The sequence below is a fragment of the Bombus vosnesenskii genome, unplaced genomic scaffold (assembly GCF_011952255.1).
Source record: "Bombus vosnesenskii isolate JDL3184/JDL3185 unplaced genomic scaffold, Bvos_JDL3184-5_v1.1 scf7180000013305, whole genome shotgun sequence".
Lineage (NCBI taxonomy): Eukaryota > Metazoa > Arthropoda > Insecta > Hymenoptera > Apidae > Bombus > Bombus vosnesenskii.
Window position 1 is genome coordinate 1,018,681 of NW_022882954.1, and position 264,579 is coordinate 1,283,259.

A 264,579-nucleotide genomic window follows, 5' to 3' on the forward strand; every position below is an offset into this window, starting at 1 on the left:
TAGAACCAATTTCCGCGGATAATACGAGCGCTCCGTGAATCTCGAGAGAGAGCGTTCCCTTAAACTTTAAATGGAGCACGGAGTTAGATAAATACCTCCTCTTCCACGCATATCGTCGTACTCGTATTCTTTGTTACATTTTACGCGTCCGAGAAGTTTGGACAATCGCACGGATTCAGCTTGGTCGATCGATTCCTAAATCGACTAAGATTCAAGCGCTAGAGGTGCTTGAGATTAGGGTGCGAAAGAGCACAGCGCACATCTATCGAAAATTTGAGATCGTCAACGCGTTTTGTCTAAAGCGAATGAAAAAATTGTAAAACAGAGAAAAAAAACACACAGTACGATGTAATGCGTGGAAAACTGAGTCGGTTTTTTAATAGTACTTCGTCGAGCTATGTTGCGTTACGTCGCTCTTTTGTATCGTGAAACGACTGCGATGTGAAACCCTGTAGCTTCTACATTGACAAAAATGGCTTCTTACAAAGAATACGGCTATTTTTGTGGCTGACTGTATATCTAGTTTTAGTTTTATTTTATATAGCGCTGGAAATGCCTTATACACTTCCTTGTTCACGCTTCAGCAGATGCGACAATTAAAACGTCTACGCGTATTATTATCGGAATTAAGGTTAATGTCGTTCGTCCTGATGACGAGCAGAAAAAAAGCAGTTAAACTTGCGACTTCTGTTTGAAGCGCGGGAAAGTGAAAGGCGCGAAAAGGCCGCGTCGAGCCGACGTGAAACCAAGTAATCGAACGTTTACGTAGTCATGCGTAATTGCGCCCCACGGTCGAAGCCACGGTAATCTCGAAACTCGTTAAAAATCGCGCTAATCCTCGTTACGTGCCGTTTGTTCCAGCTTGTCATTAGCGCGAATCCTCCGCGAACGATCGTTTTAATATCGTTCACGGTTCTTTCGAAACGCTGAACATTTTTCGCACGCTTCGCGAAAGCTGTTCTAGATTAGATGTGCATACGCAAATATAGACGCAATTCTGTGCGAAAATAACGAGAAAATCTTGCCGAAGATTTATTTTGTTTGGAAGGTGAAACTAGAGCAAGAAGGCGCTGGACCATTTTCGAGCGGCAATCGTAATAGCTTAAAAAAGAAACCGATCGATATGCGAGTTGCAATCGTTTTTCAAACAAACCAACAGCACGGCAACGTTCCGGCCACGCGAAGTCTTTCGCGAAATTCTAAGTAAATTATCAAAATTCTTTGGTCGCGGTAGATTCTACCAGCGAAATCGAAAATAGTAAGGCGATCTCTATTATGCCTCTTCACTACATCAAGAATCCCATGTACGCACTTTGTCTCTTAGCGGCAGTTTGCGTACGACAACATGTGCAAAATAATAGGTATGAATTACAAGGAAATGTTAAACGGACGAATACCTTTGATTAAAAATATACTTTTTAATAAGATTTCGCCGCATGTACAGAACCGACCAAGCATTAACGAAAGGCGTGTCGTTTCAAACTCCGACGACAGTGCACAGGAAACTGAAGGAAACGAATTTGAAGACGGTAACTAACCCGAGTAAAGAGCTTAACTACGTGGAAGTTAATCGGAAGAAACCGGTAAACCTCGAAGAAGCAGATTCGTTGGTTCATTGCGTGCAGAACTTCGCTGAACGGGCTCGGCGAATCGTTAACGATATTCGGACGAGCATACCGGTGAGTCTGATGTCGTATTTAACTTTCCTTTATTAACAATGAAGAAAATTGAGGGGTTGGAGTGGTAAATGAGGTACAGAGAAAAAAGGATAAGGGCTGGAATAATTTATTTTAACTTTTCTGGCTATTGTAAGATAAAGCGTAATAAAACACGAAAGTACGATATACCAAAAAGGCTACACATCGCGTATTTCTTTCCGTTTGTTCTCTCTCTCTCTCTCTGAATTGATAAACCTTGCAAATTCGAAATAGCGTTCAATGCTAAATGATGTAAAAATTGTGTCAAAAATATTAAAAATCTCTAGCTTTCAAAATGAACAGAAATATATGGCTATCGAGATTCCAAGCTTCTCGGGCACACCACGTTTGTCATCTCGACTCCTCAATTAGAAATGCTCGAAATAAAGAAACAAACTCGAAAATCTTATTTCTTCGTCAGGGTTCCAAGTCGACAGAATCCATTGATCCGCTAACTTCGTCGAACATTCTAGATTCGTTGCTTTACTTAACGAGCGACGTCGGAATCAAATGGTTAGCCTGATGCACCGATTTGCGATGCGCTAAGAATCCATCGAAGAACTGTCGTTTGACCAAGGCCAATGTGGATTAAGGGGGGAATTCGCAAATGATCTTTGTCAATCGACGGTAAAGAAGATAAGAAAGTTCGAATGTTTGCTGTTCTGTCGTAGACATCGAGGTTATCGGACGACTTGAACCGAAGAAGCTGATAAAACCATAGTTTGCTTCGCAGGTGGGTCGGTTCGGTGCTGTGCGCTCAAAAGGCGCCAACGAGCGCGCACGCACCGAACATGACACCGAAGCTGACACGCGAGTGTATTTAAACGCTCGTTCGTTTTCTTTTCCTTCAAACATTTCGTTATTTAAAGATGTAAACGTTGCAACGATCATAAATCAATAAATCCTCTTGAACGAAATCGCATATTTATTCGTCGAAGCACGAAATATTTCAATCGTCTCGCGTTTCGATCGATCGTTTAAGACATCGCGAATTATTAATTTGTATTTTACGCGAGCCAACAACCCACGTTTTAGATATTAGAAACAGCCACGTGAACTATCTACGTGGTTGGTAACGTCGTTAATAACGTACGAACAAAATTATATCGGGAAATATTTCCGTGGCGAATACAAAGAGGTTAACCATCGAATCCTCTGCCTGATGGACTTCCGTTTCCCACATCATTTCGAAACTCCACCCTGGAATATCAATAACGAACCCTCCCCACTCCTGCAATCCGACTTTCGCTACGTTTCCACAAGCCAACTGTCCCACGTTTCCTCCCCACGAAAAAACCTGCTTGCTCATCGTGCACGGATATTTATCACTCGGATCTCTTTTCGTGGTCCCGGAGCGTGTCTCGCAATCCATCCGTCAGAAGCGGTCGAGCGGATTTCCAAATCTCTCTCGGAGGGTTTCGTAGCGGTTGCGGGCGGACAGAGTTCGAGCATACCAAGGCTCATTTGAATTTTCCCGGACAGGATGTGCACCGCGTGCATTTCAATCCCCGGGGACACCCCGACGAATTATGGTCGAGCGAGATGGCCCCCTCTGGAGGCGCGAGGAACGAACGAAGAGGGAAACGGTATACGCGGATGGTAGTTTAAGAGCGAACGCCCGGTATCCAGGGCACGTCCGGAGCGCCGACAGAACTTATTGTCGTGCGCACGACTCGTCGGGGCATTTTAATATTTCCGCTGAATGCGCCGAGAAAACGGTCGAACGTGGGCAACCGGCGACGAGAAAACGAAAGGAGACGGAAAAAAAAACAAAGAAACGAGAAAGAGAAGAAAAATGAGAAAGAGGTGAAAAAGAGAGAAAAAAGGGAAAGAGGAACGCGCAGACCGGAGGCGAGGAATCGTTACGCGACACTGCCACTGGTCTTGCGTTTTCGACTGCGTGACAGGTGGAGTGGCCACGGGGAACCCTTTGTTTTTTCTCCGGAGTGAGAGACTGCTCGCTCGTCGAGACAACACCAGCACCGTTTAGAGAGGCTGGCGCCACGAAGCGCATAACGATACTCGAATTTAAATATTCACTCTCCGGGCCGCGTTGAAAATATATTGCCGACAGTCCCCTTCGCTTCTCGTCGAGACGGACCCCGGCAAAACCATCTTTTCTTTGCCGCGAATTTGTGTAAGGTTTTGTGAGCTGTTGCTGTTTCGAACAATTAGCATGTTGGACGAAGTTTCGGAAGGGAACCGATTGTGTCTTGAGTGTTTTCGCCAAATAGGACGCACCAATGGTGACTTCTTTCTCGTGTTTATTATGTATTCTATTGTGCCAAAAACCTTTCATCTTTTATCGTATCGTTAAGGTTTAACGGCGAGTGCTACCGACTCGCGTTGCTCCTGAGAATCGAGAAATTTCACGTGTTGCTACGATATATACCATTTCGTCTACGTCAAAGTTTATACGCTTCGTTTAAAGAATTTGAATAACGATTCGATCACACGTATATAATTCTTCGACGATTTCAAAGTAACTCGTTTCCAATAAATTTAACTTGTCTCGCAAATTTCCAAATCTTGATCAAATTAAAAAATACTGTACCACGAACTGCACCAGAAGTAAATTCTCTTCGACTTCTCCTTTGAATACTACGAAATTCCTCGCACGTCCTGCGTATCTTAAATTTCGATCGAACTGAAAGATATCCGTTTTAAACAGTTACGCTATTAGACGTTTAAAAAATAAAGCAACGTCTCTGAACGAAATTACGACAAATTTCTGCGGTTTCCCCGAAAGGTCGTCGTGAGGAAATTCACTCCAGGTCCCGTGTGACGGATGCTTCCCAGGGTTCGCGAATAATCCGCTGCGTGCCAAGCACACGCTACACCAAGTAGGTATATTTCACCTCGGCCAGGAGATCTATCACTCGAAACCGTGCTCCCCGTCGCGCATCCGCTTGCAACGCGTCCCTCAGCGGCGAGTGATGCACGATGCCCGGTCGCATGGACGCGCGACAACCCCCAGATAAATCGTTGCGGGTCTCAAAGAGTGTCACTGCGTTATCGTGTCCCCTAATGCCGAACCTCGCGGTGCAAATCGTCTTGGTAGCTCGTACGTGGCACCATTTGCATCTTATGCGTACGCGGTAGCTGCGGTCCTTTCCAGACACCACGAACCGACTGTTAATGCCGATGGGCTCGCAGGGCAAACTTTTCGAACTAGCCTTTCGGACCTTTCGAGCGGTGACTCTCGCGCGAATAATGTTTGGAAAAGGACAGGTTTCATTGGACGCGTATATTTGTATCGATTCTTGATAAACCTTGGAGAGACGGAAATATCGTTGTTTGAAAAATCGAGCAGATTAGGTTGGATCGTTAGAAATTGAGCGAAGAAGAAAATCTCCCGTCTTGTATTTTGAAATTGATCGAGACATTCGCATGAAAATGCAAGGAGGAAAAAAGGCTACGAACTTCCTGATATTTCTAAAAAGTTTGAAATTCTCTCGAATTCCGTATCTAAGATCCTATAAACTCTAAATTTTGTGCAAATTCGAAATCAAACGAAGGTCCGATCGAGAAGAGAGCGAAGCACGGATCGATCTCGCGTGAGGGGGTGATTCACATCGGTTCGACGTGGAAAGAGATCCGGATGCAGCGGCAGAGTCGATTTCGTTATGTAAGCGACGGAGAAAATACCGTGGTTCTTGCAATTAGGCTCACCAATAGGGGACCACTTCGATCGCGTGCCGCGATACAACGATGCAATTCTTATTGCTACAATATAACAATTGCACCGTCGGGAAACGACTGTAGGACGCGTGTTGCAACCCGTTTGATACGTGCATCCGTTGCTTGAACTTTGATTAGAAAAGTTTAGCAAGGTATTCTTGCAACCGTGTCTCTTCGTTCCCAGGGAATAGCCTTGCCTAATCGATGGTAAACTTTGTTGCAATTTTGCGAGGAAAGTTTGAGGAATTTCCGAGTTCCGTGCTCGAGTAAGAATTTTGAGTAAGAATATTTTAACATACCTATAATCGCTTAAAGCGATTTAAGGAAAGCTTGCAAGTTAGAAGAAAACTTGTAACAAGAAGAAAATAATCCAAGCGAATTTTAATATGCAATGTATTTTAATAGAGGTAAATTTCGCTGCCGATCGAGCATCTTTGACCCTCTCGCAGTGGTCGTACTATCGCGTATTTGCAATTAGGAAATAGAACGAATTTGATCCATTCTTGGATATCCCAAGAGTAGCACGAATCGCTCGGTATCCACCACGGATAAAAAAGTTGGTGGGAATTATGATGTTACAACTATTATCTCGTGAAATTTACAATTGTTCGTGTCAGCTTCCAGCAGCGAATAAACTAACGTCGATAAATCATTTGTTTCTACGAAAATTGGATAATCGTGTATCCAGATAACGAAAGCGAAAAGCTACAAAAAATGGGTTTGGTTTTCGAGAGGCTCGTATATCAACTCCGAAGCATCTTAATTCCGTATCAGCCACGAATTCCACAAAGAGCGACGGAATTCACGTCGCATATAGCTACGAGAACACCGTATTCACGATTACGAAACGTTCGCACACGACGACCAACGAAACAACCATCGAAGGAAGATGAACCTGCAAATGACTTTCACGCTTGCTCGAGACCATGAAACAAGATAAACGAGCTCTACCTTCGCTTTTTACCGCGTCGTATTCCCTCGACGAGTAAGACCGTCGCGGCGAGTCATCGTTCGGATCGAACCGCTCGAATCTGAGGGGAAATCTTTGATCGCACGCGGCGAAAGAAGGCGGAGAGGATCGTATCTTGCGTAGACGTCTCGCATCACCGGATGCGCGTGTGCCTCCCTCGCTTCCGGTCGTAAGGCTGACCAGGCTCATTGCCATGCTCGTCGCCACGCCCGCCCCCGGAATATGAAAACGAAATCATATTCTTTGTCTACCTCTCACCGATCGGTTCTCTTTTATCTCCATCGTTTAACATGTCTCATTGTTCGAACGGATCGAACGAACGAACACGTTGGAATTACGATTTTACGTGTTTTTATTATTCGTAGGAAACCGAGCCTCGAGCTTCGAAGTCGACAAACGATATTGATAACTCGAAATGATCGTCAAAATGATCGGAGATATGCGTATAATGTTTTATCGCAGTACGAATCTTGCTTGACATTTTGCACGATGCTGTTACGTTTTAACGATTTTCTAGAAACCTAACCAACAGTACAATGTAACATGTACCACACGTTTAATAACGAAACGTGTACGTTTTATCACGTCGACTCTGCAAATCTTTCTAAGTTTTCTTAATCAAAATGTTTTATGTAATACATACGATATCTACGCTAAGTGCCGAAATACTTTCGTAAGCCAGCGTATACTCGAATATACGTACAGATATATCGGCCCAAGTTAAACTTCGACATCCATTGCATTTGACTATCTAACAATCCTGCATATTCTCTGATAATTCGAACGGTAGGACTCGTGCGGGCGTTTTACGAAACGAGTAGCTGACATTCCACGAACGGAGATAGAGAAATAGGTCGTTGAACGTGCGGAAAATAGCGTAAAGGCGATTCGATCGAAGGAAGAAACGGATGATCCCTCTTTCGGTCGGCGTCGTCGACCGGCCCACTAGACTGCTTTCGTCAGGGCAGCACACGGTTTCTCAAGATCGCTCGTTAAGCCGGCAAAACCCACAACCACGTAATTGCGGCGATCATACGTTAGTTAGGTTAATAACTTTGCATTATAAATGTATTAAGCTCGAATCCAATTACGCCGGTTGCGGGATCCGTTGCGAGATTCTGCCGCTGTAACGTTGATTTCTCTCAGCGTGGCGATTAATAACTCGAAAACGGGGCTACGGTGAGATGATGTGGCAGGGGAAACGTGCGAAATTTGAACACGGAAATTAGGAATAGCATTCGCATAATTGGAGGAGACTAGCGAGAGCGTTCTACGTTTAATTCTCGAGTTTAAGATTGATGCGAAATTAGAGCAGCAGATCTTGAGAGGAAAAGTTAAACGACGCGACAATGTTTCCCAATAGAATTCCATGTAACAGATCGATAGAAAATCTATGTCATACGATACTTGTAAATGTATTCTGTAAATCCGATTATATCCACGTTTGACTAAGGCTATAAGAAAAATGGAAAAAACAAAGAAATGGAAAGTATTTGAACGCTCAACGCACGAATATTTCCTGAAGATTTACACGTATTATACGAAACTTTTTTTAAACTTCATTAATGCCGTAACGAGACACGACTTGGTTATACCAAGTATTGGTAAAATTGCAAACCAATCTGAGATTGTACGTAGAAATTACAAACATTTACAGCAAACGTATATTTAGTAATCGCCTTTTAAATATATAATTAGTACGAAAGGCCCAACTAAATAACGAAGCTTACAGCTACAGTGCTATGTACATATTTTATGTATAATTTCAGTTTTGCAAACTTATCTAAGTTTGTAACGTACGTAACACCTAACGTATTTACAAAAAAAGATTGTTGTATGTATTCAAATGTTTTAACGAGACTCTGTATATATACACCTACGACCAATAAATTTTATACCTAAATGCAGAAATAATGTAATTTCTAGGTCAGTTGACCAAACACGTCAGTCACTTTTAATCAACTTTGTAAGCGATCATATTACGGCGGTCTACGTCGATCGAAACACCGAAAGACCGCAAATACCTCAGAGTTACACTTGCAGCTAATTGGCGATTAAGTAAGAACAGCAGTTTCCGCGTGAGTGGTTCGACATCGTGCAAGAAAAATCAGGGAACATCGGCCTGCGACAGCCCCGGATGCTTTCGAATGTTTCCCGCAATTTGCAATCATGAACGCCCAGTGCACGCGATGCGCATCTGGTGCATTCGAACGTCACGCTCTCCAGTGATTTTAACGCCTGTCAGAGCGGCATCGCGCGATCTTTCCGACGCAGCAGAGCGGAACAAAGTTTGTTCGGCTTTTCTTAGATTTTCTAATCGACTTTGTAGCATCGAGACGCCTTCTAAGCATTAGAGATCATCACGTGAAATTCAATTGAAAGGAGAAGACTCAACTTATTACGGGGAAGCGAAAAAGACGTCTAATACTTTCTTATAAATTTCCTTTCGTAGAATCAATTTCTAATGTAATTTTCATTTGCTGAAATTGCACCGTAAGAAGAAGCACCGACGCTGTCGAATGTCTCTGTAGATGTGCGTAATCTCGATAGTTTGATTATTTCATACAATTCGGTATACATAATTAAAAAATGTCTTAATCCTGCTACGCGAGTTCTTTGCGTCTCAAGCTCGTTTTAATTCCTCCTTTTTCTGTTCCTTTTAATTCCTATTTTTAACGTTTAAGGGAAACCTTCGATATACAATTGAAACGAAAAATTACACACATTAATAACGATTCTTTCACATTTTCACGTATGTATCTATGAAATTTTCCAACGAGAGAAAAATACGATTTGCTATAAAATGACCTAAAGAATGGAATAAAGTTAAGTAAAGGACCATAATTATATTTAATTGTTAACCTATTGGTTAAAAGAAGATTTGTAGTATCTTTTTGTATAGTAAAATTGTTTCAACAATATTTCCTCAGACACGAATGTTTATTAAGCAGTATCTATTTTAATAACCACTTACGCGTCTTTCTTTGCGTCGATTTACATGAAATAAAACTCCATGACTGTAATTACGGAATTTCGAAAAAATTCTCCAGAGACAAGCGAAAGATTCGAAACGGAGGAGGACACAATAGAACAATACGTCTGACCGAGGATACGCCGAACGAGATGACACGCAAATAAGTGTGCGAATGGTGACGATGTAACGCGGTCGCGGATGCATTCGCGAATAGAAAAAGCGAATGTCGCCAGTGGCAATTAGCTGTGCCCTGGAAAACTCGGGAAGTTGCGAAAAATGCCAGAAAAAAAGCCGAGAAAAAATATCGATAATTGAGATTTTGCAACGAATGAAATTTTGCAACGAAATTCGTGATGTGTTGTAACGAGTTAGTGAAGCAGCACGTTACTTTGGGGGAAGAACGCTAAACGTAAAAACGTAAAAAACAAATAAGATTCATGAGACAAAGATGCAAAGCAGGAAGTGCGTCCTAAGCCGACAGGCGAATATGTAAATGTATAATAAATAAAAAATAAACAATCAAATAAAGTTCTAAGAAATTGTTACAAAATAATTTCATTGCAACAAATAAAAATCTCAAAGATGATACAATCTCGAAGAATAGAGGAAAGTAAGAAAATGAAAAAGAGGGAGAAAGTGGAAAATGAAGAAAATCTCGAAATTGGAGGAGATTGAAAGAAAAAAAGTAAAAAAACTGGAAGGGATGTGTGCAAGCGTTAAAATGGAATTTTAAAGAGGAAAAAGAGTTAAACAGAGCTTCGATCGAGGTGCGTCAGTGGACGTCGGCGACCGTCACGGAAGGAGGGCGTTCCATACACGCATGCACAGGATTGTGTCACAGATGTCATAACTTTACGTAATTGGGAGCCATCGTCGGGCATTTGTAAGCTGTACGCATGCGAACTGGCCGACCGGTACGCACGGCAATTTGCTTTGATTCGGTATTGTAAATTGTGTCGCGGGAAAAGTGATGTCCGTAGTTGGGAAAGCGCTAGCCGGAGATAATAGTAACGACATTGGTAAATCTTTGCAACTTTATCAAATACGTTATCTTCAGTTTTCTAAATTACTCGTATAGATGTTCCCTGGAAAACATGTAATTTTTAAAAATCGCAACGACGCTCGTTCGATTCTCACACCTCGTTGCATAAATCGACATCTCCCAAAACGATAAAACTTTGCTACCGCGAATCATCAAGAGATACAGTTTCATCCACGCGCAAAATAAAAAAACAATCGATAAAATATCACCCCTTATCAATCAGAAGTTTATCTAATTACGGTAACAAGCCATCGAATTACCGTATCTAAACGTCTCATACGGACTATCAAAGTCGGATGCAGGCTGAATAATTCATGAAACCGAGATCCGAAAGCCGATGTTTATCCGGTCATTAATCAGCCCGTCTATGTTATAATTAATTTTTGCCAAGAATGGCCTCCGTTTCGCCTCGCGGCTCATGGCTGCCGTCCAATCTAATGGTAACCAGGTCGTTACCAATCGCTTCGGAACGTTTGCTTCCCGCGGCACACGAGGTCGGCCAATTCCTTTCGTAATTCGCCCTGATGATATGCGACGAGCGCACCACCCGCGGCCATTATGAAATAACGATATATATATTCCGCGCGGAACGCTCGAAACCGCGCCACGGTTTATATCGAGCTGTTACGATATACCTGTGCCGATACCTCCTGATCATCGCGTTTCAGCTTTGTTCGCGCCTACATACACCTGCGTACGTACATACGTCTGTGTAACGTACATACGAGTACTCGATCAATTTCACCGTTCGACAGAGGGGAAAATCGCGCACGTAATCGCTCGAGAAACCAACGAATAACGTATTCAGGGTAGCTTAATTCGATCGATAAAACGTGACAAATGATACGTTAAGTATCTGTGCAGGATTAGTCTCTATTTGGTTGAACGAAAATAACGAAAGCGAATTATTGAAATCGCAATGCGTTAAATATATTTTCAAATAAGTAAATTACAGACGAATTGTGAGTCGCTGATACAAAAATAAGTCACGAAATAAATACCCGATAGATACTCGGAGAAACTTTGTAGATCACTGCGATACTGCTTTATACGTTAATGCTCTTCGACTCTGTTCGATGAACTCTCTCGCTCCTGATTGCGTCTGTTTATTTATACTGATCGGAGGACAGCCGGAAAATTTGAACTCGACTGCGTTTGACGATTGCATGTTGCGGCGACATTGTTTTGCTCGGAGTTCATTGATCCTTACGATACTTGTAACCTAATGGTCTTGATACTCCGAGGCAAAACAACAGGATTCGAATTGTCCTGCTCGCGTGCCGCTACATATCTATAAATTGAACGATTACGAGGATCACAGGAAAGGATGATAAGTTTCGATTTTTGGTGATGTTGATTTTCTTACTTTTATATCGTGTCACAGTTAAAAGGAAATATTTCTATACGAGATAGCTAGAAATGGAAAGAATATGTAAGGTCCAAACATATGGTTGAAGAAATGCGCTACCGTCGTGGGAAGGTATAACGGCTAAGACGCACGATATTTTATTATTACGGCAAGCGATATTTTTAAAATTATGGAGAAAGTGAAGCGACGATCGCAAATTTGGCTACGAATCAAATAATTTAGGAGCGTGGATATAGTGAATTTTAAAATTGCTCTCCTGTAGAAATCGGACAACATCGCTTATCCTCGTATGGTGATAGAGGTGTAGGGATAAGGGTAGCTCGATCAAATTGATAGAACGCACCAAATAGATCAACTACCGTAGATATCCACAAATCGAACGGATATCGTCTCCGGTATATTACAGTAATACATAGTTTATTTTACACGTGTCTCGTTCGAATTCATTGAGTGACGATTACGACGATACCATTTTAACTTTACGATTCGCTAATTTGATGGTTTCGATTTGGAGATGGAGGAACGCGGCGCAAACGAAGAAAAACATATACGTGGGCGTGTCAGGTGAGAAGAAGCGGCAATCAATTCCTTCTGATCGGAGATTGTTAATCCCTCGCGTAAAAAGAGAGAAACAGGAGAGAGAAGCGTCGACGAGGCGAAACGAAGAAAGTACGATGAAAGAGGCAACAGGAGGAATGCTGGCAAGTCGTTGGAAGACTGGGAGAGTGAATTCTATCGGCGAAAGGAGGAGCTTGCTGCTCATTACTTAAACCACCCCCGAGAAAAAGCGGTCCCGCGAACCGGTGCCACCCTCTCACGACGAATTAGCAAATCTAACGTAATAATTAAATTATCGCCGCCGCTTGGCCGGTTCAGGTAGTTAAAGACACGCTGTTCGCTGCGGACCGTGCTAATGAACCGTCCCGCGCAAATGGCAGTGGGAATAAATTTGAATTTCCATTACGTCCACGGTGGCGTAGATGCCTGTCTGCGAGAACACGGATCTCTTTGACGAACAGCGTTTAAAGAATCGGGACGAGTTGAAATAAAAAAAGGTTCTTCTCTAACGCTTCGCCGAGAAATCCGTTTTTTTTTTCCGTGAACTTCACGCTGCGTAATTAATTTATACAACTTTAACTTCATAAGAAAATTCGATTGTCCATCCTCTTTGTATTTTTTATTACGTACATGCATGTTTAAGTTTTGGAACAATTATTTAAAAAGTTATTCAAGTAACTAACAGAAATAATCTATGTAATTTTTAACAAACTACTCGATCTTGACGGAAGAACTGACGATAAAAAGCAACAGAAATAGCCATTTCCGACACGTACCTAGTAACATGGACGAGTAAAGCAAATACGAACGAAGGTTTCAACGACGTTTTAATAACGTCGACAGGTCCGAAAGATCAGCGAAGAAAAGAGATCGATGTCGATAACCCGAATCCGATACATATGTATGCCGGAAAATAATCGTTTCTTTAAATCGGAAATATAACGAACGTGCGGCACGTATGTAACTAACGTCGTGGCACGGCCATAAACGCGGTACAAATATCTGACATTTACATCGTTGCATATTTATTGGCGTTACTTTGCATAAACGGTCCTGAATATACATGCGCGTCATCGAGTCGCCGCGTGATAGCGAATTTCATTGACTTCAAACTCGGATCGTGGGCAATTATACACGGGCCGGTAGCGTAATGCGACACATCCGTATTTACATTTCATTTTCACCGCGATAGCCACGTCGAATTTCCATGGCCAGTTAATTGCACGCTCTGCTGTGTATACGAGTCGATCCATATATCTCGTTATATGTACGTTCGATGCGCGGCACTAACGAAGAGTAAAAAGAATGAGGTACAAATTTGAAATAGGATAAAGAAGAAGATGAAAAGAAACGACGAAGTAGCGCGCGTCGCGCGTTTAGAGGGCACGAGCAAACCGTGGGAGGAAGCCATTTAGAAACCCAATCCACCTGTTAATCCAATCGCCACGAAGCCGCTTGAGAACGACTTTAATCGAGTGCCACCTATGTTCCTCGCTCGACGACCGTCGGTGGCAGTGTGTGTCCTAGGAAAGATCTGGCACGCTCGATTCCCTCCGAGTTAAATTCGATGAATCGAACACACCGTTGACGGGGATTAATCAACTTTCGTTGGCCAGGTGAGAAACCTCTGACGTCTTCGTTGCAACATCGGGTCGGTGAAAAAAGAAAAAGTACGAAAGAGGGGAAAAAAGAAGGAAAAGAAGCGTCCAGCGAAAGGAATGGATAATAGAACGAAAGAGAGGATCGAAAGAGAGGAAAGAGGGGGGGAGTCCGTAGTCAGAACGGTGCGAGAAAGTGCAGCACGACGATCACGAACGTATTATTGCCTTATTTTCATTTCTGCGACCGGCGATCGTGTGTCTTCGCGTAAAAGTTCAAGACGTCGATTACGAAATGCGAATCCGCCGTCTCGAGCCTCGTGCGTGCTGAGGTGCCAGGGTCGACACGTTCGAGATCGAGCTATCAGCTCGGCCGGTCTAACGAAGATCGATACATTCGTTAATTAACGAATAACGTTTCTTTTCGTTTTTCTTTCTTTTTCTTTTGTATTCTATGTACGCGAGTTCTGGTGTATCTTTTTTAACCCCGTATCTATGGTCGTGCAATTAAATCTCTGCACGAGAGTGACGCATGAGCGCGAGGTCGTCGTTCGAACTAATTAGCACATTCCACACGGACGATGTTACGAAACGTGAGATAGACGCTCTATAATAGGAGCGGTGATACCCACGTTGAAATAATCGATACGCCAGGATTTATTACGACGCCGATACGTTTTCGCGCGGATTCATTTAGTTATTACGACACCGGTCGATCGTGGTTCGAAGCCAATTTCGTCTAGTCGAAAAAATTTACACATTCGACCTAATTAACCGTCTGCAGCCTGTCTTTGCCTGGTTAATGGCAGATCCTCCTACGGATATCGCGAGGAGAGGTGGTGAAACTTTAAATTCCTCTCCAGACACCTAATTTATTTTGCTGAAATTGTTTCTCTGTATATTCTCACATATCCTCGGGTAATCTTCCTCGAAACAAGTCCTGCCATATAGAATCGGCAGACTGTAAATGGAAATTAGGTATTCAAACTTTGCTATTTACCGCATTATATACTGTACTATCGCTATTTATTATATTATATAGTTGTCAAGTAATAAAATCGTTTCATAGTGTTTGACGATTAGAAACATCAATTTTATCATTCCGCGTTGACCTTTAAAAATCAATTTAATCGTTAATGGCTTATTACGACGATTACGAAGAATAAAATCATCGTAGTTTCACCTATCCGTAACTTTACAATGAAATTACATTTCGTTAGAAATTAGCAAGTATCTTGATACATTTGAGTTAGAATGTACATCAACCAACGCGAATACCTTCTTATCTACCTAATCTTGTATAACGGAAAATCTCTGCTCATGTACAGTACGAAATGAACGCGTCGATCGACCTAATGTCTTACGTGTACCCGTAAATGTTCCAAAACGATTGGTACGAGCACGAATCGCGATATCAAGATCGTGTTGGCTTCGACACCTGAACCCACGTTATTGGGCACGTGTGAATTAAATGAATTAAACGAACCACGAGCTGGATAGAGAGAAGCCGATGTAATCCTAATTCACTTTTATATTTCGCGTATGCCTATACCGCGAAAGAGAAAGAGAAAGATCGGCCCACGCTCGGCGAGGTTCGCGAGAGGTCTGGCGAGAAGCAGCTGACGCGAATTACGGGAACTCTCCTCTTTACAAAGCAGATTGCCTCGCCAGGGCAAACATACTGGCATTAGGTTAGGCCAGGTCATTCTTCCGGGCACGTTTAATCAACTCTTACCTCGTATCTTGGGATTTTTAACGCCTGGCGGATAAATCGATTCGATTAGGCGCGTATAAAATGGTGTACGATGAGTGGAATCTAGAAACGTTCAGAGGCAGAGGTGGGTCATCTAATAATTTAGCGACGAGTGATCACGGTTCGCTTGCCCGGTATTGTCTCATCGTAATGACGACTCGGCTCGCCGATCGTTGACCGCATTATGTTTCCGGAAAATCGCACGCGAAACGATCACGATGATAACCGATCGCAGTGAAAGTTTTCATTCTTTCGCGCACTTGTACGAGTTTGCGTGTATCGAGCCGATTCGAGAATATTAACTAATTTTTGCATAGCATAGTTCCTCCTGTTCTTATTTCGATGAAACGTTATCAACGGTGAAAAATTGGGTACTTACAACACTCGGAGACGCGCAATCGTTACTCGGAGAACTTGGATTCTGAAAAGAAAAGTAAAATTCTTAATTAAAACGGAGCTAAAATGTCAATTGGATAAAAATTCCGTTGAAATTTTCGAACCTTCCGAGCAAACGAACGTATGAGACGCGCAATTTTTGCACAGATCGAGCGGAAAAGCGGGTAACCTGTATCAAAAACATGGAACAGCGGCGTTCTTATACGTTTCTTTTGCCACATCCCTCTTTTTTTCATGTAGAGTCGTTTCGTATTCCCGTGCGACGTTCGGCCACGACGCCACCGTACATTCTAAGAGACTGACTCATCCGAGTCCAGTGCCTCTTCTTCATCGACACAGGACGCTCTGCGTCTGGTCACGTCCCGTGGCACGGAGAGCTGCATTACGCACCCTTCGTACACGCTTCTATGCGCTCGACTCTTAAACAGGTGCCTACGATGTATTATCTCTGGCGTGCAATGAGACCTGCTAACGCGGAACACGTCCGTTCTCGCATGACAATGAAGATAACCGGCGTCGCCATTAACCAACGGAAAAGGAACACTGTCGGGAGGAAATTCTCGATCATTATGCCCGCGAAACTCTAAAATCGGCGACGAGCGTGTGTCACAATGAGCATATTTTAAGACCGTCGAACAGAGCATTTTGGAGTAGGAAACGAGGGAAACGGCTGTGTTTCGCGTTAAGTGTTGAAAGTTGGAAACAGTTCTGCGGCCATACACTGAATAATACATGAATATATTTTAGCAGTACACGCGAGCAAGTAAAAAGAAAACCTACTTTGTTCGTCTACCCGTGTTCTAACAGAGAGACAATGCGTGTTCTTACTCGAGAGAACAGAATTATCGGAATAATAAATGAATCTGTCGACCGATGTATGAAAATAGCACAAGTCAGTTGGAAATGTACGTCAAATATTTTGTTCGCCGAAGCCTTTGTCTTTTATATAAACGCGCGATTAAACACGGCTTTCTTTAGAATAAACTTTCCATTCGTATTCGTAAAGCTCAATTAAGATTGAAATTTATCGTATAATTTAAGAATCTCAAATTTATGATACGCTTATTCGCTTTTTCTTGATACGCAATTTTATGCTAGCACCCTCATCCACGATAGTTTCTAAACTAACGACGTCAGTAACGTCAAACAGGTACAAATTCCAGGTTATAAAGATCGATGGAAGGGATCGGATCGTGCTGATAATATATCAGGTAAATTTGATTTACTCTGTTATTATACTAATACCATCGTACGCGAAATTTATAAACTTCCACCAGCTCGTCATTTGCGCCTTGTAGAATTTCGTTAATAACAGCGATTCGATCGTGCAAAATTGTCCTGATGCTGGCAATTAAAAAAGCTAGAGCGGTTATTCATCGATTTGCCTGAAACTAACAGCAACGTCTCTCGAATGTGTGTTTTTATACTTTCCTTTTTTCAGATTCATGGAAAGCAACGCTGGCTTCGAAATACGTGTAAACGCGTGCAACGGCGCGTTGCACATTGCCGCTCGAGCGCATACGATTCATGCGAGCACGAGAGGAGTCGTCGATGCGTATCCAGCTATCCACGTGCCAGGCGTTGCGTGCGACACGCCCAGTGCGTGGCTCGTACCACACGCACATACGTGCCGCGCGAACCGAGATTTATGCCATTGGCCGCGAACCACGCCGCTCGTTTATCGGCCGTTCCACGCGCGCGGATCACGGCAACGAACCAGGTACTTAATCGCACCTTGCGCCGTCATCCGCCGTGCTCGACGGACGCTGCCACGAAACGTACCTCATTTTTCGATCGTTATCGTCTGCTTCGATTAATTCGAATAACCATCGAATTTATCTCTCGTGATTAGCTTGCGGACGTTCATGCTCTTATTGAAAATATAAATTCCCGTAAATGTACGTAGAAAGTAATGAAATGCAACGATTCGCCAATATCGAAGAGTCAGAACAAATATTTCGAATCCTTAAGTCGATGAAGTTGAACGTTGCGTATTGAAACAATGATGCAGAAACTAGAATCGGTAGTAGTCTGAATTATTTTAACGGTACACTATGTCGATTGAAAACCTCTTCCCCCGATATTTACGTAAAAATAACGGTATCTCTAAAGCTTCAAGTTCGATCAACTCTTATCTCTACTACCTACGATCAATGAAAATCTCACAGAACGAACAAACACGCTCTAGCATATTAATGCTGTACCTTCGTTCGTCACACCCCATCGTACCTCGCGCGTCTCCTCCGCTTAAGCGCATCCTCCTTCCTGTCGCTTTAACCAAAAAATCAAATACGCTAAATTACAAAGCGAACAGGTGCGTCTCTTATCTCGATCGTATCACGACCGACCGATCAGTTCACTTTTTTACCGTTGAACGAATGGGGAAAATCGGCGAAGCCGAGTACAGCTAGACGTGGGTCAAGCTGTAGACAGGTGCGCCTAGGAAACGATCGTCTGGATGCAAAGCGAGGTGCGCGTCGAACGGAGCGCCGCTCTGCTTCGTGCTTGCCGATTCCCTTCGGCTGCGAATCGGCGGGTGAGTCAACCGAACAAACGTGCTCGTGGGAGGGTGAAGAGAGGCGAGGAAAGAAGAAGGAAAGAAAGGGAAAGAAAGAGAAAGGAGAATAGGTGGGGTCTGTTGGTTGGAGTTTCCGAGAGCTGGCCCTCCTCGTCGTCGTCCTGGTACGGAGGCTTGCCGGATACGCGTTCCCTGCATCTGTAACGAGGGATGCGCACCTCCGACACGCCGGTGGCAGTGTCGTTGCGCACGATGCATAAAAGCTTAGTCCGGTCAGTCGACTATCGGCGGTCTCGGAGCGAGTCGAGCCGAGCGTTCTACGCGCTCGGTACTTATCCAGCCCGGAGCATTGAAATGCAATCCCTCGCGCGGATGATTTATACCTCGCCAATGCCCGCCCGCGGGGCAGGATGTCGCACGTCCCTTCTTTATGTCTCTATCGCTCGCCTTCGAAAATATCCCGCAGCGCCGAAGCGCGTTACGCTTGACACGTACGTACCAGCACGATCGGCGCCACCGTTCGATTGCCGATCGAATCCGAACGATCGACCGTGCATTCGATCGATAGCACGATCGGGATATTTGCCTGCTAGTTTTGGGGGTAGTTGAGAGTTCAAAGGTGTTTGGCAGAATTCGAGAAACAAGAGTTTAATTGAAAGATAGGCACGCTATTTTCTCGTCTTCGGCAAGACGGTAGCTTTGGTCGGTTACCTACGGTAGAAAAGTTTCTCGTTAAGAAATTCATCTTTTCGTGGGAGAAGTTTTCAAGCCGTAATCGAAATTTGGTATGGACGAGGTACGGATAGTAATATCGCGGTTGAGCTCAAATAATTAACCCTCAGCTACCGCCGAGAAATGGAGGGAAGTACGCGTAGCGTAATAATCGAGCTTTCGATTAGATAGACTTTCTATTTACGTGTAAAAGTATGCGTTACAGAAGAACATCTTTACGAACACGCTCGGTTCGCTCCTACTCACCCATTAAATGGAACAACTGCGAAATATCCTATTGTATAATACGAAACCTCGTGAACCTTACGAATCATCGTCGAACCATTTCGCCCCGAGGATCGTTCAGAAATTCGGCACGCGATTGTGCGAAACGACGATAAACAACGCCATTGCGGCGTACGCGGACCGAATATCGATTTCAAGTTCACCAAGCGGTGTAACGAACCGCGAGCCAGTAACATCCACGCGCAGGAGAAAGTTCTCTTGTAACTTCATAACGTGCGGCTCCTTTGTTTTCAATTAAGACCCGAACATAATAATTACCGAATGTATACAGAGAGCAGAGGCTCTCGCGGTCTGTTATTAAAGAAAACGATAAGAACCTGGAGAACGAAGGCGTAGAGAACAAAGTTGAAATCGGCTCGGTATCGAACACGATGGAACGCTGCTTACGGTTCGTAAAGCTCGCAGAGCGCTCTACATCCGAACGCATTAGAAACGGTCGAGCGTGTAATAAGCGGGGACCGAAAAATTAGCATCTGCCGGCCGAGAGACAATGCCTGATTTGAATAACAATGTTCGCTACCGTGTGGGCTTCTAACTCTTAACTATGGGTTTCTAGACGAGCGATGCGAGCCTGCATATCGCGCTCGCATACCCGGCGCAGTACTCGCACATGACAATGCGTCTGCCTCCACAATTTCCTCCCGCGGTCGCGTTGCTCCCGTGACTCCGGCTTGGTCGAAAAAAATCGCACACTTTTTCGAGACCGACACTTTTCTGCCGTTTTCCAATACCGGTTCCGTGACACAGCGCGGTTGTGAAATCGAATTGAACGGTGGATGCCTTAGTGGATTTCTGTATATTCGTTAGGGATAACGGAGTAGCGAAGTTTGTCACTTGCACATGGTGTTTCCTTGTTAATAAGCTGCGTTCTCTGGAGGATAATCGAAGAGAACGTTTTTAGGTAGGTGTAATAAATTGCTAAGATAGGTATTTGGAACACGGTATTTCGCAACACCTCTTATGACACTGTTTTCTCAAGCCCTTGGTTTACGGTATCGAGTCACGCTCGTAGCATTCGGTATTGACTCGATAAAGGCAAATTGTATGTTCGTAGATCGAATTCCGTTCTTCGTACTGAGAATATTAAGTACGAATTAATAAAATGATAAATCAGTTTGACAAATTGGAAAAAAGAATAAGAGAAAGAAGCGAACACTGTTGTTTAAATCTATCTTGTTCGGGTCATCCTCCCGCGACGAATAGACTCGCACATTGATCGTGTACTTACGATGAGATCACGAAACCGATAAAAATCGGAGTTGACGAGTTTTGATTTCTCAGAGGACTCGTAGGAGAACGTCGCGTCGGCTAGATAGAAGCCTGTGAACATTTCCTGCGAGCAATTAATACGAGCAGCCGTGTATTGGAAAAAATCTCACGGACATAACCGAGTGCCAAGAAGCGGTAGCGAAGCCGTGGCTGCCAGTTAAGCGTAACATAAGTATGAGCCGGTGCGAGCGGTATACGAGGTCCTCATATCGATGCGCAGATGTCTGACCCTGAAGTGTCTTCACCCTCGCCGGAGCGGATTCGGTGTGCGTGTATCGCACACGATCGTCCCTGTTACACCATCGCATCGTACCGACCGCTGGTCGCTCTTTACTCCGTATGCCCCTGTGTGGACGGTGAGACGAATATAGTTTGTGCGTGACCAGGGCGGCAAGTGTCATCTGCTGATGCACGATCGACGCACGCACGAAACAACGCACACGAGCAGAGCACACACACACGCATACACACACTCGCGAAATTCCACCGCGAGTACTACCGTATGATAACCGATTTAACCTACGTGACGACGCTTGCGAGTCGCTGTCGGAATCCAGACGGAATAGAAGTTTAAAGATTCACAAAGCAAATGACGGACATCAGCCTCGAGGCTTTGCACGTTAACGGAGATTGTAAAATGGCACAATTTTAGGAATAAATTGGACTTTAATTGTCGTAATTTCAACGTCTTTTTGTTTTCACAACATAGAAACTAAGATATTTCTACTCTATACCCGGTATAGGAGTTTCACGAACGAATTATGAATTACGAATTATATCAGATACGTTCTATCTTTCAGTTTATCGTCTGGATCTAGACGACGCGCGATCAACGAGATCCAAAGGATATCTATCTCGGAGGTTATCGAAGATTACGAGGCTGAGTATCTTTTCGTTTCAGTGAAACAGAAGACGCGATATCGAAAGTTGTGTCTTGATTCTATTTTAGTTTATTGAAATTGGATAATGTACGCTACTAAATCGATAATACTAAGAATTGGTAATACGCAAACAGAATCTTGCCGAACGGAAACGGTTAGTCGCTTACTGTATCTTTTTAAATATTTGCGTCAATATATTCGGACAAAACGCTTTACGATCAATCTGTATCGCATACGAATAATTTAATAATGTCCCGACAATGTTTCCATATCGCGTATACCTTGTATAACTTTCTCATTTCGGTTTATATAAATTTCAACGTCGTGCTTCTATATTCCACCTTAAAGTTCGAAATGAAGTACCTTATAATTTATTCAAAACTCAGATACACGCACACGCGTTAGGAGGATGCGCGAAGAAATACAGCGCAGAGTCGAGCAGGGTCGTTTCATCTAAGAGGATCGACTCTTCTTTAACAAGATCATACGATCGAGAGGCGTAACGCGCGGGAACAGCGTAAAATTTTGGTTTTACGCGGTCATAAATAGCCGGCGTGCACGGTAGCTCGTTACAGTTTATGACGAAGCTCTGGAGACAGTTATGGGTGACGGCAACGATGTCATGTCGAATAACGTGTGGGTGCAAGCCTGGCGGCCATTGTTCGAAGGTGTTGCCTTCGTAATTTCTTACGAAGGCTCACGTGGAATACACTGTTTCCCATTCGCGGTGTACGTCTATCGTGTGTTGGACGTCCATATCCGTAAAATCGAACACGGAGAAAGCGTAGTTTCAAATCGTTGTCTGCCAACAGTAAAATTTGAGCGAATTACCAAAGGGTACGCGGTAATTATAAATGACGACCAATAAACCGTGATTAGCGTCGTAGCGCGTACGTCAGTCGCTCAAAGCGAATTGCGAGGATGCTGATACCGATAGTGTCGGATGGATCAATACCTCGACCAGATGAACGCGATTAACACGACTAAAAGGAGCAATTCCTTCTCTGTCGGCACCTGTGATCGTCTGAAAACGTATCCTAAGCACACCGTTCGAACAGTGGACGATGATCGTCTTTCCCTTGCGTATAAACGCGGAGCATTTATGCCGAAACAGGTGGTCGCCATCGGGCCATAAAATCCGAATGTCCCGATGAGTAGAAAAAACGATTAGGTAGAAACGTAGGGCGGTTTCGTGTTTACCCTGCGAAGGGATCACTTTGAAGTTTCACTTTTATTGCGATCGGCATAAACAACCAGGAAATAGAGTAAAAGGATTGGGACAAAAAGGAAAAGGAAGGAAGAAACGAGATTTTTTGTTCCATTCCCCCAGTCACGTTCGAGTAGGTATTCGAGCGTCTTCTCCACTCTCGTTGCTACGCTCGGGGTTTCTTCTTTTTTCGTGCCAGGCCTGTCTTTCTCTCGTGTCCGTGTACATCGTGCTCTACGATGTTTGACTTAATGTTATCGTTAATCGACGGACACGGTAAATTTACATGGCGGATTCGGCGCTGGCATTTGATTCCAGCAACGTTATAAGGTCTCCGCGGTAAAATTTCTCGTCACTCTCGATCGGATAAGTTTCTGTTACCCCTTCGATACATCTTAGCCACGAAGGTCACGTCGTGTTTCGAGAACCTGCCGGATCGAACTCGCTCACGGGAGCGTATCAGCTTACTTAGTCGTAGATCGTGCCCGCCAGGCCTTGTTGCAAACATTTATTTTCTTCTTATTGGCAATGTACTGTCGATTTCTGGACTACCTAATCGTAAATCACCGGGCCTCGACGGTGCTCAAGTTGTGTATACCTGCATTCTTCGCTCTACACGGCTGTAACACGACGATCGGCGTATAACAGCGGCCATGTGTAAAGCTGCACATCGGCCCCGATTCGATAAGGACGATTAACGCGACGCCGATATCAATAAATACGGGCGGAACGATCGAACCAGATGCATACCGTTAAATCACACGCTATCGCGGCTTCCTGACTAATTTTCTCTTCCCTTCGTCTTCATCCGTCCTGCTACTGTCAACGAATTACATCTGTTTTACCGTACAACCATACAAATTTTCGGATTATACTCGGATCGCTTGCAAAAATAAACCAGGTCTTACCGTATCAACTTTGTTAAGTCGTTCGAGCTGAAACGTGCTTCTACTTTTGTAAAAGGTAAAATCGTTCGAAAAACCAACGTCGTTTGCGTCATATCGTTTCTCATTTTACGGTCGAGAAGGTTACGATATACGCATTGTGCCTTCCTTTGTAAAAATTGAGATTACTCACGTTTTTATTTGAGAAACAACTTTATCGTTACTCATAAAAAAATTAGCTCACCGTTATTCTATCGCTACCTAAACCCAGACCTTGTAAAAATCCACGCTCCAATTATCCAGTAAGAACTAGGCACGATATCTGGAAAGATGATCGTCGTGATAAATTTGTTACGAACAAAGCTAACCTCGATTACTCGCTTCAAAGCCAAAAACTCGTAAAAAGTCGTAAAAAGGCACGAGACTATATAAACGCCTAACTAATCGATCGATCCTCTTCGAAACGTTTCTGTGGTACTTGTATAAAATACAGGCATAGAAAATGATCGCGTGGTCGAAAAGCGTGCTCGAGGCCGCGTCTAAAAGGCCGCGCTCCTTTTTCAAGAATGGCGCTGGTTTTCGCTCTGGCGAGCAGCGAGAGAGCGGTGGCAGGTCGATCTCGATGGTTGGAAAATGGTTTCAAGGTCCGCGCGGGATTTCCGCACGCGACGTAACGAGGGCGCGAAGCGCGTCTCCGCGCGCTCGCTTAGCTAGGTCAAAATCCTTGCGCAACAGCTCGACAACGTCCTCAGACTCGATCCGCGATACCAATACGGCGAAAATGCAACGAAAACGCGCATTGAACGGACGCGATATTTGGAAAGAAAGGAGAAGCGTAGGGGTCCTATGAAACAAAAAGCGGACAGAAGATAGAAGGATAAAAGGAAGGAAGAGAAAGGAAGAGAGTAGTAAAAAGAGGCAAATGCCTCGCGCAAGGGCTTGACGACATCCTCGGACGCGATCTACGACATCGGCATGACAAAGACGCAGCGAAAACACGAGTCGGAATGACACAACGCGCGAAACGAAAGGAAAAGTGTAGGAGACGTCGCGGGACCAAAGACAGACAGGGAAAAGAATCCGAGGAGAAAGCAGGATGGAACGAAGGGAAAAGAAGGAAAAAATTGCGACGAGATTCGCCTCGTTGGCCGCGTTGCCAGGACCCACGCCCGCATTGTGTTTCGCGTCCAACTTGTCGTTCTCGCCCGTTTCATTGTGCTTCTTCCTCCTCTGTCAGCCCCCTTTCCCTTGACGCGAGTAACCGAGCCAAGCGAGCACCGGATTAGGTGGGCAGACGCGTATGAGTCACGGTGCTCGTGCTGAAGCAAGTGAGATTTTCTTGCATACGGGAGAGTCGACGCCCTAACCCACATAAATCCGTGCCATTAGCTGGCCAGGAAAGGCCTTTTCCTCGCACCTCAGCCGGAGAGAGTTCCGGACAAGAGCGGCCAGCAAAGCGGAGAGTCGGGCAGCCTCGGGTGGGAGGTCGGCCGACCCTTTGTTCGCCCGCGACGCCCGCTGGAATCTCGACTGGCGTAATCGAAATTCTTTTATTAAGTCATTCAACGTCGATGATGCACGGCCGAGGAGGCGTTCTATTATAGTTGTAATCGAAGGCGTTACGCTCGCCGTTCGATATCGAGCGGAGATACTAGCTGGCCGCGAGAAAATTGCCACGACCACCCGAGTATTTATGGAAACGATCGAGCAGCCATTAACGAGACAGGCACAATGAGGCCGGAGATCTCTAATCCACTCCGGTGCCGCGATGTGTATTCAATATGCACGTGTATCGGTCGTGGGACACGTATAACCGTGTTGTTCTTCTCCATTGACGAAGAAAGAGCCCTTCACAGGGAACAAACCACCTCCTGGTGAAACACCGGAAAAAAAGATCGGGACGTGGGTGTGTGTATCGAACGTCCATTCTTCTTGAGTCAACGCCAGGAACAACGATCCTCTTCTGTCAAGTGCAGCGGTTCGTTTCAGCCAGCCCAAACGAAATTCGTTACTTTAGTTTGAATAGCTTTTTATGGAGGTTACGGTGCTGATTTACGATAAGATTTACAGAGTTTTCGCATGATTCCGAAGAAAAAGTTTTACGGCCTTTTCACGTATCTCAATCGTCGTTCGACGTAAAACATTTCACTCGTTACTTTCGTTCAAGGTACTTTCTTTACTTTTTTATACTTATACTTATACTTTTTTATATACATTTCACAAATTTGTTATTCGTCTTAGGAAAATTACAGGGATTTCTCTCGACTAAATTTGTCCCTCCGCAGACTAATTCGTTAAAAATCAAACTGCCGATCTTGATGGAGTTAATTGGTTTGGCTTCTGTATAATTCCTATAATTTATTCGTTTTTCTTGTTCGAATATGAATAGAACAGAGTAACGTTTCGCTGTCCAAACTGTAAAAGATTCTCGCAAATGGCAGAAAAGATTCACGGACGGGTAGAAGAAACGCAATAGACAACAAGATCGAGGGTAAACGGTAAGATCAGAAGGCGATCGGAGCAAAAGTCCGGATCACGGGCTGAAAGCGAACGGTCGAAGAAACCACGTGGAACAATGGGCACCACTGTCAAAGAGTTGCTCGATGCGGCGCAACTCGGAGATCCGATAAGATAGGTGCAGCCCCTCTCTCTTGTGGCCACCATTCATCGGCGCCGTGGTCGTGGGTACCTCTTTACCCTTTTCACAGTGCGCCGTATTAGAGCCATTGTGTTATCTGTCACGGCCGAGATATCCAAAGGGCCAACATCGACGACGGCTTTTGGTGCCTCGGCAAAGGAACTAGTCGTGTCAGAGGCGTGAAAAGCCCTCGCGTGGGTGGCACGAGGCAGTCCGATATATCCGCCTGTGCCATTCACGACCCTCCGAAAACCCGATCACCGTTGCTCCTGCTTCCTTTCCAGTCCACACTAAATTACGCGTTTTCTAAGCTTCGCGACATATATATGTACTTTTTGTTTCGTTTTGTTTCGTTTGTTCGAACGATCGATTCACATTTTTCTTAACCCTAGTTATATGAAACGGTATTGTTTAACGCTGACGTAACAGGGTTAAATGAAAGAGGCGACTACTAAAAATTGATCGTTTAAAACGTCGTAAGCGTATCATTGACAGTACTATCAAAAGTGATTTACCGTGCGCAACAAAGGGTACAAAGTTGCGCGATTAATTACGCATTCAACTGATTACAAAAGATCTGTCTAGTTGACTCTATCTTAAGCCAGGATACAGACGTAACGAGCGTAGCTGCCCGTCGGCGACAAAAAAGAGCACGGCACCAGTTATCGCGCGCCTACTGTCAATCCGTCAGCAACAGCCGCGTGCTGTAATTTTCACGCCGACAACGATCTCGAGCACGAAGCTCGCCCGTAGAGCGCAATTCTCGGAACAAAAGGCAATCGATGCCGATGGAAACTCGGATCGAATAGTTTTCTCGCCCCGGGTTACCGCCCCATTGACAATTGATTTCAAGCTCGGGTCACGATGTCCGACACACGACACACAACCACGTGTGACTGGGATACCGCGACGATACGACACAGGGAGGAGCGTCTACCTACGTGAAACACCTATCTATCCGTACGTCCATCTATCTACCTACCTACCACCTACCCACCATCTCTATTCCGTCTATCGAGCCGTGTTACTTTCGCACACCGAATTGTAAAAGGCCGTGTAACACTTGCAACGAAAACCAACTTGCCAGTCCATGGTTCTCTCCCCGTGGCACGGTGTCTCTCTGTTCTGCCTGTCGAGCAACAATGGCAACGCGCGCTCTGACGTTTCACATGACGATTAATCCGCGGACAATGCACGATTACGCCACGACAATTAGCGACAATGGTTTTAGTCAAGAGAGTGCAGAGGTACGACGCCAGTGACGAGAGCGGATAAAGCTAGTTTCACACGGGGATACGCGTTTACGAATGAAATATCCACTTGGTAAGGTTCTGGTCATTCGTTTCTTACGTTAGTCGAAGAATCGAGAAGGAGACTGTACGAGTGAGAAACCATCGGACACACGTACTGTATGCTGTTGCGCGAATAAATATTTCGTTGTTTTCTCGTCCTTATGTAAAAAATTTACAATGCCTGATAAAATCACCAGGCTGCGAATTTAAATTGCCGCATATTTACCGCATGTACTACCACGTACACACCGATGATAAAGAGATTGTCGAGTAACACGATAATTCGCCGAGATATGATAATTAGGAACGTCAATGTTATTATCGCATAGTTTAAAATATCTCTTAAAGTATCATCGCAAGAAACAACGATGGTCGGGAAGAATAAATCTTTGCAATCTGATTTATCCGTGATTTTACGATCAACGTGTACGTCTTGCTAAAAATAGACAGGTGCGTTGATACTCTTAAACAATAGCGTATCTCCGTGTGGAACTAGCCTAAGAGAATCGAGCGTAGAGCACACGCGCGTGCACACGCACTGCTCACGCACAGGCGAGCACGCAGAGTAATCACCTTCGCTCCCTCGCCTTTTGCGTGCTACGCCGACTGTGCAAGCGCGTGCCTACCGTGCTTTGCGTATGTGGAGCATGGGATCGCCATTGTCTATTGTTGACTGCTTTATTGCTGGCAGGTCATGGTCGCGAGCTGACACTTTGCCAATCCGAATCGCGCTGCCTCCTCGCGAGCCGCGGCCCGTTTATCAAGATAGAAAGGATTACGCGCGTTCGTTTCGTTCCGTGACTGTGGCTGCCGTGGTGTTTCGTATCTCGGCTAAATGCACCCATCCTGCTAGAGACGATCGCCCCGCACCGTCACGGCGAATCTCCACTTTCCTCTCCCGACCGAGCGCGATGATTTATGCAATCCACTTTTCGGTCTGTCACGCAAATGTCGAGCGCCGAACCGACACGAGCCTTCCTCTTCGTTCGTCGTTGTCTTCGATTCTCACGCGAAACACGGACACTTACGGAATACCGAGTATTCTTTTCGATTTTCGTACTTCTCGTGATTCCAGCGAAAATTTGATTCTTCGTGGAATGAAAAATAATATCGTCAACCGATAGGAAGAATCTCAATAGAAACGCTTTCTTATTAGTGAAACAATTCTTGGAAGTGACTTTCGCGTTTATCAATATGATTCTATTCTACGTATTGCACTTTTGCACTTTGCACTATTGCAACTATTCCTTTTCAAATGTTCAGAAAGAAAAATCTGCGAATCAAGAGCACGCGCACTCGATATGGAGAATTCAGAAAATATTCGGAAACGGAGCTTCGTACGAAAAAAAATAACGTAGCTTTACAATTTTTACTGTAAGTTCGCGCCTTCCTGGGTAGCATGTACAACCAATTTCGAAATATCTTGTACGAGGAACAAACACCTCCGATGAATGGTTGATTCACGATAAAGAGAATAGGAAGAAAGGGTATAGATTGGAAACAAGGGGATACAAAGAGAGTACTCTTCGCGCGACCTGCCTTTTTATAGGTGAACGCTTATGATACTTAGTATGAAAAGAGGGATAAGAGAGCGAGAGCTCACTCCGGGGCAGCGGAATAAAAGAAAGAGTTGAAATGGAAGGGCAAAGGGTTCCCGATCGGTGCTCATTCGAGGGCGAAGGCGTCGGAGCGGTCGCCCGCAGTGCCGCTGACTATTTATCATAAGATCGATCGGTATCTCGAAACGATACCGGTCCGATCGGCGCCGTATCGATTCTTCTAAGGGCTTCAATTAACGTTATTAAAGCACCATTAATCTCCGGGTCGACACGACGGCATGCTCGGCATCCCGTGTCCCTATCTCGAAACTCCCCCTTCCTTCCTTCCTTTCTTCTACCTTCTCCCTTCTCCCTTCGTCCTCGTTCAAGAGCAAACGAATAATTCGCCGGACCGAGTCCTCTTCTCGTCCCTTCATCCTCGATCACGGCCGGCACGTGCGAAACATACCAACTTATAACATGGCCCGTCCGCTCGAGGAATTACGACGTGTCATGGAACGCTTAAAAAAGTTAATCGAACAATTTGGAAGCGGAATTCCTGCGGGCTTCTGAGCGAAAAGAGAAGATACCTCTTTTTATTATGGAAAGGACCACCGATACGATAGGAATTTTATGAAACTTTCCACCGATCTCGACGAGATCTTGCGAAATTACTGTCCTGTGTTTACATATTGGGTTGGCGACTAAGTGATTACGGATTTTGTCATTAGGTGGTATTGACAAAAAAATGGTTAACCCGATAGAAGTATATGCAACTCAGGGACCAATAATAACGATTCTTTGCAAAATTTGTACGAAAAATAAAGGAAAATAAAATTTGCTGTCCCCCCAGTCCATCTGATAGCGGTAGAAAGCGCATATTTTATAAAATGACAAGCAGTCAACGTAGAAGTACGTTAACTGGCCTACATGCAAGATGCCTGGATCTCTTTCTTGCGCGATAAAGTTTCAACGAATAAGCTACAGAGATAATCGACGTTCTACCGCGTCAGGATTCCTTGGAAAGTCTCGTAGGATCGTGGAGAACTCGCGATTACCGCGTTTCAAATGAACAGATCTTTTTGTTACATTTACGCAAACGGAACACGCGGCAGGTGCTCCGCGGTTTAATTGCGGTGAAACGCGGTTATGCCGGTCGACCCTAGGTCCCGATGCCTCCGATTTGCCATCTAACAAGAGTAAAACCGGCGTTGCCTGGCTGCGACCTCTCGTAAACCTTTCGTACTTTGATTTACGTATCGTTTCGCGACGCGGTGTCTCGAACGCTCCCGCGGATTTTACGCTCCACCGTTTCAGAGAAAGCGAAACCGTTTTAGAAAATTTACTGACAGATAATGCACCTTTCGATTGAATAATCATCGTCCCAAGCTGGAGCTTCGACCGACTCGACCGTTTGATATCCGTGGAAAATGTGTCCCGTTGCGGTGATTATAATTTTCAGAAACTCGCGCGTCTCGTTCTGTCACATTTATCGAAAAACTAGATTAGAAAATTTAAATCTAAAAGCAGTAAGAAATTCGCGTTTCTCTCTGTCGTTTACGCAATTGATCTAATAGTAATAATGAAATTTTACAATTTGCATTTGCGTTCTAATTAATCTTACAAATCACGGTATTAACAAATGACGAAACGACGTCGAAGCATTGGAAGATACGACCGATTCGTGTGTAATAATCTCAAGCAAAAGACAATCGGAGTTGCATCTTGAGATAAAATCGCTGAGACAGAACCCCGAAAAGTCAGACGTAGGTGAATAATTCAATTCATTTTACTAATCCAATGCCAACTCATTACCCTTCGTCCAGGCAGATCTTTCAACGAACGAAATATTGTTTCAACGAAGCCACGCAGCCGATGTGGAGGTGGTTCGGTCTATCTCATGTGGTATGTAAAGTCCTGGTAAGCGTATATGCTCGGTTGGTCCGCGCTAATGAAGTAGACCAGACGCTGGGGCAAGAAGCAGGCCCGGTGCTGTACTACTACCGGGGCGTGGCCGCATACATGAATACGAAAAACGTGGTCTCCGAACGAGTGCACGAGTCGTGGCAGGTTTGTCAAAAACACCACCTCCGAACGATAGGTGGAAAGAAAACTTTCGCTCGCCTTAGCTGACAGAAGGAAAGAGGGAACGTCGCTCGCATTTACGACTGTTTCGTCGTTTGTGACGTTTTTAACGAGCTCCAGAGTTTCGGACGAATAATTTTAAGACCCGCGTTTATTAGCGAGTAGCTGTGTTTTTGCACGATATTCGATCGTTCTCATAAGAGGAATACGAGAAGACTTTTGTACAAGGGAATAGTTTTAACATTCGGTACGCGATCGACGTGTTATCAGACTGCAGTGCGCAAAGCCACGTCGCAATACTTTATCAGTCGGTCTTTTTTACGAGTATTTCCGTTGCTGAACGGTTGCGCGCTTATGGAAGGAAGAAATCCGCAGGTATTCGTCAGTCAATCTATCTTTCGCGACCCCGTTTTCCTGCTGCGTTACGAAAATCCGCATTATCCGTATTGTTAGCGGCGCATCGTCACGACAGGTCGCACGAGTGTACTCTCGTGTTCATCGTGCCGCGAAGTTCCGTTTTCCAGCGGCCGGTCGCAGCACGTAAAAGAAACCGCTAGCTTGTGCAGCGAAGGATGCATCTGGCGCGAGGTCCCGACTCGTCCTTGTCGATTCCGTCGCCGGAAACGCAGCCTCTTTATATCCCTCCCTTGGCGTCTCTGCCGTCTTGCTTCCGGTAACCGGGCGACGGAGACGCGCGATTGTTGGTCCAGGTAAGTAAGAGGAACGCGCGCACAATGCCGTGACTATAACCGTATCTAGGACGAAGAACATATACGCGAGCCTCGTAACATCCCTCTCATCGAATATTCAACGCCAGCCGTTTCTTCTGATTCCAATGGATTTACGATTTTACTTGGACACCGTCTTCGTCGGGATTTACACGTGTCGCAGTCACGACTGAATTGCATCCGTACACGACTTCTGTGGTAACGCGTTTAGCAAATGATTTGCTATGGGACTGCGGATGTTTATGCATTTGTGGAAAATTTAAATATGGATATGAGAAAGAATTTCTCGAAAGACGACGATTGTCGTCGACGGACCACATATAACGGCGTATAACAATGATATCGTGTCTAACTGCGAAAAGATTCTTTCGTCTAAAGCCACCTTGTTCGATAGTTTGTACGCAATTTCTTCAATTTCGCGTCTAAGCGTATCTTGAAACGTTAAACTCGCCATCGTTTGCCGATATAGAAGCGACAATATGACAGAAAGATCGAAGAAACAGGATCAACGAGGAGCTTACTTCTCCGCGTCTAGTACCGTAACTTTTCATTGCACCATACATAATATATATCGCAACGTTAACATTCAACAAGAATCCTTACATCGATTAAAAAACAATCGGTGGGGAGAATTCTTCCAAGGGAACAACCCAGAAACCCAGTTACGAAATTCACTTCTGATCGTGCAGCTTGCTGATTAATTACCTAGAATTGTACGGACCTGCGTCGCCAAGGATTTGAATAGAAGTTTACGGAGAACGACGCAATTCACGACGGGTGGGGGAGCGGAGGAGACCAAAAGGATGTCCAAACGGAATCAGGATCGGCATGGGCACAGAACCGTGCACCAGGCAGCCTCGTCGACATCCTGCCTTTGCCAGAATTGCGACACTGTGGCTCGTGCACGGAGAACACACTGGTGCCCCGACAGCGGAAGGAGATCTTGCGCAATCGGCCGCCCATTGTCTCAGGATCCTCCGCGTTCGGGGTCGGCTTCGACGTCGTCTTCGCCGTTGCACGTAGCTAGGTACGTAATAGTACCGTGGATTTGAAAACCGGGCCAATGCTTGGCGATCTTGACGATCGTCGGGCAGATCGATATCTCGCTCCTTGAGAGCGCAGGATCGGGATATAGCGATGAATCACTAATTGACGCTTCCATTCGAGTCTTTTTTCAATCGAACAATAGTTATCTCTTTCAAAACGGACGTGTGTTTCTTTTTATTTCCTTGCCTTTTTTGTTTCTTTTTTCTTTCTTTCTTTCTTTCTTTCTCGTTAGAAATTATTGATGCTCCGAAGATAAAAGGTTTCCGCCCGGTGTGGGGATTTACAAGTTCTAGAACGATGTGAGAAGAGAAAAAGGTGCTGCATACCTGGTCTGTTTACATTGGAATACGCTTTTAGTTCGGAATGGTTTCTCAGAGTTTGTGAGTTACAGAATCTTTCTAGTACCGATCTTCGATAAATTAACGCAACGAGAGTATGCAGCAATGTCGTGGCAAACAGGTCTTATCCTCTTTGAAATCGATAGTTTGAAATCGATAGAAACGAAATCAATAATGGCAACGTATACGGTCAATTAAATACATCATAGGACGTCGTAAGAGCTCGAGTTCCAGGAACTTTGGCATTAACCTGTCGAATAGAACGTGAGTACCCGTATTTCGTAGGAAAATCGGTTTGTTGCAAAGGCTTGGCGCACACGGTAATCCTCGCGAAGGCGCGCGCGAGACGATTGCCACACTCTTTCCTCCGCGCGCAATTTTACATCCGCACGTGGTGGATGCGGATATGTGGGACGGCAGGCAGGAAAGCCTTAGCACGCCTCGAAATCTATGAATCATCGGACTGATACACATGAGGCGATACACACGAGCAACGGGCACATCTCCGTCGGGCTAATTCCCCGCTCGAAACTCGTTTTCCACTCGCCGTGCCGCGCCAGTTCGCCGCGTGGGAGGATTACGTAAAAGGCCGGCTCAAGGAAACACGCGATACAAGTAAATGGGTGCAAACCGGGTCTACGATGATACAAACGATCGAATCGGCCAACTTAACGAACGCAACCCGAATCCCAAATCGACTAATAGCTTTGCCATTTCCCTCGCAAATCCCATCGCCTTTCTAATCCGGATATAGTAACGTAGGGTTGTTTAAGTCGCCCAAGCCTCGTAATGCTCGAATTTACCGTAATTTGTCAAGCATTTTATTGTTAGCGTGATTCACAAACTAGCTCGTTTACTATTTTGCAACGACACGAAACAATCAGCGATGGAGACGTAGTCGCAAATTGAACTACGAATTTTCGCAAAATTACTTCCTATAATTTTCCAAGTGTCGGGATCGTCTGCAAAATAATCCCAGTAACGAAGCTGTCCATAGAACAGAATCCGCGATAAAGCGAAACAGTCTGTTTTTAAATACAGATACCGACTCGAATAACCTTGCCTTGCTCTAATCTGTCTCGTTGTTTCCTGTCTCGTTGCATCGTAGCTGTGAACTCTTTTTGCGATACTTTCTCCGGTTACGGCAACGTTGATTAACCAGATGATTTCGGTACGTTCCAAGGAACATTCAACGTCCGGGAGACATTCTTTCCACCTTTCCCGTGTCTCAGAGCCGTCTCTTCGGACGAATCGAACGGCTAATTGCCCACAATCTGACCGCGACTCGAGCTCGTTACGCCACGAACGGGAACTCTAATTGGACCAATTTGGAGACATTTCCTAACGACGTCGTCGCGGTGGTCTCTCTGATGGAAGCTGGATCGATCCGCGTGCTATTCCTAATTGAGACGTGCCCCGTGCGGAATTATTCGAAAGCGGACGGTCGAGTCGGTCGCGACCAGCTTGAACTTCTTAACGGCGCTCTTAAATAATAACCGCGACCCCGGGGACCATAAAACGAGCACGATGGAATTGGAGACGATGAGACGAGACGTTTCTTTCGAACTGTCGGATTATGAGACGTTAGAAACGTTGAATTTATAAGACGGCTAGTGAAACTATATGCATTTATAGATATTCGGTAATAAAAATGGCAAACGATAGAACTTTCTCCTATAATTAAAACTCTTTGTACAACTCTGCTACTTGCTCCTCGGTCAATTGCCTTTAGTATTAAGTACATACGATACATATTCTTGTCAAGTGGAACCAAAATCTGCGCAAGATTCATCAAATAGAATATATAGAATTCGTTCGATTCTCGATGCTTTGTCATCCACGCAAATTCCAACTCCTACGGAACATCGTCCAGTACCCACCGACATTCTGTCCCCCCTGATCCAACCAATAATTCTGTTCCATTGCTGGGGCGATCGCGTGCACAAGGAGGCAGAACAGTGAGAATAGCGTGTAATTCGTGAATCGAGCATAAAGTGTCGCGCACTTTAAAATCAATTACTCACCGGCGCCGAGTAAACGCGCTCACGCGCGCACGTCTAACGATCTTCGTGCCCATTTTCGCAGACCACCGTACATGTTCCCGCGGCTAGATCGCGTAAAGTATCAATCTAGCGTAAAGGGGTAGGGGGGGAGACTTGACCTCTCGCACACGCATTTATACTAACCCTCTTGGGACCTCGCGAGATCGCGCTCGCAGGCCAAAGACGATTCTATTTATGCGTGCAACCGACGGACCCAGGGTTAATGCGATGATATTACTCACGGGATATGCTTGCCTACCTAAGTCGATTAGCGGGCAAGAAAGCTCCGGGACCAGTTTTGCGGTCGAAAGCGAGCGCGCCGCGAAACATGAGCGAGGAGGGTGGCCGTGAAACGAAAGGGACAAAGACGGGGACGAAAACTAGTTTCTCCTCTTGCTGTTCCTTTCTCGCGTCTACGCGCAAGGATCTGGACCTTTAACCGGTCATCCAGCAGCGCCAAGATTCCTCGCCACTTGTCCTCATTGCTCGTTATCCCGGTGTTCGCCAGTCGACCACGTTTGATCCATGGATTCGTTCGTTTTTCCATTTTATACCGATTACCGTGCGCTATTACAATTTAACGTCCGAGAGACAGAACGATTTACACGAGTGCGTAAATACGACCAGCTAATAGATTTTCTCGCCGTGTACAGCTTGCGCAGCCGAATAGTATCGTTACGCGTGATCCGTTTCGAATAAGGTGGGTCGATTTAAAGCGGCGAATCGTAGCGATACCGTGAGTCTGTTTTCTGATCATGGAAAAAACAAAGATTTAAACACGATGCAAAGATGGCAGCGCCTGCATATTCGAAGAGGAAGCCAAGTGAACGGAAAACGAGCCGTAAAACTCGAAATACCCGAGGAAATTACGCGCCGAACGTGAACGCGCGAGACATCGATATAATCGTTACCAACGTCTTTAAAAGGGATATCATCCCGGCCAAGTCAGAAACGAATGAAAATCGCCTTCGTTTCGCTTTGTCGATGTTTCCGGGTCCCTGAAAGGGATACTTTCGTCGTCATTAATCTTTGGTTGACCGACCGTCTTAATTATACGCCCGATGCCGCAGCGCGATACACGCACGTCTGGTAATATTCTTTTCATCGAGCGGGGATGTCACGGACTCTCCATAAACGCAGCATGTTCGACAGGCCTGTTCTCTCTCATCGAACACCGAAAAACATATATACTTATATCGTACCTGCGTATTACACGCAAAAACTGAAAAAAATCTGAAAGAAAGGAACGAAAGCTCGCGCACGTTTTACCCATCCTTGCGGCTTCTGGCCGAATACGTAGTCGCACCTGTCGGAAAGCGGCACACACGATAGTGACTGTACGGTACCGGCACGGAGCCGGCAATAAAATATACCTTCGAACGGCGTGATTATACCGACGAGCCCTAAATATTTCTCCTCGTGCCTTCCTTTCGATCTCCTGGAATGCATCGTATCCTTTTCACCAACGAAGATCCATCTGTCCTTCCCTCTCTCTATTTCATCTCGCTACCTTTCCTTCAGTCTCTGTCTCGCTTCGTCCAACCAAGACTCCGAACGCATCCTCGCGTTAACGAATTTCAAGACCAGGCCAAGGAGCCAGGGAACCCTTCTAATCCTGACTAACGTTCGCGTCGAGTCAGCCACGGAGAGTCGAGGATGCGAGAATACATCCAACAGAGCTTAAGCTTCGTCGAGGTCCCGAAAAAGGGAGGGTTGCTGGCTGACAACGTCTTTATCGGCCCTCATCTCCAGGCCGTTGCCTCAGTGCCGCTTAATAGCGTCCATAAAGTTCCATCGTGCGACTACTATGTCGTTTAAATGTATATCGAGCGCCGCGGCACGCAGCATAGCGTGGCGCACCGAATCGCGTGCGCCTCCAACGATTTATTTTATCGTTCGGCCGCTTTATGCCTTCTTCCGTCCGCCATTTGCATACCAGCAGTCTCTGACGTACTGTACGCGCTGTACGAATTTCGTTTTATTCGCCAGACCGTGTACTGACGTTAATAACGCGTGCTGCTCTTTCGTTCGTGCCGATCTTACCTCGGCCACGACCCACTACTTTGATGCATTAACGAAGATGGGCCACGGGGAATATTCTCGTAAACGTCGCCAGTTTTAACCGCCGCCGGTTATCACGCGCTTATTAATAAGATTCGTGCACGTTTGCAAGTTTTTATTGGCGACGCGGTGCGTTGTTCGTTACACCCCCGTTGCTTTGATATATCGCGCTTGTTTCCCTGGTGTAGCCAACAGTGTCGAAACTTGAAAATCTTTTTACGAGTAACTCGCCTTACATATTCCTTGCGTGGCAAGAAGAAAAGGAATGCTATCGTGCGACTAGAACCAGTTTAGCTCCTCCACTTTGTAGCCATAAACGCGACAAACCCTACCAGACTAATCTCACGAGAAGCAGCGTGCGCGTACCTACTTTCCAATTAGCGAACATGAACCTTCTTGCGAACCCTTTTTCTTCTATACAGTTCAAGCAAATCCTTCATATTTTTGTCAGTATCTAAGACAAGGTGTATGAATGGAAATTCATCGGGAGTCCTCTCGTGTGTTCACTGTTTTCGGTGTTCTGCTTTGCATCATCATGCTTGCATCGTTGCAACGATTGTTATGTCGCAACATTCGCACGGTAGCAGCGAGCGACTCCTTTGTGAGGACACTGCATTTTGTGGCAACACAATGGCTCATTCCGGCGACCGGATTTCGGGCTCCTTCGCGTTCGTCTGAATGGGCCATTGGAGCAGGACGGACCCCAGCCAACGAGCTACATTAAGGTAATAACTTGCATGGGTGTCAACGTATTAGGCGTGATTTCCGTTACATCGTAGCCCGTCCTTTTCCCCCATTCGTCCGATCTACCGCTCGCTCAAAGCCAGGATTCTTAATCTCGCGCGCAAAAAAGATCGCGCCGCGGATGACGATGCACGAGGGAAAAAACATTAAGAATCATTTCCGGCGCCATTGTCGTGTCCACGCCTCGACCACGTTGCGAATATGTAGAACGATTTGCGTGTCGATGAGAAATGGCGACGTGGCTATCGTTTACTTCTCACGGAAACCGTCCGTTCTCCTACCACGTTGAATCGAACATTTCGCAATTTAATTTGTTCCCTGATGGCGGTTGTCGTCGCTTTTACGATGCTTCGCGTGCAAGTATTTATTTCGATCCTGGATAGATCAATGAGTTTCTCAAGATGATGTAAAAGTCTGGTGTCTTGCGTGGAGTAATAAACTAGGAGGTTAGTAACGTTGTCGTCGATGTCCATTGTCTGAAGCGGATTGCGGCAAACTGAGTAACTTGCATACGATTCTACGTACATTTGTACACTCTTCTTCATAAATCACGGAATGCTCGCTAATTTTTAGCAAGAGCTTCGATAAAATACGACGTTCCAAACATTGTAGTTTGGTTTTCCTTGCGATACACGCGGTTGATAAAAGTAATTCAAGGCTATTCTACATTTATTATAGACTGTAACGTACATGTGTCTACGCATCCACCCACCATGAATCGATGTGAAAGGACGAAGGTTGATAACAAGTTATAATACGCGCAGAGAGTGATAGATAGCGATAGACCAAACAGGAAACGAAATTTGATAAGTAACAGAAGGTTCTCTGTTTTCGTTTAAATTGTTCGAACACGAATCCAACGTGGTATAATCGTTAGAATCGCGGTTGTAAATTTAATTGGAATTAATTAATCGCACAGTTTTACGTTTATTCGTTGCAGAACAATGGCCGACTTCTTTCTTTTTCTTTCAAACGTGTGTACTGCTGTACGTTATATTTTGCGCAACATTTGTTCGAAAGCGAAGCTCAAAATCCAACAGAAACTACTATTAGTCGCTCAACTTATCTACTCTTATCCAAAATAAACGAGTTTACTCGGTTAATGAACGTAATTCACCTCGTAAGAAGCACGTTAAAGAATAAACTATTATCCGATACTCATCTAACGCTGTACAAATTACCTTAATAGAGAATTCCAGCTGCCGATTACTATTATCTTCGCCTACTAATTGCTCTCCGTGTTACGTATCCTCGAAACAATGAACGACATAAACGAACGAACGTAATGAATGTAGACCGCAATCATCGAGCAGCAACGTAAGACTCGTCCTCTAATAACTAACTTGTACGATGATTTCGCGTTCTGTATGAACGTAAGAAACAGCAGAACTAGGTGACCGTCACGGCCGAAGGTATTGTATGAACTCACGGTCTGAAAAGTCACGGATCTACTCGACTTCCTACCAAGAACGCCCACGACGATTAAAAAAGTCCAGAGGATGCTACGTAATAATAATTGCATTATACAACTTTGATATCGTTTCATTTTCTCTCTGAGGAAGCATCGTTCGATGGTTAGTCGGGATAGCTGGTTGAGTCGCCTGCTCGCCAAATGTTATTAACTCCACAAAACAGAAGGTAGAGGAAACCGATGAAATTATATAATTTTACAAGGTTTACAAGGAGTATAGATCAATTATCTTAACGTTAAAACTTGAAAATTTTGAAAAAATGCAATTGTGTTTTATACGAAATTGTGAATGTTGTCCCTGAGTCTCTGTATTTACAACCAACGATACGACTAACCTATCGATTTCGTCGGCTAGTTCCATTCCGATTTGCTTGCGCGTTTCGAATTATTTGAGGAATTATCGCGATGATTTAGTAGCTGGTTTACCCAAATTCCTTCGAAGCCCCGGAAGCCTTGGCGTCGATTCCGTAAATTCGAGATACATTAACGAAAGTTATTAGAGCCGAACTATTCCCTGCTGCGGCCTTTACGTACTCTCGAATCCTTGAATTGGAAATAAACGAATAATACATTAGCACCACTGAATAACAGCGGCGCGGTGATAAATGTTATACTATGTCGTCTACACGATGTTGGTGGAGGATGTTTTAATAATTTAAAGACCAGTCACGGACATCGACGTTGCAATAACGATTACGTAACCGGCGTCGTGTCGTTCGGCACTCTGTATTTATTGACGTAGAAGCAATGCCGGAACGGTGATTACGGGCAGGGAACTTGTTAAAGATATAGAAGAGCGATATTTTGCCGATAGTTTAGTCCTGCAGGGGCCACTCGGGGTCTCTCGAGTCGCCGGCAACGCGCGTTTATAGATCCGGCTCTTTCTCCACGATCGCGAACAGCCTCGTCGGATTGTAAATCGCGGGACCTCGCGTTAAAAGTTTGAGAAATGGCAAATGCATATACTATATCCTAGATACCTAACGAGTTAACGCTCGTAGCTAATCATCTGTTACGGCAAATGACGTGTTGAAACGTTCTGACAGAAGAAAAATGCTAATATCGATTAAATTTATTAACTGCGAGATTTACTTTGGAAAAATGGCAAGCTTTTGTTTTTACGTTATAATACAACATACGAGTATAACGAAGTCGATCGACTCCGTTTCTTATAAACTTATTAATTAAGAGACTATTCACGTACACGATGGTATTCGACATCCGAAAGAAGAGATCTTATCTTCGTAAAGTTATTTATCGCTAGAAGACGGCATAGATAATTGTAATTTTTCTGTCGATTTTAATTTATAAAATTGATCAGCACGGCTTCCGAGCGACTCGTATTACGATGGAACGATTAACGTCGATCGGTGTTAGGGTTAAGCCAGGCGAAGCACACGATACGATTGAGAAAGGAAAAGTAATCGACCATGTTTACGATGACCATTCGATGCGCACTTCCTATAAGAGAAACTGAAACGATCGAGGAGTATCGAAATAAGTCGAGGAACGTGAAATAGGTATAATAATAACACGGTCGGACTTGATTTTTCTGGCGGTGGTGGTATTAAAAACTCATAACGCGCTTTAATAAACGATACGTGACTGGTTGCGGGCATGGTAACGATCGTTTCGACCAAATGTAGTCGAAAAAACTGAAACGTCGGAAGGGAATACAGAATGAGAGGAGGTCCGAACGAGAGGAGGAATATCGTAGAGTTCGTAAGGGAGGATCACGTTAAAACGAAATGGGGAGAAGCGAAGACGAAGAAAAAAGGAAACAGGAGGGAGACGAAGAAGAAGGAGAAAGAGGCGAGGCATAAAGAAGAACAAGAAGCGCGCGTGGTCGCGGTAGCAATCGACAGACCCGTCATTAAAAATCAGTTAACCTGGCAATTACCGTGCAAGTCCGAGCCTATTAAGTGCGCGTAATCGGAAGGGACTTTTTTGGAATAATCGTTTGCAGCAAACACTCGCAGAGAAACGAGCTCGTGGTACTCGCAATCAGATCTGCGACTATTAAGGGGGAAAGGTGCGCTTTGTTTCGCGGTAAAGCGAATGCGAATAATGGGACGACGCTACGGGTTCTTCAGGAAAGGGACACTGTGCGAAGAAATACGTGCGATACCTTGTCTCGAATGGGAAATACTCCTCGCGAGCTAAGGACTCTCGGGAACGGGATTGCGTCGGTGTGTACATTTTCAGGATGCGATCCTCGTTCCTCTACGAGTAACTCGTACGAGTAACTTGTACGAGTAGCATCGTAGAAAATAACGTAGGGAAAGTTACAAATAATTCAGGAACGTGATAGGCACTTGCATTTACAATCTCTCCTTAACAAGAATTAAACCGTCTCCAAGTCCCATCGATCGAATTTCAATTTCTCCTATTCGTTCGATACGTTCCTAGCGATAGGGAACACTCAGTATACAGGTAGTACGGTTGGAGGATCACGACAGAAGAGTTAGGATACGAAACATCGGCTTGGATGTTTCGATTTAACAATTGGAAGCTCGAACGGACCGTTAGATGGGGAAGCTTTCATTTACCTTGGCTTAAGTGGCCACTTGCGAGTCTATAACCCTTTCTTTACCTACGTTATTGCTTTGTTAAAGCATCATTTTCCTTTCTCCTGATTTCCACCGTAGCGACTCCGGACCGCTCGATACTCATTCGTAGGCCCATTCGCTCCGAGTTATTCCCAACTCCGTTCCAACTCCGTACTTAACTTCGCCTACCATATAAGACTTCCGGAAGAGCCGTTTGCTCTCGATACGTTGCTCCGCGTTCGGCCTGTACCCACCAGAAGAGAAGTTCAAGAGAGAGCCGATCCGGTGAAGTAGTTACGGATAAGTTTGTCGGCGCTTAAGTGGCGCCGAATACGGTTCTGTAAGTACAACCTGCTCGTGGCAATTCGTCCCTGTATGCGTGTATACGTGTACGTGGACGTGTGCACGGTTTAAGCGCCGTCGAACGATCGTGGAGCGGCAAACTGGCCCGATACCGGCAGAAATCCTGGAAATCCTCTTTAACCAGGCTCCTCCAATTCGGACGATAATTTAGCCGTGTAATTGGTGCACGCGAGACTCGCCGAAATTCAGAAACTACACACGAGCAGAAGATCGCCGATACATCGTCGAAAATCACACGGTAGACGATCGAGAACGACTACGGTGCATCCGTTGTACGTTCGGAAATCGAGGAAAGAGAGAGCCTGAAGAAGGCTCGTGCCTTTATTCACTCGAGCATCTTGCTCGAGTATCCTCTTCACGGTGGAATCTCGGTAGGCTGGAAGGAAGAATTCGAGAACGAAAGGCGAAACAAATAGTTACAAAACTGGCCGGGGACGGAAGACAAAGTATTTCGGTGGACAGCCGAACAACCGCATAGCGGCGTGGCGAGTCGGTGTGGTTCGTTTTAAGCCTCGTTGCCATTATCTCGAGGAGAAGGGACAGCCGGAGAACCGGTCGTACAGAATCTTGGGTTCGCGATAATATTTGCGACACTCCGATCCGTGGAACCAAGCGGACGTATATAAGCTACAGGATAGGCCAGAGGGAGGGTTAAAAAGCGAGTGATTTGGTCGGTGAGGCCCTGGCTGATTAATGTGACCGACTATGCGCGCCCGCTATATGGGCCGACCTGGCTCATTTGCATTCGCATCGGCGCGGACCACCGTGTTCTCCGCGAGTGGACTTCTTTCGGGACGAACAAGCGCATGTCCGGAGCTCTCCATTCAACGGCTGCCATTTCAACCGCGCCTTCTAGCTACCTAGCTAAAGCCGTGGGATATCTCGAACCAAGAACGATTGTCCAACTTGGAAATGGGAATCCCCTAATAAATGATACCGAGGCGAATCTAAATTCGCTACTTGTTTTCTCGTACTGCTTTAAATGGCTACACTGTACGAGATCGCTACATGGCAAGGTCGGGAATAGAACGATGATTTGGAAGGCGTCGTCGATCGTTGGCGCGTGCAAGCGTGGGCGTTTATTGGCGACCTGCTTAACATAGTCGACGGTTAGTGGATTCAATGATCGTGTAATTGCCGACAGGAAACCGGACAGTTGCTTGCAAAGCGTTTTACTTCGGAGTTGGCTCGTTCGTCTTACGACGCGTGGCAGGAGTTTGGAAACGTTTCGAAAGTTCGACGCGTTTTACTTTTTTTGAAAATGTGAAATTTTCGTCGCGTTATGTTAGATATATGAATGCTGCCGTTTATAGCTATCGGAGTACCTTCTCGTTACATTTATATATTTTTCTACTTTTGAATTTCCTATAAATTGTTAACTTTCAACTTTACTTCGTAGTAAAAGAAATTCGTTAACTCTCGTTGAAAAATTCTCAACTCGTTAACGTCTCGCGGTAAACTAAAAATTTCATAAAGCGTTACTCCTTTAAAACCCGTATACGGTCAGATTGTTACGCCATACATTTGAAAAAGATACATATGAAAAACATGTGTATATGGGAACATCCCTTAGGAAGAAAGAGGAGAAAGATCGTATGTTCGCGATTCCCTATATCTGTACCGGAAAGACGAAAACTCGATAGAATCGGCGAAAAAGTCGACGAATTCTTCCACGAGAGATGTATCTTTATAGTGAAATCGCGCGCACCTACGCAACGTGGCGCGCGCTTGTATGCAGGTGCGTAGCGATGGGTTAGCGAGGGTTAATGCGTCGGGTAATAATTAAAACGCCATTTCCCATAGGAGAGAAAGGCGAGATGAGGCGTGCTTATAAAGGCGCTTGCCGCACCTATCTTGCTAACGGTTTAAGCAAATGGATCTTTTCGCGGATCACGATATTATATCACGACATACCTGTTCCCTCTGGCAGTCGCTATGAGGATCACGGATGATACATATAAAATATGCGCGTGAATTTTAATAAATTGCCTGTTAATCCCGATAATTTATGAATGCTCGCTTCGAACTAATCGCATCAACTACGTACATGTGTATACGGTTTCGCAACACGCGCGTTTCGCTTTTCAGGAATATCAAAAAGATTCGATGGTCGTCCGTTCGACGACGAATCCATACGTCATCTCTTTTTTTTATCCTTTCCTTTCCTCCTTTTCCGTCTTCTTCTTCTTCTATTAAACGAGTCAACCATATCCGGCTATATTTTATTTTGCGAATCACGGCCGCTTGAATAATGGCACTTAGGCATCGATGGCCTTGTAACGCTTCAAGGATGGTACACGGAGGCTCGTACGAAATTCGTCGAATCGGTATACGAGTGTGTTCACGTTTATCCAAGTGGTAGGATTGCATCTTGGCCACGAGAGCATACATTGTAACGAATTATCGCACGTCGAGCAGCATCGTAATTAAGAGTTACGCAACGGATAATTGAGAAACCTGACACGTTTTCAAAAACGCTACCTCGTCGACACGGTGTATCCTATCGAGAAGCTTAATAATAATATGGTTTCCGCGATGATCGAACGCGCGCGAGCTCGACAGATCACGACGCGTAGTAGCCGATAGTCCTCGCGATCCGTTTGCCTTGATCGCCGATAAACTGTCTGACGTAATACCACGTTCGCATGGTTTTCAGTCAAACGGATGAAAAGCGCGAATTTATTAATTATCCTTCGTCGTTCGCATCGACAATTCCATCTTCCCTCCCTCGAGTCCCTCCACATTGTATCAGGCTGTTTCTAACAACTCGATTCCAGTAACTCGTCTTTCCGAGAAACGTTTAATCGCATCAATCACGTTGGAAAATCGCGCTTACATCGCGCTGCATCGCGATCCATCTCAATTGGAATTACGCGGCCCGTTCGAGCGAGTGAAATATAATGTCAGCCGTAATGAAAATGTAGCCGCAACAAAAAGAGAAGCGCGACGTTAAACGACCGGGATAATCCCTCTGACGGTCGTGGGTGATAAAGATGCCTCGATTCCACGGTCTAATTACCGGCGATTATTCGCGGGCCTAACGGACAACACAGTCGCGATCGCTCGCGCGTATAACCGAGGAAGAGATGGGCGAAGAGAGACGCGTACACGCACGATAAAGAAACAAGCATCGACTGTTAACCGTCCTGGGCAATTATTAATCGCGTCTCAGGCTAATGACGAGCGTACCATAGGTACGAAAAGGCCTGCAGAGAGAGCGTATGCTAATGAAGCGGCGAGAGTAGCCAGGGCTCCTTTTATTTTTCACGCGGATAATGTAACTTTGGTTGCCGTGGCGAGCAGTACCGCGCGCTCCAGTGATTAGCATCGGCTCCGACTCGCCGTACGATGAGGTTATTCCTCAAGAAGACCACGGGATAGGTGCAGAGGGGAATATTCCTCAATGTCGCGGTAGCCGATGAAGACCTCACCGGGGGTAGCTGCGAGCCTTGACCGCGTGCTGCACGCTTGATATATATCTCTATCGTGGTCGGAGCCGAGCCAGCCCGACGAGCGGTCAAAGTGCGAAATCCAGCTAATACGATCGTGGAAGCTAGCGAACAGGTAGAATAAGCTTACCGAGGTGGCGGACGATGATAGTTGGTATACGCTGCTTACAAACTAAAATTTATAGTCCGATTGGCAACGCTCCTAGGCTTTTCTGGTAATGCCCAAATTTCAAGCGTAACGATTTTAAAACTATGTTCATAGTTTGTAAGAAGCTTAGATAAGAGGATGAAATATAGCAGAGCTAGAGATATAAGCTTTTATGTGGTCTGAATGGTTGGCCGAAATATAATAAGTGGGACCCGGTACAAGTTCGTAGGTATTCTGGTATTGTCAAGACTATATTTAAAACCTCATTATACCATTGTAGCCTACCATTTCTAAAGATCTGTCAATGTAATATATAGCATAGTAATTTTAGCGATGACTGATAATCAATTAGGTTTCCTTCTTATTTAATCAACAACAGAGTTGTAAAACTGTTTAATCTTGGTGTCCCGGATTAATTCATTAATATCGAAGTAATTCGTTAAATCAACATTCAAGTATTAATCAATAATAAAATAATTTTAATGTCGACGATAATCATCGGAAAGACTTTAAATGCCTACTTTACCCCATGACATTAATATCAAAATGATTTTTCTAATAGTTCGTTGTAAACGATAAATATTTGATTTTACTCCTATTTCTCTCCTCTCCTACCTTTTAAGCAATTTTTCGGCAAAATTAAACGTCGCCGCCGTTCTTTACGGTTGCGCTACAATGCACAGTGTACGGTTGCCACTGTAATACATCACGGTTCACTACACAGTGGATACGCACGGTGTACAAATACGACGGTCGATTAAAGATCGTGACGAATCGCGAACGATGAACCTGTCCACGGATCGACGATCGAGGAATCTATTAACCGAACGAATTCAGACCGATCGGATACCCAAAGCGTTAATTAATCATGCCGGTTAACCGAGTATCGTTTAGCCGGTGGTTTACAAGCCACGAGCTCTCACGGAACGTGCGTGAAATTGATTTAAGATCGACGCGGTTGTAAACAGTTATTTAAACGTAAAGAATATCGGGACTCGTCGGAGGTGCGAACCAACACCTCGTTACGCTGTTCGGGGTTCCCGATGTTAGTGGAAAGTATATGGTTATTGCAAGACAGTTGAAAACGTCCGCCGGCAAAAATGCCATCGCTAATCACTCACCGATCTAATCGTCGAGCCTTTCGGCGTTTCGTCAGTAAAATCGGGTATCGTTGCAGCTGCACCGATAACCGGCGTTATACCCGTTACAGGCTCCGCGCAAGTACCAGTAAAGCGTACGAAGTAATTCCGGAGTGTGGATACGTCGGCACGGACGTGTCAGCCGCTATTTTACAGGCGAACCATCGTCTCTTCGGTGTTGAACGCCGCGCCGCTATTTTACAAACCATGAAATACACACGCCGACAGGGCGGTGACTTAAGCCGTGTCCTCACTGGGCCCGCAACGATGTTGATATTCCATTTTCTTGAGAAAGTTGCTGGTTGTTGCCAGTAACGAGGCTTGCTGCGCGGTCCAAAGACCAAAGAAAAACAGTTATACAGTTTGTCGACTGTTTCACAAGTTCGCCGTTGCATTTGGAAACAACCGGTAGAGACACGATAAATAAGTCGCGTTTTGTCTCGTGCGAAGGTCATAGGAAGGAAACGAGACAAGTACGTCTTTGTCCATCTTCTGATTTTAATATCATTTTATGGCTAAAGAATAGTATCTTAATGTGACATAGGCGAGAATAAAAGCGACCATATCGTTATTCCAAAGTTGATCAGTGCGGCTTCCGAATGTCTCGTTCTTCGGAACATACAGCGAGGACGCAGCTTAAAACAGAGAGGAATAAGGCGCGCCGTGGAAGCGTGTTAAGAAAAAAAGCAGCAGGGAAAAGAGAGATGCGTAATTACGAATAAAAGTTTCAATTAGCTCCCAGGTGAGCTAAACGTGGTGATCGCGGCTGCGTGATTCATAGGCCATATAAACTGTGTGCATAGCCGGGCAGCGTCGCCGTGTAAGATCGCCGAAGGATGATGATGCTACACGTAGCACTACCTTTCACTTTGTTTTCCCGCAAAGATGCCTCGGCTAAATATTAACGTCCGTGACAGAGATGCTTTTCCCGTCTGTCGCGTCCCATGACCATTACCGAACGTTATACCGGTGCGGCTGAAAATTCAGGCGGTAACCAAGCTTTCCAAGCCGAATATATATAGCCTCTCCCGTAAACTCTTTAACCCCGTCGTGTATTACATTGTAGCGCTCGCAGTCGCCAACGACGGCAAATTAAACGGAGAGATACCGCTGTTAAACATCCCAACGTCCTTTCTTTTCTCTCTTTTCTCTACTTATTTCATTTTCTTCCGCTTTCATCGCGTTTCAATCGCGATGCAACGCAGTTAGAAACAAAATTTTTATCACGGCAGGAAGGAGTGCCGCTTGTTCCACGCGTCTTGCTCGTAACGTTCGTCGGAGATGGGTGAAAAAGGTGTAAAAACGATCGTAAGCGTTGACGTCTACCAACGATTCTTCGCGGCCTAAGTTACGAGGTGTACGCGGTCCGGCAGCGAAGTTACAGCTGCCGAAGCTGTTATTAACGTTATTCAATCATCGCTCGAGTTTCAGCGGAGGGTTCTACGACCTCGTTCCTCCGACCTCGTTCCTCCGACGACCACCCGTGCTGAAAATTCTTCGCGACGCATACGAGACTCGGAGACGAGAGCGGCGTTCTTCTAGGACACGGTTTCTCGTCGACGATAAAAATTTCCGTCGACCGCGGATGTAGCTAATTGTGACCATCGGGCGCTGTTAAACGCCTCTGAATGGCTTTACACCGCGCTAACAGGTAAAAAAAGCAGAAATCGCGGTGTATCGATTCTGCTTTGTCATTGCTCGGCCACCTACCTAGTTTCAACTTTTCTGACCGCTTTCGCTTTACGTATTTAGTATATATATATATATATACATCGTTGAGGCGTTACTCTTTTACGTTTCTCTCTGCTTATTTGCTCCTCGAAACTTATATGCGGTGGAACTCTATTTACAGGAATAAGATTTTAGTGTCCGATTGAACAAACTTCTATCGATCGAATTTATTTATATTGTCTGCTATCACATGTATGAACATGGTACTAGTGACAAGAAACAGCGATCTTTTACTATATGATGTACTTCTCCTCCGATGGATTCAGACAAACGATGTTCCATCGTATCGTAAATAAAGACCAATGAGTGACGACGAAACCAGAACTCGCAACAATACGCATCTAGCAAAGCCTGTACATTCGGTGAAGATAAATGAACTTGACTCTTACGATCTGCGTATCGCGTATTTCGTCCCAGCTGAATCTTGCGGTATCCGCTAGATCTCCGTTGCAGTGCAACCCTAACTGAGACTCGGTCACCGAACACCGGAAAATTTCTATTCCCGGGAATATCACGCATCGTTGGATCGTCCAAGCGATCGATCAAAATATCGTTTTGCAATATCGACGAGCGGAATTCGCGCAACAACGGTTGAAACGGTATATACGTCGAAGCTGGAAGAGACGCGACGCGAGTGACGTTAACGAGCGACGCGACCCGTAATGGGATTACTTTGCGTAAATCACAAAGCTGACCGGTCGTCCTGGTCTTCTACACTTATTACGTGTGTGGTTCTACGACTTCTCCCTGGCCCTGTTGAGATACGTTCGACGTTTAACCCCGAGGTCCCCGCCACGCTGGAAACCCCCGATGTATCGATCCTTGACCAACCGCACAGAAGGGACCAACACTGGTGCACACCAACGGACCAACAGGCTCGAATATTACCTGGAACTCCGGGAATTCTATCTTCCGCGATGGCTACGTACGAATACACCGAACACAGCGAACGAACGAAAGAACGATCGTCCGGTTTCTCGTCTTCTCTAATCGGGACTTTACGAGCACCCTGTATTCCGGCATGCGTGCCTCGTGCGCGACCTCAGCCGACCTACGCCGACCTCTCCCACATTACCTCGTCCACGCACCTCGCTCGGTAGAGATGCCACGACGGAGAAACTCCATCGCGGAGCATCCAGCATACCGGGATTACCCCCGACGACGTCTCTCGCAGTCTCTCGCCAAATTAGCTCTCGCTCGTGTTTGTTTCCCGTCGATTCCTCTCCTCGAAGATTCGCGTCCTCGCGTTTAACTTGGCGTATCTCTAGCCGGTCGCGTCGGTGATCCTTTGAAAACAGCCCGAGGAGAAATTTTCGCGGCCACCGAGATTACAGCCGAGGCTTTATCCGATACCCAGGCTCGAGCTGACTGGTCGAGACGAGTACACGCATAGCGTAGAAACCTCCTCCTCGGGAATTCTTCCTGCTGAACCATCTTTAATTAAACTCCTGACGCGATATAGCTTCGAGGAATTCAGCCTGCGCGAGACACGGGAACGATCCGGGGTGAAAGTAACGCGACGCACGAACAAATGTTATTCGCTGTACCGAGATGAAATAGGACACGTGTATTCTGGCCGATCTGTGGAGGAAAGTTAATCTAAATACGAGACTATTGTCCTTGTAGGATGATGGCACGATAGTTTTTTACATTCACGAGTATTTAAAAGTTTTTAGCAACATCCAACGTGATGAAAAAACGGAGAATTTGAAATATTTCGAGGTATCTCGGAGATTGGTAAAATATCAGGATACTTCGACTGAAGAGGTGACGGTATATACTTGGTTGCAATTTTCCACCAAATCCGTTACGACGATGAAATTACGACGAAGAAACTTGTATCTTTTCGCAGCTGCTACCTTCTCCCACAGTATTTCTTTATCGTCTGTTTGCCAGAAGATTTTCGTACGGACGGACGGTGGAAACTTGGCTCCTTTCACAAGTTCGCTTGACCCGCGCCGCTTCCTGTTTGTCTACTTTTGCCAGCCGAAAAAGCTGGTATCTACCGAAAAATTCGAAACTAGATTGCCGCGTTTGCCCCGGTGATTAGCAGCAGGGACTCACTAAATGGCGAGACAAACGGCGAGGTCGGTTCTTCCTGAAAGCAGCAAAAATTCCTGGCGCGCACAAGGGAAGAATACGCGAAGAGGTGGGGGATTCCTATGGAGATTCCATTGGCTCGGTGTCGTTACTCGCTCGTCTTAACGAAAGCAACCGGTGTTTGACTTGAAAATATTCCACCGGCCGTTTAATTGGCCGATAAAGTTAAGCTGCAAAACATGGCCGCGGCTAACGTGGCCAACGGAGGATTTCGTGTCTGTAAAAAGCCGTTCAACGTCAACGCGTCGATATTTTATCGTTGTATAATCTGCGCGCCAGCTCCGGAGCCTTCAGAGCGCATAAATGACATCGACCTCGGGCTGACCCGGGTAATTGAAAGAGGTGGCCGCGAAGCGACTCTGAGTAACCACAAGCAGCTCGGGCTCGTACGTAGGTGCAGGTGCGCGAGGCTGAGCGCACCTCCGTCAGCGCATATGTAATAACGAGTGTGCGGTGTTGCGTGGATTTTTGCGCTAGAATCGGAGAAACTTAACCGTTCGTTAGACGAAAGTAAACGGTGGCTGTCGTTGTTCGCGAGGTAATAAATAACGAGCGTCTGTTCGTTGACGGAAAGTCGTTCTCGCCTAATTAGGACGTTAGTAAAAAGAAATAAAAGAATGGAATAAAAGAGGAAGAAAGAGAATGACGAGATAGACGGGGGGGCATGGGAAAAGGTGGTATTAGAACGTTATTAAGTCCGAATAGAAACGCATTAAATTTTCAATAAAGAGTATCTAACGAGAGCTAATTGGCGTGTTCCGATAGGTACCTACCTAATGATTAGTTTTATAACCGGCGGGCGAAGCATCGAGGAAAATGCCCCGACCTACCCTTACTTTTTCTTCTCCTATCGTATCGATACGCTAACGATATTAGAAATAAATTTATTACCGAAAATTATCAATGCCTAATCGCCGATCGTTAGTAACATCTTCTGTTGAACCTAAGGCCACGCGGTGATTCGTGTCTCTGCGATGCGATACGGGACAATGCAGGGACGGCGCTGAAAGTATAGGCCACACGTAGAGAAAAATAAATTAACGACTTGGCCCTAATTGCACGTTCAGAATTTTACGGCCGACCCTGTCGTACACGTGATGTAGACAACATTACGGACACACACGGTCGAGTAGCGTACTACCATAGTCGGGCGAGGGTTGCGCGGAGGGGGAACGGTAATTACTTTGAGCGTGTTCTCGTGCACGATAAAAAATCAGAATGAAATGGTGCCTTTATTAATTACGTATTACTTAATCACCGGGTCGAAAAAAGGCGTAAAGAATGGAAGCGCATCCTGGTTTCTTTGGTCGGACGTGCTCTTTTGGTCGTCGATGAAAGAACTCGGGACGAAGAATCGCGAAACAGCTCGTGCTCGATCGTGGTCGAAACTAAGGCTCGTTTGCCGTGTAACGATGCCATGGCCCCGATTGCTCCTACATTTTTGGCCAAACATTCACTTTTAGAAACAAGGATGGCCCCTTTCGCGTCCTACGTCCGTCGATCGTTGTGTAACTCGCGCGTAGACTTTTTTCTCGCCGGTTTTTTCGTTCGCGCGTCTGGTGTCTGTCAGGTGTCGAAACTTTTGCCCCGAATTAACTACGATTGTATCAGTGGAATCGCGGGTCTCTGTCGCGATGCACAATAGCCACACGGCTCTGCGAGGCTGCTTCGTTATGTAAAGAGAGGAAGAGAAAAAAAAGGAAGAAGGAGAAAAAGAGAGGAGCGTAACGCAACGTGGTGTATTCAAATTGTTTACACAGTAAACACCGGTGAACCGCCGTAACCGAACGTTGTGAAACGTATTCGAAGCGCTTGTTCGTTAACTACATCGGTTGCTCTCTTATCTCACCGTGAGATATGTTTATTGCAAAAAGGATAGGCTTTTATCCCGTCGTTAATGCTCTTGTCTTTCTATAAAACGTCGATCCGCTGATTTTATATAGTCGTCGATAATCGCCTGTGATCAGTGTCGACTCGTCGTCCATAACGAGGTGGCCTTGATAAAAAAAATCCTTCGAATTCTCGCGGTCGATCAACAGAGTGGCAATAAAACGAGTTTCGGGTACGCGTGTTTTGGTACTGTTTATTTCTGTCGCGATTTAACGGAGAAAGAATCGTCGTGATAGATTGACACCGGGCGTTCATTGTCTCGTGGACACTCGAAACATTCAGAAGCTACGTCGATCAACTGTATAAATCGATATGTGCGAAAAGGTAGTTACGTTATAAACGCTGCTCTTTAAATGTACGTTAGAATCTATAAAAATAGATCATTCGCTTCTGACGAATCGAATTATCAATCGTACGCTTATTTAACGAAACTAAGAAATCAATGAAACGTGCAGTTGATCAGTTTGACTTATGAGAGACTCGTTTGACGGTTCAACCGCGATTTCGATGATTTTAGAACTCGCGTCATCGTTAACGGGCCTGCTATCGATCAACTATGATCGTCTTATAGCTCCTACTATGTAAGCTGGTTTATTTCATTCGTTCTGTTCACTCGTTGGCTTATGCCCACTGGCGCGACAGCAATTTTTCTTCTCTTCTTCAAGGATTTTCAACGCGGACACTTTCAACGTGAGTGCTTTTCTACAGCGTCAAGAATATTACTGTTGGATAGTTATGAAATAAAAATGTTGCATATTATTGAATTAGAGTGTGTGAGATACGTGATTACTCGGAAGCTGTGTGAGTTATTAGAATTATTAGATTTATTAGAAAGGGTTACAGTAGAAAGGACAGAAATATACAGGCGCTAATGTTCAGAGAAGAAATTGAGCTGAAAACAGGTTTCAAAAGACATTATCGAATTGCATCGAGGGTGTTGGAAACAAGAAAATGACTTGCGAATTTGATTAAATAAAATTGATGCATTCGCTCATTTACAAGAGTAATTTCGCAACAATCATTGGCGACTCTCGACTTTGATGCATTAATTTCTGAGAAAAATCGATGTAATTGCATTGGAAAGCATTGTCAAGACCAATATATACTAAGATTAAAATATTACGAAAGTGGGTAAAAGTTATAAAAGGCTTTATAAAAATACTCGTATATTATTCCTAAAGAAACGCTTATTCAATTTTGCTTTGATACGAAGATTAATCGACGAACCTTCCGAAAAATTCCAACGAATATTCCAAGGGAGCAGACTCGATTCCGATCCGCGATTCAGGTGAATGAAACTCGCAGTAAAATCATCCGATACGTTGTACGAGTCTTGTCTATCTTTCGACAATTATTCCAATAATAAGCGAGCCACGGTAACGATTGTACCAAACGAGTGCGCGATTTCACGTGACGGCATTTCAGTTAACAACAAAATAACAAACACGAGTATTAATGCTTTGATCAAGTAAAATCATCGGTAACCTTTACTAAGGACATAGATATAAACAGACATATTTAATTATTACTCATGCACGAAAAGGACTGACGAAGAAAAAACCATCAACGTTAGGGGAAAAAACAAACCGTTAGATCTAACACGCGACATTCGGGGACACGCGACTATAGCGCGCGAGCTACGCACGTTCAATGGAGTTTGAAATCGCGCTGCGTGAAAGTGTTGCGCACACGCGTTCGTAAAAAGTAAAAGTAAAGAAATTCCATCGTGGGCTCGTCCGGGATTTGAACCCGGGACCTCTCGCACCCGAAGCGAAAATCATACCCCTAGACCAACGAGCCAACTTATTAGTCTCTTTGTTAACCATATATAAAAACCACCAATTAACATGTATAATAATTCTTATCGCGATCGACTGATTATAATAATTTACTGCACGCGCGCATTCTTCCCGTCCGAGCAACCTGACACGTGTAAAACAAGCGATCGATTACACAGATAAATTTCCTCCATCTTCCAAGAACATAATTATCACGAGACAATTGATCGATTAAGAAATTTAAAGGCGAGAAAAATAATCGTACGCTGAAACGACAACGAACAATCGATACACGTTCCTCTGGTTTGTTCCCCCAGTTGATTCCATCTAGATTGGTCAACGGTTTAGTTTTTGCCATGACCCGTTCAAAGTTCCACGCTGTCCTGAGCGGATTGTCCAGCGGATGAAAGAAAAAACGTTAATTAGCTCGTTCGAATGGGAGCCGGGGATGCGAGATCCTCGGAGTTGATGCGCGTGGCGCCACCTGTGGTGGAAACGTTGCATTCGCGATTAGCATTGCGTGTTGTCTTCGACCTGGCAATTGCCCTGCCAGCAAGAAGATACTCCTCCGTTTCGATCTATCGCAACAAAGTTGCGGAAAGGTCAGAAAGTGCGTGATTGCTTTTCATCGCTGCAACGTAATTAGGGTCGCGTCAGAGTTGTCGAGCTAGAAACTCGAAGTATTTTTTGCTACGCCAACTATGAACCGCCTGCGTTTAATACTCGTTGATACGGTCGAGTATTTTACCGAGAGGAATCGTCTCCAGGTAACGACGAAACTTTTTGATAGTTTTATACGGGGGTTATAAAGGTGTTCCCGTTTTAATGATCGCAATACTTGGTTCCCCGTGGGAAAGTCCAAGTTCCCCGTTGCCAAGTATACAGAACAAAGAAGCGACAGAAAATTTCTAGTGCGCAAAAATGACCGGCTAAAAAGGTAAAAATATAAAATGTTTCTAACATTTTTTACTATTGTATTGGCTATTATCTAACGGTCGTGGGTTATTTCTTTCGACCCACGGACGGCAATTCCAACTCGTAAAAAGTTATAGAACGACCGTTCCGACAGACCCATCGTAAAAAAAAATGACAGAAATGAGAAAAAAAATTTCTGTCACAATTTTTACAACTGTATACATTTACAGTGCCGCGGAATGACACACTCATTCCGAAGGACATCGAGGTTGATTAGGCGATTCCATAAAAATATCATCCCTCTTCCGTAAAAAGTACACGCGCGTTTATGGTACAGTTCGTTCAGATAGAGTTTTTCTTGCGACGTAATGGCCATGGTAACAGTATGGCAAGCGGCCGTGGAATACCTTTGTTTCTATAAATCCTACTACCGTAAAACGAAGGTCGAAGATCGAGCTTAGGGCTAAAAAAACTCGTTTACGAAAAAGGTAGCAACGCTAGGTGATTAAATATTTATCTAGTACAAAAATAGATTTACAAACCATTTAAATACTTTCTCAAATATTAAGACAGACTCGTCCTGATTATTATCTTCATAAGCTTCGTTAATGACGTTGTTGCTCTTTGATGTGCAATGTATGGTTGGTTAGCGCGATGACGACGCTAACCTACGACAGTCCCCGTGAAAATTATCATTTTCGAAATATGTTTTTTTTTTTGTCCAGATTACGTCAGCGCGCGTGATTTCGTGGAATTAAAAGTGGAAGAAATGAAAGGCGACGAGGAATGCGCGATGCGAGCTTGACACGACTACGAGGGATTTCTTTTAAACTAATTAACTAAAGCGACGACCAATTGCGAACTATGGGTAATTGTACATCAGTAAGTATCGTAGAGCGCAAAAATAAAGAGTGAGAAAAGAAGGGAGCAAGTAAAGTAAGAGAAGTAAAGAAAGACTTTACCACGGTAGACGTACAGGTGCAAAGTTAACACGCGATTAAACACGTTGTAATTAATTAATTCAACACCTCTAAAATGTTACTCCTCGCTTTTTTATTTGTTTTTTTTTTTTTTTTTTTGCTTTACCAGCAATCTTGGTAAATGAATACAAATGATTTGCCAATGAGTAAAAACCTGTCGAATATGATTTTGATTCTACCTTGAGATTCTAAATAATTTTATATAATTGATCGTTCAAATTTTCGTCCATACTTCCGTCCATATTGCATAGGATAAAGTAAAATTATATTTATTGAAAGCTCAATGAAAAATCGGACGTTTGTCGTCGATGGTCGGCAATATTTATCAATATTACCGATGATCATTACGATTAAGAAACTTCTAGATTCTAGACGAGGTAGTCGACCAATTTAATTCTTCAGCGACTCGCACATAATGTTTATCATCATCGGTAGTATTCGTCGAGATTGGTCAACATTCCAACAAACAAACTACGATCACATACCTAAGGCAACGAATCAAAGCACCAAACATTCAGTTCACTGACAAAATTTCCACGCTGATACACTTATTGCTATTCCTCGCCAGAAACTTTATCCCATCTTTATCGGAGATATGAATTTCTGATTCCTTTTGTTGAAACGTGTCGACTCAAAAAAGCCCACGATCACGTTACTAATCGAAGGTTGCTGCTATTGCTTATTAGCTCCTATAGGTTGCTACTATAAATTCATGATCGACTAACATCTACAATAAGGAATTTACGCGCTTTACGCGTACAAAATCTACTACATCTTCGCTTGCTATAACGAAGGGTTTGACGACGACGCAATGCGTGTCAATAATAAATCAGGTAGGTAAATTTGCTAAATTCGTATTCAGCCAAACTGAGTTTATTCGAGTGCGCTCTACCATGCATTTATGGCAGTGACGAAAAAAGTGTTCGAGAACAGAGGATCGTTATCGGTACTGTCAACTCCGGTGTGCAAACTGGATGCGAAGCAGGTACGCGTCACAAGTCCGGCGGTTCTCCGAGAGGATAGGAGGTCCGAGCAAAGGAGGAGAAAGAGAAGATGGAAGAGAGGGTAGAGCAGCGAAGCCCCTCCCTTGGATCTCCTTCCCGTCGGCCAAGAGAATCCCTCCGGTCGACCAGCAGGACCCCCCACCAAAGATACGAGAGGACCCGCGACCCACCTGTGCCTCGGATGGACCCTGCACGCTTCTCCGCTGAACCGACGCACAGTGTGCCCATAAGGCCCATTCGAGGTATACTTACGAGAGCGCACGAGCCTCATCCAGCGGACGAACGAACGAACGAACGATCGAGCGGCCGACCGATCGAGCGGCCGTCCGATCGAGCGAACGAAGTGGGACCGTAGAAAATAATTGGAGGTGGGGGCTGATTCAAGAATCGACGTGGACACCCTCGCCTTCCAAAGTCATTCACCTAACGGTCATCGCCGCGTCAAGAATCTTCTTCTTGTTCTTCTTCTTCTGCTGTCATGTCTTCCGTTAGTCGATTTGATCAAGGGGATACCCGGACGTGTCGTTAAATAATTAGTCGAAAGAAGAGCAAACTCGAAGACGGTTGACCCGGTTTTTGTTTGGAGAATAATTTGAAAGGATCAAAGTGTTGTTTCGAGGTACGACGTGAACTGTTGTCGCGGGCCTTTAAATTCTATTTCGGCCTTGCGAATTCATGTGATCGAACTGTTACGGGAAAGATTACAACTGGTAAGTCGTACAGTGAAATCGTCTTTGGTGTCTTCCGTAGGAGGAGAGAGTGAGTTTACAAGTGAACTGGATTTATCTATCGGATGATTCCCGATAAGTTCGTGATACCCGACGCTCCAAGTGATTGCGTAGAAATGATCGTCAGTGTCGCGGATCTGTTAAACATCGTGATGACAAAGTGTCATGATGAACGCTATATCGTAATTAAGTAAAGGATCATCCTTCGAAGATGTCGTTGATGAATCTCGCGTAATCGTTTCCGTCTTCAAGGTACGTGATCACGTTGATTTACGAAAGGTGATCGGTTAAAACTGGGAGAAGCGATTCCCGAATCTGACAACTAGCAATTACAGGTTTCCTCATCGCGTTTAATTCGAATGGTATCGCGCTGTCGCTGTAAGTTAATAACAACGATCTTACGTTCGCTGGGTATTTTCTTCCACGTTATTTCGCGATACATTCGTCGCGTTTAGAAACGAATCGCCCGGTGTGCCTACAAGTTGAGAGGGAAAACCGAAGGACGATCTTCATTTCGTAATTCGAGCGCGTGCTGACGACCGATTCTTTCGTCTTCGATCGTGACACGATACAAAAAGCGCCATTTATCGACTAGATTTTAACGATAGAAAACGTGTCCGACATGAGAATTCGTTGTCGATAAGGTTAACTCGACTGAAAGCCTTGAGGTATCGCGATTAGGCTAATTATTCGATTCATTAGATACTCTGCGAGGAGATCGTATCGTCGTAAGTTTAATTATTTAACGATACCGAGGAGGAACTATTCTCACAGCGTGTGTCACTCAAGATAAGATTCCATGTGAAACCCAGTTTTCACATCTATCGTTTGGAAATATACCGTAACGAGATTATATTATATAGTTAGATGAAATCGTAGAGATTTAGATGCGATACACACGGAAAAGAGACAGAGAGTCGTATTACATGCATCGTGTCGCGTTTCTGCTCGAGCATATTCGACCGTCATACAATAGCGCATGTACAGCGCATTGCGCGATAGTTTGATACGAATCTGTACGAACTGGCCTATCGAAGAGCGATAGAATAATAGCATCGGAAACAAACGGTCCACGTTGCATCGTTCGAAGGCCGATCGCCGGAGCACGCGTTGCGGAACGCCGTTTCGTTTCGAAAGACCGGAAGTCGCTCTCTGCAAACTAGATCGCGATGCTTCGCGAGGATGAGGTCGAAAGACGCCGCACGTGTGACGTGAATGAACCTGTTTGACGATCCGTCGATCGTTGCTAGATCTCGAACTTTTTCCTTTACGTAAAGTATTTAGAAAAATATATAAAATATTCAAAGTACAGTAGCTACGAAAAGTATTTGCACACGATTGTATCTGTTGTAGCATTCATACGTACATTTATTTATTCGCTTCAAGATACTATACACTTCGTATCAAGAGTAATGAAACGGAAACGATTAACTCCACCTTTTGTCAAGTTATCGATTTCGTTATATCGATACACGGTCAATAAGCGATTTAAAAGGAAATCACTTACTCACATAAGTCATAGGTAAGTAATATCAAATTTTAGAACGAATTGAAAAGGATAGTATGTTCCAAACAGATAACGAATTCCGTTTCAGATAAAAAAATTTGATCGAAATTAAAAAACAGAAAAATGTTTAAATCGCAGGGTTTGACGACAATTACTATCGCTTTTTATTATACATCGTCCTCCATAATTATAGTTCCTAGCGGTAAAACAATTACCTGCTTGTATCTACCTCTAATCAGCAACCTTCGCTCGAGTATTTAGGAAATCGAAGATTAACCGTCTTTCACTAATAAAAAGACGACTAACGGTCTGCAGCACACAAAACACTTCTTTTTCTCTTTTACGATCTGAAAGCTTAAAAATCCAAAAACATAAAATCCTCGAACATCATAGGCTGGAAGCTTTAAAGGAGATTTGGCAAGTTAAATGATCGTAGAATCGTAAAGCACTGGAGAAGTAATTCAGTACAAAAGCGTGTTTGAAAACGGAACTAAACTCATTTCCGTAAGCGTGTGTCGTGGGAAAAAGGAAAATTCTACAGTCGTGCTTAGACGACGTGCCGCGACGAAAGTAACGAGGCGTCGGTCATTTAAAATAGTTCCGCTAAAACAGCCGTGCGCCGACTTTCACGCGCATGTAAATGAAGAAAAAATCCAGCGATTCCGAAGAAACCTCTCCTCGCGATCGATTGGTCAGCACACGGCGTCGTCGTTTAATTAATGCGCGAAGTGGCGTTGATGGTAACTGGTGGCTTTCAGCAAAATCTTCTGTCAGCCTCCATGTGTATTCGCGCGCGCGCGTTTGTGTGTTTGTGTGTGCCAGACACAAAGCGGAAGAGCGTCGTGGTAAGTGTTTTTATCGAGAAGGTCAGCTCTAGAAAGGAGGACAATCACCGAGCGGCACCGTAGGAACTCCGATTGATCCCTTTAAACGTTTGAACGGTGCCGATTGCACCTTCTCGTTCCGTCCACTCTCTGTGTCTTTCCGTAGAATCGAACGATGATCGGCGTCACTATCGGCGATAGAGTAGATCGCGCTGAAAGCTAGGAACTGCGGCACTCGTTACGATTCTCACGGCTTCGATCGACTAGCTGGACGATTGCACCCGCGAGATCTCGACGACGATCGTTGTTACCGTTTCAAGACTTACCGTCGAAGGTGGTCGGATGGAAACCGAACGGCACGTCTGTTCGTTAATTATCGATCGAATAATCTTTTCGTATAAGTTACGCGTTTCAATAACGACCGAGGTAAACTTTCTCTCCCTTTGTAATTCACTTTTTCCTTGGAACAATGGACGGACGCTTTCCGTTATCAATCTCCGAGCGATCAAGCGAATCTTCAACGTTTACTTGAAATAATTATCGTTCGAACATGTATATTGTAGGACCATTAGCGGCAGAGGGTACGGCAATTTCGTTAAGTAACTTCTAAACAGGATCTATCGACGCAAATGCGAGGCCGGCTTAATTAATCAACAGTTTTATTGTGCCCACGGAGAAACCGTAATTAAAAGTCATTTGTTAGGGGAACGTTAAATCATCTATCATTCTTTTCGCGTCTCGTATTCTATTAAGCTCATAAGAGCGGGTATCTCCGCACGATGTATCCGTTGCGACACGCGAGCGCAACAATATGGCTTAAACTCTTAAACATTGGCAACTCGCATCGAGCGCTCGGGAATGCAGGCACCCCCTGAATGGCTCACCGGATGCACACCTGCAATCAGTGCAGGTTGCGATAGCTCGGGCGCATCGTCGAACGTTCCTCGACTCCGAGGATCGATCGATCTAGTGCGGAACATCAATCGGTAAGTAATAGTACAGAACGAGGATGTTTGAGCCGAGCTCGATATAATCAAAGGAGATACCTCCCTCTCTTAAAATATCAACAAGGCCTTCGGGCTACGTTTAACGAGAATACGACGTCGTTTAAAATCAATTAACCAACCATCCGTTACTCTCTATTTATCTCGTTCTCTATCTTCGACGTTTCGTCCTGGTATTGCCGTGTTCGATCGATTTCGCGAGGGCAATCGTCGAGGTCTAGCAAACAAACCGCGATCATTGCTTCACGTGGATACGCCAGTTTTTCCGCTAGATTCGAAAATGCTCTGTAGCAATACTGTTAGCACTAAGCCGTGAAAAGATTGTTCGCTCCTTTCTTTCTCTTTCGCTCTTCTGCATTCTTCGAGTAGAAAACGATCGTTTCGGACGTATTCGCCAGCTATTATAGCCAGTTTATACGATAATAGGTGTAGTAGATAGATCCAGCGTTTATGAAAGTTGCGGGTGACGAGGAAGAGGCGAGAAAGAATAGGCGAGGAAGAACAGGGGAGGAAGACGACGAAGTGCAACAGGCGACGAAGGCGAAGAGAAGGTTGGACGCGCGCGGTTAGTGTCTAAACAGAAAAGAATCGAACGCGGAATTAAAAGTATGCGTAGGCACGTCGAGGCATCGAGCGTCCGCGAATGAGAAGTGTCAACGACTGTGGGGTGTAGGTCAGGAAAGAGAGACTCCGTTGATCAAACAATCGATGTCTCTTCCATTAGCTGGGATTTACTTTCCCATTTAGCGACAGTCTGTCATGTATGAAAGTCGCCGCAGGTGACACCGACTCCAGGTACCCTCGGGCTACGTATGTGGGTCACTACTATTGTCCTATATTCCCTCTTCGTTGTAATTCACGTGGTGCGGAGGCGGCGGCGAGTAAAAAGGACGACAACTGCGAGAAGTAAAAAAGAGAGGAAGCGTATCGGGATTCGCGTAAACGCGGTTGTCGACGAGCGACGAAAACTCGATCGGTAGAACGAGTGGAGAATGCGCGTTACCATGGAGAAAATTTTCGAAGCGTGATGTCACTTCAAGCATTATGCAAATGGTTAGACGATCTACGGGCGCAAAGAAGACGAAGTAAGGAATAGAGGCGGCGAGGTGTGAAAACGAGACCGCGGCGATCTGTTTTCTGGACGAGCGACTAAAGAAGGCGAAAGGAACTAGCCAGACTAAAGAGAGACCATCGCGAAAGAATAGAAAGAAAGAGGGAGAAAGAGTGAGAGAGAAAAAAAAGCAAGTGCAGGAGGGTTTTCCGCTCGTTGAACGTAACACGCACCGCTTTGCACGATCCAGCGATTCGCGCGTACCGCGCAAACCGGCGAATTGCGCAACGAGCTTCTTCTCTTTCCCAATCGTGCGATCGGTTGTGGGCACACGATAAGGCTTGCATTGTGATTTTGTCGAACGTTTGAAATATACGCGAGTGCATTACGCGACATCGATTTTGTTTTCCCCGCGGTTTCGACATTTACCGTGACGGAAACCTGTAATCGTCGGAAGAATTACGAATTACCTAGAGGGACAAAGCTTCGTTGCATCGATAGATGTGAAAACAACGAGCACGTCCTGTTCGAATAAAACGGGGCAACTTCAAAAGAACGTTATATTCTTTGTGTTGCAGATGAATCAACAGTGCAAGGTGTGCGGAGAACCCGCGGCAGGCTTCCACTTTGGCGCGTTCACCTGCGAGGGCTGCAAGGTAAGCCGGCTATGGATCATTTCAACGATACGATATGGGTTTCGTGGAAGTTCGAACGGTCGAGATAGCGATCAAATTGAAACGGCAGAGTGATATTTCGTATCGATTCCGGGATAATTGAAAGGCACTATCGTCTTGTAATTCGGTTGTAACAGGCTCCGTTCTTCATAGTTTCGTCCAACTATTTCGAACGTATCGATCTGAACGAAATCGTGAGAGAGATCGCGAAAGAAAAACGGTGGAACGCAGATTCCAGACATTTTCCAGCAGGTTTCTTTTTTCCTCTGCTTCTTTTCTGCACGTTGTTGGCGGCGATCTTTTCCACAATTTCGCAAAACTGAGAAACGTTGATCGCTTTCACGAGCCGCTTCGTGGCCGAGGTTAAACGTTTGACTAGGCATGCGTGTCAACCAAGCCCCCCACCCCCGCCCCAAAAGTAACAGCTACCATGTTTGGTGAACCGCTCGGCGATCGCTCTGTAAGGAGAACCAAAATTTCTAGCTTCAAAGGGACGTTCAAGGAACATCAATCGACCGTTCGACTGATTTCTCCTGATTAAAATGATCTACGCTATTCTAAGCGATTATTTATGCGACGATTCGTTTATACATATTTTAAAATAAATCTACATAAAGATTCGTTCGAACGAACTCTAATAACACGTGGCTATACACATATATCCTATAACCAATCACGGTTATTTAAAAGTCAATTTAATAGCTTTAAAATAATAATCAGTGAAAGATGGGCCGAAAATTACACAATTGTATATTCTAGAAAGAGTAGGTCATTCGAATCTTCTTGACATCGTAAGTGTAATATAAATAGAAATATATATACGACGATCGATTCTTCGATCACAAATCGGACCTACGAAATCTCTCGAAGAAAAATGAATAGCCGTACGGTCGATTCGTACTATACCGCGAGTCGAGCGTAAAAGCAAACGATGCCGAGTAGAATAGTAGGAAGGTGGAAGAGGGGAGAGCTGACATGCTACGGTGGGCCTGAAAACGAAAATAACGAAACGAAACAATGTCGAGCTGACGTAATCGTGAACTAGGGCGGAAACAATTGTGGCAGACAAGTGCGAAGCGCCGGAAGCACCGCCTCGAAGCCGCTCCGCGATCCGAGCGAATTGACGAAACGCGCGTGCACGTGCTCGCGCGGCCACAATGTCTCCCGTTACCGTAGATTTGTCCCACGATCGGGATGCATATCGTTCACGGTGAAAACTCGAAGAGCGCGACTCGCCACGGTCCTTGAATTCGTATTACGAATCGATATATAGTCTATGTAGCGAAACAGCGAGCGATTCGCGGTTTATCAGGTCTTCCAAAAGAAAGAAGTATGGAAGCAGTGAAAACGGTACAACGGTTCGTTATCGTCGTCCATTGAGAACGAATTTCGATCTCTGTCGTTCCTCTCCTTCTTTTTCTTCTTCTTCTCTTTTTCCACGGCGTGAGTCAGAGATACGTTTCTTAGGCCACGAAAGTTCAGCCGTGGCGTAATTAGCCGGTCTATTTATCGGGCGGTTTTCGAAAGGAAACCGTAACACAATCCAACTGTGGAAGGTTTTGACGATGAAAAGGCGCGAGCCGGCACTTTGAAGTTTCAAACTGCTGTCCCGTTTGCATAACACGAGGCGCGCGCCACAAGGGGGGCAGGTAATAACGGTAGCATTTTCTCGATTGTGTCATCGCTTCTGAACTGTCGCGCATAGTCCCCTGATCTCCTTGTTTCCTCGTCACGAACGAACTTTACATCCTTAGAACGAGAAAAATTTGAACGATAACGATGACAATGACGATTACTGGGATGACGCTACAGATAGACGAACGACGAGAAAGACACAGTTACATATAGTTACATGTAGCACAGGCCACGATATAGGAAAATTGTAAAATTAATCCAGCAGAAAATCACAAATGCGACTTGATCTTACTGCGATCCCGAATTTTTATGTTTCAATATTGTTCTTACCGCGACGAACAAAAAGACTATTGCTTTGACTTCAGAGAACGCTTAATCCAAGTTTCCAAGTATCCATGTTTCTTGCTACACCGAGAAGGGATTAAAGGATCAAAGGATTTCGGAGAATAGCAAAAGAGCGAAATCAGTCGATGCCGCCGATAACACTATAACTTACGACCTCGTAGCATAGTTCTTTTTATATTATACCTAGTATGATATATTATACTAAAAAGTAAACGTCAAAGTCAAGTGGAACACGGTGGCGGATCGTGGGTCTCGGCAATGCGCGCATCGGGATCACTGGGACGCAGGAAGAGCTCGTTTTCAGAACAAACGAACCAGAAACGATTAATAATATAGCGTGCGTACGAGCAGAAAAAGCGAAAGTGGATGTCGCGTACACGCTGAGACCTGCGTCTCCTTAAAGACTGATCATTAACTAAGAAGGGCGAAATTTTCTATCAGGTTAGACAGGAAATCGTAGGTGTTTCGGGGCGCAATACTTGGGACTGGGCTTCAAATGGATACGTTCGATGTCTGTCATAACGAACGAGGTCTTAAATTGCACGCGTTTCGTAAGACAAAACTTTGCCATTAGCTTTTCGCTATCTGCCGTGGTTGCTCGCTCGATGCAGGCGCGTTCGAACTATTAGCTTATTCGTTATCGTATTTATAAGTAGCCAGCTTTATTCTAACATACAAAATCATTATACGTTTTCACAACTGAGGTTTCAAGCTTCGTTTAAAAAAGAATATTTTTCAACCTGTCAAGCAGTTTCTGTTTGTTGTCGCATCGAAATTGGCTTTTCTCATTACCGTAAAAATAAAAATGCTGTACAAATAAGAAAAAGATTGTACGCCGTGTATGGAGAGAACGTGTTGACTAAACGCCAGTGTCAGAATTGGTTTTTGAAATTTCTTTCCTGTAATTTTGATCTGAAAGCTGCTCCACGTTCTGCAAGGCCGGTTGAGGCTGACGAACACCAAATAAATGCATTGGTGGACGCAAATCGTCGCATAACAACGCGAGATATTGCTGGCAAGTTGAATTTACATAACCGAATAAAACCATTTCTTTCCATAAAAAAAGAAGAGAACCCTCTTGCATTTCCATACAAAGAACGAAACTATTTTACGAACAACCATAACTCGCCGTGTAGTGAATTCCATTCGAATCGAAGGTATTTCTCGACTCGATGCAATCGAGTGGAAGTAGAACGCATCGATGTGTCGAAGAGGCGCGCGAGTAGATCGAAAAGAAGCAGGGAGAATATGTGTAAACGAAAGGAGACCGTTTCGTGACGCCGACACGGAAAGGCAACGGTGTCGGAATCGTGGAATTGCACCATTTGGGCAATTAGCACGAGCACAGTAGGCCGCACGCGCCTACACCGGCTGGTTCTCCGCGATACAACATGAATGAGACAACGAGAGCACACTGTTACCATCTAACAATTTTGCAGTACTCATTATGAGCGTCACAATGCCGTTGCAGCCGCGGCGGATCTCCCAGCGAATCTTTGACCTCTGAATTTGCATTTAAAGAGCATTCTAGATTTTGTCTCCCTTTGTAGTCCTCAGCTGAAGCTTGATTCCTTTTGTCGGCGTAATTAACACGAATAAAATTATCATGCTGCGTTATTGTCGTATTAGCAACAACGAAATATTTCTGTTTCAGTCATTCTTCGGAAGATCCTACAACAATCTAAGCAGTATTACCGAATGCAAAAACGGTGGAGAATGTGTTATAAATAAAAAGAATCGAACAGCCTGCAAGGCTTGTCGTCTAAGGAAATGTTTACTCGTGGGCATGTCAAAATCTGGTTCGCGATACGGCCGCAGATCAAACTGGTTCAAAATTCATTGTCTGCTACAGGAACAACAACAACAACAACAGCAACAACAACAGCAACACTATCAACAGAATCTTCCTAACCAACCATTGACGCAACAACGAAAACCTATGAGCCCGCCCATTGGAATTCATCCAGCCCAACGAAAGGACGATGTCCTGATGCTAAGTTTGGACGACTACAAGAACTCGACATCCCCCAGTATTAGTTCCCCGGAATCGCACAACAGCGACAGTTCCGTGGAACTATCCGAAAGAAGAGCAGCCTTCTCGGGTCACCCAGGCTTTAGACCGTTGCATTCACACCTGCAACCCTCCGTAGCCGATTTGTCAGCGCTCAGCAAAGAAATGATGAGTTTACCCCTCGGGTTTCATCTCGGTGGAATGTCTCTGATTCCACCCGCGTTTCTACCACCGCCGAGTCTCACCATGTTCTCACCCTATCATTTATACGCAACGTCACACGGAACTTCTCACCCCTTGGTACCAAATCATTCTTCGAATCTACTACAACACTCACCCATCGTTGAAGACATGACCAGTCCAATCAGTCCCTCTACGACCGCTACCACTACCACGACCATTAGCATCGATAATAAACACTCGTGTGCAAATAATAATAATAACAACAACAACAACAACAACAACAATGATAGATATGCGCATAACAATAATGTTCAGACGTCGAGACAGAGTACCTCGCCGAGCGAAGAAACTGGAGAGACGTATACCAAGAGAGTCTATCTGGACGCAGTGTTGAAGAGTCAACGAACACACGCGGAAGGTTCTCCAATAGCGAAGGAACATTCGGAAAGTGGTTCGCCACTATGCAGTCCAGGATCGGAAACGGACCTTCCACCTCAAGATAACCCTATGGACCTATCTATGAAAAGGACGGCCACACGAATTAATGATGCAACAGAAGAAGACGAGATAGACATGGAGAGCGTGAGCGATCGAGGCAGTCCCCCCTTAAAGAAGAAATCAGCGCCCATAGATCTAACGACGAGAACCTAGAATTGAAATATCGTTTGTTCGTTCAACGACAGACGGAATAATTCGTCTCGAGCGTCGAAATAAGTTAATCAAAAACCGGTTGCCAAATACGGCGTGTGATATCGTAATAAATTACATTTTTCTCCCCTCATAACTGACTATCCGTACGTTTCAACGCACGTTCAATAATAGAGCGAGTTTGCCAGAACCGCACAGTATCTTTAATTGCGCTCTCTGACGAAGTAGGAATTATCGGATCAGGCTCTGATTGCGAGATACGCATGGAGACAAATCATTCGCGCCGAATAGTTGAACGCAATCCCGCATAAATATCCACGGAGACTGGAAGAACGAAGGATTAACGTCTCAATTCCGGGTAATCACGGCAAGGATCGCGAGTCACCGATCGATGGCTGGTTGTGTAATAACCAATCGACTTTAACGAGAGTCCTCCGCTTTAATTAACGAGCGCGCGCGCTCGTGCGGCAATCACATGGGGTAGACAAAGACAAGAGACAAGGGAGTCAGGATGGAGAAAAGAGAAAGAAGAGAAGAGCCCGAGAACCTGGCACTGACGCATTTGCAGAAGCAGGAGAGCAACGACGGAGTGCAACCGTAGTGCATCGGTTGATAAACACGTCAAACTGCAGGGTGCACGTGTTCGGAACGTGCGTTACAAACCGCCGTACACGTGTAGAACGTTGCCAACCGTTTTATCTTACAAGCGTTCGACGCCTGCCAATGTAAACGCCTCCGTCGCTGCCGCTTTACCGCCCCTTCTCTGATTTTGTCCCGCACCTATTTACACATCCTTGCGCCTGAGGAATCTCCAGCGATATGAGAATTGTAATCACGACAGGCCTTGCTCGATTTTGTTCATGGCGATTCCAGAACATTTCGGTGAAATTCCTCAGTGCCCTAACATTATTGCAGGATCGCGCTCTCGCTGAAACAACGTGGACGATACTTTTACGATCTTCGTTGTCCAAGTATAGAGCTTGCTCGAACACAGATTTGCTTTTAGTAAGACATTAGATCGTGCACGATTCACGCCACGTCGCGCGAAATGGAACTCTTTAATTCCTTTGAGATGCTTGTGTTGGGTCGGTCCTCTAGGGAAATTTTCACAGACCTGACTGTGACAATATTTTGAAACAACGAACAATACTGTATATTTGAGGACAATCCAATATTTCAACGAAAGTAGTAAAAGCGTAGATAATCGTATATAAGAGGTGTGTAAATATGAATGTAGTAAAAACGAATGCATTCGCATTAAATACACTTCGTTAAGCACGAACGGTGCAACGAAAAGATATTGTCAATAGTTTTCTATCCTTACCGCTAATTATAAAAATAGTCAACAAATGGCCAGTATTTCCTTTAATGGTTAATATCCTTGATCATATTGCGATACTGAACACATGCAATTTTCCCTACTTGACTTAACACTAACCTTACCAGAACCGGCCAAATGAGACCGGTTTCAAAGTTTAATTTAAAATTGTATTTACATTCATTGTTATTTCTTGTTTTTCAATTTCTGTTAATATAAGAATTTACATAAAGTTAGATGAACAGAAGACCGAAACCGGTCTCATTTGACCGGGCCTGGTAAGGTTAGTTTAAATGATACTTATGTCGTTATCACAGGCACGCTATGATTCCATTTGTATCGAAATATTTCAGGTAGCAAATAAACAGAGAACGGAGGTGTAAATAATAGTTAGGTAACTAGGACTTGCGTGAACGGGACCCGGGCCAGTAGGTACTTACTTGTATATAGCTAGTAGATATTAGCGACTAATCGATCAATTACAATGCTCGAAATAATTAGAGAAATATGATTAGGATTACTATGACAATAACAAATACTATATGCATGCTGCACATTGCAAAAGGTATTGGTTACCATATTCTAATAACACTAATTAATTTGAGCAATGTACTTTACGAGTTTAAATAATTATATAAATCATTTTTCGCCAAAAGAAAATGAATGATAAATGTAATACATTACAATGTACTTAATGTAATTATCGACGTATACGTTACTTACAAAGCCACGCTATTTCACAAGTAAAGTACAAATCTATGAATTCCTGGGCCCTCATATTTGTAAATACAAATTACATTTAAAAACCATAGCAGTGGAGTTCCAATACCTAGGTTAATGTATAAGGCTGTTGGTGAATTGAACAATTTTTATCAGAATATGCTCCCGTTTTTAGCGATATTGTTGGAAGGATACTAACTTAGCGTTGTTGATCAGTGAACACTCTTTAAAACGGCTCTACGACAACTTACAATGTAATAATTATTAGATAAATAGTAAAATTATCGATTTATTAGAGTTACAGGCACCATTCACTGCCGCGCTAAACTAGTTAATAGAGCGTTAATTAAGGCGTTAATATAGACCAAGCTATTTTACAGAATTTTGGTACAAACAAATGCAAATGATAACGTTAACAAAAAAGCTAAAAAATTATTAAAAATACATAATTAATTTGAAATTAATCGAATGTTATTTTCAATTCACTTACATTACTCGACGACATCTCCGATTGCTTCTCAGCGCCATTTAATTACATCTCCATGAATTGTTGGTGCTTCCTAAAAAAATTGCAAATTTGGATAAAAAAAAGGAATAAAACGTAGTTAAAATAATTTTTCGAGATATTAATACCCCGAAGTATTAACGTTCGAGATATTTCGTTCATTTCAGGAGAGACAATTACTCTAAAGATAACGATTAAGACAATGCCAAGAATAAAGACTTGTGGAATATTTAATCGATAGAAAACATGGCCGTGTTAACTTGCAACATTCCGACGTGGCTATTCAACATATTTGTGGCATAAATTTTGGACGTATGAAAATGCAAAAACACGCAACTGACGAGGCCATCGCGAAGGATATTAAAAATTCATATTCAAATGAGTTAGTTTCGATAGAATATATTTTTATGAGATATGTCGTGCATTCGACAGGCGCCCGTATAGTTCGCACATAAAAAACAATCGCATGTGCGTGAACCAACCAGAATTTTCGCAATACCTCTGCGAGAACTGCAAATATTACACGAACTGCGTAGAGGAAAGTCAATATTCTATATTATTACGTAACTCACCTACAAAGCAGTATGTATCCACATATAATTGACAAATAATAAGACAAAGATGCAACAACGAAGTTTCGCGCCATTACACTTTTTCTAACTATCGGAAAAGAAGGAACACAGAACCGAGATATGAAAAATGGAACATTCGAAGTGGACGCTTAACCGTCTTAGTCACGCGAAAGTACAAAATATATCAATCTGAAAATAAAGTAATTTTTTTTATTAAAATTCTTAAGTGAAATAATCATTCTTATTATTATATAGAAGTTTTTAATTTTTAAAATTATATTAGTTATTATTCGTAAATGATTAAAGTATATTGTAGATTCGAAATGACTAGGCATTGACTAGCGAAGTGCAGTTTGAATTGTTCAGTTAGTGGCAAACATTACATTGCATCTATTTCATTGGAACATTAATCTTATCGTGTTATAAACTTTGATGTGAATTTTTAATAGTGCGTGTTCGTAGTCAGTTTTATTACAAACTGTGTCAAGCAAAGCGTAGTTGAATGAAACGACTGTATCTTCCTGTCAACTATTGTGAGGATTAAATTTAGGATAAGTTTTGGAGCAATGGATAAGCACAAAAATGGAGGGAAAAGGTGAGTATTCTAATTAATTATTTAAAGAGAAAGTAGCAATTAATGCTCATGTGGTGAATAAATTTTCATGTTTTGCGTATTTAATTGGAGTACGTGGTTCGAATTGTCACACAGTTTTGCAGTAAATTGAAATTTAAATTTCAACCAAGGATAAGTAGAATCGGTACGATTTTACTTATCGACCATACATCCGTGTCACCGGCGTCTTTGATACTCTACTCTAATGCATACTCAGTAGTTCGCATTTTTCCGTGGATTTTCACATTTCACGTTTACTTTCGAACGCGCCACTGTAATACAGATTAGATTTCGAAGTCATTTCATGGCAATTTAACGCGATGTTTAACGAGTTCCTTGAGAATCGGGCTATGCACCGGCGTATGCACCGTAGCGTTCGTAGCATATCAAACACTCATTATGCAGGCCACAAAGCATTGTTTGGCATACTTTAATTCTATCGAGAGCTAGAGTCTTTAATTGTAGTGCCAATATTGGTTTTCGTTGGCTATTCGTTAACACTGAAAAAAACCGAAAGTAAGTTTAATTCATTCTTTATTTTGAATAGCGTAAAAAGTTACATTTTTATTTTCGTAAAATTATACCCTGTTCATATTCAAAATTTACTCATTTATGAATTGAACAACTTACTAACGGTGTTACCTAAATTTACTATTCTTAAAAAAAAGTATGCAACCATATATGTACAAGCTCATGGAATGAAAAATATTTATATTGCTAATGAGTAGATTTGGGAGCTGGGTGGCTGAGGGTGAAGACTTCGTAATCTACTACAAAAAAATGGTAGTCTCCCATAAGTACAGTGTTAGAGGCGTGTTCTCCATCGTAGCTATGGGGAAGATTACTATAGCTTTCCTTGTTCACGTTGCAGTTACTAGAAATTAGTAAATCAGCTCCTGCTCCGAAAATTGGTCCGATGCTATAAAAGTATTTGAGTCAGTTTAATCATTAGGATATATTTCGATGTGTTCAAACATATCTTGTTATACTTAGTTAAATAATATTTACTCCGGATGATAACAAATTGCAAAAGGCTTCTTTACAATGTCGTATTTCGTTGGAGGAACATCTTGGTTATTAGTCAGAGTAAATAAGAAAGCTTTTTCTGAAGAGATGTAGTGCCCTTTAGCATTCGTTTTACCCCATGGTGCGTCGCTAAAGCCACCACAAATTTCTCCTCGAGTTCCCTAGAAAATTACATCATTCTTTGTTAGTTATAGATAACTATTCATTTGACAGGTGTAAATTACTTACCAACGCAATTACGTATGTTGGACAAACCCCGTCACAATGTCGGTGGAACGCTGTTGCAGAGTAATCATGATTGGAGGCACTGAAACGCGTTCGTAGTTAAGATCGTATTGATCTCGATATGCTTCCAATATTTACATTTTCCTCGATACATACCGATATACCAAACGCCAACTTTGCTTCGGTGATCCATACCACTGATTGAGGAGACGCTGGAAACCCACCTTATCTCGCGACAGAATTTGCGACCCAGGAAATAGGAATGGACTTACTCTTGGTTGTAACCTCTTATCTGTACAGATTTCCGCGTACTTGTTTGGTAGGGCTGCATACCTATATCTAAAACAAAACGTAAAAATCGAAAGCCTCCAAGAATAAGAAAATTTCCCGGCAAACCATACCTTATGGGTTTTGAGCCACTTGATCGATCGGGATTGAAAAATTCGTACCTCTCCAAGGAAAGCTCTATAGGCACTGCTCCTGTTGGCTCTACTTCCTCCGCAAAGACCTGGCTGTCGATTAGCAGCAGGCGAACGTGATTTATCACTCCTGATAAATGTTGGCAAACCCTCACACGTTCCTCCTCTGTCCAGTGTTGAGTAGGCTGCGTCACCCCTGCCTAGGAGCGTGGTCCGTACGGTTAAGCGTTCCTTAACTCGTAATTCTAAATTCCGATCCAAGAACCTAAGGACCCAAGGACCCGGTAATAATCGTATACGACACAAGGTCTAAGACCTTGCACGACATACGCATGATCAGAGCGTTAAGTCTTCTTGGAATTTTCAACGGATTCAAAGTACTCGGAAACGGAATAGAATGTTCAAAGAAAAAGAACCTGATATTTTGCCCAGTTCAGTACAGCTCTCCAAACATCTTCTTCCTCCAACCCTAGATAGTCCGAAGAGATAAGTTTCACCAGTGCATCCTTTGGAAGATTACAAAACGCCGTTGTTTTCACTGTGTCTACAGCATTTTCTCCAATGAAAGCGAAACATCTTTCGATGAAGGAGGAACAAGCTCCTTTACCACCTATGATAACGAAAGATCTTTGTTAACAACTTATCTTAGATCGATAGTGATATTAAAATATAATCTAAATAATAATACTTAACTTCTGCGACTTCTAAATTATATTTTTATCAGAATAACTATTCAGCTAGGACTTTGGCAATAAACATAAATAAAACACAAACCTAGAATCAAAAATATTTATTAAATATTTATCTAATTCATATCTGTTACAGCAATTATTCAATCATATAAAATTTACATCTGAAATTCTTCTTAAAGTTAGAAATGAACTGAGATACAAGATCTGATACAATTTGATGGTATCTACACAAGTGGGACTTATATTGCATAGTTTTCTCATTCAGTTATTTGAAAAATTATTCTATTACAAGATTACAATAACAAATACGTTGCACAACAGAAAGCAATACCGTCACTTTAACCCGATAGTATTTTCAATTACAACTTGTAACTATCAGTTAATCATTGTTCTTCTTAACTATACCGAGAGATGCGTCACAACTTGTACAACTTGGAAAATGTTAACTCCATCTTTATTAAACCCTTTTAAGTCACTTCCAGTGTGCGTAATTGCACAAGTTATAAGGTAATATGTCTTGTTTGTCCTGGGTCATAACTTGAGGTTATAGATGAACAATTTAATTTGCCCCTGGATTTGTATTTTGTATTAATGTTATATTGTCGCCTTTCAACATAATTCGTCCAAGTGGTTTTCTGGCCTTCGTCTTCAGATTATATTCCTCAGCATCGTCCAGTACTAAATTCATATATTCGTCGAATCCAACGATGTGACCTTCGATTCGTAGGTTGATGTTTTCGAATAACCATACTTGCACGCGCGAACGATTTTGCAGGTACCGAAATATAAGGTTGATGGGCTGTACCATCACCTTTTGAACTTTTTGTGGTCCTTTGTACGACATTTTTGTGTTGTGATTTCAAAAATTAGTAAGCAACGTTTGATAAACGCGTGCTTGGTAATAGCCAGACGCCGGAAAATGTGGCGTCGTGGTTGTACCAACTGTTCGTTCTCATTTTTCCCTATTTCTTTCGCTTGCTTAAAATGCGTTTTAAAATTTAATCATATCGGTTAAATTTCGGTTCAAGAAATTCGATTACGAAATTCTAAATCTGGCAGATTTGGAAGACTTAACAAATTTACATTTGTACATTTTTTAATACGTTTAGGGAAAATGAAACATAGAGATAAAATAAACTCTATCGTTATAGGCGTTGGTATCACTGAGTTCGTAAAATCCCGTATATAGTGCTGCCTTCGTGACGAGCATGTCAGTTACACAACGAAAAGCACGGTCGATAACTAATCATGTAATACAATTACCATACATACTGTAATTTTTTAGATTCAAGATATTTACATATTCGGTTTAATTAATTTTCTTATCCAGTGTATAGAATAATATCATAATTTAAGCCACTTGCACACATACATACACACGTTCATTATAGTCATCAAATATCACATAAGAAACAAATATATACACAAACATCCTAATATTACTAATTATATTCCGCAAATTCTCAGTTACTAAGAAATTGTTTTATATTTCAATTAAACATTTTTCATTTTTCACTTTCAAGAAGAAACACACACTTACCAACCATTGCAAGTTTGAATTGCCGTTTCATTTTCCATCAGATGAAACATTCAGCAAACTTGAGAATGCAGATCGATCGGTAGGCAAACTTTTAACAGTATGCCATGAATAACTTACCGGGAACACGCTCCTGGGCATCCAGAGCGGCAGTCAAAAGAGCACACGCGTTTCCTGGGCTAAGCGTAGCGGAGACGTGTTCCTCGCAACTTCTCCATAGTTCCTCGACTCCTAGTTCTTGAGCAAGTCCCAACATCTCGAAGATGCCACTGTCCTGAAGCATAATCTACGGAACAGTTACGAATGAAACTCAGCCATGACTTTGGGTCAAAGCGAAAGTTTTCTCGGTAGATTCTTTCACGTGCCAAACACCACAATAAATTCCGAATCTATTCGAGATATTATTTACCTTGCCTGTGTATATATAGTGAATGAACTGTCGAAAGGTCTCCGGATGAGCATGTAGCATACGCACTGACGTTGGATTTCCAGGTGTCCCGATCCTCTTCGCGGCTGTGAAGTTCTTGCATCTAGAGAAATCGAAGCAGTGATGTCGGTATCGATTCCCGAACGATAATTACCATAGCATACGAGTTACAGGGAAGAGAAGTGCACTGCTTTGAATCGTGCTCGCGTAAATGTGCCGTGGATGCGTGACCCTTCTAACGAACACACCCACCACTTCGTCTTTCGTCACCTTCGCTACTACTTCTGGCAGAGTTTCTTGTTACAAAAGGGCTTAATTGACTTCGTCAGGAAGCTCTGTTGCCACAAGAGTATTCGCTACGTACGCAGTCGGGCTTTAGTTTTCGTTCCTCTACAAATTAATGGCAACCTTCGAAAAGTCACTTCTCGTCCCTTTTTTTCCTACGGCAAGCCCCCCAGGTACGGGAGAAACTCTGAAGAACAAATCTTTCTCTAGCACTTCGTGCTGAAAGCGGAGATTCCCTGTGACCCATTGGGAGAACATTCGATCTCGGTTTCTCTAGTGTACATCCTCTCCTACAATGCGTACAATGCGACTAGGTACATAAAAGGGAGGCTTTTAAATATCCACGAGTACAGAAACGAACAGAACTCTTATTTTTACCCCGAAATCATCGATGCATTTCCTATATTCTTCTTTGTGCAATATCTAAAGTATATTCTCGAAATTGTTCGCCTCTAATAATGATTTCACGATTGTCTACCATCGATTTTCTCACTATTCGGTTTTAGATTTCATATTAGCAACGAGCTAAGTCGATTGGAAATTTCCACCATATGAAACTACCGTTCGAATTGCAATTAAGCGAAACTACTTCTAAAACACTCCTGACAATGACTACGCTATGGTGTTTTACGGATATCGCAACTATTCGATTTTAATATTTCGAATCTGATATTAGCATAGAGCGAAGCTTTTGCCACGCGAAATTATTCTAATTTTGATATTGCGATTAACCAAAGAAACGATTAAAAGTTGAAACAGTGACGGTAAAGGGGTGGAATTTAAATTAGAAAAGACCGACGAACCCTTAAACGAGTACTTTGTGGATCCACTGAAGACACACTGATGTTCAGTCTTCTAATACTACTAGGCAGCGCAAGGTAAAAAGATTTCGCGTGCTAGAAACGAAGAGATCGCGGGTACGAGTTTCGTCAAGGTAAGGGGTAAAGTGTAGATACACCAACAGCGTAGTCCGTATCGAATCAAAAGAAAATCCGTCAAAGAGACCGGGTGCACATGGAAAAGGCATGCACGCCGGGTGCTTTGATATTATAACCGACGCGTTAACAAACGCTCCGCTTCGTCGACAGGAGAGCGTGCGAAAGTTGGAAAATCGCGGGGCCGAGCCACGAAACATGGTTGCCGAGAGAGTCGACAGAGGAAAACTAGTGCTCAAAAAAATTAAAAACACCAGCCTCGCGTACAGGAAACCAGAGGTGCGCGTGTAGATGTAGACCTTACCGTGGGTCGACTTTTAACGGACCGAAAAACTCCACCTTTATGCTTTCGTCTGTAGTTGGGAAGCGATGCGGGCTCGCACAAATATCAAAGCGATAGTTCGCGTATTTATTTCCACAAATTACAGGGGAAATATTCGAGTATCGAGGATATTGCACGATTTTCTCGTACGTTTAACAGGCAAGCACACCGTTGCACGCCATATGATTTATCGTTAAATCTGCTTTTCAAATTTGCGCGGGGGGAGGTGAATTGGATATGTCAGACGCGTCGCAAGGGCTTTCTTCCTTGAGAATCTTTGGCCTGTTCTAAGAAACGTGGCCGGCAATTCTGACTAGAGCCGCGGCAATATCGGCGCACAAAAACCGTACTACCGGCGAAGAAATGAAAAAGTATTAAGAGGAAAAATCAAGGCAGCGGCGGACGATGGTTGGGTTGTGTGATGGATGGTACTCGGTAGAACGAGGCGAAGAAGGAGAGAAAGCGTGCAGAAGAAGAAGAAGAAGAAGAAGAAGAAGAAGAAGAAGAGACGAGAGGAAAGGGGGTGAAAAACACGAGGAACGAAGTCGTTCCCGGAGAGAAGCTTTTCCCTAATCACAGGCGAACGCCGCAGTGGAATCAAAGAAAACCAAATATCAGCGAGTGACGCCGAGAAAAGAATAGGGCAACGCGTGCGCGTCTGGTGTGACGATGAGGTGTCACGGGGGTGGTAACCGTAGGTTCACGAGCTCGACGTGGAAAGAGGATGTTAGGGGGTAAGGGGCCTAGTGGTGGCGGGAAACGAGGGTCGTGGCTGCTTGGTTTCACGGCGGCAAGGGTTGAATGTCGCCGCGGGCTCCGCTACTAACGACCAAGCGTGCGATTATATAGCGGCTCCGTCGATCTCCGCGCAAAAACCGCCTCCGTTTCCGGTGCACGAGAGTCAAATTCGCGCCACACCCCTCGTTTCCCGTACCGGTAAAACACCACAGTCTCACGCTTCGGTCCATTATCAGATCGTGTGCCTCGATTCGCCACATTCAAATGTATACCATTGTCATCGAATGCATGATTACTGGCGAGAAACGCCGTTAACGAATGCTTCTTTTTCAATTGAACATCCATCTTCTTCTTGGTGAGCGTTGTTCGAAATTCGAAGCTTCTATCTCGGAAGATCGCAATGGAACTCGAGCTGAAATTTAGGTCTCGTCGAGATTACACTTGCATCGGTAGGCACTGTGGGTCTGTCGATGAAACTGGAATTGCTTTCTCCGTTGAGTCGATAATTGGAACGGTTTGGTTTCTAGCTACCTGTATTTTTACACGTAAATAAGTGCTCTTTTTAATAAATCAAATTCGATAGAACAGATAAGAGTACACACGGTACTTGATATATTAATAGCGGTCAGTTGCACGCGGGAATCGATAGAAACGATGGGATTACGTTAGAGTGCCATTGAACATCACCGAAGCCTGAACGTATTTTTCAATTTCTTTTCTCTCGCCGTCAAACATCGTTCTCATCTGCGTCGCATTTCGAAATGACAAGGACTACGAGAGAGGGACGAGCGGTGGGACGGGGGACCAGGACTCTTTGTCAGGATTTTCACCGGACTGGAGAGCGCCGCGTAGAGTTTTGAGTGCGGTCGCGTATTGTCCATGCATTTCTCCTACGGACGACGCCTGTCACGAGCATGCGTAACTTAATTTTCCGATCCCGGTGTCTACGAAACGAGGCGCGAGGAGAGCGACAGAGAGCGGGGATGACAAAAGGACCGACGTTCCCTTCCACGCCGTGATATCAAAGGGGTTCACTGGAATATCGTAATTGACTTTACAATTAGCATCAAGCCTATCCAGTGGAATGTCGTTGCCTCGAAAGCTAAGGCCCCTCCACCTAATATTAAACCGAGCCCTTCTTACAGCAATTAGAAATCCGTCGAGCGAAAATGCGGCCCAGAGACTCGTGCTCGTCACGGATGAATCGTCCCTAACAGAAGAAAAGAGTACCTCTCCTCTTATTATCCAACTAATTAGAACGTTCGATCGATTCGTTTCACCGTAACAATCGGAGTCCCTTAATTAAAATTCATCGCTGCCGCGAACTTCGCCATCCTCTCCTTCTCTTCGTTCCCAAGAAACTTTGATGACTTGGCGATTTTTCTCCCGGGAACCGTTCGTTCGACCAAGAATTTTCATAGAATTTCGCCCGATCGAGCGTTTGTTTCGCGACTGGATTGTCCCTGCCGACCGGATATACTTTCTCCCTTGCTCCGGAAGAAACAGCGGAAGGGACGATGCAAAGCGTACGGGAGAGATAGGTGAATTATGTATACCTAGGTTCCTCCAGCGACTCGAAGAATTTAACGAAGTTATCATTTCCCTTCCGTTGGGTTCGTTTGCAATTCTGCAGGAAAGTTAACGTCTAGCTATTCTTTTCGTTTTTCCCTCGTTCCACCCCTCTTTGTACCCGCGACTTCAGTTTCAGCGACGAGAGGAAAGTTTGTAACGCAATTACCGCGAAATAAGTTGGCGTCTCGGAGAAGGCGACCAAGGCGAGTCGCGGTGTTTCGAAAATATTTTCGAACGCGAATCCGCTTCGTTATGCTATGTCCGTCTCTCCATTTCCATTGTAGGATACTACACCGAGGATAAGACGGAGCACCACGTTTCTACGTTAATTCTCTATTTTCTGGGATACGACGGGGCCCATTGTCTCGGTTGCCTCCAACTTTTCTTTTTCGCCGGGTGCACTCTGAAAATAGCGGGGCCGCATATTTCCCCAGCTCTGTATCGGGTGAGCGTGTTTGTCTCCGGTGTGATTTATCTCACGCGTGTTTTCGAATAGTTGTCGGGTCTCCGAGGAAATCCGTATCGGCTACGAATCGCTCGACGAGACGCGATCTGTTTTAATAAAAATTACGATTAACAATTAATTTGGTCCCAGGGTGAGTCGTTCGAACGGTTGCCTTCGACTTAATAAAATTTCCGATCTCGCGTGCTCCGTTCATCGGAATGCGTCGAGCTCGTTCGCGTCCCTGGAGGCGTTGAAAGATATCGAGAGCAAGCGAAAATAATATAAATTGTCTCATTGTGTATAAGTCGGGTTTGAAATGTTTTCCCTTATCAACTGGAAGGTATCGACGCGTGCGCCAGCGAGATTAACTCCACGGTTTTGGAATCGCTTGGTCGAGAAGGACGAAACGATTCGAGTACTGACCTCGCTTGGAGGATAATTCTGTGAGCGTACACCGGTGTCTCGTCCCTTCCTAGCAGAAAGACAATGTCAGCTGTGTCTTTGTCCTCGGAAAGTCGAGCCAGGTCCTCCAGAAGTCTGGGTACGCCGGCTAAACCTGCCTCGCCAGATACCCCCGCTGCTCCTGGTGCCGCCCCCACAGCGACGGCTCTAGTTCCCATGTTGGTCGAATCGAAAATCAGCAACTGCGTGGCAGACGGCACTGGAAGTTAATTAGTGAGATATTATATGGTATATCTGCGCCGTAGTAATTTCTTCGGCCGTGCAGTGGCCGGCAAATATAGGGCACAACTATTATACAGGGAATTAATTATACAGGGAAATACCTTATACCAAATTCATTTTAATTTAATTGATCTGTAATTATTACTCGAGGTAAAAATTTGAATGTCGCTTTATATTTATAGCGCGTGAAAAAAGAAATGGCGAAGAACTCGGAAGGAACGATTCAAACGGCAATTATTTCTTTATTCTCAAGATTTCTTGCATTTCTACTATGATATACGAAAAAATTGTTACAGGAAATAAATGCGAATAATTGAGTTAGAGTTAAATCCTACTGCGCAAAAGTTAAATTCTATATTATAGAAAAAAAAAAAAGAATAAAAATAAAATTTGTGTTTGATAGAAATGTTTATGTCTACCGCAGGATGATTCAAAAGTCATTGACACGAAATTCTAATTTCATTTTCTTTCTAACTTGCGTCTTTCATAGAACTGTAAGTTCTTAAATTTAAAGAGACCGCATAAACTTTTATACGCGTAATGGGAAGCTAGCTCCGATATTCTCCTAAACTTCTTCAGACTTGCATCTCTCTTAAATGTTTCACAATTAGTGTACGGTATTTCATACTTGCGGCTAGTTAAAAATCCAACACGTTGCTCGCGGTACCTAAGTAAGTTCCCTTAAGTACTACAAAACTTTTGCTCATTAACCGTCCTTCGGAAACAATCAAGCCAATTAAGACGGAAGCAACCGAACGAATGCACCTTCCTGCATTAAACCGATCGCGCGGAGTTGCCGCTCTATGGTGGGGAGGGAAGCGGAGTTCGTACAATTTGCGATAATCCGAAATTAATGACGGGGACCTCAACCAAGAATAAACCTGTGACTGATGACAGGGAGAGGAACACGAATGCCAGAACGTGTGTCATCGTCTCGAACGCTTTCCGGTCGCACCAGCGGCACCGGTTGACGAGCTTCGCCGAGCAATGTAACCAAAAAAAAAAAAAGAACAAAACCGATTAACAATCGGCGCTAATTGCACGATTAATATTTGATTTGCACCGCGTCGCGACGCGGCGTCGCTCTAGCCCCGTCTCTCTTCCTCTCCGCGTGCTCTCTTTGTCCGTGTCGTTCTGTCACGGCCGGTCGATCGACACGGAGAATTTTGTGTCACGACGGCTGGCTGATTCCCTTTTAATTAGTTCGGGTTTTGTAGTTTTCGAGCTCGTGACGCGCGTCGATCGTGCCGCGGTACAGCTCGAGGGCTCCGCGTGATTCCCGGTCATTTGCCCTTCCACGGATTTCCTCGCAACGCGTCCCATCATCCCGCATTCCAACGTCGCCTCTGATTCGATTAAAAAATCATTAGACGAAGGTTTTGTTTATCTCCGGTTAAGCAGATCGCGTCGCAGGAAACTCATTAACGATGCTACGAATCTCGAATTCGAACGTACACGCACTGTTAAACATTCACTTTCTACTCAACTTTGTATTTCGAAATGGATGTTACGTTCAAACGGATATTATTAAAACACACTGTAGCGAAAGAATTGCCGCAAGCGTTCGAACATGTAAGGAATTCTTTTACGAATACGTTATATGCATTACACGAAACATTTGAAACTATTCGCACTACAACGAAGCTCGACCGTTGTTAAAAATCCGAATGATCTTTAAATCGTAAAGTTCGAAACAAGAGATTAAAACAAATGTATAGTTACGTTTCTAGGCGAGTTTGGAGGAATAATTTCTGCCGATCGATCTCCGTGTAAGCACAGACCACAACTGTGTTCGTCACTGCGTGTTTATTTTGAATATACCTGTTCGGTCGGCTGTGATCACGTTCAGTATCGTTCCGCGTATAAATAAACACAAGTTTACCAGCATGAATTGCGCGGAACCTAACGATCGTTGTCCAACGCCGTTACTGTCAAATTCGATCGTGTTTAGAGAACCATTGGAGCGTCTCGAGAAATGAATCATCGCGGCGTCCAAAATACAGGAACATCACACGAGGAACGCAGTGTCGGTTGTATTGCTCTCACCTTCTCGTCGATCTCAGCGAGCGAACGTGCCCAGGAACGTTCGAAAGAGGAATCTAAGCGAGCCGCGGCGGGCAAAATCGTTGTTTCCGTGGCACACGTGGACGAGTATTGTGTTCGCACGCGAAACACTGCATTTTCAGCCGATCCTCGGCATCTCACACTCCCACGGGGCGAAACATTGTTTCGTCAAAAACTTTCCTCCCGCTTGTCTTTTCTTTTCGTTTCTCCCCTTTTCTCTGCCAGCTTCCCGTTATTCTACAACGCGAACGCAATCCCGCGAGTATCGCACATCAACGAAGAAAGAAGAAAAATATGTAAAAAGGAAGAAACGTGACGAAAGTGGAGGAAAACGCGTAGTGTACCGTACTCGACCGGAAGTTCCGACGTTGAACGCGAGGTATTTCTCCTGTGCGAGACGAGTTTCACGAGCGCTGGACCAGGCCTGCTTCGGACCCGCCGCTTTCTTCGGCCCTTCTCCTCTCGTTCTCTCCTCAGGTGAGGCCGTGCTCTTCTTTCCACCAACGTCGATTCCCTCCTTCCTTCTCGTTCTCGTGTGGCCAATGCTCCTGTAAGATCACTCCTCCTCCAGCCGTTGTTGCCAGATCCTCTTTGGAGCACCGATCGCACGATCAAAAAGGATACACGCGCTGCCTCGTTCCAGCTAGCAACGAACGCTGCTTCGTCTAACCTGGCCCTTCGATCGACACCGATTCCAAACTTTCTCGCCCGCTATTCGCCTCCATTCCTCCCTGTTTACCCAACATTCTACCCTTTGTTCTTCTTAAATCGCGGCGAAGCCAAGACCCACTCGTTCGCTGTACTCTCTTCTTTTCGAGTCTCGCTTTATATCCCTTTCTCCCAGTGGCGTCCCTTGTTTTCGAGACGAGCTTCCACCAGGTTTCGCTCGGTCGCGCGATATTACCGCAATGCGGTGCTTCCTAGTTTCCTCGACAAAATGAGATTGTCCTTTTATTCGCATTCCGTGCCTTCGGATGCCCTTTTTCGACTTCGCTGTGATTCTTTTTGAGCATAGTGGATCGTCTTTCAGACGCTTGAATTTCGGTTTCAGCTTTCGTTATCGACGGCTTCTAATCGCTGTTGTTTGTTAACGTTACATCGCTGTTGGTTTAGCGCGGTACTTTCATTTGAGATTTTTACGTTTAATAGAATTTCAATGTCGAAAGAATCGAAAATCGGGATTCGTGTATTTTCTTTCCCGTGAATTTCATTTTTGAATTTTTCCGTGGATATTTGAATTGATTAATATCGTGACTACATTTTCTCAAAGATTCTTTCTCACATTTACGGCATAGTTACTACGTAGACTGCATATGTCTGTATCGTAGGAATAAAATATTATTTATTAACCTGTACAGGACTTTTGTCTTAAATGAAACTTTCGTCGCCAATGGAATACGATTAATTGCGAAACGTATAAGAAATTTATTCAGATACGTGCTGCAATTATCAATCATATTCGTCTTTCATTCGTTAAGAATACTAATTGCAAGTTAATCTTCGTAACTTGTGACTTTCGTTTTCGCTGCTCCAACACGATGTGCTTTATCTCTAAAAGCTTCTCATTTAACTTCTCGTATCATTCTCAACGGCACCGCAATAATTACGCGATGGAAATGATAAATCACAGATAGACATCACACCTGTTCTTCGCAAACGTAGTGATCCATGGTAAAGTTTCTCGTGTCTCGAATTAATCGGTGGATGGTAAAGTAGACTCTTTGCTCCTCCATTGACTAAGAACAGCTGGATACTCGTTTGTGGCTCCACACAACTCCATTGATGCAATCATATCGATCGTTGGTCTAACGATCGCTATATCGATCGAACGATAAATCCCAGTATCGATATAGAAGGGAATCGATTTTTCTGGCCTGAAAGTTCTCATCGTATATGTAAGTAGACATGTAAATTTTAAAGATCATCAAAATGCGGAACGAAAAGTAATTAAGATGTAAAAGGATCGATATTTCGAATACTGCTGTTTTCTTTACTTTTTCTCTACGTTCGCGTCTTTTAGGATATCTTTGTTCATAAAGCGCGTGATATATACAAAAAGTAGTAAAATTATATCGAGCATTATCCATTAAATATAACATTCGTTTCGGGTCATGCAAATCAGAGGAGAACAGCGAGATTAAATTTTTATTACTAGGTACGCCACGTGTTATTAAAAACAAAGTTAATTCTATTTCACTCTTAATCGGTTTAGTTTCCTTTAAAAGGAAAAAAGGTCCGGAGAAGCTTTGGCGACGGTACTTGCTCGCGCGTTGGCGCCATCGGTGTTTACCGAGCAGTTTGTCAACGACGGTTACGAAAATTCGCCCTGGTACACCGGCTGGAACCTACATAATTTTATATAATATGGCACGCAACGAGGAAGGCCTTCTCGTCGTCGTGTCTTCTCGTCGACGATGAGACGCGAATTTCCAACGCTGCAATATCCGAGGCAGTTTTTTTCTCCCAACTGCTGGAAATGGAATATCCCTAGCTGGCAGTAATAATCGGAGAAAGATCACTTAATGGCCCTCTAGGATAAGAGCCACCGCCATTCGCACCTCCGCGAATTTGCTGCTAGCGCCTAACAAAATTGCCGCATTATGTCGTTTAACGCCCTCGGAAATACAGCCGCGCATCGGGAACGGGAGAGAATAAAAGTTAGCTGGCTGGAGGGGGTTGAAGGGGGAGGGTTAGCGAAGAGGGAGACGCGGCTAGCTGGGGACGGACGAAGGCTGAATGAAGCGAGAAAGAGACGGGAAACAGCCGGGGAAGAGAAAATTACACGGGATGTCCGCGCGATAGAACGATGTGACGCGACGCTATAACACGGGGAAAGGTGTCAGGGAGTGCGAGCACAAGCATGGGCCGAGGATCGCGATGCATAATAGATGCGTCGGCTGCGTTTTGGTGCAAACAGGAACAAATTCCTCGGTGCACTCGTTGCAACAATTGAATCGGTAATCAAGCCGGTCTCGATAATCGAATCAGTCTCTGGTACACGCGTAATTGAAATTTCGCAACCGACCACTGCAAATACCCCCAACCCCGCCACCTTTTGCCTATCTCTTTTCCCTGTTCTGGCTCTCGTTGCAAGTCGCGAAATTGCCTCGGCGAATTTTCTGCTCGCTTGTGTCCCCGGTGACGAATCGGCAATCTTACAAATTGTCTCTGCCATAGAGAGGAAAAATGGTGTACGCTACAGAGGTAGGAGGAAAAAGCTAATGGCGATGGATGGATGACCGATGGCAACGACGTCGCGTCGATGCTGCGCACTGCGTCTCACGGTGATAAATAATTCGATGTGATACGTATACCGCGCGAAATCGTATTTTCAACGCCAGAAAGTTGTGGCGATCGAATGATTAGACTCTCGACAATGTCAAGAACTATGTCGCCCCAAGCAGAGATAGTATAATATCGATCTATGCGGAACGTCACTCCGAAGGAAGAAATTTCGTGGAGAAAAATGGACTCGAGACGTTTTTCATTTTTGCTTCTGAAGATATTACGATATTGACGTAGAACGAATCGTTTAAAGAAGAGCATCAACTGCAATAGCTCTTCTTGGAGTTTGCAAAATAAATTCTTCCATATCGTTATCTGCATTACAACTCGTTGCAGATTTGCGACAAAATCGAAGAAACCCTTAAAGAACAGCTGCATGGAATATAACGGAGCGATCGAAAGGTTTATTACTTTCGACTAGTCGATGTCCGCGTTAAGAAAGCTGCTATTGTTCCCGATTTCATTTTTCCAACGCACACGGCCGGGAATGAAAGGCAGGGTTGGATTAATTATCGAAGGACAGAAAAAAATGGGTACTTAATTAAGGTGGATGACCGGATCAGATGTTCTTAGCCGCGCAACGGTGACACAGTCGAGAGAATTTCCTTCGAGCGGACTTCATTTCGCGGAGCGTGAATAAAAGTGGCCGACGAAAGGAGGCGACACGGACCTCGTCCCTCGCTCTCACGCTGTTTCGCGTAAATTGACCCTGACGAAGAAAGCATTTCTGTAAACTACTTTCATTCCGTTCCTTTTGTGTCGACTCGCCGCGCCGTGGCTTTGGCTGAAAAGACTCGCGATATCTATGGAAAATGCACGGTTGGCGAGTCGCGAGCCATTCGCGCGCGACTCAATATCAATTGTACAGAGTAATTATTAGCAACGCCATTGTCGCTGACTAGAGACCGCCTTAATAATCGGCATGCCGAATGCTGGATCGTTTTGTGCCCTCAGAGAAAAACCACTTCTTTCGCTCGAAGCGATTCCAGGAAATACTGTAGACTGTAGAGACGTTCAGATTGTGGAGCAGCGTTTTTTAGAACGTGGAAATCGTGTTTAATTAGAGGAAGTTGGAAGCACGGTATGAAAATATGCTACAAGCGATTGAAGCGGTACAAATTCTTCTCCGCAGACGTGCAAACATTTTTAACAAATGATACAGAATTAAACGTAAAGAAGGATTCGCTGATGCGATGGAAAATAGATGCGCGTTGGATATACGCGTTGACAAACAAGGAAGTAAAAATACAGGATACTCGCTTGCTAAAATTTGCTCTTTCTAAACACACACCGCTTGCTAATGCTCTCTCAAAATTCTCTTTCTGGACCTTAAACTCTTTTTCACCACTGTCCACCCTTTAAGAAGGGCCAGCTCTCCATACAAAACAAACACACACTCGCTACCGCCACTTAGTCTCATCGACGCATGTGTCTCTGCTCTTTAGAATTCTCGGCCTCCAAACACTTGCTACGCCCTTCATTCTCGAAAACTTCCTTTGAAATTTCCGCTGTCGTTTCTCGATAATTGCATCGATCCTTGCACGGAAAAAATTACCGAAATTTCCTCGTTCTATTCTTCGTCTATCACCTTAACGACGCTGGTCCCACCAATCGTCTCTCTCTCTTTCTCTGTTTCCCGTACCAGTATCTAATTCATTTTACGTTACACGATACCACAGCATCGCGTGTTTCGCTATCGGGCCTCGATAAAGGGCGGCTCGATGAAGATAGGAATCTCTATTTCGCTCGGTTGAATCGAATCTGGAAGCCTGGTTTTTCAAGCAGTTGGACGACAGTCGAACCGGGAACTCGCGCATCCTATTCACCTTGTGCCGGTGGCGGTGCCGCCGCGCGCCAGGCATCGTTTCCCTAGCAGTTTTTGCGTGATGTAAACACAAAACTTGCATCACGGAAGAGAGACAGGGAAAGCGGACCTTTCGTCGTGTACACACCTATCCGCCTTGCGAACGCAGGCGAAAGGGTTTTTCTAAAGACGCGACACAGGGAATGTGTAATACGCGGAACAATGCTCGACACGCTTTCCTACGACTCCCACTTACATTCACGTATCCGTCCGCTCCATTATCTTTTCACGAACGTCCACTTTGTGCCGTTTCTCTCGCTCTCTCTCTCTCTCTCTCTTCTTTTTTCACCCCATCGTTTCTTTTTTCCTCTCTCCAATTTTTCTTTTCTCCTTCGTAAACCGTGCAACTGCACGGCGCGAGACAAACTAGCTTAATTTTACGCCGCGAGATGTACAAATGATGGCGTTAACGTCGAGCCACGAACGTCAACCATGGGAAAATTCGACCAAGTCGTGCTACAGGCTCGTGGATTTATCAGCGACGTAAATCAGCCAACGATACCGAGAACGTTTAACGCGCCGTTGGAATTTATGCACAGCCATCCGGGACGGACAATTTATATCGAACCGATCGGATGGCTGGCGAAATAAAGCGATCACGCGTAAATTCGTTATAAACCGGCTGGTTATGAATTTGCCTGTGCCCGGAGTTTCAACCTGCAGTCTACGGAGGAGGGAGAAAAAAATTGGAATTAATTTTATGGAAATACGCGGTGGCGCGAACAGGGAGCTTGATTGTTGAAATCTCGTTAGAATAATGCCCGGTGTGCACGAATATCTTTTATTTTCACTCGAACGATTGTTTATCCGTTTGTAAAAATAATATTTTATCGTTCAAATGGTTTCTCGGTGTAAGCTGATTCGTTACGCGCTGCTGCAATTTATTCCGCTCTAACGAAATAACGAAACGTAACCGAATTCTCAAACGACTTTAACTTACTTTACGAACCACTGTGAATACTTTTTTTAAACGTTTTGTGCGGAAAACAACAGTACGCCGTTTCGTTCTCAAATAACATGGCCGCCGCAAACACTCGTTCACGACATTTTGTTAACAGTATGCCAAGTAAACAATTCCCACAAACAGTTTGACGTTTGGCAACAAGTAACAGTTTACGAATGGAACATTCCTGTTTAAATTCTTCCAGATCGAAAAATTTTACGACTACAGATTATAATTTCATAACTAATGTGATCGTGACAGCTAAATTTCACCACGCGCTAACAAAACGTTTCAAAATATATATTATAACACGATATAAACGCGTTCTAATATTTTCGTAACCAACTACACGTCGAACCTGGAATAGCAGAAATGACGAAAAATACTTCAACCATAAATCTTCGTTTCGACAGCGTGTACACGAAGAGAAAACGATATAAAGCATTCCCTTGGACTACCAGTCTGGACTCGAACTCATCCGAATACCACTAAACTGCGATATCGATAGACCATAGCTGGTTCGCACCCTTCGAGGGCTGATAGTTAATAAAGGATTTAACAGAGACGTAAACGGGAAATTCAAACGGGGTGTACGTCAACGCGGGTTTCCGTTTTTGCGCGGACAGGCGTCGCACGGGGTACGTTCGACGACTCTACACAGTCAGTTGTCTCCACAGGATCTATCCCATGGTGTGGCCGTGTGTCGCAAAAGCCCTCCTCTCTCTATTACTGTCACGGTTCCTATACTCGCAGAGAGATACGCTCCGCGTATATATATATATGTGTGTGTGTACGTGGTCCCTCCATTCTCCTTCGTAGCCCATTATGCTCCCATGAATGGTGTCCGCGTTCGAGTACGAGATTCGAATCGGCACCCCGACCATCGTCGACACTTCGCCTCTGTTCGAACTGTCAATGGTGAGAGAGCAGAGTCGAGAGAACGACGCGAACACGGGAGAAACGAACCGTTTCACGACAATGGAAACTCGCGCCGCACGTAGACCGAGCCGGTGGCTTCGTGTTTTTTCTCCGTTGCCATCGGCCGGTTGTCACTCTCTCGGCTGACACGTACTCCACGGAAAAAAGATATTGATGGCTGCAATGAAATAACCGCCGCAACGGGCAACTTCCAAGCCAAAAGAAGGAGAAGTCTGCCCGCCTGCGTCACCGCGTTTATCGTATGTCCGCTCCACCACCAAACGGCAAGATATTGCATGTAAGATGGATCTATCGGTCGACGTCGATCGTGCCACGTTAGCGAGGATGGTACGCAACCCTTGCTAGAGTGGATTCTCTCGTCAGGTTCGATTTTGATGATTTCGCGTAGCTACGACATAGATAGTCGGGCAAGAAGTCGGCTTTTTACCGGTCGATTTATCCGCTCCAATGATCTATCGTTTATTAATTTCGCTATTTTTATTACAAGTTTGTCGCGTTCGTTATACACGTTACAATAAACTCGTAACTGTAAATCATAGAAAACACAGCAGTCGGAAATTCTGTTCGACGTTGCTACTCATACAGCACGAAATCCCATGGCGCGATAAATCTCTACTCGTATCTAATTTGTTCCACGCGTCTCATCCACTCCGCATCCTAATCGACGGATCCCCAGGGATTATGCTACGAAAATTTGATTTTGTCGCCAATGAAGCAATAGTAGACACCTTTCGCGAAAGTATTTACCGCGCCTGTCCAACCGATCGACAGAATTAGAGCGTCGAAACGAATCGAGCGAGAAATAAGTCATTCGCTGTCGTTCCGACAGCGGCACGGCAATTGGATTTTTGTCAAGTCCCCTTTCGACACGCAGGCATCGACAACTTGGAAGCTTCGATTCGTGCAGCCAAAGTGACTCTTATTGCTTTCTTTTAATTTGCGACTGCTCACACGTGCGGCCGAGTTTGCGTTCTCCCCTTCGAATTCGCGCGAATCGTTGCGACTCGAACGGCTCGAGTTTTGTATGGCGTTCAACGATTTCGATTATCGGCTAACGTCATAAGGGGCAAGGGAGGGAAATCGGGGCCGGTGTTCGATCCTGCGAACCGGTGCGGGCCATCGTCCTCCGAAACTCGGTCCTCGAATCGTCGAAACGTATAACGACCATTCCGACCGAGTAACGAAGAGCAAGTTCACCACCCGCGGCGACCAATTACCCGAGGTGAGGGGAGGACGAGGAATTTTCAGGGGTTCTCGCGGGGAGCATTGTGTCTACAAGATCGTTATTTCTTGTCGATTTCCAAAGCTGTAGCACTGTCTGCGACCACGCTGAATACCGGCACAATTAAGATCCCCGACGGAGGTAATGGGGAACGTTTATTCTCTCTTCTTAATACGTCAATATCCTGAACCAGGGGGCTTACGTATTTTTCTCATGATCGTCCCTTCTTGGCTCATTGAGAGCAACTTTATCGTTTGTTATCGATTTTATCCCCCGTCCTTCTCCGCTCCTGTACGGCGTGTGATTCTTGACGTCGTCCATTCTGTATGTTCGTCGTTGCGTTTCTAGTTATTTTGGTCATCGCTTAAAAGTTCTCGTTTGCTACCAACTATTAGAAATCAATACTCGCTAGGTAATGGCTTCCGTGGACGTTTGTCCTCGTCTTTCCGCTCGAAAATATTCCAACGAATTAATCTGGAATTGGCTGCGGACAATCAGCACTATCGATGTTCTTTTTGGGAAGGAACAATTAACGAACAATATTTTACGAACAAGATACGTTTCAGCCGTAGAAACCTTGAGCGATCTGCCGTCTTACGATCGTCCTAAGTACGTAAAGTTTCTTTATTTGACGCTCTTTAGTTCGGTCGTGTAGGGTATCGAGCTAGACAATACCGAAATATTCTAAATAATTTGTACCGAGCGACTCTCGATAGATGAAAACTGAAATTGCGGACGAAAGTAAATTTTGTTACATTACGCGACGAAACCTATCATTGTTGAATTTGATGTACGATCCGCACCACTGCAGTGCCTTGACATTTTCAGGCAAGGGGTAAAACTCTCGTGAGAAATTTCCGACATGCACCGTGTATCATCTTCTCACCTACAAATCACAAAACAAAGTTTTCAGAGTGTCCATCGAGAAAAGATGGCCTTCGTTGCTCGTTTCTAATCTAGTGAATCGAGCTTGCCAAACGCGTATCCCTTGATGAATAACAGCCCTGAAAAACAATCGTAAATCAAACCTATCGTTCGAGCAAACCTAACCAGTCGCAACGGAAAAATTCCGGTTGATCCAACACCGTGTTTATTCAAGCAAGTACAAACAACGCGTGTTTCCACCAGCTCGAAAACCCGTTGCTCGCGCGCGAAGGTAACTACGAGCGATTTCCATCGGCGTTTTCCCCTGCAATTCTCATCTCGGTCGAGCCGGTAAAACCGCTAATGCCGCATCCATTATAACGTCACATTCGATTTGGCATATCCACGGAGGTATTCGAAAGCGCGAACAACCCTGCGCCGCGGGCTTCGACCGAGGGGTGCGTTCGAACACGCGCTCGAATTTCACAGGCGCAATTTCAAGAGCACGCGCGCCGCGTCGCTGCTCTCATTCATATTCATCGCGTTCGAAGCTGATCGCGCGTATTTACGCTCCGTTGTCAGATAGAATTGACTTTCAACGATGGGCCCTGCGATCTTCTTCGATCGAACGCGTTAACGTCGAAACCGATAGAGCGAACGTAGAGAAGTCGTTAGACAAGTTTGATGAAATCGTAATTAAACGACTAAGTGGGTAGCAACGTTGATCGTTATCTAGTCTTAGTATTTACTGCTAATATCAGCAATTTAAAGAGACGCTCGTCCGGATCGGGATCTTTGAGAGCGATCGAAAAAGATTAAGAAGATTCTTGTTAAATTGTATATCAATCGTATATCGTCACCGTGCAACGAACATAACGTAAGATATTGCTAAAGCTGACTACTGACTACTGACCGAACTCTCTCTCCATCAAGACGTTCTTTTTTATACCAGAGTTTTCGGTATTACCACGGCGTACGCGCGTTTTACAGCTATCGACCCAAGATGGTCAAATGTACCTTTTTCAATTACTCGATATCCTAAAGGGCCACGGGTATATGGCCTATCGGGATTTCGCATCCTTTCCGGCCTGTCGACACTTTTATCGTGTTCTGTCTGTAGTTCGTCGGTATTTCCCGAGGCACCCAAACGGAACAAAACTTGAATTTCTTGCAACGGAACGTCGAACAAAATCGTAACGCTACGTTGGAAGTGTATAATAGCGATTGCGTAGAATTTCGCGACGAAAAGCAAATTAACAAAGGCTGGAGGTAAATTTTCATCGAACTAACGGAAATTTTAGCTCCGGTAGTCGTCGGTCACCGTTGATCTACGCGTTAATAAACTGATTAAAACGCGCTCGATATTCAAGGGTGTAGACGCGTGTCCCGTGCGAAAGTACGCATCAATCCGTGTGTATCGTACGTGCACATTGCACACGCGTGCACGTGTGGCGGGAACCAATGAAACGGTTCACGACTGACGCCTCCTCGATCGAGGGGATCCCCGGGTTGCCCCAAGGCAATGTCCCGATTGGATCCCACATCTACCACTATTCCCGACCGCAGATAGTAATACGAACCGTGTACGTATAGGTACACAAGTTCCCGAATACGCTCGACAATGCCAGGTATTTAGCCAACCGACTGTTAATACGAATTCACGTGGCTGACTGGCTGGCTGGATCGGTTCGCTAATTATCCTCCCGGTTAACTTTCTCGCGCTTGCCTCCGGCTGCCGAGGAAGCGATTTTCTACCGCAATCGATAAGATGCTTCGAATAATTATAAAAAAAAAAAAGATACATTTCCCCGACTTTTTGCCTCTGGTCGGTGATTATCTTGGACATCAACGTCGAAATTACTAACGCGTACAATCATCCAATTATATATTTATCGTACGACGATGGGTATAATTAAAATAATATTAGAAAAGTAAATAGACACATAATTTATCGTAAAAGCAACATTTTGATGAATTTTTATCAATTCCGTATCGTGCTGAAAATCTGCCGTTACGACGAGTTTATCGGTCTTCAGTTTCAATAAGGAAAGCAGCATTTTGACAAACTTTTATACCGAATCAGACGCTATTATTCGGCCGAATTCGTTGTTAAATTAAGCGTAACCATTCCGATTTTAGATAACCAGTGGGAATTAGTCCGATACCAAGACGAATTATCTTCCTTTCAACTTTCTCACCCTTGCCTCGTCCCGACAAAAGGAATTCGATCCAAATTCCCCGGTTCTTTCATCGAACATTCGCCGCAGCATCCTCGGCTTGGTAACAGTTCACGCTTTGTAGGCGCAATTAAACGTTTAATTGCGCGATCGTTTGTACGGGATCTGTGTCCGCCTTTGGCAGCGTCTCGGCCCTTTGATCGAAAGACGCGACCCTCCGTTACAGTCGTATTCATAAAGCCGTTTCCATATTCTCTGGCGGTAATATCTCGGTGACCCGGGTTGCTGATTGGACGATTGAACGCCAACGGTAATTAACAGGGGTAATTATCGGGGATTGCCGGCGAAAGAATCGATTGTTAGCAGAACGAGTGGATTTCTGCGTAAGAATCGTCGCAACGGAGACACTTTTCGATATCAAAAACCTTGCAAATGAGATCCACTCGACCGTTCCGGAATTGATTATCATCAATCCTTATCGGAAACGATACCGATCGTAAGATCCTCAGGTTCTCTCGAGCCTTGCACAATACTCGTCGACTCGTTTATTAGCCCCGTCGCGGTATAAACTCTCGAAAGCGGAGAAAGAGGAATCGCGTGTTTCTCGATCTGCAATTCCTTTCGCGTCTACCGGTGCGATTAGCAATCGCTTTACGAGCCGCGACGCGATCCTTCCGTTGGCTTCTCAAACGATCCGCCAGTCCTTTGGGTTTGATCGTCGATCTGTCGTCGAGTTGCCACAGAAAGTACGAGCTAACGATTCGTGATACGTGTGCGCGCGGTTGTTTCTCCTCGGATCCGATTCGTAGCATCGGTAGCGCGTGTATGCTTTGAGATATAGATCTCGTTTCGGTAAAACATTAACGCGCGGAACGAGCAAAGTCGATTCGAAGAGGAGAGTGGAAGGTTCAAAGAGAGGCAAAGGTTGAACCACTCCCGTCGCCGTTATACGCCGTCCGTGTTATACGCAGGGTGGAGCGTAGAGAAATAGACGAGACAGACCAAGAGGTGACGAAAGAGCGAGAGAAATAGAAGTGGAAGGACAGGTTCGTCCGGGGGCAAGGACGAGGGCAAAGAAAAAGGGTATTTGGAAAGCGATGCTCCTGTCGTAAAACGCTGAGAGAAGTGAGAACGAGAACGTCAAAGCCCTAGCACGCATCCTTTAATCCCTTAATCCACCGTTGCCTTGCGAGAATTCTCTCTCTTCGACACCGGAACTGTGAATTTTCAAGATCTGCCTGGTGCAACGGCATCGACGTGAGAAAGAGACAGAGGTCAGAGGAACGAAAAGCAACGGAGAGATGGCAAGAATCAGAGGAGAAGAAGGAGAGAACGTGAGGTCGGAGAAAAACAGAGAGATGTTTTACGGTTCAGACTTTTCAGGGCTGCGATGCGGGAATTACCGACACGCTGTTTGAAATTAAAGCAAGGGCGCCAGGGCAAAGGGTTGTACGCAGGCGAGGCTTGTGCACGTACACCTACACACCTGACTAAGAGAGAAGAGAAATAGAAGAAGAAAGAGGGAGAGAGAGAGAGAGAGAGAGAAATGTGCACGGGCCAGCGCAAAGGTTCTTCAAGATATTTCGCAACGGCGATGTAAATTTTTTCAACCACCACCACCCCCTTTCATTCGACGCCTTTGCCATCCCAGCAAGAATGAAACGAATTTAACCTTATACGTTTTCCTTATTTGTTCGTAACTCGCTTTTGCTTTGAATTTCGCTACCTTTTGCCCCTTCTCTGTGCATGTGGCTCCCCTCCTCTCCTATCGTTTCTCCCTTTCCTGAACTATATTGCACTCGCGGACCCGTGCACGGCCCTGATATGAAAGACGAAATTTCCGAGGGCTTTCCCGACATGCTCTGCAAATAAAGCCACGCGGTATTATGTTACCATGGACGTATGAATCGGTCGCGTGATCGGGGGACCGTGCCAATATAGGTGAACTTGGCTTTCTTCGTGCTTTCAACCCTCCGTATTTTCTATTTCTCACTCCGCTATCGAGCTATAGAAGAGCGGCAGACTGATTTTCAAAGTTGCGTCTCGGTCTGAAAGTTCGAAAGAACACCATTATCCGGCGCTGGAACAGCCGAGTTCAAAGAAAGCAGCCGCGCGACCGTGAAAGCGTCGAAGGAAAATGTCGTACGAGAAAGTCGCTTCCGGTGCTGCGCGCCTCGGTCCAACGACACGCCAACCTTTTTCTCCATAGAATTCCTCCGTGTATTTTCATAATCGATTTCGCGTCGACGGCGGGTACACGCGTAAAAGAAGGGACCGACAATCGGGAGAGAGACGACGAGGCGCGACACGCGGATCGATGTGCCGGGGCTTTAACGTCCGATTCCGTGGCACAACTTTCCAGCGTCGACGACGCCATGGAGAGACACGAACTTCTCTTGTTTCGCGTGCGACGCTCCATAGATAAACCAGTCGGTTTGAATCAAAACGAACAAGCGAAACAATCGCTGCAGTCGCCCGTTTCACGCCTTGCTCGGCGTTTTGTTTCAGCGAACGTTTCCAGCCTGAAGCGTCTTCGATTCCGGACCATTCGGAGCGTTTACGCGAACGATCGGTTGCGACTAAGAATGGGTTTTCACTCTTTCCACTACACCGATCTAATATTGTTTAATAAAATTTGTAATAATCGTAGTAAGACAAACGAAGCTGTATATTTGTATGCAAGTGCCTGTCACTCCAAAGCTAAATTTATCAACGTCATCGAGATTAATTTTTTGCGTTCTAAGAAAAATTGGGCGCTAATTATCTACGTTGGTGCCAAATGTTGAGAAACGTTCAGAAACTACATTTAAGCGTTGCTCCTTTCCGTCAAAATAATTATACGTACACATATCATACAATAGGGCATCTGTATCACGTGCAAGAGTAAGTAAAAAAATGAAAATCAGCTCAGCGGTCACATCGAATTTCGACAGATCGTTATCGCGAATTGTTTCTCACGTTCATCGAGCTGCCAATTCCTGGTGCAAAAATACGCCTGACCAATGGTTATTTCCATGATTCGAGAATTCGAGCGTTGGCTGGCGACGTGATGAATTAGCTGCATCAATTATCATGTTCCGGGGCTACAGTTTCAGCACCGGTTCGGTTATCGCGCGCTCAGACAGCCGGAAACGAACGCGGATACGTGTTCGACAGCGAATCGCAGAAAAAAAGTCGCTTCTGTGCACGCTCGTATTCGCTTTGCGTCGCGTACAGCTTGTGCACGTACATATGTAGAGGCGAGACCACGCGGCACGCGATATATACGAGGGCACGGGATATCCGTGAATGCGGCTACCGACGGAAGAAGACCGTTCGGTGGAGGCATGGTTCTTTTTAGTAATTAAAAATTACGCGCCGCGGCCGGTGTGAGTCAAAGCGCGCGGCTTCGTTAATATATTCAGACTCGTACGTGCCTTTGGCCTTGCAAAAAGACGCGACAAAGTTGGTGCCTATTTCCCTGGTTCTCTGCTCGCCCCCACCCCAACGGGACCACCGAACCACCCTCTCTCTTCATTCATACATTTTCCTCTTCTCTTTTTTTTTTTTTTTCGTTCTTTCGTTCTTTCGTTCTTTCCTCCACCAGTCAGAGGCCCACCCTCCCCCGACGATAATCTTCCCTGATTTTCCAGTAGGAATTCTAATTTCTTTCTGCCGGCAAAGAACGATAAGAGCTCGTCGATGTGGAAAGCGATCTGGCCGCGCTCGCGATAACGTCCTCGTCTCGTCTCTAATTCACCATCGTCCAAGCAGGCTCGCTGATTCCTCTCCTAGCCAATTACGAGTACAATATATTGCTGATTTTTTGCCGAGATAAAAATAATTTACTAGCGAAAAGATCGAATTGCACGATCACTTATTGTCCGATTAAATGCCCTCTTTATCAATGAAATTCCAAATTGTTTTGTATGACACGTATGATGTATACGTAGAAGTCGAACTAATCGACTTTGTTATTGTTAGTTATTGGTTTGCTTTCTAAAATATTAAATACTAAGCGCCATATTACGTATTCCGCTCCATCACGTATTATAAAATGTATAAAATGTATAAAAAAATTTGTGTTATAAGGTTGTCAGAAAATATATTTGATCAATTTGACTTTCGATCGTGCGTACGCGGTCTTCGTTGAAAAGATAATGCAAACGACGAATCTTCGATTTGAGAAAAATATGAGAAGCATCGTGGGGTGGTTCCGAAGATTGATAATTTATACGAAAACAAGCATCTTATATATAATATCTCGTAGTTTTTGCAAAAATACACCTGTATCACCTTTTTATTTAAATGTAACACACTGGTATGGCACACTGATTATTTTACAATAAGATACGCGGATGATACACCAAACGTTAATTCACGACTGTACGTACACCCCCTCCGAAACTCCACCCCCATTGAAATCAATAGCTTATGGCGTGTCATACCGGATTTTGTTTGTAGACGAACACTCGAAACCATCGTGTGTACTCCAACCAGACTGCGTATACAACTTGGTAGCGAGCGGTATCAACCTCGAAAAGATGGAGCTGTGAGAATCGAACATGTGTTTCACGGTTTTCGGTTACTGTCTGTCGTCTAAGGTTTCACGTTAATCGGTGCCGCTTTTTTCCAATGCCACTCTCGATAAATTTTCAAGCATCCTGCCTGTCTGTGGTCTAAAAATCACACACTTTCGTCGCTACTCATATAATATGGAACACGTGGTTTGTTATCCGTGCAAAATAATGAAATTTCTTAACAGCCGGACGCTTACATCGATAAATAATAAACAATTTATTTTTCCGACGCGTTATCGATATTTCAATCGAGCTCAAGGAAACTGAACTCGATTTAAGCGATAATCTAATTTTCGGCAAACATTCTGGTTGCAGTTGCAAACGACGTGCAAATCGTTTTCGATGTAATCCGTAATCTAAAAACGTATTCAGGGATCGCCTTTATTCGCAGGTCTGTCACTGGGAGTCGGTTGGAATAATAAACAGCTCGGTGTAGTCGATCCAGGAGAGCGGGGATTATTTTCCAGTGTCGTTATAAAGCTGTCAGCGACATCGTCCGGCAATCGTCACCTGCAATCATAAGCGCGTGAATACGATAAGATGTTCTTTATTCCGCTCGCATCAACTTTGCGGAAATGAGCCATAAACATGACGCCTGACACGTGTCTCATACGAAAGTAAAAGGGAGGCACGCGAACAATGTTTTATCGCTTTAATAATTTTTTAATAGCATAGTAGAATCGATCGATACATTAATTATCTTGGTATTTTTTAACTTCGTAGGAAAAAGGGATGTGTATATTAGATCGTAGTATATAGAACGTCCGATTACTTTGATTCTTTACATAGATTATATAGAAAATCTTTTTTTAATTCAACCTGTACCGAAGTTTTTCCTACCTTCGTCGTTGGATTTTTGATAAAAGCGCTTTAGGATTTTCCTAAAATAATACACAATTCTGAGTTGTTTTTCTTCCAAATAATCGAATTGCATATCTTATGGAATTTTTTCGTAACAAGCTGCTTAAAAGAACGTTGAAGAGCCTGCAACGTTGCACAATCTAGGTGCATGAGTATTCATGAAATTCTAGTCACTTTCCTTCGTGAGAGTAACTTATATATTGTCTTATCAAGGTATTAAGGTATTATAATTAAATACACGGAGAAAATTTGTTTTAAGCAAAAAAGACGGAAATTTCAGCAGCAGTTCACATCCTGTAATAATCCTGTACTACTAGTCTTATATATCGTGCCACATTTTTGCACTAGCAACGTAGATTTCTACGAAAATCTAGAATCCTGCGAATCCTAGAATATTTTAGAACTCTTTTCGGCTAGTTAGATTCAAGAATATCTTGGAGTCTGTCTTTTGTATTTTCGCTCGTAGGAACTTTGCCTGCGTTTCCTTCTATCCTCTTTACGGCGCTGTTTACGTTTACTGTCGACATTTCTTTCCATACTCTTTTGTTATCTTTTGCTCGCATTTTCTTGATTATATTTTTAGAATTCCTTTTGTAGTACATTTTCGCGCTGCTTTTTCTCAGCAGCAATTATTAATGTTGCAACTATAAGTTATTAATGAAAAAACGAGAAAAGTTGGTATTGAAAAATTTCCACGTTGATTAAGAATGACGATAATGAAGATGGACGATTAAAAATGAAGATTCGAGATATTGGTAAATCGATAATATCACGGAATTCGTACAATCCGAATGAAAGAAAAGAGATTGCAACGACATTGGATAGAGACTAGTAGAACTCATCGATGAAAACCAATCTCCTGAAAATTCTTCGAAATATTCTAGACTCGGTGCTTCTTCTTTCAGTATCGAAATAAGAGCAAGATATTTTCCCGGACGTATTGCCAAGAGTAAAAGGAAAAATTCATTCGCATTCGTCTGTAAATGAATATTATGCTGTCGAAAAGAAAGTCTAAAATTATGTTGTTTGTTTGCTCCACGTTTTTGAATCTTTCATACCGTTCCCAAAATTTACCTCTTCCATCGTCGTTCGTTTAAATCATTCTCTGAAAGCACTCTGAAAGCACTCGCTACTTCCATCATTTATTAGAGTCAAAATTGAGTGATTCGTTTCAAAAGAAATAAAGGAGTAACAACTGAAACTATCTAAAGCTAAAAACGAGAGATTTTAATCCGACAATAATTTACATAGAGTTGTCACGGTTCACAGGAAACTCTACTAATCGATTGTTACTTTGGTCGCGCGTTACGTTTTTGTTTTCCACAGACAAAAATGCGAAAAAAAGAGGGAAAAAATAGCGGGAAAAGAGGGAAATTTATCTACCGTTCACGGTCCTCTCTTTTATTCATCCCGTTCGTCACACGTTTAAAAACTCGCGCGACGATAAATCGCAATTGACGAAATTCATTGCGCATTCTTCTGGCGGATTCAATTGGTGGCACAATTTTATTTGAAATTTACGCATCGCTGAAAAACTGGCAGACCAAAAATACGATTCACGATGTTTTTGCCGGCTCTTTCAACGACGACGCACGATTCGATAGTGCTTGGTATATGATGCATCGAGCTGAAAAAGACCATGTATTTTTCCTATCGCGATCGTTTCCTCTTGTCAAATTTATTCGTCTCTTTCCCACCAATCCCTCCTGTAGTCGTTTTTTTCAAAAATCATCCGCGATATATCGAATGCACGGCAGCTTGCATGGCAGTGTATTGATTGCTCGACTTGAACAGCATCCTGACTGAGTGTAAAAATCCGATAATTATCGAGCTTTTAACCCAGAAATGCCGAAACGCGAAAAACGAAATAAAAAGTCTTTAAATTTCGTGAGATTTAAACAACTTAATAATGTACAATTTATAGAAACGTTGTCACTCGCGAGTGGTAAATGAAACGTCCTATGAACGTCGATTTAATCGAGAGAAACCTTTTTGTTCTATAGAGAACAAAATGTGAATTGCGGTAAAAGCGCATATTGGTTCAAGCAGAAGTCGGTGACGCTACTTCAGATAGAACCACCGCGAAATCTTCCATCTTTCTATGATTAGAGACTCGTATTTCCGATTTATTTGAATTATTTAACAGGAACTTCCTTTTTGATCGCTTCGAGACAATCGTCATGACGATGTTTCACGATTAAATTGGAAAATTGACCGTCGTACGTGAGATTACTTGTTCGTGACATATTTAATATCTTATCGTTGGATTATCGATTTGGCCGCCTTAATATCTAGTTAAAACTAACCTGACACGTATAGCGTAGATTAACGTAGTCAGGCTCTTACCGAAAATTTTCCGGACTAATGAAATTGGTCGGTCGGTTAAGTCACATCATAAGCTTCATATTTATAGTAACCTAAATCTCGTCCGGGAAAGTCTGTATCGCGCAGCTATGCGGCAAACGCGGTGAACGATGCAAAACCAAAGTTAGCATCGCAAAGTTGTGGTTTAAAGTTAGCGTCTTTGAGAGAAACTACCGGCTTGCTGCATAGAAGCGGCGAGATTTTATTTAGCGATAGCTGTTTATGCATGGTTCGTGCACGTGCATGATTTTAATTAACGTATTTATAGCGTTGTGTATTTTTAATATTTGCGTCTTTTATGCGAAGAAGAAACATCCGTACATTCGGTATATGAATATTTAATTTATAGCGTGTAACTTTCATATCGATGGTGATGAGAATGTCTATAACGAGGAAAATTTCGTCGTGTATATTTATTACAGGGATAGAATCTTCTCAGTCAGTTGTATCTGATATGTAAAATAGAGTATCGTGGAATTACATATTCTACTAGGGGATCGCGTTATTAAACGTCACGAAATATCTGTATATTTTCTCAGAATTTCCTTAAAATCTTAACCATCGCTATGAGTTCTTCCGAATGAACACTTCCATTCGATAATCCGTATTACAAATCGTAGCTTTCAATGGATCGTTTAACAAACAATTATCTTTTAGAGATTACAACTTGTTTAGAAAAGAAGAGTAAGATATAAGCAGAAAATATCAACTGCAAATATTCCCTATAGATTGTTATAAATAAGTTACAAATTTATGTAGACTTATATTTTTATGAATATAATCGAAGAAATGGAACTGAAGGAGAAATCTTTTTTATGCATAAATGCATAAACATGTCCAATCTACTTGTTCCTAAACCTTATCCAGAATCATAACTAAAACTTTACGAAATAAATATCATCCTATCAATAAGCGAATCTTTTCCATTTAACAATTCATATCACAAATTGCAGCTTTCAATAGGTTATTCAACGAACAATCCCTCTTTTCAGGATTATAACTGGGTCCTCGAAAGTTACCAACGAAATAAAGCTGTATCGAACACTGCGACAAAATAATCGATTAAAGTAAACAGCGATCGAGAGCGGCCAAACGAGCGTTACGAAATTTCCTATTAGCGAAACAGCAGCGACACGGGTCCGGTTTTCGCGCGCATCTCGCGACACCGCCCTGTGATTAATTGGCTGTGTCGCGATTTTTAAGCGGTCGCTAATTTCCGCGGACAAGAGTCGCCGAGCCAAGCGCCGTGTGCTCCACCCCTCGATTGCGATCGTTATATAATGTTTCGCCTTAATTGCGGATTCGACTCCCGACGGTCCGCGCGCGCCGGCTGCCTGGCCTGCAACTCTCGCACGATACACTTTTAATTGCGTCCAGATTTGCAATTCAGATTTCCTCAGCCGCGGCCCGACGCTTGCCTCTTGCATATACCCGAATTTCGAAATTCGCTCGAGTGCTGGCGAAAGACAAAACACCCTCCACGTATCCTGACCACCCCTCGACACGAGGGTGGCTCCTCGTCGATGATCTTCATCCTTCGACGAAAAATACCCCTCTTTCGATATCATTACGAGCTCGATTCCATGTAACTGTTGCACACTGTTTAGTGTTTTCGCATTATGCTCTGTCTTACACCTTATTAATAAAGTGCGGATTCTCATGCGTTTTTATACTTTTATGAGCGTAACTAGAGAAACGCAGAAATTTGTTTCGTCCACTCTAAATATCATAATAAATACTCTACATTTGGGAGAATATATGGAATCGTTGCTTGCAATTGACTATTCTCTATCCATTGGACCATGTGTCACCCTCGACGAAAACTATGCGGAGAATGGCATCTATAGAATGTTTACGTTAGCAACCAACGAATATACGCGTGCGAATTTTCGCGCACGGTGATAAAACCGGAGGGACTTTGTTAGCGCGACTAGTGTGCGGTCGTGTTTACTCCGCGGTGTTAAAAGTTTTAGAGAAAACAGTCGTGTTCCCAAGTTCTACCCTAAATTCCCAGCCGCGTTGTAACATTTCATCCGAGTCTGGTCGAAGAAATATACCGTCCGAATATCTGGGTTACGATCTCCGTAAGAATACTTCGTTAACGCCTCCGTGAACACGACCCTTTTATGAACAAATTGAAACTTTGTAATAAAATATTTCCTCCCTGTGAAAGGCACAAAGTTGAACGATATTCAACGACTGGAACAAGTTTTGTTTCGTCAGTGATCGAAGTCGGTAATGATCTTTAGGTTGAAATTGGACGGTTTACTAATAATGGCAGTTTCTTATTTTATGGTTTGTTATATCGTTGATACATCGTATAGTTACACTCCCGCTGACCAGTCCTTTGACATCATCTATTTTTATTAACCTCCGTTATTTAATGAAGACATCGAGGCAATGCAAGGTAAGATAGATTACTACTACGTGGATATTTCTAGCGCGAAATTAGATTATTTGCAACTTAGAAGATACACCTCGTCCGACGTTTGCGTATATCGACTACTTTTAGCAACTTCACGCTTCGAATTGACCTCTCAAATTGCCTCCGAAAGAAATAATGTACGCACGTAATCTTTACTGGAATTCAGGATACCAGTTTACGGTTATTATTACAGTTTGCCACTTACGCGTATGCCGTACAGTTGAACGTTTCACGTTTGTTTCTTCTTGCTTTCTATTTATTTATCCACTTTCTAAAACTACCTAGCTTAGCCATGTATAAGAAAAAGAAGAAACTACAACAACTCCAAACTACCGTAACAACGTACCACGCTCTACTAAAAATGGCCAGAACATCTCCAATCCGTGAAACTCAAACGCGAGCCAATATCCGTCTGAAATCCCCCAGCAAAGACGTAAATATTTCGACGGGACGTAGTCGTTCGATAAGCAAACAGAGCTTCCTTAACAGAATATTCCCATTGAGGGAGGAATCAGATTGGCGAGGAATCAAGGTAGAGAAATACGGCTCGCGGGAGGGTGGCTTTTAAAAGGAAATCGTGCGCTCTATGACCGGTATAATTTCTTTCTGTACTCCTTATCGTTTTTCCAATATATGCCCGGCAGATGCTACCGTTCTGCCGATAAGATGACCGTGCACGAGTATCGAGGACAGAAAAGGGGGATGAGAGATCGATCGCTCCGATTCTCTCCTTTTGAAGGAGCCGCCGTTAACCTCGTCGTACAGGCTCCTCGAACACCGTGATACGTTCTCGTTCGAACGACAGTGTGTTGGCAGTGCAAAAGGGGGCCAAAGGCGCTCTCTATCGCGGCGGGTGTTGCCATGACACCATGGAACCTCCACCCTGCTTCTAAATCTTTCTCTCCTCTCTTCTCTCTCACCTCTCTCGTCCCTCAGCTCGGTGCTCGCTGCTCGCTGTACACACAGCCGTGGGCAACTACAATCTCTTGCTTCAAATTTGCCGGAATCACTCGTAAAACAGACGAACCGCTTCCATTCGCGAGGCTGCGCTACTCGAGCTCCCTATTTATTAGGCCGGCACGCGTTCTCACGTCCATTCTCTCGGTTTCGATTCATGCCCGTTCACCCAGGATTTTTCTACTCCGGCAAGTTCGTTTCGTCATCGCGCACAGGGGATGACGATAGGGTCGAGCGTATCGCGATATCTACCCGGTTATTTTAGAGCCTTTAGATACGTTTTCAAAGTGGGTGCAATGGCAGATTGCACGGAATAATCATAGTCATTCGATAAAAGGGGTAATCGTCGTTCTATTAGCCGGATTTTCCATATTCGTAGTGGGAAATTAATATGGGAACGTTATCCGGATGGGATAAAGCGCTGTACGAGTCGATGAAAACGTAAAGATTGTTTGACTTTATTAATGACTCGTTATTTTTAGATATTTTTATTAGTGGATTATTCAGAAAGACAGTCATAGCGAACATAGGTCTTGTTCGACTTATTCGTATAATACGTCTTTATACCAGCTTACGCAAGAAAATCGGAAAACACCAAATTTCTAAGGTTGTTAAAAGTACAATCTCCGTTTCACTTTGTACTACTCGAACACGACACGATAGAAACTGCAGCCGCAAGCGGTACTCGGAATCGTTTATTTCCCGTACTTGGCGGTGCTGCGATCAAGAAGAAATCTTCGATCTTACAACCACTGTCGTATTTATTCGCAAAAGATCTCGCGTTCGAAAGTAGCAGCAGAAAAGGAGGCGGATTTCAACGATGTAACTCGGTCCAGTCTCGTTCGTCTCACAAGGAAAAACGAGCATCGCGCATGAAACGTTATGTGAGCGTTCCCATCGAGAATTTTTACCAGCGTACCCGATTCCGCGCCATTACGCTTGCACCGCTTAAAGCCACGATGCAAAATCTCTTTTCTGGCAAGGACTTGCAACGTCCCTATCTATTCGAAAATGCGGCCTGGCTCAGATCCAACAGCGTCCTGCTCTTTCTCCTTTAGTCCTTTCCTCTTTGACGCCGCGTCTTCCGATGTCGTACATCCTGCCTTTCTGCACATTTCGCAGTCACCCCGCTCTGCCCACCCTCGCAAAAATTTCCCGCAGCGTACGGATCTACTTGTATTTTTTTACTTTGCTGTTCGTGCTCGTGATCAGCCTGCTACAAACTTCAAGCTACGAACGCAACAAAGTCTTGAATAGAAATGCTTTAAATAGCTAGGATTCGCAATTTCGTCGTGACATACGAATATAGCGGAGGTTTAATCAACCGGCGTCCGATTAATCGCAGTGATCGGTTATTAAAGTGGAATTAACGACAAATCAAAATGATTGGTTAAAGATATTATGTAACTTGTACAAGTTACTTATTAAATAAGAGATATTTTCGTGACTTAAATATCGTATTTTTGTAAAATGCTCTAATTTTGTCAAACTTTATAAAAATAATATCGTGAAATAGCGAAATCTAGAAGGAAGAAGAAATACCAACGAAATTCTTAGAATTTCTTTCTATTATAATGGCAATGTGAATTCAGTCGAATTCAGTAATGTGAAATAACTATAAAATGAAATTACAAATGAAACGTTGCGTTAATGCAACTTTGGTACTTGATGGATTAACCGAGGTTCTTGTTCATCCGAGTTTCATTGTCAGTTACGATACAATTCTTTTTCCACATAATTCTATAGTATTCCGAACCGTTATTGTCAGGAATATAATATCGTCTCGGTGTATATAAATCATTTCTCGTTTGTTTCATTTCTGTGACGAGCTTGAAAAACGTAGAACGAATACGAGATATCAACGAATTATATATTATTTCAATTAACATTTGCCGATTTAGCCTAAGGCTCAATTATTCCCTAACTCCCGATTCATCCCAGCTACTTTGCTCGCAACGAAGCCGCTTAATCGAAATATCACCGTATTACGAAATAGCTACGATCGTAATTTAATTTTTCTTCGCAAATAACCTCGATCGATTTCCAATTTACTTCCAGCGGTAATGTCGTACGTCGAACTCGGCTCATAACTCTCGTAAACATCGCAAAATGTACAAAAGCTACGCGAAACTCTTGTTTTTTCCGGATATCACGCGCTTGAAAACCCGTTTCGATTTTCATCCAAGAGCAAGCACACCGATCACCGCTTACTAAAACGTTTGCCTACCCCCCCGATTCATCCGGTGCAGCTGAAAAACAAGATTTCAGCCCCGATCGGTAATAAATTGTCACGTGTATGACCGATACGGCGAAAGGAAGCACTGTGAGAGCTAGCTTTTCTTCCTTATGAAAATTTACCGTTGTGTACGCCTGAATTTATCGGGGGTTGGAATTTACAAGCTGCCGTGCGCATGGCCGCCAGTTAGCCTTTCCAAACGATAAATTTCTTGGACCTTATCCAGCCACGTTCGTTCGTGTTTGTCTTACGTTTAAACTTTGCCCGTTGGAAATGAGGGGGGGGGGGCGGGGGAGGTTAGTCACCAACCCTCGACTCCTCTTCTTCTCACAGAATTCGTCGCGCTTAATTAACCAGGAGTAAGTTTCGAAATTATAATACCGCTTTGATCATCGCCAGCTACGGTCGAAACTCGTGGCGTCGAAAGGTAAACTCTCTTCTAAAGTGTGCAAACGAACACTTCCTCGTGGAGTTTCTGCTAGATTTGCTCTCGCTCCTTCGTTTTCGCGCCCTTTCCCCCTCGTCGACGAAAACAAGGCGTAGCACGACCGAACAGCGGACAAAATACGACCTCGTTAGATGTTCTACCCACGAAATTACAGAGGCGAGAAAAAATAGTGACGTTTTTATGCGAATCGCGGTAAAACGGCTAGCTTAATTAAGAGAAGGTAACGCGAGCCAGAGACGTCGAGGGACACTAGAGATTTCAAAGAGAAACTGTCTTGTTGGTTGTTCTGTCTATTTGGTGTAACGTTGATAAGCGAGCGTTCGTCGATTCGGACCACTTTGACGATTAGGTAGCAACCGCAGCCATTTTCATCGGTAAGATAAACTCGGCTTCTCCTAGACCTTCTTAGCCTTTGTTAGGCGGTACACGCGGCCGGAAGAAGAGACGAGTCGCAAGGGCGTTCCGAGAGCGGCTAAAGAGCCAGGGGATAGGGTTCCAGTTAGGGGGAGAAATAGGGGATGGAAACACAGAGGTAAGCTTGAAAAAAAAAAAAAGAAGAAGAAGAAGGATAGAGGGGAGAAAGAAAAAGCAAATGGAAAAGAAATTCCCATTACTTTGGGGGAGAGACGTCTAGTACCCTTCTTCTTCATCTTCCTGCCGGTCTTCGTCTTCCTATGTCTACTCCTTCGTCCTCTCCTTTCCGTTTCCTCCGCTACCTCCTACCGGTCTGGTACGCGGACTCCGCGAGACGCGGGGACACGATGCACGCATGTGCCGGGGTCATTCTATCGATTTCTCTGGTTCGCGTGGCAGTCACGAGGAGGCGTAGCCGGAGTCGCGCTCCCGCTGCACCAGCACGCCACCCAAAACAGCCTCGCGTATCGTCGCAACCGGGTTGCCTTTTCAAGGTTAACCTACACGTATATGTATACGTACACACAACGAACACCACCGAAAGTGCCGGTTTCCTCGTCTTGAGTGTTCCTCCATCTCCGTGAATACCAACTTTTGCCCGTTTTTCACGTGTGCCTCCGTGATCGGTGAAAACGTTGTCGAACTGGTGATTTCCGACGAATTGGTGAAAAAGTCTTCCTACGCTCTTTCGTCTTTCCAGACTTCGTGACCGAGTGCGTTCCTTTTTTTTTCTACGGTGAGTAACGAACCTTCTTTTTATTTTCTTGTTATCGTTGAACTTCTTCATCGATTATTTTCATAGTACAAGAATTGGCTGGCAGCGTTTCTTTCTTCTTCGTGTCTAAACGTTCGATTTTGTGGAAAACGTGCGCGACTTTCGATTGCCCGTTATTAAGCGTCTCCGTGTCGCGACGGACCGTTTGCGAGACGACGCGACGGTCTCGATTAAAATTCAATGCGTCTCATTCTCTCGAGATTCTATCTTGCCAAATCATCGTTAAGATCGCAACGTTGGCAGAGTAAATCGCCGATTACGACGATCGAGAGGCAATGAGCTACAACGGGGATTAAGCGACGGCTAATTAACGCGGTCGCGTCCGCCGCAGACTAGAAGTCGCTCTCTTCGTGTTTCGTGGAATTTTACCGGCATTGTCCGGTGACCGTAACTTCGTGTAAATGGACAATCGATCAGGGATACCCGAGCGATATCACGCAAACGTAATAGCTCCCTCAACGCTTTGATACTTGGATATTCTGCAGACACTCCAGAGGGGAATGACCACCGATCCTTGTCCGTGATTTATAATCGTGGAAAGCAAAATGAGAAGATGTTAAAGGGTTTACGTATCATCGGATATACCATTCACTGTGTATGAAAATTCATCCTAACGTTATCGGATCGTTAGGGGCAGTCCGGTGTTTTAAAATAAATCTTGTTCCCAAATGTGTACGCGGAACGCATCAACCAATTTTACACAGCCGATTGATTTTTCTTCTTTCTTCCGTTCAACGAGCATTCGATTCGATGCGATCATTTATCGAACGTTCTCGAACTGTACGTTGATATACTTGGTTGGTCTTCTGCTTCTAAACTTGACGTCTTATCGCGATACGTTCTTCGTTCGAAAAATTGACATTGAAACTATGAAATGGATTCTTCGACAGGAAACGGTAGTCACCGAATAGCAGAAAAATGCAGAAAAACACGCGATAGTCGACGTACGCGTTATAATACAATTCAGTTATAATGTAATACTGTAATTCAATAGGTGAAACAGACCTCTGCTTAACTTGCAACTCTTCGATTGATACATTCGTGAAAATACGAATTTGCACAAATACCTACGATTCCATAAGCATCAGTAAGTCGAAATTACCGAAGGAAGTGGAGTTGGCGCGTCGATAAGTATCAGCATTGTGTGGCAGATAACTCTCGAGCGCCGTGAAAATCGCGGGGTAAAGAAAAAAGAAAGAGGAGGAAGAGGCACAATGCGAGTTGTCGTCGCGTGGAAACCGTTTGCCTAGAAGAAATCCGGTTAGCCACTCGACGTAGAGGCGCGAGTCGACAATACGCGGCTGTGTGCGCGTTTTCAGAGAGAATTTTTCTCTCCCCCAACGTTCCGACGCGATAAGCGCCGTTATCTTTTGTCGCGCAACGATAATCCAAAGAACCGTCGTTTCAGTTCTTTAGGCAGGTCGAGCTGCAGCAGCCAGCACAGCGATGAACTAAACGCCTGTGGCTATGTAACCAGGAGCGGAACCGAGGCCGAGTAATTCTCGAGCTTGTTACGAGAAGCACACATCGTCGTGGATACAGAAAAAGAGAGAGCTAGGCCGTTTTCCCCTCTGTCTACTTTTTCTCGCTTCCACCCCTTCTCGTGTCCTACACTCTTTCTCGTTTTTCTTCCTTTTTTTTTTTTACGTCAGCTCCTCACCCCCTCTCTATTGCTCTACGCGTGTGCTCGCTTGTGCTCGCGCGTGTTTCTCCTTTTTCCTCCTTTTGCACTCTCTGTCTACGCCTATCGCTTCGGCTCTGTCCCACCGCGTAGCGTTAGGTAATTCGAAAGCAATTTGAATTGACGTGCACCGGCAGAGGAAAGTAATTACGGGGTGAACGCGAGGCACAAGCTCCCAACCACGCCGAATCGTGTGCACCTACCTGGCCGTCGTGCTTCTACTACGTACAGGCAATGCACGCGCAACCTGCTCACACGTGTACACGATATCTCTGTGTAAGTACGTGCGTATACCACGGCTTCGCGGTTAGATTGATTAAAATTTACTATGCAAATTAGATTACGCCTCGCGGTGCGGTGGAAGGCACGCGCGTACGAGGAACCTCGCTGGCTGAAAAGATGAATCGTTATCATTAGCATTTTCACCATTGACGTTGGCTTCGCAACACCGGTGTTATCGTGTCAACGCTAAGCCATCGAATATCCCTGGTTTCTGGCTGGTTTCTGGCTGATTCCTGGCTGGTTCCAGGCTGGCCGAGTCGATACGCCTGCAAACCGTGTATCCTATCTCCCCTGTACAGTGTGTGCTTTGTAGTTCTCCGCGTCTACCGTGCTATGAATATTCCATTAATATCTCAGGAAAATTTCAATAAAAAGATTGTTAAAGGGACATTTACCTCTCGCCTTTAGTATCCTTCGAGCTTCTTCCTCCCAGTTTTATTCCTCTTTTCGCAGGGAGTGGCTTTCAAAGACATTCCTCCAGCGATGGCACGTAACCAACGAAGAAATTCGTCTTTCCGCTAGATCGGTCGGAAGCGGCGCGATTCGCGACAGGGCGAAGGGAAAGAGCACGAAGGGTGAGTTTCACCCCCGAGGCATGTACACGCGCGTGGTAGGCGAATTGATCGCGTTGGGGTAGAATCATCCATCACTGAGTGACAGTCCCGAGCTAAACCTGCCCCCCCCCTCCCACCACCATGGAAAGGTGCCCCTCTTCCTTTCTGACAAGAGGAATGGACAGAGGTGGCAGTGGAGAAGGGGGCGAGAACGGAAAGGGGAGGTGTGCCAGAGAGGGAAAACGGTGGCGCCCTCGAACGACGGGCGACGAACCAAACAACCCCCTCAACAATACCCAACAGATCCCACGGGACGGTGTATTCTCTCTCTGTGTTTTCTCTTTTTCTTTCTCAACCAACCCTCGCCGTCCTCCCGTCTCGGTTTATTCTCGTTGCCGCTTCCACCGTACGACGCTGCTGACGTTTGCCTCTCGCGAAAATCGAAACGCTTAATTGCATGATCGCCTCGTTTAAAGTGGCCTTTCCACTTGTTCCAACCAGAAACCAACCACGGGAGGGAGATCGTCGAGTGTGTATTTAAACGAGTATTACGATTATGTTATTTAGAAGCGCGTTTTATGTAGAAGAATTGAGAAAAGCGGAGTAACGATGTTAATAGAAGTTGATACGGCACTCGAATTCGAATTACGTTCGAAAGACCCTCGACTATGAATCGAGTCATCCAGGTGCAAAACTGTATTCGAATCGAGAGAGACTTGCCTTTGTTCGGTATCGGGGATCCCAACAAATATTTTGCACCATCATACCGCTATATCATATCTCCCTTTGATACATTATATCGTGGTCAAGGCACCCCTATTCATCCCCTTACTCGAAAATTCTACCCACCGCTGTATGTTCGTTACTGCGTACTGTCTCTTTCTTACCAAACCGCGTTGCTCTCTAACTTCCACAAAGCTACTGTTTCCGACCAACTATATCGACTATACGTAGAGAGGATACTTTCGATGAAATTCGCTCAGCGAAAATTGTTCTTCCACACCTTTCCACCCAAAACCTGTTAGTTACACTCGACCGGTTGTGGCCATAGCGGTCTATTCAATTCCCAATGAACTCGAAAAGAGAAAATTCGACGGACTTGAACCGTACCGATCATTAGGTAATGAAAACGAACAACCGGAGGCGAATTCGTTTGCTCGAGACCTGGCGTGCAGTTGCTCTATCGGCGGCGGATGGTGCATTACCCGTTCCGGGGTAGATGCACCACCATCCCCCCTTCGTCGAGCTCGTTTCCCGGCATTGATGTGCTTCCTCGGTAGCGCGACGGCAATTTTCTTGATCACGCGACACAAAGGGCGGAAATCAATAATACGACGCGGGAGGAAATACGTCCTAAATTGGAATACAAGCCGGACTACGTGTCGCGTTATTTGTCCTCCGAGGCAATTCTAGTTCGTGTTACTGACTCACCGTTGAACGCTTCGATTTCGATGGTTCAACGTTGCAAATGTACTCGAACGATATTTGTAAAAATTGAAACACAGCGAAATTTCTTTGTCCGTGATCTTGATATTCGTAGTTCCATGTATCAATGGTTAATCATCGAACTAAGAAATTAATCATCGCGAATCCATAATCTTCGATATTGTCAACGCTCCAGTATACGATACGTATAGATTATACGAACGTAATACGTACAAACGTAAATACGGTTGCGTGTTGTAAAAATATATAAAATAAACGCGACGAAAGAAAATTTAGAGCAGTTTTACGATATTTTGACAACGATACAAAGAATTATTAAGGAGATTTCCAACTTTTCTCCTACGGAATTTAAGAAAAATATTCCTCTGGTATAGTATACGTACGTAATATCTTGCGAAGAAAGAAACGAGTATTTGAAAAATACGAATATTGCCAACAGTAAAGAAGGGTGAGAATAAGAAAAGGAAGAGATACCTTGAAAGGGACCGGATATCTAGCTGCGTATTATTGTAAATGGAGGAAGAGAACTCGCGTTTGTCGCGAAACGCTGGTATCAGGAACTTGTGTGATTTTCACTAGAGAAACAGCGATTCTCTCTCTCTCTCTCTCTTTCTCTCGGGGAGTTAGTGGTCGTTTTGTTGCAAGAAAACGAATACAGCGCGAGTAACAGAGGGCTCTGTCCAAGAGAAGTTGAACTGCATGCACAATGTGTTCGCGGGAAAGCATTGTGCGAGGTGCAAGAGCCGATAACAGGACACAAAAGGAAACGTGGCCTAGATCAGAACGAGCGGCATGTACACACGGGTCTACCTTATTCATCCCTGGGCAAACTCTACGGAGCCCGGAACGAGAGTTTAATACACGAGGTGAGGAAGCATTATGATCATGTAATGGGCCAATATTTGGATACGTACGATGGAACATTGCCGCTGTTCACACTCCGCTTCCCTTGCGGCTGTTCCATTGATTCGGTCGTAATTCAAGGGTCCAACCGCTTTGTGTTCACCGTCTTATCAAACTGGTTGAAGAATATTTGCCGCGGCATAGAATTAAGAGATTAAGGGATTTTGTCATTTTTGGACATTTATCCTCGATCGAGGAATTACATCGTCGAATGATATTCAATGGAATAATTCGTAATATTATTTCTACATATCCATTAACTTACGACTTTCTACAGATTTTTATTTTGCATTATTAGGATGTTGCACATTTTGTCTTTGATCGATGGTTTAATTATCTGCATCAAACTCAAAGAACATATAAACGTATGAAATATACGGAACACGTTTCTGACTTTATAAAATTTTTAAAAGAGAATATATTTTCACTTTCTTATCTTGCTTTCTCTTATAAAAGCATCGTCGAGAATAATCAACTTGGTAGGGCGAGAATGGAACCTTCTTGCAAAATAACCCCAGGCTATTTTTCTTCGCGAGGTTAGAATAATTCAAATATAGATGCAATTCAACTTCCACGAATCGAGCAAGCGAATGAACGAAATCTCCTAGTTTCTTTATCGTTTGAAAAATTGTACGATCCTAGGAGGAGATAAATGGAGTCACTGATATTGGAAGAGGAATGTACTTGATATTTGAATCGGTTGTTTGAAGAATGGATCAGAATTTCGTGCAGGCGTGGCAACGTTCTGATCTTTTAATGTAGCAGAACTGCTAGAGTGCACACAGAGATGCAGAAGTGCGCAATGCAGAAGGAAAGCAATCTCTGTAACGCTTGCAATATCGCGCCCAACTTCGATGCACTCGCATCAAACTACGAAGTAACGTTAGTTGCAGAAATGAGACGATTTCGCGAGTATGTGCAGAATGCTTGCAAGAATAATCGTATGCAAAGCCAGATATATTCGGGAATAAGATCGATGTTGTCGTGATCGTTAGGGCAGTGTCACGTATGCTAGATTCGAGTTAGGGATTCGTTTAAGCTCCCTCAGAGTTTGCTTTGCCAAGTATGTTTGCAGAGATGTCAAATTATTTCTCCCTTATCCAGGCATTCTTCCTTCTGAAAATACAAATGTTTTCGAATATTTAACAATTCGATATAAATCATAGAGGAGCGAGCAAAGATTTTTAAACTTGTTTAATTCGTACGTCGTACGCGTATCTCGAACTAATTAATCAAGCGACAGACACTTAGGATTTTGTTCAAAATCTAGGATCATTTTCTCTATCATATATGCCTGTATCAATTAGACCTATAATTATTACATTGACAATCTGTATTAAACATTTCTTTCATAAAGTTCCGATTTTATGTCCTCGTGCGTTTTAATTCTTTTTCTTTTTTCAATTCTTTTGTTCCAACGACTGAAACACAAATACTCCGATTACCGGCGAACTTTACAATTTCGCTACTCTGTTACGACAATACAATCGCTAACAGTTCGTGGTACCATACACTGAAACTATACGTATAATGGATCGAACCATCAATTTGTCGAGGAGAAGAGAAGGAATACCGACGCTTCGTCAGCGTATCGCAGCGAAACGTCATTTGGTTGCGTTCGTAGGCGGCGTGTAGAGTGCTTTAGGTGTCTAGAGTCTAGAGTGTCTTGCAGCACCGATTCACCGGCTGTTCAGTCTCACCCGTTCAAGGATCCATAGAGCGTGTGCTCGCCGGCTGTCGTTACCAAGTCCTCGGCCTGGATGTGTAAAGAGGTCTGTAGCTTCAGTCCTCGTTCGCTCTGTTCAAACGTATCGATGGCACATTCGCCAACAACGTGTCTATCGAGATTCATCGCGTTCAACTTCAAGCGATCCAGCAAAATTCTAACCAAGCAAGCGACGCTTGTATTTCGCGTGGTGCGCTTGTATCGCATCTTATCGATTTATAGCGTGTATGAAAACATCCGTTAGGCAGAATATCTGTTCGTAACGAGGATACTTTTCATCAGCAGGAAACTGTGATTTATAAAGGTGTGGCGATTGCCGATGACGCGTTCAGCAGACGTCTTTCGAACGTGACAACCACACGGGAAGATTACTTGGACGATCGAGACGTTCTTAATTAAGTTATTTACTTTATAATCGTATATAGTACATCATATATCATATAATACAAATATTAAGAGTTTCTGTGATTTTACCACAATTATTATTTCGCCACGTAAATAAATAGAATTAACTGTTGTTCAATTATTTTCAATAGACGATAAATTTAGTCGCGATAGTGTCGTACAGAGAATATATCATATCCTTGGCACCAAAGGACGAGCAACAGTAGCCAGTTGTACACCACGAAGAATCAAAAAACGAGTCACGGCAAGCCATTCATCGTCATCATTGTCAGCAGCTTTTCTTGGTTTTAGCCTCGCAACATTTGCAACGTGACGAGAAGTCGTGGAGATCTTTACTCGATCGTATCTTCTTCTCTTCGTTTTTATTTCCTTCCGTTTCTATCGGTTTTCTCAAATCTTACAAAGACGTTCGATCTTAACTTCCTGTCAAAAAGTAGACATTTCTTTCGTTACTATATCAATGTTTCATAGTATACAGGATTGATGATCTGTGCAAAGTTCAAAATTGCATACTAATCGATGTTTAGGTGACTCAAACGAGCCCAGTTTACCGCATTACTTATCTATTACCGTAAACACAATTGGAGAAGCAGCTTGACCTTGGCACGACACGGTTCGTAAACGAAAGAAAGCTGCGTGCCTTCTTTTGTCGCTGCTTCTCCGGCTCATCCCTACTTGGAAATGCGAGAAGCTTGCAAGCTACCCTCAAACGCACCACGGGTGGCGTGGTTAATTCGGTATATTCTAACCAGGACCACGAGGAATCTCGAAGATGTGCTGTAATCGTCCGCAACAACCCCGGAACCGACGCGACAAGTGGCTGCGGGTGTGAGTTTTACGAGCGTTTAACGGCCGATTTATCGGTCGTTGAAACGAAAAGAGAGACAGGGCCTAGACACGGAACTGTGTATTGTCTGTCGCATGGCGTTCTCGTCCGTTTGCTTTTCCTTCGAATAGGACGAGCCACGTGACACAGACGGTAGCTAGAAACGTTCGATCCACGGGACGATTTATCGCTTCCGATTTTAAAGTGGACACCGGAGCCCGTTATTCATTCGTCACGCGTCTGCTTGTTTCCCCGAAGGTGCACAGTGCACCGTGCACAGTCTCCGCAGGCGACAAGGATATTTTCTTATTGGCGTCTCGTGCGAGTCTCGCAGAAGGGAGGTCAACATCCGCCTCATACGTTCCCTGGGATTCCTATCGATCTTAGTCATCTTCTACGATAGAGCTCTGTAAAAATATCAGAGAGAGACAAAGAAATCGATAGAGTTTCATCACGTTTCGTTTTACGGCGTCGTTCGGGTTAGATGAGACGAAGCTGGGTTCGAGGAATTTACAATTGTTTTACCACGAGAACTTATTGTTTAGTCGACTCGAAATGATATTTCAATTTTTTAAGTCTTCATTGGCACGCTACTCTGCTTCGAGTCAGGCACTCGAATTTAAAGGCTACTGTTTCTCGTGTTTCACTTCTTTTTTTCAAAATTGTCTATTCCTTTCTTATATTGTTTTATCCTTTTTAGACAGTTTAATTTCTCTAAAAAATTTCTTTCTCATTACGGACATTTTAACAAGCGTTATCTCGACGCTATTTCAAATATCCGTTATTCGAGTTCAAATAGTCTCAAGTTAATTAACTCCACTTGTACAAATATAAATTTGAAATCAAATAACTAATTCACCGGTTTAAATAATATTTATCTCGTGATATTATCCGTTCATCGTATCCTTGATTTTGATCAAGTAGGAAGATAAGTTTCTCACGATCTTCCGACCACAGCATATGGAAAATACCTTAGATTACATTTACTGATAGAAAATTCCTGTCTATTCGATCCATTAAAATATACGACGCTACTTAAACCTCGCTTATTTTTCGAACCATCCATTAAGAAACATGGTTTATTAAAATTCCAGGATTCCTTCAACCTCTGGTATCCGCGTTTTAAATTATCTCCACATCTGTACTTCCTTCGACGTCGCTACAAGAACTTCATTCTCCATTGCTCGTAGTCAGAAATCAAGCAGAACACGGCAAAATCCATCACGTGTACGTCGGTCGGAGGCTGGCGAAATGGATCGGAGAGAATTTGAAATTCCATTTGGTTGAGTCGGGTGCGTCTGTGTAATGCGCATCGCATGGTACACGAAAATGCTTCCGACTATGTTGACGAATGACGAATTATCGATAGATCCGTGCGTTAAATTTTGTTGGGATACACCGAAATAAATACAGTGAGAATTGAGATGCGACCAAAATCATATACAGTCAGTAGATATTTATCCAATATATTAAGTCCATAATTAAATTAATTAATACGAATAAAGAACGTAAATTTCAACGCTGAAATGTTAAAAGGATTAAAATATCTGTTCTTAACGATGCTCCAAAAATTTCCACAGATTTTACGAACTGCCAGCTATTTAGCAGAGACAAACGTGGAACTTGAGCGACGCAGGTATATTTCTTGCATCAGTTTAAATCTAGCGCTGTATTTGATCTCGATCGTAGCGATTAAGAGATAAAGAATTGACGATAATGAAGAAAACGTTCCTTAATCGCAACTCTGGCACTGGATTGTTTAATATACAAATAATTAAAAATCTAATAAATTGCGATCAGTAATAGAGAACGTGATGGATGTAGTGCATTTTCACGAATTCTCCGTGGATAATCGGTGGCTAGGACGATACAATATGTGAATTAAGACGCAATCATCGTGGCAGTCGTAAAACAGCGTGTCAAGTGGTAATTTTATAATATTCTAACGGAACGTGGGAGAGCAAACGTGTCGATGTTTACCGTGACGACGAAAGGCGACACTACCGTTAAAAACACGTTGTGCCTCCTAATGGTTACTGAAACTCCGACCCCTTTTCGCCGCCACTAGAACGTCCAGCAATTTCTTATAATGACCTCTGCAAATTGAAATCCTGTAAAATCGGATTTTCGCCGTCGACCAAAACGAACGTCGAGAGTTATTAATCTTTTCGTTCTGCCGAGTTCTTATGTGATTATCGACCAGTTATTGTGTAGTTACTCGTTGTATGCTATGGCCAACGTTTCTGGAAAAATAGTCGTTTGAATGGATTTTCAGCAGGACGTTAACGAGACTTTTTTTCGGTACCTTTTATCACTCACCTTTCGCGTTAGATGTTTAGAAGCGAATGGACAAACGTTTAGCAAAGTTCGGCAGATAGTTGGTATTCGCGGTATTTTGAAGATGCCTAGCGTCTGTTGACTTTTGTTATCCTTTTCAAATTACCATAAATGAAAATTACAGGAAAAGACATGGGTACGCTTTTGTTGATTTTTTATTTTAATGTCACTTTACAACAAAAAGGAGTATGTTAACGTAGAAATAGAAAGAGCCGCTATTGGTTATTTTTAATTTATTAAATTACAATATTGTCCGTACGTGAAAGTAAGGCTTTCTTATCTATTTTACGATCGTGTCATAAATCTTGCGCTTTATTTGTATCTTTTGTGGTTCGTTTAATGCGAAAAGATCTCATAGTCAAATGACGCTATAAAGGGATTAGTTATTAAATCGTCATTTCACATGCAAACGAATGGTAATTACTTGTGAACAAATACTGCCGGATGCTAATTACAGACGATTGTTTGCCGTATTCCGAAATACGCTGCGAGCCTGGTGATTTCGAGCTTAGTAATGCACATACATTAAAGAAACCGTTTGTGTACCCTCGTGTGGAATTACAATCACTGCTGTATCAGTAATGCGTCCAATTTTTGTTTCAACGTATATACCATCTAATCGTGTTCTCCCTTACAAATAATCGATCAAAATTGCACCTAATAATTTCCGTGTTCGTTATCGTAAAAGATACGTTATATCGTTCCAAGTGATAAAAACGTATCGTGTCAGAGGATAAACTCAATTAACGATGATTTAATTAATATTATCGTAACGTAATTAACTGTGAAACGCTAAAGGGATGATATATTTATCGATCCAAGTACGTGGTTTATATCGGTATGACTTTCAGCCCGTCGATTAAAAAGCTTTCGTATATTTTTGGCTAGCAGCACGATATTCGTAAACCAAATGTTTCGCAATGACAAAGGGACTGTGACAAAACGCTAACTCCTCCTCCCCGACTTGCTCGAAAGAAAAATAGAAATTCCTGCCCACTACAAGCGACCAGCCCACGCAGAATGTGAAACGATACACGTGAGTTCAGCATCCGACAAGAATCTCACGGCGCGGCATTGTCAGACGCTCGTAATCGACAATGAGCTTCGAAGGGTCGTAAAATTGCTTCTATGTGTCAGTGGATCAGCAGTGCTGAGGCTGGGCCTGCGTTGACAACGGAGGATGACGTAAACGCGCGTTGATATGTCGCGTAATAGCCGATCAGATAATTTTCATCGCTTCCATCGAACTTGTCAAGTCGGTTGTCCAGGCTGCGCGTGGGACAGGCGTGCACGGTGGGTCGGTGGGTCGGCCATTGATATGAAGACGTAATTGGACCGGTTGACAGTTTCCGAGCATTCATTTGACGTGTGACATGATTCAGAAGCGTTCAGCCGTTGTCACTTCTTCAATTGCCTCCTCCGTCGCAGACAATCATCGTCCTGCGCGGCCTCGCGAGAATCGCGTCGCAACCAGGCCTCCTCTCTGTCCCGGCCATCGCGATTTCCTTTCTTATCTGTTCGGTATGATGCGTGTAACCGGACTCTGACCAAGCCGCATGCGAATGCACCGGCCTCTCCAAGCGGAAACTCCACAGATAGCCGTTCGTTTTGATGGACAGTCATTAGACAGGGTTGCAATTATGTACACAGGGATGGCCAGCAACGTCTGCTTTGAAATGGGAATTTCTCGAGTTATACAGCGACTGCCATGTTTACGGTATCGCGTGACAATTTGCATTTTCCAGTTTTATTTAGCTTCGCGATTACGGAAATCCGTACTTTTCGTGTTACGGAGTGACAACTATATTCACGGTGCAATTCGAAATTTTATTTAACTTTGCAATTATCGAAGATGGAATTTTTCGAATCGTGCACTGGCAACGTTAATCGTGAAAACCTTTTTTTATCTTCATTTACCCTCGCAACGTTCTATGATTTGACAAGTACGTTTCTATTACCACGTAACGTGATAATTTGCAATTTGGCATTTTAGATACCTTTCAGTCATCGAAGTGTGAATTTCTTGTGCCACGAATTGACAATATACACCCTCTGTTGGGTATCAATTATTTCCTAACACTATCCGTCATAAGCGAAGAGCTGCTCGCATAATTTTACATCTAGAAGAAATATACTTTACCATTTCGCGATATACCTGATATAGCTGCGCCAAGTAGAGACAAGTAAATATAGGAAGCGTTAAGCTAAATTTCCTTAACTATTAAAACTTCATTAGTGCAAAGCGACGTATCTTTATTATACTTTGAAAAATGTCAGATATGTTGTTCCGCTCGAGCTTCTAGTAACTTTAAATTGATTCACTTTACAGGTCGTTTTACGTTCATCGAAGGCTTACTATTTGGTTTCTTTACGAACGTAAAGGATGTGATCTTATATCAGTAGATAAATCTCGTATAACGATAATTCCAACGTAACGATTTTATCGCGATAATAACAATATTTGACGATCGGTTTACCATAGCCTGCAATCGGTTTATGTCGGATATAAAACTGTAGCATACACTTTACGATCACGTATGCGTCTTTTAGATGCAAATATTTGCCGTTATCACTTTCCGTTCCACTACGACATACATAACTAAAAGCGAATTACAAGGCAAGTAAAACATCGTTCTTGCATCGAATATTCAAAAACGAGCAATTTCCTCTACAAAGTCGCATTAAAATGTCGAACAAATCACCGGCTCGAGACTTCTAATCAATTAATAATTCTCGGTTCGTCGTGGAAACAAGATAGAGCTTAATGTTTGTAACCGGATTGAATCGTTCGCGAAGGAACCGACCACCGGTAACACGCGATCTGCGAAGCAAACCGAAAGAGTATTCTGGCATAATATCCCTCCCTGAAGCAGAACCCTTAATAACATGGTTGCGGTACAAGTCGGATCCAAGGGCAAGATACGAGAAGGTAAAAAGTTAATCGTAGCAGAGAAGAGAATCGAAGCAGCTTGTACAGGAACGAAAACGAGATAGAGGGAGAAAGAGAGAAAGCTTCCGTCGAGACAGTGATTATGTTAATCGTTACGCCAGGTTCCAGGTATTGATAACGGTATATTGCGACGGCAGCTTGAGATCCGTGCACCTTGCAGCAGATTATACCTGGCTAACTCGATGGTAAATAGAAACCTTACGCGATAACGAGCGCAGCGTTTCGTCTCGGAGGCTTCATCAGGTGAATTATCAACGCGGCTTGGTATTCGGCGAGGCCTGGACGTCCGTCCGTCTCTCTTCCACGATGTCGTGGAACCTGTTTATCGAAGCGTTTAGTTGGAAGCGGTAATTCTTGCCGAGTATTAATTGTAATTATACCCCTGGCGCTAATTGCACGTTATTAGATAGCGGAGTGGCTGGCAAACAAACGCCACGTTGGTTGCCTGTTCGTCCTCGTCCCTGTCTGCCGCCTGGTTTGACATGTTAACTCAAGACATCAGGCTCGTTGCACGAACCAGTCCACGTTCGCTCGACTTCGCGCGGTATTTCTTCAACCGTTTAGTAGAGTACCATGGTAATTTAATGTTTGACCAGGCTGGTTACAACATTCCATTAGAGCGAATTAGTTGGGTTGTAAATTATATTTTCCCAAGTGTATGGATTTCTTTTATAAACTGATAATCCTATTTTTAGATAAGAGAGAGTTTGAAGTACACGAACGAGTTCGACGTTGTCGAATTTCTTCTCCCCTTCTTTTTTCTTTTTTTAAATAAGAAAAGGATCGACCCGTCCGATCGCGATACACGTTTCTGATCAGTTTTAGGGGACTGACCTGTGTTTCCCTTTCGTTCCTCGTATCTCGGAAAGAGGCGTTAAACGCGGTGCAGATGTTCGACAGAGTATTCTACATTTTCACGTACATACGCTTGTGCGCGCGAATGTCATTGTATTCGAATAAATTCGGACGATACTTTGCGAGTAAAAAAATGTTCTTACAAACGAGGAAATAAAATCTTCAAATTTTCTCTACGACCAAAACGATCTTTCACGATACGCGCGTCCCTTACAGACTTTTTCTATATTTCCGATCAAGGTATTCGATTCCATCGAACTGGTCCGTGCATCTGCAACCAAATCTTTCATCGGCTCCAGTTCGTGGTAACGCCGCTGGGAAGCATCAGAATTTTTATATTTCAAATATATATTCACGAGCAGTGTGTGGACCAATGAAGGGTCGTACCTTATCAGCTCGGACGGGTCATTCGAGCGAGAGAACATCGAAATATTGCGCATCGAGTCGTGCACGAGCCCGACCACGCCATCGGCGTAGAATATAACGAATCTCCCGTCGACCGCCCCGTGGAAATTACATTTTAGGTTTTGAAATTCAATGGCGTTTCGAGTTTACCGATATGGTTCTCTCTCGACACGTCAACGATACGTATCGCGTAATTGCGCTCTGCTCGTATCCGTTTTCGCTAAAACCAACTGTTATTGGATTTTTCGATTGATTCCAGGTCGGTTGCCCGCTGGATATCTCGCGGATGACTCGTGTAATTTCGTCGATTCCCGTTATCATAATCAACGACCTATCTATCACGCGATTTCGCTTTACACAGGATTAAGTTGTTACGCAGAACCGCCAAATATAACAACGTTGAATTATTTTCATATACGTGATTCTTAGCTAAAAAATTAAATAACTAGGACGAGCTACGGTCGAGAATACGTCGAAGATAGTCTGATTATTATTTCTGCGTTATTCGTTTAATATCGTTTAAATTATTCGTATTACTCGAAATACCATTATCTCGTATTCGCAATTTGACTATTTTACGCGGAACATCAATTATCGATTGTTAATATATTCCGCCGTTAGTAAATTAACATAGGGAATAATGGCGATATGAAAATATAAAATACGTAACACCGATAAATAAATGAAGCAAGGATTCGCGTAGGGGATGAAACGTTAAGGTCGTTAATACCAGTCTTCGCGGCACAAGGAGACGAACGCACGATCGACGAGCAGCCTCGGAAAAGAAGATCACGAGACGTAACTCGATTACAGAACCTCGAGTATCCTTTATATTTCACTAGCGTATTTTCTGTTTCCTCCGCCGAAGTACGCTTGCGACGGGTTAATTTTCTCCCGCCCCCTTATCACGTTCATCGCTCGTGTTTCATCCTCGATTCTCGTTCTTTTCATCGTCTCTACATGGAATGCACGATGAAAAATACAAGACGCGAATATCGATATCAATACGCTATTAGTAATTGTATTTGATCAAGGTTTGCTCATTTCCATTGTGAAATAAGGAGAGAAAATTGAGATCTTTATAAATTCAATCGCTAACGTTGGAAATTGTACGTAGAAACATATATCTTTTATTATTTGAAAAACGGATAATTATATTTAATCAACGGTTAATTATATTCGTGCTTGTTCGACAGATAATCGACGATTTTACCGTTAACATTTACACCGTTATCTTATCCGTGTTCCCGATGGCGTCAAATTCATCAAACCACAACCAAAGTAGCAATTCCGTTCCACCCCGACTAAACCTAGTCATCTAAAACGACATTCACAGCGTAAAGATTCAGATACGTGCGGATAACATTGGCGCAGATGTTAGGTTGCATTTGAGCACCGCTGCAAATCAGCATGACAAAGAATATGGAAGGAACAGTGTAGCAGTGGCCTCGGAGGCTCGGTGTACGCTGCAGCTCTCGGTACGAGCAAAAGGGTGGTGTGTGGCCAGCAAAATCTGTCACCCGGATGTCAATCAATATTTCGAGGGGTTCCAGTAGGCCGCCCCCTAACCCCCTTTTCTGGCTTTCCCTTATTCGAAACCCTCTGCCGTGTGCCGTGTACTCTGGCCTCTCGACGCGTCGTGTGCCGCGTAGATCGACGAACCGAATTCGTCCTGGCGTTCCTGTTTCGCAAGCCCCTCCGCGGTGATTAATTTCCACTAGGAAATTAATCAGATGGAAAGAATTTGCCGTGCGTGGACGCGACGTGCAATGATCCGCGCCAACAGATGGGAAGACAACGGGCGGATTAAAGCGCGGCGATGCTCGCCTCCTTAATTTACGACGCTCACGTCCGTTATTAGGACCGTTTCATAAATCACGACAGGTCGCCGCTGTTGGAATATCGGGTTAACGCTAGTTCATCCGTTATTTACGATCGTCGCTTCTCTGCGTCCAATGTAATTCGGTTTATCTTGTTTCTGGCGTGATCGACCGCGAGAAAGGGGTTGATTCTTCCGTAACGAGAACGAGACTCATCACCGTCCATTCACGTAGCTTGTTATCTTACTCTTCGTACCGTAAACTGCTTCCCCCTGTAGAACGACCAAGAAGAACGTTCCCTATATTCGAGACGAAGAACTCGTACGTCTCCTTCGTCGCCCAATTTGTCTTACCGAAAGAGCGATTTCAGTGGCAACGAGCGATCATCTCCTGGTAAACCAACTACCCTCCGACTGGCCCCTCGAGGAACCTCTTTAAACGATCGACCAGCGAACAACAAACGAACGAGCGAACGCTGGTCTATCGATCAACCGGTGCGTCGAACGCTCTCGAGGCGAGCGTGCACCGAATAATTACGACACAGATGTTACGGGCGTTTCGAGCAAAGCGGAGAAAGCGACGCTAGAAGAAAGGGGGTTGGGTCTTGAACGCGGTCGGTAATTTTCAAATTATATATATACGTATATATATATATACATACATATACGGAGACAGAGAGCGGGTGGGACTCTATGCTGCACCACTCCTCGACGCCATCCCGCCCCCCTCTCTCCCTCGCACTACTTCAACATCGTCATAACCGTTAACGTTATCTGCAGAGAATATTGCGAGCCGGTGGAAGGGGGCCGGGATGAGCTGTTCCGCCGCCATAGGGAGGAACACGCAGCCCGCGTACATCGTGCATGTCCCTCAAAATAGAGTTACAAACTGTAACTACGTTTCGGTGCATTACTGCCGCGTTGGGTGCACGCGGGGGTTGGACTCGATGCCTCCGTCGGAATTCGCGGGGGCGCTCACCATGCGAATCGATCGCGGTTACCATGCTTTTCGCCCGAAAGGGGGGTTGTGGCGGTCGTACGCGCTAAGCTCGGGAGAGAGAGAGAGAGAGCCCTAGGCTTCGGCAGATCGTCGCTTCATGAGCCACTTTAAAATTTAAATGGACCTTTTGCCGCGATTCCTGGCACAACAGTGTGCGTATATTACCTAGCCGTCCCTTTGCCACCGGCGTCACGGCCAAGAAAGACAATATGCGCCGACCCCCGATGAAAGTACAAAGTTACGAATCCGGATCGGCTTCGTTCCTCGTTAGTTTCGAATTTATGCAATATTCATCTTGGATTTCCTCTCCTCCCCGCTCCCGTTTCCTTCGTCAGCTTGCGCGCCGCGTTTAAATTGATCGTATTAATGTCTCTGTTGAATCGCGAGAGCAGAGCGGAGGCACGAATAATTCGCTTCGAGAAAGCGCATCTTATATTCAACCGGAGCTCTCTTGTCGGGGTTAATTTCCTTCGATCTCGTATTTTAGTTCTTTGCTCTATTATAATATAGTTCCTTGTATCTTTTCGTTATCTTGTTCGGGCTGCGACTTTGTAAAAGTGGGCGAATCGGCCGAGTCGTTTTAATTTGTGGCGGATCGGTATCAATAGGACGCAGACAGGTCGAGGCATCAACGCGGCGCAATACCTGCCGGGCGATCCGCTAGTACCAACCGCCAACGCTAGAGGGCTACGACGACAACGAGTCCGTCTAACTCGCTAGCGGTCGAATATACGAGCGATTGATACAAATACCGCACCTAGCGAGACTCCCCCTCTACGTCTAAGGCAGGGACTACCGGGCATAGCCTTACTGACGAGTCCACCGGTAGTCCCGGAACGAAACGCACGACTCAGGTATGAGGATACGCGACATCAGGTTGAACGGCAGCGCGGCTTCTCACGTTTTGACCACCGAGTCGCAACCGTACAATGACCTGGACTTAAAATTGTCGTGGTTTCCCGCTCGACAATTCCATGGCGAATATCAAGTCCAGGTCGTTGTACGATTACGACTCGTGGTCAAAACGTGAGAAGTCGCGCCGCCGTTCAACCTGACGTCGCGTACCCTCATACCTGAGTCGTACGTTTCGTCCCGGGACTACCGGTCGACTAGCCAGTAAGGCTATGCCCGGTAGTCCCTGACTTAGACGTAGAGGGGGAGTCTCGCTAGGTGCGGTATTTATATCAGTCGCAGGTATACTCGACCACTAGCGAGTTAGAAGGACTCGTTGTCGTCGTAGCCCTCTAGCGTTGGCGGTTGGTACTAGCGGATCGCCCGGCAGGTATTGCGCCGCATTGATGCCTCGACCTGTCTGCGTCCTATTGATACCGATCCGCCACAAATTTAGTCTTGGCCATTTGTTTCCAGTCGAATCATTGTTCAAATACGTGTCAGCGCAGGAACTTTAAGATTTTTATATAGAAGATATAACGTATTCGTGGAATCACGAATGAAGTTAAAATATCAAAATTAGTTCCGATCGCAAAGATCGAATTTACATCTGAGAAACAGGCATAACCCTAAAAACACGCTATGATAAATATAACGAGGAAACGCTGTAACTAAATTCACTCCATTAAACGCGGGCATTCTTGACAAATTAAAAGTAAACAGGATTGGGCTGGAAAGGCTATTATACGTCATAAGCAGATTCTAACGGTGTATCTGCCGATCAGCGATCTCTCCTTCAGCGGATACATCCTTCCGCCCCACTTTTCAGGAAGGACCACGCTCGTAGTTTGGGTTACCATTCTCTCGTGTAAGAGGATTAAGATATTACTCGAGCGTGGCGGCGTGCAAGCGTCATGAAAACACGGGCTTTAACACGCTTTATTCGCTTCGTGAAAATTCACGTCTGAAAGTGCAACCCCCATCGTGGCTCCCTCTCGTGTCTGAGGGTTTACGCCGCGCGGAAAAGAGGGTTGGCGAGCATAAAATCGCTCGTGTACACGCGCGTGCATACACCTACTTGCGTCCGCGCTCTTCTTTCAATCCCTGACTTCTCGAAACGGATTTCCTACTCTCCCACGCGCCACCATGCGTTTATTGGAAATGTTTCTAACGATTTTAGTCAGATTTCCGAGATTTCAGGACGAGCCAGGGGAAAACGCTTTCGCGAGATGAGGATTAAAATTTCCTCTCTATCTTATAGAGATTCAAGTTTTACGTCTATATATGTCAACACGGTTAGCGTAATAGCTTCTTCATCGTTGTTGTAAATGAAGAAACATCTCTGATACTCGAAAGATTTTACTAAAGGTACTCGTTTGAAATATTTTAGCCGCAATTCACCGAATTGAATGACCATAGAAATGGTATAACGAAAATAAATTAGGAGATCGTACTTGGATCTCGAGAAAAATTAAAGCTAATTTTATCAAAAATATTAAAAAAAAAAAGATGTCTCTGTAATTGCAAAAGGAAGAAGATGGAGGCCTGTTGCGTAATTGGATGTTAATATGAATTCACCGAAAGGATCAAACAGAAATCCGTCCTGCGAACGAGCCAATTACCATCACACTGGACAAAGTGTAAATTGCAAGTCCTAAAATTCTGCGTTCGGTTTACTCTCCTCACTCGTAAGATCCGAAAAAACGATCTCTTAAATATAATTCCTTATAAACAACCAAAACCACGATATCTTAGATACACGAGAATGGAATGTTGCATTGAAAGTGGAAACGAGCGAGTCGTGTTGCGTTCCGTTTATCTATCGTCGCTCTTCCTGCGAATGCATTAAATTCTCACACTGATACGCGTCTCGGTGGAAGCAAAGCCGTTACAGGATGCGTACGACGGTTACGACGCAAGAACAACGATGTCAACGACTACGACTACGACTACGACGACGACGACGACGACGACGACGACGACGACGACGACGACGACTACGACGACAACTACGACGACGACGACGACGACGACTACGACGACAACTACGACGACTACGACGACGACGACGACTACGACGACGACGACGACGACGACGATGGCGGCAGTGCTTTGAGGGCGCGGAGTGCCGCTCTCGACGTGTCATACGGCGCTCTCTAACACTGGCGTAGTGCCGTCTCGAATTATTTGGACCGTTCTTTGTCTCACTCGTCGATCCCCCGAGAATTTTTTACGGCCGGGCGCAATGTTCGTGTTTACCCCTCGAGACGTATTGACGTATCCCAGCGACGAATCACCGAGATTCGTTGCGCCTGCATTCCACCGCGAAACTTGCGCAAAATCTTCGCCCGTAACGTTCCATTACACGAGACACGTACTATCGAGGAGCAAGTAGAAAAGCAAGTACGTCGAAGAAACAAGGATGGAAATAAAAGATAGCAGAAGAAGAGAAGGAAGAAAAAGAGGAAAAAGTCGGTGGAAGCTACGCCAATGGCACGCTAGCCGGCAATAGCGCGTGGCGGCGTCGACGACGGGGGTGAATTCCCCTCTTCTCGTCCAGCCCCTTCTCTTCTTCTTTCCTTAGCACTGCCACCCTTGGCTGCTGCCCCCGCCGAGTCCGGCACAGGGCACAGTCGTACTACTTTGATCGGCACTCAAACATTTTTACCACCCACCCCTTAGCTGGCTGCTAGCTTCTGCTGCTACAGGGCCTCCTCTAACGGGGAACTGGCGCTCGCCGCGCGTTCCTTGCCACCAACTAATTACAGCGTGGATCAAAGAATTCATCGACGCGACTTTCCTTCGCCCGTGTATATATTCGTGTGATTCGTACCGATGTGCGTACGTGCGTGCACGCGTGCCTGGTCTAGCATCCGTTCATGCGCCGATGCCGCGAGGAAAGAATGGCGCAAGAAAGACGCGAAAGGGCGAGACCACGGCGGACCCTTGCACCCACACGGTGTGCGCACCCTGTCGCCCTGCGTGCTACCTGCACGCTTCGCGTCTGAGTACTCCTGGACATTTTTACCTGTGTGTAATCCAGATTTATTCAAAAACGAACATACTGAATTATACTTTACGCGATAGAAATAAGTTTGGTAATAGAACGAATGAAATTTTGCACGCGTCGCAAATTACAAGCTATCCGGTGAAAAGTCCTATTAGAAAAAAACGTATAGTCTGTAATTTGTAACTTGTACCGTTAGTTGTCACACTATTGTTTACGGGAGCCTTGGCAATAAATCGAGATTACTTCTAGAAAGACCTTCTTGTCCACTAACTGTATACGGTATCATCTATAAATTTATTTTTGTCAGATTTTTATTAGAAAAGAGTCACTCGATTAACGCGATAGTTTTGAAAAACTCGGAACAAACTTAACGAAACGACGGAACAACGTTACAATTTCAGAGAAAAGCAACAGATGAATAATTAGATACTCGCGGCGAATTCAAAGCTGGAAGTTTCTCTCGGTTAGGAAAACGGGAATGGCGATGTCGGTAAACATCAGATTAGGTCAGTGCAAAGCGAAACGGCCACGCTGGAGGACCTCGTAACTCGGAGAATAAAGCCTGGACATTCCAGAGCTCGCGCGCCAAACGCTTTTCCCTTCTGCCGTGTGTTCCACATTCATCCCGTGGGACATTGACGAGCAATTAACAATGGCAGCGAATAAATCCGTCACGCGATTCGTCCGCGGATGCACGCCAGTGATAAATAATCCGGCCCGTGATAAAGACACCGAAACTGTTTCTGCGGCAATGGTTGGTTTTGAGCCGTCTGGTTGAAAAACGCGGTTTGAAATTGCCAGAGAGTAGCGAAAGGCTGGTTTTCAAGAACCACCACCACAGGCGTACGCTACCGTGTTTCATTAATTCTAGAATAAAATAGGACACGGCCAGAGAAGCGGCGTGATGCGGGGATCGGGAGTGGCTTTGAATTTACCCTTTAACCGGGGCGACTTTTTCAACAGGATCACGTCCGAATCGCAGAGATTCGTTCGGCAGTTTCGGCGGGTCGGGAAATCAGGCGGTCGCAAACGAATACTCGATCGCGAGAATGATTTATTCAGAAACGTCGATGTCCGTTGGTCGGGCGCGTGCCATAGAGAAAAAGTGGAAAATAGAGCGTTCGTTCGACGAGATCGATGCCTCGGAATCCATTCGAGTAACCAAACACGAAACGCATTATTTTTTCGCTCTTGCTGCTACGTTTTTCTTTTTTTTTTTTTTTCGTTCCGATGGCTTGTCAGCGAGCTTGTTGAACAGACTCTGTTTAATGAACGTCGACGCACGCCTCTGAATGATAATCAGAGTTTTAGATTACGTACATGTTAGGAATGTATCGTGCCACTCGAGGTATATGTACATACGATTGTTTCGAGAGTAGACTGGTGAAAATGTTGGTTAGTTTCTGCTGCGTAGGTTCGCCAGCTCATTCGCCAACGACCGAGCCAGTCAGAGACCGATGCTTCAGATGCTGCTTCAGCAATTTTCACCGTTCGCCCGCTATTCCACAGGCGACGCAAGCTGGAAGTTACGCTTGCGTATTGGTGATAAGCGAAATAGACGTGGCTCAGATTTCTCGTCGTATTATTTATACTTCTTAAGAACAATTAAAACTAGCATTACCGGTGATTATAGGGGAAATTGATAAACGAATTAAAAGAAGGAAACGAGCTTTCAACGTCTGTACTAAATTCCTAAAAAAATGGTTCGCTACGAATCTATAAAATTTCTATGAAAGATCGCGAATTGGTCGTTCTGACTACACTGGCAGCCTGTCGTGGAAATAAGAGTATAGAATGATTTATCGTCCCATTGCGATGCGAGGGTTTGTCTGTTTCTTACGTTTAATGGAAAGTTTGGGTCAGTGGAAGTTTAGAGTTTTAAAAAGTTTAAGCTTTCCGTTTAAACTTTCCGCGCTTTTCAGACGTAAAAAGTTGCAATCGTAGATCATTTATCTCTCGTAAGTTTAAACAGAAAATATGGTTTAAGCCACAGAACGAAAATCGGAATTAGCTTTTATATCTTTTTGTCGTTTAAACGATATTTCTTAGTCAAGCTCGACAGACTAGTAACGTTTAATCAACGAAGATTCATAAATCGTCCTTAAATTTCTGTTTCGATCGACAAATGATATTCCGCGCGTCCGTATCTCGCAGCAATGCGAATTCAATTTCCTCGTGGCGTTGTCAAACACGTACAGCAACGTTCTGAAGACAAATGTTGCAAATCAAACCGCACATCGTAACGCATCGCTGTCCGTACACAATTGGCATCCATAAATGAAACGAATCACTCGTATCTCCATCGCGGTTCATCTGCAAACGTTAACCAAACGATCGTTCCATATTTCAACGAATTTTTCTATTCTTTCGTTGCGAACTAACTCGATGGTTGCCATCGTCGATCCTTCCCACTTTGATTTCAAGATCTTTGTCTCGCGATCGTTTCACGCGTTTCTTAATCTAAACGATCTCATAGATGACAGTACGAAATGTACGAAAGTCGATCGATTGCAGAAGCTGCGAATCATATAATTCCATTAAATAGGAAGTTCAAAGAGAAAAAGTAGGTTGGCAATACTCGTCCAAGGTTTAAGGCATTCTAATTTCTTTATGATTGGTTTGCGTATTATATTCCTGAAGCATAAGCTAATGAGAACTTTTTGCCGGTTAACGCACGAGGAAGACGGCTCGTCTATATCGAATAATCGTTCGACGAACCATTTCGCGAGCTCACGAATCAGTTGGAAATTTCTTCTCACGGTTCCTCTCACGAACGTCCAAAGAGACGTCGCTTTGAGACGGGGGTGGCTCGTGAGATTCGTCGAAAAAGAAACGCAAAAAAGGGGCGACGTCGGTGACAGGCGGCGGACAAGGGGGAACACAAGGAGAATACGCTTTTTCTCGGTTCCGTCAGTTTCTTACATACGACCAAGCGAACGTCTTCAGTCCCGATTCGCTTCGATCCTTGACTCGAAGTTTTTTCCGGTCGCGTTTCCGTTTCCAATGCTTGTTTCATCGCGACTCTACCACGTCGACGATTCGATCTCTGATGGGAGAGGCGAGCAGGGCGGACGAAAGAAGAACAGAAGCGTGGCCCACGGGAAATTTTCGAATCGCAACGATTCGAGGCGAGCGTGCTTTTTCTCGTGGAAATTTATGTTATATTATCATCGATGCGATATCTTTGAGACTCGCGCGCCTCGTGGTCGATCCGATCCCACGGTAACGAAGGGTTACTTTTAACAAGAAGCAGTTACACGTAAATCGTTTTGGCGAGGTTACCAAGGCCGATGGTGGAAAATTAGGTTTATTATAATCATGGATAACGATCGAATTTTTACTACACGATAAAAGTAACGTTATTTCTATATCGTAGACTCGTTGCAAATATTCACGAAACGTTCGTGTCTGTGTCAGCACACTGTTCGTCGTACGCTCCTAAACTTTCGCGTCAAACTATGGGGAATTTTCAATTAATCGAATTACTTAGAAATTACTATCTCCTCTAACTCAGCACATTCTTACCGTTTCCTTTCTTATGTTATCACCAAACGATAAGCACAGCTCCCATTTCGCTCAGGTATATAAACTACCATTGCCACTCGTTAATGATATTCTAGAACGAATATCATTTTCAAGAGCCAATCATCGAATATCACAAACTATCAATCTTTCCAGTATCTTTCCTCGAACAGGTCTGCTCATCGAAAAAGCTCCACGAAATCTACCTCTCTGTATTCGATGCATCTAAAAGACTAACTCGAACTCCAACAAATCTCGAGTGTGACAATTTCAAAGAGTTTCACACGCCACGAGACTCTCCGCTAAAAAGGCAGACCAATTTTTCGACGTTCCTAATAAAGGCCCGATATCGTTCGCAAGTTTTATCACGCGCATCATGCTCGTTGACTCGTACGTGGCCACGAAAAGATATAGCTGTGGCTGTGAAGCCTCGTCGAGAATGTTTGCGATTCGCTGATGCTCCGGGGTGTTGCACACTCGCGATGTAGCGGCATACTCGACGATCTTTCGTCGACAAAGAGGCTTCGGTCAGCCTCGCGCACCGGCTGGTCCTTCTGGCCACTCGAGTCGCTCTCTATCGCGCTGTGGAACAGTTCGAAAGGAGAGGAAGCGACGCGTGCATAAAGAGAACCATCGAGGAACGAAAGAGAGAATAATACAAGCGCGAGGAAGATGGAGAAATTAGAGAGTTTCACCGTAGGCACGCGGAACGTCCACCGCGTCCGATGCAGGAATAGAAGAGAGAGAAAGAGAGAGAAAGAGAGAGAGCAGGGGGACCGAAATCGTAATTGGATTCGAAGAGGAGCACGCCAGGAGGAAGCGAGGCAACGAGGCGTAGACGAAGAGAGTGCACGAGCGGAAGGGAGGATCCTCTTCGGCTTCATTGGCCGACCCCGACGATGTCACAAAGTATAATACGAACTAATTACCCCGTCGTCGGCAAAGCTGTACTCGACTGCCACTCCGGGACAATGAGTGGCCACTTCCGCGATGTTTTCTGCATACGCGGCATCGGAAGCCAAAGGCTTCTCGCGGCACGGCCGCGAAAGAAACGCGGCTACGGGTAGGAGGAGCACACCTCCGCCCCTTCTGAAAGCTTCTTCTCCATACAGAACGACAGAGACAGTGAGAGAGAGAGAGAGAGAGAGAGAGAGAGGCAGACAGATAGATAGACAGACAGACAAACAGGCAGAGAGGGAAAGAGAGAGAGAGAGAGAGACAGGGTGATGAAAAGAAGCGAAGATGGAGAAGATGAAGACGGAGACGCGAGAGAATGACAAGGGACGACGAACGAAAACGCAAGGCCAGGTACGCTGATAGAGCGACAAAGACAAAAAGAGGAAGAAGAGCTTCTTTTTGGTTGATTAGCCCCCGCGACATGGAACACAGCGAGCCGAGGCGGAGTACGCCTATCGTGACGCGTCGTCACAAAGCCCAACCGCGCACCGTCTCTCTCTCTCTCTCTATCTCTCTATCTCGTAAAGATACCGCGGAGGGATAAATCAAAGCAGGTACCATCCAACGTGCACGATGACCATCGTGCGAATCTCCGAGGGAAAAATAGCGGTAATTAGCCCCTTAAGCACCCGTGCCACCCATCGTGCGTATATCCCGTGGCTGACTTCTACCGCCATCGTATATATCGCCATCACCATCGGCACATCACCATCGTCGTGTACCGTAACCGACCCTCCTCCCACCGATGGGCCGGAGTCCCTCTTTGTAAAACAGAATGTACGTACCACCAGTTCGACGACATTATCGTTGTATACTTGCCGCTGTGCCACTACGTGGGTGGAGAGTCGGGACCTATTTCCCTCCCCGCGTTGGTCCCCTACGAAGCGAGTGGGTACGTGGCTGATGGAACGACGAGGCTAAGGGGGATCGACGGGGGCGTGTAGCCGAGGAAACTTCAAAGCTCCCGAAACGATTGTTCGGCAACGCTCCCGCGTGTTCCTCGTGTACCTCGAGAGCACCAGAGCGTTTCGAGGAGGGGGTAAAGTACCCACGAATATACACCTACCCCTTTGATTACCTCGGCGGTGTACTCTCCTTGGTCTTCTTTTTTTTCTTCTTCGAGCTTCGACAAAAAAAGTAAAAAAGAAAGAGTCGAATGAGACAGAGAAAGGAGAGGGGAGAATAGAGAGGTGGGAGAGAAAACGCGAAGGAGAGAGCATAAAGTTGCCGGTTGCATACGGATGGGAAGGGCGAGCCTCTCGTGCCGCGGCAGCGCTAAAGAAAGAGGAAAAAGGGGTTGGAGGGTGGACGAGGACCGTCACCGAGATGAAGAACAAGATGCTCCACATGATGCATCTAGCCAGAAGGGCCGTTCACGCGTGTGTACCGCCGTTGATACGCTACGTGTGGCCCCGCGAGAAAAAGCTTCCCGGTGGAGGAAGACCTGCTGATTTTTACGAGCTCTCTCCACCGTTTGACCTGTGTATCGTAGTACAGGTACAAAGTAAGAGGCCGCTAGGCTAGGCGGATCTCGTAATAATTAATCCGACCCCTCGAACCCTTTAAGGTCCATCGATGCCACGTCGAGACGAACGTGCAACCATTGCTGGACCGTATCGATTTCTATATTTCTAGAACTGTCGCTTATTCGTGCGTATATAGTCTGGAAGAAGTTGTCATCGACGTAGCGAAACAGTGCTTAGCGATTTAGTAGACGCGTCGGTGAAATGTTCACTTTCCGATGGAAGATTTGCCGCGATGGTAGTCGTTTCTTCGTCTCTTTCAAACGCCACTGCGATCGTATCAAGCTCAATTTGATCCATCGATCAATAATAGATCTTTGGCCGATAAATACGAAACCGGATGCAACGAAGAAAAAAATGCAACTTCTAAAAATTGACCGGTTCTCCAATGAAGTACCAAGCAATATTAATCTTGGCGAATCTACCGTAATACAAAGTGTACCAGCCATACAAGATACATCGATGCATTATTCATAAGACTATTTCGATTCCACGGATAATCGCCAGCCACTATTTCACCCAGGCAGTAACAAGCTTTCAATGCAACCATACCCTCCCCAGAGCTTATTAATTTCGCGTGCGGATTTTTATGACAATGGGTGTCCGTCGCGCGAGAACCAAGTCAATGCAAACTACGCGGCCACTGTTCCAGTACACAATGGTCACGTACGACTTCAATGCCGATTCACCAGCTATTCATCAGGACGCATCGCGCGCGAGTATGGCTTATCTCGTTTCCTCGTCTTCCATAGTCTAGCCGCGTTGCAACGACTTCCCATTGTACGCTCGCTCACGCGACCAAGCCGAAACGCTCGCGATACCGCACGCGAGAGAACCAAACTGACGGTCGAAGAAGCATTTACAGGCATTTAATCGTATCGCTAAACGAGAATGCCCGAGGAGCATAAATAAGCGTTAGGGTCCCTTCGTCACCCCTTACAGATATACCTTTCTTTTCTTTATGGCTGCCGGCCATTTAGCCCTGTAACGCGGTGTGACTCTAAAGTTAAATTGGCGGACGAAAGAAAGCTCGATATAAATGAAAATGAACAACTACGTTCTATTACGTTACGATAAGAAGCTATAAATAACATTTCTCTTTCTTATAAGCGAGTAACAAATCTTCGTACTATTCTACGGAGTCTAAATATAAATGTATCCACTTATCCGTAACGACGGAGTACCGACACTTCTGTGCATCGACTCGATAGCAGCGAGATTCGCGGTACGAATGTTTTGCCGGGACGATGATCGCATGCCACTTAACGGTGGCAACGAGGTGATTATTCGTAATAAATTGCATTTTTAACTTGCACGTGCCAGATAATGAAAAATTAATTCGTTCGTTCGTTCGTTCGTGAATATCCATCTTTATAACGCGATATCGTTTCTTTTTCATCGTGAATTCTCCACGTTCGATACGCTCTTCGTTTTCCACCACTTTTATTTTCAGCCAGCAATAATTAAACCGTAGATATTTATGCATTATTCAGGTTTGTACGAATGGAATTAAAGAAAGATTTGCTTCAACCTACAAATATTGTAACGGATATATCGAATATTTTGTATATTCTTCCATGTCGTATAGAATTTTGCAATTAAAATTTTCCACGAACGCATAAATATCCACGATCGAATCCTCGTACGCTGATAGCCGCTCCTTCGACGCTAAATTTCCACATACTCGCTTTTATGGAACGTGTACGTCGATTGCTGATGCATTAGTGGTATCGTATCGACGTCGATAGGTGTGGCAAACGGCATTAACGTACGCGCTATTCTTATACCTTTGAAATCAATACATTAATAATCGCCGACGAATATTACGTTTGTTCATCATCGGATAGATCGATCGTCAACGAGCTCGAGGAGAGGAAAATTTCTTTTATTTATTCGAACGAATAATAACGGGTAATACAAACTGTTCTAACAAGTACGTAATGAACGGTAAAATAATTTTATGCATTTTGTTCTAAATAAAGGACAAATGGCATTTAATATAACGCGAAGGGAAAAATTCAGGAATATTTAGGTTAATTGCGGAAACTTGTAATTCCCTGCTTCATGATTTCCATAAAATACCTATCACGAACGCGTCGAGGCTTAGCATTTAAACGAATCGGGTCCTTTATCCCCGTCTGTTTCCTCTGGATACTTTTCTCGCGTGATTTCGCTCGAGTTTGCTCCGCGCACAGAGATACCTCATGCATCGTGCGGCTAAGTAGCCGGTTCGACGGTATAACTCATTTGGTATCGGGCCTCGGACACGTTTCCCTTCGACCCATGCCCCTGCCACTATCGCCGAGAATTACGAGCGTCATTACCATTAGTCGCGGTAATATAGTAGACGCTCTCGCGTCTCTAAACAGATACGGGGCCCCGAGTTCCAAGGGGGTTCTCCTCTCTCTCGGCGTTGTTGGTAGGTCTACGTCTGCCGACGTTGAAAGGAATGCCACCACGAGCGCGGCTGCTTATCGCGTTAAATGGAAGTCGGGCGTGCCGCGTCGAAATATTACGCGCGCCCGCTGAAAAATTGGCTCGATTCGTTAATGCTCCTCGGATTGGGTGGTTTCCTTGTATCTTTATGGGCTGAGAGCACCACTAACTCTATGGAATCGTAGATTTTCTTCGTCCGATGAGATCGTTCGTCTTTCATAGATTAGGAGAGAAGAGAGTCTATGGTGAATTTTATCGCGCATCCGCAAAGTTGGGCCAACTGAATGGAATCGTAGATTTTCTTCCTGCGAACTGATTCTTCTTCTTCGACGAATTAAGAAGAAAGGCAGCTTTCTGGATTTACGTATTATTCACCGGGCAAACTGTGTAATATCCCTAATTACGTTAAATATACGAGCGTCGACGGTTTTAATTAATATAAAAATAGCCACACGCGCGATAAACGAAATAACGGCAAAGTGCTAAAATATTCGAACTAACAGAACCCGCAGAGATCGAAATGGCTCAACCCTGCGGAGGTTAATCTCCAGCTCCATGTATCACCTCCCTCGTAAACTCAAAAACTATACGTACCGCACAATGCCCCCTTATCCGGCAAATTATCACGTGCTTAATTACAGTAGCGTATGACCTGTCGGCGCGAATGAAACGATGGCGTAGTCTAAGAGACTGCCGACGACGACGCAGGCCGCGATGTACGCGTACAAACGTATCCCCCCGACACAAATGTTTGCGATTGCTCGATTAAAAGACCGCGAAGAGTCGTTTGTGAGATAATCCGGCGAAGAAAAAGGAAAAGGTGCCGCGTACTTGGCCGCGATTAAAACGTTTATCCGCGTTCAGCGAGTTCGCCGATTTGCACCGAGCTTACCACTCGCTTGTTTACCCACGTGTCGTTTTTCTCATTCGCCCCTGTATTTTTTCTCGTCGCGAGTTTAAAACCACGTACTGGCCAACGATAGTTCTCTCGCCTTTTTTTCCTACTCTCTTCGTATATGGGAAAATTTACGATTCATTTCGCGAGCAATAATCGGCGGCCACGTGACGCCGCAATGCCGCTGCGAATTATCCCTTAACCCTTGATGAATTGATATTGGCCCAGGCGCGTTTTGCCGCGCTTTTTTTCAGCCGCTGGTGCCGTTGAATATGCAATTGATTACACGACCGATCGGGGAGGCTCGCGATGCCTGCGATTAATTCCGATTCCACGGAACCACCGTTGCAGGCCGCGTGTTCGATTTAACATATTTGATCGATACCTCGTGTGTTCGCTACCCTCGATTATTCCCCCGTATACACACACGCACAGACACACACACACACACACACACACACACACATATATATCCGATTTATCATCCCGTTACTGCCAGCGAAATTTTCGATGTCGACGAGCTTGCATCTTGTTTTCGGAATTAAAAGTCGCTGCTTCGAGCTATTTGCGTTGCTTCTGCGAAAAAAGGTCGATAAGTTTGCATTGCGCGGGAGTCGAACGGAGTTCGCGGAAGGTACCGGAGTTAGAGGAAGTAGGTAGTTGATGGGTGTTCATTAGACATCCAAGTGTTAAAATTGGATTCTCAAAATTAGAAATGCACGTTTAACATGGCACGTGTGTACAGATCTAATGTAGCGTGTAACAACCACACTTTATCGATGAGCTTTATAGCGTCTGTTTAAAAGTACTCCTAAAAAGATTTTGAAAATATCTGACAGCGTAGTTGATCGATATTTGCAACAGTTATCTCACATAGTTGGTCCAATTAGTCATAACGTAGTATATCGCGATAGTTAGAAGAGTGGCATCGACGCACACGCTACGGTTCGTATGAAACCCTTGGGATTGAACTTCTGTCCACGATCGATGTTATGACCATCACGAATTTCAATAGTTTAGTTAACAATGATTCGCTGTATCAAATATTTAAATACTTATACAAACGTTTGAATATGCGTTTAATGTCTGTTGTCTTCTACTATTCTACTCCATTGTTCTGCAAACTTCGAAATTTCGTTGAAAACGACATTTTTATAGAAATTTTGATCGAAGATCGTAATCTTCTGAAGGTGTTGCAAGAATTTTGCACAGATTTTACGATGTTTTACCGAGAATATCGACGCGTGAGCTATCTAAAATCAAGCATCTTAATATCCTGAAGAATAGAAAATTAATTTTTCCACCAAATCAATATTTCTCCTCCACCAAAACTAACAGATACTTTGGCATTCGCTCAAATTTGCACCACGCATAGATAGCTTTCGTTAGCAACGAATCTCTTAAGCTAGCGGATTACGAGAGAACAGCTGGGTGTTCTCAATATTGAGAAGGCCAGTTACACGATACACGATGTTAATCACACGCTGTACGTCAGAAGCACGCGAGGTCGTATCGACGATCGGTCGCCGGACGTCGTGGGCTTTAATCCCGCGAAATCTCGTCCTGTCTTGTAATACTGATCGACCAGACGTCCTCGCAAAAACGAGTCGGATGTAATTAAGATATTAATAACTCGTTGGAGGAGAGAAGCGTTCGCGATGATGGTCGAACGCGAGGAATCTGCATCGAACGGCCTTGGATCGAATGGAAAAGATTTTCGTGCGAATCGAACCACCAGAGCGCTCGCGTGTCATCGAGATCGATCGAGAGCCACTCTCCGAACGACATTGATCGAATAATCGACACTCTCCCAAGAATCGCTTGCGAGAAATTAATCGATTACTTCGTGTAAGATAGAGTTTGTGGATCTACGGATATCGTAATTTTATTTTTAAAAAATTCCGAAGAAATTGGTATGTTTTTTGGCTAAATGGAAGGTACGAGCGAAATACAAGAATAGAATTCTCCTAGTTCTATCGTAGAATTAAATGGATTATGGAAATCTCCGGTTAGGGGACGATCCGGTTAAGAGTTAACATAATTTTAGGGTGTCTTTCGGAGTATTCAATTTTTCATTCGACGTTCTATCCGAAGAAAATGCAAGAAGTGCAGATATGAATATCCGTTCGTTCCTTCGAAACGTTGCTTTAACGTTACCTTCGTTAAAAAGGAAACACTGCCTGTTCTTGACAAGTTTTAAGGATCAGGTGTTCCATATTCCAGTCGCTTCAATCGAATCGTACATACCACGTAATTTAGAAATTTTAAAAGAGCATAAAAAATTCTCGATTTTCACAGAATGTAAAAGTTAATACTCTTTCGTTTCGCAAGTCAGTCTCCAATTGCCGTAAAAATATTACAACGATATATGTATTTGTTTATTTTATTTTGTATTCGGAGGAGCAATGAAATTTACTGACAAATAGAAGAACAACGCCGGAAACCTTATTTCTCCGGAACTATAAATCTTTCAAGACCCATTCCATACGTTTTCATATCTTCGAGAACGAATTTCTTCGCACCAAGAACGGCTAAGCACGTTCGTTCGTAGATACACATAGTTCGCGCATATTTCCAGGCTTTACGCTGCCATTTTTCTTACTGGTGAAGTTTATGAAGCTATAAAGTACGCGGGGAGTCCTCGCAAGACATTACCCTTTTAATTTTACAACGTGCACATTATATGCAATTATTCACGGGCATTACACGGTTACAAGTCTCATTACAAGTAAATCCCTTCACGAACACGTAACATGCGTGACACATGTTTAAATTTCAGTATTCCGTCGCTAACGAGCCACTACGTACGCTCGACATTTTATTTTAATTAGCCTAAATTGCGTTGGAGGTAAACGACACGCTTAAATTTTGTTTAACATTTTGGCTAAAATTTCATCTCTAATCGCGGTGGAACCGCAGAGTAACGTTATCAACGAATTTCCGCTCGTCAACTTTCGGTTTACATAGTATCATTCTGTTGCTATTAAAACATTCAGCGCGAGTAATATCATTTCACTGATAGGTTCACCATCAGAACGTTGGGTATTCTCATCATCGATTAATACCATCGATCAATTTTACAACTCGCAAGATACGACTCGTTAGAATGTTGATAAATCTAATTAATTAATTAATTAATTCGCGTAAATTTTTGAAAACAGATTATACGAGTTGCGAATCAGCAGATTATCCCATTTCACGTATATGTATTATTTTCTACTCAGATAATTGAATCGTTATGAAATTCTGAAATATCGAAAGAACAAAAGTCCTTTAAGAGGCATTCGTTATAATTATCGATTCGAACACGGTTAATATTTAAAAATTGGAACTAAAACCTCGTGCAATTTGGTCGACTCGTCGTTTTGTCTCGATCGTACAAGTGGAGCTTGCTATTTAAAATTACACGAGATTCGTTCCGTGTCGCTTGTATTACGAATGCTATACCGATTTCGTTCCAAGCGAATCTGGTAGCCGTTTCTTTTCTTTTATTCATCGCACGAACGACGTTGAATCATTATCCTGTCCTGTTTAACCAATCCGTCGATGTAAATACGAAACTTATCGCGTTTCGCCGTTCGAATACGAACTATGGAAATTTAAACGAATGTATAGCGTACGCCATAGTTTTTCGACAAGAAAGAGAATCGAGAAAAAGGAATATTCATCGAAATTTGTATTTATTTGGCGTATATGAGAATTTTGGGCGAAAGACGAACGAACCAGGCTGTCGTTTCTCGATCATTCTACTCGTCCGATCCAAGTACACAATTCTAACTGTTTGCGTTGAAATTCACTTTGATGGTACAAAGAAGCGACGCTACAAAGAGACAAAAGGAAATTCGTCTGGGGCTCGAAGGCGATATCGGGACAAACGCTCCAACATTGGGAGAAATGTATTAGTGATGAAAAGCCATCACTTTTACGTTCATTGTGATTAACGTCTAAGAAAACACGTTCCGCATTTGCAATGCAGATTCAAGAAGTATTCGTGGCCCTTAATTGTTGGAAGTTTCACGTTCCATAACCGTGTATCGTAGAAAACGGAAAATTATTGGATGATAGTCAAACGAGATGATCGCTCAGAATTTTACCAAGAATTCCTCGAGATCTCCATTTTCTTTCTTCGCATTCCTCCGTATTTAAACCAAATATTATTATCACAAACTTTCGACAGAAAAGTCACGTATTTCTTTTCGATTATCTTTCTCGGTTATAGGGTTTTCTTCGAGTATTCTTGAATTATGTTTATCTGCATAAAAAACATTGATAGCTCGATTCTCTCGAAAAAATAATAGTTAAGAAATTATTATTATACTGTAGATATTAAACATATCGTTAGTATTGTCACAAACAACTATTGTCATCTGTCGTTAACGCTTTTCGATCTTGGATCGAATCACTTATTTCCCTTTCAACTGTGTTCTTTTAAATTAAATTCTTTTAACCAGATGATATGAAATATAATACTCCTATAGTTCAACGCCAATGTCAAAATAAAATCACCGCAAAGAAATATCAAAATGAATAAAAATCCCTTACGGTACTTGCCGGAGATACGACAATAATCGAATACGAAAGTTCAGTGGAACTTGATCCGCGAGACAATCGAAAAGCTGGCCCGTTTCATCCACGAGGACGAGGGTACGGAATGGAGCGGTTTCTCGACTTGAGAAAGGTCGGAAGTCGCGGCAGATCGATGGCGCGAGGCGGTGAAAGAAACGCATCCGCGCGAAAGGGGCAGTCGCGTACAGGCGATGCGACGCGTCTTTATCGGCGGTCGCGTTTCGTCGCCGTGTGGCCGGATTGCGCGAGCGCTCGAGTTCCTGGCACGCACACACCGGGCAACGCGCGTGAAAGTATCGCGGAGGAGGAACGCGGGTTCTGCCGGTTGTAACGGGAGAGAAGCTAAAGATAGAGAGAGCAGGATGGCGAGAGAGAAAGTGCACGCTTGCGCGCGTTCGCGCGCGCAGTTCTCGCGAGCGTCGATAAAAGCGAGCGCCGCCGGGCGGTGCGGGCATTTCTCGCGCGCCTTCCAGACCGGCAACCCGGCCAACGCGACGCATCCATTCCTTCGACGTTAGATCGAGTCTTATCGAGACTGTTGCTCAGATCGCGTGCATTAGGAATCGAAGAACAAAGGGGAAGAAGTATATCGTGTAAATTTGTCGCTTCGTCTGTTGGTTAAGAGACGGCTTGTTCGAAATGGACCATTAGTTTTTGTCGTTTGTGCGAGACAAAGGCGTCGAGACACAAAGGACTGGCGCTTTCGAGCGAGATTTCAGGAAACAAACGACCTCGCATGGACCTTCTAGTGGAAACTGTTCAGCCACTGTGATCGTTGTTCCGAAGTGGAAGTGTAGAGGAAAAAAGGAAGGACGAGTTGCGGACGAAATGAAGTTCAATGGAAGAGAGTAGAGTTGACCGGGACTTAATTATTGGTTTCGGGAGTTCGGCAGATCGAAGTGATTGATGGATCGATAGATCGAACGTTATAGTGACGAAGTTTCCGCGTGCCGTCCGGTGAATCTCTTTTATTGGTCCCATAAATCGCAACTATGACCGGAATCTCTCGTTGTTGACACAGCACGTAAGGAGGGACGCTGCTCGGCAGACGATTTAGCGCTATCTGATCGGACACCGGCTAACAGGTAAGAAGTACAACAAGACGAATCCGTGGAAGGTAGATGAGAAACTGCGATCGCAATGGTAGGCCAGCTTCTTCTGGGATGTCTAAGAAGAAGATCGATGTAACACGATGATTGGTTTTCAGCGTAGAAAAGTTGAGATTTCTTTTGGAGATTGCAGCGATTGAAATTATCCTTCGATGAAAGAACCTTTATGGGACAACTCGATTATGTTTTAGATCTGGTTGCGCAGACTGTAGCGATTGAAATTCGTACATTCTTTGTATCCGAATAAGAAGATGTCAGACTCGGTTAGAGGTGTCGTCCCTGGTTATACAAGTAGAAGGTTCATTCAAAAAGTATATTTGATAAATTCGATAGTCTATGCAGTTTCTAGGACAGACCACCTTTCTCGATCGAGAGAATATAGAAAACGCTGCTTAGAATTCATAGAACGTAAACCTCCGAGCTTCTATATAAACGGAATTCGGGACTCTCGAACCAGAAATCTATCGATTCGAGTAACGTCATTTTTGTCTTCTAACGTTCCTTGTAGAGTATTACGTCTTCTTCGCAGAATCATCCAAAACGAGAAAAATATGTTTCTATCACTGACGATTAGTAAAAAGAACAATTTTCGTCTACGTTGAACTACGATTCGACCCTGATAAACATTCACAGTCTGTCGATCAACGTATCTACAAAATCAATCGAAGCAATAAATTCCTTCATCCGACTCGTTTAACCAAAAACAAATACAGCGATTACGCGCTTGGTTCGACAAAATTTCCAAATTGCCCCAACAGTAGGATACTCGATAGATCGTTACAGACGGCAAAACGTCGGTAATCCATCCGAGAAACGAGCACATCGATTCGACGCGCGCAGTTTCTCGCGTTTGGTTTCGTAAACGCGACACGTCCGAACGGAAAAAGCATCTTATCGAGAAGGGTATACGCGTTCTGTCCATCGAGAGAGGGTGACGTCCCTCTTTGTCCATAGGGAGGGAAGAGCAGAGCGTGCCCCCGTTACGGATCGCCCCCTCGTAACGAGCGCTTTGAATCGGACACACTGTCACGTCGTGGAAACACGACGTCTCTAAGTGGCGGTCCCGCTTCATTAAATTCTGTTATCCGTCGGAGAGCATTGTCCCGCGGCCTGGTCCCGGGGACACCTGGCAGCCCAGAGTTCAACCGACAATGGAACGGTACGCGCCACCCGCGCATTATCTCGCAATTATGCGCGTAGCCCGAGCGTGTTCGAGCGATCGTTTGGGCGTGGCGGAAGAAGAGCCACACACGAGCAATCCACTCGTTACCGGGGCATTGAAAGCCCGAAAAACGCATATGCGAGCGCGTCGTTCGCTCGCGAACCGGTGACCGGAGGGCGGATGCGATGTAAGCACCGTGCAGTTCCGTGAAAACATGCTGTTGCATGCTATAGGGACACAGAGGGTGGGAACCTGGATTGTGGACACGTTGACATAGAGAGAACGTTGGAAGTAACGCGACTTGGAAGATCGTTGGATGAGAAGACGAGTCATTCGCGTTGCTAATTTCTTCGATATCGTAATATTTTCATTCAAAGAATCGTTGCTCCTTCGCGCGATCCTGCGATTTTCCGCAAAGAGAAATACGTTACTATTATCCACGTAATTGAAATTGTCTTTGCCAAAATATACGTTCGCTGAAAGGTTAAGAGGCGATCGTGGATCGGAGATTGGCGTGAAAGCAGGAATAATTAAAAAAGGATTGTTTCTGGGTTAATTTGCTCAAGGGTTTACGTTCTTCCGACGATTAACGCGAGGATTCGACCCTTTGCCATTGAAATTTTCTTCTATCTGTCGCTGAAACAACCGTATTCCACCTTTGATGCGTATTACCATCAATCACAACCCAATAGCCTGCACAAAGTAAAACGGATCGTCAAACATGTACATTTTCTTGCGGCCGGTACACGCGATCTCGACTGCCGTGTCTTTATACCCGTAGAATCCTGACCACCAAACGCATTCCGCTCTTGCGAGACCGCCGTAGAAGACATCGATCGAAATTCGACGCCAACGTCGCGGCGATCGAAGCAATAAGGCAGCTTGCAATCGACTCGGAGAGGAGGGATGGTTCGATAGGGGTTGGAGGGATGGCTTTGATAAAAGGACACCGGGGCCGGGGCGCGGTTTACAAAGGGCGAAAGGAGGCACAGGTGTAGAGAGAGGAGCGGCACGAGGTATCCAGCGGCGCAATTACCTGCCGCCGGAATTACCCACGCGCCTGTGCATCACAATTAATTCGTAATTAAATCCTTTGGCTAGGAGGCGTGGTCCTTTTCAGCGACGTATAGAGAGAAGCGTGGTCGGTCGGTCGGCGGGCACCCACGTCCGACCGCTTCGGACCGAACGAACGACGTCGAGCGTATCGTCGGCCCGTCGGGGTGACAGCCGGAAATAAAGGGCCGGCCATGCATTAGCGTCGACGGTCAAAGGGTCGCTCGAATATCGACCGAGACGGTCGACAGCGTTAAATTGCCATTTGTCGGCCGGGGAATGCCTCTGATTAGCACGGCCAGGCTATCACCCAATATGTCGCTCCACGGTTACTAGCCTCCGCGTTGAAAATTCGCCGGATCCGCGTAATAAAAAACGAGAGTACAGCAGGATGGAGCGGAAAGCGAGGGAAGAAGAGAAGCGATTGTTAAAATTCGTAGTTGTTTAAGGTACCTTAGGATCGGTCTGTTTTTCTTTTTTTTTTTTTTTTTTTTTTGTTTTGCGCTTGTTTGGTCGGATCGTAATGGCAGTAGTTTCGATTGGAATCTACGTGGTACGCGTCCAAAATGGAGACAGTAATTCTATCAAATCGAGTCGTACGTTCTTCGTATTTGTACTCGCGTACGTCATCGCGGATCATGTACGCAAAATGATTAGTAGAATTTCGATATATCGGCATTTGCGTCGTTCTTTACAGATCACCTTAAATTATGGATCGTATGGACAGTTTACGTAACTGTGCGTTATATTCGAGTAATGGTCGATTCCGCCAAACCAGTCTCGCGCTTCATCTCGTCGCAAGTTTCGACTTCTGTCTCCGATAGAATGCGCTTATCCGACGGATACGACGAGAAATAGTTTGCCTGCTATCTCGATAGCTAAATTCGTATTTCTACACTCGCCATCTGCTCGGTAAACGAAAAGACCCGTCTCGCATCGAGCCTGAATGGAAACTCTTAGCTCTCGATTCGAATAGGACCCGTTCGACCGACTTCTGTCCGGCACAAAGACGACAGAAATATCGAGGCTAGATTGGCAATTTCGATCAAAGCTAACTGTTCGCCGCGTTTCCTAGGGCGGGTGGCGAGCAGAGGAGAGACAGATATAACGGGGCCGAGAGGAACGTAGCGGAATAAATTTCACGGTCGACACCCGGTACAGTTTGATTTTCCTTATCGGGGATCAGCCGGCGGCACGAGACGCGTCTCTCGATCGTCCGAAAATTACTTTCGTCATCTTGATCGCGTTTCCGATCGAGTTGGCCGGACGGTACGGAAAACTCGATACGAATTACCGCCCGAGGCCGTAATATCGGCCATTCGAGCCGTCCACAACCCCCTTTGCCAACGGAATATCTCCTCGATTCCTTTCCCCTGACGCTCTCCTCTCCACGTCTATCTTCATCTATTCGTCTTCCGCTTCCTCTATCATCCAACCTTTTCCTTTATTCCTAGCCTGTATAAAGAGACCGGGTATTATTATTAAGAGTCGAGAGGAACAGCCGAAGTGGAAAACGACAGGCTACAGGCGTAGGCGTCTGAAAATTCCAGTGGACTGCGTGGCACAGGCTAATCGATGTCTGCTCTTCACGATCCTCTCCAACGTCCGAGACGAACGATCAAGAATGTCTCTCGCGTACTCCATTGAATTACCGTCCTCGTGCACGCGACACGTCCACTCTGCAGTGCCTCTCCTACGGAATAAAAGAGAGAAAGAGACACCGCACGGAGAACTAATTCCTCTTGCCGTGGTCTCCGATCCGTCGCCACGTTTATTTCAATCGGGGCCGGTTTTTTGCTCCGCATGAAAGTATCCTTTCGATGTTGCGACCAACTTACGTTCGTACGTACGCGTTTAATACTCGCGTGTTAACGCGAAGACAAACGTTAGTCGGTAGACGAGTCGGTTCTCGCGTCTGATTACCAGCTTGTCCTGCGGTCGAGGATCAGCAGCTGCAAGATCTATGGATGGATCGTTATACGAATGGAAACGACGCTACGTATGATAAATACGCGGACCAAGGGATAGGGAGAAATAAAGCTGTCTGTACTTTTGTACGCAGTCGCCACATCAGTCTTGCCTACGAACGAACGTATATTACTCTTGCCTGGCATCCGCTCACCCCCAGTATGCGCACGCTCCTATATTGGAAACGGCTGCTTCCATCGCCTCTTCCGTTCCTCGTTCACCCCTTTATCCATCCATCTAACGTGCGATCGTTTTTCCTTCGATCGAACGACCTACCACTTTCTCTGTCTCCCTCTCGCGTTTTCTCTTCCCCACTTTTACCTCGTCTTTATCGTTCGTTTCGAATCCAGGGAAATCAGAACCGAGGAACACGAGTCGCACCGATCGTAAAGAAAGTTACGTTAACCGAATATCGTTTGCAGTCAGTCGAGTAGAAGATCGTAGTTTGCTGCAGTCGGTACGTATATACTTATTTATATCGCGAGCACGTTCGATCGTCGTGGAACCCAGTCTTCTCGAGTTCGGGTATCCGCTAGGTGGGAAATGTGGAAATCAAAAGCCATTGGAAAATTCCCGATTGAAATTCGCGTCATGCACACGTTCGAGTAGTAAGATTCGGAAAAAGAACGGTGACGAAAGTCGAGGAAAATACGGCTGATTCGCAACGGAGAGATATATTTTGATCCGTTGACAAACTCGACGTGCTAACGTGTTTCTTTTAATTACGATTTATACTTGGAGAAGCTTGTGTAGATAGTCGTTAAGTGGAAAACGACGCAAGAGAGGTGAGAGTAGTTAGAAGTTGTTTGTAACCGCTAATACAGGAGACAAAATGTCTTCATAGATCGATCTCGATAGATCGGGAATGCTGTCGGAAGCTGGATATGGCTCGGCTAGGCTTAGGTGTTGGAACACGTTTCCCTCTATCAGCGATGTATTTGGAGATACGGGTGAAAGTTTTTTGTAAACACGAGTTTTAAGTTTTATCGAGACACTCGAACGAGGAATTCCGGAATTTAACGCGTAACGATCACGTTGAAGCAGGAAAGCAGATTCTACCGAGTTTTATTTCATTCGTTCCGTGACGTTTGATACGTCAGATAAGACACGATTTTAGTTTTAGTCGACCGTTTGAAAGCGTTGGCCGAAGTCTCGGACAAATTTAATCCGACGTAACGAATTTACAATGACATGTGTATAAGTCGGGAATTCTTCGTCCATTTATCTACCTACCGAGACCTAAAATTTATCGTTTCTCTCACGTTCCATTTCCTCGAATGTATATTTCCATACCGAAGTAATTAACACCTTGTATCTCGAATATATCGATCGTAAAGTAACGGTCTTATATACAAGTTACAAGAAGAATATAAAATTTGAAAGAAACGGTAACAAAGTTGCGGTTGCTGTGAGTTCACGGTTAATGTACTTGTTAAATATCAATAGCCCATTTCAAAACGTTCGCTGTTCCTGTCGATAGAAGAGCGACAGCAGTAACGGATTGAATTTGTTATATTTGGCCGAAAGTATATTTTCAATTCGTTTCGTTTCGATGACTCGCTCGATTCTTCGTATCAAGTTCAATCGATATACAGTTAGTTCTCGTAGTAATTTTCGCACATAGAAAGACTATTTTTATTGAAACAAAGGAAATACGACAACACGTTTATTTCGTAACGTATAAAGCACTGATGAAACAGCCACAACATCTCCAAGTATCCAACGTCGAGATTCACATAACGGTAAAAATGAACAATGGCGTATCTGGAGTACGAGGAAACGGAATAAGGACGGATAATCGATATTGGCGTTTCTAGTTACTCCGTGAAATTCCGACGATTCTTGCCGAGGCTTAGCGCATTCAACGCATTTAGAGATTGAAATACTATCCGCGACTCAATTACGCGATGTTTATAAACGCGTGTAGCGTGGAGGATCAGTCCCAAAGGAATCCACCGGCTTCTGTTACTAAACTTCCACAACTATGCCCCGTCTTTGATGTCTCTGAGAGTCTCCGCTTTGTCTTGCGTGTTTCCACCCTTTACTTTGTCTTTGGCGAAGATGCCCGCGTGTCCCAACGAGTCTCTACTTATCGCTTTACACACACACACACACACGCGCGCGCGCGCGTACACGCACGCATATCCAAGAAAATACTGCAGAAACACCTACTTTCGAAAATTACATATTACTCGGGTGGCTGAAGATAATTAGATCGCAGAAGAGCTTCAAAGAGAGTAATGTGAAAGTACAGGCAAAGCCGCGTTGCGTTTCATTTCCACATCTGCGTTTTGCGTCAGGTGAAATCACACTGGGCCCTGTGATGGGTCCATTGCCGGTCCATTTTAAAATTGACTTGCCTGGCTTATCAACCCATTGCCAGTAGCTGGTCCATCGCGTGTACAATGGACAGTCATCCAGCGACCTCGTTTTCCCTTTGCGTATCCACGAAAAGTATCCACGGCAATGTTTCTTCCACCACCACCACCCCCCGCCCGTTCCCATACAATTCCACTCTCCTCTCCTCTCTTCGAGTGGAAATAGCCGCATATGATACTTCCAAACGACTCTGTCCATGAGCAGAACCCTTTATGACCCTTTATCCCTTCTACGAACTATGGTTAGATATTACGGCGAAATTACAGATACTCACGGAGGATGGAGATCAAAGGGATTATCCTTGAGTTTATTATGGTTATCTCGAAGAAACTTGGAGAGCAAGTTGAGAAGACAATTTTCTTGCGAGGGAAAATTGTGTAGCATATTTAGCGGAATTAAGTAGCTCGTTAAAGCCCTGTTACTCAAAGAGTAATCGTTCCTGGTATCTATCGGGTCGTTAGGAAATTTCGTAGAATTAATAGCTCGTACAGCATTTTCATTAAACGTAGTTTATATAACATTTTATCGATATAACGTTTTACGAAATATCCATCGTTTCTTCTAGCAACTCTCTGCTATTTATCGGGTCGCTTCGCTGTAACTTTTCCGCGAGAGTTTCCCTTTTTCACGGCGATAAATTCTCTCGAGAAGCTTTTAAGGCTGCAGGCTTTTAGAATAGGCGTTTAATTAGTTTACATTAAAATAAAGGACACCGGAGTAAACGATAACGAAGTTACGATACGTTTTCCGAATAGGACCGCCGATAAGCGTTTAATATTCTACTCGAGACGTTGCGTCTCTCGCTTTCTATCAAGGTGGAGAGTACGTTCATCTTGGTCGACCAAACAAAACATCGTCTTTTTTATTCTCTTTAATCGCCGCGTTCCTATCTATTCGAGGTCGGCACATCGTCACAGTAAACTGCGGATGTTTATGAAAATTTATAGACAATTAGGTGCCCCCGATAGAGCTTAGATAGGAAGATCGCGGTCGTCGTGTTGCAAATAATTTTCGCAAACTCGCTCCGTGTACTTTACACGCTAACATATAGTTATCGTACGACTAAAAATTTCCATTTCGTCGGTTATCTTCTCGACGACCGATTGTTTCGTTCGGCATATACCAACGAGCATTCCGATACTTACGAACAGCTTTGTACGTGTATTGCTGCTCTCCGATTTCCCGAGAACTTTAACGCGCACTTTCCTGCACCGCGTCTTAACTCAACTCCTCGACATTATGATAACGAAGCGAAATTGCAGAAAGCTCTCGAAACGGGAAACTTGTCCGCGCGTTAAACAGCGCTAATTCCCACGAAAATCGCGTTTCAACGGTCTTACGGTATATCAGGTTGGTAGAGAAACGAGGAGGAAGAGGGCGCGATCGAAAATACACTCGGGAAGGCCAGAGGAGAAGTAATATCACCGGTAGCGCCATTACCGGTGTACGGCCACACACGGCAAAAGCGGTGAGCTCTCTCCCGTAGTACACACGCGCGCTTACATAAAACGAACCCGCGAGCCTCAACACGCGCGCTCCTGGTCCGTGCTGCTCGTTAAAAAACTCTCCCGCCTTATATACATATCGGAACGGCAGAACGGTTCACAGAAAAGCTCCTACGCCGCCTTTGTAGACCCGCAGTCGCGGCTCGCGTGAAACGCTCTGTATGTACAAGCTCCGCTTCCCGCTGCGCCCGGTGCTACTGAACTCCGCTAAGGGAAACGCTCTTCGAAACTTTCTGTATTTTCATGCAAATTCTCTCCCGTTCGCCCACGTTTTTTTCCTCTCTCTCTCTCTCTCTCTCTCTCTCTCTCCCCCTCCTCCTTTCCCTGCCCCCCTTCCCTTTACACGCCTCTCTTCGGTGTACGCGAAACCCAACGCGTTGTTCCTTGTCCTTTCCACCCCTTCGCCTCGAGATACCATCCTCGTTTTCTGTCCTTTTATCTTTATATTATACATACGTACATTCCCGTTATTTATAATATACAGAGCGTCTGAAACAGTCGAGGTCAATCTTTAGGAGCGTGTAAAACTCTCTTCGCTATGTGCGAGACCCAATGTCGTTCCTTTCCACCTCCTCTCACCTCATCCCTACTTCACGATACCATTCTCGTTTCTCGTTTCTATTCCTGTTTCTCTTTTTATCACTGTATTATACATACAGTGTTACTGACAACTTGACGTTTCCTTGTTCATACCTTCCACGATTTCATGGAAATCTGTCTCTTTAGAGAGAGGCGACAGAGTCGGTTTTTTTCGGTTTGCATGGTTGAATAATTAGTAGTCACCGTACGTATTCCGGGCCCCTTTTTCGTATGCTGCACGACCAGTTCGGAACCACGAAACCTCCGGTGCACGGAATGTATTTTCTACGATTTTCCCCGTTTTTCGATAGCCGTCGTTTAACCACGCCGTGTTCGGACGACACGAATGTCGTCACTGGCTGCGATCTCGTGCGCTGTCCTCTGCTCGATGCTGCCTGAATGCGAATTACCGTTTAGTATACATCGGCGAGTGGCGAGCCTGGAGACCTGAGCAGCTTCCGTGATCCTGATTGGACGAGCGGATTGAATGTGTATCTTGATCGAACGAAGGGAGGAATTCAATTGTTTCGTAGAATTTAGTTTAGTTACGAGGAATTTAAGTTTATTTTTATATCCGTGCGTTGGTTTCGGGCAATTGCGAGATTTTGATATCTATATTACCTCGTTGGAAATTAATCGGCGTTAATCTTGTTGGAAATTGGGAAATTTGACGACCGAAACGATAAGGTTAAGGTTAAGGATGGTTTGCTAGAAATTTGCTAAAAAGCGTAAACTCCTCGCTGTCTGCGCTTCGAACGTCGAAAGAAACGAACAGCGAGAATCAAATCGCTGAAAACGTAGAATCGCGGAAAGCGCAACGCTCGATAAATATTTAGTATTTACTTTGCTTATAGAAGAAAGTTGTGGAGAAAAGGGAAAAGAAGATTCAGATTTTGACGCGCAAAGGCGAATCGGCTCTCATCTTTACCTGTAAACACTTGGAAAGTCTGGCACGTCGAAGCGCGGTCGTGAATAACACGTTTCTTCCTCCGAAAGAGGATTACGGGTTTTCCTAGCTCGTAAAGATTTCGGGCCTCGACTCGCACAGCCTGTCACTTGGCGTGTTCCCTGGGAGAATCGTAGAACTGACGATTTAAAGGGAACGTTCTCGCTCTGGATTAGGAACGACCAGGTTACCGCCTTCGAGAATAGCGTTGTGTGTCTTCAGCGTCGAAAAAGAATTAATCGGACAAAGTGTTTGAATAGACGAGGCTTAAATCCCTACGAGAACGAATAAGTCCCTGTCAAAACACGATTGAAATCGTGAAAGGCTGTCACCGCAGGATTTTCGACGCGTTGATGGTTTTCTCGCCTATTTCCGGTGCCTTCTTATACTTGCAAATCGGGACACGACAGCTCCTCCTCGTCCAACCTAACCGAGGTAAAAAAAAAAAAAACAAGGACTAGAAGGACTATCGAATTCTCAACATCTTTAAAGTTGGATACATTAACATCGGGAAAGGATAATTGCTCCTTATCTTTCTCGTCAAAACGATGCATTCGAATTTTCGCTCTAATCGTTTCGGCCGGTGTATCTGGATCTCACTGTATACGTCGTATGCTTAGAGTCTTCGAAAGTCGTATATAAAACGAAGAAAATTATATAAATAAATATATATATATGTATGTGTATAGTTATATAAGATAAAATATAAATTCTGTCAGTACGTCGATAATTTGCTGAAAAAATAGCTACCTATTCGAAAGGAAAATTCGATTATGTCTTAATATCAGCCTCTTCTTTCAGCGTTGTCTTATCGACGCGATAAATCTGACGTTCGAAAATACCCCCCGAACCACTCTGAAATGAAAAAAAATAAACGAGACATCGCTACGTAGATGCTACAAGTTATATTTAGTATAATCGCACGACGCGATGGTACACACGCGATAAAGTTTAAACCGGTGATCCTTGAATGATTTCAATCGACCGTGTACGCTACAAACGATACCGTGTCGAAGCCAAAACAAGCACCTACCGCGATTACGATTCCCGGCATACCTTGTCACACCCAGCCGCAAAACATGGTACTCCGGCCTCGCAAATAATTCCCTTTCGCGATAGCCATCCGAGCAAATTGTTACACGATAAAATCACCGACTAAAATAAAACTGTAAAATCACCTAGCAAAGCAAATATGTAAATATGAGAGAGAAGAATCGATGAAAATTTTCAGAATATTTTATATAATCCGTACAATATGAACGTTGAAATTGCCTACGATATGGCATAGATGTTGGGATGCTTTCGCGAGTCGGTGTAAATGTCGAGACACTCTCTGATCGTATTAATGCATCGAATCGTGGCTAGGGAAGAGCAAAAGGAACGGAGAACGGAAAGACACGACGTGCGTTGGAAACATCGGTGGACGACGTTCGTTTTATCCTATATACCGGATCCAGCATCGGATCCAGAGGATTGTTCCGTGGACCGATCGTGTCCTGTCCGATGTCGGTACCCCGCCGTGCCTTGGTGGCTGCCACGCAAGCGATAGGTATCTCGTAACCGAGGATAAATTGGCATTATTTATATGCCCGTCACGCGCTTCATTGTCTCGTAGCTGGCTCGAGTAGCTCGTTCGCGATGCCGCAATAAAATAATAAAACCGTCCGTCTCTCTGCTTTCATCTTCTTGCCTCGTTTCTCTTTCCTCTAAAACTCGCAGTAAAGAGCGTAAAGAGCGCAGCACGAGCAGCTTCGCCTGCAAATACGTGACTATTTTAATTTCATCAACGTACACGCGCGCATACGCGTACACGTCGATCGTCGAATTTTTGTTTCGTCTGCTTGCGAAACAGACAAACTGCGCGATCCTTTAGGCAACGTTCGAATAGAATTCTGACAATGGCTCGGTTCCAACGAGTCTGCCACACTGGCGGACGAGAGAATTTCATTTTCAAGTTGATACAAAGGTAACAAGGCGTCGTTAGCAGCTTTGAGCTCGTTACCGTGGCGGTGTATCACAGAAGAAATTTCAGTAACGTGTACAACGTTCTTTGCACGAATTGGCTGCTGCCGGTCTGGATCCGTGAAACCACGGGGGTGGCTCTCTCGCGACGTGCTCTTTCCTTATACTCGTAATATCCTCGCGGGCCGCCGTAAATGAGAGCGCACGATTTATAGCGAGGGCTTTTTAAGTCGTACGCCCGGAACCCGGCTGTATTTCCCTCTTTTTTCTCTCCTTCTTTTTCTCCCCGAGCGAATGATAAATTAATTCTACCCCTAGCCGCGAGCGTAGCCCGGCCAAAAAGATTCCTCTCGCTCGACGAGCCCTCCTTCGAAGATTTATCGCGCGCGACCGAGCCCCCGGCGAGGAAAAATTATAATTCCGACGAGACGTCCAGCCAGGAACAAAGTGTCGCGAAACGCGCCGGAGCTGGACCAAGTTTTCGAACATTCTTAACTCCTTCGTGTTTATGAGATGTCCCGCGACCAGAGTCGTTTATGGCAAGCTTTGCGTCGCATATTTCGCGTGTTTCTTCGGCAAGACGCAACCGTCTTTTTGTCAGCTTCTGCAGCTACGTTTCTCTCTCGTAGTAGCAAATTTTTCTAGCCGCATTAGGAAGATAATCGAAAGCTTAAAGCCGATTGAGATAGTCGAAAACTGTCAGCGGAGGGTTCTCCGATTCTATCGCAGAGCGAATTTCGACAGGTGCGGCTGTGTTTTATGGCCTGCGTCTAAAAGGTCCGGACTTACTTAGCCTTATGGTCCTCGTTTGTTGGAACAGCCGGACAAGGTACTTTAAAAAAAAAGTCATTATTTTGTTCTTTTCTCTTACGCGGAACAACGTTTAATTCGTCTCTCGTATTCTTCTTCCACGCTGATCTCGAGTATTTGATCTTTCCACGTCTAAAACGTTCGAAAGACGATCAATCCTATCGAGCATTCGCTTCCAACTGCCATTCCAATAATACTGCGACTTAAACACAGGAGACGTCTCGTTGAAAACGATCCACGAACTTGAGATTACATCCAGAGATATCTCATTCGCCGATACGGATGGGTTAAGACGTATATACGTATAATCGTTGCGAGAAAACGGGAACGCGGAAAGCAGGAAGTCGGGGAATGGGAGAAAAAGGAGGAAGAGGGAGCGAGAGGTAGCGACAGGGAGGACCCGTAGCTAACGCGGCGTAAAATCCAGCGGGCACGCGCCATTTCACTTGGCCCACGGCGGCTCCTTTCCCATCGGTGCCGCGCTGCTTCCAGCGTCCGCTACGCTTCTTCTTCCTCTTCGAGCTCTCTAACCTCTGTTCTTCGCTGTGTCCCGTCGCGTCGCCCGAGGTCATCGATTCTCCGGCAGCCGACCCGGTTGCTTTACGCTCGTCACGAGAAATTCGCCACACGATCGGCCCAGCTTTTCGCCCGAATGCTCCGTGAAAAATCGCGTTGCTCGCTTTTTATCAGCTCCCTTTGCTCGATCGACACGGTGACAATTGTGGCTGTGTTCCGGTGTTTGTTGACGCTTTCCATTGGTTCGACTCGTTCGGACCGACGATCGGTTCGATCGTTGCTTAGGGTTTTCGGCTACGCTGTTTGGATCTGTTTGTGGATCCGTGGTCGACATATTTTTCGGGTTTGCAAACATGGTTTTGAGAACGGATCTTCGTGGTCGTTCGATAGAGAAATAACCACGGTGCAAATACGTCTGGATTTTTATGCTGCGAATCAAATCGAGACAGTGTTTTCGACGATCGAGTATCGTTGAGTTTATGCTTCGTAGAATTCGTGTAAATTCACTCAAACGTTCGGAAATAAGTAATCACGTTTGTCTCAAGATGAGTAAAATTGGAAGAATCTCATTTTTATCTACTTGTTACGTCCATTTTAACCGTCAGAGATTTATTTTAGCGTTACCATTAAACAGACTAGATAAACGTTAATTCCTCTGAAAATATGCAATCTTTCCAGCAAAGGGATATCCTCCACGGAAATACGATATTTAATCGAATTTACTCGAACACGACCGCGAACACAGTGCAAATAATTATCATAATCATCGCAGCCCTTGGAAAACTTACGACATCCGTGCTCGTTGTTTTCCCGATTTACGACGTCTGCGCGCGTGCCGGATATTCCATTGTTTCGCCAGGGGTTCAACGAAGGTGTCTCGATAAATTTTATAAACTTGCACCTCGTCTACATCCCTCCACCATAACACTCTTGCATTATAGCCTCTCCGACTCACGCTCGATAACAAAACTTTAAAACACCAGCTTCGGTAATTACAACAAATTATCCAACAGACCAGGAACAAACCAATTAAACGGCGAATAAAGATAAAAAAAAAAAAAACAAATATCGTAGAAAAATGGAAGAAAATACAGACGAGAGGAGTTGCAAACTTCCAAGACGCGAGCTGCCGTCGATTCTGCCTAAAAGTGTACCGTGTACGAAAATCGAGCCGAAGGGCTACGAAAATCGCTGGAAATAAGTACGTGCAGGGTCTCCGCCCTTTGCTAATACAACGGGGGAGCAACGAACTTCTCCGACTACGGAGCTCCGGTACACGGCTAAACGCGTCAATCGATGCTCAGTTTCGAAGCCGGTGCAACGAAATCGTTCGCACGTAAACGGTAGCGCTTGGTCTCGTTATAGAAACAATACGCGCGCGTACGATGTCGTTTAAATTTTCGAGATCGCGAGTGTCTGTATCGCGTGCTGTACCCATGGCATTGTACCGGGATAAATTCGTTCCCTGTTTGTCCTCGTTCCTTTCGAATCTTCGTTCCCCTCTCCGTCTCTCTCTCTCTCTTTCTTTGGGACGCGTTCTAAAGAGCTCGGAACGACGGTGATTCGTTCGACCAGCTCGTGACGCGGGAATAAAACAGGGTACGCCCGTAAAATCCTTTATATGCCACCGAAATCGTTAATAGACTCGCTGCTGCTTGTAACAATGAGCGTGTAACCGGTCGAGTTCCGCGGACTTGTCACGGCCTACGCCAGTGGGCGCGATAAATTCTCCTTCTTTTCACTCTCTCTCGCTTCTTCCTCGTCGTTCTCCTCTGTCCTTTTTTCCGTCGTTCTTTTCTCACTGCTTTCTTTCTCTTTAGGTTCCTCAACCCTCTCTCTTCTGTTCTACGTCGACGTTGTTCGTACCTTCGAGAGTTCTCTCGCCACACGGTTACCGGAGAGAGGAGGGTCGAGGTGTGAACGAAGAACCACAAGTGCCCTGGAAAGTGCCAGCCCTCCGCTACCCCCTGGTAACCCAATCCCCCTCCAGGACTTGGCCGGTTACGGACGAGTTTTACACGGTTACGCATTTTCCTCCCACGTCGTTAGCGATGGACGCGAACGTGCTCTGGGTTTAGACCCTGCGCGGACGTGGAATGCCACGTTCACATTTCCCAGTGACATTGCTTGCATTTCCCTGCTCGGCATTGATAACGATACAATTTAAAAAATGTAAATTTAGAGGAGTGGCTTTCGAAGATTTGCAAAGAGACGTTCTTTTGACGCAAGATACGCCACTGTTCGCGAGAGCCCTGCAACTTTCCACTTGTAGCGTCGCCAAACACCCGAAGATGAGACGCGCGTAGTAGAATCGAGGAGTTTGTTAAAAGCTGAGTCGGTCGGTCTTACGTCGTTGTAACTTGTTGTTATTCGTCGTTATAAATGAACGAGAAGTTTAATCAGCGCCCAAGTATAGATCGAAATATGGTAAATACCCGTTGCCCTGCTAGACGTAACTTCGATTACCGATCGAGCACGGATCGGATAAACAATTTCCCTTCTGGGAACAAACGCCTACGTTCATTCTCGTTACGAACCTAATACATACAAGGAGGTAGGAGGAGCACGAGTCTATGAGATTTAAGAGACTCTCAGTCCGTGGTAGCAGTGCACCTACCGATTACGAAATCACCAAGACCCGTTCGATGATGCATGATAAGTGTTTCTATTAGAAAACGCACAACTCTCTCAGCCGCCTTCTAAAAAGGCGTGCCACGAAAAAGGGTGGCCGAATCGCGTGGAACGAAAGATATGGAAAAGGCGTAGGTATACGATAAAGTACGACTATTTGAATCGATCGGTAACAAGGTAATTTACAAGAATATAGTATACACGCGCTACTGAATTACGATAATTACAACTGAGAATATCAAAGTTACTTGGACAAACGTCTTTCGTCGGGTACAAGTTACGTCGTCGTAGAAAACTAAGGCCATCGAGTTGTCAGTGTACGCGATACGTTTCACTGCTTATCGCGTCGCCGATAACGAGCCGGATAGTCTATTTTCCGACGTAGATCGCTTAATAATCGAATTTGGCGAATTACACGGCAAATTACTTAACTCGACTCGAATAACCCTACCTTAGCGGTGGAGCGATGGAAACTGACGCGTTGGAAAATAAATCGCGCGATAGACGAACGTACACGAATAGTCCCGGGGTGATTTACTAACGATAATTCCGGGGAAACGGACGGATTAACGCCGCCGATTCGGTGGATTTATCGGTCGACCGATGAAATTTATTAGCCACGTCGGTGGGATCCTTTTCTAGGAGAGAGGATCCGCGATACACGTAGATACCGTTAATTAAAGAAGATTATATCCGCGCTTTCGATCATCCCGATGAACAAGGCTAAGAGAAATAATCTGAGGAGAGACGAGAGAGAGAGAGAGAGAGAGAAAGAGAAAGACAGAGAAAGCTGGTTGTCGAATACGCTGTGCAAACCTAACAGACACGCCCTCGAACGATCGAAACGCTCGTTCGTCGGCCATCATCGCGGCCCTGGTCGAAAGGTTCAGCGATTTATGCGCGCGTATACACACTGATCTACTCGCCGTGGTAATACACGTGTGTTATAAACGCGCGTGCACGCGTTCCAACCTCGTCTATCTATTGATTCCGCGACCAAGAGCGGCTTTATACAGCTATCCTTCGTACGACTTAATTGGGCAACGGTGAACAGCGATCGAGGCTGAGTCACGAGACGCGGCTAGTCGCGATTAATGATGCGCTTTGAAACACTTTGAATAGATTCGAATATATGAAAGTATAATGCTGTTCATAAGTATCTGGACTTATATTTTTATATTCTTGTTATACTTTCGAAATTCTAATCGAGAAATATCTCTTTACCGTCTCTGCTGACCGAGATCAAATACTCCTCTAGGAATATATCTATGTTGTTGCAGCTTAGCGATTCTGGATACTCAGACTTTTCGATATCTTAGCGAACCAAGGATTTACATCGTTAATTTTGGCCACCTAGAGAGTGCCGTGAGTAATCTCGAAGATCTTGGAAATCTGACAAATCTCGACGAAATCTTTACAAATAGCCGATATCTTGGATCTTCGACGTCTTACGTTATGAAAGCATAAAAATTGAAAGGTACCTGCCGTACAAGATAACGAATGCCTGTCGAGCTTTCGAAACTTTCCAGACTTTCGTCAAACGTTCGAGATTCGTCAAACGTTCGAAGACTCGAGACACCTAATCGAGCCACAAGGTTCACAAGCGAAATGATCTTCCACGATATGGAACGAACGTTCGCGGTATCGGCAGCCTGATTCGAAATTAAGATTCGAACATCGTTCGCGATCATGGAGTCGTTCGTTTTCTCCGACTCGGCGCGCGCAAGGGGGCAGCGTCCTCTTTCTCGGTAATATTTTGCATTCCTAAGGGTCAGCGGAGGTGGAGAAGCTTGCGTGGCTCGGTGGCCCCATACGATATTCGAGGTTCGATTTACTACGCTATGAAACTCGAGACACGCCTTTCGAACGGGTGTTCATTAGTCATCCGCGTCAGAAGGATCGGAGGATCTCGAGTTTGCAAGTATAATAAACGCGAACAACGTCGCTCGGCGATAAAGTACGATAATTACGGAGCCAGTTGCCGAAGCCCTTCGAAAATTTTCGCGGACCTCGTCGTTCCGGCTCGTTCGGCTCGTTTGGTTTGTCATCGGTTGTTTCGTCGTTGATTCGAAACTTTCCATCGATCCATCTTCGTCTTCCTTTGCTTCTTCTTCTCCTACGTCCTGTTCGTTCCTTTTTTCCTGGTCGTCTTATCGTCGCCAACCTTTCGTCAACTTAATCTACCCGGACCGAAAGCTCGCACTACTCGATCGCGAACGTGACGAACCTAATCTCGTCCAGAGATCGTTCTCCACACTGGGACGAAGTACCGCAGGTACACGCGGTTCGGAAACGAGTGGGCGAGTTCGATAAACATCGACAAACGGACTTCCAGATTTCCCGCCATCGTTGCAGCAGGTAAACGTTCTGGAATGTCGACTGCTCGTGTCCCCGCAAACAAATCGAACAGCGTTTTCAATCCGTCACGGATTTTAGAACTTTCGATAGATTCTTGTACTCGTAGATTCGTCATCTCTTAATTGGTCGGTATGACCACGCGTAAGGTACAAACTGCGAGACTAGTTTACTTTGGAACGTGTTATTCGCGGAGAATATAGATCAGTTGGAAAGATGTGATAAATTTGATCGAACAGATTGAAAATAAGCAATTAATAATTAGTGAAGAGAATTACTTCTAAACGAGAAATACTTATTCTAGAAAAATAAAATGTGTATTTACGAAGTGTATTTATTAACGTTTATAAACGTCGATCAACTTCTGTATTACAACTATTCCGAACGAACTTCTCCGACTTTATTTCGTCCAGGAGATTAGTCAAAGAATTACAAGATAAGGAAACTCTAACACCAACCAAAGAACGTTTTAAATTCTCAAACCAGCCTAACCTACATTTCCCAACGAAATGCTTAATCCAGCTAATCGATCGCGTCTGGTTCAAACAAATTCACGAGTCACCGTGGCTCTTTGATCCCATACAGATCGGCTTCACCTCGCCGGCAGTACTCGAATGGACCGATTGATCGCTTAGAAAGCGTCGTTAGTCGTTCAAAAGTATGGCGAATAGGTGCGACGAGAAGCGAAGGAACGTGTGTCGTTTCAACTGGAATTCAGCCCGCGTGGTACAGCGCGTCTCTCTTTGTTGGATTTCGTGGACGTTGCAGAAGAACTCGTTTGCGATATAACACAGCGAATCGAATCGTGTCGTAATGCCGCGAATTGCGGCATGCAGTTAGGGCGGGTGAACGTTCGGCTTGGTTATCGAGCGTAATTGGAAAATGACTAATACCGATACCGGCGCGCAAACAATTTGCGCAACCGGCATACAAAAAACGACTTCGGTCAATTTCCATTCCTTTTTTGGCTATCAACTGGTCTGGTTCGCGAGGCTCGCTCGCCTATAATCTCGTTCTATGGCGTTTCACCTGGCGTTCGCGAAACGTCCGTCGGAATTGGCCGCCCCGCAGCTCTTAATTAGCCTCGTCGTCATCGTCCACTGACTCCTTGATTGACTCGCCCGTTCAAATTGTCGTTTGTACGCTGGAAGATAATTAGACGAACGAGTATTCAAATTATACACCGTGTTACTTAATATTCTTGGTTTTAATCGAACGCTCCCTGTCACTTCTTTTTCCTAGTTGTTTATACGAAATGTTGAACTCGTTGCAAACGTCGTGGAATATCGATCTGTCCAGGTACTTTGTAATTCCAGAGTTGTTTGATTAACTAAGCGTTTAAAATTCTGAAAAACTGGACGAACGTTATTGCTTCTGAGACACGAGTCATTTATGAAACACGAAGATTGTAACTTGTTGGCAGAAAAATCGATTATTTTGCATTTCCAATGCCATTCCGTCATTATCGTATTAACAAGCAGCTTGTAAAGTCGTTTACCGCTACAATCGCTATGGAGGTTTATGTAAATCTATATTTTTCCCAAGACAGTCGGAGAAACACAACCCAGATATCAATTTTTTTCATTCTCTAGTTGCTGTAACGAGCATTTGGCTTCCAATGATTTCGCTGATTTCGCTTTCGGATATGGATTTTCAGATATCGTATTCGAATTTTTAGTACGCCTTTCGAAGGTAAAACGTATACGCTTCTGCCACCCGTAAATAATTTATACGATATTCCTCGAATATCGACGAAGTTAGTAATAAGTGGCGTGGTAAAAGGAGAAGGAATTTATTATTTAATTAAATAATTGGCGTCCCGCGATCGAACGAGTACCATATAAACGAAAGTTCGTATCGACTCGTATCCATTTCGTACGCTGTCTTGTTAATACTGAAACTTCTCTGCAACATCCAACTCGAAGAACACGACTCCTGCTCGACTCGCAACATCCTCTTCGTCCTTCCATCTTTAAATACGAGAAAGAGGAGGGGGTCGGTCGATCGGAGTCCGCGCTGCATAAAAATCACCAGGCCAGAGATTGGTTTCAGGGAAGCGAGCCACCACGACAGCCCCGGTATTTGCTTAACAACCGGTTTACGTTCTGGTCCCGGTTAGATCGTCGCGCGATGAGCAGCAAGGGGTCACGATGAGAACCGCTGGCGTATCGGTCGTCATAAGTCACTCAGCGTGTGGCATACAAGGTACACGGGCCCGTAAGTTAGTACGTAGGACCCACGGGCCTACTCTCTTCTTTCTTTCTTTCTTTCTTTCTTTCTCTCTTTCTCCAGCCTCTCCCCACGGTTTCCTCCTTTTTAGCCCTTTTCCATTTCTCTACCCGTCTCCGTCGTTCCATCTAAACGCCTCGCTTCCTCTACGACGTCGATCGTTCGCCTTCACGGCCACCTCGATCCGGGCAAACGCTCTCTCCAGACACTCCCAGGCTGTCCAGGACATCGCGTCGTATCCCGCTGGGTCTCGCGTCAGATCTAAGTGGTTCCTCTCGTACGTTCTCTGACTGATCCCCGTGTACCCTCGATCCAAGCTACGGGCATCGAATTCGCCTCCGCTGCCTGCACGGAGATGGAAAACGCCGATAATTGATTCCAGGCCTGGTCGTGTGTACAGGCTACCATCGAGGAGAATCAACGAGCTGGTTCTGCCTAGAGAAACCTGGACTCTGTACGCGTAGACAGGGGCTGAGAGAGCGCATAAAGCTACTACACGTCCTAGCCGAACGATCGGGAATTTTTGTCCATGTTCTATATGTTTCTTCGAAAAGTTGCCGGTTGCCGTCGAATGTTTCTTCTTTTATGTCTTTTTCGCGTTTTCGCTACCGGTAACGAAAATTCCCTCTTTTCGTCGCATAGTTGTACCGTTCCACTGTCACTGATCGTTTTACGTCGCATCTACGGGCGAACAACTTGTTGCGAGGAAGAAACGTCTCTACTGGTCGATGCTTGTTGGATACCGTTTAGAACGTGTTGCAACAGCAGGCAACAAAACGTACGTGGACGTCGCTTCAGCGAAAATGCAGCTTCCCTCTGAATACGTCGGTTGTTACAGCGTGGGCAAAACATTGCTACAAGATAACGTCTGTTGGATATTCTTTGAAACATACGGCAACAGCGGCCAACAACGAGGGTCCTCGGTGAGAACACAGCTTAAGGTAGAACGAGGCGAGTCGTTGGTCGAACGAACGCAGTGGAAAAGACGCGAGCTGGGGCGTGAGTTGGTTACCTATCCAATTCGGATGTCCGACTCGAAGAGAAGCTGGTTGCGTCGAATACGTATAAATAACAGTCGGTTAATTGGTACCCATCTCGTGTACTTTTTAGTTATCACGAGTGTCATAAGCGACTGTTCGCTGTCTGATTTCGAAAAGACATTTGCCCGGTCATTGTCGGTTCGATTAATGGGCGGTCGGTTGATCGGTCGACGCGGTCGTGGAAGTACCGGGATAACGTCGATAATTGATTCCCGGAGAGTCTATATCGAGCGTGAAACGGGTGGAATGAGGCCGATACCGGCCGACTCCGTTAATCCAACAAATAGAATTCGAGCCACTCCGTGTCCGACGCAGTTAAGCCGACCGTATCCCTTGGCCGCCGTTTCTCTGTAGATACAATAGATCCAGCGAAAGGTTCTTTTCGATTATTTTTTCCTGCCGGCTGTAATCCCCCGTGCACCGTTTACTTTGCATTTAGCGGGAGGAAGTTGGTATTAAACGTGCGGTTAACTTTGGCTTCCCCCGGTTAGACGGTAATACGTTGTCGAACGTGTTCGTTCCTTGTCCCTTTTTCTTCTTTTCTTCTTCTTCTTCTTCTCTTTTCCTATGCCCATTTAGTGCACTTGACGGAAATGATCGGAATACAGTTTAATATTGCATGTCGCGAATTATTTGGTATCGGAGATTGCCGGGAAAGAAGCTGATAAGAACGTTTTTGTCGATTTCTTTGTTTTAACCGCGGTGTATGGCTGAAAAGGAACATATAACCGAGGAATCCCTTGCGTTCAAAGATGTATAGTCGACGAATTTTCGCGAGAACCGAAGCTATAACTACGAAGACAAACGATATTTTAATATCTTTCGATTTATCGATATTCTGACAAGAGCGATACTTTTAAATTCATGGAGAAATTCTCTTCGATAATAATGTACGTTGTAATAAGTAGACTGTTGCTGTATCTGGAGAGAATGTTTCATAATATGTATAGTGTAAGAGCGTGGGCGACAATTCGATCAAGTTGATCGATGAGATCATCCGGGATCTTACGCCACTCTAGTTGCAACCAGCTGAATAATTGATCTCCTCGAGCGAGTAGGTTACAGCCCATAATACGACTTAGGTTATAAATGATCATTGAGATTCCGTGATCAAATGATAATTGATCAAACGAGACAGATAGCTCGCATTTATTACTCTCCTTAGAGGTAACAATACGTCGGCCAGTTGCACTCTACGGTTCGAATTATCGCGCCTTTGCCGTATCCAATCTATTAAAATTCGTTCGTTCGTTTCAGTACTCCCACCGTACTTTTAAACTGTCGCATTTCATAAATATTAATATCAAACAGAAGCGATATCGTTCGCATAAAGATACAACAATATCGTATTCTCATTTTCAATCGACGTTCCGATGATAATCGACTCGCTGATTTAAATATACTCCATAAAATTCCACTATACGTAAAAATTAAAAAATTATCCTGCGCACGATCCTCGTTCGACCTTTGCACATTTTCAACGCCGTTTCTTTCGCTCCGTCGTCGTCTCCGCATTAAGACGAACGAAGTACCCGATGTTCCAATGATTCTGCGACCTGGATCCTCTGCACCATATCGCCTCGTAATCGTCGATCGTTCCTCGTATCGCGTGAAAATCTTGACTCGATGTCGTAACTCGAGTATCATCGGTCGCGGCCCGTACAGCGGATCGAATTAACCGTGTGGCCGTCGGTGCGTCGTTCAATTACGTCGTGTCCGAGACACATCCCCCGTTGGTGGTGGCGCGTTTTATGTATCGCGGGTCCCCGGCATAAAAATCATTTATTCGCTCGTTAAAGATTGAACGGGCATCGTCCAGGGCGTTCCTTCGTATGGACGACGGTCAGCGGACACCGTTGAAAGATTTAAGGGCCTCGTAAAGCGCAAAAAGAGGATTTCTGCGCGGAGGCGCCACGGTCGCGTTGGACCCTCTCGTGTTTCCGCTTTTCGAGCCTCGCTTTTTTCGTTGCCGAGGCGTTCGCCGCTACTTAGGTAGACGCGCTTGAAGAACGTTCTATACCTGCGCCACCGCCGGTGTCGCCTAACACTTTATTTCGTGTCTCGTGTTTCCCGGGCAATATTTAATCGATACCACTGCGATAGAAAATGCAACCTCGAAGAATTCCGACCGTATACGCGAGGATTTTTAATTCTTCGTGAAACATATATCGAGAATTTATAGTTCGGGCATATTTCGTGCGATTTAACGTTGGCAAATTCGTATTTCGAAATAAAACCAGATCTTTCGAGCAGCGAGGCGAATCGTGGTTACAGTTTCTTGCGTGGAAAATGAGACTTTTCTACGTAACCCTCTCTAGACAAATATAGTCTTCCCCATCGTGTAGTAAAATTTACAGTGGAAATTGAAGTTGGATATTTATCTTTATCGAAAATGTCTGAAATACTTGACTCGACAAACAATTACGTAAATATAATGGTATCGGTATAGCGGTATTTCCACATTCCATAATTTCCAATTCGTTTAGCTTGTCAACGATCCAGTTTACGAAACAACCTACGAAAGCTTAATACCTATCGACGTTCCTATCACATCGTACAATCTTCGTTCAAAAATAACTTTGAAAATTTAAACATTTTTTCACTAAAAATAAGATTTCTCTCCGACGAAATTCGACTGTACGAATTTCGTTATGAATTCTGGATGGAATATTTCTTTGCTCGATAATTATTTCGTCCAAAAGTTACCAACGCGGAGCTATTAATTTACTGACAGAGAAGTTAATGGATATCCTCCAGACGGAGATGTTGAACGGTGTAGCAGATTTTGTGGAAGAAATGGCACGAGTCACGACGTTTTCGTCTCCGAAAATAGAATCCGCAGCAGCGGATCTGGCATTCGGCCCCGGACCATCTGTGGGATCGATTCCGCGAGACAGCCAGCGAGAGAATGACCCGATCCGCTCTTCTTGTATCTCTTTTATCCGCTTCCGGTCTTAATGACACTCCGCCACTGAAATATCGAACTGGGTCGTTCTTATCTAGCTGTCCTCTCTATCACATGTAGCCGTAAATTCCACAAATCGTACGCATAAATAAAATGCCATAGAACCTTCCGACACGCGTGGTCGTGCCTCCTACTCTCGAACGAGCCTAGAGAAATGGAATTGAAAAGTATCTAATCCCTTCCGCCACGAAGACATATTGCCTCGTTTGAGAAATCATCAATTTTTAAATATCTGCAAACCTAATTTATTTCTAAACCTAAGCTATTTAGTAAGATGTATATCGTAGTTAGATCGCAGATACTTATGCAAATTCGTACTTTTACGAACGCAACGAGAAATACAGGAAAACAGAGGTTCGTTTTACCCGTTAGATAATATAGATAATTTGTTTGTTTTACTTTGCAATGACGTCTCTATGAAACACGTAACGATGGCACGCTTTTAACCAGCGGTATATAAAAACATTTGACTGTTAGGAAGAGGAAGAATTGGTTTAGTAATCGATGATCTTCTACCTCGATTTCCTCGAAAATCTCCTTCCCTCGGCTATCTCGCTCTTCTACCAAACTAGCGATATCGTTCCTCGCTAAGTACGTACTACCGAGCCACCCACGTAAACTTCACACGCAAAAATACCTTCGACAAGTAGCGAACTAAAAAAACAGAGTAAGTTCTATTAGGATTTACAAGCAGACGCATCGAACGGACACCACTCGAGCGATCCATCGTTAAACGAACCGCTAGGTACACACTCGAGCCGATCGGTCAGCTCGTTACAGGAGGATCCATCATTCGCCATGCTCGATCGCATCGTCGAGCTGTAATGTTTTACGATGCTGTTTGACTATCCCATTCACGAGTAGCAGAACGTTCTCTTTGACACGATTGTTTTGACTGGTCGTGAATACGGAACGCTCGACGAACCTCCGCCCACGCCTTTTCCACTCCTCGCCATTTTCTCTCCCTTTTCGGCCCTCCGCAACCCCCTCGCAACCGCGTCCTCCATGACGGTCGGTCCGAGTTCTCCCTTTTTCCACGACGAGAGAGACGGGAGAAGCTGGCTTCCGCTTGCCACTCGAGTCAGACGATCGCGTCTGTCCGATGCTACAGAGGAAGCACGGACGTCTATTCATCGAACGATCGACGACGATAGACGTTGCATTGCGCCGTGGCGCCCATTGGAATATGAAAATACTCCCACGAATTAAAATAACACTGGCGCGCACGGTACGCCCTGCGATCTTAAATAATTCATGGGATTTTTTCACGCGCCAAGGCTCGAGGAACGCCCCGCGTGTTCGCTCGCGATCGAGCCGAGACTGTCTTCGGCTTGGTATGCACATAGATACAGCGCACGCTGTATGCGGTAAGTTCTCGGTACTTTTCCGCGCGATAATTTGCCAACTAGTAACATTAGCGAATTGACAAGTTACGACAAGGGATAATTTACCAACTAATAATATTAATGAATCGACAAGTTAATAATGGGATAATCGAATGACTCGTAGTTCATACAATTTGTTTTGGAAAATTTTATTTGGTACATTATCGACTTTATCGCTTCTAGACAAGCAAATTTATGACTCGCGACTCTCGTCGAATTTTACTAACGAAATTAATTCAATTGTACGACACGGTTGTATCCCATAAATATCGTCACGAAAGATGTCGATGAAGTATCGACACTCCCGTTAAACCGTTATTTTAGAAGAAATGGCTCGCTATGGGAAAAAGTTTCTTTTAAGGATATCGGGTATAAGGCGTGCTGGAATGTTCATAGATCATACGTTGACATTCCACTTAAATCAAACAAGTATATTATATCAGACAGGCCAATCTGTGGAAAACTCCATCTTGCTGGTAACCCTGCTATGACAGGACGGTTCCGCTCTAATGCGCTTAGTAAATTGAAAGAAAATTAAATTGATATCTGTATAATTTGTGTGACTTTAAATTAGTATAATTTTTAACGAAAACTCAATTTCTCATAGTGAAAAAAACAAACTAGTAAATTAGCTGGCATTTTTGTTTGTACCGTCGAATTTTATACATTTTCCCCCTTAATGATTCTTTCGTGCAACGAGTAATTTTTGTACACTTTCGTACTAATTTTAACGTTCCATATGCAGATATGTTTAACACTTCATAGATAAACTGCTTCGTTCGTATGTAAATCTAGTTTTCAAGGAATCTGAGAAAAAACTCCTAATGTATGTCTTTCTAATGGTAACTAGATAACGGTATTGCCGATAGTAATTTAGTAATAGTAAACTGTAAGGCAAATTGTAAAGAACAGTGTTTGTAACAGTCTTTTCCTTATTTTCCAATTTACAGAATCGATAAATGTATTACATCTTACAAATGGTTGGTGCATGCCCTCATCGCGAAAAGTCTTAATAGACCAAATCCCATTAATTGACGAACCACCGATATCAGCTATTCCGCACGTACCTTGCCCTTTATCATCCCACGGACAAGAATTGGCTGGCGCGCGATTAATCAGTCCGCGGTATCAGGAAGCAGAAAGTGAAACTGCACGGGTCTGGCCGATTATTAACGAAGCCTATCGATAACCGTATCGCGGGCCATTTGTCAGCTGGTGGCCAAAAAAGCCCGGCTGCCCCGTCGTGAGCGGTTCTCACACGCGATGCAGGTCGCTAAATAATTCCGAACCGTTAATTAAACCGCGAGTTTCACGCCGGTAACGGCGCGAATGACGCTCGCCTGTATCGTAAATTAGGGTACACGCGAACGATTCTTTAACCCGCGTGGAAACGGGTACGCCATCGACGCGGATAACGAGCGATCCACGTCGAAACGCGGATCAACAAGCTGGATTCCGGTCGCGTAACACGCGCGTATCTAATTGGAGGACGGTTTACACGGAAATTCTCGTGGCTGATCGTCCGACGCCAATAAATAACGGGGCAGACGCGCGTTTCACGGGTGCGAGAACAGGCGTCGTACACGCGATGGAAATCGAAGAGGGACAAGTACGCTGGAAAGGACGAAGAAGAAGAAGAAGAAGAAGAAAGAGAAGAAGGATTCTTTTTCCATCGTGCAAACAGAAATTCAAAGTGGAAGATCTTAGGAGGATTTACGAGTGGGCGCCGGTTGCGCGGTAGTCGCTCGGCTATCTCCAACCTAATCTCGATCCGCGTAAATCATCGATACCGCGTTTCGAGTCATGGCGCTCTTTCTCTCCCTTTTTGCTTCGTTTCTCTTCGCGGCCCAACGCTGTTCGTGTAAATCATACGAAACGTAGCCGCTCATTAAACCGCGCTGTACAACTGTACATTATCGCGGTTTCGAGTAGTACTTTCTCCGCGGTGGCTCTCATCTTATCTTCATTTATCTCGTCTCTGACTCGCAACCGCGTATGTACATAGTTTGTACCTGTAAATACACGCTTCGTGTAATACGCTGTGCAATAACGATTTTCGATCTTTGCGCGATGAACTCGCGGCATTAACCGGCTGTTACGGGATCGAACCTTTGAAATAATCATTATCACTGTTCGAACCGAGTCGTTATCGAGTAATCGTTCTTAATGATCTTTCGGGTTTACGCGAATTTCCGCAAGCGAATCGCCCAGAAGCCGTCGTACCGAGCAACGCTATAAATTACGATGCATAGAAGAACGACCGAATAAAAGAACTGCGAACATTATTTTCCTCGAACTTTTCTCGAGGTTCGCGATTGTCGTTTATACTTTCTCCTTGCGATAAATAAATTCAGAAAAATAAGATATATTTTTGCGATACCGTATATCGTATGCGGCAACTCGGACGATTATGGAACGCGCCAATGATTTTTTCGCTGGTCGGTTGTTTTCATCTCGACAAAAATGCGACAGCTTAAACCAGAAACCGGTTAAAACGAGACCGGATAACGGAAGTCTACCGTGAACCAAGTCGAGCGGAAACTACGTCGTTTGGGGCTACCCGTGTTAGATTTTGCGTTAAAATCTGTCCGTGGATAAGAAGGTTATCCCTTGTTCGATCGCGCGATCTCTTGACCAGGGACCATCCGCTTCTTGAATCAATTGTTCCGGATTCTTCACGGGGGAAAAATCCGACCACCGGCGTGAAACGTCGTACGCCCACGCCGGCGATCATTTTCCAACACGCGGAGAAGTCGGGCGAGCTCCGATCCGTTGCGAGGATATGCACCAAGGCAAATCGGCTTGTAACTTATAATTCCTAACGGCTCGCGAGGACCGACCAGATGCGTTTCGCTCGATAGCCGCCTCGCTGTCTATTCCCGAAGACCATCCTACGGAGGACCGTAGAAACGTGCTTCGAGAATAGATGCTCCAACTTGATAAGCAGTCGTTCGTTGTTCGGTTCTAGATACCACACGTTTCTCTCGGGCTTTGCGTTAATCGATCTAAGTGTATCGGGTTTCGGAAAAATTCGTTCTCTTCAAATACGACGGTCTTGTATCATATAAATATTACGTTGCAATGCAACATACAGAAACATGCGAAACATAGAATGATTTTTCGTTGTGAATATCAAATTGGTTGGGCTGCTTGTAGCTCGTATAGCTTGCGATGTAATTTAATTGCATTTAATTTCTTGTAACGATCCCTTGAATATCTTGGATACATGTCGAAAACGCCGACTATTCGATAGTAATCTTAATTCTGGAAAAGAGAACGGAATTGTCTGCGTGAAATTAGAAAACATTTTGTTTTGTAACGGCAAAAATATTAGAAAGATATATTTTATTTTATTTACGTATCGTCAAAGACAGGATAATTATTCGTACCAGCTGATATTATCCACTGTTAGTTATCAGAGTTGCAATTCATTTTTCTTATATCACTATCGATATCACCGTATCGTAGAAACTCGTAAATTCGATGATATATCCACCTAACGACCGCTATTTACCAAATTGCACTTATACAAGCCAAACAAGAGCACACAGAACCCGTGAAATAGATAGTTTCTCCGAGCGAGTCCGATCGTTCGCAGACAGAAAACAGCAATGAATTATCTTAATCCGCCGATACGTCGCTTGTAAATGAAATCAGGATATCTGTTCCCAGGGAAAACCCCGCGGCACAGTGGTCGTCTCGGCTAGATATCGTGTACGATAACCCAGTCGTCAACAGTTTCGTTTCGTTCCAGCGAACGCCAGCGAATGCATATTAGAAAGCTAAGTCTCCGGCATTTCCTGTTCCTTAAACGTCGAATCTCGAGAAGAATGAAAAACGGAGAAAAACATAGAAGAAAAATAAGCGATCGACGAAGACGAAAAAGTCGTAGGACCCCCCATCGAAACAGATACTTCACTAGAGACAGAGACAGAGAGAGAGAGAGACATCGTACGTAATACGAGAGTATCGACGCGTTTCTCTTAATATACGCGACGATATACCGCGTGAAACGAGCGTGGAAGACGGGCGTAGCGTGGAACCAGGGTGCTCGGTTACGAAGAGATCTGACACGTCGGTAAATTTCCCGCTGATCACCGGCCGCGACTTTACGGCAAACGAAACAGGCCCCCACGTCCCCCGGTGTACCGTAATATTCTGTCGAATTTACGGGGAGAAGTACGTTACGACTTTATTATGGACGCGGGCCTGGTAACCCGTGCCACACCAACAGCGCCCACCGTCTTTCCCGTCACCTTTACTTTTTACTCTCCTCTTACTACTCTAATCGTTGTTCTCCGATGTATCTTCGTGAATCTCGAATTTTTATTCACGCTCGAAAGCTGAGGGAACTGAGCGCAGCTATCATGGGAAAAGAATTTGTGACCGTCGATAGTTGGAGCGTGCCAGTAGGCGGATGTTTTGGGGATGATGAGGAACATTTAAGCTGTCGATGTTGGATCTCGTTTGCGAGTTAACGCCACGACGATTGCCTAATTATGGAAATAATTTTCACTGTCGTATCGTCAGGAATTAAGAAAATACGATTTAGAAAGCTTTAACTTTTGGCAGAACAGAGTTTGTAAAAGTACTTGGGAAAACGATGGTTAGTGGAAATGCCTATTTGAACAGAGCAAGTAAATAGTTTATCGGTCTTTCGTAGGAACTGGAAGTATCAAAGATCTTTGCAAATAAACGAACAGTGTCAATTACGTATCGTTCTATCTACCCTGAGTCACAGAGGTATTCATAACCTTCTATCGTCAACTATACGATAGTTCGGTAAATATACACCGCTCTTGGAACATCCTATTATACGTATCCCGAGAAAGAAAACATCGATCGCATAAAGTCAATATGTTCGTGACTCACCGAGAATCGAGTCTCTGAAGATCTCGAGTAATTCTTAAACTTGCATATTGCGAAACATGAAAGTTTTCCTTGCTAGATAGTCGATTATAATCGATAAATTTTCATTGCAAAGGCTACCGATTAACTTGCGAACTAACGCTATTTTGTCGATGGTCGAATAGTCGAGTAATCGACAACACGCGTCAGACTTTCCACGATAAATCTGATTTTCTAAAAAATTCGCTTTCTTTGCTCGTATCGTTCTTCCAGCGACACTAACGACACGTAGGAATTGAAAGAGTTACGTTAGTACAAATCGTGACTAGAAGTACAGCGTATGCTTATTTTTCGAGCAACTAGTCGCAACGGTTGATAGCTAATATCAGTGAGAGCGCGTTTACCGGCACGACCATAGGAAACAACATTTTCAATGTCTAACAAACGATCGGAGATAAGGATCGTTATTAGTGGCGATACAATTGCCATTTGGCTGGAGAATCGAACGCAAAAATTCGACTCACCGTTGACCAGAATTTTACAAGCAGCCACATTTCAGCCAATATATTGCTCGGCGACGGTGTTTACGGTTTCCACGCTGAATACTTTCTGTTACAAAATAACGCGTTTCGTCGAAACACCGTGGCCCATTTGACGTCAAACGAGCTCTACTTCATTGGTATGCGAGAACACGCTGTTCCCGCGAATATCCTCGGAATATTTCGCGTTTTTCGGATGTCACTCGGAACCAAGCCGACGCGATCGTTTTTAATCCGCCTGCTGCTACTTTTGATAGCCGTAGCCTCGCTTTTTATCGTTTCGATATGAACGACAAAATAAAATTCCGACCATGAAACTCTCGCGTCGCGTTCCTCAACTATTCGGTTACTTTGGGTATTTGTCCATTGAGAAGAATTCTAAAAGGAACGAACGATATAAAACGTAGCTGTATACGGTTCTTACAACTACTAGCTATTCAGGAAGAGTCTAAACGATTCGAGAGTGAAAAGCCGGCGTTTCCATTGCGTAGTAAAAAAGTGAGAAGACAGGGCGAAATTAAATTGGCTCGTTTCCAACGGCGACGGGCAGCCGCGCGATCAACTTCTTTGCATAAAAATGGCCGCGAATTAAAGCTCCTTTGAAACTCGAACTTTCGCTAGAGCGTGAATAGCCGCATTGAGCGACAGCTTGGTTCCACGGGTCTGACAAGCGAGAGGGTGGTCGTGGCCGATTCGAATAATTTCACCCGACATTTGTACCGTGTGCACGTCCACGCGTTCAAGTCTCCGAATACGAAATTTTCGTGGCCGCGTTGGACGCGGGCGCCGTCAGCCACCGCTGCAACGTGACGCAACGCAACGTATCGCGATGATCCGATTCCATTCGATTCGATTCGAATTTCATCGTGTAGCCGAACGAATCGCGAAACGAGTGGACACACGCGCGAGGTGTCCGCTCGGCGTACGGTGCGCGTATATCGAACGAAACGGATGCGCTGGTTAAGAAGACACGAGAGGAGAGCGCGAAAGAGCAGAGAGCTATCCAAGTCTCGAGGAAATCTGACTCCTCGTAGGCGGCTTTGCGGTGCTAAGACGTCGCCTACCTGTGGCCTGTGGCATTTATTAAATCTTATTCTGGCATCTCCTCCCTTTCTTCCTCGTCTCGGGTTACCCCGAGGGATGTATCCACGCGACATTCTCAAGAACGTTTCTACTAGGTCCACGAGTCGTTCGATTTCACTGTCCTTTGTTGGGCGATTTATTAGAGACCTCCCCTTTTCCTTCTGCGACTGCGTTTTTTATATCCTACCCCTGTCTATTTTTTCCCAGCTCCTGCCACCTGCTCGTTCCACGTCAGACGATGTTTCGATTAAAAGACGCGGCTCGATTCAGCCAATGGCGAGCACACGGAAATCTGCGAGATCGTCCGGAGGGAGAGAGTCTTTCTTCGAGGCGAGAGGCGGAAGACGATTCAGGGGCGAGGAACTTTATTAAGTTCCCCGTGAAAAGTCTCCCTTCTTCTGCGCTGCTGAAAGAGGATTCGTGGGTGAGAGCAATATCTCGGTATAATTCGTCGACATAATTTCGAGACAGCAATCGTACGATCCGCTAAATAAAATCTAACAGATTCGGTGTATTAAAAGACCTTAAAACACGAAATTTTCGTCGCGACTGTTAAAGAAGATGACTGTGTAGAAAATTTGCAAAATACATTACGTAACGCGTACAGTATAGGCGTAAAAATACTCAACGATAGTTATTCAAATTATTTCGTGAGTCGGTATAAAAAACATCTCATAATCCACGAAAACGCGTACCGACTGGAAAAAACACGATACTTCTCGAACAAGATGGAGGAGGACGTCTCCTCTCGTTCCTGATAGATAGGCCATCTTCTTTATTTTCATAATATATTCCACGTCCGTGTAGCTGTCAATGCAGCGACGAACGGACAGATTTCACGGATAAAATAACCGTGGCCACGTTTGAAACACAGAGTGGTTGCGGTGGTTGGTCGAGAGGACGATCCTCGTTCGTCATCCTCGTGTGCGACAGAGCTCGCCGTTCGCTCGTGCGTGTTCGGAAGATCGCCTACAGTGTTTGCAAACTTTTGTAAAACGTCCTGGGTGGAGGAACGTCGCGTACGTTCCCTCACGTGGCGAACAATAGAGAGGAAGCTCCGTTTCGGGTACGGGCAAGAAAGGAACAAGTCCATTTCGAGTGAAATACGCGCGTAACTGCGCCTTTTTTCGGGGAGGCTCGAGCGAGAAATGGTGTCCAGAAACTGGTTGGGCCTGAACGGAACCCCGCAGCGTCCGTCTATCGGTCATTTAAGCCTCCCTTTCTGTCTCTACCATCTTCCTCTGACTTCTTTTTCCCTTCTTCCTTTTTAGAACCTTGGGACTCCGAAGCCTGTAGTCTCGAGTGGAAAGCAAGGATGACTCGACGTGGCCGCTACTTGCACGAGTCCGCGTTTCGAAACGAAACGTAGAGTGGCTTAGCCCGTAACTTAATCGCTGTATCTGAAGAATTCTTGTCACCGTTGTGTGTAACTGCCGGCTCGAGGCTCGTTGTCGAAGCTTTTTTTCTCACCGAAGTCTCGCCGCTGTAATAGAGAAAGAAACGACGGGCGCTTTCGTAACTCGCGGTATCGCTAACCATAAGCAGATAACGAACGACACCGTTGGAACGCTCGAGCGTTAAACCGTTACAATAGAAAGCTTAAAAACAGAGAGAGAGAGAGAGAGAAAGACTGTTATAAGAGAGACTGAAATGAGAACGGATGGAAAAAGAGAGGGAAAAAACAGACAGCGTATCTCGCGTGTATGCAGTATGCACCTGGATCGCGTTCCTCGTTGCACCGATATGGTCGCGTTATCTGTCGGTCCCGACCACCCGGCCGCGTCGTCGTAGTCGTCGTCGTCGTCGTCGGTCAGCGCACCACACACCTTCCACATATACACGTGTACGCGTGCAATAAGCGAGACAAGCGTATACACGCGTCAACGCGTGTACACCGTGGAAGATAGGTCGCAGGAAGTGGTAATCTCACGATGGAGTATAGCGCAGTCGCTTAGACGCGATCCTTTCTTCGCGATGCGGCTGGACGCCTGGATTACTCGCTCGTTAGTCCGGAACGTGGAATCGTCATTCGCACGGCGAAACAATAACGTGGCAGGAAGCTGCCGGGTAACGCGTGGGAGCGATTGAGAATCGGGACTGGAGGGTTAGAGGGAAAGGGGAAAGGAGAGAGAAGGAGGACGGTCCTGATTCAGAGAGGATCCTGTAGCTCCTTCTCCCCGTTTTTGGACGAGGAGCGAGCGAGTAATTCGCGACGATCGATCCGGCGAGTCGGTAAGCTAATTTCACGTCGAATAAAAGCGTCTAATGCCAGCCAAGGGAAAATCCGTTTAGCTTAGCCCAGGCTTCTCAAGATAAATTGGTTTCGGGGGATTTCTAAAGCGGCTTCTACGGCGCAGGAAGTTCGAGGGTGCAGAAGCGAGAGGTCCTTTGTGACTTGGGAGGCCTCTCTCCCGGGAGATTCCTCCCGGTGACGACGAGGATGCCGATGGAACGCCTGGACGCCGTGAATGTCAACCGTGACCCAACAATGGTCTGTGCTTAGGGTTTCGAGCTACGGGGGAGAAGAAGAGTCGTAACTTCTCCATACCTCGACAAAAACCTGTATTTCCGACCTGCCGTGCCGCTTCTGAAGACTTCATCCCGATAGATCTCGCTCTGTCACGCGTTGAAAAACACGGGAAAACAGAATTTCCTTCCCTCCCCTGCCTCCCCATTGGTCCGCTCTATTGGTTGTAAAGGCACAGTGGTCGACGAGGCTTCATCGAGAACGCTACATGTATTGGGAAACTCGATGTTACTCATGGGAAAGGAAGGTGGTCATACGTGATTCAGTGTTATAGTCAATTCTCTTGTTTATTTCGTTTTTAAAGATAGCGTAAAATTAAACGAACAACGACATTTTTTAGATCGAATGCATCCTGCTGAAAGTATTCGGGGAATCTGTATTTTTTCGCTCGCTTCTGCGTCCGAATAGAAGAACCAACTTTAGAACTTCCGTTGGTAACGAAGAGCTCTGTTTCAGAGAGTCTGTAGTCGTTGTTCTCGAAGACTTCGTAGAAACCATTCTGGTTGAGATAGAGACGAGAAAGCAGCGAGTTTCCCTGCTCTTTCAACTATTCCGTCGTGATGTAAGCGTTAAGCGAGAAGACCAGTGTAACGTCGACGTATGTACGACGATATACGTCTTCTTAATAGGTACGGCGACACGCAGGAAAAATTATACGAACCTCGATAATCATTGGGAATTTCATTTTCGAAAGTTTGACAGTGACAAGAGCTCGTAAATATGAGCTCTGACGTTACGATAATAACTTCATCGGTTACGTGTAATTGAGTTTCTTTCTGATCTATATTCGTAGTACCGAGTGCGTACTTCGGCGTCCGCATTTGGGAGCGAAACTGAACGCTTGCCCGGGCAGGTGACTTTTGCAAATCCAACCGAAAGAAGGAGGAAGGTTGAGCGCGATTGTGATGCCGATACCTGGCACATGCGAACACGAACTCGTGCGTATCGATATCTGCCCGAACAATCCATAAAGATCGGTTTCAAGTTTCGTTCGGCGCTTTATCTCATTCGGCACGCTTGAAGTTCACTTCAAGTCCCATTTCCAAGAATTGGTGGGCGCTACTGTAACATATATCGTGATCCATAAACGAAGTTCGATTCTTTTGTCTCGTCGTGGCTTGCCTCGGTGACCCCGCAAAAATCACGTTCGTTTGCGCAAGTTCCTGGCTTTCTGTCGGCGACGAGGACGCACAAGTATCGGCGGTAAAGGCGTTATTATGGAAACTTTCGCTTTGACGCTCACCCTCGGTCCGGTTACCCCCGCTTTCGACGACGAGAAAGAATGAAATTGAATCCTCGGAAAGGAGCGCGCCGCCACAATAAAGTCGCCGAGGAAAATTCGTCGTAGACGTCGATCGCCGTTCGGGAAATCGATGGATAGAGGCGAACAAATGATGAAAAAAAAAAAAAAAAAGGAAAAAAAAGAAAAGAAGAAAGAAGTTGCGCAAAAACTTTTCCACCGGGTCTCTCGCCGTCTCTCTTCGTTTTCTTCCGTTCGAGTTGCCATCTTCTTCTCTCTTAAATTATTCGTCGCGCGGAAAGTAAGGGTTTTCTGCGGCGAACTGCTCGCGGTCCATTCGAGCGGCGGAAAAAACGCTTTTTAACGGAGGTCGGCAAGTCTATTCGTGCCAGTGACTCTTAAAATTTAAGTTCGACGGCGAATTCTAGCCGGGGCATTGTTGCCGCCGGAACAATTCTTCGTTTCTCTCTCCCCTCGCCAGCCAGAGACTTTTCAGCTAGACGTTGGAAAAACTTGTGCCCATTGTCCGCGGGAATCTTTCCCGCGTCGGTTCGTTAATTAATATCCTTCCTTTCTTCGATAAATCGTATCGGGCTGAGCGAAGGAATCACCGTGCTCCGCTTCTCGAAAATCCACGGGTCGACTGACTGACTCTCGCTCGAATTGCTGAACCTTGCTGGATTTAATAAGGAGCGTAAGGCGAACCGTTGGCAGTTTTCTTTCGCACGAGTCCTTGGCAAGGAGCCATAATCGACACGCGGAGAGACTTGCTCGATTACTATATTACAGCCTGCTATGAAAGTACTCGGATAATCTGAGATACCTTGTCGTGATAGTGCGTCGTGATCGAGATGCGTGCAACATACTACAATCGTCTACGTTTTTATTCGCCGCGAATATAAATTGATAGAACGTAATTTTAGCTGCGAAGGTTGCACCTATCTCGCCTGCTGTATCCGACTCCGTTTTACATGCACGTGATCGTGGCTTTCTTGTATCGTAATTTGTCATTTAACGATATTACAGACTCGACGAGTTACAAGTTGTGCAATTTTATGCCCAATAGAACGATCGATCGACTTGTCATTCGTAAAGCTTCGTTTATTTTAAGCTTGGTGTTTAGCGAGGGAATTTTTTAGTACTACGCGAGAGGACTCAAGCTAGTTTCTTTATTAACTTCTACGTATTATGTTCCTGTATCGTGTACGTTCAATTTAAGAAACGACGCTTGCAAAAATCTTATTTTCTCCTGCTTCTCAATTTACGAAGTCGATCAATTTGCTTTCTAGACAGCTCACACGCACAACCTCGATACACACCAAACGTTTGATTCCCTGAAACTTTCGACCAGCTCCTTGGAACGATTCCTCTCGCACCCACAGATGAAAAGTCATAACGAACTACCTTTCTTGTACTCGGAATTACAGTCGTCGTCACTGTCGCGTTCCTCGCATTGGGGTGGCGCGAGATCGTAATCAGAACCAATCCTCTGTCGTTCGACGTTCCTATGCACCCGTGCTCGTTGCCTTGCGGGAAAAAAGCTACCCTCAGTTTCTCCAGCTATTCCGGGAGCGCCGGGGAAAGTAACCGTGGCCCGAGGGCTCCAACTTCCCTTTCGTGCCACAGAGACGCCGAGGACACGGCGCCTTTACAACAGGGGACATCGTACATTCTCTAGAACTCTGCTGGTCGAATAGACCGCGAACCTTCACGGTACTTTGCGGACAACTTAACGCGAAACTAATTGATTTTCTAACATTTCTCTTACGTCTTACATAATTAACGATGGTAATTGATACAGAATGTCATTGATAATCGCTTAAGAATATGTAGGTTAGGTGGGCTGAGAGGATTAGTTACGCTAGAGGCGGATGTCGAGATCGTAGGCAGTTAAGTATTTAGATATTCAAATGAACTTCAGAGAATGTATTACATTCATCGTAGAAAAAAGTTCATCGTAACAGATACGTCCAATTATCTCAGTCACGCTACAATTCAAAGAACTCATTGTTGGGGAACGAGCCATTCCTGTACGACGTATACAGGGTGTCCGGTAAATGATCGACAAGGAAGTGATTCATTCTAAATAGGTAAATTGAAAAGGCGGAGACTTATCCGCGAAGAAACGTGGCAAGTGTTTGATTTTCATGGAAAAATATGAATTTGAATATTAAAATGCTGTCATTTCGAGTATAACAGATTGAACGTATTTGTGTACAGGATATCTATTAGAACAAATTATGTTACGCGACGTTATCAGCTAACGGTAATTTTATAGCGTGCAAATCGGTAAACACGCTGTACGATAATGCACGATAATGCACGCGATATGAATAATAATAGATAACCAGCGTGTATAACCAGCCCGTTGCCGGGGTCGCGATAGAAGGCAAGGCAGAGGGCGCGACGTAACGAGGAAGGGCGATTAGCATTTTATTGGTGTCGCGTCTTGCAATAGCTTTGGGCAGAGAAATAAACGAGGGAGGGACGTTAAACTTCATCGTCCATCGGACACGCCTTGTCGCTGCAGGTGTGCTCCGCTAGGTCGTTATTTATTGCACGGGCCCTCGCAGCCACCTACAACACGGCTGTTTCGTTATTTATACGTTGGACGCGATGCTCATTTTTGCACTCACACGGTCCACGCTCGCGGAATTTCGTCCGCAGATCTCTCGTTGGGAACACACCGCACAGTCGTCCGTCTGTACGTTTGCAGCGTAGCTGGAGGGATCGCGTGTGGACCAGGACGACGTGTCTTACACACCGCGTGAAACCCTAGATGGGAATTGTTCGGCTGCCCCTTGGCGTGTCCTCCGAGTCGCTAGTCGAAGATACTGGATCTTGATAGGAGGTAGGTCCCGAGGAACCGGTCGTGACTGTACCTACACGAGACATCATTAATGCCACCGTGGAACGAGCGCTCCGAAACGAAAATCGTCGGCCGTGGCCGGGAAGGGTGACTGCCGGGTGCCTCCTCGGGCCGCACGATTTCTCTGTCTGCCGGGCAGCAGGCCGGGAACGGAGGAAAAAGGAGCAAACCGGTCGCGGAACGAGGCGAAACCTCTAGGACGATAATTAGCGATCGAGGGTCCCGGGGAAGACTCGGGCCATCTCGTTATCCACGCCACGGCGCCCAGCGTGACGTCATCGCGCGTGTGGTGAGTGGCGACTGCCGCAAGAGGGTATAAGGTGGTACGCGTCGCGTGCACGCACGTATACGCGTAAACAGGTGTGCATGTACTCGAAGCTGGCGTTCGCGCGAACTACGGCAGAAAGGAGTGACAGTGGTGGGAGAAAGTAAAAAGGAGAAAGGAGAGAGAGTTGAAATAGGATAGAGGAAGAAAGAGAGAAGAGCAGAGTCCAAATACACGTCCGAACTGACTCTTCTTACACAGCGTATATGGCGCGAGCGTATATACATAGAGAACGGGAGAATCCTACGCTTGTGTAAAGTATCCAGTGGCGGAGTGGCGGAGGCAGAGGGGACGCGAGGCTCGCCGAAGCGTCCCGAACTCGACCGAAAGGCATCCCCCACTCTAGACGCCAATACGGTCGGAGCTTCGCTTTCGTGTTTCCTCGGTTGCATTCACGTCAGTGCGTTCTGGACCGATGTTAGGGGTGGTTCGTGCTCGGTACGGTGACTCGCACGTGTATCTATACCGCATCGCGTTTGTGCCTCGTAGTGGCTGTCGAACGAACGAACGAACGAACGAACGTGTACGTACTTATCTCGCACAGCCAGTGCGGGAGCGTGCGCACGAAGGAAAATATTTGGAGATACGTGGGTCCGGTGTCTTTGTGCGTGGATGGGAACGCGGACGTAGGGACGTAGCGCGCGTTGTGTGATCCGCTGCCGTGTGTAAGCACTCGATTGCTAGCCGTGACACACGTTACCCGTGCACCGTGCATACGTTTACAGAGCCGATTTAGAGTGGCGGGCAGCACTGTGTGTATAGTGTGTAGACGCGATTCCGACGGACGGAGGTTGGTCGTTTGGTGACGACCAAAAAAGAGTAGAGCACACGAGCAGAGAGGGAGTCCGGAAGGAGCGTCGTGGTCTCTCGTACAGAGTATAGAGTAGCCGAGTGGTGTTTTCTGGACTCTGTACCAGCAGAGCTATTCCGTTTTCGTTCGCCTGATAATGGATTAATTTTCGCCGGGGCAGTTCACCCCGGCGGCAGCGTAGTCTGGAGCAAGAGCACGCAGTATCGCGGCAGCAGCACTCAGCGATAAATCAAGGTGAGATCCGGCTTTGTTTTCGAGAAGGGTGTTCCGATAGCCGGCCTGCCATTGACCAGCCTCCTCGGCGAACCGTTTCACGTTCTCCTTTTCTTCCGTTTCGCTCTATCCGTAGCCGGTATACCCGCGATTATCTCCGTCCCTCCACGGCCACGCTGCAAACGAGCATCCACGAGCATGCAGCATATATTTTGCGGCCTCTCGCTTCCGTCTCTCTCTTTCTATCTCGAGTCTTTTCGATCCTCTCTTCTCCTTTTCCTCTCTTGGTCGGCTCGCGCGGGTCTCCACGGACTCTTCTTCTCTTCTCGTGCATAGGGACGAACGAGAAACACATGCACGCAAACTGCCGAGCCACCCTACGCTCTCTCTTTCTCTTCTTTCCTCGCTCGTTTCTGCATTCTGAATACCGAACGACACAGACCTTGCTTCCAATTCCCCTTCTATTTCATTCTTCCGATGCCTATATACGCGAATCTCTTTCCCAAAACCCTTCTTCTCTCCCTGACTCTCTTTGGCTGTTCTTTTAACGTAAACGCCCGCCGATCCTCTTTTCTCGTGTCCCTCTCCGCGAAATCATCCATGCAAATCGCGACCGATGGTTTTGGTATACACCGAGGGGATACGGAGCTCCTCGGTAAACGAGGCAGTCCGAGCCTTTTTCGAAATACACACCAGACGCTGCTGTCGCAACGACGCTTGCGGTTATGCCGATTCCTGCTTGTATCTACCATTGTCTCGTACCGTATACGTATTTACGCAGAGTCGACTATTTGCGAGTACAAATCGGTTTCGTTACAAATTGAGACGAACAGCTACACGTAAATGGTAGAAATATGGTTTTTAATTCGATGGAGCGCGAAATAATCTGGACAGTTCTAGAGAGGAGTCAAGATCAGCGCATAGTTACTGTTATTATATTACGTTCGTTATACCGTATTCCTTTTTTTAGTACGTATATATATAGTTAAAAGTAGTTAAAAGAAAGATGCTTCGTTACGAGAAGAACGAAAACTCGCATATTTACGAACGCGCGCGATCCGGTTTAAAGCGATACTTCCGACTATTACAAAATGTCGTGTATCTTATCTTTATGATTGCGCGATAGAAATTTTTATTTGAGGAGGAGGCGTGATCGTTTAGTTTCCGGTTAAATTCCATTAATTCTGATCGTTCGAATCGTAGCAACTTTGTATAGGATATAAACATCTTGTAGAACGATTCTTGGCAGCGTCGATATTCAAAAGATTAGTTTGGTATTCCAATGTGACCGAGTCGAAAACAGAAAAAGATGACATTGCGAAAGGAAACAATCGTAAGCTGTTGAAAAGAAGTGAAAGTGGCCGGTGTTTCTGTCAGGATTCGAAGGCAAAAGAAAATCGTCGTGGAACGTGTTCGATCTTCGCGCTGTGTGGCCACGTGACTCGGTGATTTTTGTTTCGGTAACAAGCGCGTCGAATACATTCCATCTGTCCATTGTTTCGAACAGTCGATGTTTTACTCTAAATTGCTCCGTTTGCGACACATGCCGATCGTAGAAATTTCCCGAGTTGCTATTTTTTAGTTGCACGGTTTCCCGTATACAAATAATAAGGCTATATGTAAAATATTTGTGAAAATTTCTACGTGCACAATGAACGAGTATCGGCGCTATCGCGATTCCTCTTATCTGTAAGGTCTCGCTTTCTAAAATCGGAATTGGGTTTGTGGTGAGTCATTTTTAAATTAATAGATAAGTGAATTCTTATGATTTATGACCATTATCTTATTTACCGTGTTTTTGCTCGCGGATAAGATTTTTATGCAGCCGTCTGTTTCTTACGTTAGCGTTGATAGGAATAAAGATCGTAATATAATAATAGTACAAGAATATTAAATTCTGTGTAGAGGTTGTTTCTGATTCTTTTGGAATTTTAAGAAGAATGCAACGTAGAAACACGAAATTATTATAGTTGATAACAACATCGTCGACTAGCTGTTTTATACAAAGATGAACGTGCATTTTAAAACCGTAGAATTATTTCCATGTAATTCGGACTTCTTCCTTCTACTAAGATTTACGAATTTTAGGAAATTTAATTTAAACTTCGATCGATTCGCTGATACCCGAAAGGTCAAGGAGTATTTAGCATATCAAACAATGATGTAATAATAACTTAGTCAATTTCGTGTTTTAATGTATTTTAATAGTTGCGTAAATCGATGCATATACAAGCACGCGAGTATACTCGCGGCCGGTCAACAACATTTGTGCGTGAAAATACGAGTATGCTCGCGACGGGTCAACAATGTGTTAACACATCGCGAACCAGAGGTCTTGTCGCTAGTTGTTTTCAGATGCCAGGTATTCTCGTAGCGCTTCGTATATTTAAATTACTTGTTACATAAATTTCAGGGGAATTTTGTTAACGTCCTTTGGAACTACACGAGAATCTATTACGAAATATGCAATTTACGATCTTAACTCCTACTCGTTTAATTCGACTTACAACCGTTAAATAATTATTACCTTAGCCTGAAAATATTAGACAACCGTTGTTTGTTCGTCATCTTCCTGTCTATTATACGACAGATGAGTAATCCGTGCGAACATTTTGACATTTAGAATCGTGTACGTTATTAATTGGACGATTAACTTTCGACGAAGGTAATATTTTATAATTCTAGTTATGGAAGCGTACGACCATCGCGAGGACTAGAGAGTTATAGCGCGAGAACTCGAGAATCATCTTCCTCTGTCGTAAAACTACTTAATTAGAAATGTTTAATAATTCAAAGCTATTCGATAAGTCGAAATACTCCTAGGAATATTCGAACTCCATTGTAATTTATTAATGGTACATGTTTCTTCTTCTACGGTACAAATTTACGATCCGAGAAAAAGAATAGAAAAGAAACAAAATGTTCCATAGCCAGAAATATTGGAATATTTCTATGCTTAGAGATCTATCCATCCCGATGGCGAGAATAAATTTGCGAGTCTTCGGGTAATCGGCTAAACGAAAATGACAAGGCAACACGCATCTGGTGCATTTACAACCCCATCGAGAACGTCTAATTCCTACGTTTCAATTAAACCCTCGTCAAGATACCACGCAAGAACGTAACAGTCCGTAGCAATCAATCGTCGAGCGAGAAAGAATCGCGTTTCTCGCGGTCGAGTTGGTTACGTGACGCGAAGTCTGGCTGCTGTTATTTGCATAAACGTAGGTTCGACGTGCATAGACGTACATACACGCGTCCTTGATAGAAGTCCTTATTCGAGTCGTAGTCTCATCGCGTATGAATAGCAGGTACGCAATTACGAGAGCGCACAGATGTCATCGGCAAACAAAGTTGACGAGGCTGGTCGTCTCGTCCAGGGCACCGATCGTTACAGAGGGGGAAGATCAGCGCTAGAACTCCGGATGCAGTCATTTTCAACGTTCTTCTCTTCTTTTTCTTCCTTGTTATCTCGATATTCTTATTCCTAGAACTTTCACACTTGCGACGAGTTCTTATATCTTTGTTGAAATACAAAATTGACGTACAACATTTCCTACTTTTGTTCTTCCTTCTCTCGATTTTTTTCTTTTTTTTTTTTTTTTTTTTTTTTTGAATTTAGATAAAGAAACATTTCGTTTGCTTATTTCATTAGAATCGATCGATAGAATATTTATTTGTTTAAGTGTTAATCTATCGTCGATCTCTTTTGTTTTCTCCAGTTTATTCTATTTTTGTTACTACCACAGGCACGTAGTTTCCCAGAAATTGCATTCTATTTTTTGCACGCATTTTTATCCTCGATTAATTACGAAGCTAACGAAAGGTATTATCGAATATGATTCGACGAGAGAGTAATATCAAAGGTACGGTACAAACTCCGAAAGCAGATCATACGTGGTAAAAATGACCGCAAACGGAGCTGTACGATGAAACTCTCTCAGGTTCTGGCGTCAACGAAGCGAAAACGGTTCCTTCGTGTGTCCCAAGTCGTAACAGTCTACCGCTGTGTACCCTAACAACGTACCTGCTAGTATTTTTGTATCGTCGATCGTGAAACGAACCGTGAAAACGGCAACCGAGAAAAATGGGGAAAGTCGTTAGACCGAAAGACACCGTGAAAGCGAGGCGCCTACAAAAGAAATTCTCCTTTTTTACTTTTTTCCCCGGCTGATTTGGCCGTGCTAATTGAAGCTGGATTATCGGTGAACCAGTATATAAATAAACGCTCTTCTGATATCCCCTTTGATGGGAAATGGTCGCAAGTCGATTGTCGAGTCTTGGAGTATCAAATGCACGCGTGCTTGATGAGTTATTAAATAGATTCTCTTTAAATAGCAACCATATAAATAGACTTTCTTCGGTCTCTTTGATTCGACGTCTTAGATGCGGTGTCTAGCGTTGCCGTGCGTATATTTATTCGAAACCGAGTTTCAGACTGTCATATTTCCTACTGGAAAGTTTCAAACTTGTTGTATATCAAGTATTACTTACGATCTATTTGACAAATTCAACATTTATTTCCAACTTTTATCGATTTCTCGATCAAGACGCGCAAACCAATTTTCCTCGACTCTCGTTGATCCTCTTCGCGCGATTCCCACATTTCTGATAATTACACTTTAAGGAATTCTACAAAAATACTGTTGTATGTTTTCAGATTGGCCTTAAATTTCAGCGACGTAGTCGTGACGGTCGTGCTTCGTACTAGACTACCGATATTGTGTATATTTGTACGAAAGTTAATTTGAAAAATTGAATTTACATACTTTTTTGCATGTTGCGTACATTCTGAAAATATGGTACCTCGAAATTTCCCATGAACGCTTGAAAATTCGCAGTCTACTCGTTACAGCGTTAATAAAATTCCATTTAACACACACGATATACACGTACGAGCTTCCTATCGCGACTGTTCGAATACTTCTGCGAGCCACTGTATCGTTTGGCGGATAGCTCTCAGCACCCACGTAAAAAGAACGATCGTTTCGACCACCTTTCCGGATGCCGTATGGTGACAGCAGCGTGCACGCTCGTTTTTCGAGTTGACACCAGTTCGAGAGTGGTTGGCGGGCGCGTAAAAGGCGTGCGAATCGCGCGAGAAATACTGAGAGACCTATGGTCGCGTCGACGCGTGAGAAATGACGGGCGGGAAAGCGTGCAAAGGTAAACTAGACGGCACCGAACCGGGACAGCGATAATTAGTCATGTTGCTCGAGTCGACGGTGCCAGTTGCCAAGCCAATAAGAAGTCGATCCTCGCTCGTTTCTCGTGATATATCGCCACCCAGGTGGGTGATGTCGCGTCGTCGACGTCCTTTTGGATCGTTTCAGGAAGCAAGGGACAACGGGATGAATACGTTCTTCGTAACTACCTCGTTCCGCCCGTTAAACGCAGCCACGTTTCTGGTTAAAATATAGGCTTCTCGGAGCACAGTCCTCCGAGGAGTTGAATCGACGATGTTTCGAGGTTACGCAGAAAGTGCAGGGTTGCTTTCAATGGAATCTCTCGATGAATCGTTGCCAGATACGAGTCAACGTATGTTGAGATAGAGCGCAGTTTCGTACATTGGATATTGACATTTTGCACGAAAAATGAATACCCAGCATGGTAAATGTTTTGTTCAAAATATAACAGTTCGTCAAGTGCGTCTAGCATCCTGGTCGATTATTGTACAAATTTTCTATACTTGCCAACGGTTGCATCTTTTCGCAAAGATAACTGTGATTAACGTATTCTGTAGTTTTATTTAGAATATACGATTGTGTATGGATTCCTTAGACTTTCCTAGGCTTCCGTGGTGTTGTCGTTAACCAAAAACAAGCAAAATCACTATTAAATTTTATTAACGAAATAGCTCCCTTCAAAGGATTACGATAGAAATTTCCTAGTAAATTAAATCGTATGTATACATAGTAGTTAGCTGTGTAAGTAAATGGTTATTAAACCATACGTTATAACGAAAGCTTCTCTAAACTATACCACATACTCTCTACGACCATGATAGCTGTTGTACGACAACTTCAACAGCTAAAAACAATTGTCAGCTAATTTCATATTAAATTTCACTTTTCTATGAGAAACTCTGAAACCAGAATAATTCAATATCACCACGTATGTCTGGTTTCATGTCGGAGGCGAACGTCGACATCCGCCAGCGGCGTAGTCGTTTTCCATCCGAGAAAGTAACGTAATGCCGGGCGACGATAATTAACGCCTGCACACGCCGGTTTGCGTGGCTCGACGAGGCTCGTAATCTGAAGCTTGTAAGTACGCGGGCGCGTTATCGCGACAGGGAAGAGGAGGATGCCCGGGTATCTGATAGAGAGGCGATATTCGAGTTCCGCGACGGGAAGAGAAACGCGACTTTACGCGGGTTTATCGTGCCGCGTTTCCGTTCGAACGACACGCAGGAATAAATATCGGGCGAGATTTGGTGGCGAGACGCGCGCGTGCGCCAGGCGAAGAAAAAATATACGACCGCAAATATCTACGTCGCCTGGTGCAAATTTAACGAGAGCGCGGAGACTCGCTGGAAGGCAGGAAGGAAGCTGCCGCTGCCACGATAGTCGTAAAAAGCCGGAGAGATAAACGACGCCAAATCTTCTTTTCCATCCTCCGCGTGTTTTCTCTTTTCTCTTCGTTCTTTTCTTTTCGTTTCTTTTTCGCTGGGCAGATTTGATCGAACGAAGTCCAAGACAGCTCCGTTTTTAGCCTCGATTACGCGCTAGCTGTCGAGGTCGCTGTTGGAATAATTGCCGCTCCGTAGATTGTTCGAACGATGCTTTTTTACAGCGAGCAATGGTCGATCGATTTGTACGGTCTGCGCGCACACCACGGACGAGAGAAATATTTTTCGTTTGGAAAGTTTCGATAGACGCGCTTGTTAACCGGTGTCCCATTGGCAAAGCCGTCGTTCTCGTCTCGATTCGTTGCCATCCTCTTGAATATCTTTAAGATATTGGATCATCGTACTATTATTCGTTCTATTCGCACTTTAAACTTCATTCTCTGAGATATATTTGCAAGGTTTATTATATCTTTGAATCTAACAGGTTGTTCTTATTTTAGCTAGGTCGTATTAAAATATCTTTATTCTTGGATATCGGGTAAATCTTTTTCCCCGGTGACCTTCGATCTTTCCCTTCCGATAACTTTCGATCGAGGAATTTGCTCGAAGCAAAGTCGAAAAGCTGATGCGTGACTTTGGGTTTGGTTTAGTTTGCTTTGGCTATTCCGCTTAATCGCATGTCCGAAGATATATTTCGACCAGTCGAAGTTTTCGACATTTACTCCGAGAAAAGTCGTTAATCGAGAGTTGTGCTATTGCCTTGCGACAAAGATCAAACGTTCTATCGATTTAGACAATTGGAAAAAACTCGTTAGAAAATATCAATATATCGCATACTAGAATCGATGGTGCGCGCGCTCTTTCAAAGAAACAACTGTTTCTTCTTGCGCGTATTCGTTATCCCTATATGTACATACACACGGAACCACGTGATTACACACGAGAGTTTTTCACTGGAGCGTAGAAAGCTACAACAACGCCTATGCGCTCCCATAACCTGTTACTCTTCGTTCCAACTTTCTAGCTTCCATTTGTCATTTTCTTCGACGTCTCTTTTTCCCCTCTCTGGCTCGATCGGGTGGTGTTCCCGCGTTTTTTCGCCGAGAATGGACCGATCGAACCGAACGGGCGCCGCGTGTGTCCCGTCATCGTCCGTGCGTCGAGAGGACGAAGAAAAGAAGCCAGGGCACGAGTCGCTTCTCGGGATAGTACAGGTGAGAGCGAACGAGAAAACGAACGAAAAGGAGAGGAGGACGGCCAACGGTCATTATCGGCGACGACGTTTCGCGCGTCGTCCCACTTGGGCCCGGGCAAAAAGCCGCGTTCCACGCTTTAGTATCCGGTAAACCTACATCTGGAGGTGTCTGGCATTATGCGAACGGGTTCCCCGAGAATCCATGGCCTTTTTTGGTCCACCCTCTTCGGCTCCCCTGGCCCGTGAAACCCCATGAAAGGCAAAGGTGAACGGTCTGTCGGCGAAGGCGGTGTGAAAAGGCCGCTTAATGAAAGAAAAGAAAATGTTTGGAAAGGGCGAAAAGCGGGCTGCGAGCCTGCGAGTCTCTTTGTGGGTGACACGCTTTCAACCGACGGACAATGGTTACATTGGATTGTTCTGGAAAAGAGAGAGAAAAGGAAAAAGAGAAAAAGAAAAATTAGACCGTGCTCGCGGATCGGTCGGTGCGTCGAGGAAAAAAAAAAAAGAGAACAAAAATAGAAGGGAAAAAAGAAAGGACGACGGTGGTGGTGCGTGGTGGCGGGAGGATCGCGAGGGGAAGGTTATTATCATTTGAATCGCGGGGATCGTTTCCATTCACCGGCGACTTGCCCGTCCTATCGACCGTCGACTCCAGCTTATAAATTTATTCAAGCTGGATGACGCTTTAATTGACGACCATTCGGCGAACACATTTTATAATTCAACCGTTTCGCTCGGAAGCGTCTTCTCTCGGTCGCGCATCGAACGCTCCACTCTTCCGTACTTCGCTGCTTCCTGATTTTATTGGTTTTCCACCGGCAGAGGCTGTTTCGGAGTACGGAGAGATATCGCGCTTTCTCTCCTTACTTTATATTTATATTTACGTGATATATATATATATATATATATATATATATATATATATATATATATATATATATATATATATATATATATATATATACTTGCAGAATCTTGGTACGCGTAGTACGTACAAACCGAGATTACTTCGTAGAATTTTGTTATTTTATACCTAGCTGTCTTCGTGTTTTATCGCCTGGTTAGGACGTTAGAAGATCGCGAAACGTTAAAGCGTTCTTGAGTGTTTTAATTATGGGGGAAACAAGCGTGTTGTTGGAACAAATTAGTTATTTCGCGCTTCTGCGGAAAGTATTCGTTTATTATCTAGTGCCTTTTTATGTATCTCTTTTTGCAGCGGGTAAGTGATAAGTAATCTGAACAATTTAAACTAAATATGTACTGCGTTACGGTCGGTGACTTTCAAGCACTGCCATTAATGGACTGGCGGATATAAAATCTGATAAAGTCGCATTATCAAACGCTGACCGATGTTATCGCGTCGCCGTGCTGATCCAAAGAACGCAGCTCCGTTTTAAAAGAGCGTGACCTACGGGTAGCTTTTTTCTCTGAGATTCCTTTTCAAGCATGCTGCTACGACTTCCTATCCTAACGAATATAGGGTTACGTATCAACGTACATAAAAATTAACCAAACGTGGATCAAGCGCACGGACTCGACAGAAAAATTTAACGAGTAAAACAATCGCGCGCTATTGTCAAATAACTATAACTTTCGCGGCTGAACCTACCGATCAAACGTTTATACGACATAAATATGCACAAACGTGAAACAAAAAAAGAAAAAAAGAAAACCGATGGACAAATTCTACGAATGAACGAAACCTTGCCAGGCGCGATAAACCAACTTAACCTTACGTACCTTCTACGCGAGTATTCGCTCATCAACTACGACGAATCCAACGATATCCTTGACGAAAAACCGATAACTCGCGCCTTGCCAAAGAGGAGACAAAGTCGAGAGATAAAAAGGACCTCCGGATCGCAACAAATTCTGTTCGTCTGCCGTTTTCGCGATCGCGGGACACGATACTTATTTATTGCGTTAATTACAGCGGATCTGCCCTCCCTTGTTATACACGCCGCCTACTATCGTCGCCTCGTTATTGTAAGCAGCCGAGTATAGTAGACGAAAGGGGATGGGTTCTCGGTCGCTGGTACGACAAAGAGAGACAGACGTCTACACCGTGAGCTCACCAATGCGCGTAGCGCGTTGTATCGACGACGGTGTTGGTGTAGGCTCGTGCAACTTGCTTTTTTCGCACATCGTCGAAGCATTGTGGTTAAATGAATTATTTTTTAACGAGGCGGCATTATACCCGCGTCGCCGTTGTTCCTCCCCGTTGTTTTGCGGAAAAACTTGCCAGAACGGCGTGTCTCGCTCTCTGCCACGGGACTTTTTCTCTTCTCCTTGCCACGCCGCCGCCCCCTCTGACTGAGCGAGCGCTTTTCATGTCGCGTCAAGCTAGCGGCAGTCGCCGCGCCTCCCTTCCCGCCACCCTTCCACAGCCTTTTCCCTTTCTGCGTGCTCCACCTCGCCGCTCTGCGAACTCGTACACACAGAGGCAAGCGAGAAGAAGCGTACGCGACACCGTCTCTTTGACTCTTCTCCGTTATACCGCCGTCTCTTTCCCTCCGATGGCCAGGTGAAACCGTAATCGACGTACGCGAGAGGCACAACCAACCTTCTCTTCTCTTCTCTTCTGGTTCTCTGTATGCAGCTCTGTTTCCCCCGTTCCTCGGAATATGGAAGCCCGCGCACATTGGATTAACCTTTCCACGGTGCAACGCATCTCGCTTAATGAAATCGCGTGTTAAATGCCGAATAGAACGGCAGGAATTAAGTATTTGCCTGGACGTTGCTGGCAAAGTATCGGGACACGTGTGTGCGTGTGTATATGTATATCGGGGCGGTCTGTCTGTTGAGATCGACCTGCTGCAAAGGGGTGAACGGAGAAGGGCGAAGGTTTGGATTCAGCGTGCGAGTTTTAATAAAACCAACGGTTAAACGGCGAACACAGAACGCTGGTATTAAAATTGTACATCGTACGCGTTTTGGTACATTGTTCGATGGAATCTTGTAGACCCTGATGGCCTTTCGCGCGATTAAGCATTCACGAATTTTAATAAAACGGTATCGTTTCGCAGATAAATCGGAGAACGTAAATCGTCGAGAAGCGAAATTCTTTGCGAACGGTTTACGGGTTTTTTGTTCGTCGTTTCGAGACGGGCTCCTTATCGTGGAGAATTATAGTCTAGGAAATGGGATTTCGTGGATGTTTGGTTAGGTCAATGGAACTAAGTCATCGGTTGTTAAAGTCAGCTTAAAAGTCAGGATTTATCAGAGTTCAAATTTATTTTACAGCCTTGCGCGTTCTTCTCTCTTCGTTATTGAGTCCTTTTTAGATAATAAAACCTCCTAATTGGTAAATCTTTATTTCTGTTTGCGCAGACTTGTGGTAAACTCGTGATCGCGTTTCTACGAACTTACTTTTATCTGGTTTCGAGCGTCCCGATGAAATTGAAAGTCAAAGGAGAGCACGTTATGAAAGCCGCGTACCGCTGGAGGTTCGTTATAGCGTTAAGAAAACTAGTCATATTCAGCTACAAGCGGTTGTTTTAATTAATTCAAATCGCTTGACAAATGGCTTGGATTTGTTACAACGTTTAGGATTAATATAGAGATTATTGCGCGCATTTATCTTCGTTCGCGGACAACAAGACCATCGATATCTCCACGCGTGACAGTTTAATTACCTTCTTCGTATCGTTTTTGCCGTAACATTTTCCGCTAAATATTTTGTTTCAATTTTCTTACTTTCATATTTCCAGTTCCACCGTATCGATCTATATTCCGGTTCGTAAGTTGCGAGTTGCCTACTTTATACGTTCTTTGTCGATTCGCGCGTCTGTTGGACCCGTTAAGAACAAAGTAGCGAAATAATAAGTGTACATTGCGTAAACGCGTCGACCATGGAAAAACATAAATAAATCTAATTTACATACTGATTCGTTGAGATGCAAAACGCGTGTTGGAATAATGGATACTTCGCAGAAGCTCTTTACAGTCAGAGACGCAAAAAGAATTTCCAACGCATCGACTAATCGTCGTAAACTACACCATCGTAAAATCGTAGAATCTGTAGGTGGAAGAAGAATTAACGACAGAGAAACGTGCAACAATTCCTTGGATTTCTCTTTCATAATCATGATTCGTTAACGCGAATCGGCTGAAAAAGATGTTTGTAGTACGTTAATTGACCCTTGATTGATAACTCGCGTGAAAATTTAGCCGAGCAACGTTTCAATCGAAGATTATATCCGAAAATTAACGATTAACTTTGCGTTAAGATCAACTCGTATATACGATATTTCCGATAAATTTATAACGTGAATTTTCAATTTATGCTCGGCCTTTATACTACGAATATTGCCTTTTAATGTCGTGACACAATTGATGCGTGCGACGTTAAAGGATCGTAGCGGTCGGAGTTCGACGAAATTGAGAAAGAGAAAACGCATACTCGCATCTCACTCGCTATCGCGACGTTTCAACAAACGCAGCATCAGTTAAGAAATACACTTTTCGCTGTCTATGAAAACCTACTCGATCGGCCAATTACTCCTCGCAAACGTAACAAACACTTCGCGTACCCACTTGCCGCTTAATACGCGAGTTCCATCCACGCACGTGTACTCGCACACGTATCCGTGCCATACACACATACTTTCACTCGTATACCCACACGCGAAGAAACAAGAACGAGATTCGCGAGTAGATAGCTCGATGGAAACGAAACGAGCGAAATTTTCCTCCGACTTTCGCGACATTCGTCCGGATCTCGCTCCCACGCGACTTTCCTACGCGCCAGGCCCACTTTTCGTGTACTTCGGCTTACACAATTCCGCATAATTCGCGCGCTCGTGCCCCCTCGACTCGTCCGTGTGGGCAGCAACCCAGCAGCCAAGCCACGATTCGAGGAACACACCGGCGAGAGCCACCACGTATCTGCATAACGGGTGCGCGCCGCAAAAGGGTCGAAAAAAATGGCCGGCCAACGTGCTGCTCGTGGTCGTTGGTCGTTGTCTTCTTCGTGGTCTCCTCTCCTCGAGCCATGCGAGTTAACACCAGTTGCGAGACGACTACCTCTCCCTCTTCCCTGCAGCGAGAGCCTGGTTTGCCGGCCGTTTGCTCGGTTAGCTTGTTCCTTCGTTCAGCCTCTGCCTTTCGCGTGTATTTCTTTCTTTTCTTACCTCTTCTTCCGCTCCTCCGCCTCCTCCTCCTCCTCCTCCTCCCCCTGCTCCCCCTGCTCCTCTTTCTTCCTCCTTCTCGTCGAGTCTCGTTGGTCTCTCCTCTCCATTTGACCGTGGAGCGTCGTGGTATAAGTCTGGGACCATGGCCTGTGGAATCTGCATCGAGACGCCAAGAGGTCCCCTTCGAGAGGTCAGGAGTGCTCCGTGGATCCTGGCCGGATCGCCGATCGTAACTCTTTCCGTTCGAGGAGGGTGGAATCCGTGCCGGTCGCCCCGTCTCCTTCCACGAATGACCGATAGATAAATAAAGGAGATAGCGCCGCGGTATAGGGGAAAGAATTGTTCCTTTGTTGTCTCCGTGGCTCCTGTGTGGTGCTACGATGGAGCAGAGGGCGAGGCAAGGGACGCACGATGGAAATCGAAGGAGCAAATAAAGAGTCGATTCAATGGTTGAACGTGATCGCGGTACAGGCGAGTGATAAGAGGGGTGTCGATACCAGCTGGTTTCCGGCAAGGAATTTCTTAGGATTACGCGTCGAGGTTGCACGTTTGCTATTAGGAATCCATTGCTCCAGCTGCTTCCTCGTAGCAATAAATTAATAACCGACTCCTTGTTTCTCATAATTATCGATCGCATCGGAGAAAAAATTAGAGTATCTTTTTTTCTGAATTTCTTCTCGACGATTTTATCCGACTACGAAGTACTTTCTACTGATCTACTAATCGACGACGCGTGACGCGTTATCCGTTTTGAACAAAATACAGATATAATAACGTAATAATAGCTGTCTATCTCGATAGAGACGAAAAGGTGGAAAAATTGCCAGTTAAAAGCAAAACCGCAAGCTCTTTTAAACCTCCTCGCTAGGGTCTTTGAAAGAACCACCTGAATATCCCTTATTATCGAGCATCTTGGAGATCCTGCCAGATTCGACGCGAACGATTCTTCTATTGTTCGCAAAATTTCTCCGCAATCTGCGGTAAAACGGCAATGGTGTTACCTTTCCTGGCGAATTCTGGATATTCGTGGTATATTTGTTTAGGCGGTGGTCGATAGCGCGCCGCGGGCTCTTTTGAATCCCAGAGGTAACTCGAAACTGCTAAACGTTACGGAGCTTTTTAAGGCCGGCGCGCGATTCCGTGCGGACGGGGCATGCGTTCGATAAGGATCAAAGCTACTTTGTCGGGTCCATGTTCATGCGGCGAGTGAAACTCGTGATATTTTTCCTACCGGTGTCACGTTACCCCGCGGAATCCTTGGAAAAAGGAGAATCCGCCGATTATATGCTTATCTCGCCGCTATCTTCCTTTTTTTCCACTTTGCCCTTCATTCTGGTCCGTTTGCGCGAATAATACTGGAAGATGAGTAGCTTTTGCTCTTCGATCGATCTTCAGAGTCGACGTTTTTATTCCTTTCATGGAAATTTTTAAATGAGTTATGAGTATGCAAAAAAAAAGAAAGAAAAAAAGAAAAAAGAAACCGTCGAGTATAATTTTGCTTTACGTTATAATTTTTCTTTACGTTACCGAGACATCCTACTCGGAAATTGATTGCTAATTGTTGAGAATTTTTCAAAGGGACCAAGTTTTTAGAGAATGTGTCTCAAGATGTTTCAAAGTAGCATTCTATTGGGCATTTGAATATCGTTTGATACCTAAAGACCAACGATTATAAATATATATATAGACATATTATTATTGTTATTACGTATAAAACGTAAGAACATGGCAAATAGATAAAATAAGATACAGGCAGTTGCATAAATAATTCGTAAATTACAGGACGTATACGTAGTATATAGGGTTGAATTCGCTTGTGGGATTTTTAATAGAATTTTCGAAGACGAGGTCTGTCTACACCTTGTTCCCTCGTTTTGTAATATACGCCTCCTGCACACCTGCCTGGCTTCTGTTCTTTCTCTCCTTTTCTATTTCTTGCCATTGCACGCTCGTCGTGTTCCTCTAATCCAACCAATTCTTGCAGCTTTCTCCGAGCCCTAGATCGTTGCCTGGTTCATTCAAGCTGACGAAAAAATTGGAGCTAACTGCGCGAAGGTTTCGAACGAGAAACCTGTCCTTCTATGGAAGCTAGTCACTGTCTAGAAATCTCCTATACTTCTTGTAAACGTGATTTATAATCGCTCTTTAAAATGCAACTATATTTTTATCGCGTAATAATGGACTTGCCATTTGGAAAGTGATTCGAGTTTATCCTCTATCGATATCCAGTTTCTGGATACTAACGAGAGTGGCGAGTTTGTCGTACGTACGAATCAATTTGAAATCATGATTTTTTAATCGTAATAAATTTCTAACGACGGAGTTAGCAAATTTCCAAGTCGACTTGGCGTTCAATTTTTACATTGTGTGAAACACACGGCGACTCGAAACAAGATGTCACGAGATGCAAACTTTTGTTCGAAAGTATCTGGTAATCGTATAAAGAAGATTCTACTTCTTAAGACAGCCTCGATAAATTTTAGGAAAACGTATCGAAATATATGAAACGTATTTTCCTGTCTTGTTACTTTCGCTATACAGATAGCTGTTTAAAAAATCGTGTAAATTACTGTTTTTGAAAAAGCTTGCTATTTCTATATTTACGGTAGGATAAAAGAACATGTATAACCAACTTGTATAATATATGTAGAACGAAGGTGTACAAAGAAAAGAAAACGTGTTTCTTTCCACTCCGGTAGCCAAACTAATAGCCCACCTAAATTATCACGTGTCTCGCGATAGAGTTCATTGAGAACCTACATGAGTTCTTATAATACGAAAACGTCGTGTCGCGCTATTAACCGATAACATTCAGCAGATTATAAATATTAATGCCGCGCGTAGGTAGGCTGGGCGAGAAAGAATTTTCACTCTTCGCATACAATCTGATCTTTATTGCAGTTTATTGCTACCCGCTCTAATATTCGCTCTCACGCACACCGCCTATATTTTGCACCTGTTTCTCTTCCTGGCTCCCTCCATTGGCCGCTCATTCACTTGCACGCTCGTTCCGCCAATCACCAACTCACTCCTCTGCTAATCATTAAGATCTCGTCTCCCTCGTACTCTTTTCTCTTTTTCCATTCACCGTTCAATTTGAAATTTCGCCACGTTAGTGTCTTCTTAGCTTCGCCAGATCGTAATCGTACAACAATTACATTCAACAGGTATATAATTCTTCGTTCGTCGAGCGAATCTTTGTATCTAATTGCGATTAATAGATACGTGCGATTTATACGCGGATAGATGGACTGGAATTTTCCATTTGATTTATTCGCGTATTCTTATCGAAAGATACAACATGACCGTAGAAAATCGTGATTGATTTAATCGGTTTATGGAATTGGTTGTCAATCGGTAATTATAATAAATATTAATCACCGATCGCTAATGAGAGGTTGGTAATCATAGGTTGTTGATTTTCAATCGAAATGTAATTAAAGTCCTGTTTGATTTACGCAAACGTGTGTATTTTACTGATTAAAATCCATACCGAATGATCGATACCAGATCTTGACAATAGTCGGACATTAATTTTCAGAGTTAATTAATCGTCACATCGATGATTAATCTTCGCGCGAGCGTCCGAAATATTTTCAATTACTTTTTAAAAACACGCTTCGCGTAAATTTCTACGCGATAGTATCTTCAGAGGATGGAGATTCAAAGAGGTTTTGTGAGATTTTTGCTGGAAGATAAATAATCGACGAAGAAGATAGAGACCTATGGTTAATCCTTGATCGGCGCTTGCAATCGCACGGCTATTGAATAATTAGATACTTCGTTATAATCGTTAACCGCGTTAAATCGCAAGATAATGTCTTTAGAAAGATTCCAACTATAAAACGTATCCCATTAGAGCGAGAACTTTAACGTAGAATTATCCTATTGTAACTTTTTGCAGGAATTAAAAGTAACGGGATTCGCTCGAGACGTTAATCGCGATTAATCTTTAGCTATAATCGTGATACTTACGAATGTCTTTGAACGACATATTACGGTCGGAACTTCGATATAGAACGATCCGATATCATTTTTTTCAAGACTCAGAATTTTAATAGTCACCGAAGGCTCCCGTGGCAGTAAACGCGATACAAGAAAATAGAGTCCCGTAAAATGTCCCACTTCCCTCCTTTTAGCATATTCTTCGAGACGTTCGCCGGAGTCATCCATCACTCCTTCCAACATTCCTCTTTGCTGGAATGACTGTAATTCCCTCGAATAATGTTCCCTTTTACGCCATCAAGCTTGATGTATCGTCTCTAGAAAAAAACACGACCCATTCGATGCATCTTTCTCGATCTTTCCGATACGGACTAATCAAAATTACGATATATTTGTTAACGTTAGTTTTATTTATATCTATATTACGATCTATCCGATGGGAATTTTATAACGATGGCGTAACGATGGTCTTCGCTTGAAAGAATAGTAACGTATTTATGTGGCGATTAAAAATGTTTCCAATATTAATTCAGATACTACAATGCAACGATATGCGCTAATATTTATTTATTACGCGTTATTTTAAATCGTTTCTTACGCGTTTCACCGCGTTTCATCGAAAATGTTCCCATCTTCGCTTCTTTGAACTTCCTCTTTTAAACCCAGCGTGGACAATCAAGTACACGTTTCTACGTTTCTTTCGACGATGCACCGTGGCCGTCGGAATTTGTCTTTATCTCTCATTTTTCCCATTTCGATCGTTTCGCCTAGTTCTCGAGTACGATGGAACGGGTAGGTTTATTTTTAGTACGATTATGGTTGGCAGAGCTGGTCGAAATTTTACGTATAGTCGTCACGGGAAACTGTTGGGTCGATAGCACCAGCACGGTCGGAAAGCTTCTCCAAGGGGAGGGCCGATGGTGGGTGGAATGACGGTGGTTGCGACGCTGGCTGGTGGAGTGGCGGCCCTATCGACCGTGTGCCAACGAGGAACGTCGTCACCGCACCATAAGATTTCCCCTTACGGTCTTCCCGTCGCGATGGTGTGTCTACAAGGATACCGCATATTTCCTACCGGCAGTTGAAATTTTTTTTCCGGATCAATACCAACCTCCAGCAACCACCACGGGTACCATCAAGGAGAATTCAATTGTATTTTCGTGCGGAATAGACGTTCATCTTCATGGGGGGCGGGATGCAATTCCCTACAATTGCCAGGAAATATATAAGTTTTCCTTCGAGTTATGTAATGTGGTTTTTACCTGGAAGCAGGAGGAAGATGGGATGGGTGAACGATGGGTTGGTTGAAGGAGTTAAGCTGTTTGTTACGGATGACTTTTTTTCTTGCGTTTATCGCGTAGATTGTTTCGAAATGAGCCTGTCAGAGGCTGCAGTGGTTAGACCAGTCGACTTCGTCTTTCGTTAATCCCTTAGTTCCTTAATCTCGTTGCGTAGATTTCGCTACATTAGGTACAAAATGTTCGATTCTTCGAAGGCACGATATAAAATGGTAACATCTACCTTTGAAAATCTTTAAGTCTTTATAAAAGTCTTTATAAGGACAAAAATGCCACCTACTACTCCTACGTAAATTCTAAATTCAATATTATCGATTCTCGACCTTTCCTAAATTCCACTCTAAATTCTATATTTTACACGAACAACCCTTCTGTCCAAAAATACCAGACACCTACATGGTTCTCGCAACTCTGTAACTAAGGCATCTGCTCATATGCACTGATTCCTCGTACGTCACCGATTAATAGTTTAAGACCACTTTGTAATATTATAATAAACCATATTATCGTCTTACCAATTAGAAATTAATTTTCTCCCTTTGGCAGAAAATCCTCTCTCAGAAATTTCCTCAAAAGAAATTCTCAAGTCTGACGAACTACGTAGCGAATGGTCCCAAATTTTCGCCTTTCGTATACACGTTAAACTTAGCTACTGGAGGAACATTTTCGACCCCACTCTCGAATCAACCAGCCATCTTCAATGACGTTCTTAAAAAACAAAAAAAAAACTCCTCCATCCACGTGCAAGGAATCGAAGGAAACGGTTCGGCGATGATTCCTCGAAGGCAAAGTCAAAGCGAAAGGGGGTAAGCGGCGGTCGATTCGTCGGGGCAGAGACGTCGAGCTGCGCCGCGTTCGTGATAACTCTCTCTCTCTCTCTCTCTCTCTTTCTCTCTCAGTCCGTAGAAAGGGAGAGGAACGGGGAGAGTCTTAATTAGCGTTTTCCCCGGGCGCAAGAAAGAAGTCCGCCCGAAGAAACGGCCTCGCAAGTCCTGTATTGGTCAGGCCGGGTCGACGAAGGGTTGGCTTTGTTGCGCGGATCAATTAAACCGCGTGCGTTCGGCTCTCAGTTCGGTGGAAACTAACCGCGACTGACCGTCGATAGGTGGAACAGAAACGGGGGAGAATGAGATTTCTCGGCGTGTCATGTCGTAGGAAATTCCGCTCGCGTCCCGCGTCGTGCATACGTCCGGAGAAACCGTGCACGACGAACAGGTTCCTTTTTCCGCTGTCCACCGGCTCTCGAAAAACCCACCGTTTCCATAAACGAGCCGCAAAATAATGACGTACTTGCTAGCCTCGTTCGTCCAGCTGTTTTTAGCGCGCTTGTCAGTACACGGGTTAAACGATTGCTACTCGAACAGTTTCAGCCTTCGACGTTGATAAGACGGGACTGCTGTCGGAGGGAAGAGTGGGTGTTCTAATCTGACCGAGATTGCAGTTGGAGGGGGAGATAAAGAGTTTAGAAAAATTGTTAGAAGTGGATGGATTAAAAACGGTGGAAAGATATTTTGTTCGTTGGTTCTGCCTGGTTCGTCGGTAATAAGGTAGCTACGAGGTAGATCGGAGCGGATCAAACGCGTCGAGGTTCTGTGTTTTAATTTCTAATCACAGTGTATATTTTCACGAGACAGCGTCGGTTGTTTAGATCGAGATATTCGCCGGAAAAATATATTTGTAGTTCGTACGTACAAACGATTTATCGCTTTCGATTAAACGCAATCTGATTTTCTAACTCGTTCCGCGGCTTTGATATTTTTGACGTCGCTGAAGCGGTCTACGTCGACGCGACTTCTTCCACCTCTTGTCAATTTGAAAGATCGAGCGACGAAATTGACGATGCTGATCGTTCTTGCACGAAACGAACGCACGTTTGTTTCCTCCAGTTGTCGTAAATTCGTCTGGAAACTGCACGTTTTCTAACATTTTTCATCGAACCTCGCTACCCATTACAATTAATTTCACGTTCGATCGATCAGCTACGTTTCCAATTCCAGCATTTCCATCGGCGTACAAACGTTTCGAAAGCAACCGGATGGGAAAGGATTAACCGTTTTCCCCGATGAATATAATATCGCCTCTCTGCATTCATCGTCGGCGCGTGATTAAAGGGAACCGCGGCAGATTTCGAGGAAGCTATCGTTCGGTTCGATCCATCGACAGGTCGCGCGGACGAGCCTTCTTTTCGCGGAAATATGGAACAAACGCGCGCCTTGTGCGATTCTGCCATCCGGCGTTATCCCGTCTAATAAAGCTCGCAATCCAGTTGGACGCGTTCAGACATCCCTTCATCAGCTTTTCATCATCGTCGTTTTGCGTTTTGCAGTCGCGATGAATGAGGTTCCTTTTTAGACGACAGAGACCGGGACTCCGGCCACACAGACACTCGTGTTACCTGTAAATTCGCATTTACGTGAAAGCGTCGAGGCGAAATAATCGCGGAAAAGATCCTCGGCGCACGGTGTCTGTCACGGAAAATCGATAGGTATCTCGTCGAGGGTGAACGTTCGTCCACGGAGGGAACGATTAAAAATCGTGTACGTATTTGAAATGTCAAACGACCGATAGATAAGCTTAGACGAGTACAGATAAGCGCTGTCAGGAAAGTTTTCGGAGATAATTTTATGTGGATGACGGCTGTATGTCGTTAAACAGGAAAATAGGAGGTTAACAACGTCTCTTTGCTCTAACAGTGTCACGTACGTGCGATGCTTTGAGATTAGTATGGGTTTCGTCTCTTTAACTTTTATACATTTCTTAAAAGAAATTTCAGACAGATACTCCTCGTAGTACGAGTATTATTAGATGTACAAATACTCGATCGAGTTTCGCGATTTTATCTCGTTTATCTCCGGTAGACGTAGTTTCTCTATGGAAAGAGGTTATTCGTTGCTTGACATCTTTTGTACGCGTATGAAAAGAACAATTAGAAAGTTGCACCGATAATCGTTCGTAAGGAAATCGGTGTCTCGTAAATTCGACGAAAGCGTAACGTAAACTTGATCCTTTGCTACCGTTTCGGAATTCGACACACTTTGCACGATATATTTTTTCGCGTAGTTGAAGAAACGCGTCTGACTTTTCTTCTCGGTTCTACAAAATTTTGTTATCTCGATATTTGCTATCTAAAATTTCCAGCAAACTCGCGTAATAAATCCGTAACAGCGATATATTTTACCGGAAACGTAACAGCGTCCTTGTTAGTGTACCGTATTTGTATCGTGATACGTATCAGTTGTTAAAGGTTAATAAGAGTGAAAATTTATTTTCTAATATTTTCCGTATTACACGGCGAGTTATCTAGAGAATTTGGAGGATGAGCGTAGAAAAATGGGGAAGAGATTAAAAAAAATCTCTAAGAAAACACGAGAAGAACATGGCTAATCGCGGTTCAAACCAGTGCTTATCTTCAGCGATTTTGTCGAATCTGATCAAACGCTACCTTGATCATGTCAAATAGTAAACACGACTTGAATAAACAGATAAGATAAACATCGTATACTAGACACTCTTTTTATCGACTTACAAACCGGTTACTATTTTTTTCCCCTTGCTGTTTCCTATCTGCTTGTCCCTTTTTGAACAACGCACCGTCAGACCACTATTTATACAAGATTTTTCTTTCCGCTTCTCGTCGAACACGCTACCCGTCGTTTGTTTAACAGATTTTCAAACAAGCTGCCCATACAGCCTGTTTCAAAACAGGTAGCCACGCGTTCAAATCCTCGGGTCGAACCATCCGCGGTACTCCAATCGCGATATCGATTAAAAAACACCTATCCTTCGCACCTTTTACTCTTTTCAGCTTAAAAGCAGTTTCTTTTATCTCTGCAAAGTCTACCAAGTACGCTGTAAAATTGCTGCTTTTCAATGTACGCCTCGGTTGTTATCGTTGGATCATAGATAACTTGCAACAGATTGGATTAACTTATTGACGTCTCGAGTAGTTCGTTTCAGTTTCTGTTTTTTATATAACGCGATAAGTACGTTAAGATCAGCCTACCGTAATAGAATAAATTCTCCAAGTTGCACGTATTCGTGGAAAATTCGAAAACGTAAAAATGCGCCGAGCGACGCGTAATATCGAAAGTAGACGTAAGCTTCGTTTTTATAGCTACGTCCGTGAAAAGCATAAATTCGCATAAGTATCGGCAGCGTATTAATCACGGCAGTTCGGGGTTAAAACCGAAGGAATTTCTCGTTCGCGACACCAAAGTCCCTGACATTCGTCTAGCAACGAATCAGATACCACACGAGCCGAGGTTCAGCTCGGTCGAAACGATTCGAATCTCGATTTTCAGCGGACGTGACCATTGTCTCGCCGTTTACAGCGGCGTAAATTTTATTTTGCGGTCGCGGTCGCGCGCACCATGCACACGCGTGCATATCGGTCGTGCACAGCCACTCTCCTCTGTCCTTCTCTCTGCCTCTGTCGCTCTCTGTTTACCCGGCGGGGGCCGGTTCGAGCGGACGAGCGGGAAAGTTTATCGCGAAGCAACGAACGGTTGACAGCTCGGTGATGCATCGGTAGCGATTTGCATTGGCGTCGGCCGCGTGGAAACCAGCCTGCCTCTCTCCTGGCCCTCCGCTTGGATACTTCACCTCCTCAGGGCCCGGCAAAAACAAGCCGTGAAGGTCGAGAATTAACCGCTTTACCGTTACCGGCCGCATAACTGGAGACACCTCTTGGCGATCGGTCGCGAGCTTCCACTGAAAATTCAGGCTTTCGAGCAACGTCCAATGATGATCTTCCTCTATAGACTGTACCCGTAATAGTTCGTCGAAGTACTCCATACTAACCATACTTTTATCTACTACACCTTTTATGAATGTACGTACGTTGTAAGACCCTAAATCTGAAACTTTTACAAGTGTTTGACAAAACTTTGACTTTCAATGGGATCGTATGTAACGCCCGTTGTACGCTTAAAGTTACTATTCATACCGTATATACCAATTTCTTGTTAAACACACGGCAAACGTCTTGTAACTTCTCGAAAATTTTTCTGGAAAACGAATGCCACGTACAACCGGAGTCATATTGTCTCCAACCAGAATTTTGTTAGTTGGCGATTAAACGAAACTGCTCTTATCCGAACATCCTGAACTGGTCCGAAGAACCGTTTCGCAACTGGTTCAGCTAAATTCTACCGTATTTTTATTCTATGCTACTCAGCCTACCGCACCCCATATACACCAGGATGTAAAAGCAATCTCCGCAAGGTCCATCTAAAGGGAACCAGTTCCGTTTGGAAAGACAGGCTCCACGATCCTCAAGGCGTCTACGTGTGCCCTTAATTAGGAAGCATAGTCGGATTTATGGCGAGGATGCGGAGAGCACAGGGCTGCCTTAATGAGAGGATGCTAGCTTGTGCTTGGATAAGCTGGCTGCCGTGTTTCGTGTTTACAAACTCTTTAAACGGCTCGTTGTCACTTAATTATGAGAGAGAGAAGAAGGTGGAACGCGATCGAGTCAGCACGACGACGCGACGCGACGGTTCTCTCGTGATAAACGAGCGTGACGCCGCGAAATATTCGAACGCCGGGGACCAGCGATAGCCTCGATGGAAACAATGCGACGTACGGGAAGACTGATATCTCGAGCGGACTTTCTCGACGATATAAATTGCGCGGCATCGAGAGAGAAAGAGAGAGACAGAGAGAAACTCGCCGCTCCGACTAAACGACTCCCGAAGCGCGTAGGAAGAGTGGCTCGCGAGACAAATTGCAGAAGTTACCGAACGGAATCCGTGGAATCCGCGGCCGCCGCGAAATTCGTCCTCCCTGATATTACACCGATCCGGCAAATTTATTTGCCCTCGTGTCCGCCCTATAGAACTCGGTCCTAGGATCCTTTCGAGGGTCTGCGAGGTCTGGGTAAAGGAGTCAGGTTGGATTAGCTTGAGTTATCTTAGGGGTTCCATTTCGTGAGGATCGATCGAAACGGTTGCTCGAGCAGAGAGCTTCGTATCGTATACTGCGTGTCCTGGATTTCCACCGATTTTCTCTCGTTATTTTCGTTACTTGCTTTCTTTCGGTTATTTTCTCGAATCGCATTTTTCTAACGTCGAGAAATATCTCGAGTTTGAGCAAAATACGAAGAAGATTCCTTATCGGTGTGATCGAACATCTGTCGTTTAAATTTTACGTTGAGCATTTTTTTCAAATATTAAACGTCTCTTTTCTCGTCTCTATCTACTTTTGTAAATACACGAAGAACAAAATTCTTTAAGAACCATCGTTGATCGACAGTTGGAAGGCAGTCGAGTTTGGAAAAGCTAGGACCAGATCTTTCGCAAACGTCGTTATCCCTCTATTTAGAGCGAGTAAGTACGTTAATTAAATTTCTGTGTTGCTAGGTTTCGAAAAAGCGACTGTTCGTGCCAAAGGCTATCGAGCAGTATGGACGGTATTGCAAAAATCACACGATATAACGAAATTGCCACGTAATCATCCTGTTGGAAGGATGATAGGCAGATCTAGATTAATCCCTTGCCTTGCAACATCGAGTCATGCTTGTGACGTGGATTATAGTTGAGATTCGATAAAGACAGGTTGTACTGGTAACGAGATTAGTTTGAACTCTAACTTTAGCCTCGATCTCTCAGACAGAGGATTATCTGTAATGTTTCAAGATTATGTAAGTCAGAAACAAAAGACGAATTGAATTAATATCTGGCTTTTTTCGCCCAATAATTCGCTCGACGGTTGTAAATTGTAGACCTCGATAATTCTATTAAAAAAAATTTTTTTCAAATAGAATGATCCTGCAGAAATGCATAAATCCTGCTAAAATTTCACGCGTTTTATTGCCAAACTTGTTATTACCGCGTCAGAGAATAAATTCGCGGTAAGTTTTAATTTGTAACTTGCAATCCTTCGTTCGTTAACGCTCGTTCGCTGGTACATGATTCTTTCTATTGGTATCCATAGGATACAACAGTTTGACAAAATAATTAGTTTACGCGTCAGGTAGATACGCAAGAACCTTTCAAACTACGCTTCCCCTATGAACGAACAATTCCGTTCTTCGAGAATACATGCAAAACCATGCTTACTTGGCTACAGCACCTATCCCATTACGCTACACGTACGTGACCCCGTCTGATTCACGAACGAGGAACAGATACCTCGTAGAAGAGGCATCGACGAGTACGCGATGTCCAGTACGCTATCCTGGTACAGACCAGAAGAAGAGTGGCCATCGTTGGGTCTCGTTGGGCGATGCGCACCCCGGGTTCAAGGCCAGCCGTGGGTAGGAGACAGATCGTCGCGGATAAGAGCAGCAAGAGAGGTATAACGAGCGCGCAACCAGAGGTCCCGTCCGTCTTTCGTCCCTCTCTTTCTCTCACCAACTTCTACCCTCCTATATCTGTCCATCCTTCTCGCGTCGTTCTCCGTTTCGCCTCGCCTCGTTCGCTTCTGTTTCTTTTTCTCCCCTTTTTCCCCTGTTCTTCGTTTCCTCCCTTTTCCATCAGATGCGTCATCTTCGAGGCACAAGGCACAAGATCCTCGCCAGAGCCCGGGGAGAGAGTGGGACGATGATTTACGGTCTCGAGCCTCTTTCCATCTCCTCTCTATCCGCGCGGCCGAGGTCGAGAGAGTCCAGGACCTTCCCCGCCGCCCTACCTGGCCGATCTTTCGAGCTGGTTTCGCCAGAGTATATACGAGCCAAGAGGACGACCGGTGCACGCCTTGCCTCTGCTCTTCTGCTTGTTCGCTCGCTCGCTCGCTCGCTCGCTCTCGTTCCGCCGCTTGCTTACTTGCTCGCGCTTGCTTGCTGGTTGTTCGTGAAAAGTAAACAGCCAGCCGTGGCAACGACTTGCCGGTGTTCCAGCGCGTCATCGTTGCACCGCCTCCCCTGGCCGCTGGCTAAACGATAGAGATAGGAGAGTAGAGAACGAACAGCCAGGTAAAACGACTACACGCTGCAAGCTTTCTATCCAGCTCTGACCAGGGACGCGCCGGGCTGACCACCTCCTTCTTCGTGTCTTCCTGGAATTAGACGCCTCGTTTGCCGAACAATCTTCCGATCCTCTTTGTGCGTGGGCGGTAAGAATTAGGGGACGGGGACCTTTTATTGGGGTTTATAGGAGTCGTTACTGACAAAGCTGTAGGCACTGTTTTCGTCCTTCGAATCGGTTTCTGCTCTGCGGACAGTTGGAGTACTTTGAGAGCGTTAATGTGTGTCTTACAGGGGCGAGCGAAACTTCCATAAGGAAGAGACACGAAGAGACGCATTTTTTTTTTTTTTATAGAGAAGCGACTCTATTTCTACCTGTTGGTATCTCTGTACTTTATTATCCGATAGGTTTTCAAGCCAGTCGTTCAAAGATTTAGTTTATAACGAACGAACTGCGAGTATCCGCGTCTCGAATAAACGCTCTCGACTTATCGGTAGACGAAAACCATTTTCGATATAACTTCTCCCTTAGACCCTTGTCGAAATTCCAACAAAGTACGGCGATCTTCTCGCTCGTGAAGCGACTTTCCGTTTAACTTCCTACTTTCGAGAACGTTTTTGAATTGCGGGTTTATCGATAAAGAAAAGCGTAGGGCGCTTTTCGTCCAATATTCGACGGCATTGAAACGAGCAAAATGAACGAAAAAGGGCTTCTTCTTCCCTTTCAGCTTTCTCTTCGCGAAGACGTCTTAAGAGAGTTTCAATATATTCGTTTGTCGGAGATGATTTCGCAAATTTACTGTTCCGCACGAACGATGACTGTGAGATAATCGAAATAAAGGCAGGGGCTCTTAAAAAAATACGCGAAAGTTGAATCGAAATAGTGAGTCGGCACACGAAATGATTTCACGGAGAGGAAAGGTGAATAGAAGAGGGGCGAAGAAAAACTAATAAAAGCGTCCCTTCTTTCGACGCTATGAAATAATATTCTTCTTTCAGCAGCCACATACCTCTTGCAATATTATTCATTCCTATTCTCACCCTGTACTTCGCAATTTAAATTTACAAACTCAACGTTCACTATTCATATTCAAAGTTTGTTAAGGGAGGGATCGTAAATTCTAGAAAATTTGCAGCTTACGTGGAATTATTTTCGCTGAGAAAACCTGTGCTCCACGTACGAGGTATTTGCCCGAAGAATATTAAGCTATCGTATAACGAGGCAGCGTTTCAACGAATTTTAAGTTAGGATTATAAGGATCGACGCGATTATTAATTCGCAATTTTCCTCCAATTTTCCCTCAAACAGGTTTTACAAATTTTTACGGAATATTTTAGATCGTCGTTCCCGATAAACAGAAACTTTTAACCGATTAATCGTTTCCCTGATAACTTGTATTTTACAAAATATTCTACGCCATCGTTTCCCGTAAACGCGAACTGTCGATTAATCGACCGTTTCCCAGACAATCTGCGTCGATTATCGCATTTCCTACGATAATTTCCTACGAAGAAACACGCACGTAACAAAATATTCGTAGAAACTTACGTCTACGTAAAAGCGTATTATTTATCGAACGACCAAATACAATTTTCTCTTTACACGTACTCGTGTACATTCCTGCAGAAAATTTCCGAAAACCATAAAATTCGCTTCAACGAGCTTGGCTGCAACGATGCAGCAAAAGCATTCCCGAACACGAATCCTCCTCGACCGCAATTTCACCGTGGTACTCTAACCAGCGGAGGGAGAGAAGGAGAGAGACGGAGCGAGAGATTCCCCCGGCCGATTGGTCGGTGGTTGCGGCCCTGTCAGACACCAGCACGGCAAAACGGCGCTCGATAACGTCGATAGCGCACGAGTTACGAGCGTATACACACACCGGGTCGTTTGGTGCATCCGCCCCGAAGGAAGGAGTCACGGCCCCGATCGTGGCGGTTGCCACGGCGAGGAGGAAGCGCTCGCGGAACATAAGCGGACACGCCATCGGGCGTCGTTTCCGCGGGAGGAGCGACGGCTCCAATTAACGGGCCCAGCGAATCCATAATTCACTGCTAATTAATTAGCGTGCACGTGGTGGATCGGTGGAAGATACAGAGAACGGAACGAGAGGAAACGTGGTAAAGGAGGGGTTGGTTAGGTACGAGGCAAGAGAAATTGAGTTTGCGCGCGCATGCGATCCTAGGGACGCGTTAAACGTGGCCACCATCCAGTTAATAAAATACAGTGAAATTTTAGTTACTTTTAAAATTTATTTCACTTTGCATCGATTTGAGTCGTTTGGAGCAGAAGCAGCAACGGAGATCAAATGCCGAGTAAAATTTGATCGCGTCGCTTTTCATTCCTGAACGTCTTATTATTATTATTATTATTTTATCATCATCGTCGTCATCATCATCGTGATTATTATTGGACATTTACAATCTACTTTTCGTTAGTAGCGGCAGTAATGAGTAAATTGTTCCACGAATATATAAGCAGCTACTATCGAAATTCAAAGTATCGACAAGCCGGATGACGAGTTAATTCGTCTTTCCAGTTAACAGATTCGTTTTATCGCTTTTCACTTTCTCGAAGACGAAGCAATTTTATGCTGCGTTTTTCTATTTATTTTCTACGTAGAATAATCTCCTGTCGATTCTCTACTTTTGTCTAGTTGGGAATTAGATAAATTCACGGCATACCTGACAAGCCTGCAGATTCGATTTTCTTAGAAACGTTAAATAGAATAAAATAAAATTTGGTAAAATTGTCGACTAAACGCGAAGAAGCTACGGCAAGCACGTAGCTAGGGAAAAATGGAAAAGGGCTGGCGGTGTGACCGCGCCTGTTTAATCCTTTCCTGGCCGCGTTTACTCATGCCCCACGACGAGACGAGCGAGCAGTAAACTCGCCAGCTAGGACAAAAGCGACTGCGAACCGCTTCTGTCCTCGTGGCACACCGCGCTGCCATTAACCCCTGGATTATTGTTCCGCGGTGGAAATGCCAGTAGTTGTGCGCTTGCTCGCTCGGCCACTGACGCGTTTCACGGGGTAGAATGTCACGGCGATAGTCAGCCGCGCGATTGCCGGAGAAAATGTTCCCGAGGTTTGTGCTCGTGGTCGAAGATTCGAAAGCCGTTTGGTAGAGAAGGGTGAACGCGTTGCCGAGCTAAATTTGATGGCGATGCGGCGGCAGATAAGTTTGACGATGGTTTTTCGCGTTAGGTTCGAGTAGTGGAAAGAAGAAACTCGCGAGAGGCAAAGTGCGAAAGTTACGGTTTACGGTTGTTTCGCTAGGTGCGTAAATTTGTTCGTCGAGCCTTCTTTTAGCTTTATGGCATGTAATCGATAGTTTGCCATCGCTGCAGACAAACGTTAACAACCTTTTTTTTACAATTCCCGATGATTCATTAAACGCTTCGATACGCGAAAGTTCTCGATTCTTTTCTCAAAATAAATATCTTACTCGCGATTCATTTGTTATTTAACGGATGTTCGATCAGAGACACGTACCTTCGCTGCATCGTACAAATCGTCGAAACGACGATACCGAAAACCGCTTCGCGAGAAGCAAGAAAAATGCCGGTTCGTTCTTCTTTGTTGTAACGTGGTTGGACGCGGCTCTGGACGAAGGTTCTCCGGTGTCTCCGCCACGCTCTTTCACGCCCGCCGTTCATGCAGCGCGCATTTATCCCCGGGGTAGTGTTTCGCGAGGGAGAGACAAGAAAAGACGAAGAGAAAGGAAAGGAGACGCGCGGCGGTGTCGCGTGATCAGGATGCAGACGGCCATCGTAATCGCACACCGAAACACGCAACCGGTATTTCGGCAACGGCCTAACCGCGTGCCTGCTCTTTCTCTCTCCACTCCAACCCTTAACGAGCAAACGCGAAACGAGAAAACGGGCCAACGCGCGAGGTGTCAACTTTAAAGTGGATCCCAATACCCGACCACTTCCTTCGCGACGCAGCGGACTCTCGGGTTTCACCTTTCCTCGGCTACGAACCCGTTCGCTTGGACGGAGACCGCAACAAGGGGAGGGTTTCTCGTTCAAAGTTGAAAAGAAATTCACCGCGCGTAGCTCGAAACCGTAAGCTCGTCTTCTCTCTGTCTCTTCCTCTCCGCGGTCCTTCGAGTCTTCCGCGCTGTAACGTTAATACGTGTTTGTTTTCTCGCGACGTCGAATACGCGCGTCGGCCATGTGTCGTATCCTATTGCCGAGTCGAAGGTATCCGAATTTTGACAGGGGAAATAGGCGTCGGGAACGAGGTGCGGAAGGCTAGTCGCTTGGTGTCCGAGTTAAATTCGGATTGGAAAGTTATTTCCTGCTTGTCTTCGTCGAGTTACGCGGCGAACGATACGTCGGAGTATCACCGGGATTCGAGTCTTCGTTTTCCGTGCTGTATTTCTCTTTGTCCTTCGTCGCGAGTGAAACGTCGCAGAGTCGAGGATTTAAGTCGGATGTTACTTTTTACGAAGAAAACGTTACGTTGTTCGTGCATGTTCTCGAAAATAAAAACAAATGTTACGAGTAAGATTACGTTTTAGAAAAGAAAAATCAATAAGTTGCGGTTTCCGAGAAAGAAATCGTAAAAATGGCAACGAGAAACATTGTAAAGATATGCGGATATCGATAAAAGTTTATTTATTACGAAGGAATTTTTATGATTTTAAGTTGTTTGTATAACGTGGTAGGATACGTGTATTGGAAAGATACCATCTCTGCATTTATCGTTGCTTCTCACTTGATGAACATACCGGCACGTATGACCGATCCATTATTCATATGCGCCTAAGCTGAACGATTCGTTCTAAATGTCTTGCCAGCCGACTTAAGGTTAGGTTCCCATACGCTTCGGAACAAGCGATCAAGCGATAGCGATAAAGCTTCGTACACTTTGTTTTCTGCGTTGCGAGATTCGCGCGAAATCAACTCCATTTTACAACCTTTGATGGAAGAAAAATATCTTATCTTCGGTTTTAATCATCCAATTACCAGTAATTTCAGTGCGACTAATCAATTTGCTTCTTCTGTCAGCCTAGAAGCTGTTTCTAACGTCCACGTAACGATGCGAATGCCCATGCAAATTCATATTTTTCTGAACGCAATGAAATATTCTAACGATTACCACAAACGCGTAACGGTAAGATCTTCTGTCACTGTCTAAACGCAATCGTAATAAACTAAACTGTCGATCCCTCGTGACCAGACCGTGGGTTTTTACGCGTTTACGGGACGTTTCGAGGTGGAAAAATGTGTAGAGTGCAGGATGGCGTCTATATAAAATGCCCAAAGTGATATTTCCTAGTACTAAAACGAGCGTAAAAAGGTGGATTGGCGTGAATATTCGCGATCTCTACTCGTAACATACGTATCAATTTCTACCCTCGAACGAAACAGAAACGCACGCGTCAGGAAAGCCGTCGACGTGGCTTAATTCCACGGTGGCAACTGCTCGGCGCGTCGAAGAGCTCGTATATTAGCTGGCTGACGTGGGCGACTATCGGGAATACCTGTGCACGGTTTTTACCTGTCGATCGTGGTCGCGTCTCGCGCGATTACGCGCGTGTCAGGCGTTCGAAAAAGGAAGCGTGGCGTCCGCCACCGTTGCCTGCTGTCTCGGACCAAAGATATATAGAGTTATTAGACTCGAGCATGGGTCGCGAGGCCGCATGGAAACGCGTATAAAGCGTGCTTTATAATCTCATAAAGGCAAAGCGTGGCTCGGTTGCTCGCGAGCGCGTATCGCCCCCGGGGCCTCTAATAAATAGTTCCGGTTATCGGTCCTTTCGCGACTTGCCCTCCCGTTTCTCTCCACCTCTCGCGCGTTTTTCTCGTCGCGTTTCTCTGTTTCTTCGCCACACCGTGGGTGTTTCTTCGTCGTGGTGGAGGATGGCTTTAATAAACTCGTCCGGGGAACGAGCACCGAGCGAAATCGAGTTTTGTTCTCGTATCCGTTTGGCTCTCGGGGTTTCTCTCCATCGGCCAATCTTAGAAACGCTCGCGAAACCGCCCATCTTTTTTCGCGATAACGCCGAGCAACGAGTATACAAACGCCGGGAGGGCTTCCCTGCCTCCACTCCGTGGGTAATATCGTCGGCATCCTGGTTCCGGTTGCGGCGAGTAATACGGAAAAATGGTGACCGAGCATCGTAAAAGTTCACCGTCGCTACGGAAAAGTTTGATAGCGTTCGTTCCGCGAGAAAATGGAAGCGGAATTGCACGACTCGCAGTGGAGAACGTTGGGATTATATTAATTTAACTCGGATACGAGATCGTAGACAAGGCGAGATATAGCGATCATCTGTGGACCCTGTAGTCGTGTTTTTCTCAGAGTACGCTGAGCTTGATGAAATGTCTGTAGGCAATGGTGTATAGAGTCCATGCCGTAGGCAATAACGTCTTTGCTAGAAGATCACGGCAAAGAAACGCTCGCGACAAGTACATTTTTATCGACGCAGAACAATAAATCGATCGACTTACGCGGAATAAAATATAAGTTTGCGAAAAATTACATTTTCCTACTAGGATTCCAAGAACAGACCGTGCCGTGTCTGTTAGTTGAAAAAACAAACAAGTATATTTAATCGTATTTCTATCTGGCTAAAAGCGAATATCTAATCTTTCCGAGAAGAGCGTATGCATGTTAATCGTAAAATCAAAATATTTGATATATAGCCCTCAACGGTTGTGTCATCCTACATCGAAATATCACCGTCGATGTACGATCTTCCTTATCGGTATTCTTCAAAAAATTTACCACCGAAGATTACATCGATGTAATATCCACATCACCGCCGTGCACAGTTTTAATCAGCCAGAATTAGCATCCGCATCGAATACATAACGCTCGAATTTCTAGCTAGATACGTATCCGTAGATCCCGAGACAAGAAAAATTACTAACTCGCGATCCCTATTAGCAACGGCTGGCAGCGATCGGTAGGATGCAACGGAAAAAAAGATATTTTACAGGCTCGTAAGGCGCGCATAGAGCACATTTTCGTTGGCTTTGAAGGGTACGTACCTTCAAATTTCCTGATGCGATCGGCCGATGCTCGCGTTTCGATTGCCATTTTAATCGCGATCCGCCTCGTCGATAAATGGACGATGCCGCGTAGAATTCACGGAACAGACAGCTCGACCGGAAACGCGTTGCCAGCCGGTTCATCGATCTGGCCGATGCACCACGTTCGATCGCGTATCGCGCCTCGATCGCTTCGATTTCGATTCGGTTCGCTTCTTTTTAGCGAAAATCGTACGCAACGCGCGCGAAAATTACGCAAACGGCGTATCGATGGAAACCATGGCCCGTTAATCGTGGTTTTCCATTGGACGGAAGGGAAACTAACGGCCGGTCCATTGGTAAGAATCTGTGGCGCGATTCGTTACGATCCGATATTTAATTTGGGATTTGGGCTTCGTACATGCCGATCGCGCGTTGCGGATGAGTTTAATTCGAATTTACGGGGCACTTTCCCGTCGCGCTGTGTCACGGCTGCCAGCGGCGTTAATTAATGCTGGGACATCCGGTTATTAACGCGGATCGTGATTTGTGTTTACACGAATCGCGTTAATGACCGCTTAAATAGCGGCCGTGTGTCGCGCGAATCGCGACGCGCTTTCACGGCACGTTTTATGGGGACAACCTAGCGAATTTATCCGTTCTGTTTGCGTAGCGTACATTTTGTAGATGAAGCTCAACTTCTCTTTTGAAGTTGCACGCGCAACAAGTTGGAAAAACACGAATTGCTTTTATTTTTATCTATCGAAGAAAAATTTGGTGGAACTGGAGTGCAGACTATATGCAATTGAAGCGTATCTTCGAATTTTTAAATAGAATATGGAATAGAATATTTCCTTCGTGAAAAAATAATCATAGAATTTGCACAGTGTAGAGTGGCGCAAGAGAATTTGATATGATTTAGTAGATGATACTAATTCTCCATTTTTAAACGACCCTTATTTGTTAGAAATTGTTTATTTATCAGGTAACAAAAATCGCGAACAAGTATTCGTGTCTTTTAATCGTTTTAATCTTTTAATCGAAAACGAAAACGATTTAATAAGTGTAACTTAATATAAAAGAAAATGTCAAATTAAATAAAACCCAGGCGAAACGTCGCGCTTAATTTTCGTTGCACAACGCGGTACCTGAAGTAACCTACCGATAAATCACTATTCGCTGTAATCGCGTCATTCCGAAGAGTCGAAGGGAATCGGCGATGAGATCGACTTCCGTGGAGATTGGACGTCCTGGAAGAATCGACCGACGCGACGAAGAAACGCCGTGACGATTTTTCATCGAGTGCGCACACATATAAAATTCTGGTTTCTTTGGCGAGTTCTCTCTCGTAACGTTGTACATATTCAGTCGTTCGACGTATATCTTCGTCCCGTGCAAAATGTTTCGAGCGACAGCAGATATATTTTACCTGCCGTTTGTCCGCATCGACTCGTCAGTGCTTCTCATCCGATCGATCGCTACGAAACAAGCGGGCATAATTTTAATTAATTGCCGCCATTAATCGTGTGATTAGCCTCGCAAGAACTTTCTACATTTTCTTTCCTTTTTGGTTAAGGCCTGAAGTCATTTAACCGGTGAAGTATGTCGTTGGTCATCTCATTGCTGCTTTTCGTAAGACGATGTTTTATATTTATCGTTAGAAGAATAAACATAAAACGAAACTGATATTTGATTAACCGTGGAATTAAACGAACGATACTTTCAAGTTTAGGAAAATACGAACAATTTATATTTTTAATATTCTGATTCTGTTTCGTTCGTCCTAGAAACAGACGTTATATAAATGTTACACCTTTAATCGTTGTTTAATCGACTAACGAATTTCTTTCTTTTGCCAAAAATGATATTTTGCATCGACGATTGTCAATCGGACGACGAAATGAATCGACGAGACGAAAAATTGAGAATTGGCGGATAATTCTGAAAAAATGCCAAATAGTCGTTTAAAGTGTAAAGATTAAAATTCATATATTGAAAATTAGGAACATGGGTAGAGGTCGCAGAATCGGGCATTGTTCGAATGAATTTTTATTCGTCGATCTGCCGATTAATCACACCGATCTGGACCAAGCTGCAGCTAAAGTACATACGTATCGATGTCGCGGAACGATGTACGCGAATTTATTGGAATATCATTTCGAGACATCTTTTCGAACGTTGTTGCTCGCACGCCTTTTACAACGTGAGACGACAATTTATTAATGTCGTTATTTTTAATATGGAAAGCGTGAAACCTAACCGCGAAACGTGATATCGAGGTGGAGGTGTAGAGTTTCAAAGTAGAGACCTGTCTGTTAACTTCCTTTGCTCTCCGCTATATTTTTAACGCTTCGTCATTTAAATCCGTACAAGATGACTTTCTGTACCTGTGGATGTTGCGAGTAATTTGAATCGATTTATAGAGATATATACCTACGCAAAGTTTGGTACATCTTCGTGATACCATCTCGTCATCCCCGAACTTCTCCTCCGGGTATTCCAGAAACTCTTAATCAACTCCAAGGTCTTATCCTAATTTATGTAAATTACGTACAATAAAACGCTAGCGCAAACCAACGTTTACTTGGAAGACTTGAGATGTAATTTTGAAGTTATAGCACCTTGATATCGTTTATAGCTCGTATAGAGTGGTTCAAAAGAAAGAACTCGAGAAACATGTTTTCCAGGAAGTTGTTTAATCTTCTTTTAGATTATGCGAGTTGGAAACGGCACAACGACGCTGTATTTTAAAGAATCGTAATCTTACGTGTTCTTTTTCGCTGTACGTTCACAACTGTGTAAACTTTCGTAAATTGATAGTGTTATTTCGTGTCTGTTAAGCAAAAAATATCGTAATTAAGTTCTACCCTTTGCACAGGTTGGTAAGAATATTTTATGGTCTACGCGGAAGAATGCGCGTCTCGATACCAACCATTCCGTGTTCGAAAAACGCGCCAACAATTTGCCCTCTCGCGGCGGCGGGAATACCCTTGAATTTCAAGAAGGGACATATCCCGCCCCAGGAAACAGCCTTCAAATTCTTATCGTAACTCGAATTTTTACGATCTTTTCTCCACTCTCTTGGCGCGAAAAAAATATCTCCGCTCGTATATTTTCGCGAGAGATTGTCAAGGTCTCCCCGCGTCTACTTGGAATCGAAACGACTCCGTAAGAAAACGAAATATCAAAGGACAAGAATCGGAGAACGAAAAAAGAAAAGAACTAAAAAGTAAAGCGAAGAATAAGAAAAAAGTAAAAAAGAGGAGAGAGAGGGAGAGAGGGAGAGAGAGAGAGAGTCAAAATAGCAGGAGAGAAAGGGGAGACGCAAAAGAGAGACGAGCCGGGTAAGCGCGAAATAAAACGAGCGTCACTCTGTCGCCGGATACGCTTCCCCACGCTCGCAAATATTTTCCCTATCGAGAAAGGAGCAACCTCGCGACAGACCTCCCGTGGTAACAGGATAATTTATGCAAAAACGTCGACGTGTATAGAAAAAGGAAAGAGAGAGGGGGAAGGGGGACGAAGAAGAGTGGTCGCGGGGCGCGAATAGAATTTATTCGACAGAATTTATTCTTCTTTCGTGGCTTCCACGAAACCCGTAGGTCACTCGTGTTTCACGATTTCTCTCCTCTTCCCTCTTTCTCAAGACGTTCCTCGTCACTTTCGTTGCTGTTATAACTCGTGGCGGTTTCCTTTGGCGATTTTTATTCTCCGCTTGTCGATCCATCATGCAACGACGCGTCGCGCGACGGGACGCCGATTTGAAATTCCGCCTCGAGGTTTCCTCTTGACCAATCGGGACGAAGATCTCGCCGTCCAGAGAGAACGGATCGAACGTTGAGCGCATGTTTCGTCTATAATTAACACCGTTGCCCCCGATCGAGCTTCTCGGAAGGAATTAATTTCACCGTTTATGGGAGACCCTGTATTTCGCCTCTCGTTGTTTATTCGCGATGAATTATACGATTCTCGCGACGACGTACCCTTTTTGCTCCGTAAATCGAACTCGAGCCACGCGAAGTTCCGAGCAAACGGGATGTAGTCGAAGTTCATTTGTTGGAACGTTTCAGTTGGTGTTTGATCAAGCGAACTTTGGTTAATCGAGTGCACATTTACATATCTGCGCGCGTACTCCTATTACCTGTTTGAATTTCAATGGAGAAAATTAGCGAATTATGTAGGAACGTAGAAACTATTTGTTCGTCGAAATGAATTCTGTTGTATCGCGACAATTCGTTTATGCTTCTCGTTTAAACGATAGAAATATTAGTTCGGCTAAGCGAATTCCACGTTATACTATTCAAATTTTAGATACTCCTGGTAGCGTTCTATGCAATTATTTGTCTGAAAGTTAATTTTTCCATTTACTTTTCATGAAATTTTCAACGAGCCTCGTTGAATGACATATCTCGAATCGATCGATCACCGAGTCTTGTTTTTACGGTTCACACAAATGGAATTCCACTGGTATCAAAATAGGACGAAGTCGGCGGATTCGCGAATGGTTCGCCAGAGGCTGGTCTAAACGAATGGCAGAGGATTTTTGTTTTCTGGAGCAGCTCGGACGGCGGAGTGGCGACTGTTCGTCGCGAGGGCGGATTTTTACCGGGGAAAAGTGGCTCGTTTTCCGGTTAGAGTCGCAACAGGTGTCTAGAGCTTTGCTCGTTTTGCCGAATATTGTTCGAAATAGAAAGAGTTTCGTCGGCGTTCCACCGTGCTGCCGTTCAGATAGCTTGGCTGCTTATTAACCGAGTGAATTAACGTCGTTAGAATAGAAATCGTGCTCCGCGGTAGGAAAAAGTTTTACGAAGGATTTTTCTGCCTCCATTGTCTCTACTAGTTTGAAAAGTTCTAGCTTCGTGTATAGAACTTTTGCCTTGCGGAATTTTAACGTTAAGATTTTGTCTCATTGACACATAGCGTACGTTTTTCAAGAACGTGTACTAATTTAACGTTAATTTCACGCATTGTTCGATAGGGCTGCTTGTCGATCTTTCGAACGTGGTAAACAAGAATTTTGCAACACAGAATGAATTTTTATCGAGTAATTTTCTGTTTTACGAGTGCGGGATATCTACTACTGAATTCACAACGATACCAAGTGTAGGATTTATAATTTGTATCACGAGTATACGTTGTTGCACGTTGTAAAATGAAACCATTAAATCGATGCAAGAAGTTAAAGCAAAGAATGATCTAGGCAGATCGCAGAGAAATACGAATCACTCGATAAATTTGTCATCGTTTCGGTCGATCGAGTAAAATTTGATTCTTGCGTTTCCTTCGAAAGCATTCTTATCTTCCGTTAAACAGACGTCGTGGAAAGTGTCAGAGAATTTTGTCAGATTTCTCGAAAGCCTGTAACAGTAAAGAGATTAGAATCGAATTTAAACCGGACATTCTCAGAGATTGCGAAATCTCGAGAAATCTCCAGGCATCGTCTAACCCTGTAACGCAAGCTTCTTATAAATCTTCCAAAAAAAAAAAAAAACCTACCGACACGTAGAATTTCAATTAAACGAAAAACCCAGAAACCGTCGTAAAGAACAGGAGAAATCTCGGCTCGATGAACGCTCCTCCAACAATTTCGTCACGAGCCTCCGGTCAAAGGTAACAGCCATACATCAAAGATACGCAATCCCAGAAACGCGTTTCTTTGTTCGCGAAACGAGAACCACGAGACTCGGGCAGACCCACACACAGGCCGAAAGAAGAAATCCTATGGCCCCGAAAGATGCATAAATCTCCGCGCGATCGCTTTGATTTATGGCGAGGTATGGATAAGGTGCTCGCGCGACGCGCTCGTTAGTTGGCAAAACTGACGGCGCGCGGTGTCAGGTTTTATATCAAATCGCGCGTCACACGCATTAATCATGAATTCAAGCCGGAGAGAACGGTTCGGGGAGGGCAGCAACTGGGACACACGAACAACGAAATCGCTCGCAGTCTCGTTCTCGCGGTCTGTGGTAGCGTCTCCCTTCTGTTCGTTCGTCTTATTGCGGGGCTAGACGCGAGCCAGCGAACGAGTAAACGCGAGCTGCGCCGCGGGACAGGCTGAATACGCGCGCTTGGAACGGGTTCGACGCGGAATGTTAATAATTGAAGCAGCCCGTGCATGGGAGCTGCTGCATGGAGAGAGAAGGCTATATATCGGCGCGTTAAATGTCTGCGCGGTGAAACAAACTTGTTAATCCTTTCGCGCGCGCCGCTGTCTGCCTCGAGCCCCCTTTCAGATCGTAATGGAGTTTCGACGCGTTATTATTCCGCCTGCTGTATTTAGCGGCCCGTAGAAAGCGGACTTTATCGCCCTTGTAAGTAGCGAATCGAGGAAATTGAAAAGCTCGGTATACGCGACTTCCACGTTGCTTATCGCGAGCTTGACACAACCCTACGTTTTGTTCAACCGAACTACGGAATAGGCTCGTCTCTAGATGGAAGACTAGTTTATACGTTTAATTTATGCTTGTGCGATAATTGTTGCAAAGAACACAGATATAATATATTTCGCATATTTAGCCATCGAAAAAGGAAACGCGACCACGAACGATTAACCCTGCTATGCTTTTTCAGTCAATCGCGAGTCAATTTATTTTCTATCGCAGTTTTGTTCTAGAAATTAGGAATTGAACTAAACTGAATTAAATTAGTTCGCCGTACCTTCAAATTCGCTTGGACAAAGGTTTTCCACCGTTTAGAATTCTTTTCTAGAGCCTGTGGATGGTTCGGCGTACCTTCGCTCTGATCGTCCTATTCTCGATTCTTCTCTCGAATAAAAGACTTATTCTTGTTTCCAAAGACCTTTGTTTTATTTTCTAAGTTAGCGCACAACAAAATGAAAAGTTTCTCGACGACCACGCGTTGTAGAGACCAAAGACCACGGAGGCGAGTGAACTCGAGCCTGGAGCCTTTTCACGCGATTTCCTGCCGCGTCCTCGTCGAGCGCAGGCTCGTTCGCCGTGAGTTATGATCACCTGGCGTCGACAAATTGGCCGCTTCTCGCGCGCCGATCAGAGAAACCCCTCCGCGAGGCGACCATCGAGAGAAAACGCGATGCCCCCGAGACGAATCGACCAGCTCCGTGTCCCGGGATGATTTCTCATTTAGCTTTGATGCCTCCTTGATTCGCTCGAGCGAACACGCGCGCTCCACGAAGGATCTCTTGATGGCGTTCGACGCGCGTCGCCTGTACCTTGTGTGCAATGGAATTTAGTTTCAATTACGGTTTGTTATCCCGAGTGACGGTATTTTGACAAGATGGAGGGAAGGACCCCCTTTTTGCTGCGTCATGCTTTCAACTGAAAGTGTTCGTTGTGCGACGAACGCAGTTGTTACGGCGTGGTTGACGTTCAGTTCAGATATCCGCTTTCGCGCCTTCGGTGTACCGAATTATTCAGGTTTAAAAAAGAGTATAGAGTTTTATTCGTCGTTTCTAAACGTTTTCCAGGTTTTTCGAATCTCAACCATGTCTCGTTAATTCACTCAGTGAATTAATGGTAAATCAACGCAGTGATGAGATAATTCTCTTTGCGACTCGAATCGCATTTTATGCGGTAAGAAAAATATCTTTTGCTCTTTGTAGCTATTTGACGAGATGTAAGAAATCGGAAAAGGAGGGAATTTAAAAATTGTCGAAGGAAGAGAGTAAGCAAGTAAGCTGTAGAAGAACGAACGTTTGTTGTGCATTCTGAAATAACATTATTCGCATTATTCCGGAATAATGTAAGACGTAGCCTGTCTTTTTATATTTATTGCAACCTGTCAGATTGTCACGTAGAAAACGCACGAGGGTTAAAAGCGGACACGTATTTATCGATGTTTGTAAAGTTCTCTCACGGCGACTATAATGGCATACTTTTCGTTGCAATTGAAGTTGCAATCTCTGATTTTTTTATCACGATGAATCGAATTACGAAATGCACGATATCTCTTTGATCTCTTTAATCAACGCAACACAGGTATAATAGGCTGTCTCCGATGGAAGAAGATAATGTCATTCGGAAATTCCGATATTATTCAATTTCTGTATTCCAGTCCTAATATAGATGGAAATCCAGTAGAAATTAGACATTGATGAAGTAGCGATGATAATGATAATTACCCGATCCCCACTGTTGCACGCGAATCTAAAACTATTCATCAATCAACTCATTATTCCTGGAATAATAGCTGGTATCCGAACGTTTACCGTAATTACCATACAAAATTATTGCTGTGGTTCTCATTGTTTCGCTGGGAATAACAGCGAGTATGCGTATAACAGTGGCAAAACTTAACGGAGTATAACGTTTCTCATAATCGTGAAGCGAATTTTCAATACCATTGTCGTAGACGAGTATTTCTAATTGATAATAGAAAGGTTGATCTTAGATTTGATGTGTTTTTTATTGGTTTTTAAATCTTAATTTCGTACGTGAGCAAGGACGCCCGCATTTATCAGGCCGTTATGAGCGTGTGACTCACGGGGAAAGGATCTGTTGACAGGCTGGACAGCTTAATTGGTTAAAGCAGTCAGGCACGGGTGAAAGAAAAATTCGAGTTCGAATCCCTGCTCAGAAATCCAATTGGTCGGGCCCTCTTCTTTTTACGTAACGTTCTGCCGACGTTTGTTTTCGTACGTGATCTATCAACAGCTTTAAAAAATCGCTCGTGGTTTGGAATTTATACCGACGCTTTTATCTTTTTTGTATTCATAACGTAATGAAGGCACTTGAACCATTTACATTGAAATGCAACTGTCAATCAAATATACTTAATATCTCGATGCTTCAATATGTGGCATCAATATGATGCTTCAATATATGTTCAAATAAGAAGCCAGTAAATAAATCGAAACGAAGTATGAATAATACATGTATATATATCTACTAAACATTTGTTGCTGTTAAAATACCACTTCTGCTGGATTTGCATTATCAGAAATGTCTTTACTTTAGGTGATGATATTTGTTCCAAACGCTGTTCGTTAGTCTGTTTATCGAAATACGTAAAAACTGAAATTCATCGATTGCGTCGACAGAATTGCTCGAATAAATCGAATTTTGACCATGATTTACTTGAAACCAATAATTCCTTTGCTTAATAATTACTGTCACAGTCATAAGCGTCTGAATTGAAGAAGCTTGTCGTTTGATGAAGCAAGTCCGCAAAAAATTAGAATAAAACGAGCATTCGCCAAACGGACCACAACCCCTTAAATAAAGAACGCCCCTCCGCAATCACAAGACGTCGGAAGAAAAATTTCCTGGCGAGTATTCTCGTTTCGCCCACATCTTCAGAAAGAAACGGAAGGACGTGACGGAGGATTTGCATGCGAGAGGAGTAAATCATAAGCCAAACAACGCCGGCAGCGGGGCCGAGCCGTATTCCTGGCAAGGGCGAGGCCTTTAAAACTGATTCATTACTCGACACGATCCACCATCCTCTCCCCTTCTGGAACGTCCAAAGTATCCCGCGAAAATGTACCTTAATGGGAAATTATAGCGCGAATGGGCGAGGGAAAGCATCATCTTCATCACGAACGCGCCGTATTCCACGAGACAAGATGGTGAATGGCGGTGTACGATGGTCACGTAGAGGGAAGGAGCGCGAAGGTGAGCCCGGAATAATAAGCGATAGCTTGTTCCCGCGGCGATGAAGCACGGAGTATCGCGTTTTCGAGCGCGATAATTTCCCGGTCGTGGGCCAGGCCTCTCTGACGCGTCAATAAGCGCCGCACGTTGTTCTTCGACGATTAACGATCGATCGGTCGAATCGCGCGTGACCGTGTTCCGCTATAAGGTGCTCGCGCGAGCGAACGAGTGGGATTCGTTTGGCTGGATGAATTACGACGACGAGGCCACGTGGATTAATAATCGAAAAGGCGTGCGCGTTCTCTTCCTGTCCGCTGTTTTACGTTAGAGACTCTGAAAGATGTATTGGAGGCAGGTTCGTTGATTTTAATTGCTTTGTGAGACGCGGTGAGTGGGAGGGCTGAATGATACGAGAGCGATTAATCGATCCGCTTGTCACTCTTTGAAAATGCTCGATGATCCTTTCGATTCGATGTCGGTCCAGACTGGAAGAAGGTTGCAGGTGTCGCGGTAATTTATTATTCCTGTCGTTTTCTCTTAATATTCTAGATATTTCAAGCTCGAGAATTGGGAAAAAGGATACTCGAAGGAAATTTGAATATTTGGATGACAAGGTTAGTCGATGAATTTTCACCGAGAATACATTGGTATAACTGATCTCGAGAGTTAAAGTCATATCGAACTAATCGTCATCGTTCTTTTAAACTTACGTAGTAAAAAATGGTCACGTGGACACCAAAAAATGGACACCAAAGGTCCAAAGGTGCACGTTCACATGCTCCCCCTTAAATTCAAGGGGTGTCTTTAGCGGGCGTGGGTTCCACTCGCATGAGTCACGTGCTTTCAAATATCAGAGAGGCACGACATAGGGTGGCTGAAACGAAAAAAGGTGCTGTCGAACGCGAAGACATCGCAAGAGACCGATCGAAGTCGTCCATTCAGACGTTACGAACCTGCATACTGAATGCCATGAATATCGAATTAACATGCCAGCCAGTTGACCTTTCTCGTGTTTGAGCACAGAGCTTCTGCGAGATAGAGACGCCTTTTATACGCTCCTTCTTTGTTAAAACCAACGCTGGATGCACGAGTTTCGCGAGTATTCTACTCCGAGACGACGACGATCGACGAGGTTGACTACTTGCATATTTGCAACTTTTACAGACTGGAGCTTTTTAAGGATCCTCGATCCTCCCGGTTCGTCCCGGTCTCTCGAGGCAGCATTTCGTTTGAATACCATTGTTCATGACGAATGAACGGCTTAGTACCGCAAAACGTCGAATACAGGCTCTCTGGATGGCTTAGACCTGGCTCTGAACCGGAAGCCGGGCAAGGGAGGAAAATACACATCCGTCTCGACTAGACAGCCACACGATTTGACTCACCGTAACGCTTTCTTAGGCTAATTTCACACGAACGTACTCGTACGTGCGCGTCCAACGACTGAAGAATGTTAGGACGGTAGAAACACGAGCCTCTCGAAAGTTAAACCGATCGACTCGATTTTTTATTCGGTTTCTTAATTTCATTAGAAAAGTACGACGCTATATTGATATTAGATCCTTAATATTAATTTCTACTTGCATCGTTGAATCGATTCTTGTAAGCGGTAGTACTGTATATTTCTGTGTGAAGTCAGCTTAACTCCGTTCTCTCTCAATCCTTCCATCTGCCGATGCAGCGAGTCTACGTCGCTCAGGATCGTTTCCCTGATCCTTTCCTTGCACGCGTCAATCTCCGTTCCGGCACGAGCCACACACGTAGCCTCGTAGGAGACGAGGAGAGAGGGGCAGAAGTTAGTCGTTCTCGCGAAGATGCAACACAGTGGCGGGTTTTAGATCGTATAAATAGCTCGGGGAACGCGTGCGTCTCGGGGTGCTAGCAGTTAACAAACGGTAAAACTAACACCGCCTCCTACAATAACATTTCGCTCCGGTCACGTGTTTTCCGCGGCCCGACTATTATAAGATCCACCGACTGTCGTCGTCCCGTGGCTGATGCTCCCTCCATTGCACGTTAACCTTTCTGCTCTCGTCGTATTCGCTCGTCACGTCGTGCCTGCTCCGCTTCCACGCGTTCCTTTGCCCTATTCCACCTTCCAATTCCACCTTCTTCTTCGTCGTGTTTCTTTTTCTGTTTTCTCGGCGAGAGATATCCAGAGAGACGCGCATGGCGTGCCAATCGAGAGTTCCGTTCCTTTCTCACATAGCGTATAGAAGCTCGTGCGAGTGTGTATACCCTTTGCCTTGGAATCTCTAGCGAAGGATCTAGCCTCGTCGGACGTTGATTTATGCGGCAGCCACCTGAACCCCGCGCCCTTCGTGTTCGTTAGGGTCGCAGACGGTCGCGTCTTTCGGCGGCCTCTTAACGAACGAATCGAGATTCGGCGGGTGGTTATGCAAATACGAGCACCGGCCGGTTGATCGCCTTCAACCGTTCGCGTTATATAATCTTATGCTAGCTACAACTCTGGCCGATGTCTTTTTTTCCATTGGCGAGAACCATTTCGTTCCCGGGTTTAATTAGGACCACCGTAAGGGCCTCTGAGATTGAACACGTTTTTGTTGCATCCTGTTCGAACGAAAACGTATGGAGGATGGAATACATTTAGGGGATGGCTGATTACGGAGCGAGACGGATGATGAGCGGCGAAGATAGTGGTTTGTGGGGTTTTTGATTTTATTTAATTAAAGATCAATTAAAACTTATTTATTTCGAATAATAACGATTATTTAAATCTTGTCTTTGTTTCTTCCCAAGTCTTTCGCGCATGCCGGAAAATTGATCGTCATTATGCCAGTCTGATCGTTCTAATTTGAATAAATTGAATAAATTTCCGTGTTATTCGCGTGCCTATTCTCTGTTAAAATCCACCGGCTAAATAACTTTATATTATTTTAAAGTACACCGGATAGTTTATCAGTACGCTCCAGTTCCGACCATGAATTGGGCAACAAAAGCAGTATTCCACGAAACACGATTGCAGCGAAATTGGAAGATACCAGAGCGTTAACGTCCATCCATTAACCTAATTGATACGCATACATTGTATGCGCCAGCTGAAACGCTTTGTGTTTGGCCAGAACCAGTGACACACGCATTAACGAGAAACGTGCTAAAACGCGAGGCAACATGAAAAATTGCACGAATTATCCCGGAATGGTCTCGTGTTTCTTTCATGGCGTATGTTGATGACCAAGCAGTCAAAAAATAAATTTCACGTAAATGAATTCCGAATAGGTTGATACCACTTGAACTACACGATATTCATAAACGTTTAAAAAACACTATAATATTTTGTGTTTCAGGCCGGAGTGATGCGATCCACGCAGGAGTAAAGCAAGCGACGTTGGAAAATGGGACTCGTTCGACGGACGAAGCTGCTTCCAAGCCGAACGATGGCGTCCCTGTTACCATTGCTGCTGCTGGCAGTATTACCGAACGTGCGATTAGAATCAGCGATCAGTCCAGTGAGCAACGTGGGCTCGGTGTCGAGCGGTTCTTCGTCCTCCTCTTCTTCTGCCTCGTCGTCGTCGATGGTGGGCGTCGTGCCTGGCAGTGGCTCGGCTTCCGGTAGCATGGTTGGTTCTGGTAACAGCGTGGTTGGAGGTGGAAGCAGCGGCGTTGGACACTCGTCTTTAGGCGGTGGAGCTGTTAACGGAAACGGTCGATGCGAGGAGATCACGATCCCAATGTGTCGTGGAATCGGTTACAATCTAACGGCCATGCCGAACGAATTGAATCACGACAACCAAGAGGAGGCTGGCTTAGAGGTGCACCAATTCTGGCCATTGGTCGAAATCAAATGTTCGCCAGATTTGAAATTCTTCCTCTGTTCGATGTATACCCCGATATGCTTGCCCGAGTACACTAAACCTCTTCCAGCTTGTAGAAGCGTTTGTGAAAGAGCACGGGCAGGTTGCGCACCGTTGATGCAACAGTATGGATTCTCCTGGCCAGAGAGAATGGCCTGTGAAAGATTGCCAGCCCATGGTGACCCGGAGAACTTGTGCATGGAACAGGACAATCGTACTAGCAGCACCGGGTATGGATCCGGAAACGGAGGAGCCGCGAGTAGCGCCCCTTTACCAGCAGCAGCGCCACCACGCCCAACCAGGCCGTCGAAGACGACCCAGCCACCGCGGTGCAAGCCAGGCAAAAACCAAAAAAACTGCCAGCATCCCCCGGGGGAAAGGGCGAGGGACTGCGTGTGCCGGTGCAGGGCACCCCTCGTACCCCTGGGGGCGGGGGGCACGGTCATTCCGGGACCGATAAGCGGCAGCAGCACCGGCAACATCGGCAACGGGGCTGGACTGGCAGGCATGGCCGTAAGTGGGGTCATACCGGCGCCACCGATAAGCATCGGCCGGAGCATCATTCAGGACATTGCCGGAGTACCGAACTGCGCTCTCCCGTGCCACGGGGCGTTTCTCACCCCCGAAGAGCGAGGGTTCGCGGCCGTGTGGCTGGCTCTGTGGAGCGGCCTGTGCGCCGCAAGCACGCTCGTGACCGTCACCACGTTTCTGATCGACACCCAGCGCTTCAAGTATCCTGAGAGACCGATAGTGTTCCTGTCAGCCTGCTACTTCCTCGTATCGATAGGTTATCTAACGAGAAGCGTGTTCGGCCACGAGGAGATAGCCTGCGACGGGCCAGCGTTGAAGTCGAGGGCACAGGGTCCGGAAGCTTGCGTAGCCGTCTTCCTGATGATCTACTTCTTCGGCATGGCGTCCTCGGTCTGGTGGGTGATCCTCGCGCTCACGTGGTTCCTCGCGGCAGGACTGAAATGGGGCAACGAAGCTATAGCCTCGTACTCCCAGTACTTCCATCTAGCAGCTTGGCTGGTACCCGCGATTCAAACTTTCTCGGCGTATCTAGCGGGGGGAGTAGCAGGGGATCCAGTAGCAGGAGTCTGCACGGTAGCTCCGGATGGAATAAAAACCTTCATTCTGGCACCGTTATTCTTGTATCTTCTACTGGGGACCAGCTTCCTTCTGGCGGGTTTCGTGAGCCTGTTCAGAATTCGATCGGTGATAAAGCGACAACCAGGAGCGAAAGCGGACAAACTGGAGAAACTGATGATACGAATCGGCGTGTTCAGCGTTCTATACACGCTACCAGCCGGAGTAGTGTTGGCCTGTCACATGTACGAAACGTCGTTAAGAAACGAATGGCTCGATTCGTTGGCTTGCCCGTGTCGGCCAAGGGCAAGACCTCTCTACTCCGTCCTGATGCTCAAGTACTTTATGGCGCTCGCGGTAGGCATCACGTCAGGCGTGTGGATCTGGAGCGGCAAAACCGTCGACTCGTGGAAACGTCTGTGGAGGCGTTTGTTCAGCGGCGGAAGCGGCGGAGGCGGTCACGGAGGCGGTGGCGCCGGTATGGTAGCAGGCGTGACTGGCGTCAGCGGAGGAATCGGCAGCACCAGCATCAAGGGCGTCGTAGGACGTGTCGGAGTGCCGTATCCACCGGCACCTGGCCCTGGAAGCGCTCTACTTCCACCTGGCAGCGTGGCAAGCGCGTCCCAACACCATCTCCATCATCACGTCCTCAAACAACCTCCTCTGTCGCACGTATGACGTCACCAGTCGGCGGGGGGCGACATGAACACCGCGGGCTGCGACCAGCAGCAACAACAGCAGCAATCGGTGCAACAGGAGAGGCCTTCCGCCCTTAGTAACTACGGGCCCATTTAGCCCTTCGCCTCGGCCTCGCGCAGGCATACGCCGCACACGGCGCCACACACGGCGCCACACACGCCACACTCGGCGGCTACTATATATTCGAGGAGGTCGTTGGCGTCAACCACGGGCCCCCTCACGCCGGCACACGGGCTCGCACCCTCGTATACTCAGGCCACCGAAGTATGAATCGATTTCCGATAGCAAGTTGGTCGTCGTCGTTTCAACGCTGAGACGAGGCTCGGAAGAAAGGGAAAAAAGAGGGTCGAAGGTGTGCGCGTTTCTCGGTACCGCCGGCGTGTGGCTTTTTGCGACGCGCGTCGAACAGCGTCGACGACTCGCGACGGTGCTTCTCGATTACCGAATATACGTATTAGCCCGTACGTGTCTTTCCCGCGGGTCTCGAGTCGCCTTCATTTTTTCTACCCCTTTCTACTTCTTTCTATGTCACTTTCAATCCCGTGTTACATGTGTAGGTTAACGATTAACTCTGTAACCATTTTGGAGAATTTAGCGGTGAAATTCTGATAATTAGCGAAGAAACAGGTATCGCGAACGCTATTCGAATCGAAGCGCGGCAACGATGGTACGGATCCTTGAAGCGACCGTTCCAGAGGGCGACACTTAAAAAATGGCGCTCGAGACCGGCCGGTGTAGTGAGATTGTAATGACAGTGCGTGGATCGGATGTAGAGTAACGTATAAGTGTGATATGGCGCGAATGGGATAGTATGACAGAGAATTGTCTCTTATTCGTATCTATCTGTAATCTTTCTTACTTATATACCGTAGCGGAACTCGTACAGTCCGCATGTCCGTCTAACGTGTATCGTCTCGTCTATTTATCTAACCTAGCCATAACAGAAGTATAGGTGTACAACAGAAACTTTCTATAGATGTCGTTACTTAAGGGTTACGGCGGTGGTCCGGCATTCCAAAGCGCGTGTTTTTATAATTTCATACGATTTTAGTCGCTAGTCGAAAGAATCGAAGCGAACGTATAAGACAGGGAAGGATCGATTTGATCATCCTCGACCAATGAAAGTACTCGTAGCCACGAATACAGGCTCACCGTCGTCGATCGTATGAAGTACGACGAGCAAGTGTATAGCGGAGACGTATAAAGAGAGGAGAAGAATGCGAAGAACGAAGGTAACTGTAAATATTATTCTTAGGTGTTAGATAAAAAGCTGTAAATATATAAAAGAGAAATGGAAAGGAAACGATCATCAAAAAACGATTTATCGGTCGACACGAGATATACGAATGTACAGGCGCGAGCATGCGCAGTCGCGATGATTACGCGTTCCTTTTTACGCATCTGTGTAACCGTGTAGTCCGTGGAGCTATGAAATCCATTTCCAATCTTTCGAAGGTGAATCGATCGTTGACACGGCGTAAGAGAGGAAAGAAAAAGAACTCGTGTCAAATTATTGGTGCAATGAGTAATTGATATCAAATAACAGTGGGTATATCATAAAAAGAAGCTTCGAAAGAGCCGCTAGTCTTGCCGCGGGCGAAGGAACGCGTCAATCGCATCGTGAATGCGTCGGGGAAGAAAATAAAAACGTGTGCTTACGGTATGTACACATACGTTAAAACATAATTTCGGGTGTCAAACGTGTCTTTTTTTCCGCCGAACGAAGCCCCCCTTAACCTTTACCGTTTTATATATATACATATATATACATATATATATATGATATATATACATACACACGCATCTTGAGGGACACGCGTAGATTGCAAGGGAAAAGATGGCAGAGGTAACACGATTCCGAATGACACTTGTTTTTTATACCTCGCATGGCTTTCTGTCTCTGATAGTTAGAGATTTAGGGAGTTGTGCACATACGCACATATATCAATACCACTGATACTACACACACATACACTACACTATCGTACATACTCGCACGTAGAAACGAGGACAAGAACAACTTCTGTACATCCCGAGACTAAATCGTAGGTAAAATGGAAAAAAATGACAATTCATATACACGTTTACGTGTCTTCTGTGTCCGCAATAGACAAGTAGCTGTTGACAGAGTGCGAAATCGGATAAACGAATAAATGGTTAAGTACGTAAATATATATATATTATAGATACATTATAAATATATATATATATATATATGTATGTATACATATAAATATATATATATACATATATATATATATATATATATGATCGTAAAAGTATGTGCGAGACCTTGACACGAGGACGCGCGTGCTTCTGCGACGCGATGTCGACATCTCACAATTTTTCTAATCGCTGAAGGAGAAAAGGGGAGGACTAGAAGGAAAAGTACGATTCTCGAAAGTGTATTTTTTATCGTTGCTCCTTTCGCAAGACATTTCGGAAGCCGAATCGCGTGCAATCGTGAGATTAGAAATTCCTTTAACGTCACCGAACACAAAGAAAAGGAGAAAACACCGAGAGAGAGAGAGAGAGAGAGAGAGAGAAAAACCTTGGCTATGTAGTTTTTCCATTGTCACTGGCCGCTGCTGGTGTTTCTGGTCTGTGAAAATTTCGCGATCGACCCGCGAGATGTCTTGCGAGTGGAGCAGGTGGGAATGCACGCGGGAAGGAAACGGGGGAAAGGTATAAGAAACGACGGGCGAAAGGGAAAGAAATAAACGGACTGAAAAACGATAACTGCCTCAAGCAACTTAAAAAGTAAAAGAACAAAAAAGATAACACGACCCGTATCGCATCCCGGACGGGGACCCCTGCCAAACGAAAACGTACACGTGTAATGTTGTAAAGTAGTGAGAGTAAAGAACCTTTAGTGTCACATATCACGCCAAGCTGTTACGAGCGAAAACGGACAATGTCGCGTTCGTGGACGACCAGTGACGGGGGGAAAGAGTGAGAAAGAGCATGACGAGACGAGATGGAACGATGGTAGTGGCGATGGCGGAGAGGAAAAAAGGCGGGTGAACGAGACAGGGGGAAAAGAAAGAGTGCGCTGCTATCGCGATGGCAGAACGATTGATGCGACGAAAAGAACGAACGCGACGTTAGAAAAAAACGAGAGGGAGGAGTTTATAACGAGTATTTGTAAGCCACTTTTTGTCACGATGATTGTCAATAAAATGGAAAATACTGTGTGTAACGAATGTGTCCCGGAATTTCATCCATCGAGTTGATTCATTAGGTATGATCTTTCTTTATTTTCTCGTTCTTCTCTTTTCCTTCGTTTTTTCTTTTCTTTATATGTGTATAAAAATATCTGTGACAGGGGAAGTATATGTATATATGGAATTTCAAAATAATCATGTCTCCCTCTATTTTTCTTCCGTACGTTTTCCTCGTTCAGCTTTTATGTTCTTTTTCCTGAAAATACTGTGGATCCTCTGTTTGATCCGATTTTACGCTCGACCGCCATCTTTATACAAGTTTTTACGTTGCCATAGTACATAGTTAACGAGTAACCGACGACCGATTACCATATCGTTATACATATACATATATCGAAATCAAAATTGTATACGATTTTTAATATACTTTATTATTATTTAAGTTCTTTGCGTTCATTGCTTGTACAACCTGAGAGTCTTCCTCGATCCTCTCGATCGTTATCGTTACTCCTACTCTTTTAGTGATTTTCTTGATAAATAAGGATTTATACTTGCGACGCGAAAGGCAGGTAAGTTGATCGATCGATCGATTCATATTTGCCACAGAATTCGTATCGTTTCGTGAAATAATAGACACGTAATCTATAAATATAGTAAAACAGAGAACCCGAAGTATAGGAAATAGGATTGAGTCCACTTGGTGGCGAACAGACAACGAAAATAATTCTCTTATCTTTGGACATCTCAAGATGGATACTAATTCAAAGCAAACAAGCTCTGTTTCTTCAGCATACTGTTTTTTAAAAGTAAAATTTTAGAAGATACTTATATTTCGATCCAAAGGATACTCGAGTCATAATTATTTGACGTAAAATCTTGTTGAGTAAATATTTCGTCCTTTAAATCATGCTTGAATATAAACAGGGGTTCCGGAGACGCGCACTTCAGTTTGTATAAAACAAAAAAGGCCCCTCCTGTTTAAGAGGTTCGAACAAGTGGCTACATTCTTCTGTCTGGCAGTGGAACAAAGTAACCCGACCAGAGGATGACGCCATAGAAAGAATTCAAACGCAAATGATAGTTTTACGTACTTATTTGTATTTGCGACGTCGATGTTTATTCAAGTTGCTTGAATTTTTCATTTGACTCTAGGATATTGCATTTCTACATATTCAAGTACTTATTCTATTTTATACGATATAAGAGTCTTTGTATTCGAATGAAAATGAGGGAAATGGAGTTTCTCATTGATATTGATGAGGATGCTACTGAGAATCGTGAGTTTTACTTGCTACAAGTTAGACTTGTTTACGTGTTTATTATTAGACGTCTTCGAGCGTTGATTTAACATGTTACTATTATAAGTATCGTTATAGGCTTTTGAGTGACTATACCTTAACGTGTTCGGAATTATGTACGATAATTACTAACGATCATCCATATATCGAATCTGCTACATTTATTTCAACATTCAAGTAGATAACAATGATAAAATAGCCTGGCGAATTTTATTCCAACGAAACGAAATCGCAAGTTCAATTCATAAATAGTTAAAAATTGTACGCGTACAATACCTTTCGAAGCGCGAATTGATCGAATCGGAAACTTGTATTCTCATAGGAACTTCCATGGAACTCGCATGGATAAGCCGCGAATCTTTGGAAACCTACGAGGATATGTCTGGAGACAAAAGTTCCGGCGGAGACGCCACGTTGTTTATAACACCCTCGAATCCCAGTCGGGCTGCTGGAAATTAATGTAAACGCAGACGGCGATCCGCTTCGTCCGTCCTCGAGAGACAGAGTACGTCCGACTATTTACACGTCGTTACGAATCGGCTCAGTGAAAATCACCGTTTAACCTGGAACCTAAGCAAAGCCACCCTTATTCCATGAGTCATTGCCAGCGTCAGTCAGCACCGGGTGCAAACACAACCCCCGGCGTCGTCGAATTTATGGTGGTACTGTCGAGTATCGCCTCCATAAACAAACCGTATTAACCAAGCTCTCGGACGTTTACCGCCCTCGTTGCCTGCTACGGAAGATAAGGATCTCCGTTAGTCATTCACTCGTTAAGTTAACTGACCACGCGTTGCGTTGATTTCCCTAATTGCAGCTCACGATGCGCCTTCCACGGCGAGGATTGTCGCACGACCGTCGCCATCTTGTCGGTAATTCGCGTGTCGTCCGAACGTTCAACCGCCGCGCTATCCTTTGCCTAATTAGCCGAGCGTCGCGTTTGTCGCGTCCAGTTGCAGATCAGGGTAATTTAGTTAAGCTGTTTGCTGGCTGTTGATGGCCTTCGCGCAATTTATGTGCGGCATCTTGGGCCGAGCTGTTCACTTGCTTGGAATATTCGAGTAATTGGTGCTTGTTTTTAGGTAATTGATATTACTCCGCGTTGATACTTTGGGATCCTTTAATCTTCAAGTTCATTCTTCCGACCGATATCGTAGTAATACGTAACGCGAAAGTTTCAATATTCGATGCTATAAAGGAATTATAAGAGGGAACAGAATCTTACGATTATATGCTTATAGAGCTATTTAGAATTAACGATCGCATTCACAAGCCAACAATGATTCTTTGATGAGAAAATGAACACGAGACTTGTATACTTACTAGCTTGATTTATCTGAATTTATCTTCTAATATAAATGTTTAGGCTTTCAGAATCTAAAAAGAATTTCTATGTTCTAGAATGGATCGTAAATGTCCCGACCCTATATGTAGCGCGTAATTCTCGTTATCTTTTTCCATAAATAAATAAATATCTCAGAACCATCGAGATTAATTTCTTGACGTACGCGATACGAAGTCAAAGCACGTCGAAATCACAACATACATCTTCTCAGAAAAAGATCTTCGTCGTAAATTTCCGAAATTTATCCATCGTCTGACGATAACTCTTAATTTGAAAGTTCCGTGTAGTCACGTGCATGAAACAGTTATTCTTAAAGTTCCGAAGGAACGTACGAGAGACATGCCCTTGTAGCTTTGACGATCTAACGAAATCGACATAACGTCGACGAAAACTACCACCGACGAAAATAGACGTTCGTGCTCCATTATTTACCGGAGGAACGAGGCCTGAGAACGATTTACGAGCAGATTTGCCGAAAGGTTTCTCTGATCGGTAGCGAACGCTTGTCTCAGTGATCGACGACGACTAATTGCGCCTAAGAAAACTAATTTACGGTGGTAGAAATGGTATTCGACGAGGCTCTTTCTGTTTGTCGAGAACGAACGTTTTCCATGCGGCTTGGAAGGGACCTCGAACTTTACGTTCCAAACTGTCTAACATTAGATCGTATCGAGGCATGCAAGCGTTTCCCGTTTCCCGTTTTCCCGTTTTCCCCCGAATATATGCGCTCATTGACGCAAATAGGCTCCAAATCTAGATTAGCATGATAACTCCATCTTCTCTAAGTTTGCGCCGATATGACGATTCCACGTGGTTAGATCGCTACGATTGAAATGATAGAAATTTTATTCGTGTCTTAGATTTAATTCTTGTGATTTAAAATCGTGACCCTCCTTAGACGAACTAGATTTGAGAAAAGTTTGAAATACCTGAGAAAATAATTTCCAGATAAACATCAAAGTCTTTAACAGGAAATAGATGCTCAGTTTAGACCGTGTCAAGAGTCGATTAAACGAACGTCTGGTCGTTTGTGAAAGACGATGGTACGTGTACGGGATTCGATGAGAAGAAAATTCAATTTACACACTTGTATCTTAATACGTAGAGTTGGTAATTTATACAGCAGTAGATTATGGTCGCGGTGACGATTAATCTCCCTTGAAATGAACGTGAGAGGCAAACCCAACGCTGGGACGACCCTTGACACCGCGATAAGGGATGGTCGTGTGGTAACGTTCATACGCATAAATTGCCTACACGCGCAAATCTAACGAGCCTTGCGATAACGCGTAATCGGAGTTCGAGCTGTTGCATTCACGTCTCTATCTTGTTTTCGAGAAAATCGTGCTCCGCGGTGAATGGCATTATGATCGAAAAATAACGTGTATCATGTAACAAGTGGTTATAAATGTTTAATAATTGATATCTCTCCTCGGATATTTTATCAGAATTCACGACGTTATTCAATTCGTTCGATATTGGTGACATTAATTAATTTTCACTCCTTTTCCCCGCTATAATACCATTTATTTCAATTACAGTGGAAACTTTTTACAAGCTTCTGGTAAAATTAGCATAGAACAACCTTGTACGAACAGAGCTCCAGCAATCATTTTTTATGGCTTTATAGCTAGCGTCAGACCTACAATACTCAGCTATGTTTCATCGAAAAAGGCAGGGAAAAGAGGGAGGGAAGGAATAAAAATGGAGGAAACAAGCCACTGAAATGAAAAGCAAATAAATCAAAAACTGCACAAAAGGCTTCCTTTCATTTTTCGTATCTTTAAAAGTCGGGTCTTTCGCTTAATCTACCAGTAAAAGTACATAAAAGAAATCGAAAATTCCTACTTTGTGGTTGGTCGTGATGCAAAGCACGTTCCTATAAGCTGGAAGTCAAAACGGAAACCGTTTATCGGCCAATAAAATGGGTCGTTCCGGTGACCATAAACGGCCGCGACGCTAGCTCTAATTCATCCTAAGATCATTCCTGGACGAATTTACTCGCGTACATGAGGAGGGTTCGCCGATGGTCGTCGACTGCGCCTGCACTCGTGAGCGCATCGCTTCGAAGAGGCGCGTATTAATGCGCACGATGGCGGAGGAAGGGCTTTTCGAAGGCCCTGGACTCCATTCAAATTCGATTCCCTTGTACAGTTAATCCTCTTTTGCCATGCCAACAGCTGCGTGTACGACGGAACACGCAGCTGATCATTAATTATTTGTGGCCACGGATTAACGGGCCAAGCGAGCGCGACTCGATTAACCTCATCTCTGTTACTCTTCTCGCGATTCGTCGACACTTCTGGGAAATGAGTCGAGCAGAGAGAATGTTCGGTAAATGCGAAGGGGTTTCCGAGCTCTCTGGGTGCGAGGATAATGTCGAGCAAGCGAGGATTTTAGGCAGGACAAACGATTGGTTTGATAGTTTTTGGAGCGATAGATAAAGGACATTTTGTGATTTAAGTAGTGCAATGGTTGGAATGTCAATTGTCGTTGTTCGAGTGGAATAACATACCTATCGATGAATTAGTTTAAATGACAATCTTTTGTAACAATAACGTTAGTACGTGATGGTTAAATATCGAATTAATTCTGGAACATGACATTCGTAATTTTTACGTCTGATAAAATTTGAATTTGTTACAAATTATCATCGATTCTTAGAGATAGATAGATTTACGATAAAGCGTGCTATATAAATATCAACATTTTTGGAGAAAGTTGTAAATACGAATATTTCGGAAAAATATCGGACAACGTTTGTTCGTTTTACGTTTGTAAAAGCAAAAATATGTATTGTAGTGGAAAGACGTAGCATGTCCCAAAAATGTAGGACATATTTACATGTCTACTTATCAGAGGGTACACAGATATGTGTTTTCAGTTGATAGCACTAAAAGCGGTTAATACATAATGCTTGTCAGTTCTTCACGTTTCAAAATTTTGTATAGCAATAATACAAAATAAGGAAGTTTCGTAGAAAACATCTAGAGAAATATTATTTATATATCTAGACGATATATAAATATAGTCGATAAAAATATTACGGAATCGCTTCTCTTTCTTACTCCTGGTCTTTAATTTATAATATCGCTATTTAATTATGTACGACATAAAATATTTCTCGAGTAATTATTTCAATGTATCCACTTTGTTTTTGGAAAATTTCCCGAAACGACTGACCGTCTTCTATATTCGATCAATACCCCGGAAGACCGATTGTCTTCTCAACTTCTTGCCACATTGTAATTGTCAGGTACTTGTAATCGTACAATTTATTAATCGTATCGTTTAAAACACTTTCTTTGCCCTTTCACACGCCGAACAACATTTTACTTGCTATAAAACAAATATCGATAAGCATCATACACTCGAACGCCTCACGGTTCAGCAAACAAACCCCCTACGCTGAACGTCCGCGTAACATATTTTCCTCGTTTCGCGCTCCAGATTCAGCCCCTGTAACGGGGATATCGACGCTCAATTAAAGATCACCCCACACTCGTGGCAGAGCGCGTGTATCGCGTCAGAGCGACGAAACGAGGCGGCTTCGGGATAATAGCGGCCTCGTAAAGCCTCGTGGACGCTGTTGAAATAATATTTTCACTAGGGCGGCTGTCCGCGGTACGTCGTAAGCTCGCGATATCGCTGTTTTTCGACGAGGCTGATCCGTCGTGAATCGTCAGCCCCATGACACCGTCTGTGAACCATTGACGTTGTGTAGTCGATGCGAGATATTTTATGAAATTCCAAATTTTCACCTCCTTCGATGTTATGTAATATGACGTTAATTAGTATGTACTGTTGCTTTGATATTAAATATTAATAGTTGTTTTAATATTAAATATTAATAGTTGATATTATATAGCTCTTTTCTCATCGGTAAAGAAAATTCCTCCGAGTGGCTCCTGTTTCATCGAATACGAGAATTTACAAAAGATGTTAGTTTGGAGTGAAATATCTATCGAAATAAGAACGATCGTTATTGATATTTGCAGAATTAATTTCGAATTAATAACATAAATTAGCAGAAGACCCAGCATAGATACAGCTGAGAAAGTGATTCTAAACTTCCACGTAACAACGTCTTCCAACAGATCGAATCACGGAAATTACACTGCATGCCTGGACATCGTCGTTGGATCTTACTGTCATGTTAAATATAGATTCGACAGAAGACGATAGAAGTCTGTATGTCCAGGACCTGTCTGCCACGATGTCGCGGCCGGAAATCTCGACCGAAGACGGTTTCCGTCACGGTCGATCGATCGCGGCATTATGAAGCTGATTTTTTCTTCGATAGCGGTTACTCAAGGCTATTAAATCGTCGAACGAACTCGGAATAACGATTGCAAAAAACCTCTAGCGAGTGGAATAGATTTCCTGTGAATGTACTAACACGTGTAACCTGATAATAACGTATTATAGTCCATGTTAAAAATTAAATATCGACAGTATAGGCAGGCTAAAGATCATTTAAATGCCTGAGTTCAAAGTACATAATATTATAGATTGCAGGACAAAGAGCACCATTTTTATTTGAATCAGATTCGTTCACTCGGCGTGCCGAACCTTTCTTGCTATTTTTAAATCTAAGGGAAATTTTTCCTCAAAATCTCAAATTTATACTTAACTGCTAACAGCACATATTGAGAAAAAGGATTCAAGAAGGTCTAAAAACTTCTTCCATCTGTCATTCCAATCTCTCTCAAATCTCAAACTATTAATTCCAATGCAAATCTCGACCACGCCTGGATCTTTTAATCCCCAAGGTCATCCATTACTCAGCCTCCTTATTTCAATATTCCTTGGCAAAAAATTCATCTGTTCCACCGCGATACTTCTGCCATTTGTCCCGTTTCTCTCTGACTTTTTTACCCCTCTATGAAACCGACTTTTTCTCGTAGCCAGAACCAGAACGATCTCTCGTACGAGGATGTCGACGGCTAAACGACCAGAGCACTTTGCTCGCGATGCTTTTCGCGGATCGTTTCGCTAGCTCGTGGCTTGTGGTGGTTTTTACACGGTTCTGGTTCGCGAGACTGGAGGCCACACGAGTTTGTGTGGGCCGTCGTAGCCACGGGGTTCCAAGGACGAGATCCGTGGATCGTTTGACTGTCAGCACGAGGAAACATGCGTGTCGCATGAGGCGTCGTGACGCCGCACCGGCCCGCAGAACGGAAGACGTTTCCCTGAATTGTGTTCCCACAAGTGTGTATACAGCTTTTCCCCCCCGGGAGCGCGTTGTCTACGTGTTATCGCCGAAACAAGATGCTGCTTATCGTCGCGTCCGCTCTTCTCTCTGAAGCACACCTTCCGTCCTCGTGGCGCGAGATAACCGAAAGGGACGACGAGTTAAGGGCCCACGTAAATCTCACCCGTGCCGGCAGGCTTTCAGTTTTTCGCTCCCTCCGCCGTTCTTAGTCAAATCGCGCCACGTTTGTCGGAATTTTAACTAAAAAATGTCGTGTGCCCTTTCTTATTCCTGGAAATCGATGGAATTTTAAATGAGAATGTTAGAGATATTAACGCGATTGGTTTGCGAATGATTTCATTGTGTTCGATGTATTTTTGATACTGTGACTTTTACAAGACGAGCTTTGATATTTCCTTGACGAGTAGTAATGGAAATGAAACCTACTTTGTCTAAATCCGTTATAACGAATCGGACATTTTGGACATTTCAGATATTTTTGTTTAATAAAAAAATAGTATTGGAACAGTATACATAATTTGTTTTTAATAATTCTAAATTGTGTTACGAATCAATCTGATTTTATGGAATTAGAACTATAATTTGTACCATAAGGGTGGCTCAGTACCGCAAGCAAAAGGTTGAAGTTCTCTTTTTTTAGTCACTAAGAAAAAATGTTGTACGGTCTTCATACAGGGATTAATATCGCTTCTGTTCTCAAACTTTTTAACATCCAATCTCTTTCGTGCAACTCCATTTCGCTTCTCCTTAACTTTAGCTCTTTAATTTCTTCAATTTCTAAATTTCCTTTCTCAGTTTACCGAAGACAAGCTACCGATCGATTACAGACTATTCCGATAAATCAGGCGAATCGCGAAAAATCAAGATCGTTTACGAGACGCGCATTGTCGCATGCAGAATTTACACGGTGGCGAGAGACGTTAAATGGAAACATAAATTGCCGCGTGTTTACGACGCCCACACACGGCGCTCCAATCTTAGCAATATCCTCGCTGCTTCTTTTCCTCTCTATTCGCCCCTCCAATGAATCCGCACACTCATTCCCGAATTATTCTCGTTTAACGCTGTTCCTTTGATTTTCGAGAGCAAGTAGTCGCGAATAACGCGGCTGAAGCAACATTTACGTGGTTAGACTAGAGTTAACCTCATGGCGAGATCGATCGGCCGGCAACCCCTTGCTCGAGGGTCCATTAGGACACACGAGTGATAAGTGGAGTGTATGGGGTACTGATGTCTTCCTGTTCTTTGTGCAACTCCGCTTGGACCAGGTGATTCACGAGAATAGGGTGGAAAAGAGACGTGGACAGTGGAGGATGACATTTGGTCGTTACCATTAGTGTATGTGTACTGTGGATGATGTGGGTTCTCTATCCTGTGAATAATGGTAGTAGACGTAGACAGACTTTTGGATGATTGTGTTGGTCTTTTGGTAATGTTTCCACGCTTTTGCATTATCTATGACTCGTGCGTTTGGAGTAATTTCACTTTTGAGGAAATTTATTAGTATTTTTATTTATTTTCACGGGAGACTTTAGATTGTGAAATATCCCTAGAAATGTCAAGCTACTTCCTCGTGTTCGTGTCCATAAAGTACGTAAGCGTCGTATATTATACTTTTATCTATGAGCGCGAGTAGTTCTTCGAAACCATAAAATTATCCAACTAGTCTTGGAAAGTATAACGAACTCAGGTTGTCCAATCTAAATTCCAGCCGATACACCGACTGTTTGTAAGCTATAAGGAGTAAAAATATGTTTTATTAACGTGGTGCGAGATCGTGCAAAAAACTTTACGAAGTTGTTTTCACTTGCATCATTCAAACGTAAAAGATAGATCGATTTGATCCAAAACAAGATCTAATAAAATGGTATTGACGTAGCGATGGTAAATGACTTGAGTAACGTAATTGCTTCTTTCTTTATGACCGCGCTTAAGTCGGAGATTACTCTAATTAACGATTTTATATCCACGCCTGGTTGAAATGGCAGAAATGCTGAAAGATTTCTACAAGAGTTGGGAATCCGAAGACTTTCGAGCCTTCCCAGATATCCAAGCTCTTTAGCCCAATTAAATCTATTAAGATTCTTCAAGAATTACAAGGCTCTTAACGTCTTTCAAATATTTAATATAACAAATTTGCACGAACAAAGAATCGAGCTTACGTTAATGGAACAATTTACTATAGCACTCGAACGTTAAATAGGCTATTATTTATCTATATAGAATATATATCGTATAAACAATAATCCAAGAGAAAAAAGCAAAACTACAAGTCATAAAATATCTATACTTTAAAAAATTGTCTCTAAAATTATTTTCTATGCCTAGAAGTACAAAGTACCAATATTATTTATATAGCTCATGTGTATGTGCGTATGTGTGGCAAATAATAAAAATAGTAATAAAAATGGCGATGATACGTGTATCATTATTAATAAATATCGGTGTAAATTATCGTTTCAGTTTCGCTGTTATATTGCGCTCTAACGAGCTCAAGTCGAAGGATTTAAATTATGACCGACGAGAACTCAGAGGGAACAACAGTTTAAAACGTATATGAAAAGATACATGTACGAAGTGCAGTAACGAGACGGAAAATGAGAATGATCACCTATAGCTGGTAGATATGGAAAGAAAATCGTATTTCTTGTGGGATGTCGTAATACCTTCGCGAACAAGGATATACATATTATATGCAGGGTGAGGCACTTAAATGGATAATAAATCTTTATTATTTATGGATAGATGAAGAAAGCATGTGGAAAAAATTGCACTGTTTAAGAATGTAGCGAAATTATTTTTAAATGAGCACAAGTTGTAATAAAAAATAAATTATGGGAAGCTGTTCGTTAGAATTTAAAAAGAAATTTTAAAAGTACTCCTTCGATAAAGATTATTCTTTATATCATACGTCAAGAGGAACGTATGTTTATAATATAAGTAACTTTTTGATCTTTTTATAAAGATCGCGACAAAAATGCAACAGCCTGATTATTATGTAGCAGATGTAGACTGGAAGAAAAACCAATCTACTCTTGCGTAATAACAGGTTATTCATCAGAAGTATCTGAACAAATTACACGTATGGATAAGAACAAGATTGTGACAACTTTTATCAAATAATTTTTTTACATATGCGCGTTAATAAGTGCGTGTCGTTAATAAACGATGCAGAGAATAATTACGATCTGTACTACTATAATAGTCTACTATATCGTAGAAAGACCTTAAATTTTTTAGCTGCAGAAGTAATTATACACTTCCTTAAAGACACATAGGTTCATAAACCATAGCAATTGAATTTTTTCTTATTCATACATGTATTCATAGGTCAAAAGAATGGATTTTAGGTAATGCATTACATATACATGTATACATATGTAATACATAGGTGATATAGGAAAACAGGCAATTTAAAGATTCAAAAGAATTTATAAAGCAAATGTGTAATCTTTTTTTCGAATTCTTTTCGCCAATAGACTTTAGAAGTAATGGTCGAAATATTTTTGCGAAGAATTTTCGAATGCAAAAGCTAAAGCTTGAATCGTGCTTGGAAGCTCAGGTCAAGGGTATGGTTCCCATAAAGCTGTCACTTCTTTCCTGGCACTTAGTTACGCCGGTTCCTTGGGATTCTTTTTTTTAGAAACATCACAGTGGGAAAACCTCGAGTCACAAATCATACAATTTTTTTCCTCTGATGCCATGCTAGGGTAGAGAAAAATGAATTCAACGATGCTTGACGATTTACTGTTGCGGTCACCCGCTTTCAATATATTTCAATAACGTGACCTGGAAACATTTTTTGTCTATTTTAAAAAGGTTTATCTATAATTCTTGTTTAATCAAAAAATGCAGCGTGTCTCAATCTGATCTATTTCCAGAGCTATTCGTTATTTAAGAAGGGTGTTTGAAATACTAGGTCCTCTCTGCTAATATTCATTAATAATAATTAATAACGATTTCATTACAGAATATGTATAGATGGCTTTAATGCGACTAAATATGGTACTACTTTTTTAGACATAAGCTTTAAGAACAACTTATTCTAGACTAGACATTCATTTCAATCTTCTTTTCTAATTACGATTTTAATTAAAACAATGTTCTCTATGCCATTACCCGTTCATAACGCATAATATACGAATAGTAATAAGTAATTAAATTAAAATAGTGTTACTCGTACAACATAAAACTAAAACTCTCCATCAAAAATATATCTTTCTCTCATACTAAAAAAACCATTACTTTTAATTACACGTTCTCCGCATATTCATTGGGAACAATATATATGAATTTTATTTGGTCACGTTAAAGAGAACGAATAATATTTCTACTGTAATATAGTCGTGTTTCCAATTCGTATGTGTATGTAATATAACACCACTCTTGTCCCTCGCTGTTGTAAACATTTCCTATAGCTCATAGTTTTTTCTAGAAATTCGTCGGCTCGAATGCGATAGACTTGCAACCGGGCTGAACATCCCCACCACTTTACATAATTCGCTCGGTGAGACAAACAGCGGCGCGGTGTGGCATTCGTAGGTCGAAGATCGTGTCGTTAAGGCGTATCAACTCGCGGCAGGTACATAATTACGTAGAATTTCCGTCGTTGCTGTCTTTGTATTACTACCGTTGTTCTGCTGTTTTTACACTGTACTATTTGGTTTGCTTAATTAATACGCATTATTTTAGTTATTAATTGATTAAAATGACAGTTGAATAGCCTCTGCATTTTTCGGTTGTTCTTTTTTCTTCGATCGTGTATTTGGTCATTAGAGTTACCAATAGCTTGTATTCTTGCTTTTGACACAGATTTTGATTTGATTATTGTTTGATTTTAATATAATATTCTTTTTAATTTCGAATATTTGTTCCAAATTGTTGATTCTCTCTTTTGCAGGTTATTGGCGCCAAGAAACAGGAATTCCAATATGGACGCCATAACGGTCAATGTTTAATTTAATGCTTTTTCATGGAGATGGATAAGTTTATATTGCCCTTTCATTGAATCATTGGTAATTTTTGGTATACAATTATTTATTTTATGATACATATTTCATCCCTGATCTTATGATTCGTTGTTCATGTGTAATATAGTAGAACAATGAATAACTTTGTGTTTTTCGAGAATACCGACATGAAATTAGAAAAGACTATAGAAATTACTTTGCTATGTCGAATATTATGAATGATTTATTTATTTGAGATAAATTATCGGAATATTATTTCATTATTTCAATGCCAATACTAAACAGACTTCCAAATAGTTGAACAAAGCGAATTACTAGACAAGTTTTCAAATTTAAAGTAGATTTGTCAAATTTTGTTACATTTAAGCAAGAAATTGAACTAGCCTAGAGTATAATCTTTGAAATCGATTATATTATATTAACATACATTTATTTATAGCATCTCTAAATGTTTAAAAATATTGCATACTCTCAAGTAATATTTTCTACTTATTCGTATGTTACAAATACATATTTCATTTGCGTAATATTCATTATGATACTTTGAGAAATGAATGACAACAACGTAACTTGTCTTCGATAGCTTTATAAAAACAGCAGTATTTTCAAAATAACTCGATAGACAATAACAAAAGAAAAAACGCATGAAAGCAAAACATATCTTACTTATTCCCCTACTCCCCTCCGCCTCGCTACTAATGTAGATTTGTTTTCAGAGAATGTTCGTGACAACGTGCAATGCGGTTGATAGAGTCAGTGTTTGCAACGCAATAGTTTCTTTTTAATATTCTTTAGAGCACAATAGCTCTTATTAAATTTAATTGCAATAGTCATACGCGAAATTAGATTCAGTGTTTGTTCGGCGTTTTATTTAAACGAGCGCGTTAATAGTACTTTATTTTTCTTTTTTTTATTTATACTCTTTTTTTTAAATACTATTCGTTTTCGGCATTAGAATCAATGCTCAAGAGGATAAAACCTTTCCACGAGTTTAAGAGTGTAAGTATTATTTTTTTGTAATTTAAATTTTGAAATAAAGTTTTAAAGTTTTAATATTGAATTAGAAGAAAGACGTGTAACATGGTTCAGAAATTATTAGATTTCCAATTCCTAGATCTTGAACTGTTGAATTAGAGTTGCAATTCTTCTAGTAATTAGGAATTATTAGAAGAGAAATTTTTTTGTTCAATAAATTATAACGTTCCATATTTTATTATTTATATTTTATATTACATTATATACAGATCTGCCCCACTGTCTACCACTTACCAGTTCTTTGAGAGGATCAAATGATGCTTCAAAAGCCAAGTATGTAAGTATCTTTGTATATTTTTCTTTAATTGCTAGTCTTTAATTAGAATATGATTAGGGCAAATTTAGAAACTATTAGATTTACAATTTTTGAATACAAAGCTTTTATAATTTTATGTTTAATCGAGATTAGTCTTTCATTACTTCAAATTTCTCAAATAATCATAATGTTTAATAGTAACTTACAACAATCCATGTTTTGTAACAGATTTTTCACATCCTCCACTTCTCCCATGAGCTTTGATGGTTCTTCCTTGATAATGTCTTCTAGACTATTGCAGCAGTGCTGACAACGTCCTACGCATCTAATTGTAAGTTGCATGCATTTTTGTTCCTCCGGTCACTCAATCATGTCGTAGGATGAAAGGTCCGAATCGGCACGGGTGACTGGTTGTATTACGTAGAATCTTTTTGCCAGCATAGTGACCACGGGTATTTATTATACCCGCGAGTAGTAATATTTTTGTTTTCTGTATTTTATTTACTAGTTCAGGATAGGTCTTCTTGCACATCGCGTTTTATTGTATTACGCATTTATTATAATACGTTTTATTATATTTATTATGTTACATACGATACTACATCGACGAGTTACACTTTATATTAATGATATTAGTATAATGTGAATAATTAATATGAACCACATACTATTAATAATTTGTTTAACTATCTTTGATTGAAAGTTGTTGTTCACCAAGATATATGCAGAAGTTAAATAATAATATTATCCAATAATATTATTAGAAATAGTATTGAAAATATTAACGTATGAATTCTTTGATTTTCATATTATGAACACGAGTAAAGTTTAAAACACAAAGGCACTAGAGTTCGCCTTTTTGCGCATAAAAATGTGTGAAATTTCATGTGCAAGAAGAAACTTCGCGACAGGCAAATTTTGGAATCAAAGCAACGAGTTTACAACACTGCTTACATATTTCCAAAAATGTGCTTTGACGAAGAGATCGCCTGAAGTTATTTGCATCAATATTATTAAATAAATTTCTTACTTGTCAGATTTTTTCTTTTACTGTGATAATTTCAATAATCAAATTAGTAAAGTAGAGTATAAAGTCAATATTATTACATTATTTTGATGCAATTTTAGTCCGGTAGACGTAAAGTAGATGTACCAATCAGTTTTTAGCTCAGGATTTTCAGGTTTAACCCTTTCCGTATTTTTTGCCAGGACCTCACTCACGTGCCCAGGTGTTACTTGAGTGAAGAAAAGGCATTGAGTACGATGACCATAGTTCATAAGCTTATAAATATTTCTTAGCGACTGACGATGCGTTAGTATATCGTGCACGACGTATTTTCCACATTATGTGTGTGTGTGTGGTTAGGCTGTGGAATTGCGTCGTTTCAATTATTACTTTATTCGCTGTAACTTTAAATAATAAAAAAACAATTCACAAATATTCGTCCAATCAGATCAAATTACGATAGTAACACTAAATTTGTCTAATTTGTAATCATTTATAATAACAACGTCTGTATAAAAGATGTACTTAATATTTTTGTTATTAATTTTCACAATTAAAATTGAAATTTACGTGTACTTTTATTACGTTTTACGCAATGGTTACTAGCTTTCGTCAGTCGATTTCAGGAAAATGGTACGTAAATTAGAGTGTGCAAGTAGCGTGCTGAACTCGGGTGTCGGAGGCGTCCCGGGACGTGCTCTCTAGTGTAGGCCCTTGCACCTGGGTGGTATGTGAGAGAATCGTGGAGTGAGTGTGTTGCTGTGCTTGTTTTGCCATTTTTAAATATAGGGCTAGGTAGGATAGGTAGCATACTTTCTGGTGTGTCTGTTAATTATAAGTAGGTAGGGCCGGGCAGGTTGGCACAGTCTATGGTCGGGTAGGCGCGTTTTCGCGTGACCAACCTGTTTCAGGAAATCTAATTTGAAAAATCGTCAGTAAAACTAGAACTAGTGGGGAATGCCGCTCGTTTAAGGTTTTACCTATCGGTTTTTTGAATTCCGCGGTCGTGTATCGCTCGAGCACGCACATGCGAATGCTCAATCCATGTGCACTTGAATCAGCTTCTGTGATTTATATTTTTATTTTACCTTTATAAGTTTTTCTTTTGTTTGCGATTAGAAAGACTCGAGCTTAGATTTAAGTTTCAGCGGGCATTGCGCCCGAAAAAAGAAGAGGCTATAAGCCGAAGAGGCCCGGCAAACTGCCATAGAAAAGGGCAACTACTAATGACTCCTCATCTTCTGGATTATCCAGAGCATGGGAAGTCATTCTTGTTACTATTTTGTCACTATGCTCGCTTTTAATATGTGTAATTAATATCTGTTTGAATTAGAGTTGCGAAGTATGTGGTCCAAATTTCGCGCTTTCAAATAGAGTTGCGAAGAAATGTTAAATTCGGTTTGAATTAGAGTTGTGACAGTGTTGATTTCGGTTTGGATTAGTGTTGCGGTAAAATAATAATCGTGTTTGCTTTAGCGTTGCGAATAAAATATCGCGGTAGCTGTTAGTCTTTTTTTAGCAATGTTAAAGATTCTAGAATGGAACACTGTGAATTATGGAAAGCAATTAAAGGAAGAAGGAAGAATGATAGTACACAAAAATGTTTGAGTCTCACCTATTGAGAATTTCATTGAGTCCCATGAAGTTTTTATCTAATCTTTTTATAATTTGAGTTTGTTTCAGAAACTAATCATGGAATCAACGAAAGAAGACTCGGATCTTCTATATCCCTTTCCCTCTCTATATTATATTCAGATTGTTAGATAGATAGAAACCATAAAAAAATTATTAGATCTCAATATACGTACATATATAGAGTCTGAATAAAACTTTTAGACTTGTAATGTGTAGGGACTCCACGAAATCTGTAGTTGGTCAGTGATGGAATTAGTAAGGCGAGAAACATGTTTTAAAGTTCGTGAAAAATATTCAATATTTTGAAAGATACGTTTGTTCCATGCAATATCCCTTTCTCGTCCCTTATTACAGTCAGATATTTATAAGATTTATCGAAATCATTAAATTGACGATAGATAGGATAGGTTAGATTTATAATTAGGATTAGGTTTAGATTTATAATTATTGCTTAGAAAAAATCTTAATACTAAGTATGGGTATTTAATTTTGCTTATCGGTAATTGGTTGCATGGATCTAGTTGGTGTAATAGAAAAGATAGTTCGCGTCGATTTAAGTTTAATAAATGTAACTCTTTGTGAGACGTATTTAATTTTATTTTTGTCTTTTTTCTTGATGTTCCTTTTAACTCTCGATTATTCTACACCTTCCTTTGCAATGAAAGTAAGATATGAAAGTAAAACTCTTGATATATTATAAACAAGCGTCTCACATAGTGTTATATCATTAGTTTAAAATTTAATTCAATTATCTATTTTTATGATTAATTTCCAACTTTTATCTTCAGGATTAGTCTTTCGCGTCGATCTTCCTTATAGCTCCTTTTGCTCCTTTTTCTTTTGTAAAACGATCAAAAAGATGCAACATTTTGCAAATTTACACTGAAAAGAGCATTCGTTTATAAATTTATGTTTTAAATAAATTTTTGTTCGTAAAAGGAGGGTGAATAGGATGTGGTTAGGGTGGGTCTCCACACATAACAACCTCCACGCGATGAGACCTGGGCAATATTATTTGATATAAAATTACTAACTGTATCATCATATGATACATTATTATTTATATAGGAAATAACATGAGCTAATTAGTTGCGTTCGCGATTATATTTTTGTAGAACTTAGAAGATTTATCTGGCTTGTTAGCTCTTATTAATTCCCAAGTAGACGTAGTGGAAACTTGGTGCATTTTTTGCTCGTCTGCAATAAAGTTAATGCTTCTTTTTCATTAAATGGTTTTATTCTTCAAAATAATTCACAAATAAACCACCGGTTGTTAGATCCTCCCTACAACCTCTACGTTACAACTTCCTTTTCACTCTCGTAGCAATCGTCGCTATTAAATTTGCCATCATTAAGACCGTGTTAAATCTGATCGAGCAAGACCTCGAGATTAATGTAAATAGATCCCGACATAACAGAGAAAAGTATCCGCCGATGTTAAAATTAAGTACGAACTAGCTCGTTTGACAAAAGCGAATAAAACGACAAGAAGTAAAAAAAGAAAAGAATCTCTTGGCGCGCCACAATCTCGTCTTTTAATCGAAGGAAACGAGCCGTGAATAATCGATCGGGTTCACGTGATCTGGAGAAAAGCGGCACAAGTAATTTTCACCGGTAGCCTAGAGTGTCGTTTCTCGAGGGGCCGTCGAGCGACGATAAGTTTATAATAAGATTGTAATTACATGTTTTAATAAAGCCAGACGACAAACTGGTTCTCGTGAACGAGAGAGAAGTTCTCTTTCTCTTTCTCTCTTTCTATCCTGCTGTCAGGGGATATCGATCCGATTCCCGACGAAACGAGCACCGCAACTTCTTATAATAGCTCCGGCCATTTCAATTAATTCGATTCAACGCCAGGGTTTCGAGTTTCGCGGCCGTCCGACCGGCTGAAGTTTCCGTGCACAGTGCACAAGCCTGGAGAAAAGGAGGGGTTCCGTTTTACGAGCCAACACCATCCAGGCTTGAATTCCGTCGTTAACGTCAACCCCCTTGATCGCCGAGACGAAACAATGATCGATGTCGATTTATCGACGAGCCACGTTTCACCGGGGCTGGGAGGGAGGCTTAATGTTTGCCGTAAATCTGACGCGTTTCGTCTTTATTTTCTTGTTTTTGTCGAGAACAGTGCGGATGTTGATCGATCATCAGTGAAGGATAAGGCCGAGGTAAAGTAATTTTTATTTTAAAACGAACGCTTGTCTCTTCTTTAAGAGATTAAGATTTAACTCCACACGGCTAGTCTGGTTGCTTTGGAATTAAAACACTTGATTGAGTAATTAAAATCCGATTTGAATATTGGAAGCAAAGTTAATAAAGATACAAGAGCGTAGTATTGCTAATTTTACGGAAACGTTAATTAAATAGCGAAGTTGGAAGTTGTTTTATGGACCGTGCGAGAGTGATGTAATATTTCGTTTCAATTTTAACAGTTCACGTTTTCAGCGTGAAATTAATTTATATACCAGCGTTTTTTATAGAGAAATATTTTAACTTTGCTAATAATTAACTCTTTATACAGAAAATAAAAGGAATTGATCCACATGTGGCAATATCGAGTCTCGGTCGTCTCGTGAAATGTGTCAACTGAAAACAATAAAAAGTTTGAGCGAGGGAAACTTCAGTATCGAATATGCAACTTTCCATTATCGCGTAAGTTGTTTCTAAAATACGATCGTTGCGCGATACAATTTTCGCAAGCAACTGGTTCGATACTTGGCTATGGCGTCGAAGCAACTCCCTTCAGACCCATAATTTCTCACATCGTCGTATTTATTCGTAGTTTGTAGTAGCGAGTTCGAGGAAACGTCGGAAGGAAGAAGAAAATTAAGATCCGGTAATTTGTTATATCTCGACCGGCGATCGTGAGCCATAATTAAGGGAAGATCGAGCGTGATTGTATAATCGGTCTCGACGTGTAAGTGAAAGTCTTGTTCGCGCGTCGTTATAGTTTTCGCACGATCCATCTTGGCCGCCAAGGACCGCTCTGCGTTTAATATCTATCCTCACGATCGACATACAACGCGAATCTTTGCACGCATCGGATATTCAGCTTCGATTAAAAATGATACGAAACACGCTCGTAATTCGTATACTTCATGAACATCATAAAGATCGATGTTTTATGGGTTCGCTTAAAGATTTACCTTGATCATGTTGCTTATTTTCCTTGGCTATATTTATACCCTACAGATTGCAAGCTACCGTGCAATTATACTCTCATATTATATTTGATAAAGATCAATTTTTTGCTTTTATAGTCCGAGTAGATCTTATTTTGAATCGATTGATATCGTTGTCTCTTAAGAGTGATTGTGATAACAAAAATTTATTCTAAATTCTGTACCATTTTTTTGTTACACTTTGGGAAGGTTAATTTTAACTTGTAAATCTTACTCGACAAATGTCATTAACGTATTCCGCAGTGTAAAATAAAAAGTATCAATTAGAAAAAAATGTTCGAAAATTAGATAGCTAAAGATTAAATAGCTATGGCCTAATAATAACGATCGAGGATTAATATTTTAAAAAGTATGATTTTTAAGAGGAACCGAGAGCTCAATTCCTAAAATTTAACATTTCTGATTTTTCCTAAGAGTTCGTCTTCCTCATAAAGAAAGGAGAAGGATCGCTATCTAAATTTTATAAATCACTGATTTAAAAACAGAAAGCAAAGAAGACTTTGGGCAACCGAAAAATACACAGAGCGACGAGCAGTAAATATTCGCGGTGGACCATCGAATTAATTCAACGGGAACACTTTGCGAGAATCGAGTTTCGAATTTCGCGCTATACGAAAACGACGCGACGTCTCGTAAACTGGTCCCGCAGGATCCTGGAGACATAACATGGCGAGTTAATCGCGCTTAAGCGTCGCTCAGTCTAACCAAGTCTAACCAGATTCTGTATCCTTCCTCCAAATGACCATTGTTCGTTTTTTCTCTTTGCTCGCTGCAGGAAATTGGGGTTAAAGAGATTTTATCAAGCGGATTTGAAACGATCGAGCGAAAATGTTCCTCGGTGATCGGCACCGGTTGAGAATTTTATTGACTGGAAGATCCAGTGATTATGGAACGCTTTATGGGCTTCATAATCGTACGATCGAAAGAAATTTTATTGATTCTGGCTCGATCGATTAATTATGCCGCGCAACACGGTTTCCATGTAATGAGCAGACTGGTTTATTTCGCTCTCAAGACTCGATCATATCGATCTTGTTTAAGAGGCCTTTAATTACCGAACGACGCTGTAATTGTAATTATAAATGACGTTCGATGCTTTAACAGAGAAGTAAAAATTTAACAGCAAGGTTAAGCTATTTGCTTGTTGTACGAACAAATCGGTGAATACGAGACTGGGGGAGGGTATAATGATCGATGATTTCAGGATTCAGTCTTCGATCATGTTTCTGATACCGAGTTATTATGTTTATATGTTAGTCGTTTATTGATATTCTTCGTGTAATGCGCCATTTATATGCATTGACTGCATTGATCTCTTAAACTTTCCTGTACTTGAAAATCATCGGCATATCTTTGGCACGCCAAAAGCGAAAAGAATGTTAAGCATACTGCTATATGGTAACAGAAACTTGAGCGATTCAAAGAATAAAATATTCAAAAATTCAATCACTGTGATAGCATTCCTGTACATATATCTTTGTAGAAAAATAGCAACTGAACAAGCGCTAACCAATTACACGAATATTAAAATTAGGCAAATATAGAGGTAAAAAATGCGTAAGTGGCTTAAGGAGACGTTCGATAAAACATTCGACGATAATTTATTTACGATAAATGCACCTCCAAGATCGTTTCTTTATAAGCGATTGTTTTTCGAAATTAGTTTTCATTCGGCACAGGTCCAAGCCGTTTTTCAAGATCCCTTTTCTTTGTGATGCAACAAAACCAACGATCGAAACTTTATAAATAGGAAATAGGATTATTAACCATTGTGTGGCTCGCTTTATTTCGCCAACCCCTTGGATCACAGGTACAGAGGCCAGCGTACGCGAAAGTTACAAAGCTTATAGCGCCATAGCGAAAGCGTGTACACACCCTCGCAAACGTTTCGACGTACACCGGTCAAAGAACCTTGCACACGAGGCCGATCGAGGTGCACGGGCGACTCTTAACGTCGGAAGCGGCGTGGATTTATGGCCCGTGTACGATGCTAAATTCGGAGTTATTTTTGCTGCATTTTATGATCCGCGATTCTGGTCACCTTTGTTACCAGCTGGCTGTTTCGTGCCCGAGATCGGAGCTCAGATTGGGGCCGGTTGGTATACGTTTTGTTTGTCCGTAAATGCGATCGAGCGCCACTCGATTTTTTCGTGGCCATTCGATGGTGACGTCGCGTCTTTCGTATTGTATGCTACTGTTTAAATGGAGTGAAGAGGGTTTTTCGGCTCTTTTTGTGATCGTTTCCATGTATGGTAGCCATTGAAGATAGCGTTTTGGAAGTTAGTGTAAGGTCCAGTGTCAGAATTAGTAGATAGGTAAAGATAGTTGATATTTTCGTAATAGAGAAATACTCGTTTCTTGATTTTCTAATTGTTGAGACATTTTTATCACTTCCTAGCTTCTAAAACGTTTCTCCCTTTTTTCTGACAAGTTTTTTCTGTGATATCGTTACATGCCAGACACTTGTGCGCACTGATTAATTTCATACCGATACCAATTTCGTTATTAACGTAACGAAGGAAATATACTATTTCAATAATAAAGTATTTCGATGGTAGAACAATCGAATGGTAGAACGTTTAAATAATAGAAAAGAATATCGGATGACGAAAGCTCCAGATATTGGAATTCCAATAACGTCTGTCGTTGGAACTCGTATTTTGTTAAAGTTTCACAAATATTTAGAGTTTCTTACCGAATAAGAGTTTTCTCATCGGTAGAACGTCGAAGAAAAGAATTAATAAGAACGTCGATTAATTTAGTACGACAAAGATAACTGAAATACTTTTCACAGCGACGAAGGATTAGAAAAATCTGAATGTGATGCTTTTTATCGGGAAAGCTATTGTCAGCAGAGCTAACATTCGAATTCAGCGATTTCACGTAAATCTATGGGAACATCGTCCAATATTCTTCCTCTCTATCGCATTCCTCGGAAATGTACCTCTTCTTCTCTTCCGTGGAAACTCATTTCGCCTCGTACACGTGACAGAATCGCCCTGCTGGGACGAGCAATTTCCTGGATTAGGGAAACACCAAGGCAACGTTGTCCAGGTATTGCCAGAGCCCGCAACTACCTCTCGCAATTCTTACTTTGAACAACAAGCAATATGAACGGTGATTGCGAGTTACGCCCGTGTTTTTACCTCGACTTCCGTCCGGAAACGGTCCGGTTTCCAACAAAAAACATTCTTTGGTGTAACAGGAGAATTTAATTTTACGCGTTCAACTTTCTTTGTCGTATGCGTTCCAAGATAATTTACGATCTTTAGAGCGTTCAAATAATTAAATCTTTTGCTCGATTATTTCGTTGAATTGAAATGGTCGCGAATATCGTTGCATTCTTTGTATGAAATCCAAGAACAGAAGGTACATTTTATACACACGGCATTTTAAGTAAACGTAGACTTTCTCTAACGTATTTACTGCATTATATTCAACCTACTCAATTTTCTTCTTTTTGTAATAACGCGATGATAATACAATGTAATAATGTGACGAGACGAAGCGAGCAGAATGACGTGGGCGTTGCGATACGATGTTAGGCTATTATTGATCTTGTGACAATACGTCGAGGCATCGTAAATGTCCCGTTGGAAATGTAGATTTAATCGCGCAATTTTGAAATTTTATTTCTAATATTCGATTCTTTTATATTTTCTTTGACGATTTTCTATATTCTTGTTAAAATATCAGAGCCTTTACGACGATCAAAGTTTTCAAAATATGTGTATATCGACTTATAATAAATTGAAAACTCTAATATCCTATATTTCTTGAAATTCTTGCTTGAAAACTGCAAATAAACACAAAGGTCTGCAAACATGGAAACGTAGAACAGTTGCGTGATATTTTCATAAGAATATACAAAATTGTTCGAGTAACATAGACACGGTATAACCATGTAAAACCATAAGTGGTAATTTTTTGAAAGCACAGTCAATCGCGTTTATCTAAAACAAGTGGTACAGTGATTAAAACAAGGAATACGATGAGTTTCATTGTTCTTCGTCAAGGATTCACACGCGTATTCGATTTAACGATAATACTATCGTTCGAAGGTTCCTGATCACCCTTGATTCTCATTAAAGAATCGAGAAACCATCGGGAGATAGCTAACAGCCGATTTCCATTAGACGTACGATCGTTTTCGCACCCCTATGCTGTAGGTGAACGCGTCTGAGGATCGATCGCGCGCGGTTACAAAGCACGCGAGCTCCACGCACCCGGCCAATGACATTTTCTCCCATTTTCCTTCGAACATAGCGAACGCCAGGGGCAAAGCGTCGTCATCATCATCGCCTTGGCGGGAAGAAATCGCGAACAATGCAAACACTAGCAGAGTGATCACGATTTCGCGTTTTTCTTCCCGCATGCAATTGCGTACGTGAGCCCTCCCTCCCTCCCCTCTCCTCATCGCTATGTATCACCTCGCTTTACCGTTTTCCACGCCGGAGAATTCACGATAAATTGTTGGATATCCTGCCTTTTTAATCGGAAATTTCTACGCCCCTTCTCGCAGAGGAGAAACTCCTTCCGATCCACCCTGCATTTTGCCTGGTGTATGATTTTTCTTCGGGACCTTCGAATTTTTTAAAGCGAAAAAAAAAGATATTTTCGAAATGATTGGAGGATAAACGAATGTCAGTGACGAAAATATGACAAGTTTTTTATAGGAAAATAATTTTAAAATTTAGCATAAAGGGATTGTTCGTTGAAGAGACTCCCAAAAATGATACTATAAAGCGATACAACGTAGAGAAAAAGCGTTATAAGCTTTTTTCCCCAAGGGATAGCTGTAAAGCGGCCGGTATCACTCATCGACCGTGCCTCCTCTCCTCGTCTTCCCGTTGACTTCCTGTCGAGCATTAACCGGGTGTCGGATTACCGCGTTCCATTCCTAAGCTGGCATAGAAACAGACAGCTTAATCCAGTCCGATTTACCTAAGCGAATAGTCGATCAAATCCGATCAGAGACAATGGGCCAGAAAAAATACGGATAAATTCTTTATTTACTTTGACGATACAGTCATTGTACAGATATTTTCTATTCTCGCTTTTGATACCGAATGCCATGCATACTATGCGTTTGGTACAGCTAAATTGAATAAAGTATTGTTGTAAATGTAGAAGAGAAGTGGGACATATTATCGGTCAAAAATTTGCTAGTGTAGGAGTTGCGCAGCCATGTGTTTATTCTTTTTACATTTTATCTGACTTGTCTCACTTGTAATTAAATTAAATTTTGATTTTAGTAATAAGTATGTTTTTTTAATAGAATTCGCATACCTCGAATTTTACTTTTTATTACCGAAATTACTAATTTTCATCGGCAGAATAGCGTTTTCGCAATCTCCTGTAACCCAATCGATAACGTGTACTCACTTCATTTCTCTGTTCCAAAGCACTGTGCGGTTAGGTCCATTGCTTTCGAAACATCGCGTTGCACATAGTGTACGTTCGTATATTTCAAGAAATATTTCCAAACAATACGTACACGTGAGCAGAAATTATTGCTCGTTCACGAGGCCGTTTGAGTTTTTCGAGCAAGTCGTCGACGAGGATGTGGTAGCGAAAGCTCGCTAGAAAATACTATCGCTCGTTAATGTCAGGACGACTGGTGTCGAGTATGATGTAATACGTTGTAACGTGTTCAGCATCGCGATAAAAGCTTTCGGAAGCGTGAACGAGCCACGCTGCACGATGATAGACGAGCCAGAAACGCGTTTAACGATGTCCCATCATCGGTTACATTGATCGTTCGATGATACGCTGTCAATAGCGTTTCGAGGGTAGTTTTTTACGAGACTCTTCCTCCCCAAGAGAGAATCGTGCTCGCCAAAACGTGCACCAGCTTTTTTTAATGAGTCGGGAGTCATTTCTAAACCTATTAAGCGGGATCATTGTGTTAATGCTATCTAAGGGTCGTTGATCGCTTCTATAGCGCAGTTGTTCAATGAATAGAGAGAAAATCGTTGCAACGCAGCGAGGAAAAATTATGGAACGATTCTTCCTCCGCTTCGTTGCTTTTTATTAATTCTTCGTTGTTTAATTCTTTTTTCTGATCTGCCTGTACGATTCGAATACTGCTTGTTCCATGTAATGCTGGTTGTTATTCAAAGATATAGAAAATTCATTAAGGGGGAACGACTTTCCTTTCTTGTAACCATATGCGTGAAATTAATAATAAACCTTTGGCATACCTCGATAAAATGTTTGCTTTATATTTATCGTTACGTTCTACTTTTTAGTTTTGATTCTTTTTTTTTTTCTCTCAAAGGAGTACTTATATTATATCAAAATGGCAACTTTCTTTTACGATAATTAATTATAATAATAAATTTCTGAAGCTTTTCGATAAAACCTTCGATTCGTAGCGAAATATTGAAAGAACGGGCAAATCATTCACTCGTGTAAATACGTTGACACGAACAGTAACGTCCATTCATTAATTATTTCCGGGAGAAAGAAATTCAGCCCTGATCGTCCGAGAGAATTTATAAGTGGTATTTATCGAGCTGCATTACGGCTACCGTGCCAGGTAGGAAAACAAACGGACAAATGAAAACGAAACGAGGCGTGGCTTCGATTGTTTCTCGCTGGATCGGAATTCCTCCGTATTTTCGAAGACAAATACACGAAGCGGCGGAGGTAAAATCAATTTAACTGGCGCGATGCACGAACATGGAAGAGCAAACAAAGGGAAGAAACGGGCAAGTAAGGAAACGGTGTTTTACGCGCGCAGCTTTTCGTGTCCAAACAATTATGTATACAGAGGGGTATGTGGGCGCGCGTACATCCGTGGTAACCCACTTATTATTAGGGTTCGACCACACGAGCGTTTTTTCAATGAACGTTACGTTGTACGTATTCTTTTAAACCTGGTCGCGTAAAGTTGATATTCGTTTTAGATGAATCTGAAGATTTTTGTTATCAAAGAAGAGTATAATTATGCATGACAATTTCGTATTAAGGAAATCCACGTTAGAACCGAATTTTATTTACATATAATTATTGCCAAACCTCGTGACCTATTTTCTCCTAATTCACCGAAGCAGTTTCAGCTATATTTTGACCAAATACTCGCTAATGACGCTGAACAGACGAATACAAGACTCTGTTATAAATCTCTTAGAAAAACCCAACTTATTGAAACTTTTGTGAAAAAAAATTTTCTGCTGCACGTAACCCCCTTATTATTTTTAAACTATTTGCTTCCTTCCATATTTTTTTTTTTTTTTGATAGTTCTGTAATTTTCAAAGTAGAGTGAAATTTGTAATTTTTGTCTGAACGAACAGTGAGATCTTATTTTCCTTACATACGTATGTGCAAGTATCTTGAAACGAAGAAT

General features: G+C 43.9%; 5 protein-coding genes, 1 long non-coding RNA gene and 1 other non-coding gene across 10 annotated transcripts; 3 read left to right on the forward strand and 4 right to left on the reverse strand.

Annotated features, from left to right (window-relative positions):
- Window positions 1–1,183: 1,183 nt before the first annotated feature.
- On the forward strand, window positions 1,184–2,614 carry LOC117234600. 2 transcript variants are annotated; one of them, XM_033495977.1, is made up of 3 exons: window positions 1,184–1,361; window positions 1,427–1,679; window positions 2,119–2,614. In XM_033495977.1, exons 1-3 carry the CDS (start codon window positions 1,276–1,278, stop codon window positions 2,218–2,220), a joined length of 441 nt encoding a protein of 146 aa, XP_033351868.1. In that variant the 5' UTR covers window positions 1,184–1,275; the 3' UTR covers window positions 2,221–2,614. The 2 variants fall into 2 exon arrangements, with proteins under 2 accessions (XP_033351868.1, XP_033351870.1); XM_033495979.1 differs by having other exon boundaries at window positions 1,185–1,361; window positions 1,445–1,679.
- A 52,281-nt stretch (window positions 2,615–54,895) lies between these two features.
- Trnap-cgg lies at window positions 54,896–54,967 on the reverse strand. Its single transcript has one exon. It is a non-coding gene; the product is annotated as a tRNA-Pro (tRNA).
- A 2,999-nt stretch (window positions 54,968–57,966) lies between these two features.
- LOC117234508 (knirps-related protein-like) lies at window positions 57,967–68,578 on the forward strand. Its single transcript, XM_033495796.1, has 3 exons — window positions 57,967–58,824; window positions 63,537–63,614; window positions 67,267–68,578. The coding sequence occupies exons 2-3, from the start codon at window positions 63,537–63,539 to the stop codon at window positions 68,455–68,457; spliced, it is 1,269 nt and encodes a 422-aa protein (XP_033351687.1). The 5' UTR covers window positions 57,967–58,824; the 3' UTR covers window positions 68,458–68,578.
- A 4,321-nt stretch (window positions 68,579–72,899) lies between these two features.
- On the reverse strand, window positions 72,900–74,794 carry LOC117234626. The gene is made up of 7 exons (XM_033496022.1): window positions 74,704–74,794; window positions 74,269–74,462; window positions 73,835–74,052; window positions 73,590–73,772; window positions 73,437–73,515; window positions 73,191–73,369; window positions 72,900–73,101 (listed from the first exon to the last, which is right to left on the reverse strand). The coding sequence occupies exons 1-7, from the start codon at window positions 74,792–74,794 to the stop codon at window positions 72,900–72,902; spliced, it is 1,146 nt and encodes a 381-aa protein (XP_033351913.1).
- LOC117234627 (speckle-type POZ protein) lies at window positions 74,628–83,950 on the reverse strand. The gene is made up of 5 exons (XM_033496023.1): window positions 83,536–83,950; window positions 81,229–81,466; window positions 76,491–76,611; window positions 76,202–76,367; window positions 74,628–75,402 (listed from the first exon to the last, which is right to left on the reverse strand). The coding sequence occupies exons 2-5, from the start codon at window positions 81,423–81,425 to the stop codon at window positions 75,104–75,106; spliced, it is 783 nt and encodes a 260-aa protein (XP_033351914.1). The 5' UTR covers window positions 81,426–81,466; window positions 83,536–83,950; the 3' UTR covers window positions 74,628–75,103.
- Window positions 83,951–99,726: 15,776 nt separating this feature from the next.
- Window positions 99,727–112,498, reverse strand: LOC117234417. The gene is made up of 3 exons (XR_004493522.1): window positions 112,245–112,498; window positions 111,994–112,180; window positions 99,727–99,916 (listed from the first exon to the last, which is right to left on the reverse strand). It is a non-coding gene; the product is annotated as an uncharacterized LOC117234417 (long non-coding RNA).
- On the forward strand, window positions 109,525–235,756 carry LOC117234416 (frizzled-2-like). 3 transcript variants are annotated; one of them, XM_033495582.1, is made up of 2 exons: window positions 109,525–109,847; window positions 231,833–235,756. In XM_033495582.1, the coding sequence occupies exon 2, from the start codon at window positions 231,881–231,883 to the stop codon at window positions 234,101–234,103; it is 2,223 nt and encodes a 740-aa protein (XP_033351473.1). In that variant the 5' UTR covers window positions 109,525–109,847; window positions 231,833–231,880; the 3' UTR covers window positions 234,104–235,756. The 3 variants fall into 3 exon arrangements, with proteins under 3 accessions (XP_033351473.1, XP_033351471.1, XP_033351472.1); XM_033495580.1 differs by lacking the exon at window positions 109,525–109,847 and adding an exon at window positions 145,324–145,960; XM_033495581.1 differs by lacking the exon at window positions 109,525–109,847 and adding an exon at window positions 185,295–185,945.
- The last annotated feature ends 28,823 nt before the right edge of the window (window positions 235,757–264,579 follow it).

Excerpts from the sequence above, each read along its gene's own strand:
- LOC117234508 (XM_033495796.1), top strand. The coding sequence starts at position 63,537 with ATGAATCAACAGTGCAAGGTGTGCGGAGAACCCGCGGCAGGCTTCCAC. Across the intron at positions 63,615-67,266 it reads TCACCTGCGAGGGCTGCAAG|TCATTCTTCGGAAGATCCTA; the intron begins GTAAGCCGGCTA and ends TTTCTGTTTCAG.
- LOC117234627 (XM_033496023.1), bottom strand. The coding sequence starts at position 81,425 with ATGGGAACTAGAGCCGTCGCTGTGGGGGCGGCACCAGGAGCAGCGGGG. Across the intron at positions 76,612-81,228 it reads AGAATTATCCTCCAAGCGAG|ATGCAAGAACTTCACAGCCG; the intron begins GTCAGTACTCGA and ends CGATTTCTCTAG. Across the intron at positions 76,368-76,490 it reads ACTATATATACACAGGCAAG|ATTATGCTTCAGGACAGTGG; the intron begins GTAAATAATATC and ends ACTGTTCCGTAG.
- LOC117234600 (XM_033495977.1), top strand. The coding sequence starts at position 1,276 with ATGCCTCTTCACTACATCAAGAATCCCATGTACGCACTTTGTCTCTTA. Across the intron at positions 1,362-1,426 it reads CAACATGTGCAAAATAATAG|ATTTCGCCGCATGTACAGAA; the intron begins GTATGAATTACA and ends CTTTTTAATAAG. Across the intron at positions 1,680-2,118 it reads ATATTCGGACGAGCATACCG|GGTTCCAAGTCGACAGAATC; the intron begins GTGAGTCTGATG and ends TTTCTTCGTCAG.
- LOC117234416 (XM_033495582.1), top strand. The coding sequence starts at position 231,881 with ATGGGACTCGTTCGACGGACGAAGCTGCTTCCAAGCCGAACGATGGCG.
- LOC117234626 (XM_033496022.1), bottom strand. The coding sequence starts at position 74,794 with ATGCAATATAAGTCCCACTTGTGTAGATACCATCAAATTGTATCAGAT. Across the intron at positions 74,463-74,703 it reads CTTTAAGAAGAATTTCAGAT|GTGGTAAAGGAGCTTGTTCC; the intron begins GTAAATTTTATA and ends TCGTTATCATAG. Across the intron at positions 73,773-73,834 it reads AGTGGCTCAAAACCCATAAG|ATATAGGTATGCAGCCCTAC; the intron begins GTATGGTTTGCC and ends GTTTTGTTTTAG.